Genomic DNA, 288,358 nt, shown 5'->3' with positions numbered 1-288,358 from the left:
CATGTAGCATGTGCCATACAGCCCCCCTGTAGACAGTGCTATACAGCCCCGCCTATAGACAGCATCACACCCCACTTGTAGATAGCGCCCCCACCTCCCCCTTGTAGTTAGTGCATATATCCCCCTGTAGATATCGCCATAAAGCCCCCCCCTGTATATAGCGCTATACAGCTCCCATTGTATATAGTGCCACACAGCCCCCTCCCTTGTATATAGTGGCACACAGCCCCCCTTAGTAGATAGTGCCGCATAGCCCCCCTTAGTAGATTGTGCCACACACAGACCTCTGTAGATTGCGCCACACACAGCCCCCTGTAGATAGAGCCACAGCCCTCCCCCTTGTAAATAGTGCCATACAGCTCCCCTAGTAGATAGTGAAACACAGCCCCCCCTTAGTAGTGCCACGCAGCCCCTTGCATATAGTGCCACACAGCTCCCCCATGTGTATAGTGCCACACAGCTCCCCCTCGTGTATAGTGCAACACAGCTCCCCCTAGCATATAGTGCCACACAGCCCCCCTTGTATATAGTGCCACAAGGCAATGGCGCATCCGAAAAAGTTGTATCAGCCAGGGAGGTGTCAATCAAACATGCAAAGGTGGGTTTAGAGGCAGGACTATGTGACTCTTCAGAAAAGCGGCACCTCCCCATGACCCTTTAATGAGTAATTAGCATATAGTGTGCGCTGTTTAAAAAGTGGATTTTAAAGATTTTTCTGCATCTGAAAAAAACATACATTTGGAAATATTGTCAGGCCATGTATTACCGCATGGTGGCGGCTCAAGGGGTTAAAACTACCAGGTTACTATAAAATATACAATGAGTTGAGAACAATTCCATCTGCCCTGCAGTTTTGTTATTATAAATATATCCTATATAATTACAGTTCCAGAACAAAGCTCATATATATATATATATATATATATATATATATATATATACATATACAGTACCACAACCAAGCTCAGTACATAAATACAGCACTAGAACCAAGCTCTGACATATATACAGCATCAGAACAAAGCTCAGTAAATATATACAGCACCAGAACCAAGTTCAGTACATAAATACAGCACTAGAACCAAGCTCATACATATATACAGCACCAGAACAAACCTCAGTACATAAATACAGCCCTAGAACCAAGCTCAGTACATATATACAATACCAGAAGAAAGATAAGTACATAAATACAGCCCCAGAACCAAGCTCAGTACATAAATACAGCACCAGAACAAACCTCAGCACATATATACAGCATATATATACAGAACAAAGCTCAGCACATATATACAGCCCCCAGAACTAAGCTCAGTACATATATACAGCACCACAACCAAGCTCAGTACATAAATACAGCACCACAACCAAGCTCAGTACATATATACATCCCCAGAACCAAACTCAGTACATAAATACAGCACTAGAACCAAGCTCTGACATATATACAGCACCAGAACAAAGCTCAGTACATATATACAGCACCAGAACAAAGCTCAGTACATAAATACAGCACTAGAACAAATCTCTGACATATATACAGCACCAGAACAAAGCTCATTACATAAATACTGCACTAGAATTTGGTAAGGTAATACAGTGCATAGTACTCTTTACAAGTGGGTGGGATGGGAAAGGGGGTGGATGGGATTTTATTGTCTCATGTGTTACTTGTTTGTATCCTATGGAAACATGTGTTAATAAAAACTATTTGATTTAAAAAAAAATACCGCACTAGAACCAAGCTCATACATATATACAGCACCAGAACCAACCTCAGTACATAAATACAGCACTAGAACCAAGCTCAGTACATATATACAATACCAGAAGAAAGATCAGTACATAAATACAGCACCAGAACCAAGCTTAGTACATATGTACATCCCCAAAACCAAGCTCAGTTGTAAAGGATCTGCCAGGCACAGCTTCGGGGTTAACTCCCTTAATTAATCAGTCAGCACCTGAATCTACATCCCTGAGACTGACTCCAGCTTCCACCACTCAGGCTGGCAGGCTTAGGAGTGGGAGAGCCTATCGCAGCCTGGCCAGACTCAGCTAGCTCCCGCCCTCTGTCTATTTATACCTGCATTTCCTGTTCCTCCTTGCTTGTTATTCTTTTTCGTGTGGTTTCCTGGCCCAGCCAGCTCCTTCTATTTTGTTCCTGCTCCATACAGACCCTGGCTTACTGACTACTCTTCTGCTCTTCGTTTGGTACCTCGCACACTCCTGGCTTGACTCGGCTCGTTCACCACTCTGGTTGCTCACGGTGTTGCCGTGTGCAACTGCCCCTTTCCCTTGCTTGTATTCCCTTGTATGTTTGTCGTGTTTGTCGTGCACTTACTGAGTGCAGGGACCGCCGCCCAGTTGTACCCCGTCGCCGAGGGCGGGTGGTAGGTCTGCTACCGGCAGTGCCTTCGTGGATTCAGGGTCCTCTACTAATATTATGTCTGTGGAATTTGCTATGTCTCTTGCTATGCCTCTGATTGATTTGCCTAAACTTGTCCCGGTAGTGGGTATCGACTCCACTCCTCTTGCTAATGGTTATTTTACACAGCATACCCCTGTTTTTGAACTCCTTGTTGGCTCCATGCATTTGGAGCAATGCTCTGTACTGTTGATGCAGGGATTATCGCACGATTTGGTTCTAGGCCTTCCCTGGTTGCAGTTGCATAATCCCACGTTTGACTGGAATACTGGGGAGCTAACCAAATGGGGTAATGAATGTTGTACGTCATGTTTTTCTGTTAATTCTATTTCTCCCCCTGAGGAGGCGAATACGCTACCCGAGTTTGTTCAGGACTTCGCTGATGTTTTCTCTAGGGAGGCCTCCGAAGTGTTACCTCCTCATAGAGAATACGATTGCGCTATCGAATTGGTACCAGGAGCTAAGCTTCCTAAGGGTAGAATATTTAATCTTTCTTGTCCCGAACGTGAAGCCATGAGAGAGTATATCCAGGAATCCCTGGCCAAGGGTTACATTCGTCCCTCTTCTTCTCCGGTAGGTGCTGGCTTCTTCTTCGTGGGGAAGAAGGATGGTGGTCTTAGGCCATGCATTGACTACCGTAGCCTGAATAAGGTCACGGTAAGGAACCAGTATCCCCTTCCTTTGATTCCTGATCTCTTTAATCAGGTTCAGGGGGCCCAATGGTTCTCTAAATTGGATCTACGGGGGGCGTATAACCTTATTCGCATCAAAGAGGGGGATGAGTGGAAGACTGCGTTTAACACGCCCGAAGGCCATTTCGAATACCTCGTCATGCCCATTGGGTTGTGTAATGCCCCTGCGGTCTTCCAGAATTTCATAAATGAGATTTTGAGAAATTACCTGGGGATATTTCTTGTAGTGTACCTTGATGACATACTGGTGTTTTCCAAGGACTGGTCCTCCCACATTGAGCATGTCAGGAAGGTGCTCCAGGTCCTTCGGGAAAACAAACTGTTTGCCAAAACCGAAAAATGTGTGTTTGGGGTACAGGAGATACCATTTTTGGGTCAAATCCTCACTCCTCATGAATTCCGCATGGACCCCGCCAAGGTTCAGGCTGTGGCGGAATGGGTCCAACCTGCCTCCCTGAAGGCGTTACAGTGTTTTTTGGGGTTCGCTAATTATTACAGGAGATTTATTGCTAACTTCTCGGTCATCGCTAAGCCTCTTACGGACCTCACTCGCAAAGGTGCTGATCTCCTCCACTGGCCTCCTGAGGCTGTCCAGGCTTTTGAGGTCCTTAAGAAGTGCTTTATCTCGGCCCCGGTGCTGGTTCAGCCCAACCAAATGGAGCCATTTATCGTGGAAGTTGACGCATCTGAGGTGGGAGTGGGGGCTGTCTTGTCCCAGGGTACCAGGTCCCTCACCCATCTCCGCCCCTGTGCCTACTTCTCCAGGAAGTTTTCGCCAACTGAGAGTAACTATGATATTGGCAACCGCGAACTCTTAGCCATTAAATGGGCATTTGAAGAGTGGCGCCACTTCCTGGAGGGGGCTAGACACCAGGTAACGGTCCTTACCGACCACAAGAATCTGGTTTTCCTAGAATCTGCCCGGAGGCTAAACCCGAGACAAGCTCGATGGGCGTTATTTTTTACCAGATTCAATTTTTTGATTACCTATAGGGCTGGGTCTAAAAATATTAAGGCTGATGCACTGTCGCGTAGCTTCATGGCCAGCCCTCCTTCGGAGGAAGATCCTGCTTGTATTTTGCCTCCAGGTATAATCATTTCCTCGATCGATTCTGATTTAGTCTCTGAAATTGCTGCTGCTCAAGGTTCAGCTCCCGGGAACCTTCCTGAGAACAAGCTGTTTGTTCCCCTGCAATTCCGGCTAAGGGTACTTAGGGAAAATCATGACTCCGCACTATCTGGTCATCCAGGCATCCTGGGTACCAAACACCTCATTACCAGAAATTATTGGTGGCCTGGGTTGCCTAAAGACGTTAAGGCCTACGTCGCCGCTTGTGAGGTTTGTGCTAGGTCCAAGACTCCCAGGTCCCGACCAGCGGGCTTACTGCGTTCGTTGCCCATTCCCCAGAGACCTTGGACACATATCTCCATGGATTTTATCACCGATTTGCCTCCATCCCAAGGCAAGTCGGTGGTGTGGGTGGTGGTAGACCGCTTCAGTAAGATGTGCCACTTTGTGCCCCTCAAGAAACTACCCAACGCCAAGACGTTGGCTACCTTGTTTGTCAAACACATCCTGCGTCTCCATGGGGTCCCTGTCAATATTGTTTCGGACAGAGGGGTACAATTTGTTTCATTGTTTTGGAGAGCCTTCTGTATGAAGTTGGGGATTGATCTGTCCTTCTCCTCTGCCTTCCATCCTGAAACCAATGGTCAAACGGAGAGGACTAATCAATCTCTAGAACAATACTTAAGGTGTTTTGTCTCTGACTGTCAATATGATTGGGTCTCATTCATTCCCCTCGCCGAATTTTCCCTTAATAACCGGGTCAGTAACTCGTCAGGGGTCTCTCCCTTTTTCTGTAATTTTGGGTTTAATCCACGGTTCTCCTCCGTTTCACCTGGTAGTTCCAACAATCCCGAGGTAGAGGTCGTTCATCGGGAACTGTGCACAGTCTGGGCCCAGGTTCAGAAGAACCTAGAGGCGTCCCAGAGCGTACAAAAAACTCAGGCTGATAGAAAACGTTCTGCTAACCCCCTGTTTATGGTCGGGGATCTGGTGTGGTTGTCGTCTAGGAACTTGCGTCTCAAGGTTCCGTCCAAGAAGTTTGCTCCCCGGTTTATTGGGCCGTATAAGGTCATTGAGGTCCTCAATCCTGTCTCCTTCCGGCTGGAGTTACCCCCGTCTTTTCATATACACGACGTGTTTCATGCCTCCCTCCTTAAACGCTGCTCCCCGTCCTTGGCTCCCTCGAGGAGACCTCCTGTTCCAGTCCTCACCCCTGAGGGGGTGGAATTCGAGGTGGCCAGGATTGTGGACAGCAAGATGGTCCAAGGCTCCCTCCAGTACCTGGTCCATTGGAGAGGTTACGGGCCCGAGGAGAGGACTTGGGTACCCGCCCGGGATGTTCACGCTGGGGTATTGGTCAGGAGGTTCCACCTGTGTTTCCCCAGTAAGCCAGGTCCACTTAGAAAGGGTCCGGTGGCCCCTCATAATAGGGGGGGTACTGTAAAGGATCTGCCAGGCACAGCTTCGGGGTTAACTCCCTTAATTAATCAGTCAGCACCTGAATCTACATCCCTGAGACTGACTCCAGCTTCCACCACTCAGGCTGGCAGGCTTAGGAGTGGGAGAGCCTATCGCAGCCTGGCCAGACTCAGCTAGCTCTCGCCCTCTGTCTATTTATACCTGCATTTCCTGTTCCTCCTTGCTTGTTATTCTTTTTCGTGTGGTTTCCTGGCCCAGCCAGCTCCTTCTATTTTGTTCCTGCTCCATACAGACCCTGGCTTACTGACTACTCTTCTGCTCTTCGTTTGGTACCTCGCACACTCCTGGCTTGACTCGGCTCGTTCACCACTCTGGTTGCTCACGGTGTTGCCGTGTGCAACTGCCCCTTTCCCTTGCTTGTATTCCCTTGTATGTTTGTCGTGTTTGTCGTGCACTTACTGAGTGCAGGGACCGCCGCCCAGTTGTACCCCGTCGCCTAGGACGGGTCGTTGCAAGTAGGCAGGGACAGAGTGGCGGGTAGATTAGGGCTCACTTGTCCGTTTCCCTACCCCCCGGTCATTACATCAGTACATAAATACAGCACCAGAACAAAGCTCAGTACATATATACATCCCCAGAACAAAGCTCATTACATATATACAGCCCCAGAACCAATCTCATACATATATACAGCCCCAGAACCAAGCTCAGTACATATATACAACACCAGAATAAATACAGCTCAATTTAGTGCAACCCCTGCCGTATATGTTTGTACATCGTAAACTACAGCTCCCAGCATGGCGCAAACAATAGTAAGGATATGCTGGGAGATGCTGTTTCTCAAAAAACAAAAATCATACCACCCATCATCTCGCTGCAGATCATACAGTGACTATCGTGCTGACTAGAGGCAGAATAAACATTTACATTAAGTGACTCACCGGTGAAGTCTCAGATTCTAATTCTTATCTTTTCCCTCCGGTCCAGACCTCTATGATGAAATTCTCCTGGCCACGACCCATTTCTGCAGTTTTCCACTCATATGTCTTCAGCTTCTCACTTTTAAAACATTTCTGCACCTATAAACGAAGTTAAAATTCTCAACACCTCTAAATATAATAAAGCGCCATATACTGCACCTCTGCCAAATGCTGTGTCCCTGATTATAATAGTACCATACACTGTGTCCCACACACACACTCACACACACACACACACACACACACACACACACACCGTGCCCCATGTAGATAGTGCCCCATTAGTCCCCTGTAGATAGTGACCCCCATAGAGCCTCTGTAGATAGTGCCCTACATAGAAGCCCCTGTAGATAGTGTCCCACATACAGCCCTCTGTGGATAGTGCCCACATATGGACTCCAGAGCTGCAAGGCAATAGTGCTAACCACTGAGACACCGTGCTGCCCTACATATAGCTTCCCCTATAGATATTGCTCCACGTATTCCCTCACATATAGCTCCCATATAGCTCACATATATTCCCTCACATATAGCTCTCCTGTATATAGTGTCCCACATATAGCCCACCCCTATAGATAGTGCCCTACAAGTAGCTCCCCTATAGATAGTGCTCTACATATAGCCCACCCCTGTATATAGTGTCCCACATATAGCTCCCCCTGTATATAGTGCCCCATGTCCCCACATATAGACCCACCCTGTAGGTAGTGCCCCACATCCCCACATATAGACCCCCCTCTTTATAGTGCCCCACATCCCCACATATAGACCCCCGCTGTATATAGACCGCCCTTGTAGATAGTGCCCCACATCCCCACATATAGACTCCTCCTGTGTATAGTGGCCCACATATAGACCCCCCATATATATATAGTGGCCCACATCCCCACTTATAGACACCACCTGTATATAGTGGCCCACATCCCCACATATAGACCCCCTTGTATGTAGTGGCCCACAGCCCCACATATAGACCCCCCTGCATATAGTGGCCCACATCCCCACATATAGACCCCCCTGTAGATAGAGTCCCCACTGTAGATAACGCCACTCAGTTTCTAGTAGAAAAAAATTTAATTACAGACTCACCCTGATCCCGTTCCCTCGCTGACCAGTGGCAATGCAGATCTGCTCTCTCCGTTCAAAGGCGCTGATTGGCAGGGCAGAATTACTTGCCCCTTCAATCAGTGCCTTTCAAGCATGGAAGCGGCGCAATGACGTCATCACGCTGCTAGCGTCATTGAAAGGCGCTGAATGGCGGGGCAAGTCATTTTGCCCTGCCAATCAGCATCATTGTAAGGCAGGGAATGGTCAGGCACAGAACGTGCCTGGGTATTCAGCGCTAATGCATGTATTTGTACCTGCGTGCTATAGATGCATGTACAATTACTGCAAGAGGGGGTGACTGTCGCTAGCACCGGGGCCCCCTCCGGTGCTAGCGACGACCCCGGGCATGAGAGGGCCTGTGTCGCCCAGCCCATACATGATAGAGGCTTGGGTCCCGTAGTAGAGGCGCTACCGCTGTAGCAACCATAATGGCTGCTAGCGCCACCACCGGGCATATGAGGGGGCGTGTCGGCTGGCAGCACGGGCCAACTCAAGCCACGGGCCCCGAAGCAACTGCTATGGCTGCTACCGTGGTAGTTAAGCCACTGCCCAAGGGCACCCGGCAATCACGTAGCAGGGACGCAGATAGACTTACAAAGAGAGCCTCCACTTTCTGTCAAACTCCTTAAGAGCCACGCTCGCTATTGGGATTAAATAGTAGGGGTCGGGGTAATTTTGGATTTGGTCATTAGGGTGGAATGTCGACCACATAACCACCAATGAGAATTTTTTTTTTTTTTATAGAAGAATATCAGGTAACAGGTAGATTTTTACAGAGGTAATTGAGCATTTAAATAGTACATATAGCCAGCAATGGAATATTTGCTCGCCATATACCTTGATGGCGAGTATGTCTTTCATTTACTTATGTACAGTATTTCACTTGAAGCATAAAACTTTGTGACGTTTTCTTCTTTTGCCCCAGTTTATAGTACTAACACATTGTAGTTTATGCATTTGAAACATTGAAATGTAATGGTAACTATTCCAATATAAAACTTGTATAGAAGTTTAAGGGTGAATTCACACATGGCAGATATTTTTGCATAAATTAGTTCCATTTATATGAATGGTGTTGATTCTGCAGCAAGTTCAATTCAGCGGTTATTTTCGAGGTACAGCATGCACCCAACAATTTTTCCATCTAATGAGATAACCACATGGCGATACTATGTTTCAGACTTGGAAAGAGGGCTATTTCAGCTTGCCAATGAAAAACTGCCCTACAGAAAATGACAGGGTATCAATATTTGTTGCCAATGATGTTCAGATTTGATAAATATGGGCAGTGCATAAAACTTTAAAAAGCTATGCAAACCTTTGAAGTGATCTTTTTTTTTTTTTTTTTTTTTTAATAAAAATGCCTATCTGTGTGTTTAGTGCAACTTTCAAATTAGTTTTTATTAAAAAAAATATTTTTACTTTTTGGGATACAGCTGCTCTGTATCCTGTATACAGAGCAGCTGTATCTAGGGCTGAATCCTGTACCTGTCAGGTCTGCGGTACTGACAGGTTCGGTGGCAGCGGGTCCTGTGTGTCTCTGACACGCAAGATCGAGCGGTTACCCATCACATCTAATTTCATAACCTAGATGTGATATATTACAGGTAGCTCCCACGTGTCAAAACGCATTTGAAAGTTGCACCAAACACACTGACTGACACTTTATTGAAAAAAAAAACAAATCACTTTAGAAGGTGTACATAGCCTTTAAATTCCTAAAAGGCTGCAGATCCATTTAACCATATTTCTTGTAATAAGAATATCTTTCTTTTTATTCCTCATGACAAGTTTTTACAAGGCTACCGCAGAAACAAATATGCCATTCAATTAATGGCCAAGGTTAATAAGGAAATAACTGCAGACTGACATTGTTTGGAAATTATCCCCGTTATTGTGTCATGCTTTCCAAGACATTGAAGATACACATGTCACAGTCTTAAGGTTTTGACCACAAAAGCACAGACAGATTAGTCAGTAATCAGTTACTCAGAAATTACTTACAAATAGTTCTCCTATCTAGTTAACTTATGGCATATAGCCAGGATATGATTGCTGGGGTTTGACCCCCATTAACACTAATATGTGCGTTTTACTATCTTGGTGGGGGTCCCAGTGGTGGGATAAGGTAGAAAGACCTCTTTAATCATTTAACTGTTAAGGCCAGTTTAACATGAATAGACTAGGTCTTTCTTCTTCTTCTTCTTCTTCTTCTTCTTCTTCTTCTTCTTCTTCTTCTTCTTCTTCTTCTTATTATTATTATTATTATTACCTCCATAATACAGGCGCAGAAATGTGCCATTATTACGCTTGTGTCAACTGGCTTTGCTCTCTAAGCCAGTGGTCCCGAACCAGTGGCTCGGGAGCCACATGTGGCTCGCAACCCCCTGCTGTGTGACTCGACATAGGAACCCTTGCTACAATATGACATCCACATTAACAATATTACATTCATATTCTATCACGAGAAAAGTGCCAACCTGGGTGTTGGAATACCAGTGTTTCATTTCAAACTGAAATATTTAGCAGCAAATTATAACGTCCTGACTTTATGTTTCTCTAAGTTTATTATGTTAACATTTTTTACTTAAATGTGGCTCCCGGCCATCACTCAAAGTCTTGAAGGTGGCTCAAAAGGTATAAAAGGCTGGGAACCACTGCCCTAAACTAAGCAAGTGTGTGTGCGTGTGTGTGTGTGGTCTGCAGTGTATAACACGAACGTGATTCTATAGTCTGCATTGGTAACAGACTGCAAGTCATCAGCCAAGGTGATCAGAAAACATGGAATTTTATCCTTATGCTTTATGCGTTACCAATGTAAAATAGGAACACAAAAAACAAAGCGCAAAGTCAGTTTGGTGCTAAGGGACCCAAGAGAGCAACCCAGATCCGACACACCACAATGCCTCTGGCAAGTCACGCCCCACAGTCTAAATATGTAGACTATATGCGTATTCAATATTTTCTCCCTTCAGGGACATAGTTTCCAATCAAAATATCCATTCAAGTTATTTTTTTCTAAGGACCAATTCCCCATTCCCTCCCCATCTGGTGGGGGGCACAGAATGAATTATTCTAAAGCGTAACTGAGATAAACTGTATGTACAATCCACAAAGTAAACACTCTATGCAATGTTATTTACTTTTTTGCATATGTGGAAGTATCAATATTTGATCTTCATTTAACCCCTTAACAACCCAGCGATTTTTCATTTTTTACGGTATAATTTTTCACTCCCTGCTGACCAAGAGCCATAATGTTTTTATTTTTCCATCAATAGAGTTATGTGGGGGCTTATTTTTTGCAGGAGGAGCTGTAGTTTCTATTGGAACCATTTAAAGTATCATATAATGTACTGGGAAACGGAAATGTCTTTGTTTTTTGCCAAACATTTAACCTGATTTATCAAAACTGTATAACAGAAACCTGGCCGTCTTGCCTATAGCCATGTTGCCATCACAGTGCAGCTTTCATTTTTCCAGAGCAGTTTAAGAAATAGAAGCTTAACTTTGATCGGTTGCATAGTTCTGATCAATGAGACCCAGAAGTCCTGATGTTTGCCTAGATGTTGATATGTTAGGCTATATTCAGACAAACGTGTGCGAAATTGGCCATGAAAAGTGTCCGTTTTCATGGATCCCTCATAGACTATTGAGGGATCCGTAAAAACGTTCAAAAATAGGACATGTCCTATTTTTCGGGGGCCCTTCACGCCATTAAAACAATGGCCACGTGAACAGCCCAATAGAAATACATGCAGTCATGTGACGGCCATTAAAAAAATGGTAATCACACGAACCATTTACATGTTCATCTGAAAAAGCCCTTAGAGTGTGGGGAGAACCCCAATCCTTAAAGTGGACTTTTTATTCTACAGTGATGTGCCCAAAAAAAGTAATAGTTCATTCCTTCACGTCCATCGCAGCAGCACCAGTGGGGATTTTATCCTCCTGGAAAATAGGACAGACAGTATCAATTAACTAATGATGTAATTAGGTCACCTATATAGGATATCTGCTAGTTAGCCGCATTGTGTTTTTTTTCTTCTATCTTCCTTGGAAGGTCAGGCAGTTGCAGGATATGATCCAGGATATGTTGGGAAGTATCTCTTTTTATCTTTATAACCTTCTACTGGGTTTTCTTTTCATCTCACGTACACCTGGGTCCAGGTGTATGAGGGGTGGCTTTTCAGACTCCATAGATAGCTGTTCTGAATATTCTCATCCTTCTGACAGCCCCTCCCCTGCGCCCCTGCGCCCCCCCCCTCCCGTCCCCTACTTCCTGCAGCATCCACCTCCCTGCACAACTGTGTAAGGAATCCATTGATTTCAATGGTGACGGATCCAGTGTCCATGGTTTCCGTTGTATCGGTTGTGCACCGGACCCGTCATTTTGCCGGAAGCAATAGCGTAGTCGACTACGCTATTGCTTCTCTATTACTTCCGGCAAAACAACGGGTCTGGTGCATAACAGAGACCAATGGAAACCACGGGTACGGGCTCCGTCACCATTGAAATCAATGGTGATGGAAATGGAAACCTCTGGTTTCCGTCGGTGTCAGTATGTGTCTGCTCATGGTCCCGTTATGACGGAAACCTCAGACGGAACATCAGAACGGGACCTCAATGCAGATGTGAACAAAGCCTAATGTGGTTTTTCGTCCTTGCCAAATATATATATGATACCTGTGCAAAGCCAGGCATATTCCCTAAACTGATGATCACCTATTTTAAAAACACAGGCAGAAAAAATGGGACATAGATAAAATCAAAACCACAAAAAAGGCCATACTTACTAGGTAGGTGGGTGGGTGAAAACCCATTCCCAGCAGGACGTAGACAGGTCAAAAAATGCTGCAGAAGAAGTGTGCATTAAATAGTGATAGCCCCTCCCACTAGTCTTGAGGGGAGTGGAGAACTGTGAATGTATGGTAAAAAAGAAATATGTATGTATGAAAGTGTCAGAACTGTGATAATGTAATAAAAATAAATAATAAATAAATGTGATGAATAGGGGTCAGTGCTGTGAATAGTACATGGGGTGTCAGTACTATGTGTAATACGTGGAGGGATAATGTGCTGGTCGTCAGGCATAGCATATCTTGCCGAATAACAGCCTATTTGTAACCCCGCTACTGTTAGCTAAAGCGGGCTGCTCTGCATGCCAAACCAAACGCCAGCACATCATGCCCTCCCAGCATATAAGACCTGGCTGCGTCCTGAAAAAAAGTAGTATACATAGTAAAAAATATCCATGAAACATGGGGTATTAGTTGTTATTTTGGCCAAAATACGCAAAGCTCGCAACCCAACGTCAAGGGTCCCCAGTGCCTTGTGAGTCCCTAACTAGAACTTTTCGTTCCTAATTTAAAAACACAAGCAGAAAAAATGGGACATAGATATCTATAGGCTGTTATTCGGCAAGATATGCTATGCCTGACGACCAGCACATTATCCCTCCACGTATTACACATAGTACTGACACCCCATGTACTATTCACAGCACTGACCCCTATTCATCACATTTATTTATTATTTATTTTTATTACATTATCACAGTTCTGACACTTTCATACATACATATTTCTTTTTTACCATACATTCACACCCTAGCACTACACTAACACTGACACTCATTTATCGCACACCTTTGAGCACTTAGTTCGCCACTCCCCTCAAGACTAGTGAGAGTGGCTATCACTATTTAATGCACACTCCTTCTGCAGAATTTTTTGACCTGTCTGCGTTCTGCTGGGAACGGGTTTTTACCCACCCACCTACCTAGTAAGTATGGCCTTTTTTGTGGTTTTGATGAATACCTATGTAGATACAGACCAAACGATAACGTTTCAAATTAACGTCCACATATAACAAAGAAAAATATAGAATGAATACCTATAACTGTACATGTGGACCTATCACACATCTAAAAAAGGAAAGAATAGAACAACAAGTACACATTTGTACCTTGTAATGATCACAATGCTTTATTGAAATACACATAAAAACATATTGGCCATCAGGACCTAAAATAGGACAAACAATTAAAATGCATAGATGTGGAGAACACCTAAGGCTATGACAAATGAAGTGTTCTCTGAATGGAACAAGATCAGAAATCCGTGAAAGGTAACTCAGGAAGGCATGATATAGATAAAGGAATCAAAAGAACACAAGTGTGATGCATGCAACCATGCCTACATAAGAGCACAAATAATGAACCAAAAACGAGTATAGAGAGGAAAAAGCACAACACACGCTGGTATGTGTGTGAGTGTAAGCATATAAGGTGTCCAGGGAGTAACTGCAAATCAAACCCGGTCCCTGGATCTATACCAACCAGTATATGTCATAGTAAGCCTATAGGTGAATGCCACACCGCGAGCCCCGACACGCGTTTCGCGGTAGCTTTATCAAGGGGTCAGAATTGGGATACCCGCGTTGTAAAAAGCGGGTCCTCAAACATTGAGATTCCATTTCAAAGTTAGAGTCAGAGTCGCATACACGTCTTGCCCTTAAAAATTTCCCCGTTGGAATAGCACGTATTGTGTGGGCAGGGTGAAAAGATGACGCATGTAAGAGAGAGTTGGCAGCTGTCAGCTTCCGAAAAATAGTAGTGCTGAGCTTACCTGTGTCTTGTACTATTATTTTGATATTCAAAAAATCCATGGTTGTTTGGCTAATCACACTTGTTAGTTTGATGTTCTGTGTGTTGGTATTCAAGATGGATAAGAACCGATCTAGTTCTATACGAGTGCCCTGCCAGATGAAAAGGATGTCATCAATGAAGCGCATCCACCCCACAACACAACCAGACACGATGTCCATAGCATCCCGTACAGTTTCCTGTTCCCAGAAGCCTAGAAATAAGTTAGCATATGAGGGTGCACAAGTCGCACCCATTGCTGTCCCACGGAGTTGTAAATAGTGTTTGTCCCTGAACACAAAATAATTGTTCTCAATGACAAAACGCATCAGAAGGATCAAAAATTGAACCAATTCATGATCATGATTGCACGGGCACATCGACTGCTTCTAAACGGGCCATTGCATTTCATACATATTTTTCTTGCCCTGTAGTCTATAACTGATACACGCTCTCTGATCACATGTTTCCCTGCTTGTTCCAGCATTAAAAATGGCCACCACAGCATGACACGTCATACGTTTGCGACTACACTGCCCTCTCGTGGCGCCTTTGCGCTTACGTCTATGCGCATGCGCACTCGCGTCTCGAGAGCGCACACATGGGGCATTTATCGGCGGTGTCTGCCGTTCACCTAGTACCATTCAGGTAATTATATCCCGTTCTTTCTAGCAATGCATACACCTGATACATCATTTAAATCCTAATTGTATCCATCTGCAGCAGTAGGCCACCATTGGCCTTCTCTGAATCAAACTCCTCCCACCGTTCAGTACAAATGGAGCATCAGTCACCTCTCCTGTCAGTACCCCTTGATAAAGCTACCGCGAAACGCGGGTCGGGCTCGCGGTGTGGCGTTCACCTATAGGCTTACTATGACATATACTGGTTGGTATAGATCCAGGGACCGGGTTTGATCTGCGGTTACTCCCTGGACACCTTATATGCTTACACTCACACACATACCAGCTTGTGTTGTGCTTTTTCCTCTCTATACTCGTTTTTGGTTCATTATTTGTGCTCTTATGTAGGCATGGTTGCATGCATCACACTTGTGGTCTTTTGATTCCTTTATCTATAGCATGCCTTCCTGAGTTACCTTTCACGGATTTCTGATCTTGTTCCATTCAGAGTACACTTCATTTGTCATAGCCTTAGTGTTCTCCACATCTATGCATTTTAATTGTTTGTCCTATTTTAGGTCCTGATGGCCAATATGTTTTTATGTGTATTTCAATAAAGCATTGTGATCATTACAAGGTACAAATGTGTACTTGTTGTTCTATTCTTTCCTTTTTTGGAAATTGTGATAGGTCCACATGTACAGTTATAGGTATATATTCCCTAAACTGATCTACATAGAAACCTCATCTGGTTTGAGAAACTTTTGGGTACAACAACATAAGCCTAGATGGTTGCCCTTTAGGATTAGCAAACATATAGCTACTCTCATCTCCCCAGCAATTTCTTACTTTGTTAGGGAATGGGAATGAGATCTTATTAACACCTACTCTTCTATTCTTATAGAGTTCCCTCCAGATGGTACCTAACTACAACCAAACTTAAACATATTTGCCGCACCTCAAGTGACACTTGCTGGAGTTGTGGTGGAGCTTCAGGCAATTTGGTGTGAATGTTAAAGGATTCAAACATTTTGGCAAAAAAAAGTGCTATAACTATGACTGTATATTCTGTGTACATATTAAAGGGGTTATCCGGGTGTTTCAAATCGATGGCCTATCCTTAGGATAGGCCATCAATATGAGATTGGTTTGGGTCCAACTTTCGGCACCCCCGCCGTTCAGCTGTTTAAAGGGGCCACGGCGCTCATATGAGCGCCACAGCCTTTTCATTGTTTACATGGTTCTTCTCCTGGTTCGTACTTGCACGCGCCATTACATTTGATGCTCCAGAATTTTTATTTTTTGGGGAATACAAGTACAGTATTTTTGGACTATAGGATGCACTGGACTATAAGACGCACCCATAATTTGTAGCATAAAAGAGAAGAAAGAGGCTTTTGTCTTTAACTGTAAATTTCATGGGTAATATTTAGACAATAGGGTATAGATAGAGTACCACAGTGCCCCAATACAATGCCAGCCACAGTGCCCCAGTACAATGTGAGCCACAGAGATACAAGTTATTGGCAGCTATAGTGCTCTCATCCTCCCCTGAACTCACCAGACATCAGAGGTGTGGAGAGGCAGTGGTTAATTGTGATGAATTTGCTCTTCTTGCGGCTCTGTACATAGGAGGGTGCGTGGCTAGAAGGTCCTTGCAGACCAGGACCTGCACAGATTTACTGTGCTGTGTGTACAAATGTTTGAGTTATTTGCTCACTGTACAGTCAGACAGAATTCTCTGTGTAAGATGTGACTGTTAAGTGAGCCGATAACCCAGAGATTTTTTATACACAGCACAGGACAATCTGCTGCCATAACAGTGCACTGCAAAAACCTTTGAATCACGGAGCTCAGTCTCCTGCTTTTTCATACACTGGCAGCTGCCTGCATTCAGACTATTAGATTACAGCATAGCTTTTAGGACCAAAAGTGAGTCTAATAGTCTGAAAAATATGGTAATTACTTGGTGATACCTGGGCCTCACCATTGGTGCCACAATTTTAATAAATTACCTCAATGTTATTTAAAAGTTGTCTCCTGAACCCAGTAGAACATTAAAATAAGCACTAAAGCAGTCAAGTGAATGGGACAGTGGTGCAATACCTTGCACGGCCACTGCATATCTAATGGTGCATGGAAGTACAAACCAGGAGAAGAACCATGTAAATAATGAAGTGGCTGCGACACTTGTATGAGCGCCGCGGCTCTTTTAAGCAGCGAGAGCAAAGAGTCGGACCCCCACGATCTTATATTGATGGCCTATTCTAAGGCTAGGACATCAATTTTAAAACATGTACGTGACAGCCGCCAAGGGGAATTAGGGAGCAGGCTCATGGGCTGAGCGCGCTCCATACTGAGCAGGCGTCGGCTGTATGTTACAGTAGACACCTCGCTGAATGGGCGAAATAGGAGATAACTTTGATCCCGCTTATTTACCCACTTAGATGCTGCAGTAAATAGCGTTTGTGGCAACTCATTGGTCCTTCCCCCGCAATTGTGGTCATAGCAGCCTGGGGGCTGCTATTAAGCTCAGAGGCAGGGCTTAGTATAAGGCGGTAAAAAACACGATACACTGCCATACACAAGTATTGCAGTGGATCATGCAAGAAATCCAACGATCACTGGTTCAAGTACCCTAGGGGGACTAATGAAAGAAAGTAAAGCACAGTTAAATAAAGTTGTTTTTTTAATGTACAAAAAAAATTATTAAAAGTTCAAAATAAAAGCCTTTTCCCATATTTCCCCTAAAGTAATGTAAAAAAAAAATGAACATAAGTGGTATCGCCACGTCCATAAAAGTCCAAATTATTCTAATATAACATTATTTAACACACACAGAGAACGCTGTAAAAAAATACAAATTGAAAATGTCAGAATTGATGTTTTTTGGTCAAAAAGTGGAATGTAACCCAATGTGGTACCAATAAAAACTACAGCTTGTCCTGCAAAAAACAAGCCCCAACACCGCTCAATCAATGTAAAAATGAAAAAGTTATGGCTCTCAGAATATGGCGCCACAAAACTATTTTTTTTTTTAACAAAACACGAAACCCAAAAAACTATCTTGGAATCTCTGTTTTTTGCCTATTTTACTCCACAAATTATTTTTTTTCAGTTTCCCAGTGCATCATATAGCAAATTAAATGGTACCATTAAAAAGTACAACTCGTCCCGCAAAAAAAAAGCCCTCATACGACTTTAATGATAGAAAAATAAATAAGTTAGGGCTTTTGGAAGGGGGGGGGGGGGACAACGAAAATGAAAAAACATAAATTGACTTGGTCTCCAAGGGGTTAAATATTAAGAATCGTTGTACATGGTACATACTCAAAAGACGCTAAAGTCAGCAGTGGCATACCACAAGGATTTGTGTTAGGCCCAATTATTTTTTATCTATTTATTAATGACCTTGTGGATGGGATTAAAAGTAAAGTGTCCGCTTTTACTGATGATACAAAACTTTGTAGCATACATACATAAAACTCAGCTTGATTAAAAAATATTACTGATATGATGGCAGCATGCACAAAAACATGGCAAATTACTTTAAAAGTTGACAATTGTAAAGTAATGCACCTAGGCCGCAGTAATCTTATTCCTGTAAATACATTAACCCCCTCCCGACATTTGTCGTATGGATACGTCATGGTAAGCTAGAGCTTCCCGCATTTTGCCGTATCCATACGACAAATGGTGGACACCGGCTCAGAGTGTAGGCCGCATGTTATAGCTGACACCCTGGGGTAATGGCGAGAACCGAAGTTTGCTCAGATCCCCGCCATGAACCCCTTAAATGCAGCGATCAAAAGCGATCGCTGCATTTAAGGTGTTTGCAGCTCATAGGTGTCGGTGGCTGTAAAGGCAACCGGATGCCTAACACTGGCCTCCCGGTATGCCTAGTGCGGAAGACTTTCAGGCCCCAAACTAAAAGGCTTCCGTAGCCGCCGGCAAGATAACACCGGCTCAGTGGCTGAGCCGGCGTCATCAGTGGTGGATGTCAGCTGTATGTTACAGCTGACATCCACCTGTAACGGCAGGAACCAGAGTTAGCTCCGATTCCTGGCATTAACCCCTTAGATGCAGCGATTGAAAGCGATCGCTGCATCTTTGTGGTTGGTAGCAATTCGGCAGCCCTGCCATGCTATAGCAGGGCTGCCGACTGCTGCTATGGCTTTGCAGAAGTGGATTTACAGCACAGCACAGCGAGATCTCACTGTGAATGACAGCTTACAGCGTAATCTCACGAGCCCGCTATGCTGTAAATCACAGAGACGCTACAGAAGTGGTCAGGATTCTGAATACACATCACGTCCTGGCTGGAGGTAATGTATATTCATTATCAGGACACTGCAGTAACGTTATAGTGTGTGTATGAGGCTTCAGATAGCGATAGCGATAAAGTGTATGACGCTGATTGGTCACTGATTGGTCAGCGTCATACACTTCTCGCCACAACGCCCACTTGGTCATATAGTAAAACACGCCCAGTTGTCCATTGAGAAACTCATTAGCATAAAGCTAATATAGGTCATAACTCCGTCAAAAATTATTGTTTTTCTAAACAAAAAACACTGCTGTAATCTACCTTACAGCGCCGATCACATCATGTACAATATAGGCCACATATAATGTAGTGACAGAGCCTCCTTAAGCAACTTTTAAATTCATTTGTATACATTTTTTTTTTGCTTTTTAAGATACTGCTCTCATTTGAAACCGGCAGTTCAGCTGAACTGACAGCTCGGCTGACAACGGGTACTGCGTGTTTTTGACACATAGGTTCCAGCTAATATCGATCACATATAAGTTCATGATCCAGCTAATAGCAATCACATTGAAGTTCATAACTTCGCAGCACCCGCTCTCAGGCGAGTCATCAATTCAGATGAATTTGGCTGAGAGAGAACGATACAGGTTCTATGTATACAGGATACCTAAAAGATGTATCGTAAAAAGTATAAGAAAAATTGAACAAAAGGGATTTTAAAAATTGCTTAAAAACCACATAAAACATTGATTTAGTTAACTGGTTCCCGACTGCCAGCTGTATATAAATGTCCGGCGGTCATTAAAACCCGCACCATAGTGTATTTACGGCGCGGCTTTTAACTGGATGCCAGAGCAATTGGGCAGCTGAATGTCGGGTCCCTGGCTGAGGAGAAGATAGAAGCAGCTTTAGTTGCTTCTATCTTCTCTAATCTCTTCTACAACGCGCTCAATGAGCGCTGTGTATAGAATGGAGGCAGCGGCAGATCATGTGACTGGTCACATGATCGCTGGGATGCCGTTAGTGGCAACTAGACCCAGCACAGCCCTATTAGTGACAATAGTCACTATAAGAGGGTTGATTTCCCCTGTAAATAGGGCTGCTCAGCAGCCCCAGTTACAGTGGAAAAACAAGGTGTAAAAGAAGAAAAAATAAAGTTTCCCAAATGATTTTTCTGACCTTTGAATAATAAAAAGATAAAAGTAAAATAAAGTACAAAAAAATAAATTAATAAATAGACATAAAATACCCACCCCAAAAAAATGTTGGCGTCCCCCCGCCAATCATTGTCGAAACGCTAGCCCTGACCAAATTACCCTAAAACAAGCATGTAATATATCAAAATTTACGGTAGTTAAAGACGATCACAAATAAAAGGTCTATTTTAGGGTAAAACTATATTATTACCAGAAAAAACTTTCAAGCCTAGAAATTCTAAAATAGAAAAAAATATGTGTAGAAAAATAATAAAAAAAAGAAACCTGCATTGCCAACGAAAAAAAACATCGCAAAAATCACATCGCTAGCCCATCAAATAAAAAGGTTATAGCCGTTTAACTAACACGTGCTAAAAATAGCTAAACGGCGTCTGGTCCTGAAAGCTCAAAATAGCCCGATCCTGAACCAGTTAAATAAATTATTTTCAAAGGTGCACATATCCTTTCAATTTCAGAGGTCTGGTCAAATTGAATCACTCTGTTTCTTAAATACATATGCTCAGCTTTTGTAAAAACTGCCCTATATCTAGTATAACTGAATAGGGTAATGCTATCAGAATATGTTGCATTTCATGACAAAAAGACACCAAAAGTTATACTATAATTCTAAACTACTATTATGTTCAGAGCATGCCAATCTGTGGTGTAGCTGTGAACTAAGAAACATGTAGCTTTTGACCATATTCACTTTGGTTTACAGGCTGAGTATAATTGGTGACTTTGGTTTGGTAGAGATTCAACATTCATATATCAATAAAAACAGTTCCTGTCCTCAAAAACAGTCATCTTAAAAAAGAAATATTAAACATCCTGAAAAGACTAGTTCAGTGTATAATAAAGTTGGGTAAATTGGGTAAGTTGGGTAAATAACATACTTCCACCAGAGTCACATGTCACATGTTCTGAACCCGTTACAGTTTATTACCAATTATGTCATTTCATTAGAGCATGGTGGCATAGATTTTCCCCTTGCCCTGCTCTACTTGGAGAGTATGGCCAGAATTTCTAATCTCAAGTTCATATAGATTCCTGACAATCATCTTTGCACCTTTTTAGGAGTGTATCCTTCAGAAATAGGAAATTGCCATACCTGACCTAGAGCCAAGATGAATATGTAGCATTCATGCTGTGCTAACTAGAAATAGTTACATTCCTTTATCAAATTTACTGTATTCTCATTTGCCTTTTCAAAATCTGCAAATTGTTATTCCAGGATGTTCTAAATATCTGTAATGGTTATATACATGTTACTGTACTTAAATACTTCAGACGGGATGTCCCACCTGGGCACCCTAAATTCGGCCTCTTTGCATTGTGAATGTTGTACCTTTTTTAAATGTTGCTCTTTAATGCCAAAAAGATAATATTACATAACTGGAAACGCCCCAACCCACTTAGAATGCATGGGATCCTAAAACTGTGCTAACGATGTATAAATTGACATACATGATGCCTCGGTGATCAGTTTCTCAAATGTGGGGGGGCATGTGTTGATTATTGTGGTACTGCACCGATTGACTAACGCTAAAGGACCCTGTAAAAGCTGTACTGTAATGTGAACAGGATCTCTTAATTCGCATACTGTTATTCTTTTGCTTCCTCTTGGACCACAAGGTTTGGAAAGAAAAAATATTTATTACCTCTCTTAGACTATGTACACACGTGTCGTGGATTTTTTCAAAAATCTGTGGCAGAAAACCCAGGTGAAGCTCAAATTTCTTCTGTGGACGTGCCAGTAGATCCTTACGTGAAATAGCCACTTACTGATTACATGGTCGGGAGTTACGGAAACAGCTTAACTCGTTGAGCTACGCTGCTTCCGTAACTCCTATAGAACTGAATAGTAGTTACGAAAACTGTAACTGCCATACACCACTATGGAGTAAAAAGAGGACCACCGGCGCTGCTATGATAACGATGAACAATGTGGAGGCTTAGAGAGGCATCAAGGAAAAATATTTATTTGTCAGAGGCTACGCGTTTCAACACCGAACCGGTGTCTTCATCAGGCCAATCCTGAGATTGGCCTGATGAAGACACCGGTTCGGTGTTGAAACGCGTAGCCTCTGACAAATAAATATTTTTCCTTGATGCCTGTCTAAGCCTCCACATTGTTCATCGTTATCATAGCAGCGCCGGTGGTCCTCTTTTTACTCCATTAAGTCTCAAATTTGACAACAAACTTTGTTTGCTTTGTGTATGGTCCTGGCAGCAGCTTCATTGCTTTTGTGACACCTACCAGTGTCTACAACCCAAGGTGAGCATACTTTTATTATCAAGTTTGCTCTCCTTTTCTACCTCGCTTTTATTTGCACTATGTGGCGCCGTGTCTCTTTTTTATTCTATATTAATACACCACTATGGGAGTTATGGAAACATCGTAGCTCAGCGAGCTACGCTGTTTCCGTAACTCCCGACCATGTAATCAGGAAGTGGCAGCATGCGCAGAAAAAGCTAGAACAGGGTTTAGAGGACCACGTTCTAGTTATAGGTGTGGGTCCCATAGTTGGGACCCGCACCTATATGACATTTATGACATATGCTGTGGAGATGTCATAAATGTCCTACATGAGAAAACCCCTATAATTCAATGAAGCTAATGCTTGTCTTTTCCGTGCAGAATCGGCACAAATAATGAACATGTGGAGGATTTTAACATGATGCAAAGGTGAGTAACAGCATTATAGATACAGAAATCCATTCACTTGTAAGTGAACCTTCACATAGGATCACTGCTAAAACTGAAATGATGTAATATATTTTAACTAATGTCATCATTCCATTTCTTAGATTAAATTCCTGAATCTTCCCCGCCAGTTAAAGAGGATCGGTCACCTTTCCCAACATGTCTGTTTTAGTGAATAATTCTATTCCCTATGAAATAACAATTCTGGAGCATATTTTCTTAGAACTCTACGTTGTGACGTTCTTTGTTATTCCTCCTAGAAAGGTATGAATAAATTGACAACTGAGTATTACCATTTTGAGGTATGTCTCTACACAGACTGACGCTGTCCAATCAATGCTCACAGCCATTGACAAGGGAAATGGTAAAACCCAGTTGTCAATTTAAGCATACATTTCTAGGAGGAATAACAGGAACGGCAAGACGGAGAGTTCTAGAAAAGATGCTTTAACAAAAAATCATGGCAGCCTATAGTTTAGAGGTAAATCCGGACAACTACTGCTGCTGGCGGGGGGGATTCTGTCAATATCAATATGTTAGGAATAAGAAACTGCTATTTATGCACTTCTCGAAGGTGTTGGAGCTTTTTACAGTACAGGCTTTTTTGACAGCTGTCTGTTGTGTTCATTCATTTACAGTAATTGGCCGCTCTTTGTCACTGTCCAAATGAGAAAATTTATAAAAAAAAGATCTGTTATAAAAGGAAAAACCTTGTATGCTATTAGAAAAGCTGTCTGAGACACGAAAGCAGCAAACTTAGCTGATGTCCAGACAATTCCAATCGAATTAGCATGAGAACATTTCTGCACTTTACCACATTAGAATTTATCATACTTCCTAAAAAAAAAATCATTAACAGTCTGAAGAGCTGTATGTAATAAAAAATAATTTTTCCTGCACATTAAAAGTTTTTCTTATTGAAAATATACATTAAATTCTCCACTACTGAAGGTTGCTTTCTTCTGTTTGCAGCTGCCAGACCTTTTCTGTTTACATATATCATGTAATAACTGTAATGTAAGAAAAACAATAAAAAATTATGTAATATAATGCATTCATTACTGAGATTATATATTTCAGTCTGTGTTGCTTGTATGCACTTACATTGCCTAATGTTTGCTGTGATCAGTCCATTACAAGAAATGTATCCTGGTGGTGGCTTCAATGGCTCATGTAGCCTGCTATATTTCTAATGACAAGGGATAATATATTGACTGCGTCGGCATGAAATGTATTCACTTTCAATTTGAAAGACAACTGTTTCTAAATTGTGCTTGGGCTTTCATACGTATGCACAGAGACTATAGAAAGTATATACCCTCCTAGTCTTTTTCATGTTGTATTCATGTTTAACTTCGTATCATACAATTATTTTTTTATTTTTTTTTGGGTGGGGAATTGGTTGGTAAGGTGATAGCATTAATGGGGTGGGCCCATTTAAGCATTTTGCACTTAGGGCCAGGAACTTCAAGCTGCACCTTTGAATTGGTTGGTATAAGGGTATGTTCACACGCTTAGACAAAAACGTCTGAAAATACAGAGCTGTTTTCAAGGGAAAACAGCTCCTGATTTTCAGACGTTTTTTAAGCCACTTGTGTTTTTCACGGCCGTTTTTGCAGCTGTTTTCAATAGAGTCAATGAAAAACGGCTCCAAAAACGTCCCAAGAAATGACCTGCACTTCTTTTTCACGGCCGTTTTTTTTATGCGGCCGTTTTTCAAAACGCCACGTAAAGAAACGCCCAACGGAACGCCGTTTTTTCAATTGCAATCAATGGGCAGATGTTTGGAGGCATTCTGCTTCCAATTTTTCAGCCGTTTACGGCCCGAAAAACGGACGAAAATAGCCTGTGTGAACATACCCTAAATGTAAAACTATAGAGTATTATTGTGCTTTGTAATTGTGAGTGGATAATTGGTTTATAAGTGATGTAAGACTTGAAGGCTATGTAAACATTTGAAAAGCATTTTTTTTTTTAAATAAAAATGGCCGTCAGTGTGTTTGGTGCAACTTTATAATTCTTTGTTATTAAAAATTCTTCTTACTTTTTGAGATACAGCTGTTCTGTGTTCTCTATACAGAGCAGCTGAATCGATCGCTAAATCCTGCTCCCGTCAGGTCCGCGGGACTGACGGGTTTAGTCAAAGACACGCAGGATCAACCTGTTATCCCTCAAATCTAAGTCCATAACTTTGATGTACTAGATTACAGGTGGATCCTGGGTATCAGAGACACGCAGGACCCCCCTGACACTGAGCCAGTTAGGTCCGCGGGACTGATGGATTCAGATCATAGTGAACAATACAGCTTTTCTGTCTAGAAAATACAGAGTAGCTGTATCTCAAAAAAAGTAAAACAAATTGTAATAAAAACTATTTATAAAGTTACACTAATCACACTGATTGACCTTAATAAAAAAAATTCAATAAAATGCCATTCAAAGGTATACATAGCCTTTAACAGTAGCGTTTTTCTGTCACTGTAATTTGTTTCTCATGCAGAAACTTTTTACTGAGGAATAGGAGAACACAGGGGGTGAAATTTATCAGCTACTCCCGGTTGGCACCGCAAGTAGCGATACCAGGCGGTGCATGCACATAACATGCAGCCTTCCGGCCAACCAAAATCAAAGGCAAAATATTTAAAAGAGGTTCTCACTGGACTTTGTCATAGTTATAGTTTTTCTAACCCTGATTTGGCTTGTGTTGATATCTGCTGTTCTGTGAGATTGAATTTGACCTAACCAGTTGTGACCTAGCTTCCCTGACTACCTTTTTGATTTTCAACTGTATCACATACTCGTTCTGTCTGACCTCTATTATCTAGCATTTGGCTTCATCAACTACACTGTCTGCTCCACAGTACCAAATCCCGGTTCTGCCAGACCACCATCACTGACCTCGGCTGTCTGATTATGTCTACTTACTTCTGAATGCCCAGCCCATCATGCTACCCTCACTGATATGTTTTAACATCTACTTTCAGTTGTTGTTGTTGCCCTTTACAACCATATCTCAATTTGTAGCTGTGAATAAAGGGGGGTCTTATAGGTCAATTGTGCCATCTGGATTTGTATTTTCCCTGAAACTAAACCACTATAGTCCACCGGAAGAGGTATTAACTTAAAAAAAAATATTACATTTAGTCTGTTAACAAAGGACAGGAGAAAAAAAGGTCAAGGCATTCAGGGACATTTATTACCTTATAACCTTACTTGAGTGTTAGGCTTTGTTCACACAGATGTTTGAAAGCTCTGTCTAAATTTCTGTCAAGCTTTCCGGTATTTTAAATGGCAAGAATCGCCCATACTGTAGCCATATCCAGAGGCGTAACTAGGAAAGACTGGGCCCCATAGCAAACTCTTGACCGGGCCCCCCCCCCCGGGTGCCACAAGCAGCCCCCCTTATAAATAGTGCCCCCTGTAGAATTTGCCATACAGCCCCCCTGTAGACAGTGCTATATAGCCCCGCCTATAGACAGTGTCACACCTCATTTGTAGATTGCGCCCCCCACCTCCCCCTTGTAGATAGTGCCATACAGCCCCCTGTAGATATCGCCATAAAGCCCCCACTGTATATAGCGCTATACAGCTCCCACTGTATATAGTGCCACACAGTCCCCCTCCCTTGTATATAGTGCCACACAGCCCCCCTTAGTAGATAGTGCCCCACACAGACCCCTATAGATTGCGCCACACTCAGCCCCCTGTAGATAGAGCCACTCCCCTTTGTAAATAGTGCAATACAGTTCCCCCATGTGTAAAGTGCCACACAGCTCCCCTTTGTGAATAGTGCCACACAGCCCCCTTGTGTATAGTGCCACAAGGCAATGGCGCATCCGAGAAAGTTGTAACAGTCAGAGAGATGTCAATCAAACATGGAAAGGTGGGTTTGGAGGCAGGACTATGTGACTCTTTAGGATAGCGGACCCTTTAATGAGTAATTAGCATATAGTGTGCGCCGTTTTAAAAGTGGATTTTAAAGATTTTGCGGCATCTGAAAAAAACAAACAAGGGAATGTTTGGAAATATTGTCAGGTCATGTATTACCGCATGGTGGCGATTCAAGGGGTTAAAACTACAAGTCAGGTTCCCATGAAATATACAATGAATTGAGAACCATTCCCTCTGCCCTGCAATTTTGTTATTATAAATATATATCCTATATAATTACAGATCCAGATCCAAGCTCTGACATATATACAGTACCACAACCAAGCTCTGAAATATATACAGCCTCAGTACCAAGCTCAGTACATATATACAGCACTAGAACCAAGCTCAGTACATAAATACAGCACTAGAACAAGCCCATGCATATATACAGCACCAGAACCAAGCTCAGTACATATATACATCCCCAGAACCAAGCTCATTACATATATACAGCACCAAAACTAATCTCATACGTATATACAGCACCAGAACAAAGCTCAGTACTTAAAAACAGCATCAGAACCAAGATCAGTACATATATACAATGCCAGAACCAAGCTCATACATATATACAACACCAGAACAAATACAGCTCAATTTAGTGCAACACCTGCCGTAAAGGTTTGTACGGCGTAAAACTACATCTTCCAGCATAGCCCGAACAATAGTAAGGATATGCTGGGAGATTGCTGTTTCACAAAAAAAATCATACCACCATCATCTCAGATCATACAGTGACTACAGTGCTGATTAGAGACAGAATAAACATTTACATTAAGTGGCTCACCGGTGATGTCTTAGATTCTAGTTCTTTTCTTCTCCCTCTGGTCCAGACATCTATGATGGATTTCTCCCTGCCATGACCCATTTCTGCAGTTTTCCGCTCAGATGTCTTCAGCTTCTCACTATTAAAACATTTCTGCACCTATAAACAAAGTTAAAATTCTCAACACCTCCAAATATAATAAAGCACCATATACTGCACCTCTAACTATAATAGCGCCATACACTGTGTCCCTGATTATAATAGTACCATACAATGTGTGCCACACACACACACACACCGTGCCCCCTGTAGATAGTGCCACCATAGCCCCCTGTAGATAGTGATCCCCATAGAGCCTCTGTAGATGGTGCCCTACATAGAAACCCCTGTAGATAGTGTCCCGCATACAGCCCTCTGTAGATAGTGCCCACATATGGACTCCAGAGCTGCAAGGCTATAATGCAGACCACTGAGCCACCAAGCTGCCCTACATATAGATCCCCCTGTAGATAGTGTTCCACATATAGCCCACCCCTGTAGACAGTGCCCTACATGTAGCCCCCCTTATGCTAGTGCCCCACAGGTAACCCACTCCTGTATATAGTGTCCCACATATAGCCCACCCCTATAGAAAGTGCCCTAAACATAGCTCCCCTATAGATAGAGCTCTACATATAGCCCAACTCTATTTATAGTGTCTCACATATAGCTCCCCCTTTATATAGTGCCCCACATATAGACCCCCCTGTATATAGTGTCCCACATGCCCACATATAGACACCCCTTCTAGATAGTGGCCCACATCCCCACATATAGACCCCCCTGTATATGGTGGCCCGCATCCCCACATATAGACACCCCTTGTAGATAGTGGCCCACATCCCCACATATAGATCCCCCTGTATATAGTGTCCCACATATAGACCCCCCGTGTATATAGTGGCCGGCCCACATCCCCCATATAGACCCCCCTCTATATAGTGACCCACATCCCCACATATAGACCACCCTGTATATAGTGACCCACATCCCCACATATAGACCCCCTGTATATAGTGCCCCACATCTGCACATATAGACCCCCCTCTAGATAGTGCCCCACATCCCCACATATAGACCCACTGTATACAGTGGCCCACATCCCCACATATAGACGACCCCCCTGTAGATAATGCCACTCACAGTTTTATTAGAAAAAAAATAAAAACTTTACATACTCACATGATCCCGTTCCCGCGCCGGCTGATGGCAATGCAGATCTGCCCTTTTCTGCTGGAGCTGAACGAGGCGTCGTTCAAAGGCGCTGATTGGCAGGGCCGAATGACTTGCTCCGTCAATCATCACCTTTCAAGCACGGAAGCGGCGCGATGACGTGATTGCGCCACTAGCGTCGTTGAAAGGTGCTGATTGGCGGGGCAAGTCATTTTGCTCCGCCAATCAGCGTCATTGTAAGGAACATGCCCGGCCATTCAGCGCTAATGCATGTATTTGTACCAGCGTGCTACTGCTACTGCCTGTTACTGCATGAGAGGGCCTGTGTAGCCCGGCCCATACATGTTAGAGGCTCGGCAGCGCGGGCCCCGTAGTAGCGGCGCTACTGCTGTAGCAGCCATAACGGCTGCTAGCAACGCCACCGGGCATATGGGGGGTGTGTCGGCTGGCGGCACCGACCCCCTCAAGTCGCAGGCCCCATAGCAGGCGCTACGGCTTCTACCGCGGTAGTTACGCCACTGGCATTATCCTATTCTGGCCGTCAAAAAAACCTGACTACTGGCGGAATGCCAACGGATAGAGTCAATGGGGTCCGCCAGTGTACATATGGATTTATCAGAAAAGGATCTGTCATAGTGGTAGTGGTTTCATAATAAATAGAAATCACGATGCTAGTGTGAACAGAGCCTTGACAAATGAAAATTTAGATGGCTATGATAGAAAGAGTATATCCTTGAAATAATTGATGTGAATATTATGGGCATGTTCAGAGAGTATAAACTCAGATGTATCTCTGAAATTAGCCTAAATATTCAAATTGATGTTTATTTTCACCTGAATGTATGCATTCACTTGCACAGTTACTGCAAACCACTTAGAAGAAAAGAAGAAATGATCCAGCGCTGAGTCGTACTTTGGATTTAAAAAGGACTGCACGAGGACTGCACGAGCTGTGCTCTTACTCATGGCACATTCTTTTTGCCATGAGTAAGAGCACAGCTCGTGCTTGAAACACGTAGGCCAGGGCAAACCGCCTACTATCCGCACACGTCTTGGGACTGCGTCTCCCTTCAATTTTATTTCAATACCCCAATAAAGGTGGGAATACAGCTTCCTTTTTAAATCCAAAGTACGACTCAGCGCTGGATCATTTCTTCTTTTCTTCTATTTGCACACCGCAAGCCGTAGCGGGGATCCGAGCGGAGAGTCTGGAGACGCATCAAACTGGTGAGCTGGAGGTTTCCTCCCTTCTTTACTGCAAACCACTTAGTTTGCATAAGACAGACTTTTAAAATATGCCATAGATATAGTTTAACATTTTATGGATTATTGGGAATACTGGTAGTTCGAAATTACTAGAATGGAAACTCAAATTGTCATCATGAAAGTAATCTAACACTCAAAGAAATCTGTTCGACAAATAATTGCAGCCATAGCACCTATTTTTATGTACTGACCGTGAATTTATGGATGGATAGCAACCCTGCTACAATGGAATTTTGAAAACATTTTATTCTTCCGCTAAATTAGTAAGAACTTTTTTTTTTATTAAGACTATGTACATTATAATTTGGCCATTAAATGTCTCTATGACTTTAAGAAGCAATGTTTTAGTTGTCAAACCATGAGTACCAGCTTCTAAACCACATATCCAAAACTGACCATAACATGTTTTACATGGTAGTGTGCTCAAAAATAACATTCTTTACTAATTTATAGCTTTGAGTATGTCATTGAAAATTTAACAATAGAGGGGGTTAGCCTACAAGCATAGGGTTCACAGAGTTTAAGGACAGAGAAACTTCATGACACTAAAACTTACTATGGTCACCCAGTCCATGTCTGAAATTTCTGTATTTCATATATGCCTGGTAGTTTGACACGTTCAGATTTTGCTTTTTGATGCGATGTGCTGTGATCTTAATTCATAAATTATGTGGTAGTTTTCCTGTCATTGGCAGTGGTGGTTGTGTTTTTTCGCCTATATTTATTATTCCCTATTGAAGTACATTGGGTAGGGAATGCTGTAGTTCGTTGGAAGAATAAAGTTAGAAGGCTGCATTAAAACTCAGAAGCCCATACCATTCTGTCTGGTGTCGTACCGAATTCCCTACATCCCTGACGCCCCCTTCACAACACCATTTTAATACTTTTCACCATTCTACTGATGTCTTTTAATTTGGCAGAAACACTAAAATTGTACCAGAAGATTCTGGCAGTAAACGGAAACGGAATTCGGTACTTTACTGCCAGAATACTCATGGAGCAGCACCGAAGCCTGAAAAGGTGAGTAACCGGATCAACAGCGATAGTGAAACAGTCTACTCCTTCACCCCCTGAGGCCCCATGCACATGACCCATTCATTTCTATGGCCGACAGACATCTTCCTGTATATTTACTGGAAGGTGTCCGTGTCGTAGAAACTTGCAGAAAAAAATAGGACATGTCCTATTTTTTTATTTTATGGTCCGTGCTCCCATACTTTATAATGGGAGCACAACCCATAAATACGGACGTCTGTCCGCAGCCGGTCATGCCCATAATTACGTGCAAGGTCGTGTGCATAGAGCCTTACACTAAGAACCTTTCTATTAACTCCTTTACTATCATAGAACACTATTAATCAAATGTATTTAGGTGGCATGATGATCCTTTGGATAGCCTCCAAAATCCCCAGGTAAAATTTCTGGGTGCAGTCTTTAGTGCAGAAGGAGGAATGGGGGGGGGGGTTAGCTAGATGGACAGACGTGTGATATTATTTACTCATTGCATGGCAGTGTTATTTATGCACTGTGTGATAGTATGATTTATGTACTGTATGGCCATTTTATTTCTGCCCTATATGGCAGTATGATGTATGTATTGTATGGTGATATGTATGTACTATATGGAGGTATTATTCCTGCACTATATGTTGCCATTATCTATATTTTTTTATTGCACAGCATGATGGTATTCGGGCACTTATAGCAGAATTATTTGAGCATTAAAGGCCATAAGAGTTGGAGGACAGAAGGACGATGCTGTCTCCTGTCTGTAACACTTCTAAGAAATGCTGGCTATTGCTCATCCAAATTATGTCACTTATATCATGACATCTATTTGTTTTTTCAGAGATAAAACATGGCACTCAAATTAAAACCAGACCAAAATACAGGGGTCTGTGCACAACTCTACTTTAATATACTCTTAGAGCTTTGTAAGACGTTAGTAGCTACTTAACCCTCTTCTATATTTTCTATGCAATTGATATTTTTATTGTTTAGGTAACAAATTTTCATTGACAAAATGTCCTTATTTTAATTTTATTTGAGGCATAATCACTTTTCAGATTTTTCTTCCTGTATGACGTCTGTACGAGCCATGATAAGCACTGTAGTGGTTGTTAAATCAGATATTATCAAAACACAGCATTATATGGGTGTGTGACAAATGAATCAACACTGCTAAGCAAATGTGTAGGACATTGGGATGAGAAACAGGAAAGGTGGGGTTTCTGGAAAGTCTGAACGTAGGTAAAAAAAAAAAAGTACGTTTCTAACTTCAGAAGCATGCAGAATAAGACAGTTATGATGGCAACTTCAACACTATGATTTCCTGTAGTGGGTTGTATGAAAGCCTAAAAATATTATATTAATAGATTATGGTGTGATGATGTCTGAAGTGCAGAAATGTCTGACTAATATTCATCAAACATATCAAGAAAAGAGGAGGAGGTATATCTCATATATTTCTCATATATTTCTTCCCAACAACTTAAAAGGGTTTGCCCAGCAGGGACATTTATGGCATATTCACAGGATATGCCATAAATGTCAGATAGATGGGGGTCCCACCTCTGGGACCCGCATCTATCTCTAGAACAGGCCTCCTAAACCCAGTTCTATGTTTCTGTGTTCCCGCTGCCTTTTGTAATTTCCGACCATGTAAGTAGAAAACAGCTCGCGTGCTAAGCTGCTTCCGTAACTGCCATTCACTTCTATGTGAGTTACGGAAACAGCGTTGCTCCGCGAGCTACGCTGTTTTCTGATTACATAGTCGGTAATTACAAGTGGCAGCGGGAACCGTGAAAGTAAGAACGGGATTTAGGGGGCCCCGTTCTAGAGATACAGTAAGTGCGGGTCCCAGAGATGGGACCCGCATCTATCTGACATTTATGGCATATACTGTGGATATGTCATACATGTCCCTGATAGGCAAACCCCTTAAAAGAGCTCTTTACCAGTAAAAGTATAAGTCCTTGTGTCAGTCTTTCATGGGGACAATTAATAAGCCTTGGCTGCAATTACAGCACATACAGCGGGTTCTCACCCAGTTTATCCAAATTTCCAAATGACATAACTGCCTACTTATACAACATTACAACTATATCACTAAATAACTAGGCAAATTTGCCACTTCAGCTTTAGAACTGTAGTCAAGGATGTATGTACCATAGAGGCAGCCCATGCGACGTCTATGCAGGCCCTTGCAGAGACTGGACCCTGTCCAGGTTGATTGTATCTTTTTTTGCTACTGAAGGGATAGTACCTGTGTAACTGCATAGTTCGCAAATAATAGGGTGGTAAATTGGCCAAAGGTTCAAGGAAAGTTTGCGGAGGGGAAAAAAAATAACAGGTCCTGAGTTGTTTAGTTTCTGTATCCATTCGACCCAGATCACCATGAAGACTTCTCCCGGTGACCACTTGTTTCTGGAGAGTTAACTGCCCCCTTTAGTGCACAACATGATATCAGTGACCCACACAAAAATAGGTGATCATTAGTGTCCGCCCTAGTAGCAATGCCCCCGTGTGTGCCTCCACACAGTAATAGTGCACCCTATTTGCCCACACAGAAATGGTGCACCCCATACAGTAATGGTGCCTTATTAGTTCCCCTTACAGTAATAGTGTTCCCACACACAGTAAAAGTGCCCCCCAAGTATTGGTACCAACTTAGTGCCCTCCACACAGTAACTGTGCTCCCACTCAGTAATGATGTGCCTTTAGAGCCCCCACTCAGTATTGGTGTCCCTTATTGCCCCCACTCAGTATTGGTGCCCCTTTAACACCTTCGCGCACCCAGACGTGCTATTACGTCCGGGTGCAGGGGGTGATGTTCGGAGCGCGCTCACGCGCTGAGTGCACACCATATGCTGCGGGTGTCGGCTGTATTTTACAGCGGACACCCAGGACTAACAGCCAGGAGCAGCGATTGCACTGTTTCTGGCTGTTTAACCCCTCAAATGCTGCGGTCAATTGTGACCGCAGCATCTGAGGGTTGAAAAGAGGGGGGCTGCCCCCTCCGACAGGCCATCGAGACGAGATCGGGGGGTGACAATGGTTGTAATAGCATCCCAGGGGTCTAATGAAGGCCCCCAGAACTGCCTTCAGGACTTAACAAATGCCTGTACAAATGATGATATACTGCAATACGTTAGTATTGCAATATATTGTACCAGCAATGAACTATTACAATATAGCATTATTTCATTCGTACGGTGAACGCCGTAAAAAATAAAATAAAAATAAATCGCTGTTTTTTGGTCAACTTAGCTCTAAAAAAAAATGTCATAAAAACTGATCAAGAAGTTCTATGTACCAAAAAATGGTACCGATAAAAACTACAGCTTGTCCCGCAAAAAATAAGCCCTCACACCACTCAATCGGTATTAAAAAAATAAAATAAGTTATGGGTCTCTTTTTTTAACAAAAAGTTTTTTAGCAATAAAAGTAGTAAAATATAAAAAAAACTATATAAATTTGGTATCACTGTAATTGTATTGAGCCAGAGAATAAAGATAAGTTGTCATTTTTACCGAACGGCGAAAGACCTAAAAACGAAACCCGGAAAACTTTTGAGGAATCTCATTTTTTTCCAACTCCAGCCCGCAAATAAAAAATTTTCAGTTTCCCAGTACATTATATGGAACTATAAATGGTACCAAAAGAAACTACAACTCCTCCCGCAAAAAATAAACCCTCACACCACTCTATTGACGGAAAAATAAAAAAGTTATGGCTCTTGGAATGCGTGGAATGAAGGACTAAAATGAAAAATCAAAAAAGTGCCAAAGGGGTTAAAGACCCACTGAATAATGCTGGCTCATAGTGCCCCCACTCGGTAATGCTGACCCCATAGTGCCCCCCACTCAGTAAGCTTGCACCACACGTAGTAAGCATGTCCCCACTCAGTAATGGTGCCCCCTTAATTTCAGGAATAGCCAAATAAAAAAATTCAACTAAGTCTCTTTAGGACTGCAGCCTATGAGACACTGGGACAGGCTCCCTGAGCAGGTTGTGCAGGAGTCCTGTACTGGCAACTCATAGGCTGCAGGCCTGACGTGGAATGAAGCCTATTGGAATGAATGGCGTGGTAGGTATATGACAGCTCTGCCATAGTACTCAACTGGTTTACGTAGACGCACAACTCCAGCGTCACACTTTAAAAGAGAGTCATTTTTAGAGAAATGGGATGAGGAGTGCTTAAGACACTCAAGAAATCTGATGGATCTATTAACCCCTTAATGACCGCCAATACGCCTTTTCACGGCGGTCATTAGTGGGCTTTATTCTGATGCAATAGCCTTTTCACGGCGCTGCATCAGAATAAATAAACAGAGCAGGGAGCCATTAACTCTCCCTGCTCTCAGCTGCCAGATGTAGCTCAGGGCTGGGGGCATCCCATATTAGTATCGATCTCACCCGTTTAACCCCTCAGATGCGGTGCTCAATAGCGAGTGCCGCATATGAGTGGTTTTGGAGAGAGGGAAGGAGCTCCCTCTCATCCCACCGACACCCGGTGATAAGATCACAGAGTGTCTGTGTCTCAGATGGCAGCCGGGGGCTTAATAAAGGCCACCAGGTCTGCCTGTAGTGAATGCCTGCTAGGCTATGCCAGAGGCATGTCCTAGCAGATGCCTGTCCGTTTTAAACGGCCAGGCAGTTATACACTGCAATACAGAAGTATTGCAGTGTAATATGCGATCATCCGATCACTTTGATAATAAAGTCCCCTAGTGGGACTAGTAAAAAAAAAAAAAAAAGTTTAATAAAGTTAATTTAAAAAAAATATGATAAAAATGAAAAATCTACTTTTTCCCCTTACAAAATGCTTTACTATTAAAAAACCCCAAAATAAAGCAAAAAAGTTACACATATTTGGTATCGCCGCCTCTGTAAAGAACCTGACTATAAAGCTATTACATTATTTAACCCACACAGTGAACGCCGTAAAAAATTAAATAAAAAAACAATGCAAAAATTGCTGTTTTCTGTGAACCCTGATTTTAAAAAAATGTGATAAAAAGTGATCAAAAAGTCGCATCTACTTCAAAATGGTACCAATAAAAACTACAAGTCGTCCCGCAAAAAAAAAGTCCTCAAACAACTGCATCGGTGAAAAAATAAAAAAGTTATGGCTCTTCAAATATGGAGACACATATTTTTTAAAAAGTGTTAGTGTTTTTACTGTGTAAATAGTAAAACATACAAAATCTATATAAATTTGGTATCATTTCAATTGTAACAACCCGTTGAATAAATTTGTGTTATTTATACCACACGGTAAACTGCGTAGATTTAGGACGCAAAAAAGTGTGGCGAAATGTCAGATTTTTTTTCTACCCCCCCCCCCCCAAAAAAAAAGTTAATAAAAGTTAATCAATAAATAATATGTACCCCAAAATGGTGCTATTAAAAAATACAACTTGTCCCGCAAAAAACAAGACCTTATACAGCTATGTCGACGCAAAAATAAAAAAGTTATAGCTCTTGGAACGTGACGATGGAAAAACTTAAAAAATAACTTGGTCATTAGGGCCCAGAATACATGCAGGGGGAAGGGGTTAATAGAAGAGGAGAAAATAATGTTGGGTTCACTTACTACAGAAATTGAAGAGAGTGTCAAAAAACTAGATGCTTTCCGTAACGACCCAGATTTTGAAAAATTAAATGATAGTCTTAAAAAAGAGGTGGAGTTGGAATTTCGAGAAATATCTACACGTAAAAGGAAAAAAATTCCAAAGGGATACCTTTGATTTTGAACAAAAACAAATCTTTTCCTTCTCAATGAATAAGGAGAGACAAAATAGACGTAGACCACGGATAAGGAGAAATACATTCATGTCAACAGATGGGGAAACGACTAGTGACCCATCTAGCGATAATGAGATGGGAAAACACACTAGAATAGAGGAGACACAATCAAAGGTATATTTTTTAGGGGAATGAAACAGAGGAAAATACGGAGAGGAAAGAACAGTAGAGAAAAAAGGAGGACCCAATACAAGACAGCGCAGGGGGAAGATAGAAAATAATATAAACAATATAATTAATTTGACAGAATTCCCCTTATCTATAGATCATATCTCTCTATTAAATCGTGGCTTGGGTTTTTCACTCGTTACCCCTGGAAATGAATTTGAGATTTGTAAAGATCTCCACCTCTTTTTGAGAAAAATCATTTTGAGACTCTGGCATGGGGAAAAGAATGAAGGGGATAATAGAAACAAGGATATAGACTTTCTATCACAGAGGGAAACAATTGGATTGAATACAGTACCTAACTTAGAATTGTCAGATTTAAACACCTTGGTTGATTTAAATGAGCTATGGAGGGAAGGTAACCCACTTGGGGATATAGATGGATCTAAAGAAGACATAATTGATATAATTCCGGAATACACAGGATTGCGTAAAAAAAAAGCAGTACTATGCAAGGCGTTTACTCCAATAGATGCACACATGCATTTTTGGAGGCAATGCTTAGGGATATTGGTCTTATTGACTGGCCCTCCTTCCTGTGTGAGGAAAGGGAACGAAAGGCTCTGAAGAAATTGCGTAATATCAAAAGTGTTGTGATAAAACCCAGTGATAAGGGTGGAAATGTTGTCCTCCTCAGGGAGGAGGACTATGTCGGTGAGATAAAAAGACAACTAGATACTGATGCATATACGCCCCTAATGGACAATCCACTTATGAACATAACTGGCATACTAAATAGGAAGCTAGCGTTTGCCCTAGATGAGGGCTTAATTAACAAACATGAGTTTCAATATTTGGAGGTAAGAGAGCCACGAATGCCTACTATCTATGTGTTTCCCAAGGTGCATAAAAATAGAAATACCCCACCGGGCAGACCAATTATTTCGGGTTGTGATGGCCCGACAGACCACCTTGGAAAATACATAGATGAGAAATTGAAACCCTTTGTTCGCACACTCCCCTCTTTTGTCTTGGACACAGGAGATCTCCTGAATATAATTGAAAATTTAACAATTGAGGGTGATTTTCTGCTCGTCGGATTAGACGTAGACTCACTGTATACCTCAATCCCACATGACATTGGCTTAAGAGCTGCTGCGCACTTTCTGGAGAGGAGAGGAGGAGATTGGGCCCATCAAAATTAATGAATCATAGAAATGTTAGAGTTTGTCTTAAAGCAAAACTGTTTCGATTTTGATGGCAAGTATTATCGCCAGACACATGGAACAGCTATGGGGTCCTCTTGCGCACCATCATATGCTTGCCTACACTTGGGATGGTGGGAGGAATTCATTGTATACCCTCATCCCCTCTTCAGAAAGTGTGCATCCACTTAGCTTAGATATATGGACGATATCTTGTTATGTTGGAAAGGATCGCTTGAATCATTAGAAGACTTCATCAAAGAACTAAATACCAACAATTTCAATATTCTTCTGACATTTACTTACAGTGAAAATACTATCAGCTTTCTTGACCTTAATATCTATAGGGAAGAGAATGGATTAAAAACTACTACGTATTGCAAACCAAAATCGGGTAATACCCTATTTGCAGCAAGTAGCCATCATCTTCCCTCTCAGATTAGGGGGATCCCAATAAGCGAATTCCTTCGAATTCGACGTAACTGTTCTAAATTTGAAGATTTTAAAAATGAAGCGCAAGATTTATCATCTCGTTTTGAAAATAGGGGGTACTCTAAAAAAAATAATAAATAAGGGATACAATAGGGCATTAAGATACAACAGACAGGAAATCCATAAAAGAGGTAAAAAGAACAACAGTGATAATAGAGTTAGATTTATTTCAAGGTATGGGTCTCATTGGTACATACTACGCAATCTAATGATAAAGAATTGGCCACATCTAACTTTGGACAAGAGAATAAGCCTAATAGTTGGGGATACACCAAGTATGGTCCCCAAAAAGGCTCCTACCTTGAGGGACATATTAGTCAGCTCTGAGTTCAAGAAAAGGACTCTAGAAAATGAATCATGGCTACAGAAACGTCCGAAAGGAATGTATATATGTGGTTCATGTAGATGTTGCAAATATGTGCTGAAGTCGGATACCTTCTCTGATAGTGAACATAAAAGGGAATTTAAAGTTTATAATTTCATTAATTGTCGTTCAACCATGGTTGAAACATTGGGAAAACTAAACGAGAACTGCATATACGTATAAATGAACACATTTTGGATATTACCAAGGGAGAAATGAAAAATCCACTAGCAGCACATTTTAAAACACATCATGAACAATCACCCACCGGTTTGAAATTTATGGGAATTTACCAACTTTTTGGGGATAGAAGAGGAGGTGACCGTAACCGTATACTTTTACAAAAGGAAACCATGTGGATTTACACATTGGGCACTTTGAACCCTATGGGACTTAATAACGAAATAGAATTTAATATGTTCCTCTGACTTCCTATTGGGAGGGAGCACATGGATCCCCACTGGGATGGCCGCTTACCAGCATCTCAAGTGGTCTCCATCTGCTCACTCCCACCCAATCAAACAATTAAAATTGGACTATAGGATTAAAATTGCCCTATTTTTCTCATCTCATTTAATCCCCCTAAACTTCACCTCTAGTATAGATAATATGGACTCTATCTGAATATCCCATTTCCTAACTAAAAATAGGATGGAAAATAATAAAATAAAATAGTCAACTCCGCCTCTGAATAATGAATAGGTAACTCATTATGGAAACAGGGGGCTTTATATCCCCTTATGTCTTGTTATTGAAAATCTCATTGTAGGGGGAATTTATTTGCATGATGCCTCCCATGGTTGGTGGGGACCCGGGTCCCACTGCCTTTTTAGGCATAGGTCCAATTTACCTGCCTCCCCTGGAACGCCTCATGAATTCCACCCAGATACATTTTTGTTTTAAAAACTCAAATTATGCAGCAAGTTAATCAATAAATACTGACGGAGGAATTATTTTAATTTCTCTTGCTTGAATTATCCTCAAATTTTGCCTTATGGAGACACACCACTGATTACCTATCATTTATACAGGGATTAAATATAATACCTTGTGAATATAGACTAATAATTAAAAAATGCATGTATTGTTTTTTCTCATATATTTTACTATGTTGGAATGGAAATAATAATCAATATACTTTGGAAGAAACATATACAAATGTCTGTAACAGCTTGGAATGTTTGGTATTGAATATTGCACCCTAATTATAGAACCAATAAATTAATGGATATATCAACATCAAGCTGGACACTATAAATACAACGTACTTGGCTGTATTTGCCAAACGGCTCTGAGGAAATCCCGATCAGGGATGAAACGCGTCAGCTGATCGAATCACGCTCGGCAGGTAGTGACGTCAAACCTTGCCTTGCAAATCCCTGGCTGTGCTGGAGACACCACATGGAAAATAAGATCGTACGATTTGGAACTTACCTTCCTGACGGCGCGTGCTTTCGCTCTTTGGATCCTGTGCCTCCTCGTGTGTACCGTGGAGCGACCTTGTACATCTGAGAAGTTAGAGTTTCTTGGAATGGCAGTAAATTTAAGGCATAAAGGAACATATTACCATATAAGCTGGAACTTACCTTGTGAGAATTCTCTGAGCCTCTTGCTGAATCTGCTGTTCCTCCACGTGGCCTCCCGGGGGTCTCCGGATGATTAGAGGTAAAAAAATCTATATACGCAATAGAAGTTGGAATTGCCGTGTAAAACAACTGGTAAACGGCCTTTTGAAATAATATTAGGGATCGGGAGGGTTCTACATCGACCTTATTGGTCTATGAACAGACTATCAGTTACCCCTGATCCCTATAGAAACAGGATCCAATATCTGAAAGGGAAGAGCGAAATAAACACGCCGCAAATGCATTTTCTTTATACATCGTGGCTATGTTCTTACGACAGGAACTATTATGTAAAGGAATATCTTCCTCACAATTTCATTATTAACTCCTTTGAATAGGAACTTTTGCCAGCTTGAGGATAAGAATATACATATGAGTGAAAACCGCAAGTGTGAATACAACCCAGCGGTTTCTCTTGTTTGTGCTACTGACCTTATTGTTAGGGGTGTATATATATATACACCTATAAATGTTATCTATCTTGCAGATGATTGAATCAGTGTATAGGAGGTAATTTCCATTTGAACGTAATTCTGTTTCCTGGCCAGGAGATTTTTTAAAATTTTTGTGTCAATTTCCCCTTTTTCCCTTTTTCATATATTTATATTTCCAAAATTATTTGGAGTTCAATAAAGTATTTTGTATAATTTACTAACAACCCAAGAGTGCTTTGTTATGTTTCTGAAACATTTTTTCTTTTTTGTTTTGTTTTATATACTTCTTTCAGAAATGGCACCGTGCGATATAGATATTGAATTTTTTGGGTATCTCTATTAGGTATGGTCTCAAAAACCATAATTAGTTTTATATAGTACTCAACTGCCCAGTTCTAGCGATGCCCCCATACATATATTGCCAATAGTCTCTTATTTGTAAAAAGTGGTATTTGTTTTTTTACTTTATGCATCGGTGGTGAGTGGGGTTCTTTACTGCAATCCCTTGTCATCTGTCGTTTTGGATATCTTAAAGATACTAAACATGTATTGGAGAATTTGGAAGATTTTGTGTGGAAGAAAAATTATAGTTGGATTGTTTCTGATATAGAATCACTTTATACCTCCATTCCCCATTTTCTAGTGCGTATAGCAATTTATTTCCATATTCAAAAGTATTCTAATTACTATTTAGATTTATGCAACTTCAAATTTTCATACTTGGTCATAGATTATTTTTTGTCTAATAATTTATTTATGTTTAATGATCAATTTTACCTGCAGCAAATGGGAGCGGCGACGGGGGGCGGAATTCTCTCCTTCACCCACTAACCTTTACGTTGCATGGTGGGAGGAAATGTATACAGTTTCAGATGTAAACCCCTTTTGTAACGACATGGACGCTACATGGACGATATCATTATTGTTTGGTCGTCTGATGTGGCGGCCATACCAGACTTTGTCCATTACATTAATAACAATCCCTGTGGTTTATTTTCCACCTACACTTGGGATAAATCGAAGGATTATTTTTTGGATTTAAATATTGTAGCTCATATTGAACAGGACTCTATTCAAAACAGGCATTTATCGCGCAGCTCATCGAATTAAACGTATTCCACTAGGGGAGCTGGTTCGAGCAAGATGCAATTGTTCTACAATAGAACAATATAAAATAGAGGAACATAATATAAAACACAGATTGCGTTCAAGGGGGTATCAGAATTGGATTTTGAATCGGGCCACTATTATGACTAATAAAAAGAATAGAACAGATCTTCTCAAAAATAAAAATAGAAATAGATACAGAACTAAAACTAATAATAATTCTTGTCCCATCCTGATAAACACATATAGTGCAGAGTCCAACTAAATAAAAAATATAGTGGATAAATATGTTCCCATGCTTATGTAGGATGGCAGCCTACGATACATTCTGCATAAAGGGTATAGATTTTCCACAAGAAAAGCACCCACCTTAGGTTCCCATCTATCTCCAAGTCTTTTACAAACTAAAAAACGACACAGTACCTGGCTTAATACGCAAGGCTTCTATAAATGTGGCGGTAGATGTTTATGCTGCAAATATGCCCATCAAATAACAGAAATTAATAGTAAAGTTGATGGAATTGTCAATAAAATAAAAGGGTTTATTAATTGCAGCACACGTAATGTAATTTATCAGATAGACTGCACAATCTGTAATGTTAGCTATATCGGATGCACTAGCCGCCAAATAAAAGCCAGAATTAAGGAACATATAACGGTTCTGTAAATCCTCAAACCAAAAATCCATCCAATGTGGCCAAACATTTTTCTAGTGTTCATGGGGGAGATATTTCCGGTTTTCGCTTCTATGGCATTGAAAGGGTTATTTTACCTGCCAGGGGTGGAGACCGGAGGAGATCTCTTCTAAACCGTGAAGGGTTTTGGATACTTATGATGAACACTAGTTTTCCTATGGGCCTAAATTTCAGAAGTGACTTAATTTTAAACTATTGAGTGTTAGGCCTCATTCACACGGCAGGGTTTCCCGGCCGGGTGCCGGCCGTTCATAAATCGGCCGACACCCGGCTGCATTAGGAATAATAGACCCCTAATGGGGCTATTCGCACGACCGATTTTTTGACGGCCGGAAAAACCGGCCGTCAAAAAATAGGACATGCTCTATCTTCGCCCGGGTACCCGGCCGCCCGGCTCCCATAGAAGTCTATGGGGCTGGGTAATACACGGCCATCACCGGGATGTGTCCCGAGTGATGGCCGGGTTTTCCGGAGCCTGCGCTCTATCTCCTCCTCCTCACAGCGCAGAGTGCATGTGATGAGGAGGAGTTGATGCCATTCTGACGAATGGCATCGCTGTACACGGTGTGGCAGGGCCGGGGTGTACAGCAGGTGGAAGGGAGCGCTGCGCTGGCTCCCTTCCCCTGCTTGAAAAGGCCCTGCTTGAATACACCTTCGATGGCGCCGCTAGCAGCTGCTGCTGCTGCGGCTGCTACTACTGCAGCGACGCCACTATAGCAGAGCAGGGAGGTATCTCCCCGCTCTGCTATGTGCTAGCCGCACTTTAGCTCCTTGAAGGAGCGTAATCCCCGTGTTTTCGGGGATTCCGCTCCTAGAAGGAGCGTAATCCCCGTGTTTTCGGGGATTCTGCTCCTGGACAGAGCGCTTGATGTCTCTGTCCATATCTGGGCAGTGACATCAGGGGGAACTCCTGAAGCGGAATCCCCGAACACATGGGGATTCCCCTTCAGGAGTTGCCGCTGATGTCACTGTCCGGATCTGCCCGGCCCGGCACGGATGCAAAACTGAATGCAAACCGGCCGGGCAAAATGGCCGATTTTACCGGCCGACACTCGGGCTCGGGAACGACCCGGTCGTGTGAATCCCGCCTTATTATTTTATTTTTGTAATTGTATTATATTATTGATTGTTTTTCGTATAAATATTGTGTATGAGATAATATAATTGGTAACTGAATATCCTGCAAGATATATATTTGTCTATAATTGTTATCTGACTCACCTGAGACCCCCTCCTTTTTTTATTGTATTTTTTTCGTCTTTTGGGAGGGTTGTGTAGGATATTTGAATTGAGCATGTTTTCACTTCCTTGTGTGTTATGACTAAGGACTCGTTGGAGTCAGAAATGAGTCAATTGTATTAATTCTTTGTGGGTGCCCTGTGTTTTTTGTATTGATGTTTTTACTTTGTTACAAATAAAAAGGACTTTTTAGCAGACGAATGCTGGTTCCACCTACTGAAATAAACGCCTCGATGGTGTCGTGGTCAATTGCTTGCACAACACTGCATTTGAAATCGCTGCAAAAGTGCAGCATTTTGCTGTAATCGTGGCAATATACTGTGATTTGGCCACACTGTGTGAAAAGACCCTTAGATCTAAAGCTACGTCTAAAAATAGTTGACCTTTGATGATATTGGTCTTTTTTAACCTGTGCAACTATCTGAGCTTCACAGTAACTTTGATAGAAATACAGACACATTTAAAGGGGTTTTCCCATTAGAACAGACCCCTTTAGTAAAATCTCAATAAAATTTGTTGAAAAGAACGGACCCCTCTAGCCAGATCAGAGAGATGCTGAAAGTAGTGGCTCCCCCTCTGTACAACACAGTAACTACATGTATTACATGCATGCCAATTCATTTGAATGGGGGCCACTTAATAATACATTTGCATTGTGCACGACTCATAGAATAAAACAAAATGCTTGGGATGCCGGTACTTATACTATATTTATTCCCAGCGGGAATGCCCCAAAACAAAACTATAGCTTAAAAAGTGTGACTCAATACTGGCGTTACCGCAAGGTTATAAAAATACAAATATACTTAACATGTGCTTTTTATTTCCTTATGGGAGGAAAACAGTTCCATTTTGTAAAGATATGTAATTTTCAGTGCAATTTTATGAATTGTTTTTTATTATTATTCACAATTCTGTTTGCATCATTTTATGTTGATGTTATTTTCTTATTTCTTCTATGGTATGTTTCATTAGCTTAGCAGCAGCATTTCAGTACATAATAAAAGGCTTAATATACTTTAGTTTATGCAATATACAGATAGTTTTATATTATGCTAGTATATTATTATATTGTAGCACAGTTGTAAATGGGATAACTATAAGGGCATGACAACACGTAGCGGAATTGCTCTGGAATTTCGCAGCGGAAATCCGCAGCGTACACGTTTCTCCATTGCCTTCCACATCTTTTCAGTTGTGTTCGTTTACACGTTGCGGACAATTCCGCTGCGGAGCATAGGCTGCGGCGTGGAATTTGGTGTCCACAGCATACACTGGTTGTTGCGGACGTGTAGCGGACTTGTTGTCGACTCATTGCGGAATTTCTCCATTGACTTCAATGGAGATTCAAAATTCCGCAATGAAGTCCACAGATGTTATGTAGATGTTATGTGTGCTGCGGAGCGTATTGGTTTTACTAACATGACATTTCTTCATTCTGGCTGTACCTATGTATTTCTAGGTCTACAGCCAGACTGAGGAAGTCAATGTGGCTCCCGTAATTACGGGTGACTACATGTGTGCACCCATAATTACGGGAGCGTTGCTAAGCGACGTCAGTAAATAGTCACTGTCCAGGGTGCTGAAAGAGTTAAGCGATCGCCAGTAACTGTTTCAGCACCCTGGACAGTGACTACCGATCACAAGATACCTCAACCTGTAAAAAATAATAGAAGTTCCTACTTACCGAGAACTCCCTGCTTCTTCCTCCAGTACGGCCTCCCAGGATGATGTTTCAGTCCAAGTGACGGCTGCAGCCAATCACAGGCCAATCACAGGCTGCAGCGGTCACATGGACTGCCGCGTCATCCAGGGAGGTCGGGCTGGATGTCAAGAGAGGGACGCGTCACCAAGACAACGGCCGGTAAGTATGAATTTCTGTTACTTTTACTAGGGAAAGGGCTGTCCCTTCTCTCTATCCTGCACTGATAGAGAGAAGGGAAGCCCTCTTCCCCTCAATACGCAACGGCTAGTCAGCATCAATTTAATGCCCATTTTAGGCAAAGCCGCAACAGATTCTGTGCGGCATTGATGCGGACAGTGGCGGAAGAACTCCGCCACGTCTGGGCATGCCCTAAGTGTAGCTGGCATAACAAGTGAGGAGAGGGGCAACTGAGCCATCAGCCTTGCAAGAGAAAATCAACAAAAACGCAGCATAAATTGACATGCTGCGGAATTAAATTCCACACCGCAGGTCAATTTATTAACATTTATGCTGCGTTTTTTTCCTGCAGAGTGGGCATGAGATTTTCTAAATATCCATAGGATAGGTGATAAGTGTTTGATCGCTGGAGGTCCCACCTCTGGAGGGAACGGAGGTCCTGAGTCCCGCTCTGAACAGAGTGGCAGATCACGCATGCCCCCTGCGGCTCCGTTTATTCTCTATCAGACTGCTGGAGATAGCTGAGTACATCGCTCAGCTATCCACGGCAGTCCCATAAAGAATGAATGGAGCGGCAGGGTGCATGCGTGACCTGCCGCTCTGTTCATAAGGGGATTCGGCACCCCCATTCTCTTGATCGGTGGGGTCCCACAGCGATCACTTATCACCTATCCTGTGGATAGCTGATAAGTTGTGGTGGGACAACCCCTTTAACTAGTCGTCACATGCGCAGTTTTTAATGCAGTTTGAGGTGCAGGTTTTGTTTTTTTAAGCCAAACGCAAAAGTGGATTCATAAGGAATGGGAAGTATACAGGAAGGATTTATACATTTCTTCCTTTTGTATACACTCCTGACTTTAGCTCAAAAACCTGCCCCAGTCCTCTGCACATATCCCTAGGCCAATGACTATATTTGTATTCCTGCAGGGGGAGCTCTTACACACTGTCCCCAGGTCCCTGTGTTGTGGCATTGTAACTGGAGATTATGGAAGGCGGGGAGTATATTTCCTTGCTGTACACACATGTGGCCGCACGGTGTCCTCCCTGAGCACATCAGCCCGCGTCCTCCCCGTTTCATCACTGTCACGCTGGGATGATGGGGGGAGGAGAAGAGCCCGGTCACACACAGTAATCTCCTGATAGTGCGTACACACAGCCCGGTACCGCTACCGCACAGCACACAGCTATCGTGTGCACAATCCCCAGCCGCTGCGTTCTTCTCCCTCTTCTTCATTGTGTGGTGATGGAAGATCTGTCAGCAGATATTTGTGGCGTGCCTCCTCCTCCTGGCTGCAGATCACTGCTGTGTGGGAGGGCAGGGATGGTCCTGATCCTTTGCATTTCTTGCTAGACATCCACATGCGGACCGTTATCCTTCCTGTGCAGGTTGCCTGCTGCTTGGGGGTTGCTGTGCTTCGTGCTCCTGGGCTTCCTGCTCCATCATCGGATGTGTATGTGCTCTCCACTATACCAGAGATATGGTGAAATTCCCAGCACTCACTCCCTACTGGCCCCTCATCCGCTTCTTGGTTCCCCTGGGGATCACCAATATAGCCATCGACTTCGGGGAGCAGGTAGGCTTCAATGGGGTGCAATCATCATCATTATCATCATATTATTTATAATATTCTTATTTATTTACATTATATCCATACATACACACTATATATATATGTATATATCCTGTATTCTGCTCGGCTGGTTAGTGTTAGTGATGGAGGTCAGTGCCAGGGATGAAGGTCTTGGGTGATGCTGTGCCTTGTCTGTGAGATGAGATCATCGCCAGTATACAGCTCTGGTGATCGCCAGTTATATGCCTCACTAGCCACTGCAATAATGTGCCCTTGCCATGGAGATCAGTTGATCATTTAGCTAACACCGTACGGTAAGTTGTGCCGTACAAGTTTACCTGACCGGCATCACCTACTTACCGGCATCACCTACTTATTGTTCATCTATGGCTGGCAAAATAAGTGATGATCAATAACAAATGTCTGGAAGAATCGAAAATGCCCAATTTATTTTTCTGCAGTTTTCTATCATGTGTTGTCGGATATTCAACTGGACATTGGCAGAAATAGTCAGAATAGTCCATTTAAAAACAAAGATAGTTTTATTTTTTAGGGACTGTTTCCATAATATACTTCTCTAATAAGAATCACTCCGTTTATAAATCAAAGTAAGCCACTAATAGAGCAGGAGGGCATCTAATTCCATAAAGATTTCCTACTCCCTGTTTTATCACAGTCTGCCTTCTGCAAGCTGACATAAAAGGCAGCCTGTATTCTGCTTTCAGACTCACAGGACAACAGAAGAGAATTTGATTTCCCTGCTGACACCCTGTTTGTTTATTGGATTGCTTGTGCACCTAAAGGCACCAGTTGTGATAATAGAAGCATGTCAGGGAAGCGCCGTCTATGCAGTTGCCATATATATATATATATATATATATATATATATATACTCATATATAACATCACTAAATCTCTATGGGCAGCTTTAGAAGACGGTTGTGCTGCTATCAGACTTGTTTATAATGAGTAACAAACCTTCACCTCCTCAGTTGTGTGGCCTTGTTTCCGCCTTATCGTATAGTCCCCAATGTTCCCGGCCGGTGGCAGAGAGTGAGCAGTATAATCTCGCTTGCACAGTCATAAAAAATGTACTCTGTGCCCTGACTGATTATGCAATGGATCATTATGTAAACCAGCGGCTTCTGCTCCCATTAGAATGTATTTAACCTGTGCAAGAAGCAGAATGGTCGTCATCTAGCCTGCCATCCACTGTGCTGCCCATACACTTCGTACGTGATAATACCCTCCCTTGTCACACACTATATACTATTCATTTATGACCTTCATCAGTCAGCTGTAACTATGTCAAACGTGGCGGGATAGCGGCACTAATGTACAGTTCATATCACCAGTTGCCCGGCATGTTCACCCTAATGTAAGTCTGTGTATTACTTTAGGATTTACCAGTCACAGCTGCTTATACACGTGGTAAATTCCTCATTGGCACTAGTTATGTCCTTATGTACTAATTGTGTATATATATAGTCATTACCTTCTGCCATTCAGTACTGTAAGAAAGTTGGGAGACAACCCATATGGGCGCTGTAATGCATTATCAGGGACGAGGGAACTCAGGCGCCTAGAAATATGATGCTGACACAAGTGTTTGTTTTGTGGCTACTGAAGGAAAAAATAAACTTTCTTGTGAAGAGGTCCGTCTGGCTGCGCAAATATTCAGTTATTTGTTCATCTGTGTAACTAGGAGATGAATGAACTGAGAAACTTGACGCAGGAGGACTCCAAGAAGTTATGTTTGCACGTGATTTTCTTTCGCCAGTGTAACCGCCCCCACTACATAAGTCTTAGACAAAAAAAATTCCCTCCCCCAAATCTGCGCTGTGTGAACACGGCCTTAGCGGGGCCTTCATAAGATATGTATTACATGTGTATTTGCCACGCAGATTTTCCTACTGCAAATCCGCAGCGTAAGGCCTCATGCACACGACCGTATAAACTCCCGTTATTACGGGTCGTAATTACGACCCGTAATAACGGGCTCATAGACTTCTATTGGCGACGGGTGCCTTCCCGTTTTCTCACGGGAAGGTGCCCGTGCCGTTGAAAAAGATAGAACATGTCCTATTTCAGGCCGTAATAACGGCACGGACAGCCCATAGAAGTCTATGGGGCTCCCGTAATGACGGGTGACTACATGTGTGCACCCGTCATTACGGCAGCGTTGCTAGGCGATGTCAGTAAATAGTCCAAGGTGCTGAAAGAGTTAACTGATCGGCAGAAACTCTTTCAGCACCCTGGACAGTGACTACCGATCAGTATAAACCTGTAAAAAAAAAAAAAAGACATTCATACTTACCGAGAACTTCCTGCTTCCTCCAGTCCGGTCTCCCGGCCGTTGCCTTGGGTGACGCGTCCCTCTCGACATCCGGCCCGACATCCCTGGATGACGTTTCTGCCCATGTGATCGCTGCAGCCAATCACAGGCCAATCACATGCTGCAGCGGTCACATGGACTGCCGCGTCATCCAGGGATGTCGGGCTGGATGTGAAGAGAGGGACGCGTCACCAAGGCAACGGCCGGGTAAGTATGAATTTCTTTAACTTTTATTACAGAAAGGGCTGTCCCTTCTCTGTATCCTGCACTGATAGAGAGAAGGGGCTGCCGATTAGTGCAGTGCTATTTTGCAGCCAAAAACGTTCCCGTAAATACGGGTGGAATACGGGTGACACCGGACCCATATTTACGGGCACGGGTCCGTAAATACTGGTGCAAAACGGGTCGAATACGTGTGACACCGGACCCGTATTTACGGGTGGGAAAAAATATGGTCGTGTGCATGAGGCCTAAGACAGTACCAGCAAAGTAATGAGATTTCAAGTAATCTCAGCTAGACGTTGCAGAATTTTTCTGCGCTTAAATTGAACCATGGTCAAGTTATCTTGTGTTTCCACCTCAGAATTCTATCTGAGAAGTAAATAAGAAAAAACACACCGAAATCCACAGCAGAACACTGCACGTATTTCCGTATCAAAATGTAAAGAACGCATCGAAAACGCTTAAAAAACGCACTATTAAGTGCGGAAATACCTGCGTTTATTTGCGGGTTTGATTCCGATTTTCCGCATCAAATTCTGCGACGTGTGCATGTAGCCTTTGTGTGCAGTCACACTCGGCAGATTTTGTTGCAGCAATTTCTGAGACTGAAAATCTGTTCTATTCATCTGAATGGCATTTGCAGAAATCCATTCATTTGCTGCAGAAACAATCCTATTCAGATGAATGGAATATCATTTTTGAGTCACATCAATTTCTGCTACAAATCTGCTGCGTGTGAATCTACCCTCAGGGTACGAACACACACAGCCTGTTCAGGGCGGATACTCTGCATCAAGCTGCGCAGCTCATCTGCCCTGAACACCGCAGGGAATGCCGTCCGAAAAAATGCAACAAAATTGTGCTGCGTTTTTTCCAGCGGAATCTCCGCTGCGCAAAGCAGCGCTGAAAAAATGAAAAAACAAAACATTTCATACGTACCCTTTTCCCCCTTTTCTCTGCGCGCAGTCCGGCCTCCTGGGATGACGTTGCAAATCATGAGACGTCATCCCAGGAGGCCGGACTGGAGAAGAAGCAGGGTACTCTGGGTAAGTATAACTTTATTTTTTATTACTTGCGATTTTTGCAGCAGAATCGCTGTGATTTGTTGCGGGTTTAAGCACCCCATTAAATTCAATGAGGAAAACGTGCAACAGGAGAGCTGCGATTCCGCAGCATTAATTGACATGCTGTGATTGAGGAAACCGCACCGCAGGTCAATTTATGTGCATTTTTTTCGGCTGCTTTTTTTCTTCTGTGTGGGGACGAGATTTGTTGAAATCTCACCTACACTGCTACTACTGTAAAATGGGGCGGATTTTCTGCAATGAATCCGTTGTGGAAAATCCACAGTGTTTATGCTGTGTGTGTTCCTACCCTTGACTTCAATGGGCACCAATATGGGACATGCAGTGAGTTTCACGCAACGGACTCTTGCTGTGTGTAAACTCACGTGTGAATAGCCCCATTGAAATGAATGAGGCCGTGTGCTGTGCGTTGTTTCACAGGGACGAGAATCACGCTGGTGTGAATGGGCCCTAACACTGCTGACACCTGGAACCAGAAGGCCAGATATGATTTTTGGCTTCCTGTGTTTCGGACGCAGCAAGGACTCTCATGTATCCTAGTTATATTTTGCTAAGAAACTGAATGTTTTAAACCCCAAATCGATTTCCACAGTTCCTTGTATCTTACAATAGAAAACAATGGCATTGTTTTTTTCTGAGTGGGAAATCGGCATTCAAGGAATAGTTCATGTCATTCCTATTATGAGTAAAATTGGAGGATGGCGCCATAATATTGACATTGTGACAACTTAACACACAAGAACTTTGTTCCAGAAGGAACATCTCACAAATATGAAGGAACAAAAAGTTAAATTGAAAAATTTGATTAGCAGTGGAAAAAAATGATATTGTTTATGCTCCCAATAGAAGCTGGGTACGACGTGCTCATAGGACTAAGATAGAATCTCTGTTGTATTTGGTTTTGATACATTTCGGTTAAGAAAAAAGCATGGTTTCAGTTACCTCAACTAAAGAGGAGACCCCCATCTATCGGGAAGAGTGACGGTAAACTGACTTGGATGCGGTCTCAGCTTGCGGAACAGGAGATGGAATTAAGAAACGGTCGCACACATATACACAGCTCTCTCCATTGAAGTCTATGGGAACAGCCGAGCAAACGTGATGTGCTAAGGCTGTATTCATATGTGCCGTTTTTGCCGGCAGCAATTATTAGAATCCAACTATCGAAAGTTTTCAGTAAAGAATTCCTATTTAAGAAAAATTCAGTAAGCAGCCCAATTTAATAATTAAAAAAAAGTTTATCTTTGTATGGAGAAACCTGGGCTTGCTTCATTTTTCAAAAAGTTGACTTGAAGGTGAAGAGTTTTTTAATCTGATGGTTTCATTCACACAGCAGTTACCCTATCACACTGACCACATACAACTGTCAACACTATCATAGGACTGTCACCAGTTATACACAGTCAGCGGAATCACATTATACACAGAAGAGTCTCTGCTCGCTGACAACACAAAGAACACGCTGACAACACACGCAACAGTCACTGACAACACGTGCAGAATCCTTCAAAGATAATGGAACAGCAAAGCTGGACCTGCCCTGTGGTTCCTGGAATACAAACTATTCACGTTTGACCTCGACCAGAAAAAGTCACTCCAGCCAATAATATTCAGGCTTAGCATTGAGCTGAAATGTCGCATTGATAATGGTGGGAAAATAACACGTTATTCATTGGATGTCGATTCTGCCTTTTTTCTTTACAATGAATCCACCCATTTTTTTTTTTTAATCTTAATAAGTTTTGTTGATTTTTTCGTCATGTAACTTTATATTGTTCATAGTGGGGAGAGCTTTGTTTTTCTGATACAGAGCTCCAAATCTGCATACGGGGGAATTTATCAACTGACTTATGCCACTTAATGGCGTAAAAAAGTTACACAATTTTGCGCTCTCCAGATTTGCACTACAATTTGTGGCTCTTTTTTGTCTACGTCCATTTAAAACGTTGTAAGAACAGTGGGTGCTGTTATCCGCCAGTCTTAGTAAATTCCCCCATAGTGCTAAATGATAAAATTCTGTCTGCCATCAGCCACCACTAGGGGGAACGTAGGAGCTTACTGCATACTGTTTTATTATTGAGTTCAATGTATAAGGGTATGTGCACACAACCTCTTTTCAGATGTAATGGAGGCGAATTACGCCTGAAAAGACGGCTCCAATACATCGGCAAACATCCGCCCATTGCTTGCAATGGGTCTTACGTTGTTCTGTGCAGACGAGCTGTCATTTTACGCGTCGCTGTCAAAATACGGCGCTAAAATGACGGCTCGTCAAAAGAAGTGCAGGACACTTCTTGGGACGTTTTTGGAGCCGTTTTCTCATAGACTCTATTGAAAACAGCTCCAAAAACGTCCGTAAAAAATGCTGCGAAAACGCCGCGAAATACACGAGTTGCTCAAAAAACATCTGATAATCAGGGGCTGTTTTCCCTTGAAAACAGCTTCGTATTTCGAGAAGTTTTTGACTCTGCGTGTGAACATACCCTAACAGTATGCTGTAACCTCAGAAGTTTCCCCTTGTGGTGGCTGATGGCAGACAGAATTTGAATCATTTACAGTAACTCTGTGTCTATATATTGAATTTGTTGCTCTAGATCAGAAAATACAGATATTAAGAAATTAATCAGCACAAAATGTTGGATCTAAAACAGCATGGTATGAAAAGGTGGACATTCACTTTAAGGGTATGTTCACACGACCTATTTTGGCCGTTTTTCGGGCCGTAAACGCCCGAAAAACTGCTGAAAAATCGGAAGCAGAACGCCTCCAAACATCTGCTCATTGATTTCAATGGGAAAACGCTGTTCTGTTCCGACGGAGTGTTTTTCGTGGCGTTTTTTACGCGTAAAAAAACGGCCGGGGAAAAGAAGTGCAGGACACTTCTTGGGACGTTTTTGTAGCCGTTTTCCATAGACTCTATTGAAAAAAGCTCCAAAAACGGCCGTAAAAAATGCAGTGAAAAACGCAGCGAAATTCGCGAGTGGCACAAAAAACTTCTGAAAATCAGGAGCTGTTTTCTCTTGAAAACAGCTCCGTATTTTGAGACGTTTTTGACTCTGCATGTGAACATACGCTCAGAGTCCATGCACAAGGCCAAGCCACAGGCCATATGCAGTTACACCCATAGGCACTCTGTTCTACAATATGATACCTCACTGAAACGCTTTATTATCCCCTAGAAGCAATACCTCTGTTATATGGCATATGTTGAAACAAACCTGTTCGCATCGATATATAATTAGAGGACACAGCGGTACATTATTTCCTAATAGTAGCATATAGGTGGCGTCTTACAGATGTCTACAACAGAGACCTTCCTCCTTGCCTTTATACACCCAGCTCTACGTTTACACTCACACCGACACACATAGTCCTGCAGTACTCTTCATGTCACGACATGTACACGTGCACGTCCGTCAATGACGCAGTCCTCTCCAACGTCTATTGGGTCGGGCAGCTATACACGTCGTGACGCGGACAGCGACGTCGCCTGGAACACGACGCACAGCGTCTTTGACTTTACACAATGGGCACGCGTACTGGAAGAGAACGAAGCTCCGACTCTCATTTGAGCTCTTTTTCTCACCCACATAAACAGCTGGCATCTTTTCATACCCCCACTTACATCTGAGCGTCTGGTAGACACCACATCACGCTATCTACTTCCACACTACCTATTCCTATCTGGTAAATACCTCGCCAGCTTTTCACTTTTCATTGTATTTGCGCTGGTATTTAATGGTATTTTATGGTATGGTCTAGATGGGTGGTCTCCAACCCATCCTACAACCAGTATATGCCATGATGTTTTTAGAACATATCTTTTTTATAGCCTATGTATTGTACCCTAACTTATCCGTCTATAACTAGTATGTTAGTATGTTAACTTTATGCCTTTTAATATATTCCTATGCAAACCTTATTGCTCATTTTTACATATTGTACCCTAACCCATCGACAACTATTCAAGACTAACATGTTTTCATGTAAACCATTACACCTCAACCACATTATGGGATTCCCCCTGTATATGCGTATGTCTAAGATTAGTGTATACTCCACTTACATCCTACACCTTAGCCCTCGCTTGTATCCTCCCGCTATAGACTCCAAATGTCATGTATCCTCAGATGAGACACTAATACAGGTGTGAATATGGATGTCTATACGTTTTGTAGACTGTTATGATTATGCTTTGATTCATAATTTGATATCATTTCCACTGCAACGGTGACAAAGGCCTGGGATAGGCCGAAACATTGAAAATAGTCGTTTATACGCATGTTGTAAATTATTTTCTATATGAAAACAATATATGAATAAATACTCAACTTAAATAGGAAAAAAACTCTCTTCTTTGTGTGTGCCGGGGTTACTTCGAGACTATATTTGGGGAATCCATCCCAACGCTGATAGCACCACACCTCACTCCAGGAATGTATCCCATTATTTTTCTACAACAGAGACCTGTGCATGAATCCTAAGTGTATGTTCACACTCCAACTCAAAAACGTCTCAAAATACGGAGCTGTTTTCAAGGGAAAACAGCTCCTGATTTTCAGACGTTTTTTAAGCCACTCGCGTCTTTCGCTGCGTTTTTTACGGACGTTTTTGGAGCTTTTTTCAATAGTCAATGAAAAACGGCTCCAAAAACGTCCCAAGAAGTGACCTGCACTTCTTTTTCGTTGCTGTTTTTTTAGGCATAAAAAACGCAGCGAAAAACACTCCGTCGGAACAGAACGCCGTTTTCCCATTGAAATCAATGGGCAGATGTTTGGAGGCGTTCTGCTTCCGATTTTTCGGCCGTTTACAGCTTGAAAAACGGCAGAAAATGGGCCGTGTGAACATACCCTAACAATCACAGAATAGTCATCCCTATCTTCCTGCCAGTATTAAGGGAGCATTTTCTGGGCACACATATATTTGTATGGACGGTAATTATAATTTCTCCTCTAGTCTATACTAGTCTATACTAGGTAGTATACTGTGTAAAGTTTAGTAAGCATGTAAACCTTTTATAAATATAAAATAAATTAGGTATAATGGCGATATATATACATGTCCCTGGACGAAGACCCCTTTTTAAGTCAATATGTTACTCTCTTTCAATGTTTGTCATCTTGTGATCTATTCCTCTTTCTATGTATTCAGATCAGCCATACAACATGTACCTGCTTTCCAAATCTAATTATAATTAGAGATAATTACTTTGATTTTAATTATGATGATCCTCTCTAGGAGAAGCGTGCACGTCTGTTGAAATGCGATTACCGGATATGTTGTATGTGTATTTTTAAATACAAAGTTTACAACATAGTATCTGATATTTATTTTATTTTTTACTATTCTTTGTTAGGGTATGTTCACACGGCAGCGTCCGTAACGGCTGAAATTACGGAGGTGTTTTCAGGAGAAAACAGCTCCAGCATTTCAGCCGTAATGGCATGTGCAGGCGCTTTTCGCTGCGTCCATTACGGACGTAATTGGAGCTGCTTTTCCATGGAGTCAATGGAAAACGGCTCCATTTACGTCTGAAGAAGTGACAGGCACTTCTTTGACGCGGGCGTCTTTTTTACGCACCGCCTTTTGACAGCGGCGTGTAAAAAAAATGACCGTCGGCACAGAACATCGTAAGACCCATTCTAATGAATGGGCAGATGTTTGCCGACGCTTTTGAGCCGCATTTTCGGACGTAATTCGGGGCTAAAACGCCCGAATTACGTCCGTAAATAGTGTGTGTGAACCCAGCCTAAGGCTACATTCAGACGAGCGTGTCCGATTTGCGTGCGTAATAAACGCACCTTTTTTCCTACATTTCATGTCTGCGTTGCATATTGGCATCAGTGTGCTTTGCGTGTGGCATCCATTTTTCACGTGCAAGCACTTCTTTTTTTTTCTTTTTTTAAATTTCTCTGCATTTCTTTAGTAACCGATGTGTGAAACACGGACAACACACAGATTTCGTCCATGTGCTGTCCGTGGATTTCTGCACCCATAAACTTCCATTGGCGACTAGGTGCGTAAAAACGCAGCAATATAGAACATGCAGTGAGTTTCAAACAATGGACACACACTGCGTGAAAACTCACGTATGTCTGAATAGCCCCATTGAAATGAATGGGTCCGTGTGCTGTGAGTTATTTCAATGCACCGCACACGGACAAGGAACAGCTCGTCTGAATGAGCCCTTAAAGTATAAAATATTTATCTTTTTGTCAGCCGTCGTTGGATACAAATAGTGATAATAGTGGCTGTAAGGCTTCATTCACGTCTGCGTCAGGGCTACATTCCGATGTTCCGTCGGAGCTTTCCATCGGAACAGAGCCCTGACTGACACAAACGGAAACCATAGGATTCCATTTCCATCACCATTGATTTCAATGGTGACAGATCCGGAGCCAATGGTTTCCGATTGACTCCATTGTGCAAGGGTTCCGTCGTTTTGATGGAAGCAATAGCGTAGTCGACTTTATTGTTTACTTCCAAAAGTTTCCAGACTATGTCCTATACATGTAATGTTCACACAGTTGCACAACTTGCTACAAGACGGAGCTTTGATAACTGTACTGTAACAAGCTGTGTACCGGGACTGGGGCAGATTTTTAGCCTCTGAAAGTAAACAATAAGGCCTCATGCACACAAACGTATTTTTTCCGTCCCGTAAATACTGGTGTAAATACGGGTCCTTGGTCACAGCAAACATAGAATGGTGACAGCACCCTGCGACACTAATGCCACCTAAACCACTAAATATAAATAAATATGCACTAAAGCTAAATCTACTTACAAATAGGGAGGTTCTTAGTGCACATTTTGATCAAAAAGTGTTAGCCCACCTGCCACGACAAGGCGACCTCTGTAAGGTGGGAACCTACGCTGCACATACACCCAGAACTGGGACTAAGCCTACATATATACCTGGGGATGGTAGGATCCAGCATTGAACTGATTAAAATCACCCAGGGCAGAGTGGGAGGAGTGCAAGAACAACAAGTGGAGGCAGTCACTAACCCCACATATATGGATCACATAAACACAACAAAAAGTTGAACAGCACATTCCAACTAAATGATACAAAATGTATGCAGGTGCAAGAACACCCATGACTGCAGATATACAGCAAACATAGAATGGTGACAGCACCCTGCGACACTAATGCCACCTAAACCACTAAATATAAATAAATATGCACTAAAGCTAAATCTACTTACAAATAGGGAGGTTCTTAGTGCACATTTTGATCAAAAAGTGTTAGCCCACCTGCCACGACAAGGCGACCTCTGTAAGGTGGGAACCTACGCTGCACATACACCCAGAACTGGGACTAAGCCTACATATATACCTGGGGATGGTAGGATCCAGCATTGAACTGATTAAAATCACCCAGGGCAGAATGGGAGGAGTGCAAGAACAACAAGTGGAGGCAGTCACTAACCCCACATATATGGATCACATAAACACAACAAAAAGTTGAACAGCACATTCCAACTAAATGATACAAAATGTATGCAGGTGCAAGAACACCCATGACTGCAGATATACAGCAAACATAGAATGGTGACAGCACCCTGCGACACTAATGCCACCTAAACCACTAAATATAAATAAATATGCACTAAAGCTAAATCTACTTACAAATAGGGAGGTTCTTAGTGCACATTTTGATCAAAAAGTGTTAGCCCACCTGCCACGACAAGGCGACCTCTGTAAGGTGGGAACCTACGCTGCACATACACCCAGAACTGGGACTAAGCCTACATATATACCTGGGGATGGTAGGATCCAGCATTGAACTGATTAAAATCACCCAGGGCAGAATGGGAGGAGTGCAAGAACAACAAGTGGAGGCAGTCACTAACCCCACATATATGGATCACATAAACACAACAAAAAGTTGAACAGCACATTCCAACTAAATGATACAAAATGTATGCAGGTGCAAGAACACCCATGACTGCAGATATACAGCAAACATAGAATGGTGACAGCACCCTGCGACACTAATGCCACCTAAACCACTAAATATAAATAAATATGCACTAAAGCTAAATCTACTTACAAATAGGGAGGTTCTTAGTGCACATTTTGATCAAAAAGTGTTAGCCCACCTGCCACGACAAGGCGACCTCTGTAAGGTGGGAACCTACGCTGCACATACACCCAGAACTGGGACTAAGCCTACATATATACCTGGGGATGGTAGGATCCAGCATTGAACTGATTAAAATCACCCAGGGCAGAATGGGAGGAGTGCAAGAACAACAAGTGGAGGCAGTCACTAACCCCACATATATGGATCACATAAACACAACAAAAAGTTGAACAGCACATTCCAACTAAATGATACAAAATGTATGCAGGTGCAAGAACACCCATGACTGCAGATATACAGCAAACATAGAATGGTGACAGCACCCTGCGACACTAATGCCACCTAAACCACTAAATATAAATAAATATGCACTAAAGCTAAATCTACTTACAAATAGGGAGGTTCTTAAATACGGGTCCTTGGTCACACGTATTCGACCCGTATTGCACCAGTATTTACAGACCCGTGCCCGTAAATACGGGTTCGGTGTCACCAGTATTCCACCCGTATTTACGGGCAAGTTTTCGCTGCAAAATTGCACTGTACTAATCGGCAGCCCCTTCTCTCTATCAGTGCAGGATAGAGAGAAGGGACAGCCCTTTCCGAGGTTAAATTAAAAGAAATTCATACTTACCCGGCCGTTGCCTTGGTGACGCGTCCCTCTCTTGACATCCAGCCCGACCTCCCTGAAACGTCATCCCAGGAGGCCGGACTGGAGGAAGAAGCAGGGAGTTCTGGGTAAGTATGAACGTCTTTTTTTTTTTACATGTTGATCTATATTGTGATCGGTAGTCACTTTCCAGGTAGCTGAAACAGTTACTGCCGATCGTTTAACTCTTTCAGCACCCTGGACAGTGACTATTTACTGACGTGGCCTAGCAACGCTCCCGTAATTACGGGTGCACACACTCCCGTAATTACGGCCTGAAATAGGACATGTTCTATATTTTTCAACGGCACGGGAACTATCCCGTAAGCATACGGGGAGGTACCCGTGGCCAATAGAACTCCATGGAGCCGTAAAAACGTGCCGTAATTACGGCCCGTAATTACGGGCGTTTTTACATTCGTGTGCAAGGGGCCTTAAGGTTCTCATTCAATTACTTCAAGTAGAGATCTTGAATAATTTGAATAGATAAAACAGAGAATTGTCTAACTTTTTATTATACATTGACTAAGCTGTATTTGCGGGTTCCAAAATTCCCTATTAAAGGGGTTTTCCCATGATGGACATTTATGACATATCCACAGGAAATGTCATAAATGTCAGATAGATGCGGGTCCCACTTCTGGGACCTGAACCTATCTCTAGAACGGCACCCCCAAACCCTGTTCTACCTTTTTCTGCTATCGCTGCCCCTCGGCCACTTCCTGGTTGTATGGTCTGGAGTTAGGAAAACAGCATAGATCGCTGAGCTACGCTGTTTCCGTAAGCTCCATAGTAGTGAATGGCAGTTACGGAAGCAGCGTAGCATGCGAGCTACACTGTTTCCGTAACTACCATTCAGTTCTATGGGACTTACGGAAACAGAGTAACTCAGCAATCATGGTCAGAATTCACCTGCTTCTGCTGCAGCACAGCGGGAGAATGGGGTTTAGGGGGCCCCATTCTAGAGATTGGTGCAGGTCCCAGAGGTGGGACTCGCATCTATCTGTCATTTATGACATAGCCTGTGGATATGTCATAAATGGCCCTCATGGGAAAACCCCTTTAAGGCTATGTTCCCCTTACCATTATAATATCATATGGCATTTTAATAACAGTAAATAGTGTCACTAAATATCTTTTGGTGCATCCGAAGTTTATATTATTATGCTCTATGGAGGAGGGAAGGCATAACAATATGCATCAGTTGTGTCAGACTGTATTTGTACAATATTGTGAACACCGCTGAATAGCTTCTAGGAAAGGAAATTATTATGTGTTATTTGTTTACATCTATGTTGTTTCCTTAATATGTCCGTTAGATCTTTGCCAGTAATAAATGCAGTATGTGCAAGGGCAAACATACCATATGTGCAACCTGTGCAGATATACTGTATGAGGGATTCTCTATGATTTGAGAGAAAGGGGCCCGTAAACTGTTCTTGCACAGGGGTTTCCGTGCTTCTTATGTCTGCCTCTGAGTATGAGGTAGCCCCTCTGGTCTCAGATACTTTTCCACTCTAGTCAAAATAGGTCTACATCTTCTCATTTCACTGCTGGGGGCATCATGGACAAGTAGGTTTGCCTGAAGGGACATGGGGCATGGCTGTGTCTTGGAACAGGATGATACTATTTGCTACGATGGTTGATAAGATAATTATCTGACCCTGGCCCCTTCATCTTGGCATATACCTACCCAAGGCATGTACAAAAATGGAAGAAAGTAGCATGCTGGTATCTCCATTCTTGGAGCAACTTGACCGAACCTTTGGAAGTGCTAATGACAAAAGTTCAATTGTGGTCATTATTAAAGAGACTATTGTGTAAAAGTAGTAAAGTATTCGTACTGACCCGCAGAATAAAGTCAGCTTGTCATTTATACAGCGCGGTAAACGCTTTATTAAAAATAAATAAAAAAACACTTCCATAATTTCTGTTTTATGATCACCTTGACTCCCCAAAAATGGAATAAAAAGTAATAAAAAACTCGCCCTCATATGGCTGCATAAATAAAAAAAAACTTATGGCTCTTGTAAGGTGAGGATAAAAAAAACATTCTGATGTGCAGGCCAGAGGAGAACGTTTCTTCTGTTTCAACAGCTGGTTATCAAAGCCCTAGTATTTGGAATCCAGGAAGGGGAGGCCCAAACACATGGAAGCAATGGAGCCCTTATTATACCAGGGCAACACTTTCCCAGCGAAGTTCCCCAAACTGCAAAAGTGCAGAATCTATTCCGAAAAGAGGATTAAAATTTATCAGTGGAACATCTGCAAGAAAACCTGGCCTGTGCATAAATGATTATTATATCACCTTGTTATTCCCTAATATACTCCACACAGCATAATATATGGGTGTGTTTCTCCAGTGGAACAAGATGGGCACAACATATTGGGCACTGAAATAGCATATCCGTGGAAAAATTTTGATTTTTACTTTGCACTATCCGATGGGCATTCATTTCTGGAATACGCCTGTGGGGTAAAATGCTCTCTATACCCATTGATAAATGCCTTGAGGGGTGTAGTTTACAAAATGGGGTTTCTCTTTGGGGGTTTATTTTACTATTTCACCTCACAGCCCCTTCAATTGTTGGTAATGCTCAGTAGATCACCAAATAAGGCCTCAAATGTGCATAGTGCCCTTTCATTCCCGAACCCTGTCCAGGCAAAAGATTAGGAGTAGGGTGTTCTTAGGGTGTTTCTAAGAACAGAAAACAAGATTAGAGCCAGGGGGTTCTTAGGGTGTTTCTAAGAACAGAAGACAAGTTTTATATGTCACCCCAGTGCTGGATTGTCAGCTACACTGCTCATTACTTCTGTTTAATGTCCTCGGCAGCTTCTATATATATGTGATAGATAGGAGAGCAGGATTCTACACTTCTATGTGTGCTGTGTATGGCAAACACAAAAGCAGTTAGGCTGCTGTCCAATAGCTCAGAGACAACTGAGAATTAGAGAGAGAGCCTGCAGAGAGGTAAACTGCTAAAAAATGCATGGTACAAGTTATATAATGGCCAGAAATAGTGTTATTCCTCATTTACACATACTAGTCCTCCTCAATGAATTAGAAGATCATTAAAAATTAAATTTATTTCAGTAATTCAATTCAAAAAGTGGAACGCATATATTATATAGATTCATTACACACAGAGTGATCTATTTCCAGCAGTTTTTTATTTTAATGTTGATGATTATGGCTAACAGTTAATGAAAACCCAAAATGTAGTCTCCCAGAAAATTTAAATATTGGAGTAAAATTTCATGATTGTAGACTCATGGTGTCACACTCTAGTCAGCTAATCAACAAAACACCTGCAAAGGTTTCATAAGCCTTAAAAACTGGTCTGTTACTCAGTGGTCCAAAGTCCTGTTTTCAGATGAAAGTAAATTTTGCATTTCATTTGGAAATCAAGGTCCCAGAGTCTGCAGGAAGAGTGGAGAGGCGTCAATCCAAGTTGCTTGCGGTCCAGTGTGAAGTTTCCACAGTCAGTGATGGTTTGGGGAGCCATGTCATCTGCTGGTGTTGTTCCACTGTGTTATATCAAGTCCAGAATCAATGCAGCCGTCTACCAAGAAATTTTAGAGCACTTCATGCTTCCCTCTGCTGACAAGCTTTAGGGTATGTTCACACGGCCTATTTTCAGACGTTTTTCGGGCCGTAAACGCCCAAAAAACGTCTGAAAAATCGTAAGCAGAACGCCTCCACACATCTGCCCATTGATTTCAATAGGAAAACGGCGTTCTGTTCCGACGGAGCGTTTTTTGCGGCGTTTTTTTACGCGTAAAAAAAACGGTCGCGAAAAAGAAGTGCAGGACACTTCTTGGGACGTTTTTGGAGCCGTTTTCCATAGACTCTATTGAAAAAAAGCTCCAAAAACGGCCGTAAAAAACTCACCGAAAAATCGCGAGTGGCGCAAAAAAACTGAAAATCAGGAGCTGTTTTCTCTTGAAAACAGCTCCGTATTTTGAGACGTTTTTGACTCTGCGTGTGAACATACCCTTATGGAGATGTTGATTTAATTTTCCAGCAGGACTTGGCACCTGCCCACACTGCCAAAAGTACCAATACCTGGTTTAATAACCACAGTATCACTGTGCTTAATTGGCCAGCAAACTCGCCTAACCTAAACCCCAGGGCCGCCATCAGGGGGGTATTAGGGGTACTGGTGTGAGGGGCCCGGCCAAACCTAATTGAAAGGGGGGCCCGGCAACTGCCGCGACTTGCCATTGGTAGAAAAAAACGGGCCCCTGCAATGGGGCCCGTTTTTTTTCACCACAGAATGTCGTGAGCTGCAAGCCCCCCTCTCGTCATGGGGGCCGTCGAACCGCGCGCGCGCGCGACCGATCGCGCGCACAAGGAAACTCCCGCGCGTGCGCACTCGCGAGCGTCCGCGAGCACGCACCCATGAAAGCCTGCACTCGAGACCGCCCGCGCGCGCACCCGCGAAAGCCCGGAAGCGCGCACCCACGGAAGCGCGCACCCGCGATCGCCAGCGCACGCACCCGCGAACGAAGCGCGGACACACACATGGACACAACTTACCTGGAGCCTGGCTGGAGGTGAAGGACTGGACGTCTGGACCGAAGACATCGCCTGAAGAGGACTGGAGTGGGAGCAGCTCTTCAGACACAGTGAGTAAAGTGTTGAAAGTGCTGTTTCCTTACAGAATTTTGACGCAGATTTTGACCTGCCCACACTATCTTGCCGCGTTTTTTTGCTGTGTTTTTTGCCTGCGGCGATTGAGGACAGCAGACAAAAAACGCAGCGAAAAATGCATTTTCTGCCTCCCATTGATTTCGATGGGAGGTCAGAGGCGGAACCGCGGCAAGAAAGGACGTGCTGCTTTTTCTTTTTTCCGCGACTGGCTCCCATTGATTTCAGATTAAATCAATGGGAGGCGGTTTTGGAAGTTTTTTGGTGCTGATTCTGACGCAGTGTCCGAGTCAATATCAAGGCCCAAAAACTCTGTGAACTGGGCCTTATTGTTAGGGCTTATTCAGACGAACGTGTAATACATCCGTGCAACGCTCGTGATTTTCACGCGCCTCGCACAGACCTATATTACTCTATGGGGCCGTTCAGACTGTCAGTGATTTTCACGCAGCGTGTGTCCGTGTGTCCGCTGCGTAAAACTCACGACATGTCCAATATTTGTGCATTGTTCGCGCATCACGCACCCATTGAAGTCAATGGGTGCGTGAAAGTCACGCCCAGCACATGGAAGCACTCCCGCAGCCGTATAAACTATGAATGAAAACAGAAAAGCACCACGTGCTACAAACATCCAAACAGAGTGTCATAATGATGGCGGCTGCGCGAAAATCACGCAGCCGCGCATCATACGCTGCTGCCACACGGAGCTGTTATGGACCTTTTGCATGAGCAAAACACCACGTAAATCCATGTAAATCCGGCCTTAGGATAGGAACACACTAGGCATGAACACTGCGGATTTTATGCAACACATTTTATCGTGGAAAATCCGCAGCGTATTACAGTCGCAGCAGAGTGCATGAGATGTGAACAAATCTCATCCACACGCTGCAAAAAAAATTGACCTGCAGTGTGGCTTTTGGCTTTTTAAGCCGCAGCGTGTCAATGTATTCTGTGGAATCGCCGCTCCTCTGTTGCGGAAATGCTGCGGTTCTGCCGCAAAAATCACAAAAGAGAAAAAAAAAAGGCACTTTTTTAAATTGATAAAAAAGTTTAGACTTCCCCCGGCCGTAGTCCTGGTGACGCGATCCTCTATTATTAGCGCAGCCCGGCCTCCTGTCATGACGTTTCATCCCATGTGACTGCTGCAGCGGTCACATGGTCTACAGCGTCATCCCAGGAGGCGGGGCTACGTTCAGAAGAGAGAGATGCGTCACCTAAACTACGGCCGGGGCAAGTCTAAACTTTTTTTTCCCTGCAGGATTCCCGCAGCGGACACGCCTCAACAAACCTTCGCCACTATTTGGTGCAGTTTTGCTGTCGGAATTCCCTGCGGCTACCGGGGCGGATAAGCTGTGTATTTCTACTCAGCATATCCGCCTAGTGTGTCCCTTATGATGTCGCTCCTGGAGCTGCTGCCGGTCTCTAAATAGGCAATTGGTCCAGTAGAATTTGGAATTATTTTTTTTTGTGAACCAGCTTAAAAAAATACAAAACTTTTGTGTTAGGGCCTGTTCACATCACCGTTCGCTTCCGTTCCGGGGTTCCGTCTGAGGTTTCCGTCGGGTGATCCCCGCAAGTGAAAGTGACAGCACAGCTTCCGTTTCAGTCACCATTGATCTCAATGGTGACGGAAACATCGCTAATGGTTTCCGTTCGTCACCATTCCGGCTGGTTTTCGGACGGAATCAATAGCGCAGTCGACTGCGCTAATGGTGACGGAAATGGAAGCTGTGCTTTCACTTTCCGTTGCGGGGTTCACCCGACGGAAACCTCAGACGGAACCCCGGAACGGAAGGGAACGGTGATGTGAACAGGCCCTAACACAAAAGTTTTGTATTTTTTTAAGCTGGTTTACAAAAAAAAATAATTCCAAATTCTACTGGACCAACTGCCTATTTAGAGACCTCCAGGAGCGACATCATAAGGAACACACTAGGCGGATATGCTGAGTAAAACTACACAGCTTATCCGCCCCGCTAGCTGCAGGGAATTCTGACAGCAAAATCGCACCAAATAGTGGCGCAGGTTTGTTGAGGCATGTCCGCTGCAGGAATCCTGCAGGAAAAAAAAAGTTTAGACTTGCCCCGGCCATAGTCCTGGTGACGCATCTCTCTCTTCTGAACGTAGCCCCGCCTCCTGGGATGACGCTGTAGACCATGTGACCGCTGCAGCGGTCACATGGGATGAAACGTCATGACAGGAGGCCGGGCTGCGCTAAGACTAGAGGATCGCATCACCAGGATTACGGCCGGGGTAAGTCTAAACTTTTTTATGAATTTAAAAAAGTGCCTTTTTATTTTTTCTCATATGACACTCTGTTTGTATGTTTGTAGCACGTGGTGCTTTTCTGTTTTCATTCATAGTTTATACTGCTGCGGAAGTGCTGGGCGTGACTTTCACGCACCCATTGACTTCAATGGGTGCGTGATGCTCGAGCAATGCACAAATATAGGACATGTCGTGAGTTTTACGCAGCGGACACACGCTGCGTGAAAATCACTGACAGTCCGCACGGCCCCATAGAGTAACATAGGTCCGTGCGAGGCGTGTGAAAATCACGTGCGTTGCACGGATGTATAAGCCCTAACAATAAGGCCCAGTTCACAGAGTTTTTGGGCCTTGATGTTGACTCGGACACTGCGTCAGAATCAGCACCAAAAAACTTCCAAAACCGCCTTCCATTGATTTAATCTGAAATCAATGGGAGCCAGTCCTTTCTTGCCGCGGTTCTGCCTCTGACCTGCCATCGAAATCAATGGGAGGCAGAAAATGCATTTTTCCCTGCGTTTTTTGTCTGCTGTCCTCAATCGCAGCGGGCAAAAAACGCGGCAAGATAGTGTGGGCAGGTCAAAATCTGCCTCAAAATTCGATGCGCGGTTCCAGGCGGTCGCGGGTGCGCATGCGCGGGAGTTTGCGGGTGCGCACGGGCGGCGGTGTTTGACGGCCCCCATGACGACCCCCATGCTACCCAGGGCCGGCATCAGGGGGGGTATTAGGGGTACTGATGTGAGAGGCCCGGCCAAACCTAATTGAAAGGGGGGCCCGCAGCTCACGACATTCTTTTGGTGAAAAAAACGGGCCCTATTGCAGGGGCCTGTTTTTTTTCTACCAAAGGCAAGTCGCGGCAGTTTGCCGGGCCCCCCTTTCAATTAGGTTTGGCCGGGCCTCTCACATCAGTACCCCTAATACCCCCCCTGATGGTGGCCCTGGGTACCATGATATAGTGCTGGTTGGAGTACCGTTAACAGGCGGTGCCACGGTAGGGGGGCCCAGAAAATTTAGCTGTAGGGGGCCCTGAAATTCCTGATGGCAGCCCTGCTAAACCCCATTGAGAATCTATGGGGTATTGTCAAGAGGAAGATCGGACACCAGACCCAACAATGCAGACGACCTGAAGGCCGCTATCAAAGCAACCTGGGCTTCCATAACACCTCAGCAGTGCCACAGGCTGATCGCCGCCATGCCACGCCGCATTGATGCAGTAATTCATGCAAAAGGAGCCCCGACTAAGTATTGAGGGCAGTATATACTTTTCAGTGGGCCAACATTTCGGTATTAAAAATCAGTTTGAAATTGGGCTTATTTAATATTCTAATTTTCTGAGAGACTAAATCTTAGGTTTTCATTAACTGATAGCCATAATCATCAGTTTCACTTTTTTAAATGAATTACTGAAATAAATAAATGTTTTGATGATATTCTAGTTAATTGAAAAGGACTAGTATATGACAGCTCATTCTGATAGAACTTCTCATAGTGATCATCCCCTTTAAACTACATCTTATTGGAAAAAATATAGTTTTAATTTTCATGGCCCAAATCCAGTAAAATCTATGATACACCTGTGTGGTCAAAATACTCACTGTACCCCTAGAAGAATTCCTTAGGAGTGTAGTTTCCAAAATGGGGCCTTTTGAGGGGTATTTCTTATGTTTTGGCACCTCAATGCTTCTGTAAATTTGAAATGGTACCTGGAAAACATCCAGCTAGCAAGGAGGCACCAAAATCCACAAGGTGCTCCTTCATTTTTGAGGCCTGTGTTTGAGACCAGTAGCACACTAAGGCCACATATGGGATATTTCTACAAACTTCAGAATCAGGGTAATAAAAATTGAGCTGTTTCTTTGTTAACACTGGATTAAAATTGAACAAAATTTATATTTCACCTCCTTTAATTTCTATAAAATGCCTAAAAGGTTAAGAAACTTACTAAATACTGTTTTGAATACTTTGAGGGGTTCCGTATTTAAACTGCAAAGTGTGTGTGTGGGGGGCCCTCCTCAAAGCCACTTCAGAACTGAACTGTTCCCTAAAGAATACGTTTTGGAAATTTTTGTGAAAATGTGAACAACTCTTGCTAAACTTCTTATAAAGTCTTTTATTATCTGAAAAGAACTTTAAAAAAATGATACATAAAGTAGACACGTTAATCTCAGAATCGCTTAGATAAGGCAAAGCATTTAAAAGTTGTTTCCACTTAAAGTGACACGTCAGGTTCGAAAAAATGGGTCTCTGCCAGAAAGGTCAACTGGCTGTGGTGTAAGTGGTTATAGCCACTATTTTCATACATACATGTAATAGAGAAAGAGATCTAGTGATGCCACATTTAAAAAAATCTCAGGTATTCATGGCTTCTTTTAAATATTTTTGAAACGGCCAGTCGTCTATCTGTTCAGCGTCATCTGTCCTATCACAATGCACTGCTCTCCGGTAGAGTTCCGAATTCAGCTTTAGACATGAAAGTAGAAGAAAACATTGTGTGGCACAAAATTAGTAAAATTATTTTAATTTTTTTTTTATTTCATATTGGTTTTAACTGCTCAATTTGCTATTCAAAAGTGGAATTTTAATTTAAATCATGGCCTATGCCACTTCGAAATGTATCCCCAGTGTTTTCTCCAGAGCTCACTTGGAATTGTTTTTAGTTAAAGATCTATTTACGTAGTCTGTCATATGTAAATTGAAACCTTGCTTTCTATAATCTGGGGCCTCTTGTCCAGGGAACGTTTGGTGAATTCTCACTCAGGCATGCTATAGATGAAACACCCACACTCACTATAACAAGTTCTCTGGTCTCATGGGAGTCATCAGGCTTCTCGGCATTTATAGATAACGATTATTTGTATATAGCGAATAGATGTATCATTTAGCCATTTCTGTCCGTTAGCATGTTTGACAGTTTTTTTTAGAAAGAACATTGTCCTGCTATTAGGTATTTGCTCTTGCAATAGCATTGGAATGTACAGTAGCTCTATTTTTACCTGCCAGACCAGTTAAATGGGCTGCTGACGTCTGCGTCAGACGCTCTATTACGCACTTCTGTCACAGGTCTCATTGTCTTTGCTGGACAAAATAGCGCAGCATCCTGACCCTGAGCTCGCAGTATTCTTGTAGTTCTGCTCCTATGGCGGAGCAAAATAAGGGAACCCAGAACGCAGCCCTTTCTCTGAACACGTGGAAATCCTTGTAGTCAATAGCTTAAACAAGTTTTGTAAAAATAAAAAAATAAAAAATATACCAGAGTTTATACATTTTGCTTTACAATAAAATGGCAAATAATGGCAAATAATTGAAGTAAGTTAAGCATCATGCGACTAGAAATGATAATTTGTTTCCATCGCTCATATAGCACCAACATATTCTGCAGCATTGTACAGAGATTGCCTGTCCCCAGTGGGGCTCACAATCTAAATTCTCTATTTCAAAGCATAAGGTGCATTTAACATATCAGTACATTTTCTGGGTGTTGGAGGAAAACGGAGTACACAGAGGAAACTCACGCAAATACCGGGAGAACATACAAACATCATACAGATGTTTTTAGTCAGATTCAAACTCAGTACCCCATACATGCAATGCAACAGAGCTAACCACTGAGCCAACGTGCTGCCCATGAAATTCACAAATTTCCTTCCATAGTGCACATCTGGCCACAAACTCACAAAATTAGTCCATGTAAATTTGGCTCCTGCTGCTTCACCCCCTCTAATCTACATTTGGGGCTCCACATTTGCTATTAAAAAAGACCTCCAGTGGAAACACAACTTTCCATGTCTGCACCCCCACCTGACTGTATACCACACTCTGCACTTATGTATACTATACTTACTTTTTGAACTGCTGCCTTGTCTGTGCTTTAAAAAAGCCTCCATCTTGATTCTTAGATTTCCCCAGCTTTCTCTTCCTCTCTGATTTGCTATCAATCCCATGATGCTTCAGCACATCATCACATGACCAGCTAAAGACCATACTATTTCTGCATGCTGGGGGACACTGATTATAATTCTCTCTATATTCTCCTAAAAATGCTGAGAAACCATAAGTATACAGACAGGGAGGCTGCACTATATTCTTCTACATTAGACCTGTGTGACAGCTGATGATAGAAGTTTCTGTCCCTTCCGTTGCAAAATTAGTGTGGTACAGGAACTTCTGAAGCTTATGATGGGTGACACATAGATCTCCAAAGATTCCGAGCCCGATTCACACTGCTGCTAAGCAACCATCCCAGTCTGATATATAGAGATAGAAGCAGCAAGAGAAATAACAGGTGAAGACTTGCACATGGAATACCATAATGGTAGACATGGGAGTGTTTCGTTTTGGCCGGAGTGTCCCTTTAAAGCGGATTTGAAATAAAATGAAGCAAGTACCAGGGTCCTGGGGAAAACTTGTATGCTCACCTTTGTTTCTTTAATTAAGGAGTAACTTGTGACATCCTCCATTGGATATTGCATCTGTACAGAAACAACATGAAATGTATTCAGGTAATACTGGCAAACTAAACTTCTGTACAAAATTATCAAAATTTACTGGTGCAACTAAAATAAGGATTGCATCCAAAAAAGAGGGGAGAAACTAACTCCTTTATGCCTATTTCACACACAGCGTTTGGCAGCTTTTTTCATGCCATTTTTTACTGGATTTATTTAGGGGAGGGGCTTATAGTTTTCTTTAGTTTAAACCTACCCATAGAAATGTCAGACTGGCATCCGATCAAAAAAGTTCAGGATCTAAAGAATTATATACATTCACAATCAGCTACAAGTTGAATCTTCGCAAAATTTTAGCGTGTAAATCCAACATAAGAACCTTGTCCTTGGGAGTGTTATTCGTTGGAGAAGTAGAAAAACTGCATGCAAAGGTTGTTCTTAAAGGGGTTGTCCACTTTCTGAAAACTGATGACCTATCCACCGTATAGGTCATCAGTATTTGATCGATGCGGGTCTGACACCCGGACCCCGCACCGATCCGGCGCTCCGCTGCCTCTGGGCGCAGGACAATGTTGTCGGAAGCAGATGGCTCCTGTCAAAGAATAGAGGCCATCCGTCGGTATTGTAGCTCTGCTCCTATTCAAGTGAATAGGCGCAAAGCCGCAGTTCTGCCGAACGGCCGCTATCACTGGTTGTAGCCATCTACCTCCGGGTCCAACTACTGCATCCCGTTCCAAACATCAGGTGCACGGAGGCACCCGGAGTTTCGGATCGGTGCGGGGTCCGGATGTCGGACACGCACCGATCATATACTGATGACCTATCCGGTGGATAGGTCATCAGTTTTCCCAAAGTGGACAACCCCTTTTATGACTATAGGAAATATTGCAGGCAACACAGTGATGTAGATTGTTAGACGTCATTAGCATTAGGCCTCATGCACAAAGCAAAGCCTGTACGATGTATTGTTGATGTATTACGCTCCCATTAGCACTCTATGTGAGGCTGTATGGTGCCTCTGTGAGCAATGCTTCTAGGGGAAAATATTTCCATAATAAATTGAAACATGTGTAGGGCCTTAAAGTTACTAAGATCCTGATCTGTTAAAATGCCTGTCCATTGTGTGAAGTTACAGCCGTAAGTAAATTTACAGCAACAGTCTTAAAGAGGCTCTGTCACCACATTATAAGTGATGCTTATACCAAATCACAGAGACGCTACAGAAGTGGTCAGGATTCTGAATACACATCACTTCCTGGCTGGAGGTAATGTATATTCATTGTCATGACACATGAGTAGCGTTATAGTGTGTTTATGTGGCAGCACATAGCGATATAGCTATATCGCTAGTGCTGTGTAAATGAATGGAGAGAAGTGTATGACGCTGATTGGTCACTGATTGGTCAGCGTCATACACTTCTCTCCACAACGCCCACTTGGTCATATAGTAAAACACGCCCAGTTGTCCATTGAGAAACTCATTAGCATAAAGCTAATATAGGTCATAACTCCGTCAAAAATGATTGTTTTTCTAAATAAAAAATACTGCTGTAATTACATTACAGCGCCGATCACATCATGTACAATATAGGCCACTTATAATCTGGTGACAGAGCCTCTTTAAGGTCATAGTCTGGGAGGGGGGATAACTGATTCATAATGACAGGAAATCATTGACCTATCAAATGACCTTTTCCTTATTCGGAGTGATGTCTCGAACGATCCCTCACTATAACTTGTTCCTCACATGTAGTAAATAAGGTTGGTGACTTACAAATGTTACCTTTGTCTGAAGCTGATATCCCGAATATTGCTTCATTTGATTAATTTCACTACAGTCAGGACACCTTTAAGAAGGCCCTTTAGCTTACATTCAAATCTGAAATCATTTTTAAAGATGCTCTGTCACCACATTATAAGTGCCCTATCTCCTACATAATCTGATCGGTGCTGTAATGTAGATAACAACCATGTTTTTTTAATTTGAAAAACGATCAGTTATGAGCAATTTTAGATTTATTCTAATAACTTTCTTAATGCCCAACTGGGCATTTTTTAATTTTTGACCAAGTGGGCGTTGTGAAGAGAAGTGTATGACGCTGACCACTCAGTGACCAATCAGCGTCATACACTTCTCTCCATTCATGTCCATTTGTACTCAGCACAGCGTGTGCTGTCACATACACCCACATTAACTTTACTGAAGTGTCTTCAGTAAATAGACATCACCTCCAGCCAGGACGGGATGTCTATTCACACTCCCGACACACCGGTAAAGTTTGTGTGGGACTTAATAGCTGCACATCGTGATCTCGCTGTGCTGTCATTCATAGCGTGATCTCGCGAGATCACGCTGTGCAGCTATTAAGTCCCGGTTTTTTAAAGCCATCATATTTTTCGTTTTCCATCAACATAACTGTATGAGGGCTTGTTTTTTGCGGGATGAGTTGTAGTTTTTAACGTCACCGCTTATTGTACCATATAATGTACTGAAAGCGAAAAACTTGTGGGGTGGAAGAGAAAAAAAACTGCAATTCCTCCATTGTATTTTGGTATTGATTTTGACGGCATTCATGTTAACTTTATTATGCGGGTCAATACAAGTTTGGCGATAGCAAATTTAAGTATTTCCTTTTATGATTTACTACTTTTCCAAAAAGAAAAAAATGTCAACATGTTTTGAGAACCCTAACACTTTTGGGCAATATATATATATATATATAGAGAAAACAGAGAAAGCAGTAACGGCACCAGGACTTCAAGGCAGATGAAAAAGCAGGGTGGATTTATTCACCTCAACACAGCAACGTTTCGGTTCAACAGGAACCTTTCTCTGGCTTGAGAAAGGTTCCTGTTGAACCGAAACGTTGCTGTGTTGATGGCTTGAGAAAGGTTCCTGTTGAACCGAAACGTTGCTGTGTTGAGGTGAATAAATCCACCCTGCTTTTTCATCTGCCTTGAAGTCCTGGTGCCGTTACTGCTTTCTCTGTTTTCTCTATTTCAAATTGGGGAAGTGATTCATCCCCTGGTGACGAGCACATGGCCTGATCTTGGAAATATTGGAGTGCTGTGTTCATCTATCTTTGGACTATATATATATATATATATATATATATAGTAGAAATAAAGAGCGAGTAACGGCACCAGGACTTCAGTGTTGGGGAGATGTTGGTTTATTCACCACCAGGTGGAAAGAATGAGCGACGTTTCGGTTCACACCTGAACCTTTCTCAAGCTAATTACAACAGTGCATAGTGCCACATATAAATAGGGATGCAAAGTATATACAATCAACAGTGCAATTAATAGTATATATGTAAAAAATACATTAATATACAACATATAGTTAAACACAAGTAAATATATACCAATATGTGTGTCCAGTACATGTGTTTTAAGAAACAACATCTCATAATATATGAAAAATAATGCAAAAAACATAAGGTAATATTATAATTACCCTAATCAAAAACACCAGCTCATAATGAGGGGGAGGAGCAGAGGGAACGTTCCAAGTACAAAAAGTAATATTACGTCATAAAAAACTTACAGTGTCAGCTCTCTGTGATGCATGGAATAAACCATGGCGTCCCGCAGTCGATAATGCGCATGCGCAAGATGGCGAACTGCCGGAAATGCGTCACGTGGAACGCATACCTGAAACGCAGTGTAGCCGCGCATGCGCAGAAAGTGGATTCTGTCTCGGCGTATGTTTCACATCAATATGGAAAGAAAACTCAAAAGAGTGTATAACCAACAAAATATAGTATATTATATATATAGATAGATAGCCCATATTATATATATGGGAAATATACTCGAATATCTATAATAAGAAATAATCATTTATATAGTCTAAGGGAAATGGCCACGAATCACAGCATAAATGGGGAGAACGGCTATATCTACAAATAGGCGGCCGAATCTCACAGAGACAACAAAGTCTCAACCACCCACTCATGTCTTATTTTGAATTGAGGACCACATTATGAACATAAAATAGAAGAAAAATAATTTATTTCATATATTGATTATACTTTATTCCACATGATTACCACAGAGAGCATATAATACACATATAAAGTTTGTGATATACATCAAAGAAAATCTATATATAATCCTTGGAAAAAATTGATGAGGAAACGTAACCTCTGCTCCCATGATGTACATCCCTTCATATAAGTTGGTATCTGTGAATAGAAAATGTTTTATTTAAAGTGAAAAGATGAATATAGATAAAAATACACCTATAGTTATATAAATTTAAAAACAATGTCAAAAAGATCCCACCTACACTCAAAAGAATGGATCGTATAGATATATCGGACTCAAAATCAATCATGTCATATATACATGAGCTTTCAAATATGTGGGAAATATGTATATTCTACATTAAGTCCCTTTGGGGACATGGTATCAAGAGTAAAAATCCACTCAAGTTCTTTACGTTTGAGGGCCAGCTCTCTGTCACCTCCTCGTCTGTTTAGGGGTACTGAATCAATAATTTTAAAACGCATTTGGGATACATTATGTCTACAGTCTACAAAATGTCTGGAGACTGGAAGATCTCGTCTCTTGGTGTTGATACTAGATTTGTGGTTCCTCATTCTAAGCGTTACTTCCGTGGTGGTCTCACCCACATAATATAGGCCACATGGACAAATCAATAAGTAAATAGCAAAGGTGGTTTTACAAGTATAGAAGCCATGAATTTTAAAAGTTTTACCTGTTCGTGGATGACAAAAACTGTCACCCTTAATCATATGATTGCACATATTACATCCCAAGCACGGGAAGCATCCATATTTTTTAGGGGCTAAAACACTCTGTGACATCTTAGTTTTAGATCCAATATCTGCCTTTACTAGCTTATTTTTGATGGTTTTACCTTTGCGGTATGCTAATAATGGTGGCTCTTGGAATTCCTTGATCATTGGAAAAGCCCTAGTTAGTAGACGCCATTCCCTTCTCAGAATATTGCCAATTTCTGGGCTTGATGTAGAAAAAGTTGATACAAATGGTATACGAACATTTTTCTTATGCACCACTGTCTGTTTGTCTAAAAGTTGTTGTCTATCCATTTTTATCGTCTGTCTTTTATATAAATTGAGCATATCAGTTGGATATCCCCTACATTTAAATTTGTTGCACATCTCGTCCACTCTCTTGGACAGCTGATCTTCATTACTAACAATTCTTCGAACTCTAAGAAGTTGGCTGAAGGGCAATGATCTCACCATAGCCCTGGGGTGTCCACTATTATAGTGCAACAGACTGTTCCTATCAGTTTCCTTACAAAATATATCGGTGGTAAGAATGCCATCCTGTAAATGGATCTTAGTATCCAAAAACTCAACTGAAGAGTCAGAATGGATCATGGTGAATTTGATCCCCTGACACATATCATTTAGAAAAGAGTGAAATAATTTCAATTCATCCTCTGAACCGGTCCAGATGAGGAAGATATCGTCTATGTATCGCCACCACCGCAAAACATTTCTGAAGTGGTGGGACACATAGACAAGATCCTCCTCAATCCGCCGCATGAAAATATTGGCATATGTCGGGGCCATATTAGACCCCATAGCCGTACCCCTTTTTTGAAGGTAGAACTTATCACCAACCATGAAATAATTTTTAGTGAGTATGAACTCAAGTAATGTTTTAACAAATTCAATTTTTCTGTTTGAAAAATCCAGACGTGTCAGGTAGTGAAGAGCAGCTTCAATGCCTAGGGAGTGATCTATGGAGGTATACAGACTTCCCACATCAAGGGTAGCAAGGATAGACCGGCCAGGGACCCTGAGAGAGCCAATCCTGACAAGGAAATCAGTGGTATCCTTGATGTAGGAGTCAGCCCCCATAGCAAACTGTCTCAAAATTTTGTCAATAAAGATAGCTGCTGGAACAAATAACGAATCACTGCCCGACACAATGGGGCGGCCAGGGGGTTTACATGGATCCTTGTGAATCTTAGGAAGAAGGTAAAGCACCGGAGTGACCGGATGCCTTACCTTCAAAAATTCACAAAGGTCCTTATCAATAATTTTAGATAAAAAGGCCTCATCAACAAGTAATTTTAATTCATTCATAAAGGAAAATTTTGGATCACCCGATAATTCAGTATATACATCATGGTCATTCAATTGCATCTCCAATTCCTGCAGATAAAGGGACGTGTCCATCACAACAATGGCACCCCCCTTATCTGCAGGTTTAACAGTGACGGAAGTATTGTCCATCAATTCATTTAAAGCCATCTGTTCCAAGCGTGTAATATTTCTATGATAGTTATCCCTTTTATATTGCTTGTTTCTAAATGTTTGAATGTGCTTATCAACCAATGAGATATATGCCTCAACCTCATGCAAATTTTGGGGTGGCTGAAACTTACTCTTTATAGTGAGATCTAGACTTTTCAAATCAAACATATGTTCATTAGACAGGGGTACATTTATATCAGAAGAACCAAACACTGGTTGATCTGAAAAATGTGCTTTTAATCTCAATATTCTGAAAAAGCGTTTCAAATCAAGATCTAATTCAAACCAGTTGACAACATTAGTGGGACAAAATGATAACCCACGATTAAGAATTTTTAACTGTAACTGATTAAGAGAAAAGGATGAAATATTAACCACAAGATTTACGGATTCTTTTTCCTCGTCTGGTAGTGGCGATTCCCTCGTATTGGGGTTATCCTCCCCCTCGATTTGATGTTGATTGCCGGATCGCTTATGCCTCCTGCCGCCCCTGCGAGAGCGCTTTCTCCTGGTGTTTCGATATTGTCCCCTAAAAAAGGAACACTATATGGATCATCTGACAGCTCCGAATCGGTAATAAAGGCATCTGTCATCTTCTGACGCCTCCGAACATTTCTGTCCTTCTTCACTGGACCTCTATATTCTGTGTCATCCCCCTGCCAGCAATAAACTTTTCCTGATGTGTAATCGTCCAGATCACGTTGCCATTTCTGGCGTTTTGTTTTTTCAATATCATTCCGGAACTTTTTGAAAAATTCGGACATTTTATTTTGATATATTTCGTAATCAGATATTACCATCATCTCTTTGAGTTGATCATTCCTCTCAATTATTCGCGGCTTGATGATCTCAATTTCTTTTTGAAGATATTCAATATTAAGAAGTAACAAATCTTGGGAATATTTGTTAGAGATACCTTCAAATCTTTCCTTGAAGCTGGAATTGGTTGGAAAAAGATTAGGTCTCAAATGAGATCGCATCCCACGTGGTATACGTTGATTTTTAAAATATTCCCCCAGCGTCGAGAGGTGTAATTCCAAAGCAATTTGCCTTTTAGAATCAGCTTCCCACTTTTTACTATTACACGCTTGGAACAGATGGCTTTAAATGAATTGATGGACAATACTTCCGTCACTGTTAAACCTGCAGATAAGGGGGGTGCCATTGTTGTGATGGACACGTCCCTTTATCTGCAGGAATTGGAGATGCAATTGAATGACCATGATGTATATACTGAATTATCGGGTGATCCAAAATTTTCCTTTATGAATGAATTAAAATTACTTGTTGATGAGGCCTTTTTATCTAAAATTATTGATAAGGACCTTTGTGAATTTTTGAAGGTAAGGCATCCGGTCACTCCGGTGCTTTACCTTCTTCCTAAGATTCACAAGGATCCATGTAAACCCCCTGGCCGCCCCATTGTGTCGGGCAGTGATTCGTTATTTGTTCCAGCAGCTATCTTTATTGACAAAATTTTGAGACAGTTTGCTATGGGGGCTGACTCCTACATCAAGGATACCACTGATTTCCTTGTCAGGATTGGCTCTCTCAGGGTCCCTGGCCGGTCTATCCTTGCTACCCTTGATGTGGGAAGTCTGTATACCTCCATAGATCACTCCCTAGGCATTGAAGCTGCTCTTCACTACCTGACACGTCTGGATTTTTCAAACAGAAAAATTGAATTTGTTAAAACATTACTTGAGTTCATACTCACTAAAAATTATTTCATGGTTGGTGATAAGTTCTACCTTCAAAAAAGGGGTACGGCTATGGGGTCTAATATGGCCCCGACATATGCCAATATTTTCATGCGGCGGATTGAGGAGGATCTTGTCTATGTGTCCCACCACTTCAGAAATGTTTTGCGGTGGTGGCGATACATAGACGATATCTTCCTCATCTGGACCGGTTCAGAGGATGAATTGAAATTATTTCACTCTTTTCTAAATGATATGTGTCAGGGGATCAAATTCACCATGATCCATTCTGACTCTTCAGTTGAGTTTTTGGATACTAAGATCCATTTACAGGATGGCATTCTTACCACCGATATATTTTGTAAGGAAACTGATAGGAACAGTCTGTTGCACTATAATAGTGGACACCCCAGGGCTATGGTGAGATCATTGCCCTTCAGCCAACTTCTTAGAGTTCGAAGAATTGTTAGTAATGAAGATCAGCTGTCCAAGAGAGTGGACGAGATGTGCAACAAATTTAAATGTAGGGGATATCCAACTGATATGCTCAATTTATATAAAAGACAGACGATAAAAATGGATAGACAACAACTTTTAGACAAACAGACAGTGGTGCATAAGAAAAATGTTCGTATACCATTTGTATCAACTTTTTCTACATCAAGCCCAGAAATTGGCAATATTCTGAGAAGGGAATGGCGTCTACTAACTAGGGCTTTTCCAATGATCAAGGAATTCCAAGAGCCACCATTATTAGCATACCGCAAAGGTAAAACCATCAAAAATAAGCTAGTAAAGGCAGATATTGGATCTAAAACTAAGATGTCACAGAGTGTTTTAGCCCCTAAAAAATATGGATGCTTCCCGTGCTTGGGATGTAATATGTGCAATCATATGATTAAGGGTGACAGTTTTTGTCATCCACGAACAGGTAAAACTTTTAAAATTCATGGCTTCTATACTTGTAAAACCACCTTTGCTATTTACTTATTGATTTGTCCATGTGGCCTATATTATGTGGGTGAGACCACCACGGAAGTAACGCTTAGAATGAGGAACCACAAATCTAGTATCAACACCAAGAGACGAGATCTTCCAGTCTCCAGACATTTTGTAGACTGTAGACATAATGTATCCCAAATGCGTTTTAAAATTATTGATTCAGTACCCCTAAACAGACGAGGAGGTGACAGAGAGCTGGCCCTCAAACGTAAAGAACTTGAGTGGATTTTTACTCTTGATACCATGTCCCCAAAGGGACTTAATGTAGAATATACATATTTCCCACATATTTGAAAGCTCATGTATATATGACATGATTGATTTTGAGTCCGATATATCTATACGATCCATTCTTTTGAGTGTAGGTGGGATCTTTTTGACATTGTTTTTAAATTTATATAACTATAGGTGTATTTTTATCTATATTCATCTTTTCACTTTAAATAAAACATTTTCTATTCACAGATACCAACTTATATGAAGGGATGTACATCATGGGAGCAGAGGTTACGTTTCCTCATCAATTTTTTCCAAGGATTATATATAGATTTTCTTTGATGTATATCACAAACTTTATATGTGTATTATATGCTCTCTGTGGTAATCATGTGGAATAAAGTATAATCAATATATGAAATAAATTATTTTTCTTCTATTTTATGTTCATAATGTGGTCCTCAATTCAAAATAAGACATGAGTGGGTGGTTGAGACTTTGTTGTCTCTGTGAGATTCGGCCGCCTATTTGTAGATATAGCCGTTCTCCCCATTTATGCTGTGATTCGTGGCCATTTCCCTTAGACTATATAAATGATTATTTCTTATTATAGATATTCGAGTATATTTCCCATATATATAATATGGGCTATCTATCTATATATATAATATACTATATTTTGTTGGTTATACACTCTTTTGAGTTTTCTTTCCATATTGATGTGAAACATACGCCGAGACAGAATCCACTTTCTGCGCATGCGCGGCTACACTGCGTTTCAGGTATGCGTTCCACGTGACGCATTTCCGGCAGTTCGCCATCTTGCGCATGCGCATTATCGACTGCGGGACGCCATGGTTTATTCCATGCATCACAGAGAGCTGACACTGTAAGTTTTTTATGACGTAATATTACTTTTTGTACTTGGAACGTTCCCTCTGCTCCTCCCCCTCATTATGAGCTGGTGTTTTTGATTAGGGTAATTATAATATTACCTTATGTTTTTTGCATTATTTTTCATATATTATGAGATGTTGTTTCTTAAAACACATGTACTGGACACACATATTGGTATATATTTACTTGTGTTTAACTATATGTTGTATATTAATGTATTTTTTACATATATACTATTAATTGCACTGTTGATTGTATATACTTTGCATCCCTATTTATATGTGGCACTATGCACTGTTGTAATTAGCTTGAGAAAGGTTCAGGTGTGAACCGAAACGTCGCTCATTCTTTCCACCTGGTGGTGAATAAACCAACATCTCCCCAACACTGAAGTCCTGGTGCCGTTACTCGCTCTTTATTTCTACTATTTTATTCCAAGGAGTTGATTCATCCTTACTATGGTAACGTGCACATGGCCTGATTTCCAGTCTGCATTGAGTGCTGTGTTTTTTGCATCCATTTGAACTATATATATATATATATATATATTTATACAGGGTGGGCCATTTATATGGATACACCTAAATAAAATGGGAATGGTTGGTGATATTAACTTCCTGTTTGTGGCACATTAGTATATGGGAGGGGGAAACTTTTCAAGCTGGGTGTTGACAATGGCGGCCATTTTGAAGTCGGCCATTTTGTATCCAACATTAGTTTTTTCAATGGGAAGAGGGTCATGTGACACATCAAACTTATCGAGAATTTCACAAGCAAAACAATGGTGTGCTTGGTTTTAACGTTACTTTATTCTTTCATGAGTTATTTACAAGTTTCTGACAACTTATAAAATGTGTTCAAAGTGCTGCCCATTGTGTTGGTTTGTCAATGCAACCCTCTTCTCCCACCCTTCACACACCGATAGCAACACCACAGAAGAAATGCTAGCACAGGCTTCCAGTATCCGTAGTTTCAGTTGCTGCACATCTCGTATCTTCACAGCATAGACAATTGCCTTCAAATGACCCCAAAGATAAAAGTCTAAGGGGGTCAGATCGGGAGACCTAGGGGACCATTCAACTGGCCCACGACGGCCAATCCACTTTCCAGGAAACTGTTCATCTAGGAATGCTCGGACCTGACACCCATAATGACATAAATAACTCATGAAAGAATAAAGTAACGTTAAAACCAAGCACACCATTGTTTTTCTTGTGAAATTCTCGATAAGTTTGATGTGTCACATGACCCTCTTCCCATTGAAAAAACTAAAGTTGGATAAAAAATGTCCGACTTCAAAATGGCCACCATGGCCCCCTCCCATATACTAATGTGCTACAAACAGGAAGTTAATATCACCAACCATTCCCATTTTATTTAGGTGTATCCATATAAATGGCCCACCCTGTGTGTGTGTATATATATATATATATATATATATATATAGCAGGGCTGGGCGCTTATGATCAATATAACAATTGAACATGTAAACTCGATTACGATTATTTAGGCCACACCCCTTGTTGCATTCTACACCATTGTATTAATATTTATCCCCTGAGCCTGCTTTATACTACTGTATATAATATACCCCCTGACACTGCCCCCGCAAAGTGTATTTCCCCCATAGTGCTCCCCACACAGCATAATACCCCATAGCTGCCCCCACACATTATAATGCCACAATAACTGCCCTCCACACAGTATAATGCCCCTATAGCTGCCCTCTACACAGTATGTTGCCCCCTATAGCTGCCCTCCACCTTAAAGTGTGGTTTTATTTTATGCATTTTTAGGTGCAGTTTTTTTTATAAACTAGTCAGATGCAATTCGCAAGTCAATACTCAAGATAAATTGACATGCTGTGGATTTTAAAATACGCACCGCAGGTCAATTTCCGTACAGAAAAAAAATCTGCAATCTGTAGATAAGATTACTTGAAATCTCATTTACTTTGCCAGGACTGTATTACACTGCGGATTTGCTGCATGAAAATCTGCACGTAATACGCATCGTGTGCATTTGGCCTTAGGGTACAGTCACACGCGTCCGATATTGTTGCAGAAATTTTATGCGACTGAAAATCCATTCCATTCATTTAAATGGAACTTGCAGAAACCCAGGAACCTGCTGCAGAAACAACCAATTCCGATGTTTGGAACTTATTTTCAGTCGCAGAACTCTACTGTAAAAAATCGGCTGCGTGTGACTGCACCCTAAGATTAATATTTACACATGTAATCACTCCTCGCAACTAACCAGACAATGTATTGACTTGCATGTTGCCCGGAAGCTGGACCATGGAGATTTTTGATCTCTTCAGTTCGTGTGATTATGTAAAGATATATGCATAAATACATAAAATAGGTAGAAAAAAAAAAGTTCAAAATAAGGTGCTCTGTGAACTTGACATTGATCCAGGGTCCACCAGGTGAGTAGAGACAATGAAATCGAAGCACTCCAGCATTTGTTCAAAATGGAAAAAGTGGTTTATTCATCGTTGTCAATGCTGCAACGTTTCAGCCCTATTGCAGGGCCTTTCTCAAGCCATAGACATAAGTGGCATGTACTGTATGAACTCTGCACATCCTAAACTTTTATGTTTAGGAGGTGTTGTGTGTCTCAGGCTCTGCTTGGGTCAGACTTTTAGCCAGAAACATGACTTTTTATGCATTTTTTACACAGCATTACGCTTTGATGCAAAAATACATGAAGGGGTTAAAGTGCTGGGTCAATGGCATTTTTACAATGTACTAGGTTTCTACTTTCATAAAATATATGGGTTATGGCATGTGAACTGGCCCAGGAGTCACCTACTTTTTATTCCACTTCACCTGCAGCGTGCACACGGTCCGTAGTCGCCACTCCTGGCAGTAACGACATCCTCATTAAAACATTTTTAGGGCCTTTTTTTTATTTGTATTTTTTTTATATCCCTGCGCCAGCAACTGCTAAAGCAGGCAGTGGGACAGCACAGGGATCAATTTCTGTGGCCTGCCTCCACCTCAAATTCTCATTGCTTGCTCCTCTGCGACTTTGGTGGAGAGCCCAGGAGCTTCCAGTTGTTTGGCCCACTGACAAGAGGGACGCCAGGACTGAGCTCTCATCTGAAGAACACGGCAGGAGTCCCTAGAAAAGAACAGGAAAAGAGCCAGCTAAGGGACCCTCCATAGAAACCCCTAGTGCTCAGGTCTGGGGCTGTGTATTACCAGTATCAGGGGAGCTGTATATATTTATTATCAAGATAGGTGTATATTATCAGGGGGTATATATTATCAAGGGTTGTATAGTATATTATGAGAGGGTGTATATTATCACTGTAGCACTAATGTATCCTGAAGTACTTCTCCTGCTGTAGGTTAGCCACGCCCTTTTATATAAACCACACCCCTTGGAAATGACACTCCCTTCTTTCGTACACCTGCTGCGTGAGTATCACCCTGTAAAGGGCTCTCCCAAATAAATCTGGGACATTGTTCAAGCCAGATTTTTTTTAAATCCTGTTTATTACAATGTAACATCTGGCACCACAAAAAAAACGTATGGATAAGGCTATGTTCACATCTGCGTCAGGGCTCCATTGCGGCAGAACGCTCAGATGGAACGTTGCAACGGAGCCCTGGCGCAGATGTGAACGAAGCCTAAATCACCCTTATCTAAAAAAATATCTTAAAATCTCCAGATCAGAAGTATGGTTAGCCTTGGAAACGTGAAAAGCAAAAAAGCAAAAATTTTCCACTCTGCAAAACCATAGATGAGAAATCTTGTTAGTCTGACATAAATGGTGTGTACAGAACTGTCTATATTCTCACAGACTGGATGATGAAATGGATAAACATAGTGGGTAGATCTGGCCAGATTGTGCCAAAACAACTACGAGAGGAGAGAGGTCACTGCCATAAACACTTTTTCAGCCGGAGTGATTAAAGCTTTTATGAACTACATTTTATGGAGTTTGTGGAACATCTTGGGAATTGTTCACACAGATGTCAGTCACTGTTAATGGTTTCCGGTTCTTGAATTATGTATATGTCCATTATATTACTGTAAACTAGCAAAGTGAGTGACTAGACGTCCAAGACTATTATATATTCCTTTATTTCTCCATTCATTTATTCATCGATCGTTGTTCCTTTTTTTTATTTTATCTCATTGTGAGCTGTTTCAGGTTCCTTTCTATATACTTATCTAACCCTCCTGGTGTTTGTAATATGTGCTGTGTCACTGAACATGTTTCTACAGGTCCTAGCCTAAGGTTACATTCACATTCCAATAGAACGCAGCTTTGGTTAGTTAACAGGAACGTAGCCTGTTAGACCTAGATGTGAATTTCTTCATTTAAAGGGAATATGTCAGCAGTTTTCAACTGCAGGGGGCATTAAACATCAATTTCTCGGTAATGACCGACACAACAGGTTACGGTTACAATACCCTCAACTCCTCTATATAGTGATGTTAGCAGTTTTGAACCGTCAACACTGCTGACATTCCCTTTAATAAAAATAATCGTAATACTATAACTTGAAATAAGAGTCTAAATGTAGATTATATCAGCTATCTCTAAGAACCTCCAGAAACGTTGACATACAAATGTGCGAATGATATTAGCTGCTTTTGTTATAGGCTGTGTTTTATTTACCACAGACCTTTAGGTTCAGTTCCCCTTTAATATACCCACTTGTTAGCAGGGAGATCTACGTTATACATTATGAAATCATATGTAACTGGAAAGAATGGATTTCATATCAGTATTTTTTGTTTTTTTTGTTTACATCAGTCCTTGGCCTACTGGGGTTCACAATGTAATCTAACGCATACATTTTAGGTCCAATTTCGTAGGCGGTAGCAATGCTTTAGGAGGTATTAATATGCTTTGGACTGTGGCAGGTAACTGCTGCCAGGAGGAAACCAATGCAAAAACAGGGTGAGCATTCAAATTCTACGAGTGTATTTACACTTTGTTTGCTGTTTACGTCTGATGTATGTAAAGCTCTCTGCACATATGCTAAAAATCATCCATGGGGCCTCATTTACCCAATGGATGTCAAAAGAGTGTATTTTTGGCATACATTGCGTTGGCATACCTTTTTATTCAACTTTATGAAATAGTGTAGTTGACTACCTTATTCCATACAGAGGCATCCCACAAAAGTTTTTTACCGTAGGGTATATTTTAATTAACATTGTAACCTATGGGAAACGTATGCCCGACGTATAGCTTTGACGTACACAGGTTGTCATAAAATATCTTATGTCTGCTAAAATTCTGGTAGGGAAGCAATTTTGGATTGTAAATGTTCTGAAGGGTGGGGCTATAATGATTTTTTATACAGCTAATTTTCTTTAATCCAGCATTAGGAAGATGGTTGAATTCTTAAATATTGCGTTAGGCCCTCTTCAAATCTCATTATTGCACTACGTCTAGCGCGTACAATTCCCGGTGTACATGCTAAGGCCCCATGCACACGACCGTAAAACCGCAGACCGTAATAAGGTCCACGGTTTTACGGGCCCATTCAGTTCTATTGGCCGATTGTATCGATACAGATGGGTGTCTGTGCCGTAGAACTGTGCCGGGAATTATGGAGCAGGTCCTATTTTTCGTATTTTACGGGCTGTGCTCCCATACTTTGTATGGGAACACGGCCCGAAAATGCCGGCGGAAGGAAGCGTGTATGTCTTGCAATCTTAGGTATTGGATAGCATAGTAGACGACACTATTCCATACAATGAAATCCTGTAAAAAAAAAAAAAGTATACCACACGGTATAATTTTTTTTAACATGGGAACCTATGGGTGACGTATGCCAATGTATGACATATGTCACAGGCATACATTAAATGTATATATCATGGTATTTTTAATAGCTATCCATGGCCTATACATTAAACGTATCCAATATTAGTCTATGAGTAATGGATACATTAAATAGATGCCTAATAGTGGCATCTGTTGCCCATAGACTATAATGGTTTCCGTTTAACGGGGTTATCTGGGGTGCATGCAAAGTATGAATGAGAAGGAAACCGTGTAAACAATGAAGAGTCTGTGGCGCTTACATGAGCGCCGCGGCCCCTTAAAACAGCTGATCGTCAGGGGTGCCGGAGTCGGACCCACACAGATCTTTTCTTGATGGCCTATTCTAAAGATAACTAAAAACGGATAACTCCTTTAATGGTTAGGTCATGAACCCTCATGACCCCACTTCATGACGTATCCATTTAATGGATACCATTATAGTCTATGGTGCCACTGTTAGGCCATTCGTCACAGTCTACGTGTCAGGAGCTGTAACCGGTGTATACCTAAACATATATGTATTAGTTAGTGTACATTTAGTGTACATTTATATAGATACATTTTTGTGATGTGTTGGCTTTTACCCTGAATAAATTAGTTTTTTTGATGATTAGTTAGTAATGGAACATCAACAGTTTCCCAGTACGTTGTACATGACTGGTCTAGTATCCATTAATCATGATGGAAATGAAGAGGTTGTCACCTACTGTCACAGTTGTCACTCCTGTGGGGCCTACACAGATATCCTTTTGTGTTGCTTGTTTATCCATCATTTTAGTACATTGACTTTTTTTTTTATCTATAAGGGTATGTTTACACCCCCTATTTACGGACATAATTCAGGCGTTTTACGCCTCGAATTACGCCCGAAAAAACGGCTCCAAACCAAAAGACGGCATGTAAAAAGATGGCCGCCTCAAAGAAGTGCATGTCACTTCTTGGGACATAATTGGAGCCGTTTTTCATTGACTCCAATGAAAACCAGCTCCAATTACGTCCATAAAAGACACCACGAAAAACGCGTGCACTTGTCAAAACGTCTGAAATTTAGTAGCTGTTTTCGCCTGAAAACAGCTCCGTAATTTCAGACGTAATTGGCGTTGCCGTGTGAACATACCCTTACATTGAATGGATTAGTAATGTGGTTATAGATTTTTGTGAAATTGTTGATTCAGGCTGAAGATGAACAGGTTGGAAACCCATAGAACATCACTTTCCACTCATGTCAGTTTCTGAGACTTGTCTTGGCAAATCAAAAAACAAAGTTACGCTTAAGATCTGAAAACATATTTTTGCTTATTTATTTTCCAGCCAAACCTCTTACAAGGAAAGTCTGAGTAATTTGAAGTGTTAGTACTGTCTGATTTATTCATGTAATGTTACCTTGTTGGTCCCTAATTTACCTGTAGACGGTAGTTGAAGAAACTCGAAATATATTTTTGATAATTATCTAAAAAAATTCACAACAGTCACAGAGGAGAGTAAGTAGGGGTGCAAAGAAATAAATAGGCAAAAGGCAGTGCAGTTATTGATAAAGACTAGACATTGAGAGCCAAGTAAATTCAACTGATGTCTCCTTGAGTGAAAAAAAGTTGTTTTTACACACTACAGTGGAAGATTTTTTGGAAATATCTCAAAGTAGACTTGTGTACTATTGGTGACATTTGTGATATGAAGAATCATTCATAGGAAATTAATCTATTAATTTGTTTAGAAAAGGCACCATAATTATTAGATAGGCCTTCTATGGCACTACCTTAGTGTTCCATATTCCTTTATCTTATGGGTAGACAAAGTACTGTAGACATTTAGACCACCCCAGGGGCTAGTTCGATTTTTGTTTTATTTTAGTAGCCAGGCAAGGCGTATTACCTACCAGGCATACCTGTTTCTTATTGATGTCCTTTAGTAGAAGTAGTTCTCTACTTTCTGTATAATAGAGAACTCTACTCTGTACTGATAAGGTTTAGTGGTATTTAAATGCAATTGATTTTCCAAAAATCTGATTAGAAAGACTTAAAATAAAAAATGAAGAAAAGTGTGGATTAAGTACTGCTATTTTTTCCTGCCCTTACTCTGTGCCAGTCCAGCCTTGAAATGAACGACTAGCTAATTCAAGACTCTATGTGAAAGGCTGCAGCCTGACTCAGGAATCAGTAAACACCTACAGTGAAGGAAATAAGTATTTGATCCCTTGCTGATTTTGTAAGTTTGCCCACTGTCAAAGATGTGAACAGTCTAGAATTTTTAGGCTAGGTTAATTTTACCAGTGAGAGATAGATTATATAAAAAAAAAAAAAAGAAAATCACATTGTCAAAATTATATATATTTATTTGCATTGTGCACAGAGAAATAAGTATTTGATCCCTTTGGCAAACAAGACTTAATACTTGGTGGCAAAACCCTTGTTGGCAAGCACAGCAGTCAGACGTTTTTTTTGTAGTTGATGATGAGGTTTGCACACAGGTTAGATGGAATTTTGGCCCACTCCTCTTTGCAGATCATCTGTAAATCATTAAGATTTCGAGGCTGTCGCTTGGCAACTCGGATCTTCAGCTTCCTCCATAAGTTTTCGATGGGATTAAGGTCTGGAGACTGGCTAGGCCACTCCATGACCTTAATGTGCTTCTTTTTGAGCCACTCCTTTGTTGCCTTGGCTGTATGTTTCGGGTCATTGTCGTGCTGGAAGATCCAGCCACGAGCCATTTTTAATGTCCTGGTGGAGGGAAGGAGGTTGTCACTCAGGATTTGACGGTACATGGCTCCATCCATTCTCCCATTGATGCGGTGAAGGAGTCCTGTGCCCTTAGCAGAGAAACACCCCCAAAACATAATGTTTCCACCTCCATGCTTGACAGTGGGGACGGTGTTCTTTGGGTCATAGGCAGCATTTCTCTTCCTCCAAACACGGCGAGTTGAGTTAATGCCAAAGAGCTCAATTTTAGTCTCATCTGACCACAGCACCTTCTCCCAATCCCTCTCAGAATCATCCAGATGTTCAATTGCAAACTTCAGACGTGCCTGTACATGTGCCTTCTTGAGCAGGGGGACCTTGCGGGCACTGCAGGGTTTTAATCCATTACGGTGTAATGTGTTACCAATGGTTTTCTTGGTGACTGTGGTCCCAGCTGCCTTGAGATCATTAACAAGTTCCCCCCGTGTAGTTTTCGGCTGAGCACTCACCTTCCTCAGGATCAAGGATACCCCACGAGGTGAGATTTTTCATGGAGCCCCAGATCGATGTCGATCGACAGTCATTTTGTATGTCTTCCATTTTCTTACTATTGCACCAACAGTTGTCTCCTTCTCACCCAGCGTCTTACTTATGGTTTTGTAGCCCATTCCAGCCTTGTGCAGGTCTATGATCTTGTCCCTGACATCCTTAGAAAGCTCTTTGGTCTTGCCCATGTTGTAGAGGTTAGAGTCAGACTGATTAATTGAGTCTGTGGACAGGAGTCTTTTATACAGGTGACCATGTAAGACAGCTGTCTTTAATGCAGGCACCAAGTTGATTTGGAGCGTGTAACTGGTCTGGAGGAGGCTGAACTCTTAATGGTTGGTAGGGGATCAAATACTTATTTCTCTGTGCACAATGCAAATAAATATATATAATTTTGACTATGTGATTTTCTTTTTTTTTTTTTATATAATCTATCTCTCACTGGTAAAATTAACCTAGCCTAAAAATTCTAGACTGTTCATGTCTTTGACAGTGGGCAAACTTACAAAATCAGCAAGGGATCAAGTACTAATTTCCTTCACTGTATATATATATATATATATATATATATATATATATATATACACTACCGTTCAAAAGTTTAGGGTAACCCAGACAATTTTGTGTTTTCCATGAAAACTCACTCATGTATTTATCAAATGAGTTGCAAAATGACTATAAAATATAGTCATGGCATTGACAAGGTTAGAAATAATGATTTTTATTTCAAATAATAATTTTCTCCTTCAAACTTTGTTTTTGTCAAATCGAAGTTTGAGGTGTTTGGATCACACAGAAGAACTTTTGTGAGACGCAGAACAACTGAAAAGATGCTGGAAGAGTGCCTGACGCCATCTGTCAAGCATGGTGGAGGTAATGTGATGGTCTTGGGTTGCTTTGGTGCTGGTAAAGTGGGAGATTTGTACAAGGTAAAAGGGATTTTGAATAAGGAAGGCTATCACTCCATTTTGCAACGCCATGCCATACCCTGTCGACAGCGCTTGATTGGAGCCAATTTCATCCTACAACAGGACAATGACCCAAAGCACACCTCCAAATTATGCAAGAACTATTTAGGGAAGAAGCCGGCAGCTGGTATTCTATCTGTAATGGAGTGGCCAGCGCAGTCACCAGATCTCAACCCCATAGAGCTGTTGTGGGAGGAGCTTGACCGTATGGTACGCAAGAAGTGCCCATCAAGCCAATCCAACTTGTGGGAGGGGCTTCTGGAAGCATGGGGTGAAATTTCTCCCGATTACCTCAGCAAATTAACAGCTAGAATGCCAAAGGTCTGCAATGCTGTAATTGCTGCAAATGGAGCATTCTTTGACGAAAGCAAAGTTTGAAGGAGAAAATTATTATTTGAAATAAAAATCATTACTTCTAACCTTGTCAATGTCTTGACTATATTTTCTAGTCATTTTGCAACTCATTTGATAAATATAAGTGTGAATTTTCATGGAAAACGCAAAATTGTCTGGGTAAAAACTTTTGAACGGTAGTGTATATATATTTATTATAATATTATTTATAATAGGCTATCCTATAGAGGTTTTTTTTCCAGACCTGTAGAAAAATAAATCAGTCTGGATATGCATTGGTACTTAGCTTACATACCATCGCTGCATTGCTAGGCATACTTGTCAGTGCTGTTTTCAGTTGCACGTGATACTTCCATTTTGGCAGCACTTCGGTCTTTTTTAGACAGCTACTGTTCTGAAATAAAATCCTCTTAATTTAAAAATCAGCTTATGACTTAAATGAAATTCACAGCCTCCTTAAGTAATGTTCATTAAATTTAACATGAAAGTAAATTACCATAGCACAGTTGAAGTCATAAGTTTACATACAGCCTGGCCACATTCATTAAAACACAGTTTTTCACAATTCCTGACATTTAATACTGGTACACATTCCATCTCTTAGGTCAGTTACTACTATAGTTCAAGAATATGAAAAGTCAAAATAATACAGGAGACAATTATTTATTTTAGCTTTTATTTTTTTCAAAGAAAGTTCACATATACCAAGTGTATTAGGCTCTATAAATAGCTTTGAAAATTCCAGAAAACGACGTCATGGCCTTACAAGCTTTGGATAGGCTAATTGACATAATTTGAGTTAATTTTCAGGTGTATTTTAAGGCCTACCTTCAAGGCCTACTTGCCTCTTTGCTTAAAGGGTAACTACATTTTCAGAAAAGTTCTGACATGTCATAGTGACATGTCAGAAGTTTTGATCAGTAGGTGTCTGAGCACTGAGACCCCTACCGATCGCTAAAACGAAGCGGCAGAAGCGCTTGGGTAAGCGATGAGCCGCTTGGTTTCTGATTGGCTTTTCTCAGAAAGCTGAGGTAACGGTGTACAATAGAAAGTCTATGAGCCCATACACCAATTGCTCAGCTTTCCGAAAAAAGCAGATCAGAAACTAAGCGGCTCAGCGCTCACCCGAGCGCTTCTTCCGCTTCGTTTTAGCGATCGGTGGGGTCTCAATGCTCAGACCCCCGCCGATCAAAACTTCTGACATGTCACTATGACATGTCAGAAGTTTTCTGAGAGGTTAGTTATCCTTTAACATCACGGGAAAATCAAAATATCAAAAAATCAGCCAAGGAATCAGAAAAATAATTGTGGAGCTCCACCAGTCTGGTACATCATTGCGGGAAAATTCCAAACGCTTTAAGGTACCACATTCATCTGCTCAAATGATAATTTGCAAGTTTAAACATCATGGGACCACACAGCTATCAGACTCTCCAGGAAGGAGACACATTATATCTCTAGATAAATGTAGTTTGGTGTGAAAAATACAAATTAGTCCAAGAACCACAGCAAACGACATTGTGAATATTCGGGAGGAAACATGCACAAGAGTATCTATATCAACAGTAAACCGTGTCCTATATCGACATGCCCTGAAAGGACGCTCAGCAAGGAAAGAAGCCACTGGTTCGAAACCGCCATAAAAAAGCCAGGTTACAGTTTTTAACTGCACATGCGGACAAAGATCTTACGTTTCGGAGAACTGTCCTCTTGTCTGGTGACATGAAAAAGGATTTGTTTGACCATAATGACCATCGTTGTGCATGGAGGAAAAAGGGAGAGGCTTGGAAGCCAAATAAAACTAACCCAACTGTGTAGCACTGGGTGGCAGCATTATGTTGTGAAGGGGATTTTTGCTACAGTAGGGACTAGTGAACTTCACAATATAGATGCATTTTGAGGAAGGAAAATTATGTGGAGAAATTGAAGTAACATCTCAAAACATCAGCCAGAAAGTTAAAACTTGGGCACAAGTGGGTCTTCCAAATGGACAATTACCCCACTCATACTTCCAAAATTGTGTCAAAATGGCTTAAAGAGGCTCTGTCACCAGATTTTGCAACCCCTATCTGCTATTGCAGCAGATCGGCGCTGCAATGTAGATTACAGTAATGTTTTTATTTTTAAAAACGAGCATTTTTGGCCAAGTTATGACCATTTTTGTATTTATGCAAATGAAGCTTGCAAAAGTCCAAGTGGGCGTGTTTACAGTAAAAGTACAACTGGGCGTGTATTATGTGTGTACATCGGGGCGTTTTTACTTCTTTTACTAGCTGGGCGTTAGGAATGGGAGTGTATGATGCTGAATCAGCATCATCCACTTCTGTTCGTTAACACCCGGCTTCTGGCAGTGCACAGACACAGACTTACCTGCAAACGCCGATGCTGCTGCAGAACAACTGTAGCCTCTGGTGCCGATGTGTCCTCGCTCTTCCGACACGATGCAGGACCTGGGGCAGGAAGTGAGTGACGTCACAGCGTGATCTCTCGAGAACACGCTGTGTGTCTGCACTGCCAGAAGCTGGGCGTTCTGAAGAGAAGTGGATGATACTTCTCGTCAGAACGCCCAGCTAGTAAAAGTAGTAAACATGCCCCGATGTAACACACATAATACACGCCCAGTTGGACTTTTACTTTAAACACGCCCAGTTGGACTTTAGAAAGCCTCATTTGCATAAATACAAAAATGGCCATAACTTGGCCAAAAATGCTCGTTTTTTAAAAATAAAAACGTTACTGTAATCTACATTGCAGCGCCGATCTGCTGCAATAGCAGATATGGGTTGCAAAATCTGGTGACAGAGCCTCTTTAAGTAACAATCTTTAACTTGACTTTTAACATGTAAAATACACAATGGCCAGAAGCTTTAGGCTTCGTTCACATCTGTGTCAGGGCTCCGTTCATGGGTTCCATCGAAGCTTTCCGTCAGGGGAACCCATGTATGGAACCCTGACTGAAACAAATGGTTTCTGTTTGTCACCGTTGTGCTACCCAAAAATTTTGACCCAAGTTAGACAATTTAAAGGCAATGCTACCAAATACTGACCACTTGTATATAAACCTTTGAGCCACTAGGAATGTGATAAAAGTTGAAATATATCACTCTCTCTAGTATTATTCTGGCATTTCACAATCTTAAAAAATAGTAGTGATCCTAACCATGGCCAGCCTTAGGTACGTGCGACCAGTGCGGTCGCACAGGGCGCCGCCGCACTGTAAGGGGGGCGCCACCAGGAATACATGCCCCGTGCCATGGCCTCTACTCGGGACGCCAGCGGATCAGGTGCCACTCACTTATTGCACCGACCTCATACTGGCTGCCCCGCGCCCTGGCCACCGCTCGTCCGCTCACACTGTCCTGCGTCCTGAATAACGAGACAGGCGTGATGACATCATTCAGGACGCAAGACAGGGAGGAGACACCGCGCTTTCTGTGCGTTTCCAGGGCTGGTGGAGACACCGAGGGAACGTTTTCTCCAGGGCGGCTCCAGCTCCACACACTAATAAACACTGATTATTTTAAAAAAAACAAAACAAAAAAAAAAACTATTTCAAAGGTGGGCATAGCCTTTAAAGTGGTTGTCCGGAATACAAATTAAACATTTTGTTGAAGCAGCAGGAGGAGTTCAAATAAAAAAAAATAACTTATACTTACCTCTCTCCTCCAAGACGTTCCTGCGCTGGGGGCTCCCGTCAGATCTGTTCTCTGTTTGTATATAGCGGTGACATCATGTTGACCGTAGACCATCGCTGCAGCCTATTAATAGCCTCAGCGGTGTTCAGCTGAGACCAGTAATTAGCTGCGGTGGTGATGTATTGTCGACGTGATTTCACCGCTGCAGTCACTCTGTGCATAAACAGAACAGAGATGACAGAAGCCCCCAGCGCAGGAACGTCTGGGAGGAGAGCGGTAAGTATCAGGGATGGCTCCAGGTTTATGTGGGCCCTTGGGCAACACAAGACTTAATAGGCCCCTATGTGGGGGAACTCACGGCGGTAGTAAAATGGCAGAAAATGTCACTTTGTGCCCCCATATAGACGTTAGGTCCCCAGTTTGTACCCCCATAAGTTTAGCACCCTCCGTAGATAGTGCCACACAGCCCCCCTCTCAGGTAGTGCCACACAGTCCCCCTCCCAGGTAGTGCCACACAGCCCCCCTCCCAGGTAGTGCCACACAGCCCTCTCTCCCAGGTAGTGCCACACAGCCCCCACCTCCCTGGTAGTGCCACGCAGCCCCCTCCTCCCTTGTAGTGTCACACAGCCCCCCTCCCTGGTAGTGTCACACAGCCCCCCTCCCTGGAAGTGTCACACAGCCCCCCTCCCTGGTAGTTCCACACAGCCCCCCTCCCTGGTAGTTCCACACTGCCACCCTCCCTGTAGGTTGTGCCTTTGGGGTTCCCTCTAGGAGTGGAATCCCCAGCCAGAACATTGCCGACACTCTGGGTGGGGATTCTGCTTCAGGAGCAGCCCCTCACGTCACTGTCCATATATGGACAGTGTTTTCCGAGGCAGCCTCAGAGCCATAGTGCCGAGCAGAGCACTACTAGCACTCTGCCCCGGTTCTCCTGCTCTGCTCCTGACATCACTGTCCATATATGGACAGTGATGTGGTGACTATGGCAGCGTCAGCGGCTGAGTGGGCCCCCAAGGGTAGTGGGCCCCAGCACTCGCCTAGGTTTGCCGGGTGCTGACGCCGGCCCTGGTAAGTATGGGCTGCTTTTTTATTTGAAGCCCTGCTCTCCTGCTGCCACATAAAAAGTTTAAACCCGGACAATCCCTTTAACCTCTTAACACTAACACTAATATTGCATGTGCCACTGTGTGTTATCTGTGGTGTTACGTAGGACTGCAGGTAACACTAATACATTATCTGTAATCAGAGAGTTATCACTGTGTGTTATCTGTGATGTTACATAGGACTGCAGGTAACATCTACATTATCTGTACTCCGAGAGCTATCACTGTGTTATCTGTGGTGTTGCATAGGACTGCAGGTAACACTACTACATTATCTGTACTCAGAGAGTTATCACTGTGTTATCTGTGGTGTTACATAGGACTGCAGGTAACATCCACTACATTATCTGTACTCAGGGAGTTATCACTGTGTTATCTGTGGTGTTACATAGGACTGCAGGTAACACTACTATATTATCTGTACTCAGAGAGTTGTCACTGTGTGTTATCTGTGGTTTTACATAGGACTGCAGGTAACATCTACTACATTATCTATACTCCGAGAGTTATCACTGTTATCTGTGATAAGAGTTCGTATGTTAGAAGTGATAAGAAGGTGAGTGTGAAACAGGCAATAGTGGGTGAAGATTGTGAGGAGGCTGAAACCAGGGGATACAAAGGGAGGGAAATAAAATTAATTTTGCTATGATCTATAGCCCCCCTACCCCCCCCCCCCCCCCCCAACATCACTGAGGAAATGGAAGGTCAGCTGTAAAAAAAACAACTTTTGAACTTTTAATATTTTTTTTTGTACATCAAAAAAAACTTTATTTAACTATGTTTTACTTTTTTTCTTATTAGTCCCCCTAGGGAACTTGAACCATCTATCGTTGGATTGCTTGCACGATATACTGGAATATTAATGTATTGCAGTATATCGTGATTTTGAACTTCAGAGGAGGCCGACCTCCTCTTTTTAACGACTTAGATGCTGCTATTGCCTGCAGCATCAAAGGGGTTAAACGAGTGGGATCCCGCTCGTTGCAGTAAAGTGTCGGCTATAACATACAGCCGACACCCGATTAGTATGGAGCGTTTGCGACTTTTATGCACTATGCGTTTCTGCACTGGGCGACCCTGCTACCTTGCTTTACGTGGTTCCTAAATGCTTCCACTTTGCAGTACTACCACTCACAGGTGATCGTGGAATATCTAGAAGGAAAGAAATTTCACAAACTGGTTGCAACGGTGGGATCCTATTACAGTACCACGCTGGAATTGAGTGATCTCTTTAGAGCGACCCATTCTTTCACAAATGTTTGTAAGGCCTCATTTACGCGAGCGTAATATACGCGCGTTTGACGCGCGTGCTTTTCACGCGTGTCGTACGCACCTATATTAGTCTATGGGGCAGTGTAGACGATGCGTGAATTTTGCGCAGCGCGAGTGCGTTGCGTAAAACTCACGACATGTTCTATAATCGTGCGTTTTTCGCGCATCACGCACCCATTGAAGTCAATGGGTGCGTGAAAACCACGCATGCCGCACGGAAGCACTTCCGTGCGAACTGCGTGATTCGCGCAAGAGCTGTCAAAAGGATGAATGTAAACAGAAAAGCACCACGTGCTTTTCTGTTTACAAACATCCAAACGGAGTGTCAAATTAGAGATGAGCGCACCGAACTTCACCGGGTTCGGCCGAACTCGTTTTGACCGAACCCGGCAAAAAATGTTCGGGTACGCGACGGCAGGAGACAGTCACTGTCCACGGTGCTGAAAGAGTCCGACCTCCCGGGATGACAATTCAGTCCAAGTGACAGCTGCAGCCAATCACAGGCCAAGCACAGCCTGCAGCCAATCACAGGCTGCAGCGGTCTCATGGACTGCCGCGTCATCCTGGGAGGTGGGGCCGGATGACAAGAGAGGGACGCGTCACCAAGGCAACGGCCGGGAGACCGGACTGGAGGAAGCAGGAAGTTCATGGTAAGTATGAACGTCTTTTTTTGATTCACAGGTTGGTGTATATTGTGATCGGAACTCACTGTCGAGGGTGCTGAAAGAGTTACTACCGATCAGTTAGCTCTTTCAGCACCTTGGACAGTGACGGGCGTCGACTAGCCTCATCTCTATGATGGCGGCTGCGCGAAAATCACACAGCCGCGCATCATACACGGATGACACACGGAGCTGTCAAATGCCTTTTGCGCGCGCAAATCGCAGCGTTTTTTGCGCGCGCAAAACGCACACGCTCGTGTAAATCAGGCCTAAAGGTGACTGCATGGCTAGGTGCTGGATTTTATACACCTGTGGTATCGGGACTGAATAAAACAGCTGAGTATAATGATTCAGAGGTGGGTCCCAATACTGTTGTCCATATAATGTATAAACGACTAAAATTAAACCCCACATGGTTACACCTACTGTAAAAGGGCAATAAATGAAAAAACGGCATATAGCCTCTGAAAATTACAAAGACCTTAATAAAATCTGTAAAAACTTAATTAGGTCAGCAAAAATGCAAAATGTAGGTGGCCAAAGATAGCAAAATAAATCCCCAAAAATTATTTACCCCTTCCCAACATCTATAATATATATATATATATATATATATATATATATATATATATATATATATATATACACATATACACGGGGGAGGTCGAGTGGGGATTATGGAGCGGCCTCACGAGTTGAGCCCGCTCCATACCATGAGCGTGTCAGCTCTATAAAACAGCTTCACATTTCAGTGTGACCATCTGGATTCTTCTCATTTAACCCCATAGTTGCCGCGGGCATGAGCAACTGTCGCGTCTAAGCCATTAGAAAAGGGATAGCCAGCCCCCTGTGACTTTGCATTGCCCCCCTGGGTGCCGATGGTTGGCATGGCAGCCTGGGGGCCTAATGAAGGCCCCAGGTCTGCCATCTTTGTACATCTATTAAACGCTGCCGGTATCACGATATACTGCAATATGTTAGTATTGCGGTATATTATGCAAACGAGGCAACGATCCACCTGTTATCGATCATATCTAAGTTATGAACATAGATGCGATCGGTAACAGCTCGATACTTCGTGTCAGAGACACGCAGGACCCGCTGACACTGAACCTGTAAGTGACGCTGACCTGGCGGATACAGGTTTCAGCACTAAATACAGCTGCTGTATATACAGTATACAAAGCAGCTATATCTCCAAAAATGTAAATATTTTTAGATAAAAAATATTTAGAAAGTTGCACCAAACACACTGATAGACATTTTTATTAAAAATAAAAAACGATTTCAAAGGTGTACATAGCCTTTAAACTTGTAAAATCCCCTCAAAATACAAAGGGGCACTCTTGTTGTCTGGAGAAAAAAAAGTTTCAATCTCCAGAGGCAGAAAGCCTTCTTTACCATAAGAACTGTGGGATAGCCTACCTCAGGAGCTGGTCACTGCAGTAACAGAATGTGACTTTAAAAATAGGCTTAGATAATTTCTTAGAGCAAAAAAATATCAGCGTCTATGTCAATTTATAGAATTCTTGTTTGAATGTTGATCCAGTCTGATCGCCACTTGAGCTCAGGAGGGACATTTTTCCTTTGTAGAGCAGATTGGTTCATGTATTATGTATTTTTTTTTTTTTTAACTCTCTGGATCAATAGGGGTAAAACTAAGTTCTATATTTTACCCATGCCCCTTGCCTTTCTCCCATCCCTTGGTTGAACTTGATGGACATGTTTTTTTCTACTGTACTAACTATGTAACTATAAAATATGTACTAGGACTAAATTTCAGGAATTTTGAAAAACTGAGTTTTAATGGATGTGACTAAGGTGTATGTAAATTTATGACTTCAACTGTATATCTTGTTCTGGGAAGTTAATCCTGCCTTGATGCAGTGCACAAATGTTATTTTACATTTATCATATGTTTATAGTCATGATCATAGTAGGAAATGTTCACTATATTGTACAAATATACTAGTATTGACTCATACATCATCATTACCGATACATTCCTATTGGCTGAGGAAAGTCTAGACGACATCTGTAAAAGGGGAGACCTCCAAGAAAAGTAAGCTTTTCACTTGGATTTCCCAGATGACGTTATTGGTGGTTCAATGATGACATCAAGCAGCACAATTTGTCCCTGCAGATTACTGCCATCGATGAACCACCAGTGGCAGCGCCTACCCATTTATCTGCCCCAGGTTAGAGAAGGGACACTATTGCTGGCACTCATATAGGAGCACTGTGGCTGGCACTCATATGTGTCTTCTGGGGATCAGATGTTATGTGCATTAGTCATGATTCAATTGCTTGGGTTGGAGGTGTTTATGGGAATGTGATCTATATTTTAAAGGAGTATTCCCAGCACAATGTTATGGCATATTGCTAGGATATACCATAACATTTAGATTGGTTGAGTTGTGTCCTATGGCATCTCGCCAATCCCTGCCTAGCAGCATTCCTGATCTCTACACAAGAGCTGCAGGGGCCACTTCATTCTGTTGATAACGGGGGGTCCTGACAATCGAATGCCCACTGATCAACAAGTGATGGCATATCTGAGCGAGCAGCACGGTGCGGATTGGCATGATTAGGCGGATTGCCTCCTTGTCCATGCCCTGTACCGGCCGAAAACGCCGAGTACTGCAAGGCATGCTAGGTCATATCACTTGAGTCGCATTGTGTAACCTTTTCTCTATAAGTCAGTAGAAAGTAGCATCCCTGTTGAGCAAGTGTGGATTTGTATGGGCTATCCTTTTTACATAGAAGTGTGTTAAAGCAGTTTCCTATAACTTTTTGTCTGTAGTGAAGCAAGGTAGATTAAATTGCAGACATTGTACAGTTCATTGGAACTAAATCAGGGATGTCAAACTCATTTTCACCGAGGGACACATCAGCCTTATGGTTGCCTTCCAAGAGTCGATTGTAAGGCTGGATTCACACGAGCATATTACATCCGTAATGGACGGAACGTATTTCGGCCGCAAGTCCCGGACTGAACACACTGCAGGGAGCCGGGCTCCTAGCATCATAGTTATGTACGATGCTAGGAGTCCCTGCCTCTCCGTGGAACTACTGTCCCGTACTGAAAACATGATTACAGTACGGGACAGTTGTCCCGCAGCGAGGCAGGGACTCCTAGCGTCGTACATAACTATGATGCTAGAAGCCCGGCTCCATGCAGTGTGGTTGGTCCGGGACTTGCGGCCGAAATACGTTCCGTCCATTACGGACGTAATGTGCTCGTGTGAATCCAGCCTTATTGTAAGACTGTATAAATGCAACAGCTCGCTTAACTGTTATGGAGTAGTTACATTTATATTAATCCACAGTGCCCCAGATGGTAATAAGGATCCCTCACTGCTCGACACAATAAAAGTGCCCCCTCAGTAACCGTGCCCTCACACTGAAATAATGTCCCAGTTGAGCCCCCTGTCGATAGCACCACACATACAGCCCCCTGTAGATAGCCCAACACACACATCCCCCTGTAGATAGCCCAACACACAGCCCCCAGTAGATAGCGCCAAACACCCCCTCTTGTACAGAATGCCACACAGCCCCTCTTGTACAGAGCGCCACACACAGCCCCCCTTGTACAGAGTGCCACACACAGCCCCCCTTGTACAGAGGGCCACACAGCCCATCCTTGTAGAGAGTGCCACACAGTCCCCCTGTAGATTGTGCCACACAGCCCCCAGAAGAGAGTGCCACACAGTCCGCACCTTGTAGATAGCCACACCAGAGCACCCCAAGCCCGAAGTAGCTTACCGCTCTCCGCTCTGTCTGATGAGACTCACATTTAGCAGCTCACGTAGCGGTGGTCTGACTGAGGTCGGTGCCGGCCCAGGAATGAACCAGTCCAGTCACCTGACCTGAGTCAGTCACCTGACCTCACGTCACTGACTTGAGGTCAGGTCACTTAGGTCAGGTGACCGGAGTGGTCCAATCCCTGCACTGACCTCACTCAGACTTACTCACTTGGCCGCGCCCTGCATATTTTCAGATTTCCAAGTTCTTTTAGGCGCAGTGCAATGTTTCGGGAAAACTAAATCCAGAACTGTTCTTTTTTCTGTCGAACACTACGGACCGCAGAAATAAACACATGTATTTGCGGACTTAGAAGTCCTGCTGTTGTGGCGCTGCATGTAAAAGCTTATTCAAGTTTTTACATGCAGCGGGCCACATAAAATGAGGTGGCGGGCCAGAGTATAGCTCTGTCTTACTCAGTTGTAATTGTGTATACAGGTCTGCTGAATTCCTATGTATTAATGTACATCTTTTTGTGAAGTTTCCAATTGCTTATTATATCCACCGCCAAAATGTCAGACTACTTCTATAAAACAGAAACATTACTGGTATTTATGCTTTAGACTGATACAGGGAGTTCAGTATTTCGCAGCACACCACTGATTTGATTGCTATGGTAACAGTGATGGCAGAGAACGGCTCAGAGAATGTCATTGGATTTATAATGGAATATTGAATCAAGTAGGCTAAAGCAGTTTTTAACTTACAGAAAAGAAACATTTAATGGTGTACATAGGCCATAGAGCAAATGGGGGGGGGGGGAGTACTTTTCACATTATGTTTGGGTGCAGAGTTAAAGCGTATCTAACCTTTTAGGTGACTTTTTAGAATAAGCTGTCGCATGTGTGTACATGAGGAATAACACTGTTTCTGGCCATTCTAATTAGAGATATTGCCTCTACAGGCTCTATCTCTAATTTGTAGTTTCCTTTGAGCTAGTGGGCAGAGCTTAATGGCTATCATGTTTTCTATATACTGCACACATAGAAGAAGAGGATCCTGCTCTCCTATCTCTATTTATCACATATATAGAAGTATCAGAAACACGGAGGAGATTATACAGCAGTAATCAGCAGTGTCGCTGTTAATCTAGCACTGAGGTGAGATATAACACTTACCAGAAGCTGCAGCAGAGTCTCTCTCTCTCTCTGTATGTCTCTCTGCCTTTCTCTTACTCTGCTCCTGCTCCGCCTCCCCTGTTAATAGACTTCTGAGAGCATTTGTATCCTGAACACCCAGTGAGCCGATAGTCTGTCTTGTCTTGAGGAGAGGGAAAAAGTAGTCAATAAGTTAGTGAACAGTTAGATTGGGGAGGGGGGAAAGGGTCTGATAAAGGGAGAAAATTGTATTTTTCTCTAATAAGATATATTTCAACGTTTCTTAGATTCGCTTGCACTATTAATTTATGTAAAGTTTATTGAAAAGTTAGTGAACATTTAAGGCAATAAAAAAAAAATGCAACAATATGTCATACAGTAATCCATCATATCTGTGATGGCTCCTGTAAAAATGGTAGCCATGACGACAGTGTGATCAGAGCCTAAGTCTGAATAGGGGTATTGACAATATACTCATTATCCTTTTATACTTATACCACTTAACAGGAGTTACATTGTTATTGTTGTAAAGGAACGATTGTAATCCTTTCAGTATGCCTTTATAAAATCTCAAATTCCAACATACTTAGCAAAATCTGATGCAGTCACATCCAACGCTCTTGTGATCTATCCTGTTACATTTGCATCTTTAAGCTGCAGTTTCTGATGTCTCTGTGATTCTCTTGACAGGATCTATTGGAATGATTAAAATGACATCATCAGATCAATGACATGATTTTCATGTTATATCTTAGATCACAGCACAGGTTTTCTATGGAACAAATCAGCTTCTCTGTATATTCTTCACAGTACTGCAGCAAAGTATAAATGATGTCTACGAATATTTCAGGAGGTATTTAGAATAAACTGCAATGTCACCTCATTGAGACCCTCCCCCATTATCCTTTGTTCCCTCAATAACAGACAGATTATGGCATTTAAGTAATGGTGGTTAATCCTCAAACATCTAAATATATGTTGTGACAAATCCTAAATTACTGGATTATGTGCTGCCTCTTACGTATTCGTTTATGATAAGGTTACCACTACTAAATGACTGTCTTCTTGAAGGTATTGCACAATCTGCCTTAGAAATTATAGATAGCCAGTAAATATAGTCCATGTATTTTATCTTCAGTCCTTCTTTTATAATACCTTCATTGCTGTTTATTAACATGTGTACTGAAAAAAATCTACAAATAAACCAGAGATGAAAGTCAGCTATAAAAGTGTAAGGCTTCGTTCACATCAGCGTTGGGGTTCCGTCGGAGGTATCCGTCAGAACGGGACCCTAAACAGACACAAACTGACACAAACCCATCACCATTGATTTCAATGGTAATGGATCTGGTGCCCATGGTTTCTGTTTGTCTCTGTTGTGCACCGGACCCGTTGTTTTGCCGGAAGCAATAGCGTAGTCGACAACTACTATTGAACTAAAGAACCTTGGGTAATAGATATGTAATTACCCCAATATATATGGAATTAGCCAATACTATAAGCCTTAATTTGTAGGGAAATAGCTATTTTTCTGAGTATAGTTTGGTGATAGAAGCACAACCATATGACTTTAGGGACTCGCCTAATGAATTGTATGTAATGAGTAAAGGCCAACAGGTTTTTTTTAGCCATTCCTTGGTTGACTTTGGATGAGCGAACATATTAAAAATAGATTGTGGCAGTGATATTGTACGGTATTATTTGACCCTCTAATGTCAGTGATTAGGTTCAGACCTCAGTACCTAACCTGATGAAGGGGCCAGTATGGCCTTGAAACGCGTTGTTTTATCTGTACAATTAAAACTCAGTTTGACCACGGCTGCGCCCTCGATCATTCCGTTTTCCATTTCCCTATTTCTCCAATTCTTAAGGAGTATCATGTAGGAGGTTGAGAGACACATATAACGCTTAATGGCATCAATGCTCCAATGTGTATGGCCAGCCTTAGTATAAAAACATTTAACCATCAAAATGGCACAGATGCGCGTGGCATGATATATTTTCTGTAGTTACTCGGAATGTTAGACACACTTCTCTTCCTTACACCAGATCAAGTATTGTGGTAGACATAAATAGTGTCTAAAACACCTAATAAATTTAGTGCGTGCCATGTACCCCACTTTTTGGCGTATTCTGCCTAATACAGTTCCCCCACTGTGTAATGGTTGTACTAATATTTTACATGAAATCTTGTATCACTTGTTTTCTTGCTGTGAACCAATACATGACTTAAGGTATGTGTGTAGGTAGTTCCATACAAAAAGCTGACGTGCTTACCTATTGAACAGGTTCATAGTTTATTACACTTTTTAAAAACACCAGTTCAAACAGCCCAGGTTTAGTATGAAGCAGTTTATTGGCTTTATGCAGGTTCTTTTAATATATATATACATACATTTTTACAATGAACCTGTGTGCATAGATTTGCTGAAGGGTAAAGGTCACCTTAGTAAAGGCCAGAACTATTAAGAAAAATGAACATGTCTGCACAAACCTGTATGAACTAGTAACTGGTGATATATGGATGAGAGACTTGTGAACGGAGGGTATAAAGAAACATGAAATTCAAACATTTTTCTTTGTTAATTTTATATTTTATGTAATTATGTCTTTCACATACTGGTTTACTGTTACATTTTAAGTGGAGAAAAAAATCTTTGTATTCGACATACCTAATAATTGCGGCTAGTCAAATTTTTGTAATTTTATGTACAGTAACAAAAAAATAAACTTATAATATTCCTGAGAAACAGTAAGTAATTGCATGTATATACAGTATATATGTACTGTCTGGTGCTATCCATTTGGCACTCTCCAGCACTATGAGCAACTCTGTATTGACTCACTTATGGTGCTTCTTAGCTCCTTATGCAGATGACCCCGTATGTCTTCTTTCAGTCTCTTTGAAGATGACATCTCTTCAAAGAGATGGAAAGAGGAGATACAAGGGGTCACCTACATAAGGAACTAAGAAAGAACTAAGCAGAGACTGGTGGGAGCACTGGAGCGGCAGCGCTAGAGTGACGGGGATTTAACGGGTACTTTAATTATTCAAAGGCATTTTCCCCCTTTGGCCCTTTTTTTTTGGTGATCCCGAAAAACCCCTTTAGTGACCAGTCTATTTTAACCTGTTTTAGCCTATTTGACCAAGCAATTTTTATGTTTTTGCATCGTCTCATTCAAAGAGCTATTGTAATGTCGGGGTAGGGAGACAGACAAGTGAGCCCTAATCTACCCGCCACTCAGTCCCTGCCTACTTGCAACGACCCACCCTAGGTGACGGGGTACAACTGGGCGACGGTCCCTACACTCAATAGGTGCACGACAGACAAACAGACAAGGGTACAAAGAAGCCAGGGAAATGGGGAAGTTGCCCACGGGGACACCGTGAGCAACAAGCGAAGTGAACGAGCCGAGTCAAACCAGGAGATGAGCGAGGTACAAAAACGCAGAGCAGAAGAGTGGTCAGTAAAGCCAAGGTCAATCACAAGCAGAGGATCAATAGTTCAAGAAGCTGCAGCAGGGCCAGGAAACCAGCAGAAAAGAATCACAAGCAAAGGAGGAAAAGGAAAGGCAGGTATAAATAGACAGAGGGCGGGAGCTAGCTCCGTCTGGCCAGGCTGTGATAGGCTCTCCCACTCCTAAGCCTGCCATCCTGGGCGGTGGAAGATGGAGTCAGTCTCACAAACATAGAAGCAGGTGCAGACTGATTACCTATGGGCGTCGACACATAAGTTGTGTCTGGCAGATCCTTTACAGTACCCCCCTTTTATGAGGGGCCACCGGACTCTTTCTAGGTGGACCTGGTTTATTGTGGAAACGAAGGTGGAACCTCCTGGGCAATACCCCAGCGTGAACATCCCGGGCGGGTACCCAAGTCCTCTCCTCAGGCCCGTATCCCCTCCAATGGACCAGCTACTGGAGGGAGCCTTGGACCATCCTGCTGTCCACAATCTTGGCCACCTTGAATTCTACCCCCTCAGGGATGAGAACAGGGACCGGAGGCTTCCTCGAGGGAGCCAAGGACGGGGAGCAGCGTTTAAGGAGGGAGGCATGAAACACGTCGTGTACTCGAAAAGACGGGGGCAACTCCAGTCGGAAGGAGACAGGGTTAAGGACTTCAATGACCTTGTATGGCCCTATAAACCGGGGAGCAAACTTCTTGGTCGGGACTTTAAGGCGCAAATTTTTTGACGATAGCCACACCAGATCCCCGACCACAAACAAGAAGTTAGCAGAACGTCTTCTATCTGCCTGAGTCTTTTGTATGCTCTGGGACGCCTCTAGGTTCTTCTGAACCTGGGCCCAGACTGTGCACAGTTCCCGATGAACGACATCTACCTCGGGATTGTTGGAACTACCAGGTGAAACGGAGGAGAACCGTGGATTAAACACAAAATTACAGAAAAAGGAGGAGACCCCTGACGAGTTACTGACCCGGTTATTAAGGGAAAATTTGGCGAGGGCAATGAATGAGACCCAATAATATTGACAGTCAGAGATAAAACACCTTAAATATTGTTCTAGAGACTGATTACTCCTCTCAGTTTGGCCATTAGTTTCAGGATGGAAGGCAGAGGAGAAGGACAGATCAATCTCCAACTTTTTACAGAAGGCTCTCCAAAACAATGAAACAAATTGTACCCCTCTGTCAGAAACAATATTGACAGGGACCCCATGGAGACGCAGGATGTGTTTGACAAACAAGGTAGCTAACGTCTTAGCATTGGGTAGTTTCTTGAGGGGCACAAAGTGGCACATCTTACTGAAGCGGTCTACTACCACCCACACCACCGACTTGCCTTGAGATGGAGGCAAATCGGTGATGAAATCCATGGAGATATGGGTCCAAGGTCTCTGGGGAACGGGCAAAGAACATAGTAAGCCCGCTGGTCGGGACCTGGGAGTCTTGGACCTAGCACAAACTTCACAAGCGGCGACGTAGGCCTTAACATCTTTGAGCAACCCAGGCCACCAATAGTTTCTGGCAATGAGGTGCTTGGTACCCAGGATGCCTGGATGGCCAGATAGTTCAGAGTCATGATTTTCCCTAAGTACCCTTAGCCGGAATTGCAGGGGAACAAACAGCTTGTTCTCAGGAAGGTTCCCGGGAGCTGAACCTTGATCAGCCGCAATTTCAGAGGCTAAATCAGAATGAATAGAGGAAATGATTATACCTGGAGGTAAAACACAAGCAGGATCTTCCTCCGAAGGAGGGCTGGCTATGAAGCTACGCGACAGTGCATCAGCCTTAATATTTTTAGACCCAGCCCTATAGGTAACCAAAAAGTTGAATCTGGTAAAAAATAACGCCCATCGAGCTTGTCTCGGGTTTAGCCTCCGGGCAGATTCTAAGAAAACCAGATCTTGTGGTCGGTAAGGACCGTTACCTGGTGCCTAGCCCCCTCCAGGAAGTGGCGCCACTCTTCAAATGCCCATTTAATGGCTAAGAGTTCGCGGTTGCCAATATCATAGTTACTCTCAGTGGGCGAAAACTTCCTGGAGAAGTAGGCACAGGGGCGGAGATGGGTGAGGGACCTGGTACCCTGGGACAAGACAGCCCCCACTCCCACATCGGACGCGTCAACCTCCACGATAAATGGCTCCATTTGGTTGGGCTGAACCAGTACTGGGGCCGAGATAAAGCACTTCTTAAAGGGTATGTGTTGCCTACAAAACATGTTTTGTTTTTTTTTAGTTAAACAATTAGTGTATAAGTGATTAAACATTGTTCTAATTTTTTTTTTTTTTTCACGAGTCAGGAAATATTATAAATTGGATTCAATTGGATTCTAATTTATAATATTTCCCATTGCTGGTCACTAGATGGAGCCATTCCCAAAATTGCAGCATTGCATGTGGTAAAGCAACCACATTGCTTTATGCTGCAAAATTGGGTAAAAAGCCCTCGCTCTAGTGAGCTCTCAGCATCCCCCCCTCTTTTATCCTGGCTAGTGCCGGTAGAAACGAGGGGTTTGAACGGTCTAACCTCCTACACTGTGTGTCGCCATTTTTTGAGCTAACACACAGTGTAGAAGGTTTACATACAGTAGTAAACACACACTGAAACACAAACATACATAGAAATCCCTTACCTGTTCCAGTCGCCGCCGCTCCCTCCGGTCCATCCGCTCCGTCTGTTGCCGCTGCTCCATGTGCACAAGTCCGGAAGCCGCGACCGGAAGTAGTAATCTTACTGTCCGGCCGCGACTTCCAGTCCACAGGAAAATGGCGCCGGACGGCGCGCATTTCAAGTTGAACTGTGTGGGAGCGGCGCATGCGCCGTTCCCACACAGCAGCGTACATGTTAGTGGATGGAACGGGCCCCGTTCGCAGTCCCTATGGGACTGGAGCTGCCGTATTCCATGTCTGTATGTGTCGTTAATCGACACATACAGAAATGGAAAAAAAAATGTCAGCCCCCATAGGGAAGAAAAAGTGTAAAAATAAGAAAAAGTAACACACACACACACAAATTAATCCAAACGTTTTTAATAAAGCACTAATATCTTTAACATATTAAAAAAAAAATTGTGGTAACACTGTTCCTTTAAGGACCTCAAAAGCCTGGACAGCCTCAGGAGGCCAGTGGAGGAGATCAGCACCTTTGCGAGTGAGATCCGTAAGAGGCTTAGCGATGACCGAGAAGTTAGCAATAAATCTCCTGTAATAATTAGCGAACCCCAAGAAGCACTGTAACGCCTTCAGGGAGGCAGGTTGGACCCATTCCGCCACAGCCTGGACCGTGGCGGGGTCCATGCGGAATTCATGAGGAGTGAGGATTTGACCCAAAAACGGTATCTCCTGCACCCCAAACACAAATTTTTCGGTCTTAGCAAACAGTTTGTTTTCCCGAAGGGCCTGGAGCACCTTCCTGACATGCTCAATGTGGGAGGACCAGTCCTTGGAAAACACAAGTATGTCATCAAGGTACACTACAAGAAATACCCCCAGGTAGTCTCTTAAAACCTCATTTATGAAATTCTGGAAGACCGCGGGAGCATTACACAACCCAAAGGGCATGACGAGGTATTCGAAATGACCTTCGGGCGTGTTAAACGCAGTCTTCCACTCATCCCCCTCTTTGATGCAGATAAGGTTATAAGCCCCCCGTAGATCAAACTTAGAGAACCATTGGGCCCCCTGAACCTGATTAAAGAGATCAGGAATCAAAGATAGGGGATACTGGTTCCTTACAGTGACCTTATTCAAGTTTCGGTAGTCAATGCATGGCCTAAGACCACCATCCTTCTTCCCTACAAAGAAGAAGCCGGCACCTACCGGAGAAGTAGAGGGGCGAATGTAACCCTTGGCCAGGCATTCCTGGATATACTCTCTCATGGCTTCACGTTCGGGACAAGAGAGATTAAATATCCTAGCCTTAGGGAGCTTAGCTCCTGGTACCAAATCGATTGCGCAATCGTATTCTCTATGAGGTGGTAACACTTCGGAGGCCTCTTCAGAGAAAACATCAGCGAAGTCCTGAACAAACTCAGGTAGAGTGTTCACCTCCTCAGGGAGAGAAATAGAATTAACAGAAAAACATGACGTCATGCATTCATTACCCCATTTGGTAAGATCCCCAAGTCAAATGTGGGATTATGCAACTGCAACCAGGGAAGGCCTAAAACCAAATCGGACGATAATCCCTGCATCACCAGTACAGAGCACTGCTCCAAATGCATGGAGCCAACAAGGAGTTCAAAAACAGGGGTATGCTGTGTAAAATAACCATTAGCAAGACAAGTGGAGTCGATACCCACTACCGGGACAGGTTTAGGCAAATCAATCAATGGCATAGCTAGAGACATAGCAAATTCCACAGACATAATATTAGCAGAAGACCCTGAATCCACGAAGGCACTGCCGATAGCAGACCTACCACCAAAAGAGACCTGAAAGGGAAGCAAGATTTTATTACGTTTCATATTTACAGGAAATACCTGTGCGCCCAAGTGACCTCCCCGATGGTCACTTAGGCGCAGAAGTTCTTCCAGCTGCTTATTCTTACGCCTAGGACAGTTGTTCACTTGATGCTTGTCACCCCCACAGTAGAAGCAGAGACCATTCTTCCAGCGGAACTCTCTACGTTGTTGGGGGGACACGGAGGCCCCGAGTTGCATAGGTACCTCCGAGTCTTCCGTGGAAGAACGAAGCAACGGAACCTCGGGAGGCATCATGGGGGAGTCAGAGGAGAAAATACAAACACTTTCAAGTCGTCGTTCAAGTCGTACCGCTAAAGCCATAACCTGATCTAGGAAGTCAGAAGAGGGATAGCTAACTAGCAGGTCTTTCAGGGCGTTTGACAGACCCAATCTAAACTGGCACCTTAAGGCAGGGTCATTCCACCGAGAAGCTACGCACCACTTCCTAAAGTCAGAACAATACTCCTCAACAGGTCTCTTACCCTGACGTAAGGTCACCAGCTGACTCTCGGCAAAGGCAGTCTTGTCAGTCTCGTCATAAATGAGCCCGAGAGCAGAAAAGAAAAGATCAACGGAGGAAAGTTCAGGGGCGTCAGGAGCCAAGGAGAAGGCCCATTCTTGGGGGCCGTCCTGGAGCCGGGACATAATTATACCCACCCGCTGGCTCTCAGAACCAGAGGAGTGGGGCTTTAAGCGAAAATAGAGCCTACAACTCTCCCGAAAGGAGAAAAAAGTCTTCCGGTCCCCTGAGAACCGGTCAGGCAACTTGAGGTGGGGTTCAAGAGGTGAGTTGAGGGGCACTACCAGGCTGGTTGTCACTCTGAGCCAGGGCCTGGACCTGTAGGGAGAGACCCTGCATTTGCTGAGCCAGGGTCTCAAGGGGGTCCATAGTAGTGTCAGGGACCAGGGTAGACTAGGTATATGGGCTTGTGATTATGTAATGTCGGGGTAGGGAGACAGACAAGTGAGCCCTAATCTACCACTCAGTCCCTGCCTACTTGCAACGACCCGCCATAGGCGACGGGGTACAACTGGGCGACGGTCCCTACACTCAATAGGTGCACGACAGACAAACAGACAAGGGTACAAAGAAGCCAGGGAAATGAGGAAGTTGCCCACGGGGACACCGTGAACAACAAGCGAAGTGAACGAGCCGAGTCAAACCAGGAGATGAGCAAGGTACAAAACGCAGAGCAGAAGAGTGGTCAGTAAAGCCAAGGTCAATCACAAGCAGAGGATCAGTAGTTCAAGAAGCTGCAGCAGGGCCAGGAAACCAGCAGAGAAGAATCACAAGCAAAGGAGGAACAGGAAAGGCAGGTATAAATAGACAGAGGGCGGGAGCTAGCTCCGTCTGGCCAGGCTGAGATAGGCTCTCCCACTCCTAAGCCTGCCATCCTGGGTGGTGGAAGATGGAGTCAGTCTCACAAACATAGAAGCAGGTGCAGACTGATTACCTATGGGCGTCGACACAGATGTTGTGTCTGGCAGATCCTTTAGGCTGGGTTCACACGAGCACATTAACGTCTGTAATGGACGGACGTTTTTCGGCCGGAAGTCCCGGACCGAACTCAGTGCAGGGAGCCGGGCTCCTAGCATCATAGTTATGTACGATGCTAGGAGTCCCTGCCTCTCTGCAGGACAACTGTCCCGTACTGTAATCATGTTTTCAGTACGGGACAGTAGTTCCACAGAGAGGCAGGGACTCCTAGCGTCGTACATAACTACGATGCTAGGAGCCCGGCTCCCTGCACTGAGTTCGGTCCGGGACTTCCGGCCGAAATACGTCCGTCCATTACGGACGTTAATGTGCTCGTGTGAACCCAGCCTAACAGCTATAACTTTTTTATTTTCTGGTTGACAAAGCTGTATAAGGACTTGTTTTTTGCGGGACAAGTTGTGTTTTTTAATAGCACCATTTTGGGGTACATATCATTTATTGATTAACTTTCATGAACTTTTTTGCGGGGGTAATTGAAAAAAACCTGAAATTTCGCCACTCTTTTTAGCGTCTTAGATTTACGCTTACTGTGTGGTATAAATAACATAATAACTTTATTCAGTGGGTCATTACTATTGCGGCAATATAAATGTATATTGATTTTGTATGTTTTACTATTTTTACACAGTAAAAACACTTTTTTTTTTTTTTTAAAAATAATTTTGTGTCACCATGTTTTAAGAGCCATATTTATTTCGTTTTTTCCTGCTGATGCAGCGGTGAGGGCTTATTTTTTGCAGGACAACTTATAGTTTTTATCGGAACAATTTTGGAGTACATGCGACTTTTTGATGACTTTTTATCAAATTTGAAGGTAGGATGAACAGAAAACAGCAATTCTGGCATTGTTTTTTATTTCATTTTTTTACGGCATTCACCGTGCGGGTTAAATAACGGAATAGCTTTATTGTTGTGGTCGTTATGGACACGGTGATATCAAATATGTATAATGTTTTAAGAAAAAAAAAAAATTGTTTTCATAAAGCATTTTTTATTGGGTTTTTCTTTTTTTTTTATTTATTTATTTGAAACTTTATTAAACGTTTTAATAATTTTATTTTTAGTCCCACTAGGGGACTTCACTATGCGATCATCTGATCGCTTTTATAATTCACTGCAATACTTCTGTATTGCAGTGTATTACTGCCTGTCTGTGTAAATGGACAGGCATCTGTTAGGTCATGCCTCTGGCATGGCCTAGCAGGCATCCACTACAAGCAGACCTGGGCCCTGAAAAGGTGGCGCTCTGGCATAAGTACCCTTGTTTTGGCTTAAAAAATGAATGCAAAATCTGCATCAAATGCATGTGAACAATGTCTTAGTAGGATGCCTGTTGGCTGCAGTCCGGTGTTTGTGAAGAGGAGATACTGCACACATGCCAGGTAAGGATGTAAGAGCTTGAAAGTTAGGGGTAACTCAAAAAGAAAAAAGGGGCAAGCTCTGGCCGTAGATTCCTGCATCTAAGCTCCTAACGTCACTGTCAATATATGGAGAGCAAAATCAAAGGATTTCCCAAGACAGCAGTCCATGGCCAGATCGATTGCGATGCTCTGGCTGGGGACTCTGTAGTTGAATTTCCTTGACATCATTGTCCATATATGGACAGTGATAGGGGCTTCCCCGGGCACAGCGCTTCAATTAACGCTGTGCCCAGTTAGTTCGGATGATGTGTCCGAGTGTATGCCTATACAGTGAGATACGTCGCTACCTTCCGTTGGAGGTATACGTAGGGACTCCTCGATTTATACCTCCGACGGAAAGAAAAAATGTGAATAGGCCCTTAGAAAACACAGTATTTTACACTGCATTTAAGGGATAGGAAGACGTTTACTTTATAAAGGTTCTCGGAGCACAGCTGAAAATAGTTCACTCACAGTCTGTCAATAGAATTTAAAAATTTACCCTAAAAATTTGTAGAATGTACATTTTCAGAATGGAAAATGTACTTTACCAACCTTTACAACAACCAACCTCCTTTACATTTTAATTTAGGGGTCTGTGCTATGAAGAATTATATAGTGTTTCAACACAGCTTCCAATGTTGACGTATTTACTTTAGGAATACTATTCCTTTTGCAAATATTTGACAAATGTAATAAGACAAAGTGAACTTGAGTAATACAGAACAGCTTTTTGAATTATTTATCTTATTTAATTTAGTATAATAAACCGGAGGCCTCATTCACACAGCAGAGCCGTGTGCAGGATGCTGTAAAGCGACACAAATAACGGCATCAGACGGAGCATGCCATGGATTTTTCTCTGTCAGATTCAAACATAGCTGTGCTGTGAATAAAGCTCGGCATGAATGAAGAGACGTGTATGACGCTGATTGGTCATCGTCATACACTTTTCTTTACAACGCCCACTTGGTGAAACTAAAAAGAACGCCCAGTTGGGCATTTAGAAAAAATTAGCATAAATCTAAAAGTGATCAGAACTTTGTCGCTAATAAACATTTTTTAAAAACAAAACAGTAGTTACCTAAGCATTTATTAGATTAGGTAGAAGATAGAGAAGTATGAAACTGGTGACAGAGCCTCTTTAAGGGTCATTCAGGATGGACTGATGCTTTACTGACACATGGGCACCCAGCTTGACAGTGTATTTTAGGATTTATACCCACACTATGCCTGGAGCAGCACTATGTAAATATCACACTATTGAAAACAGTCGAGTAATGCTTCAAGATGATGTTAATTCTTCAGTAAAACATATGACCATGTGACCAATCAGGTTGCTGCTTTAATTTTCAAAGGGCCTCTGAGAAATAAAAGATCTGATTGGTTACTATGGGCAACGACTGCACCTATTTTCCTTATCACCTATTTGGTTAAATCTCCCCCATAGTATTGTGAGTGTCATTGATGCTATTTATTGGTTGGGATTGTACAGAATAATTTTTAAATTTAAATAAAATGTACCCTTATATTAAGAATTGCAATAGCGTTTATCTTTCTTTATCTATATAAAGTGTGTATAACCTTTTTTGGTCTGAGGGACACATTGTTATATTTTACCACTCACCAAGGCCACAATACAATTTGACTGGCTATTCTTATCAGCAGACATATCGACAAAATATGCCATATATGTCTGATAGGTGGTGGTTCCACCTCTGGGACTTACACTTATTTCGAAAATGGAGATCCCCTGCTCCCCCGTTCGGCATTCCAGTAGGAAGAGTCAAGCTGGCCACGCATAAGCACGGTTCTCCACTGTTTATGGGAGTTACTTGAAAGAGCCGCGTTCATTTGCAGCCACCTCTCCACCTCATCTCTTTCTCTATGAACTAAACAGAGATGAGTCCCCAAATATGGGGGTGCCAGAGATGGCTGGGGACTGCACAGAACAGCATCCTGGGCCACATGTGGCCCCCTGGCAACTGGTTGTGCGTCCCTGCTATAGAGCAAATATGCATAGTCAACCACCAGTTTGCAGAACAATAGAACCTAATATTTAGGGACGGATCTAGAGTACAAGCAATTATTTGGAGCTTGTTAGCTCTTGTCAGTGCATGGGAAGCGCCAGATACAGCTGTGTGCAAATTACATTTATGACTATAGACATTTCACAGCTGTAAATGCGTAGTTGTCATGCAAGGACATATCCAAATGATTTACATTTCACCTTCCACAATTCTGTAAATGAACATGAAATCCCTCATCTTTTGGTTTGCAAGGTTTATACTTTTAGGTTTCGTTCACATCTGCATCAGGGTCCCATTCTGACGTTCCGTCGAAGCTTCCCTTCAGAACGGGACCCTGACTGAAACAACCGGAAACCACAGGTTTCTGTTTGCCTCACCATTGATTTCAATGGTGACGGATCCGGTGCCAATGGTTTCCGTTTGTCTCAGTTGTGCAAGGGTTCCATCGTTTTGACGGAACGAATAGCATAGTCGACTACGGTATTGATTCCGTCAAAACAACGTTTCAGTCAGGGTCCCGTTCTGATGGGAAGCTCCGACGGAACGTCAGGACGGGACCCTGACGCGGATGTGAACAAAGCCTTAAGGAGTACCTGTCGCCACTTGTTTCTCTACTGAATAAACATGCTGTAGTGTAGAGACGCTTTAATAAATGTAGAATAATACATTTCTCTATATGGGCGATTTGAGCCCTACTGCCAAATGAATTATGCTTTGAAGGAATCTGACAGAGTGCACTCCTATTCTACTTGTCATGTGCAATCTTCCTTGCAAATCATGTAATCAGCGGAGTGAAACTCATATCTGCCTGAGATTACAATTTTAATTCTTGTAGGAAACCCTACAAGTTATAAAATTTACCTGGTTCTCTAATTTTTATCACAATGGGGGGGGGGGGGGATATATCAAAACTGGTGCAAAGAAAAAGTGGATTAGTTGCCCATTGCAACCAATGAGGTTGCACCTTTCATTTTCCAAAAATGTTCAGAAGAATGAGAGGTGAAATCTGATGGTTTACCATGTGCAACCCTGTTGCGCTTGCGTGGCTTGTACAGGATAATGCTAATCGGGCCTCATTCATAAAAACTGTCTTAGGGTATGTTCACTCGTACAAAAAGAATTGGCAAAAAATTCCTTCGTTGCTTTCAAGGGAAACAGCCTCTGATTTCAAGGCATTTTTTGATGCTGAAAATTAGCGTTTTTTGAGGTGTATTTCATAGTGTCAATGGAAAATCAGCTGCAAAAATGGCACAAGAAGTAACAGAAAGGAAGCTTCTTTTTATAAGACATTTTTTGAATTCAGCAAGGCAAAAATACACCTCATGTGAACAGCACAGTGTATTTCCCATTGCAGCGGCATCGGAGCTGTGTGCGCATTTTGGAGAGTAAAATTAGGTTTTACTCTCCAAAATCAGCCTGAAAATAAGCCATGTGAACATACCCTTACAGTAAAACTGTCTTTGTTCCCCATAGCAACCAATCAAAGCTCAGCTTTTATTTTACCAGAGCAGTTTAAGAAATTAATGAGGCCCATCGCATTCTTCCCTACCAGTCGAGTGGCACTCTTTGCGGAGGGCAGTACAGTTTTGTGTGACGTGTCCAACACGCCGTATTCGATATAACAGAGAATTATGATAGTGGAGGCCTATGTACTCACAGGCTCATTCAAAGAAATACAATTTACAACTCTTTCCGTTCCAGCAAAAAAGCAGTATACATGGTTTGGCGCGGAAGTGGCATAACACAGAATATATAGCCAATGGCAAAGAAAATAGACATTAGCACACTCTGACACCTTTTAGGCAACCAAGCAATAAACCCAAATGTATCAGTGGTACTAGTGACTAATAACTTAGACCAAAAAAGAAAAGAACAGTCACGACCAAATAATTGAAAAAATACAAAAGATCCTTTATTAAAGTCAAATAGACAAATGCAAGCAGACAACATAGAACATATTAAAATAACGGAACCCTCTTAAAATCAAAGATGGAATCAGAACACTAGCGCAGCAGGACAACCAAATAGTAATCCGGAAAAATGGTCCCCCAAAAATTTTAAAGTGTCTAAGTAGTTTTCGAGCAGGCACTAAGTATAAAACAGATAGGCATATATCAGTGAATAAATGTAAATCCAATCAAGATAATAACATATGAACAGCAATATACATACACCTGCAGAGTACGGGAATAACCGGGAGATCAGAGACCGGGGGTCCGCTGCTGAACCCACACTCTTGACACCTGTTGTTGTTGTTGTAGACATCCAGATCAAGATTATAAGAAGCCCAAGGAAATCGACGTAAGAATTATCCAAGCAGGCGCATGTCAACAGAATAACATGACGAAGTGTAATAATATGACTTCACCTGATGCCATACCAAGCGCCAGTTGTGCAATAGGTTAAAGTAGGGGGATAAACAGAAGCATGTGGCATATCTGAATTGGTGACTGGATATGACCGGAGATGGCCGTTTGAACATGTTTCAATATATCATGCCCGATGAAACGTAGTTTCATCTGAGTGGGTGTATTAATTCGCAGAACATTAGATATTTTTCCACAGAAAATTCACACAAGCTGCACCAACAGACACTTCATTACCCACATATTCAGCATTTAATGCGCGGTTACGGGTACAGGGATTGTTGGTTTAATATTTTTTGATGAACATGTGAACACAGGCGTGTACATGGACATCTTCCAGCAATTCTATGCAGAGTTGACTGATCACAAGCGCGAGTATTGTTTCCTTCAACAAGACAAGGCGACTTGCCATAATTCGCACGTGTCTGTTTGTCGAGTTAATGCGGCATTCACAGAAGAACGCACGGTGATTAAAGGGTTATGGTCTCCACAATCACCAGACTAAACGTTTTGCGACTTTTATCTGTGGAGTTACGTGAAGGGTAGGGTTTATTAAACAAATCCCCAGGCAGTCACCAAACTGAAACAGCAAATTGAAACTTATGTCCAGATTATCGAACGTGTGGTGTGTCAGAAGGTGTTACTGAACATAAGACTGGCACAACTTTGCATAGCCGCTGGCGGAAACCACTTCCAGCATCCCCTGTAACGTCATTACTGTCCGTATATGGGTTCGTAATGCCTCCGAGCGGCTTCCACAACCGCTCTGTAGGTCCGTATATAAGTCCGTGTTGTTTCCATGTGTCATCCATATTTCGCGGTCCGCAAAAACAAAAAACAACGAAGGAGAAAATTGTCACTATTTTGTCCACACTGAAAACACCCATAAAAGGGTCACATGATCGGACTTCCCAGGCGTTTCCTAGCAACGTATCCGTGCTGTCTGTTAGTTTTGCAGACCCCTAGAATAGAATGGGCGGCACAAGTCCATAAAAATGGACAGGGATATAACATGTTCTATAATTTGCAGAACGGAACAATGGATCCGCATAAAACACTGATGTGTGCATAGCCCCATAGCAATGAATAGGTCAGTGTGCTTTCCGCCAAAATTGTGCAACTCGGGCCGTTTTTGACGGCATCCAAGTGGCACCCGATAGTCTTCACGGACCCATTCACTTTAGCGGGTGAATGATGAAAAATTATCCGAGTCTCTGATCGGAGGAAAGATATGACATGTTCTATCTTTCCTCGGATCACTGACCGGACTCGGCCGGCGCACACGGTCGTGTGCATGAGGCAGTACATTTAAAAATTTATAATTCACTAGTGTATCACTACTGCTCTCCTAAAGTGAATCTTAACTTTTCCAAATCATGTAATTTTTAATCTCCAACATTTAGATACATTTTTTATTATAGTTATTAGAGGCTCTGTTAACAACTTTTTCTCCTTCCGTTCGAGGTAACATTCAAAGTATTTTCGATGTATACCTTCAACCAAAGGCTGCAATACATTTCACTGTATAGCCCAAGACAGTAAAAAAAAAAAAAGAAGTATGCCAATGCATACTGGCCTAGCGTGTGCCAAAAGGACAGTCTTTTGGCAGATGACTGGTGCATGGGGCCCTATGGATACTTTTGCGATATGCGCCAGGAGCTTTCCCGACGCATACGCTGAATGTATTAAGCTGTGAACAGAATCTAATATGTACTGTCTGATTTCTAATAAGAAGTTGTGTTACTGTAGTTTTCAAAAGAAGACATTGAAAGAGTATTGCATTGATTTTATCATATGTCAAATTTTTCCATTGAATTAATGTAAAATATTCAACGTATTTCATAAACTATAATAGTCATATGAATGCTAACATATTTTAAGAGATTTTAATTTGTTTTAGTGTTAGTATTCTTCAAATAGTGTATTTTTGTATTCTCCTGGGAAGCTGGATAAGACAACAGAGTATAAGTTTGACTTCAGACGTGTCATGTTATGTATTCTCATAATGCTCGGGGGAATTTTGACTCAGCAAAATCCTGAAAGGCATTTGTCTCTGCGATTTTCTACTAGCTGTTTTTTATGTTATTTTGTTATGCATATCTTCTTTTAGAAAATACAGTACTTTCTCTAAAAAGAAAACGGCAGTATATGCTATATGGTCAAATGTACAGTGAAGGAAATAAGTATTTGATCCCTTGCTGATTTTGTAAGTTTGCCCACTGTCAAAGACATGAACAGTCTAGAATTTTTAGGCTAGGTTAATTTTACCAGTGAGAGATAGATTATATAAAAAAAAAAAAAAGAAAATCACATAGTCAAAATTATATACAGTGGAGGAAATAAGTATTTGATCCCTTGCTGATTTTGTAAGTTTGCCCACTGTCAAAGTCATGAACAGTCTAGAATTTTTAGGCTAGGTTAATTTTACCAGTGAGAGATAGATTATATTAAAAAAAAACAACAGAAAATCACATTGTCAAAATTTTATATATTTATTTGCATTGTGCACAGAGAAATAAGTATTTGATCCCTTTGGCAAACAAGACTTAATACTTGGTGGCAAAACCCTTGTTGGCAAGAACAGCAGTCAGACGTTTTTTGTAGTTGATGATGAGGTTTGCACACATGTTAGATGGAATTTTGGCCCACTCCTCTTTGCAGATCATCTGTAAATCATTAAGATTTTGAGGCTGTCGCTTGGCAACTCGGATCTTCAGCTCCCTCCATAAGTTTTCGATGGGATTAAGGTCTGGAGACTGGCTAGGCCACTCCATTACCTTAATGTGCTTCTTTTTGAGCCACTCCTTTATTGCCTTGGCTGTATGTTTCGGGTCATTGTCGTGCTGGAAGACCCAGCCACGAGCCATTTTTAATGTTCTGGTGGAGGGAAGGAGGTTGTCACTCAGGATTTGACGGTACATGGCTCCATCCATTCTCCCATTGATGTGGTGAAGTAGTCCTGTGCCCTTAGCAGAGAAACACCCCCAAAACATAATGTTTCCACCTCCATGCTTGACAGTGGGGACGGTGTTCTTTGGGTCATAGGCAGCATTTCTCTTCCTCCAAACACGGCGAGTTGAGTTAATGCCAAAGAGCTCAATTTTAGTCTCATCTGACCACAGCACCTTCTCCCAATCACTCTCAGAATCATCCAGATGTTCATTTGCAAACTTCAGACGGGCCTGTACATGTGCCTTCTTGAGCAGGGGGACCTTGCGGGCACTGCAGGATTTTAATCCATTACGGCGTAATGTGTTACCAATGGTTTTCTTGGTGACTGTGGTCCCAGCTGCCTTGAGATCATTAACAAGTTCACCCCGTGTAGTTTTCGGCTGAGCTCTCACCTTCCTCAGGATCAAGGATACCCCACGAGGTGAGATTTTGCATGGAGCCCCAGATCGATGTCGATCAACAGTCATTTTGTATGTCTTCCATTTTCTTACTATTGCACCAACAGTTGTCTCCTTCTCACCCAGCGTCTTACTTATGGTTTTGTAGCCCATTCCAGCCTTGTGCAGGTCTATGATCTTGTCCCTGACATCCTTAGAAAGCTCTTTGGTCTTGCCCATGTTGTAGAGGTTAGAGTCAGACTGATTAATTGAGTCTGTGGACAGAAGTCTTTTATAGAGGTGACCATGTAAGACAGCTGTCTTTAATGCAGGCAACAAGTTGATTTGGAGCGTGTAACTGGTCTGAAGGAGGCTGAACTCTTAATGGTTGGTAGGGGATCAAATACTTATTTCTCTGTGCACAATGCAAATAAATATATATAATTTTGACTATGTGATTTTCATTTTTTTTTTTAATATAATCTATCTCTCACTGGTAAAATTAACCTAGCCTAAAAATTCTAGACTGTTCATGTCTTTGACAGTGGGCAAACTTACAAAATCAGCAAGGGATCAAATAATGATTTCCTTCGCTGTATGTGGACACCCTTCATAATTATTGAGGTTCAGGTGTTTCAGCCACACCCCTTGTAAACAGATAAAATCAAGCCCACATCCATGCAATCCCAATAGAAAAACATTGGTAGTAGTATGGGTCATACTGAAGAGCTCAGTGTGGGAAATTTATCAACCTTTCTATGCCAGTTTTTGGGCATAAAAAATTTGCCAAAAGTCTCATTGCTATGCAAATTGCCACTTTTGGCCTTTTTCAGACACCCTTTTCACTTTTGTGAAAAGGAGGCGTGGCTTCGCAAAATGCGAAACAGTGGCTTAACTCATTTATTATCATTTATGCCAGGAAACTGGCGTTAATTACAGTTGAATTCTACACCGGCTCCTAGCTGGAAAGGGAATTCTTCTTCTGTTCCATGGCGGCGGGTGTATCTTCGGCGGCGCATCGGAGCTGTGTGCGTGTGCGGGCTCTCACTCACTCTTCAGCACTCGGCAGACAACGACCAGACTGTGTGATCTCCCGTGAGAGAAAATAGTCTTGTTCAGCTTGTCTGCCGAGAGCTAAAGAGTGAGAGCATGCGCGCGCATGCTCGCACAGCTCCGAGCTGCACGCACGCACGCACTCTCCTCTCATCTCTCCAGCTCTTGCTGTGACGCTATCTGTATCTGATTGGACAATGTCACAGCAATGTTACATGCCCCCTTGCCAATTACACGCCCCATTGAAAGTTCAGGGGGTTATTTTGATATCGGGTGCCAAATATAACGGCACCGATATCTAAATAACGGAGGACGGTAGGAAAAAAATGTAAAGTGCATAAGGGTTTGTACAACCCTGCCTATTACATGCTGCACTCAGCTGCGCATGTATGGGCAGGTGAAAGGTTTTCTTTAATAGATTTGTTTCAACTTTCTTTCCAATAAGACTGGCGTTTCATACAAATTCTCCCAGTGACTTTAAACGAGACACTGTCATAAGATGCCATTTATGCCACTAGTCAGTTTGTAAAAATGAACTGGCCAACTGTAAATGCTAGGTATACCCTAGAGAGGAACAAGACTATGTATGAAAGGCACTTGTATTCTAATTTCAACGCAAAACATATATAGAAAGTTTATTTAGACCATAATCACAAAACACATGTAAGCTACAAAGCATTAAAAACATTTCAAAAGCACATCATCGCCCACATGAGGTAATCCAAGATAAGAAAAAAAACTCCTGTATGAACGTTACTGGTGAAAATAAGCTTTCTACCCGAGATGAATAGAGTCTAAATAAGATATTGAATATAGCATAAGCATGTGAGGGAAGTTATGCTTTTTAAATGGTTTTAATGCTTTGTGGATTACAGGATTTGTACTTATGGTATAAATAAGCTGTTTATTGAGTTTTTTGCGTTGAAATGAGAGTGCAAGTGCCTTTCATACACAAAGTCTTGTCCCCCTGTTGGGTACGCAATGCTTATGTTGTCTAAATTGTGTGGCACTTAACTCCCAGGCACTCAGATATTAGTGGTGCCCGCCATTGTCTCTATTTATAGTCAAATGTAAGTGCTATTTTTGTGAAGAGGTAGTGTCTAGGAGTAACAACAGCTCAGTCACGAAACTCACAGACCAGGGCCGCCGAGTGCTAAAGCATGTGCCGCATAAAAAAAGTCTCATCTATTATGCACCATTGATTTGAATCTGTTTGAAATTGAGTTAAATATGGATTTTTAATGATGGGAATATCTGAGCTAATCTGATGACTCTAGGGGCTGTTTTTTGAAAATTGGTGGAGATCTGAGCTCCTGATCCCATAGATATTGTCTCTGACATGGCTCTATGATTAACCCCTTAATAACCATCTATATGTGTTTTCACGGCGGCCATTAAGGGTACTTATGCCAGAGCGCCGCCTTTTCACGGCAGCGCTTTGGCATAAGATAGCGCTTCAGGGAGGCGCTTAAACTCCTTGTACTCAGCTACGGAGGTAGCTGATCCCTCGGAGCACAGACCGAGGATCGTTTTGTCCGGTCCCCGGTCACGTGATCTCCCTCAAAATACAGGAGGTTAATTCTCTCTCTTCCCTCACAGAATATATTCTGTGGGAGAAGAGAAAAATAGTAAAAATAAGGGCCAACACTCCCTATCAGCCCCCCCCCCCCGACCACCCCCCATCTCCCTCCCATCCCTGATAATCAAAATGGCGCATGCATGCGCCGTTTGCTTATAGCCAATGCTGCCTGTGGCAGCATATACCAAATAGTAACAACCAGGGACCAATCTCAGTGGACCCTGCTGACATGGTCACTGTGATATACTTATCACAGTGATCTGTGTCAGTATATTTACCAAATACAGCCAGGACATGGGAGGTGTCTTCTTCTCCCCTCACTGTAGCTGATCTGTAAGAGGAGAGAGAGACGCTACAACCAAATCCTGAGCAGCATAACGTGAAGTGAAGATAAAATTACACAAACTTTTCAAGTCGGTGCCCCCTGATGACCCCATTTGTGCCCACTGATCACCCCGTTTGTGCCCCCTCATTCCCTGTGTGAGCACAAGTGATCAGTACGTTTTCTGGCAGTGTCAGGTTATTTATTACCTGTTGTTAGCCAGTTTTACGTAATTTTTTTGTGTGCTGGTTTTAGGAATTTATTTATTTACCTAGTGATAGGTAGGGTATCCTTTTTTTTTTTCTTTGATTGAAAAAAACTACAAAAAAACCTGCAACTGTCAGCAACCCCAGGAAAAAAAGTGGATGTTCCCTTTGAAATTCTTCCACATGTTTGTCAGTGACCAAGTCCTGGAGTTAATTGTCCAACAGACAAATATCTATGCTAGACAATTCATTGCACAGAAACCCACCTCCGTCTACTCATCATGGACCCCCACTAGTGTCCCTGAGCTTAATTTTTCTTTAGGCCTAGCTCTAAATATGGGGTTGGTCAAAAAAACAACTATTCGCTCCTACTGGGCATCAAGAGCTGTCCACGCTACCCCTGTATTTGCAGCAGTTATGTCCCGACACCGATATGAATCCATAATGCGCTTCATGCATTTTACAGATAACTCCCAAGTCCCCCAAAGAAATGACCCAGGCTACAATCGCCTTAATAAATGGAGACCTTTAATTTCCCTCCTACAAGAATCTTTTCTTAAATCCTACACCCCAGATCAAAATTGATCGGTGGCTGAATCCCTGTTGAGCTACAAAGGCAGTCTTTCATTCTGGCAGTTCATCCCCTCCAAACGTGCCAATTATCGTGTTAAACTATAAAAGGGGGCGAGAGCACAACAGGGTACACCTGCGGTTTCTTAATCTATGAAGGCAAAGAGCGCCAAATTAATCCCCCAAGCTGCCCAGGCACAATTGTCACATCCGGCAAAATTGTGTGGGACCTAATGGTGCCAATCCTGCACCAAGGGTACCATGTTTACACTGATAATTTTTATCGCAGTGTCCCCCTTTTTAAATCCCTCCATGCTGCAAACACAGGGGCCTGCGGGACAGTCTGTAAAAACAGGGTTGAATTCCCAAAGCAATTGGTGTCCAGACGTGTGGAAAGGGGGACGTAATTTGCAATGGCAAGCGAGCAGTTACTTGCAGTAAAGTGGAAGGACAAGAAGCACGTCTATATGTTGTCCACTCTGCATCCAGACACCATGGTGGCAGTTAGAGAGGGGAGCCACCGTGGAAAAACCTAAGTCTGTCTGTGTGACAGACTACAATAAATTGGTGTAGATCAGGGACCAGGTGCTTCAACCTTATTTGGTGAAGCGTAAGACCAGGGCATGGTGCAAAAAGTTAGCAATCTACCTAATTCAGATTGCTACCTATAATGGGTTTTGCTTTATAAAAAAAAAACTAGGAACACTCACCTCCTTCCAGTAAAGGAGGAGGTTAATGAGCGTCTCCTATTGGACTCCAATGCCCCTGCACAACCCTACGAGTCTGAGGAGTGCTGCCTATTTTGTGTACTTTTGTCAATTTGCTAACCATAGTCAAGTCCCTGGGACCTGCACCCACCCGCTATTGCCAGTGCTGCTAGACCGTGGACTGTTATAAAAATATATATATACTTTAACTGTTTTTTACTAGTTCCCCTAGGGGACTTGAACTAGCGATCGTTAGATCACTTGCACAATATACTGCATTACTTATGTGGTTCAGTATATTGTGTTTTTTTACCAGCTCTTATGTATTGCCTGTAATGGTGGGGGTTAGGGAAACGGACAAGTGAGCCCTAATCTACCCGCCACTCTGTCCCTGCCTACTTGCAACGACCCGCCCTAGGCGACGGGGTACAACTGGGCGGCGGTCCCTGCGCTCAGTAAGTGCATGACAAACACGACAAACAAACAAGGGAATACAAGCAAGGGAAATAGGCAGTTGCTCACGGAAACACCGTGAGCAATAGAGTAGTGAACGAGCCGAGTCAAGCCAGGTGAGTGCGAGGTACAAAGCGAAAAGCAGAAGAGTAGTCGGTAAGCCGGGGTCTGTATGAAGCAGGATCAAAAATAGCAGGAGCTGTAGCTGGGCCAGGAAACCACAAGGAAAGATTCACAAGCACAGATGGACAGGAAGGGCAGGCTTAAATAGACCGAGGGCGGGAGCTAGCTGAGTCTGGCCAGGTTGCGATAGGCTCTCCCACTCCTAAGCCTGCCAGCCTGAGTGGAGGAAGCTGGTGTCTGTCTCAGGGATGTAGACTCAGGTGCTGACTGATTAGTTCTGGGAGTTAACCCCGAAGCAGTGCCTGGCAGATCCTTTACATTGCCGTATATTGTTTTTTTTTTTTTACTACCAGCTCTCTAGTTTATTGTTTTTGTGAATTGATGGATTATATCTTAATGCACTGTGCATTTGGAAGTGTCCCTTGGTATATATGAAATGTAATCTTATCTGCTACAGATAAAAATCTTTGACAAGAATTAAAATGCAGCCCACCCCCCATGCTTAGATTTATCATTGTCAGCAGGCAACTCTTTTCTACAGAGCCCTGCTGCCTTACACCATTAATATTTTTAGAATTTTCCTAAGTCGGTGTTATATATATATATATATATATATATATATATATATATATATAGATATATATATATATTTAGCAATCATAATGTAAAGGAATCACATAGCTTTTCGAATGTAGATCTTTGATAGTGACTAACTTAGATTTGTGAAAAGACCACAGCAGGCCCAGTGGCGTGTGCAGGAAGCACACAAAGTCCCTGCGGCTCTGAAGTACATAGCCATAGGCACATTGTGTATCACTGTATGGTGCTCCGTATGGTACCTTATTACCAGATATTTCTCCCCTTCCTTCATAATACGGCATCTGAAGGAACATGCCACAATTTCTTTTCAGATGGATAAGGCATACAGATTATGACAGAAAAAAAGCAGTGTATTCCTCCATATGAAATGGAAGGCATACGGAGGTTGCATGGAGACGTAATATACATGTGTGCGTGAGGTCTTCGGCTGTTTCAGGCATTGTTTGAGGTTCTCCAATAGTGTGCTGCAGTAGTCAGATGTCCCGTGTTAGTGAATATATGAATTTCTATTCGTGTGCTGTTTTATTATCCACAACATAGTTGCTACAATTCTAGTAGCTGTTTTTTTTGCTGATTTTTTTTACCTGTAGTTACCCGTGGGTGTGGAATTTCAGCCATTTTTCCTCAATTGACTTTAATAGGAAAAAAACAATGTTAAAAATCAGCAAGTAAAAAAACTCGGAGATATCATATGCAGTACCTCAAATGCTGTTTAAATAGACAGAGTAATATGAATATTTTTTAGAATATTTATTTAAAATATGAGAATTTCTTAATCAATTGCGTATTTCTGGTGCAGTAACTTTTTTGTGTGTGAGCCAGCCTTTATAAAGGACATGCTTTGGGGGGTTGATAGTCGAATATTACAAGGGAAGCATTATGAAACATTACATAAGTGATGTTTATCGTATATGTATATACATGTCTCAGTCCAGTTTAACTGTCTACAATTGACTTGTGACTTTTTTATGGGAAAACAGACTGACCTTTTTTTAGATACCATATCAGAATAAGACTAATAATTAGGTTAAAATAGTAATTACTATCATTAAATTAACTGTACAAACAGAACCCTGTTAGCTGTAATCTATTTTTTCTTATTTAACACTTTCTCAGACAAATTAACTCAGGAATGTTTCCGAAAATTTGACATAGTATAAAAATGTTACTCAGCATATTCCAGGGAATCACATTGTCCCAGTACATTATTATAGAAGCGTATATGCACCGTTGGATATCCGTCATGTTGGTGAGGCCATGACCACAACACCTTATAGAACCATCAGTAGACTTCAGTCAAAGATCTTTTTGGGGGTATCGGATGACCCATTACAGTACCATTGATTTCCAAGGTAACATGATCAACTTCATTTGAGGATCCAAAAATCGAGCTCATACGGCACTATCCACCTCTCGAGGTACTACCAATAGCATCTTCTGACAGGTTTAAATTTCATAAGATGTTCAAAGATGCGCCTAGTAATGCTCCAGAAGCTGCTGATTTCTATTTGGGTCTTCAGGCTTCTTAATGGTGCGTTCATCATTGCAGGGATATTATCAATATGTCTGGTTGCTGGTCCTCTTCCTGGAGATATCTTCCGTGTGGTCATTTGTGTTTTGAATAGCAGATTATACTTGAACTGATCAAGGATCCACTTATCTTTTTTGTCTTATGAATCACTAAAGTTATTGCAACGCCACAAACACAAGGAATCCAACCCTGTTGGACTTCCTACGACTTTGATGATGTGGTCGCGATACAGGCTAAGCGACACATCAATTTTTATACATAACCTCACCTATACAGCTTTCTGTAGTCTTTCTGTATATACCCCTTACAGCATTGGTCTGTGGAAAATTTTTGGAACTAATGAGTTTAGTAACTCTTCCTTCAAGGTTGACAACCATGGCTCAGATATCTAGGGACAATCTCTCAGGTATATTTGGCCTCTAGGTCACTTGACCTTCATTCCTTTACATTTCCCTTTTCTTTCCTTTCTTTCTTTTCCTTCCCTTTTATATTCCCTCCCCCTATTTTATTTATTGACCTGTAGCAATATATGGTATATATTTGCCTGTTACAATTCGATTTACAGGGACTACCCCCGGCTGCTACTTGTACTGTTTATCGAATGTTTTCTTTTTTTTTTTTTTTTTTAAAACCTTCAATAAAAATGATTGAAACACTAATGAGTTTAGTAACATTAACACCAGTTTCAGACAGGAGAATCCCTCTAATGTTCATGTAACAGCCGACAGTGGACACATTACATTTTGTGTGAGATGAGTGTCCCAGGGAATGAATGTGTAGACCTGAAATTCATTGTTTTGTAACCAGTATATCTCCAGAGTGAAATGAATCCATGCTAAGGAGACGTCTGCTCACAAGCTGGCACTTATCCTTGGTTGGCACTATCCCAGAGCAGGAGCTCAGTATGTGTACGTTCTTTATGCTTTGAACTGAAGAACAGAGCTAGTTCGTAGAGAATACAAGAGGCTGTTCAAGAGCAAAATGTCATCTTGAAAACTTTTACTCTAATATTTTAATAACAGAGTAGAAAGTTGATCCTGATGTTATTTCTGAAGCCTATAAAGATAGTGGCACACAATACATTCTCTGTATAGAGAACATTTACTTCTTTATACTACCTGCTACATAAAGATGGTACTTTTCAGCCGGTATGAAAGATTCTGAAAAGCTTGCTGGGTAATACTGAAGCCTTCCAGACCAACCCTTCCATTGTATTTGCTTTACATAATGTACTTTTTCCATTTACTGTACTTTCACAGTTTTTCCCACTTAAATAACAAAGTTACTATAAAAGTTTTTGAGTCTTCTGTCAAGTAGTTAGATTTTATTCAGCTGTTACTAAGTTATAATTCTTTCCAAAAGTAGCTAAGTGACAACTACTAAACCAATAGGGCATTATTATAGCTTCCACACTATATATACAGTGATGCATCCCCTGCCCCCCATGTATATTGCCAGAGGGTTGACCTCTTGGCCCTCCACAGATCCATACAATGGCCTGCGGCATATTTTCTACACTGTTACTGCTACTTGCAATATGCCAAAACTTTGCCATCGTGGGAAAGCCCCTTTAATTCTATGGATATGACTATTTGATGGGAAATACAAGAGATTTACAAATCTGTAATTGTAAAACAAACAGTGCACTGACCCCTATAAATATATATTTAGTTGCTGCCAACAGCCGGAATTTTAGATTTTAACCGCATAAGGACCGAGCCTATTTTGGCCTTTAGGACCGCAGGATTTGTTTTAAAGAGAACCTTTAACCGCCCCATGCATATGCAGCTGAGAGCAGCATGCAATGGGCTAGACTGCACAAATCCTGGGGCACTTTAAAAAAAAATTCTACCCTCCCCTGCTATTTAGATATCGGTGCCATTATATTTGGCGCCCGATATTTAAATAACCCCCTGAACTGTCAATGGGGCGTGTAATGGCAAGGGGGCGTGTTACTATGGCTGTGACAATGTCCAATCAGATATGGACAGTGTTACAGCAAGAGCGAGGATAGAGGAGCGAGTGTGTGTGCGCGCACGCTCTCACTCTTCAGCTTTCAAGATCAATATTTTGCCAAACTGGCAAGGGGGCGCGCTCTCCTCTTCAGCGCTTGCACTGTACGTAGCAGAGACACGCCCCCTTGCCTGTTCGGCAGACAAAGTACAAGAGTGATCTCTCGTAAGAGCTGAAGAGAGGAGAGCGCACATGAGAGCTCTCCTCTCCAGAGCTCTTACACTGTCCATAGCAGTGACACGACGCCTTGCCAGTTCGGCATAAGACTGATGTTTTCGATCTGAAGAGTGACACACTCTATCCTCGCTCTTGCTGTAACACTGTCCGTATCTGATTGGACAGTGTCACAGCCATAGTAACACGCCCCATTGGCAGTTCAGGGGGTTATTTAAATATCGGGCACCAAATATAACGGCACCGATATCTAAATAACGGAGGAGGGTAGAAATAAAATGTAAAGTGCCCCTGGGTTTGTGCAGCCCTGCCCATTACATGCTGCACATGTATGGGCAGGTGAAAGGTTCTCTTTAATTTTTATGTATTCCAAGAGCCATAACTTTTTTGTTTTTTCGTTGACGTAGCTATAGGAGGGCTTGTTTTTTGCGGAAGTTGTATTTTTCAATGGCACTATTTTGGAAAGAAATAACAATTCCGCTATTGTTTTTGCATTATAAATTATGCGCTGCTCACCATGCGGGATAATTACCTTACCTTTATTTTAGAAGTCAGTATGATTATGGCGATACCAAATACAGTATGTAGCGTTTTTTTTTTTTGTTTTACTACTTTTGCACAAGAAAAATACATTTCATGAAAAAAAAAAAGTTTGTTTATGTTTCTGCATTTCATGATCCAGCGATGTATCCATATGAGGGCTTGTTTTTTGTGGGACGAGTCATATTTTTTATTAGAACTATTATGGAGTACATATAAATTATTGATTAACTTTAACTGTTAAAAGTTTTAGGGAAAATATAGAAACAAAGGCAATTCATCCATTGGTGGGTTTTTTTTACGCCGTTCCCCGTGCGGTTCAAATAATATGATAACTTTATTGTTTATTGTATGGGTTGTTTCAATACCATAAATGTGATTTATTTTTTTCTTTTGAAAAAAAAAGAAATCTTTTTATGAAAAAATGGTTTTATTTATAAACTTTATTAAAATGTAATAAATTCATTTTTTAGGCCCACTAGGGGACTCCACATTGCGAATCTCTGATTGCTGATATAATGCTTTGGTATACTTTTAATAAACTGACAGGCAATCTATTAGGCCATGCCTTCAGCACAGCCTAGTAAGCTTTCATCTATGGCAGGCCTGGGGGCCCTTGCTAGGCATCCAGCTACCATAGCAACCCATCCTTTTGGTGACCGCGTCATCTAAGGGGTTAAAAAGTTAGGATCGGAGGGAGGTAACTGTCTGGTATTGCAGCTCAGCTCCATTTGAAGTGAATGAGACTGAACTACAATAATTCTCACAACATGTGAACAGGTGTGGCACTGTTTTTAGAAGAAAGCAGCCATGTTTTTCTAATTCTGAACAACCCCTTTAACTCTGTGGCTGCGTTAAAGAAAGCAGGGTACTTGGACCTCTATAAAGATATATATTTTTTTAAATAAATCAACCAAGACTTTTACACGTTTTTAGATTTTAAAAAAATTACCTTTGTTCAAGGGTGGACAATAACTTCAACTGCAGTTATGTGGCCCATGTATTTAAGAAAACGGTTTTCTTTGTAGGCAAAGCAACAGTGAATAAAGAGCAACATGGAGTTGTGCAGATCAGGGATGACAAGAAGGCACATCCCTAACCCTAACTGTCTTTTCATCATCTGTGTATATACCTGCCAAGCCTTTATTATCGAGTCTCGATAATTTTTCTCCGGTACCTTGAGGCAGACTGTCCATAATGTTCCCGTGACAATGACTCATTAATCAGATTAATTAACCACAATGTATTTAAAAATAGATATTAAAAAGACAACCAAGATCACGATAAATAGCAATGATATATGACATAGTTAAATAGGATATGTCACAATACAAGCTGCATACATTATTCAATTGATCTCTTAGACCTGATGAGGCTTATGTACTTACTTTGAAAATCTGTGTAAGCATGGTTGTATAATCCTTTCTCAAAGTTTTCCTGCCCGATATTAAAATGAGCATTTTATGAGACCAAGCATATGCATGAGACCAAGTATATGCATGATCTAATCTCAGTCTCCTACCTCCTAGAGCTGACAAGCTCCTTTCAGTGTCCATCCTCCCCTGCACCATTCTAAAAATCTCACACATTCTCATTACAAGCTGCATTCTCCCTAGCTCTACAGTGAGAGCGCCTGCTTCCAGCAGCAGTCTTATTGTGGAATTACAGTTTATAACTCTATCTGCTGCTTTCTTTTACTGCACAGCCAGGGAGATTTCAGCTTGTACTGAGCATGTGTGAGATTTTATCATGGTGCAGCGGAGGAGGGACACTAATAGGAGTTTGTCAGCTCTAGGTGGTAGGAGATTGAAATTACATCATGCATATACTCTGTCTCATATAAACTTGGTCTCATAAAATACTTATTTTAATATCAGGCAGGAAAACTTTGAGAAAGTATTATACAGTCATTCTTACATGGATTTTCAAAGTAAGTACACCAGCTTTATCAGGTTTAAAATACATATTTAATAATATATGCAGTTTGTATTGTAAAATTTGGTGACAGATCTGCTTTAAAGGCAGTATTCACATTCTATGGTTCTACTGTATTTTTGCCATTGCAATGATGATTGCAGTACTGCATTGCCGTATTTCATACAAACAGTTCTAGGAACTTTTGCCTGGAATTATTTGTGCTCCAAATGGCAACCACCATTGTAGTAAGATTCCGAAAAACATATGCATTAACATGCTTTTTTCCCTGTGATTTTTGTGGTACAGTAATAGATATTGCTATTGTGATGTTAGATATTGGAATGTGATAATTGATAGCGGTGCACTAGCTGACACACTATTTAGCAGAACTTCTTCTGATAAAGTGCCCACAACTTGAAAGAAAAAACGAGGGGATTAGAAAGAAACATATTGTTCCCTTTGTCTTCACAATAGCCTTACTTAATCTGCAGGTGGACTCTCTTGGGAATTCCAAACCATATCTATTTCAATGTGCCCCAGAAACACTATAAATTACCTGGTGGAGAACTCTACTACAAATAGAACTTTCTTTTAAGTGCTATAGGAGGTTGATTCAATTGTGATCTTGGTGTTTTGGAAGTATATTTAATTACAGAGATTTTTCCACTTGCCATTCAGTGTTGAAAACAATTGTCAAATATCGACCTTCAGAAGTTGACAAGCGATCCAGTGTTGACCGCAAAAACACAATATTGTCATTGTAATGTTCCTGTCGGCATTATTGACATTAATGTTTGATCAGCACCTGAATGGGACAAACTGCAGAACCAGGCACAGCAATCCGTGCAGAAGAAGTGCTGTGCAGGAGCGCCGTGGTCCCACTTGTTGTGCTGTTACGTGGGGGTCCTGGAGGTCAGACCCCTATCTATCAAATATATATGGCCTATGCTATTCTAAGTTTTTTTCGACATGGGAGTCTATGCCCTGTAAGGAAGGACATATCTGTATATCAAGGCAGTGGATGGTCTGGCTTAACATTTCAACCCAGTATTTTCTCTGCACCAATTTTCACTATTACTAATAAATTGTTAATTAATTAATATTACTATTAGGACATTGTGTAGAGACTTTACAGACCTCCTGTATACATGTATAATATGCTAGTACAATGAGGCATAACTAGTCCGCTTTTTAAACTAATTAACTTTTTTTATCTTACCTTCCTGTCATACATTCCTCAATATTGTGAATTTTTCCAGGGTAGAATGTGCACTGAATAAGGGCTTGTCCACATGTAATTGCGGCGTATTTTCCATCCGCAATTGCGGACGGAAAATACGCAGCAGGATACAGTAGCAGCAAAGTGGGTGAGATTTAACAAATGTCATCCACACGCTGCATAAAATGTCTGACCAGAAATTGACCTGCGGTGCGTATTTTTCGTACCGCAGGATGTCAATTCCTGTTTCGGAAAGTGGACTGAATTGCTGCGTTTTTTAAGAGGAGATGTCACCATCTCCCAGCATTGGAAAAAAACGCAGCAAAATCCGCACCATTTTCTGCAGTAAAAAACGCAGGAGATGGCGCGTTTTTTCCGCAATGAAATGTCTGCTAGTTTTAAAGGAAATACTGCAGAAAAATTTCTGCAGCAATTCCATTACGTGTGGACAAGCCCTAAGACATACTGGGGGAACTATATTAAAAGTCTTAAACGAATGTACGTCAGCGTAAAATACACCAACTATATTAAGAGGTGCATACCTCTTAATGTATTTTATGCATCTTTGGCTGCTCGTGCGACAGAAATGCAAATCTACACCTGCTATGAACAGGCGTAGAATTGTGCGATAACTTACACCAGTTTCTTGCATAAGTTATGATAAATCTGGTGTTCCGGTGAAGTCCACGCCTGTTTTAAGCTACAGCACTTTTTACGGTTAGTAATTACAGACTAAATCTACGTTCGTGGGCACGGGGCCTTAATGTCTTCTACTTTAGATTGCTAAAACTTTGTGTTTTGCACACATTAATAGACTGTTATGTTGGTTTTTTAATATACAAGACTTGTCATGCTTCACTTGTCCTCAGCCTCAATTGGTAGTTCAGTTGCCATTGAATGGGCACAATTTTACCCACCAGTTCTGCTTTGGTAGGGTATCTTTATAATTGTGCCACCTGTCCTATTTTCCAATGCTCACTTTCCCAAGCATATTGTAATTATAGTTTAGAATAATTTTATGTTGCAGACAATGATATTGCTTGCAGGATTCATACTGTGGCTCGGCCATAAGAGAAGACAAACCCTGTACTATAGTTCTGGGCTGCAGCTGTGACATACCGGTAGTTCTGCATTGCCCTTGTCAGGTTTCAGGAATTTGGTTTTAGGACACGTGTGAACTCTGTGTCCTTGGGCTTTAGCTATGACCCTGCGGGTCAGAAATGCGATGAAGTTACAATATGATACCGGGACAAAATTATGCATTGAAGAATTTTTCTATTTTATTCGTCCATCAAGATATCTAAATGATTCACAAATCCAAACTACACTGGGCATTGAGGAAATATGTTAACCACCTGCAATGTAGCAAATGGGAGATCTGCTTCCAATGGTCTGTAAAATAGTCTGGTTCAATTAAAGAGGCCGCATGGTTTGTCCCTCTTTCATATGTACGGTGTCTCCCATGTTCTCTTTCTCTTACTCCATTCAATTTAGATGCAATCTGTGAGTTCCTCCTCTTATTCACCCAGTTTAACAAATATACATATAAAGGTGAGATTGGGTGTATAAAATATGTGACTAGTGCCATTACTGAATTTTTGTCCTGTCCATTTGATCTGTTAGGGCATATAGACATCATAAAGGGGACTCTCCTATTCGGATTCTCCTCCACTATCCAGATCTGAGAATTAGAGCAGATCCCACTGTGGTAGACTGCGCTTGACGATGGTCCCCCATTAATTTGACGTCAAAGGGAAATGGGTGCCCGGACAAAAATTCCCCTGACAATATCAGCAGACTGTTTTTTTTCTTTTTACCTCATTAGTGACCGCCAGTACGCCTTTTTACAGCAGTCATTAAGCGGGCCTTATTCCACAGCGCCTTTTGACTGTGAAATGAGCCTGGCAAGGGTGTTCTGGCTTGGTAGAGCGGGTGTTCTGGTATCTAATAATGCCTGAGCCCATTCTCTAGCGTCCATTTAACCCCTGATATACAGCGGTCTATAGCAACCGCAGCATCTATGTGGCTTCAGAGGGGGGGGGCCCCTTCTGTCACCCCATTACCCTCCTGTGACACGATCGCAGGGTGCTGTTGGGTTTTTATGTCAGCCAGGGGGCCTAACAAAGTCTCCCAGTTCTGCCAACAGTGTATGCCTATTAGAATGCCTGTCAGTTTTACACTGACATTCATAACACACTGCAAAACAAAAGTATTGCAGTGCATTATAAAAATGATCAAACGATCACATAGTGAAGTCTTATAGCTGGACTAAAAAGAATTGTAAAAAAAAAAGATCAATAAAGTCTATAGAAAAAAAAATCCACAGTAAGAAAAATGTAAAAAATTGTTTACCCTTACAAAATGCTTTATTATGACATAATGATAAATTAAAAATTACACGTAACTAATATATTGCCGTTTTCGTAACATCCCGAACTATAAAATGATCAAGTTATTTATCCTGTAACATTATCATGTTATTATCACCGTAATCAAATTGACTCAGAGAATGAAGTTCTCATTTTAGTTATACACGGTAAACAGCGTAAGTTTTAACCCGCAAAGAATAAAATTTGGCAAAATTACTGTTATTTTCATTCCCCACAAAAATTTTTATAAAGTTAGTCAATAAATTATGTAACCCAAAATGGTGCCATTAAAAATGCAACTTGTCCCGCAAAAAAACAAATCCTAATACGGCTATTTCGACATTTTGTCTCTCAGAGTATAGCAACACAAAAATTTTTTTTTAGCCCTTAACCCCTACTTGCTCTAGGACATACTATTAGGTCATGCTGAGCGCATCGGTCGGGCTCAGTGACCTAAGTGTATGGCCTAGGAATAACCACCATCGCCTCCCTCCCGTTACACTTATGAGCTGTGACAACTGCTGTCACGTGTAGCAGTTGCCGCAGCTCCTTCCCCTGGGACCAATTGCGGTGGTCCCTACAGATTAATCCCTTAGAAGCCACGTTCAATAGCGATCGCAGCTTCTAAGGGGTTAAAACACCATTGATGTCCCGCAATGTGATAGTGGGTGCCGATGCTTGCTATGGCAACCGGAGGGCTTACAATGGCCTCTGGCTAAGCCATCTATGGAAGTTTATGGGGTCCTGACAAAGGCAGGACCCACTATGCTTGCTGTCAGTGAGTAGCTGACACATCTAATACACTGCACTACGCATGTAGTGCAGTGTATTAGAATAGCAATCAGGGCTTCATGCCTTCAAGTCCCCTAGTGGGACAAAAAAAAATGTTTTTTAAAAAGTTGTGTAAAAATAAAAAAGTTTTAAAGCAATAAAAGTAAGAATCGCCCTTATCAGTCCTTTATTATTGAAAAAAAATAAAATAATTATGCATAATTGGTATCGCTGCGTCCGTAACGGCCTGACCAACAAAAGTATTTTGTTCATTATCCTGCGAGGTGAACGTCGTAAAATAAAGTAATAATAAACCATACTAAAATCAAATTTTTTTTGGTCACTTCCCAAATAATGGAATAAAAAGAGATCAAAAAGTCGCATGTACCCAAAAATGATACTGATCAAAATGCAAAAAACAAGTCTTCACACGGCTTTCTTCATGGGAAAATAAAAAAGTTATGGCTCTTAGAATATGGCAACACAAGAAGTAAATTATTTTTTTTTAAAGTTTTTTATTGTGCAAACGCCATAAGACATAAAAAAACGATAAAAATATGTCATCGCCGTAATCGTATCGCCCCGCAAAATAAAGTGATTATGTCATTTATAGCGCACGGTGAACGCTGTAAAAAAAAAGGAGTAAAAAACAATAGTAGAATTGCTGTTTTTTAGTCACCGCACCTCATAAAAATAGAGTAAAAACTGATAAAAAAGTTGCATGCACCCCATGAAAACTACAATAAATTCCTTAAGGGGTCTAGTTTCTAAAATGAGGTAACTTTTATGGGGGTTTCCCCTGTACTGGTACCTCAGAAGCTCAGCAACTGCGACATGGCGCCCAGAAACCAATCCAGCAATAGCTAGATGCCAAATAGCGCTCCTGCCTTTCGGAGCCCTGTCGTTTGTCCAACCAGCAGTTTATGACCACTTATGGGATATTGCCGTAATCGGGAGGAATTGCTTTTCAAATGTTGGGGTGCCCTTTCTCCTTTATTCTTTGTAAAAATTAAAAATGTGCATGTTTATCACAAAAATATGGCTAATTCCACAAAATGCAGCAAAAAAACCTGTGAGGTCAAAATTCCCACTATACCCCTCGATAAATTCCTTGAGGGGTGTAGTTTGCCAAATGGCGTCAGTTTTGGGGGGTTTAACTGTTTTGGCTCCACAAGACCTCTTCAAACCTGACATAGTGCCTAAAATATATTCTAAAAAAAGGAGGCCCCAAAATCCTCTAGGTGCTCCTTTGCTTCTGAGGTCGGTGCTTCAGTCCATTACCGCACTAGGGCCACATGTGGGATATTTCCTAAAATAAATAAATAAATAAATATTGAGTTGCATTTCTCTGGTAAAATCTTTTGTTTTACAGAAAAGAATGGAATAAAAAGGATTTTCTGCCCAAATAATGAAATTAGTAAATTTCACCTCTACTTTGCTTTAAATTCCTGTGAAACTCCTAAAGGGTTAGGAAACTTTCTAAATTCTGTTTTGAATACTTTGAGGGATCTAGTTTTTAAATATGTTTTATGGGGGTTTCTAATATATAAGCACCTCAAAACCACTTCAGAACTGAACTGGTACAAAAAAAAAAGTGACTTTTGACATTTTCTTCAAAATATGAGAAATTGATGTTTATGTTCTGAGACTTATAACGTCCTAGAAAAATAAAAGAATGTTCAAAAAATGATGCCAACATATAGTAGACATATGGGAAATGTGACCGAGTAACTATTTTGTGTGGTATTACTTACTATCTGTCTTACAAGCAAATACATTTAAATTCAGAAGAATGCTAATTTTTCCCAATTTTCTTTAAATGTTGCTATTTTTCACAAATAAACACTGAATATATTGACCAAATTTTACCACTATCATAAAGTCCAATGTTTCAGAATCGCTTGGATAGGTATAAGCATTCCAGAATTATTACCACATAAAATGACGCATGTCAGATTTAAAAATGGGCTTTGAGCCTTAAAGGGGTATTCCGGTTACAACAAGTTACCCCTTATCCGTAGGGCATGGGGTCATTTGCTGATCGGTGGGTGTCCGACAGTTCAGACCCACCGTTTACGAGAATGCGGACACCGAACCCCTCAAATAAACCGAGCAGCAGGTCGCTTATGCGCACTGCCGCTCCATTCATTCTCTATGTGAGCACCGGAGATAGGCTTGTACAGCCACCGATGAGCAAGTTACCCCTTACCCTACGGATCGGGGGTGACTTGTTGTCATCTAAATACCCCTTTAAGGCCCAATCTAAGCTGCATCCTTAAGGGGTTAAGGACCAGGCCTTTTTTGGCCTTAATGACCAAGCATTCTTTTTAATTTTTTCCACTCCGCCTTCCAAGAGTCATAACTTTTTTATTTTTATGTCAACATAGCCAAATGAGGGCTTGAACGAGTTGTATTTTTCAACTGCACAATTTTTGTTGTATATATTATATTGCATATCTTTTTTTTTTTTTTTTAAAACAGCTATTCCAGCATTGTTTTTCGCGTTTCAAATTTACGCCGTTCACTATTTGGTGTAAATAACATGTTAGCTTTATTCTATGGGTCAGTACAATTACAGGGATACCGCATATGTATAGGTTTTTTTTTATGTTTTACTACTTTTGCACATTTAAAACACTTTTAAACAAAAATAATTTGTTTTTGCATCGCCACTTTCAAAGAGCCATAACTTTTTATTTTTTATGTCCATATCGCCACATGTGGGCTTGTTTTGTGCGGGGCAAGATGTCGTTTTCATTGATATCATTTTGGGGTACATGGGACTTATTGATTAACTTTTATTTTATTTTTTTGTTGGGGGGAATGGTAAAAAAAGAGCATTTTTGCGGTAGTTCTGTGTTTTTTTTGTACCGCGTTCACCCAGCAGTTGATTTTTTTAGTTAACTTTATTATTTAGTTGGTTACGATCGCGGCGATACCATATATGTGTGTATTTTGTAGTTTTTCTTGCACTTCTAGTAAATAAAACCACTTTTTATGGTTTTATTTTGATTTTTACTGTAATCTTTTTTTTTTATTTTTTTAATAAAAAAAAATGAAAAAAAAACAGTCAAATAAAGTTTATTTGTCCCACTAGGGGACTTCACCATGCGATCTTCTGATCGCTTATATAATGCTTTGGTATACTCAGTATGCCAGTATACCAAAGCATTATTGCCTGTCAGTGTAAAACTGACAAGCAATCTATTAGGCCATGCCTCTGTCTCTGCCTAATAGGCATACAACCAGGGCAGACTTGGGTACCTCTGATAGGCCACCGGCTGCCATGGCAACCCATCGGCGATTGCATTCGAGGGGCACCAATCACTGACAGAGGGAGCTCCCTCCCTCTGTCAAACAACATAAATGTCGCGGTCCCTATTTAAAGAGAAACTTTCACCTCCCCATACATGTGCAGCATGTAATGGGGAGGGCTGCACAAACCCTGGGGCACTTTACCTTTTTTTTTCTACCTCCCTTCGTTATTTAGATATCGGTGCAGTTATATTTGGCGCCCGATATTTAAATAACCCCCTGAACTGTCAAAGGGGCGTGTACTGGCAAGGGGGCATGTTACTATGGCTGTGACACTGTCCAATCAGCTATAGACAGTGCCACAGCAAGAGCGAGGAGAGAGAGTCTGCGCGCGTGCACGCTCTCTCACTCTTCAGTTTTGAAGATCAGTCTTTTCACCCGAACTGGCAAGGCGGCGTGTCACTGCTACAGACAGTGTAAGAGCTGTGGAGAGAAGAGCGCGCATGCGCGCTCTCATCTCTTCAGCTCTTGTGAGAGATCAGTCTTGTACTTTGCCTGCCGAACTGGCAAGTGGGCGTGTCACTGCTACGGACAGTGTAAGAGCTGGGGAGCGCTTACACTGTCCATAGCAGAGACACTTGCCAGTTCAGCAGACAATACAAGACTGATCTCTCGCAAGAGCTGAAGAGATGAGAGTGCGCTCTCCTTTCCACAGCTCTTACACTGTTTGTAGCAGTGACACGCCGCCTTGCCAGTTCGGCAGAAGACTACTCTTGAAAGCGTGATAGTGAGAGCGTGCGCGCGCATGCACACTTTCTCTCCTCGCTGTTGCTGTAACTCTGTCTATATCTGATTCGGCAGTGTCACAGCCATAGTAACATGCCCCCTTGCCAGTACACGCCCCATTGACAGTTCAGGGGGTTATTTAAATATCGGGCACCAAATATAGCGGCACTGATATCTAAATAAAAGAGGGAGATAGAAAAAAAAAATTAAAGTGCCCCAGGGTTTGTTCAGCCCTCCCCATTACATGCTGCACTCAGCTGCACATGTATAGGGAGGTGAAAGGTTCTCTTTAAGGTGTTAAACGGCTGGGATTGGAGGTTTCTCCAATCCTAGCCATTGCAGCAGGAGCCCGGCTGTCATTCACAGCCGGGGTCCCGCGTTGATCTTGCAGGCTCAGTTTCTATGCCTGCACGATCACAAACACGTACATCTATGGCGGAATGTGCTAATGCCTGCATTCTATGGCGTGCTTGTATGTGATTCTGCGCCAATGGGTTAATGACCAGGCCTGAAAATGCCTTAATGGCCAGATACATTTTTCCATTTTTGCCTCTCTGCCTTTTAGCAGCCATAACTTTTTCATTGATGTGACTGTATGAGACCTTGTAATATACGGGAGAAGTTGTTTTTTTTTTCTGTGCAGTTTGGGAGGGGGGGGGGTAGAAAAAATGTACTGTGTAAGATATAGAATTTATTTTTACGGCGTGAATATAGGAAAAAGCGATTCTCTGCTTTCTTTTTGGTTTATTTTTTTTATTTTTTTATCCCGTTCACGATTGAGGATAACTTTATTTGCAACTTTATTTTTTACTTAGAATGTTTTCGCATACTCCTGTATACTAATACATTACACTGTGTCACTATGACACAGGCTGCTGTAATTGCACAACATAGTGTGCCCTAACAGCAGGCATACTGAACAGATAGTTCTGGGGTCCTTTCTAGTACCCCAGGGCTGACTGCAGAGGGATCCCCCAGTCTTCGATCGCGCCACCATTTCCGGTGGTGCGATCGAAAAGGGGTGCCCCCTTTGATCATGCAGTGGTCACGGACCGCGGCGATCAAAGAAGCTGGGGTTGGAATTTTTTTTTTCCGACCCCAGCTGTATTTAGCAGGCTGCTCTAAGTTCAGGAGCCATTAATTAGAGCTCACAAGAGCTCATCAGCCTCTTCTACAGCAACGCCAAAAGACATCGCTCTAGACAAGATACCTACACCGCCTGCCATCAAAAGATGGTGGGCAGTCATTAAGGAGATAAAAAAAGGGTTTTATTGTGGAAAAGTAATAAGACATAAAAAAAGGATATAAATTTGGTATCGCCGTAATACTACTGACCCGCAGAATAAAGTTAACATATCATGTACACAACAAAGTGAACAGCGCAAAAACCACACTAAAAGAAGCAATTGCTGTTTTTTTTCACCACCTCCTAAAATAATATAAAAGTTATACAATACATTATACGTACCCAATAATGGTAACATTAAAAAAATACAACTCTTCCCACAAAAAAGCAAGCCTTGATACAGCTATGGCAACAGAAAATGAAAAATAAGTTATGGCTCTTGGACTGCGACGATAAAAACACAAAACAATTGCTTCGTCATTAAGGCCCAAAATAGGCTGGTCACTAAGGGAATAAAGCTAGCCATATAAGGTAGGAAAAACACAGAGAATAAGGAGTCATGTACTATTAGAATATGATTTGCCAAGGGCATAGAAAAATAAATTTTATTAGACAATACAGATTACATATAGATTAAAAGGTAGACTACAAATCGGACAACTGTATACCTCCAATAGCGTAGGAGGACAATAGGAAACCACTAGTATATAACACAAAGAAAGGAAGAAAAAACTTCCAGCAGAGGAGGTTGTGTGAACTGTTCTAAGTCAGAAGTCAGATAGCAATGTATGACGCAAAGCAAGAAAGCAAAGTAAGGTATCTGAGTAGATCGTACCACAGGTACAATCAATCTCATAATGGTGTTAATATGAAACAGAGTAAGAGATGAGTGGTGTCAGTTACATAAGCCATATTTGCATGTATACAGGGCGTCAATCATTAGGTACAAAATATCTAAGCCTCAGTGAAGCACACAGATCTTCCCAGAATGTAGGTATAGGTATAAAAAACGAGTGAGTTCTATAGGGCACAACAAGTAGCGTTACTAACCCATGTGGTTCCTATGATCCAGTAACTTTCCAGGTATGAAGAGACCCCAACGCGCTTTTCGCGTGGATGGCTTTTTCAAGGGGTATACCCCTTAAAATAGTTGTCTAATAAAGGCTCATTTACATATTTAGAAAATGCTCATAACTTTGCAAGTAATAAAAGTTTTTCTAAAACAAATAACACTATAGTTATCAGCAGCAAAGCGCCTATAGGATTAGTTAGGAAATAGGGAATTGATAAACTGGTGACAGAGTCCCTTTAAATTAAACGTTCACATTTATAGGCATTGGGCACCTTTGTCAAGGAAAAAAATATATATTTTTACATATATTAGTGGTTACCTGGAGTTAAATAATGTTGTACTAAGGAATTGATAAACTGGTGAGAGAGTCCCTTTAAAAGGCTTCTCTGGGATCCATACATTACTTTTATTTGGTTCTGCATTAAAGTGCTGAAAGTTTGTAATTGTCTTTTGTTTGCAGTTTGATATCTACATTATAATATTTGTATTATATCCATTGGTGTTTAACCAGGACTTGTGCTTAGAGCAAAGAAAGTTTGCATCATTGAAGGAATGGCCCTGGCAATATTTCATTATATGACATAAGGGATCATTGTGACCCAATTCATGAGTTAGGGCAACTATCCAAGTATAGTGCATGTCGACACCCAATGTTTCACCTTTCTTTATACACCCTGTGGTATCACCACAATAGAAAGCACTCTTAACAACTATCATTTTTCTTTCTGGGCCAAAATAGATTATTATTTACAAGGTTTAATTTTGCACAATGCATCAGTTAATTCTATACTTTTTTTTTTTTTAATGGTTGTCTATGGCAGACATATTCAACTGTATAGAGTAATAGTTTAACTTTACATTTTATTACACATCTAAGACAAAGTTTAAAAAAATAGTATCTCAAGGTGATAAAGACTCTAGTGAGGCTGCGTTCATATCTGCGTCAGGGCTCCGTTCCGATGTTCCGTCTGAGCTTTCCGTCGGAACAGAGCCCTGACTGACACAAACGGAAACCATAGGTTTCCATTTCCATCACCATTGATTTCAATGGTTTCGGTTTGTCTCCATCGTGCAAGGGTTCAGTCGTTTTGACTGAATGAATACTGTAATCGACTACGGTATTGATTCCGTCAAAACGACGGAGCCCTTGCACAACTGAGACAAACGGAAACCATTGAAATCTATGGTTTGTGTTTGTTCCGTTTTTCTGACGGAAAGTGCCAAAGGAACGTCAGAATAGAGCCCTAACGGATATGTGAACGAAACCTTAATGGTATAGCAGGATACACTATAAATGCTTAAAGTCTTCTTACGTAACCACCGTGTATCCCAACTCACGTTTTGCGATGTTTTGCTTCCTCGGGGGGTGCAAGGAAGAAGGCAAAACATTGCGAAATGCGCTTTAGGGTACACGGTGGTTACGTAGGAAGACTTTTTGCTGAGATGGCTAAGACTGGCCTTTGATTACATATTAAATAAAACGTATATGCATTATATATCTCCCTTGTTTCATCTACATATAGTTACTAAGATGGGAGCACTTTTTTGGAGAGCCTAACAAAAGTTGTTTTATGTACTTTGTACACAGTCATCCATGTATTAAATGCTTTTTTTCTATGAGTGGACATGTTCCATCATATAGAGTGTTAACTTGTACTAATAAGCATTTATAGTCTATCCTCCTATACCATATACTAGAGTTTATCACCTTGAGATACAATTTATTTTAAACTTTGTTTGTCTTGGATGTGTAATAAAATTTGTTATATTTTTATATATTTTGGCTATATGCTCCTTTTTTTCTGATGTGATTCGAATATGTCTGGAGTGGTCTATTGATTTATGATGGGAGGGTATTTTTCGGAATATTCCCTAGCCCTAGATATAAATGTTATTGGAGTTTGCATATTGATAATGGTGTAAATTGTGCCTAAGCTCTGCTACATAAATAAAAGACCAGTCACCTCCATGAGGGGGGTACAAACCAATTTGCTTATAAAGGCTTATTCACATCGAAGAATTGCTAATAAATAATCAAATAACTCCAAAATTAGTAACATTGCATTGTACTTAAATATTTTTATATTTCACTTATTTTTAAGTTTTGACAGTATAAGGCCTAGTTCACACGGAGGAATTTGCAGGCAGAGGCATTTTCTGCATCCAATTGATATCAATGGGAGGTCAGAGGCGGAACCACCACAGGGAAAAAAACGCCTACACCTCCCATTGAAATCAATGGGAGGCGGTTTCGCACGTTTTTTAGCGCGGATTCCGACACGGTTTCCACGTCTAAATCAGTGGCAAAAAACTCTGCGCGATTGGGCTTTAACAGTTGTACTAATGTGACCAACAAGGTCAATGAGATATAACAATAAAACAAAAACATATACAAAACAAGCGTTATTGTCTTATTTCAACTCATGAATACTTGTTCTGTAATATAATATTAATGTAATCGGATCCAAGCACAAATGAACATTGTCTAGAGAACACTATATCTAAATAAATCAAAACAGAGAAGAATAAAATACAAAAAAAAGTTAGGTTCCCTCCTTAAAATGGAAAGGTGGGATCCTTTACAAAATTTCCCAAAGGGAACAGTGAGAATGTAGACATGTAAAGAAATAGAAGCTATAGGAGGGAGGGAAGAGAGAGAAAAAAAGGAGGACGGGAGTTGGGAACTGCCTGCTCCCTCTTACCCGCTCCTCCACCTCCCATCTCACTTCACTTATATGGTCAATAGTCTATTTGGAATATTAAACAAGGATGTAGAATGCTAAGCTGGAAGAGCAATAGATCACAATGATAAACAGGATCAATATACTATACCTACAGATGATTATCGGCAGAGGATATCTACACTACGAGTACATCCACTACAGGCATCCATCCCCAGCCATACTCATTTTTGCTAGGAATAATTGTATTTATTATACGAGACTAATGTATTCAGTAATAAAAAAAAAAAAGTGCCGCCAGAAGTACAGCACCCGTTCTAGCATTCGACAGGTGCTCAACAGTCGAAGAACAAAATCAATCATTTTATTCTTTTGTGCAGTCATTTTGTCTAGACTTTCCATTCAATCATTACACTATAATTTATTGCTTTCTATGTCAGTGAGTCGTCTGCCTTAAATATTATGATGTAGGTGGCGGAGGAAATTTACTGCATGACGTGTTACAAAGAGTTATTACATTATGTAGAGCCAGATAGTTTATTACCAAATTGATGGTAATGCATTTCAATGGGAAACCCGTTCCTATTTGGCTGATAATTAAAGTTCATGTGGCATGACTGTGCTGCCTACTCGACCAATGCAGTGAGTAGTTCAAGGTTATGGGGGTTTCCTAACTCCTACTGATTTACCTTCTTATGGACATCGGCCAGGTATCTGTATTTAAAATGCATCTCATGGTAGATGCACTTTAATAATACACATTATATGGGAAGCATATATAGGTGCAAAATTATCCAAAAATTTACATATATGGTATTTTGGAGCAACATATGGCACACATTTTCTGGTTTAGGATGTGGTCAATAGTATTGCAAATATACACCTCTTGTATGAACAAAATGCAATATTTTCCATTCCAAAATACCAGCGGCCAGCTAAGGACAGGTCAGACCGGGCCTACAGTCTCTTGCTAGGCATAATGGGCTTTACTGTTTCTTGTAGGAAGCTTACTCGGCCATGAAAGAGGGAACAGAATTCCAAGTTCATAATCCTCATTTTTAATGTATCACAAAGTAGAGAAGAACAGCACTCATATCGCAATGCAAAAGGTGTGAAAATGTGTCTCGGTCATGTGACGTTTCAGCTTGAGAAAGGCTGTTGTTAAGCCAAACGTCTCACGACAGGAATGCATTTCCAAAAAGTGTGTTGTCTTTCATTTCTACTTTGGTTGTTCGTTTGGGGCCAGTCAGATGGGACTCGCACCACACAAATAATATTTTGGGACTTTGGATGCTGTTTGTCCCTTTACATCACTTTTAATGTCTTGTCATAAATGGTTTAACTAGATGTTATAAGAAAGATATAAATGCAGCAAATAGAGCGTCTTTCCAGTGCTCATACACATATATTTCTACATGCATTACTATATATAGATTGTTTCTAATGTTTGCTTTGCTATTTCCACAGGCCTTAAATCGGGGTATAGCTGCCGTTAAAGAAGATGCCATTGAGATGCTTGCCAGCTATGGTCTGGCATATTCCCTAATGAAGTTCTTCACTGGTCCCATGAGTGACTTCAAGAATGTAGGCCTTGTGTTTGTCAACAGTAGGAGGGATCGAACGAAGGCTGTACTATGTATGGTGGTAGCTGGCATTGTGGCGGCTGTCTTTCACACTCTTATAGGTATGTGCTCTATATTTCTTTTGCTTATTATAAATATAGAAAAAACTGCATTTAGTCATCCCTGCCAACAGCTAAGAAAACACAAAATGTCGCGTTATTCCTGTCTCAAAATGGTATTCCTATGAAATGTTTGATGACCTTTCAATAGGATAGGTCATAGAACATTAACTCGGGATTGTCTGACTGCACAACTTCCAAGAGCAGGCAGGTTTTAGTTCCGTTCGCATTGGTAGAACTGGTCATGCATGCACAGTCTGCCCCATTGATGGCATGCCTGAAGTCAATGATTGCCTGACATCATTTATGGAGGAGGAAGGGGATGGCATAAATATAACATATATTTTTAACCTCTCTTTCATGTTGTCAAGTTTGGTCTAGAGCAGGGGTACTCATTTATTTTAAGTGTAGGTGTTAAGGATCTGCCAGGCACAGCTTCTGTATCTACGCCCATAGGTAATCAGTCTGCACCTGCTTCTATGTCTGTGAGACTGACTCCATCTTCCACCACTCAGGATGGCAGGTTTAGGAGTGGGAGAGCCTATCACAGCCTGGCCAGACGGAGCTAGCTCCCGCCCTCTGTCTATTTATACCTGCCTTTCCTGGTCCTCCTTGCTTGTGATTCTTCTCTGTTGGTTTCCTGGCCCTGCTGCAGCTTCTTGAACTACTTGTCCCTGCTTCGTATTGACCCTGGCTTACTACTACTCTTCTGCTCTGCGTTTGGTACCTCGTACACTCCTGGTTTGACTCGGCTTGTTCACTACTCTCCTGTTCTGCGTTTGGCACCTCGTACTCTCCTGGTTTGACTCGGCTCGTTTACTACTCTTGTTGCTCACGGTGTTGCCTTGGGCAACTGCCCCGTTTCCCTTTGTTCTGTGTTTCCTTGTCTGGTTGTCTGTCGTGCACTTACTGAGTGTAGGGACCGTCGCCCAGTTGTACCCCGTCGCCTAGGGCGGGTCGTTGCAAGTAGGCAGGGACTGTGTGGCGGGTAGATTAGGGCTCACTTGTCTGTTTCCCTATCCCTGTCAATACATAATCACAAGCCTATATACCTACTCTACCCTGGTCCCTCACACCACTATGGACCCCCTTGAGACCCTGGTTCAGCAAATGCAGGGTCTCTCCCTACAGGTCCAAGCCCTGGCTCAGAGTGTCAACCAGCCAGATGCTACCATGGTAGTGCCCCTCACCTCACCTCTTGAACCCCACCTCAAGTTGCCTGACCGGTTCTCAGGGGACCGGAAGTCTTTTCTCTCCTTTCGGGAGAGTTGTAGGCTCTATTTTCGTTTAAAGCCCCACTCCTCATATTCTGAGAGCCAGCGGGTGGGTATAATTATGTTCCGGCTCCAGGAAGGGCCCCAAGAATGGGCCTTCTCCTTGGCTCCTGACGCCCCTGAACTTTCCTCCGTTGATCTTTTCTTTTCTGCTCTCGGACTCATTTATGACGAGACTGACAGGACTGCCTTTGCCGAGAGTCAGCTGGTGACCTTACGTCAGGGTAAGAGACCTGTTGACGAGTATTGCTCTGACTTTAGGAAGTGGTGCGTAGCTTCTCGGTGGAATGACCCTGCCTTAAGGTGCCAGTTTAGGTTGGGTCTGTCGAACGCCCTGAAAGACCTGCTAGTTAGCTATCCCTCTTCTGACTCCCTAGACCAGGTTATGGCTTTAGCGGTACGACTTGACCGACGCCTCAGGGAACGACAACGTGAACGTTTATGTGTTTTCTCCTCTGACTCCCCCATGATGCCTCCCGAGGTTCCGTTGCTTCGTTCTTCCACGGAAGACTCGGAGGTACCTATGCAACTCGGGGCCTCCGTGTCCCCCCAACAACGTAGAGAGTTCCGCAGGAAGAATGGTCTCTGCTTCTATTGTGGGGATGACAAGCATCAAGTGAACACCTGTCCTAGGCATAAGAATAAGCAGCCGGAAAACTTCCGCGCCTAAGTGATCATCGGGGAGGTCACTTGGGCGCACAGGTTTTTCCCGTAAATATGAAACGTAATAAAATCTTGCTTCCCTTTGAGGTCTCTTTTGGTGGTAGGTCTGCTACCGGCAGTGCCTTCGTGGATTCAGGGTCGTCTGCTAATATCATGTCTGTGGAATTTGCTATGTCTCTAGCTATGCCTTTGATTGATTTGCCTAAACCTGTCCCGGTAGTGGGTATCGACTCCACTCCTCTTGCTAATGGTTATTTTACACAGCATACCCCTGTTTTTGAACTCCTTGTTGGCTCCATGCATTTGGAGCAGTTATCTGTACTGTTGATGCAGGGATTATCGTCCGATTTGGTTTTAGGCCTTCCCTGGTTGCAGTTGCATAATCCCACGTTTGACTGGAATACTGGGGATCTTACCAAATGGGGTAATGAATGCTTGACGTCATGTTTTTCTGTTAATTCTATTTCTCCCCTGAGGAGGTGAACACGCTACCTGAGTTTTTTCAGGACTTCGCTGATGTTTTCTCTAAGGAGGCCTCCGAAGTGTTACCTCCTCATAGAGAATACGATTGCGCTATCGATTTGGTACCAGGAGCTAAGCTCCCTAAGGGTAGGATATTTAATCTCTCTTGTCCCGAACGTGAAGCCATGAGAGAGTATATCCAGGAATGCCTGGCCAAGGGTTACATTCGCCCCTCTACTTCTCCGGTAGGTGCTGGCTTCTTCTTCGTAGGGAAGAAGGATGGTGGTCTTAGGCCATGCATTGACTACCGTAACTTGAATAAGGTCACTGTAAGGAACCAGTATCCCCTTCCTTTGATTCCTGATCTCTTTAATCAGGTTCAGGGGGCCCAATGGTTCTCTAAGTTTGATCTACGGGGGGCGTATAACCTTATCCGCATCAAAGAGGGGGATGAGTGGAAGACTGCGTTTAACACGCCCGAAGGTCATTTCGAATACCTCGTCATGCCCTTTGGGTTGTGTAATGCTCCCGCGGTATTTCTTGTAGTGTACCTTGATGACATACTTGTGTTTTCCAAGGACTGGTCCTCCCACATTGAGCATGTCGGGAAGGTGCTCCAGGTCCTTCGGGAAAACAAACTGTTTGCGAAGACCGAAAAATGTGTGTTTGGGGTGCAGGAGATACCATTTTTGGGTCAAATCCTCACTCCTCATGAATTCCGCATGGTCCCCGCCAAGGTCCAGGCTGTGGCGGAATGGGTCCAACCTGCCTCCCTGAAGGCGTTACAGTGCTTCTTGGGGTTCGCTAATTATTACAGGAGATTTATTGCTAACTTCTCGGTCATCGCTAAGCCTCTTACGGATCTCACTCGCAAGGGTGCTGATCTCCTCCGCTGGCCTCCTGAGGCTGTCCAGGCTTTTGAGGTCCTTAAGAAGTGCTTTTTCTCGGCCCCGGTGTTGGTTCAGCCCAACCAAATGGAGCGATTTATCGTGGAGGTTGACGCGTCCGAGGTGGGAGTGGGGGCTGTCTTGTCCCAGGGTACCAGGTCCCTCACCCATCTCCGTCCCTGTGCCTACTTCTCCAGGAAGTTTTCGCCCACTGAGAGTAACTATGATATTGGCAACCGCGAACTCTTAGCCATTAAATGGGCATTTGAAGAGTGGCGCCACTTCCTGGAGGGGGCTAGGCACCAGGTAATGGTCCTTACCGACCACAAGAATCTGGTTTTCCTAGAATCTGCCCGGAGGCTAAACCCGAGACAAGCTCGATGTTAGGGATCTACCAGGTACTACGTCTAGGTATACTCCTGGGATTAATCAATCCACACCTGAGGCCAGACCTGTTAGACTGACACCGTCTCCCACCAACCAGGGTGGCAGGCTCAGGAGTGGGAGAGCCTATCGCGGCCTGGTCAGTCGGAGTTAGCTCCGCCCCCTGTCCTTTATTTCCTGCCGTGTTCTCTTCCTCAGTGCTTGTAATTCTTCTGGATTCCTGGCCCCACTGCTGCTTGCTCCAGCCTGCTTCTGCCGTGCTTCTACCTTGCTGCAGTTCCGCTTAACCTGCTTCGCTTTGCCCCTGGCTTGCTTCCTTCTCCATGCTCACATTGGTATACTCCACTTCATCCTGGTCCTGACTATTCATTCACCGCTCAGTTTCCTTGCGGCGTTCCGTGGGCTACTGCCCCTTCCCTTGCGTGTTCCCTGTTTGTTCTCCCGTGCACTTAGACAGCGTAGGGACCGCCGCCCAGTTGTACCCCGTCGCCTAGGGCGGGTCGTTGCAAGTAGGCAGGGACAGGGCGGTGGGTAGATTAGGGCTCACTTTCCCTTCACCCCCTTCCTGCCATTACATAATTACAAGCCCATACCTAGTCTACCATTCTCCTACGCTGACGCTATCATGGACCCCCTTGAGACCCTGACCCAGCAGATGCAGGGCCTCTCCCTACAGGTCCAGGCCCTGGCCCAGAGGGTCAACCAGGGTGACGCTGCCTTAGTAGTACCCCTCACCTCACCTCTAGAACCCGACCTCAAGTTACCTGACCGGTTCTCAGGGGACCGTAAGACGTTTCTCTCCTTCCGGGAGAGTTGCAGACTGTATTTCCGCCTAAAACCCCACTCCTCAGGTTCCGAGAACCAGCGGGTGGGTATCATCATATCCCGACTCCAGGAAGGGCCCCAAGAGTGGGCCTTCTCCTTGGCTCCTGACGCCCCTGAACTTTCCTCTGTTGATCGTTTTTTCTCTGCCCTCGGACTCATTTACGACGAGACTGACAGGACTGCTTTAGCCGAGAGTCAGCTGGTGACTTTACGTCAGGGTAGGAGACCGGTTGAGGAATACTGTTCTGATTTTAGAAAGTGGTGCATAGCTTCTCGGTGGAACGATCCGGCCCTAAGGTGCCAGTTTAGGTTAGGATTATCTGACGCCCTGAAGGATCTGCTGGTTAGCTACCCCTCTTCTGACTCCCTTGACCAGGTTATGGCCCTAGCAGTACGACTTGACCGACGTCTCAGGGAACGTCAGCTTGAACGTTTCAATGTGCTCCCCTCTGACTTTTCTGCGATCCCCCCCGAGGTCCCGTCCCCTCGTCCCTACACGGAAGACTCGGAGGTACCTATGCAACTCGGGGCCTCCATGTCCCCTCGACAACGTAGGGAGTTTCACAGAATGAATGGTCTCTGCTTCTACTGTGGGGACGACAAGCATCTACTGAACACCTGTCCCAGGCGCAAGAATAAAAAGCCGTAAAACTTCCGCGCCTAAGTGATCATCGGGGAGGTCACTTGGGCGAACAGGTATTTCCCGTTAATGTGAAACGCAATAAAATTTTGCTTCCCTTTCAGGTCTCGTTTGCTGGCCGGTCTGCCACGGGCAGTGCTTTCGTGGATTCTGGCTCATCTGCTAATATCATGTCTGTGGAATTTGCTATGTCTCTAAAGATGCCTTTTATTGATTTACCTTATCCTATCCCTGTAGTAGGTATCGACTCAACCCCCCTTGCTAATGGTTATTTTACTCAGCATACTCCAGTTTTTGAACTCCTGGTTGGCTCCATGCATTTGGAGCAGTGCTCTGTACTGGTGATGCAGGGATTATCGTCTGATCTGGTATTAGGTCTTCCCTGGTTGCAGTTGCATAATCCCACGTTTGATTGGAATACTGGGAGCTTACCAAATGGGGTAATGAATGTCTTATGTCATGTCTTTCTGTTAACTCTATTTCTCCCCGGGAGGAGGTAAACACGCTTCCTGAGTTTGTTCAGGACTTCGCCGATGTGTTTTCTAAGGAGGCCTCCGAGGTGTTGCCCCCCCATAGAGATTACGATTGCGCCTTAAGGTCCCGTCCAGGAAGTTTGCTCCCCGATTTATTGGACCTTATAAGATCATTGAAGTCCTCAACCCTGTATCCTTCCGTCTGGAGCTGCCCCCATCCTTTCGCATACATGACGTCTTCCATGCCTCCCTCCTCAAACGCTGCTCCCCGTCCTGGTCCCCCTCGAGGAAACCTCCTGTTCCCGTTCTCACCCCTGAGGGGGTGGAATTCGAGGTGGCCAAGATTATGGACAGTAGGATGGTCCAGGGCTCCCTCCAGTACCTGGTCCATTGGAGAGGATACGGGCCGGAGGAGAGGACTTGGGTACCTGCCCGTGATGTTCACGCTGGGGTATTGATCAGGAGGTTCCACCTTCTCTTCCCTACTAAACCGGGTCCTCTTAGTAAGGGTCCGGTGGCCCCTCATAAAAGGGGGAGTACTGTTAGGGATCTGCCAGGTACTACGTCTAGGTATACTCCTGGGATTAATCAATCCACACCTGAGGCCAGACCTGTTAGACTGACACCGTCTCCCACCAACCAGGGTGGCAGGCTCAGGAGTGGGAGAGCCTATTGCGGCCTGGTCAGTCGGAGTTAGCTCCGCCCCCTGTCCTTTATTTCCTGCCGTGTTCTCTTCCTCAGTGCTTGTAATTCTTCTGGATTCCTGGCCCCACTGCTGCTTGCTCCAGCCTGCTTCTGCCGTGCTTCTACCTTGCTGCAGTTCCGCTTAACCTGCTTCGCTTTGCCCCTGGCTTGCTTCCTTCTCCATGCTCACGTTGGTATACTCCACTTCATCCTGGTCCTGACTATTCATTCACCGCTCCGTTTCCTCGCGGCGTTCCGTGGGCTACTGCCCCTTCCCTTGCGTGTTCCCTGTTTGTTCTCCCGTGCACTTAGACAGCGTAGGGACCGCCGCCCAGTTGTACCCTGTCGCCTAGGGCGGGTCGTTGCAAGTAGGCAGGGACAGGGCGGTGGGTAGATTAGGGCTCACTTTCCCTTCACCCCCTTCCTGCCATTACACTCGATGGGCGTTATTTTTTACCAGATTCAACTTTTTGGTTACCTATAGGGCTGGGTCTAAAAATATTAAGGCTGATGCACTGTCGCGTAGCTTCATGGCCAGCCCTCCTTCGGAGGAAGATCCTGCTTGTATTTTGCCTCCAGGTATAATCATTTCCTCTATTGATTCTGATTTAGTTTCTGAAATTGCTGCTGATCAAGGTTCAGCTCCCGGGAACCTTCCTGAGAACAAGCTGTTTATTCCCCTGCAATTCCGGCTAAGGGTACTTAGGGAAAATCATGACTCCGCACTATCTGGTCATCCAGGCATCCTGGGTACCAAGCACCTCATTGGCAGAAACTATTAGTGGCCTGGGTTGCTTAAAGACGTTAAGGCCTACATCGCCGCTTGTGAGGTTTGTGCTAGGTCCAAGACTCCCAGGTCCCGACCAGCGGGCTTACTTTGTTCTTTGCCCATTCACCAGAGACCTTGGACCCATATCTCCATGGATTTTATCACCGATTTGCCTCCATCTCAAGGCAAATCGGTGGTGTGGGTTGTAGTAAACCGCTTCAGTAAGATGTGCCACTTTGTGCCCCTCAAGAAACTACCCAATGCTAAGACGTTAGCTACATTGTTTGTCAAACACATCCTGCGTCTCCATGGGGTTCCTGTCAATATTGTTTCTGACAGAGGGGTACAATTTGTTTCATTGTTTTGGAGAGCCTTCTGTAAAAAGTTGGAGATTGATCTGTCCTTCTCCTTGGCTTTCCATCCTGAAAATAATGGCCAAACGGAGAAGACTAATCAGTCTCTAGAACAATATTTAAGGTGTTTTATCTCTGACTGTCAATATGATTGGGTCTCATTCATTCCCCTCGCCGAATTTTCCCTTAATAACCGGGTCAGTAACTCGTCAGGGGTCTCCCCCTTTTTCTGTAATTTTGGGTTTAATCCACGGTTTTCCTTCGTTTCACCTGGTAGTTCCAACAATCCTGAGGTAGAGGTCGTTCATCGGGAACTGTGCACAGTCTGGGCCCAGGTTCAGAAGAACCTAGAGGCGTCCCAGAGCATACAAAAAACTCAGGCAGATAGAAGACATTCTGCTAACCCCTTGTTTATGGTCGGGGATCTGGTGTGGCTATCGTCAAAGAACTTGCGCCTTAAAGTCCCGTCCAAGAAGTTTGCTCCCCGGTTTATATGGCCGTACAAGGTCATTGAAGTCCTCAATCCTGTCTCCTTCCGACTGGAGTTGCCCCCATCTTTTCGAGTACATGACGTGTTTCATGCCTCCCTCCTTAAACGCTGCTCCCCGTCCTTGGCTCCCTCGAGGAAACCTCCTGTACCCGTTCTCACCCCAGAGGGGATAGAATTCGAGGTGGCCAAGATTGCGGACAGCAAGATGGTCCAAGGCTCCCTCCAGTACCTGGAGAGGATACGGGCCTGAGGAGAGGACTTGGGTACCTGCCCGGGATGTTCACGCTGGGGTATTGGTCAGGAGGTTCCACCTTCGTTTCCCCAATAAACCAGGTCCATCTAGAAAGGGTCTTGTGGCCCCTCATAAAAGGAGGGGTACTGTTAAGGATCTGCCAGGCACAGCTTCTGTTTCTACGCCCATAGGTAATCAGTCTGCAACTGCTTCTATGTCTGTGAGACTGACTCCATCTTCCACCACTCAGGATGGCAGGCTTAGGAGTGGGAGAGCCTATCACAGCCTGGCCAGACGGAGCTAGCTCCCGCCCTCTGTCTATTTATACCTGCCTTTCCTGTTCCTCCTTGCTTGTGATTCTTCTCTGTTGGTTTCCTGGCCCTGCTGCAGCTTCTTGAACTACTTGTCCCTGCTTCGTATTGACCCTGGCTTACTACTACTCTTCTGCTCTGCATTTGGTACCTTGTAAACTCCTGGTTTGACTCGGCTTGTTCACTACTCTCCTGCTCTGCGTTTGGCACCTCGTACTCTCCTGGTTTGACTCGGCTCGTTTACTACTCTTGTTGCTCACGGTGTTGCCGTGGGCAACTGCCCCGTTTCCCTTTGTTCTGTGTTTCCTTGTCTTGTTGTCTGTCGTGCACTTACTGAGTGTAGGGACCGTCGCCCAGTTGTACCCCGTCGCCTAGGGCGGGTCGTTGCAAGTAGGCAGGGACTGAGTGGTGGGTAGATTAGGGCTCACTTGTCTGTTTCCCTATCCCTGTCATTACAGTAGGTCTATTTACCTGGGTCTGCCATCAGGGGAGGTCCGAACTGAACACCAATAGTAAGACTATTTTTATAAGGGTCGGATTTGCCATAGGCAATTCCGACCCATGGATCTGCGGCAGAAATATGAGGCTTGTCTGCCACATTGCCCCTTATAGAGAGTTCAACTCAGTTCCCCCTGTAGATAGTGCCACACATAGTGCCCCTTGTAGATAGTTGCCACACAGTACCCCATGTAGATAATTCCACACAATGCCCCTTTAAAATAGGGCCAGACAATGTCCCTTGCGGATAGTGCCCTAGAGTTCCACCTGTAGATATTGCCACTCCCTCCCCTATAGATAGTGTCACCCCCCTTTAGATAGTGCCACACCCCCTCTGTAAATAGTGCCACTACCCCCTGTAGAAAGTGACACACACCTCCTTGTAGATAGTGAGACACACTATCTTTGTATATAGTGTCACACAACCCTCTGTAGATGGTGCCACATACCCGCACTGTAGATAGTGCCACACACCCTCCCTGTAGATAGTGTCACACATGCTCCCTGTAGATAGTGACACACACCCTCCCTGTATAGAGCCACACACACCCCTGTAGATAGTGCCACACACTCATGTAGCTAGTGCCACACAGGCCCCATCGTAGACAGTGCCACACAGCCCCCCTTGTAGCTAGTGCCACACATCCCCTGTAGATAGTGCCACACACCTCCTCCCCTTGTAGATAGTGCTACACACCCCTTCCCTTGTATATAGTGCCACACACCCCGTCCCCTTGTAGATAGTGCCACACACTTCCTCCCCTTGTAGATAGTGTTACCCCCCCCCCCCCCAAGAATGTGCCACACACACACCCTCTGTAGATAGTACCCCCCAAACAAATAAAAAAACTTGTACTCACCTAGCCCTGTTTCCGCTACGAACGGAGCTGCACAGCAGGCTTCCTCAGCCACGTTAATCCTGCCTATGAGATGCCAAGATGGGACCCTTGCGTAGCCTGGCGTGATTCAGTGACATGATCACGCCGGCCTGCGTAGGGATTCTGTTCCAGCGTCTTAAAAACTGCAGGCCTAAGGTGGCCGGTAGCTTAGTGAATGGCGGAGTAAGGATCCTCCCGGTGACGTTACTGGTCTGTACAACTAGTGTCCGGGCTCGGACCGCAGTCCGCCAGTTGAGGACCCACAGTGGCTGTGGCTAATTTTTAGGAGGATCAAATATTATCCTATTTACATATTAATATGCTATTAATTGTAAAATAAGCATTCAGTACTTTAATAAATTCTGATATTAACATTTTAATGGACAATACCATTCCTCCTAAAATACTAAATCTTTTCTGTTAGAAGATGGTGTGATCAAATTCCAGCCTGTCAACTAGCTACTGTATATCCTGTTTTATTGCAGTCTGTTTCTTCTCTCCATGGACATATACTGCACATGTTCTTTCTATTCGTTCACAGCATATAGTGATATGGGATATTATATCATTAACAAGCTTCACCATGTGGATGACTCTGTGGGGAATAAAACACGGAAGGCCTTCCTGTACCTGGCAGCATTTCCCTTTATGGACGCTATGGTGAGCACTGTTGTACAATATGAAGTATTATAGTTATAGATTTTTTTTTTTTGTTTTATTGTCTTGTTCTTAACTTGGAATTAGCAGTGCACTCTGTAGAACATTTTAGTTTTATATAATTAAAACAATTATTATTAAAGTGCATTAGAATAAAGCAGGGTTCACGCAATTCTTTTAAAATTTTAATTGTATGTGCATTTTATCACAGATGCAGATGCTGGCACTGAATAAATAGGACAAAATGATTTCTTCTCAAACACAGTGGGCCTCATTGATCAAAACTAACTGAAAAAACTTCACTTGTGCTTCACAGCAACCAATCACAGTGCAGCTTTCATTTCTACAGAGCAGTTAAGGAAATGTAAGTCAAGCTCTGATTGGTTTCTACCGGCATCAAAGACAGTTTATCTTTTAGATGGTTTTAATAAATGAGGCCCAGTAGAACCATTACAAAGCAAAATTGCCCACTGTTACTAATACTGGCGTATGTTACGCCAGTCTAAGAAAAGGAAGTAATTGGAGTGATTTGCTCTAAATTTATTAAAAGGTGCACGCCTATTAATAAATTTGGCACAGTTTGAACTGTCACCTGTTTTTCTTAATAAATGTGGCCTTATTTAGGTCTCCTTGAAGACCATTAACTTTTTCCATCATTTTCCACGTTGTGGCAAGCGATGAGCGTTGGGGGCTCCATTAGGACCCTCCGTCATAGATCCGGCCAACATTACCAGAGATTACTAGAGACAATAGCGCATGCTCCAACAGAAAGCCGACAGGACCAATTAAAGTCAACGAGTTTGAGTTGTTTTCGACGCATTTGAGTTGTTTTTGACAGAATCAATAGCGCTGTCGACTGCTTCCATCAAAACGACAGAACCCGGTCACAACGGTGACAAACGGAAACCATTAGCAAAGTTTCCCTCACCATTGACATCAATGGTGATGCAAACGGAAGCTAAGGTTTCCGTTTGCCTTTAGGTTGAGGGGTTCCCCGGACGGAAAGCTCCGATGGAACCCCTCAACGGAAAGCAACGCTAATGTGAAGACAGCCTTAGACATTCTCCGTGATACAAACACATTTTGCATAGGCAATTAGAGAATTAATTTGTAGACATAATTAATTGAACAAACTACCTTAAAACATAATATTAAAAAAAATTGGAGAAAATGTCTGCTTTTCCCTAAATAAAAAATAATTAATTCAACTTCATAAAGCTATATGTATCCCATAAAATAAACAAAAAATATTGGGGGTTGACTAAGAAATAACCACAACACCCACGGTCATGAAAGGGTTAGGGCATGACCACACATGGCGGAATTCCTCCGCAACTGTCCGCATCAATGCCGCACCTAATCCGGGTTGCGGATTACGGCTGCGGATCTGCACAAAATGTGCAGAAAATTGATGCGGACTGGCCGCTGCGGACTGCAGGAAAAGTGCTTCCCTTCTCCCTATCAGTGCAGGATAGAGAGAAGGGACAGCACTTTCCCTAGTGAAAGTAAAAGAAATTCATACTTACCGCCCGTTGTCTTGATGACGCGTCCCTCCTTCGGCATCCAGCCCGACCTCCCTGGATGACGCGCCAGTCCATGTGACCGCTGCAGCCTGTGCTTGGCCTGTGATTGGCTGCAGCCGTCACTTCCACTGAAACGTCATCCTGGGAGGCCGGACTGGAGACAGAAACAGGGAGTTCTCGGTAAGTATGAACTTATATGTTTTTTTACAGATACATGTATATTGAGATCGGTAGTCACTGTCCCGGGTGCAGAAACAGTTACTGCCGATCGCTTAACTCTTTCAGCACCCTGGACAGTGACTATTTACTGACGTCTCCTAGCAACGCTCCCGTCATTACGGGAGCCCCATTGACTTCCTCAGTCTGGCTGTAGACCTAGAAATACATAGGTCCAGCCAGAATGAAGAAATGTCATGTTAAAAAACCAATACGCTCCGCACCACACATAACATGTGCATGACAGCTGCGGACTTCATTGCGGAACTTAGAATCTCCATTGAAGTCAATGGAGAAATTCCGCCATGAGTCCGCAACCAGTCCGCCACTGCTCCGCAACAGACAGAGCATGCTGCGGACACCACATTCCGCTCCGCAGCCTATGCTCCGCAGCGGAATTGTACGCATCGTGTAAACGAACACTGCGAAATTAAAGTGAAAGTCAATGGAGAAACGGCTCCGCTGCGGATTAACGCTGCGGAGTGTCCGCAGCGGAATTTAAGTGAAAATCCGCCATGTGTGAACCCGCCCTTAATAGGGGTTACCTAATCATCCCCTACACCTAATCAGGACACTTGTTATCTCCATGACTCGGATACTTACCAGCATCTGCATTACATTACGTTGATTTTTGGTCTATTCAGTTCTGTTGATTCATGCAGACATAGACATATGTGGCATGTATGAACTCTGCACATCTCACATTTTCAAAAAATATATGTGTATTGGGGTATAATATAATTTTTTTTTAACTTTATAATTTAGGCTTTATTCGTGTTTGTCAAAAGGGTGAAAAATGTTTGCAGCAGCAAAAGAGTGGAAGGGGTATTCCGTATGTAACAAGTTAGGAACATATGCGCTGAGCACAGTACTTGATAGTTTCCGTCACTGCTATAGACTTTGAATGGAGTGTCAGGACGCATGCTCGACCGCGGTTCCATTCAACTCCTCCTGATAAGCAGCGCTGCTGATGGGGGGGAACGGGGAACATGGGACCCTCATTCCCTTGTTCCCTGCATGCTGCGCTATTATCTCTAGTAATCTCCGGTAATGTTGGCCGGATCTATGACGGAGGGTCCTAATTCTGGTGATTTGGGTCTGAGCAGTCGGACTCGCACCGTACTAACTGTTATCACCGATCCAGGAGATTGGTGGTAACTTGTTACAGCCAGTATACCCCTTTAGGGGTGTGGCCTAACATTTATACCATTCATAGATGAAAACATTATACATAGAATATCTATACTGTAATAAAAGAGAAGGGTGCTGATCATTTAAATACCCTGACTGCTTGGACAATTTAAGAGGATGTATAGTATATTATTATCTAAATGTATGATTGACAGAGAGGTTTTTTATTTTCTTGAAGGCCTGGACACATGCTGGCATTTTACTGAAGCACAAATACAGCTTTTTGGTTGGATGTGCCTCCATTTCTGATGTCATAGCACAGGTGAGTATGTTCTATTAAAATCATCTGATGTCATAGCACAGCAGCATGCTATATTAAGCTCATCTCTAAAGACAAAGCGCTAAAGTAAAAGCATTAAATGGATCTGTTTAATGTGGCGCTACCCCAAGCTTTTTATGTATTGGGAGGAAGTAATGAGCATCAACATTTTTGATATTTATATGTCTACTGATATTAAGACTTGTATGCCTAGGGACATATTTGAACTACTCCCTGATGTGCCACTTTGATTTTGTATCTATAAGTTATTCTTTGTGGCCCGTAATGGCTTTGCTAAATTATTGGCTATCGTCTGTAATGGTTTTAAAGACTCTGATCTTGGAAACTGGGTTATATAGCTCTAAAAATAAATTGAGTGGCTCCGTCAATGGGATGTATTGCTGAAAAATATCAGCCTGTGTGACAAACGCAAACATGACTGTTGGGGCATCTAGTAACAGTTTGTTTCTTATGCAATTTTTCTTTTTTGCTTTTCCTTTTTTTTAACCTGTCCGATCACTGGTTTCCAGGGAGATAAGTGACACTAGAGGTGTATTTATCCCCATCATTATTGAAACAAGTAAGCTTAGCCAATTGTTTAGTGTTCAACTTAGATTTGATCAGTATTAGGGTATGTTCACACGTAGTCAACAAAAACGTCTGAAAATCCAGAGCTGTTTTCAAGGGAAAACAGACCCTGCTTTTCAGACGTTTTTTTACCAACTCGCATTTTTCGCTGCGTTTTCACGCCGTTTTCGCAGCGTTTTTTACGTCCGTTTTTGGAGCTGTTTTCATTTGAGTCTATGAGAAAACAGCTCCAAAAACGTCCAAAGAAGTGTCCTGCACTTCTTTTTATGAGGCGTAATTTTACGCATCGTAATTGCCGTACGACGCGTAAAATTACGCGTCGTGTGGACAATACAGCGTTCTACCCATAGAAAGTAATGGGCAGATGTTTGACGACGTATTTGAGACGTATTTCCAGACGTAAAACGAGGCAAAATACGCCTCGTATACGTCTGAAATTTGGCCGTGTGAACATACCCTTAGGGTTATATTGTGTGTGAGAGGAACACAGGAGCCACTGTCAGCCGAACTGTCAGTCCAGCTGACTGACGGATTCAGCTTACAGGGGGCTGTATTCAGATTCCATGTATTGTGTATACAGAGAAGTTGCAGTGCTAAAACTAAATAAAATTTTGAATAAATTTAGATTTTAAAAAATTCATACAATAAATGAGGGGAAAAAAGGGCGACAAATATTTACATAGCCTTTAATAAAGGTGTGCTCTTCTGTACAAGGCCGTTTGAAAATGACACAGAACATGACATAACAAGTGGAAGACTAAAAAACAGATGTACATCTGTTTCATCTAAACCTACCATTATGAAAATATGGAATTTTCAAAATAAATGCATCAAATACCAGAATATAAAAATATAAGAGCATCTGCTAAATGCTGGTTATATACGAGGCCTAGTGGTATGGATACCAGGCAAGCCAGGAAATCAGAAAGTGAGAGGGAGGAAGGGGTATGAAGAAAAAGAGGGAGATTGGAACAACTTTTGAACAGGATCCACCAGGACCAAATTTTTACAAAGTGATCTTGATGGTTATTGTCATTTGATCTCCTCCATGTAAATTATGTCATTTACGTCCTGTAGCCATTCTTACATAGAGGTGTTCCCTATAGAGGTTCAATGTTGAGGTACCGCAGTACAGGCATTGGCCAGGTAAGACACCCACTTTCAGTTCAGAGATTACTTTCAGTATCCGTTGCCAGAATAGTTGACCATAGTGCATCTCCACCACGTATTAGGTGTAGTGCCTCTGTCCGTATCGCAGAGAAAGCATCTGTCCATTACGTTGGGGTAGTATGAGTGCACAATGATGGGGCAATGGTACCACATAGACAGCTTGGAGTTGTCCTACAGTCCATAGTAATAGAGTGAACCAAGGTCCAAGATCTATTATGGGAATTATCATCTGAGGGTTGCGCTGGGCTGTCACTCAACGTTTCATGCAGATTCGTTCCATATCTAAAATGTAAAATAGCATGAAAGGTAGACATTTAATTAAACTATACAGTGGGTAATTGGAATAAAATATTATTATATTGGGGTAAAATATTTTATCAGGGCAGGGATAACCGGCTGTGTGACGGCGTGTTTTTTTTAACGGCTGTCACACGATTGCTTTAAAATCAATGCACGTCTATGGGGCTATTCACATGGCCGTTCTGTTAACGGACCACGTGAATGGCCCGTGAAAAAATAGAACATGTCCTATTTTTGCCCGTTTTCCCGGATCCCTCAATAGACTCAAATCTATGAGGGATCCGTGAAAACGGGTTCCGCACGGGTGCAAATCAGCTGTGAAAAACGGCCGTTTTTCACAGCAAATTTAACACCCCTTCGTGTAAATATGGCCTTACTATTAGGTCAGGACTGAAGTGTGGAAGATGTGGTTAATGTTTGTTCTCCACATGAAATCCTCAGTAAGGAATCGGTTATTTCTTTTATTAACCTCTTCCCACACATTTCTTGCCTGTACTCAGGAGGCTATTACAATTTATTATTTTACGGCTACTCTGATCAAAGTACAAATGTGCATGTCTGTCAGAGGAAATAACATTGAGGACTGTAGTAAATGACAATATGAATGAATCAGATCCCTGGAGAGCGAGCACATATAAATGAATAGTAAATGCATGGGGTGTGATTTCAGTGATACTACGCTCAGCCATAAAAGGAAATTTTTATTTTATTTCTTTATTAGATTACGTTAAATAGTTACAAATCTGATTATTAATAATGTGTCGCTTACATCAGCATCTTCCTTTACAATCTAAAACCGAAAGCAATGGCACTTCATGGATCATTAATAATACATTCACAATTTAAAGCTCTTCTTCAGGCCTACCTATGTAGAAAGCTAAAATATAGCATGGAATATAGCATGCCTAGAACAAGTGCGTAAGTATACGATTCATTCCCATCCTGCTCAAGTCTGGTGTAAATTTTATATCTTCATCACCTTTTATCCTGCAGTTATTAGTGTTGTCGTTATTATTAGTGAGGTTAGTTTCGATCCCATGTCTGACTGGTGAGCTACAGAATTAATTTGGCCCCTCACGTGGACAGTACGACTCTTGTACTTACTGTAAGGCTATATCACATGGGTGCTTGAGTAAGAGCCCTGCGAGGCGTTTGTCCTCGTTATTGCATTTGTCACGTTGGAGGAATGAAGATTAACACTTTGACACCTGACTGCATGCTGTTACGACTTTGTTTTTTATGGATATGGTCTAAGTGGCATTGTGACTTTTGCACCTCCCTGTGACCCGGACATCGGGTAATATAAAGTTTGCTGCAGACCTTTTTCTTTTTTTGTATATGACCTAGGTAATTTATCTCTAGACCTTGCACTTACATGTACTAGACCTTGCACTTACATGTACTAGACCTTGCACTTACATGTACTAGACCTTGCACTTACATGTACTAGACCTTGCACTTACATGTACTAGACCTTGCACTTACATGTACTAGACCTTGCACTTACATGTACTAGACCTTGCACTTACATGTACTAGACCTTGCACTTACATGTACTAGACCTTGCACTTACATGTACTAGACCTTGCACTTACATGTACTAGACCTTGCACTTACATGCTGCAATTGTCCATACAATAAGCCAGCTCTGGGTCTGTTACATTAGTAGGGATATGTCTCAGGAAAACTGAGTGCAGTGTGCACAGAGCGAATGTTCTCTAACAGGGATCTGATATTTGTAGCCCTCTTTAGGCTAGGTGACTTATGCCCGCCAACATCATGAAACTATTCTGGTTCTATTCTGGAGTTCAGTTTTAAGACACATTGTGAATTGTGATTTCACGTCCGTGTTACGCGCATTAAAACAACGGACGTCACATGGACCTATACAATTCAATGGGGCCATTCAAACATTCAGTGTTTTTCACGTAGCGTGTGTCCGCTGTGTGAAACTTACTGCATGTCCCATACTTGTGCGTTTTTTGCGCATCACGCACCCATTATAGTCAATGGGTGCGTGAAAATCACGGACAGCACACGGACGCACATCCGTGTGCCATGCGTTATTCACGCGACAGTTGCTAAAGAAATGATGAGGGAAAAAATCACCTCCTTCAGTTTATTTTGCTGATGTAAAAAACGTGTGACATACAGATGACATACGCGCGTAAAAAACGCAGGCACGCACCGTACACGAATGTCACACGGAACTGCAAAGCAAGAAAAATGCTGAATTTTTTACACGCGCAAAATGGACACATTCCTGTGAATAAGGCCTCATACGTGCGTGCGACGCGCGTGCTTTTCACGTGTGTCGTACGCATCTATATTAGTCTATGGGGCCGTGCAGACAGTCCGTGAGTTTTGCTCAGCGTGAGTTCGCTGAAAAAAACTCACGACATGTCCTATCTTTGTGCGCTGTTCACGCATCACGCACCCATTCAGGTCAATGGGTGCGTGAAAGCCACGCATGCCGCACGGAAGCACTTCCGTGCGAACTGCGTGATTCGCGCAACAGCTGTCAAACTCTGAATGTAAACAGAAAAGCACCACGTGCTTTTCTGTTAACAAACATCCAAACGGAGTGTCATAATGATGGCGGCTCAAGAAAATCTCGCAGCCGCGCATCATACGCTGATGACACACGGAGCTGTTAAGTGCCTTTTGCGCACGCAAAATGCAGCGTTTTTTGCGTGCGCAAAAAACCGCACACGCTCGTGTAAAACCGGCCTAAGGGTATGTTCACACGTAGTGTTTTCAGCGTTTTTCGGGCCGTAAACGTCCCGAAAAACGGCTGAAAAATCGGAAGCAGAACGTCTACAAACATCTGCCCATTGATTTCAATGGGAAATACGGCGTTCTGTTCCAACGGCACGTTTTTTACGCCTCGTTTTACGAAAACGGCGCATAAAAAGACGCCCGCGAAAAAGAAGTGCAGGTCACTTCTTGGGATGTTTTTGTAGCCGTTTTTCATAGACTCTATAGAAAAACAGCTCCAGAAACGGCTGTAAAAAAACGCCGCGAAAATCGCGAGTTGCTCAAAAAACATCTGAAAATCAGGAGCTGTTTTCCCTTAAAAATAGCTCCTTATTTTCAGGCGTTTTTGACTCAGTGTGTGAACATACCCTAAGGCCTAAGGGTGTGTTAACATGCACTGTTTTTTTTAACAAAAAAGATTCAACAAAAACGGGTTCTTGTACACATAGCGCTATACAGCAGTTTTGTAATTCACTTTTTGGCTCTGCGGTTACGTGTACAGGCATCCCTAGATGTTTTGCTGGACGTTGACAATCCTCACAGACGATCCCAGTTGTGTTTTCACCAGGACAAACCTGCTCACCATTAACCCCTTCCCGACATTTGACGTAAATGTACGTCATGGAAAGCATTGACTTCCCGCAAAATGCCGTACATTTACGTCAAATGTTTGGCACCGGCTCAGAAGCTGAGTCGGTGCCATCATCGTCGGATCTCAGCTGTATCTTACAGCTGACATCCGACTGTAACGGCGGGGACCGAAATTAGCTTCGATCCCCGCCATTAACCCCTTAAGTGCAGCGCTCAAACGCGATCGCTGCACTTAAGGTGTTTGCAGCTCATCGGAGCCCCAGCAATGAAATTGCCGGGGTTCCGGTGGCTGCAATGGCAACCGGAGGCCTAATACTGGCCTCCCGGTCTGCCTAGCACTGAAGCCGGTCAAGATCCGCCCGGCGGCGGAGCCTGATCGGCTTCCGTAGCTGCCGGCAAGATGGCGCCGGGTCAGGAGCTGATCCGGCGTCATCAGCGGTGGAAGTCAGCTGTACTGTACAGCTGACATCCACCTGTAACGGCAGGAACCGGAGCTAGCTCCGATCCCTGCCATTAACCCCTTCGATGCAGCAATCGAAAGCGATTGCTGCATCGTAGCGGTTACTAGCAGATCGCCAGCCCTGAGAGGCAATCGGGACTGGCGACTGCTGTTATGGCAACAGGAGACACAATGGTCTCCTGCTCTGCCATTACGGAAGCCGATTTAGGCCCCGCCGGGAGGCGAAGCCTAATCGGCTTGCTGCCAGTGAATGCCTGACAGATCTAATACATTGCACTACATAGGTAGTGCAATGTATTAGAAAAAAAAAAATCTGACCGTTGGACCTTCAAGTCCCCTAGTGGGACTTGAAGAAAAGTGTAAAAAAAGTATAAAAAAGTGTAAAAAAAAGTGCAAAAAATAAAAGTTTGAAAACAATAAAAGTTTCAAGTAATCAAATAAAACACAATCCCCCTTTTACTCTTATCAAGTCCTTTATTATTGAAAAATAATAATAAACCATATGTATTTGGTATCGCCGCGACCGTAACGACCTGAGGTATCAAAATATTATATTATTTATTGCACGCGGTGAACAGCGTAAAAAAAAAACGTAAAAAACTTTACCAGAGTTTCTGTTTTTTGGTCACTTTGCCTTACAAATATTAGAATAAAAAGTGATCAAAAAGTCGCACGTATCCAAAAATGGTACCTATAAAAACTATAGCTCGTCCCGCAAAAAACAAGCCCTCATACACCTCCGTCGACAAAAAAATTAAAAAGTTATGGTTCTCTCAACTTGGCAACAGAAAAAATACATTCTTTTTACAAAAGTAATTTTATTGTGCAAAAAGTTGTAAAACATAAAAAAGTGCTATAAATGAGGTATCACCGGAATCGTACTGACCCACAGAATAAAGTTAACATGTAATTTATAACGAATGGTGAACGCTGTATAAAAAAAATGAAAAAAGCTGTGCCAGAATTGCGTTTTTTTGTTTACCTGGCATCCCAAAAAATAGGATAAAAGGTGATCAAAAAGTCACATGTACCCCAAAATGGTACCAATAATAACTACAGCTCGTCCCGCAACAAACCAGCCCTCATACCGCTACGTCTATGAAAAATAAAATTAGTTATGGCTCCAATAAGTCAGGAAATAAAAAAATATGCAGTTGTGCCCGAGGGGAACATTTCTTCTGTTTCAAGAGGCGATTTATCAAGGACCTAAAATTAGGAAACCAGGAAGGTGAGAGCCCAAACATATCCGCTGGAAGCGACGGTGCCCGTATTATACCAGGACAACACTTTCCCAGCAAAATTCCCCAAACTACAAAAGATGCCGAGTGTGGACCAAAAGGGGGATAAGAAATGACACCATTTATCAGTGCGACACTGGCCTGTGCGGAAAGGATTGCTTCACAGCGTAACACACATCTATGGATTATTTATTATTTTTTATACCACCTGACTATGCCCCTTATATACTCCGCCCCGCTTACATGTACCCCCACATTATAAAACACCAGCAATACTCAAACAAATATAGTACCAAGCAAAATCCGCTCTCCAAAAGCCAAATGGTGCTCCCTCGGCTCTGAACCCTACAGCGTCCCCAAACAGCAGTTTCCTTCAACATATATGGCATCGTCATACCGGGGAGAACCCTTTTAACAATTTTTGGGGTGTGTGTCTCCAGCGTCATAAGCTGGGCATGACATATTTGCCACTGAATGGCATATCTAGGGAAAAATATAAATTTTTAATTTGCACCATCCGCAGCGCATTCATTTATGGTAAAGACCTGTGGGGTGAAAATGCTCACTACACCCCTTAATAAATGCCTTGAGGGGTGCAGTTTCCATAGTGGGGGTCACTTATCAGGGGTTTCTTTTTATTATTTCACATCTGAGCCTCTGCAGTTGTGAACCAATACTTTGTAAATCGCCAAATTAGGCCTCCACTCCGCATGGTACTCTTCACTTCTGAGCCCTGTCATATGTCCAGACAAAAGATTAGGGCCACATGTAGGGTGTTTCTAAAACCGGGAAACACCGCATAATAATTAGAGAGCTGTCTTGTTATGGTGGCACAAGCCGGGCACCACATATTGGCATATCTATGGAAAAAAATCCCATTTTCACTCTGCAACATCGAGTGAACACTAATTTCTACAAAACACCTGCAGGGTTAAAATGCTTACTACACCCCTTGGTAAATGCACTCAAGGGTGTAGTTTCCAAAATGGGGTCACTTCTGGAGGGTTTCCACTGGTTTGGGCACACAGGCGCCCAGAAACCAATCCAGCAACATCTGCACTCCAAATGGCGGTCCTTCCCTTCTGAGCCCTGCCGTTTGCCCAAACAGCAGTTTATGACCACATATGGGGTATTGCCGTACTCGAGAGAAATTGCTTTACAAATGTTGGGTTCTTTTTTTCCTTTATTTGTTGAGAAAATGAAAACATTTGCGCTAAAGCTATGTCTTATTGAAGAAAAAGGACTGTTTTTATTTTCACTGCCTAATTCTAATAAATTCTATGAAACATCTGTGGGGTCAAAATGCTCACTACGCCCCTAGATGAATTCCTCAAGAGGTGTAGTTTCCTAAATGGAGTCCCTTTTTGGGCGTTTTCATTGTTTTGTCCCCTCAGGGGCTTTGCAAATGTGACATGACCTCCGCAAACCATTCCTGCTAAATGTGATCTCAAAAAGCCAAATAGTGCTCTTTCCCTTCTAAGCCCTGCCGTATGTCCAAACAGCCGTTTATTACCACATGTGGGGTATTGTTTTACTCGGGAGAAATTGCTTTACAATTTTTGTGGTGCTTTTTCTCCTTCAGTCCTTCTGGAAATGAGAAAAAATTAGCTAAACCTAGATTTTTTTTGAAAAAATGTAGATTATTATTTTCAGGGCCTACTTCCAATAATTTCTGCAAAAAAACTGTGGGGTCAAATCGCTCACTATACCCCTAGATAATTTCCTCAATGGGTGTAGTCTCCAAAATGGGGTCACTTGTGGGGGGTTTCCACTGTTTTGTCCCCTCAGGGGCTCTACAAATGTGACATGGCCTCCGCAAACCATTCCTGCTAAATGTGAACTCCAAAAGCCAAATAGCGCTCTTTTCCTTCTCAGCCACGCCGTGTCTCCAAACAACCGTTTATTACCACATGTGGGGTATTGTTTTACTCGGGAGAAATTGCTTTACAATTTTTGTGGTGCTTTTTCTCCTTCAGTCCTTCTGGAAATGAGAAAAAATTAGCTAAACCTAGATTTTTTTTGAAAAAATGTAGATTATTATTTTCAGGGCCTACTTCCAATAATTTATGCAAAAAACCTGTTGCGTCAAAACGCTCACTATACCCCTAGATAATTTCCTCAATGGGTGTAGTTTCCAAAATGGGGTCACTTGGGGTTTTCCACTGTTTTGTCACCTCAGGGGCTTTGTAAATGTGACATGGCCTCCGCAAACCATTCCTGCTAAATGTGAACTCCAAAAGCCAAATAGCGCTCTTTCCCTTCTCAGCCACGCCGTGTCTCCAAACAGCCGTTTATTACCACATGTGAGGTATTGTTTTACTCGGGAGAAATTGCTTTACAAATTTTTCGGTGCTTTTTCTCCTTTAGTACTTGTGGAAATGAGAAAAAAAAATCGCTAAACCTACATTTTCTTTGAAGAAATGTTGATTTTAATTTTCACGGCCTACTTCCAATAATTTCTGTAAAAAACCTGTGCGGTCAAAATGCTGACTACACCCCTAGATAATTTCCTTGGTGTCTAGTTTCCCAGATGGGGTCACTTTTGGGGGATTTTTACTGTTTTGTCACTGCAAGAGCCCTTCAAACCTGACATGGTGCCTAAAATATATTCTAACAAAAATAAGGCCCCAAAATCCACTAGGTGCTCCTTTGCTTCTGAGGCCGGTGCTTCATTCCAGTAGCACGCTACAGCCACATGTGGGATATTTCCTAAAACTGCAGAAACTGGGCAACAAATATTGAGTTGCATTTCTCTGGTAAAACCTTCTGTGTTATAAAAAAAATTGTATTAAAAATTAATTTCTGCAGAAAAATATGAAATTTGTAAATTTCACCTCTACTTTGCTTTAATTCCTGTGAAATGTGTAAAAGGTTAAGACATTTTCTAAATGCTGTTTTGAATACTTTGAGGGGTGAAGTTTTTAAAATGGGGTGACTTTTTGGGGGTTTCTAATATATAAGGCCCTCAAAACCACTTCACAACTGAACTGGCCCCTGTAAAAATAGCCTTTTGAAATTTTCTTGAAAATGTGAGAAATTGCTGCTAAAGTTCTAAGCCTTGTGAGGTCATAAAAAAATAAAAGGATGTTCAAAAAACAATTCCAATCTAAAGTAGACATATGGGTGATGTTAATTAGCAACAATTTTGTGTGGTATAACTGCCTGTCTTACAAGCAGATACATTTAAGTTGAGAAAAATGCAAATTTTTGCAATTTTTCGCTAATTTTTGGTGTTTTTCACAATTAAATACTGAACATATCGAGCAAATTTTGCCAGTAACATAAAGTCCAATGTGTCACGAGAAAACAATCTCAAAATCGCTTGGATAGGTGAAAGCATTCCGGAGTTATTACCACATAAAGCGACACATGTCAGGAAGGTCAAAAGTGGCTAAAGAGGGAAGGGGTTAAATGGCTATATCCATAAGCTTCACTTATCCTTCTTCGTCATTGTGTTTATGTTCATACGGCCCATTTTCAGCCATTTTTCGTGCCGCAAACGCCTCTGAAAAACAGCTGAAAATACGGGGGCTGAACACCTCCAAACATCTGCCCATCGATTTTAATGGGTAAAACGTTTCGTTCCCATGGGGCGTTTTTTTACACGCCGTTTCTAAAAACGCCCAGTAAAAAAGAAGTGCATGTCACTTCTTGAGCCGTTTTTGGAGCCGTTTTTCATTGGTTCTTTAGAAAAACAGCTCCAAAAACATCCGTAAAAAACGCATCAAAAACCGCCTGATGCCTAAAAAACGGCTGAAAATCAGAGGCTGTTTTCCCTTGAAAACAGCTCCGTATTTTACAGCCTTTTTTAGTCTAGCATGTGAACATACCCTCATAAGATACACTATATGGACAAAAGTATTGGGACACACCTCTTAATCATTGAATTTAGATGTTTCATTCAGTTCCATTGCCACAGTTATTTAAAATCCAGCACCTCACTATGCAGTCTGTCTTTACATATATTTGTGAAAGAATGGGTCATTCTAAAGAGCTCACTGAATTCCAGCGTGGTCCTGTAATAGGATGTCACCGTTGTAACATGTCAGTTCAAGTAAAGGGAAATCTTAATGTTTCAACATACCGAGACATTTTGGACAATTGTATGCTTCCAACTAGTGCTGGGAAAATATGACCTAAATCAAAATCACGATTAATTGAACATGTAACCTCGATTAATGAACAATTATTTAGGTCACGCCCCTATTTACATGCCATGCCCTTTATTTGCATGCCATTGACATTGAATTAATATCTTTCCCCTGAGCCTGCTGTACACTACTGTGTATAATATACACCCTGACGCTGCCCCCCACACAGTATAATGCTCCTATAGTCGCACCCACACAGTATTATGCCCTATAGTGCTCCGCACAAAGTATAATGCACCTATAGTGCCTTCCGACACATTATAATGGTCATAGTGTCCAACATAGTACAATGGCCCAATAGTGCCTCCGAACACAGTATAATGCCCCTATAGTGCCTCCCCACAAAGTATAATGCCCCATAGTGCCCCCACACAGTATAATTCACCTATTGGGCCTACCCCAGACAGTATAACGCGCCCATAGGTGCCTCCACAAAGTATAATGTCACCATAGCTGCCACCAACATAGTATAATGCCCCTATAGTGCCTCATATCTGCCCCCACACCCAGTATATTGCCCCCGCACAGTACAATGCCCCCATAGCTGCCCTCCACACCCAGTATAATGCCCCCATAGCTTCCCCCACACAGTATAATGTCCCCATAGCTGTCCCACACAGTATAATGTCCCTAATGTGCCTACCCCAGACGGTATAATTCGCCCATAGCTGCCTCCACAAAGTATAATGTCACCATAGCCGCCACCAACATAGTATAATGCCCCTATGGTGCCTCATATCTGCCCCCACGCCCAGTATATTGCCCCCACACAGTACAATGCCCCCATAGCTGCCCTCGACACCCAGTATAATGCCCCCATAGCTTCCCGCACACAGTATAATGTCCCCATAGCTGCCCCACACAGTATAATGCCCCTATAGTGCATCCCCACAATGTATAATGACCATAGTGCCCTCCACACAGTTAATGCCCCTTTAGTGCCTCCCCACACATAATGCCTCTAGAGTGCCTTCCCACACAGTATAATGCCCCTACAGTGCCTCCCCACACAGTATAATGCCCCTATGGTGCCTCTCCACAGCCACAATATTGCCTAATAGACCTGCCCCAATAGTGCCTAATAAAAATAATAAAATAAATACTCTCCTAGCCCCGTTCCCACAACATGTGGAGGAGATCCTTCTGCTCCTCCAGTCTGTGCTCTGTGTGGCTCGGCGCAGACAGGCGCGATGACGTCACTGCATCGTGCCTGTCTATGCCAAGCCACTCACGACCGGCGTTACATAGTGAATGGTGGAGCATGGGGCTGATGGCTCCCTGCTCCACCATTGGATTCAACTGTATCTGCGTGATGAAGACGCAGATACAGTTGAAACCGGGAGAAAAATGATGTGAAGAAAACAAAATGACATCGATTAATTACTCAGCCTTACTTCCAACTTTGTGGAAACATTTTGGGAATGGCCTTTTACTGCTCCAGCATGACTGTGTCTCAGTGCACAAAGTTAGGTCCTTAAAGGCATGGTTGGGTGAGTTTGGTGTGGAAGCACTTGACTGACCAGCACAGAGCCCTGACCTCAACTCCATTAAAAACCTTTGGGATGAACTAGAACAGAGATTGCGAGCCAAGCCCTCTTGTCCAACATCAGTGTCTGAACTTTACTGGATAAATGGGCAAACATTTTCACAGACACACTTCAAAATCTTGTAGAAAGCCTTCCCAGAAGAGTGGAATCTGTTTTAGCTGCAAAGGAGGAACAACTCCATATTAATGCCTATGGATTTAGAATGGGTTGTCTTAAAAGGTCCTGTAGGTGGAATGTGTAGGTGTCGTAATTATGGATGCACGATGCATCGAAACTTCGATACTGTTTCGATACTCTGCATCCCCAAACGGTTCTATACCGTTATTTCATGTATTTCGATACTGAGCTGTGCGGCCGCACAGCTCAGTATAGTAACACATGAATGTATATGAGAGCGGGGCTGCGGCTGTGTAATACAGTCACTGCCCCGCTCCTGAGTCCTGACATGTGCGTGCTGTCAGGATGATGCGATGCGGCCGGCGCTGCACTAATGATCTGCGGCACTGAAGACAGAACATGGCAGGCGCACTACAAAACACCCCATGTTCTGTCTTCAGTGCCTGAAACGCCGCTCATTAGTGCAGCACCGGCCGCATCACCTCATGCTGACCGCGCGCGCACTTCCTGTCAGGGGCGGGACAATGGTTGTATTACACAGCCGCAGCCCCGCTCTATAATGGCGGAGATCAGGGAAACCTCTCATCTCCGCCGCTATTCTCCTGAATGCTGCGATCAAAGCTGACTGCAGCATTCAGGGGAAAATGAGAAGGGGGGATGCCCCTGGATCGCATCACAGGAATCCCTTTGACGCGATTGAGGGACGTACCATATACAGTGAAGGAAATAAGTATTTGATCCCTTGCTGATTTTGTAAGTTTGCCCACTGTCAAAGACATGAACAGTCTAGAATTTTTAGGCTAGGTTAATTTTACCAGTGAGAGATAGATTATATAAAAAAAGAAAAAGAAAATCACATTGTCAAAATTATATATATTTATTTGCATTGTGCACAGAAAAATAAGTATTTGATCCCTTTGGCAAACAAGACTTAATACTTGGTGGCAAAACCCTTAATGGCAAGCACCGCAGTCAGACGTTTTTTGTAGTTGATGATGAGGTTTGCACACATGTTAGATGGAATTTTGTCCCACTCCTCTTTGCAGATCATCTGTAAATCATTAAGATTTCGAGGCTGTCACTTGGCAACTCGGATCTTCAGCTCCCTCCATAAGTTTTCGATGGGATTAAGGTCTGGAGACTGGCTTGGCCACTCCATGACCTTAATGTGCTTCTTTTTGAGCCACTCCTTTGTTGTCTTGGCTGTATGTTTCGGGTCATTGACGTGCTGGAAGACCCAGCCACGAGCCATTTTTAATGTCCTGGTGGAGGGAAGGAGGTTGTCACTCAGGATTTGACGGTACATGGCTCCATCCATTCTCCCATTGATGCGGTGAAGTAGTCCTGTGCCCTTAGCAGAGAAACACCCCCAAAACATAATGTTTCCACCTCCATGCTTGACAGTGGGGACGGTGTTCTTTGGGTCATAGGCAGCATTTCTCTTCCTCCAAACATGGCGAGTTGAGTTAATGCCAAAGAGCTCAATTTTAGTCTCATCTGACCACAGCACCTTCTCCCAATCACTCTTAGAATCATCCAGATGTTCATTTGCAAACTTCAGACGGGCCTGTACATGTGCCTTCTTGAGCAGGGGGACCTTGCGGGCACTGCAGGATTTTAATCCATTACGGCGTAATGTGTTACCAATGGTTTTCTTGGTGACTGTGGTCCCAGCTGCCTTGAGATCATTAACAAGTTCCCCCCGTGTAGTTTTCGGCTGAGCTCTCACCTTCCTCAGGATCAAGGATACCCCACGAGGTGAGATTTTGCATGGAGCCCCAGATCGATGTCGATTGACAGTCATTTTGTATGTCTTCCATTTTCTTACTATTGCACCAACAGTTGTCTCCTTCTCACCAAGCGTCTTACTTATGATTTTGTAGCCCATTCCAGCCTTGTGCAGGTCTATGATCTTGTCCCTGCCATCCTTAGAAAGCTCTTTGGTCTTGCCCATGTTGTAGAGGTTAGAGTCAGACTGATTAATTGAGTCTGTGGACAGGAGTCTTTTATACTGGTGACCATGTAAGACAGCTGTCTTTAATGCAGGCACCAAGTTGATTTGGCGCGTGTAACTGGTCTGGAGGAGGCTGAACTCTTAATGGTTGGTAGGGGATCAAATACTTATTTCTCTGTGCACAATGCAAATAAATATATATAATTTTGACTATGTGATTTTCTTTTCTTTTTTTTATATCATCTCTCTCTCACTGGTAAAATTAACCTAGCCTAAAAATTCTAGACTGTTCATGTCTTTGACAGTGGGCAAACTTACAAAATCAGCAAGGGATCAAATACTTATTTCCTTCACTGTATGGGCAGACAGCCCAGGGTCCATTGAATTTAACCTCCATATGCCACACATTAATAGTAATTAACCCCATCATGTACCTTACACATTAATCCATTATGACTTAGAAACATGATGGGGTTAATTACTATTAATGTGAGGCACATTCAAAATTCATCACACCTCGCGCCTCACATTAGAAAACGAAATAACTTTTTTTTTTATTATTACTGTTGGCAAAGTATCGTTTTGGTATAGAAATCGCAATACTAAACGAAGTATCGGTATCAAAGTCCAAATTTTGGTATCGTGACATCCCTAGTCCTAATACTTTTGTCCACATAGTGTATTATACAAATTTGCCAGTTTTTGACCATTTGTGCCCATTGTAAATCCCTGTGACATTTAGGCTATGTTCACACGGGGTATTTTGCCGAGTTTTTTGACGCGGAAACCGCGTCGCAAAACTCGGCAGAAACGGCCCGAGAACGCCTCCCATTGATTTCAATGGGAGGCGTCGGCGTCTTTTTCCCGCGAGCAGTAAAACTGCCTCGCGGGAAAAAGAAGCGACATGCCCTATCTTCGGGCGCTTCCGCCTCCGACCCCCCATTGACTTCAATGGGAGGCAGGAGAAAGCGTATTTCTCGCTGTTTTATGCCCGCGGCGCTCAATGGCCACGGGCGAAAAACGGTGCGATAATTGCCGCGAAAATCGGCGTGCAGGGAGAGGAATATCTGCCTCAAAGTTCCAAACGGAATTTTGAGGCAGATATTCCTCGCCCAAAATACTCCGTGTGAACATAGCCTTATAGTTGTAGATTTGAAAATCAATATTTTGATAAAAGGTCAGTCTCATAAAGTACATTTCTTAAAGAGGTTTTACAGTTGTATGTAAATAAAATGTAATAATTTTATAGTAAAAAATTCTGCAACTTTTTAATATACATTGTTCTTCAATTCCTCACCATTTTCAAGACATCTGTTTGCCGTCAATAAATGGAAACTTAAACCTGATGTTCTATTGCAGTTCTCGACTCCCGCTACCTCCTGTCCACTTCTTGATTAGATGGTCGGGAGTTACAAAAACAGAGTAGCTCGCTGAGCTACGCTGTTTCCGTAACTCTAATAGGAGTGAATGGCAGCTACGGAAACAGCGTAGCCTTCTATGAGAGTTACGGAAACAGCGAAGCTCAGCGAGTTTGGCTTTTTTCGTAACTCCCGACCATCTAGTCAGCGGGAGTTAGCGGGAGCCAAGAACTGCAATAGATTAAACTAGTGGCCGAGAGGCAGCGGGAGCCGAGAAAGGTAGAACAGGGTTTAGGGTGCCCCATTCTAGAGATTTGTGCGGGTCCCAGAGGTGGGACTCACATCTATCTGACATTTATGGCATATCCAGGGGATATGCCATAAAAGTCCCTGATGGGCAAACCCCTTTAATTTTTATGCCGATGACCATCATTACTATTGAGAATACCTAGGGTGCCAGGTATAAGGTAGGGTCCTACAGAATTATGCATTTTTCTGCAAATTTGTCTTGTGTGCCAGAATACCATATCTCCAGGATTGCGGTTTAGGAGTAGATCTCAGTAAACAAGTAATTTACTTTTAAATATGTAATGTGGCTTACAAGTAAGTATTTCCTCGCACATAGATGTTATAGTAGATGTAAAATATCCCTGGGTGTAAAATATATAGCTGTCATATAGCGGAATCTTTTTACTGTTATTTTATAGAACACTTTCTAATTTCAGGCATATAACAATTGGCAACATTTGCTGCAGTCTATTTCTCACATTTCTCATGACTAAGGACTAGTTCACACTGAGTTTTTTGGAGCTGTTTTTGACGTGGAAACCGGAGGCAGAGGCGTTTTTTCCCGTGAGCGGAAAAAAAATGTTAGCAGGGAAAAAATGTGTCATGCCATTTCTTCCCGCGTTTCCATCTCTGCCCCCCCCCCCCCCCCATTGACATCAATGGGAGGCAGAGAAAGTATTTTTCAGTCCACGGTGCTCAATGGCCACAGCCGAAAAACGCTGCAAAACGCAGCAAGAAAATGCAGGCAGGTCAAAATCTGCCTCAAAATTCCAGATTTTTTCTGCCTGCAAAAAACTCAGTGTGAACATACCCTAAAGGTGACATATCAAGAATTACAGCTTTGTCCCCTCTCCCCCTGAAAAGAACATTGAGTGTTTTTACAGATTAGGGCTACTTCTGTATATTATCTGCATAGTACGAGTCTAATGCAAAAAGCCATTAAAGGGAAACTTTGCACTCACAGAATAGAGATGGAAAATACCGGTTTATCTCTCAATGAAAATGAACTACTCCAGACTGGATTATGGGTTTATCGGAACTTCTTTTTTACTTCTCTGCTGAAATCCTAAACTACCAGTTAGTGTGTAATGAAGAGAGCTAGAGGTTCATGGATTTATTTCCTGTTGCTGAAATAGTACCAACATAATACTGCACAGATATTGTCACCCTACAGAGTCCCTGTCCCCAACACAGTTCACGATCGAAATTCCATAACTAGAGCCAATAATCTTTCTTACACCATGCTTGACAGATTATGTTGTATGCTTCAGTTCTTTGCTTTCCTTCTTCATACTGTTCTCTTCCCATCATTCTGGTACAAGTTCAACTTGGTTTCATCTGTCCAAAGAATCTTGTTCTAGATCTGGGCGGCTTTTTAGATGTTTTCTAGAAATGTCTAATCTGGTTTTTCTGTTCTTGAGTGTTACCAGTGGTTTGCATGTTGAGATTAACACTTTGTATGCACATTTATGAAGTAGTCTCTTGATTGTATACTTTGACAATGATATGCATACCTCCTCCAGAGTCTTCTTGGCTTGGCTAGATGTTGTAAAGGAGGTTTTCTTTATCATGGAAAGAATTCTACGATCATCAGTGCTAGTTGTCTTCCAGGTCTTTTAATGTTGCCGAGCTCGCCAATTCATGCCTTCTTTTTAAGAATAAAGCAAATTTATGATTTGTCTTTACCTAAAGTTCCTGCTATCCCTCTGATAGCTTGTTTTTTTTTATTAGCCTATTGATGGCCTCCTTCACTTTCATTGACACCTCTTTGGAGCGCAGAGAGTTTCATGAATCAGTCAATTGTTTTATAACTTTTTAGCTTGTAAAAATTGAGGGACTATGTAAAATAATGTCTGCCATTCCTAAAGGGTTAATACAATATTTTTGTTGAACCCCTGGAATTAAATCTGAAACTCTGCACTTTATTCACATCTTCATTACTTTGTTTCAAATCCATTGTGGTGGTGAATAGAGGCAAAGTTTTAAAATTGTGTCACTGTCCAAATACTTCTGGACCTGAATATATGGGTGTGTACGTGTGTTCGTGTGTGTGTACGTGTATGTGTGTGTGTGTGTGTGTGTGTACGTGTGTGTGTGTGTGTGTGTGTGTGTGTGTGTGTACGTGTGTGTGTGTGTGTGTGTGTGTGTGTGTGTGTGTGTGTACACGTGTGTGTGTGTGTGTGTGTGTGTGTGTGTGTGTGTGTGTGTGTGTGTGTGTGTGTATATGTATGTACAAAACAAAGTGTACAATTTGTTTTTATGTTTGCCATAGAGATCCAGTGGTGCCATGTAAAGTAAAGAACAACTTCACATATGCTCAAGTTTTATTACTGACAGCTTATTTTTAGAAATATGCAAATTTGCATGTAGTTCTATGCATCATTACACCCTCCTGTAATACATTACTATGCAAATAGATGCAAAGATAAAGACCAGCGTGACTACATCCAGTGTGTATAGTAAACATTCCTTAACACGTCTCACGTCTATAATCAGTGCTCACAAATATATAGGAAGCTGTATATATATAAAGCTGCCCATAAACGTACAATAGCTGTAATATGTTCTCTATAGGCCTCGAGAATAAAAGATCAGGCATGTTGAAATCCAACATGCCCAATCCTTCGTTCACCTTACATCTTCTGCCAGAGGACGATTAGGACAATCCTATACACATATGATAGTTTTCTGGTCTTGCTGAAAGTGGTGGGTTCAGCCGCTTTTCATCTAATGTGTATGATCACCAAGTTGGTGGGATCTACAGATATTACCTTAAAGGGGCTCTCCACAATCTTTTAACTTTCACTAAAATAACTAAGTGCTAGCTTTGTTCCCACGTTTTTTCTTTTTAAGGCAAGCTAATACCTGCGTAACTACCAGTTTACACATCATAACTTTTTACCTGATTTTTGTGTTTTGCTCTTGGCATGTGGATGTACAGGTTTTTGCTCATATTTGTCCTTGACCTAGACACAGCATTGAAGCATGTACAACATCTGTTTGGTTAGTTATCAATGAATCTGTCCAGTCCTTATTCCCCTTAACCTGTTCATTATTATTTGATACAAAAATCTATTACATATTCATGAAAACCCTCAATATATCCATTTCTGATTAGTCATTTTTATTATAAATAATAATGGGTTACTAGAGATAAATGACTCTGATTCATCTACCCATGGAAATCCTATGACTAGATGTTATAGTGATGCATCATGAATACATGCCCACGGGATTGGACAAGGTATTGTGTATAGGGTCCTCCCAATTGGGGAATTCTACATGCCCGATCCAGATGTCCAGCAGAAGCTTTTTCCCCTCAACCCATTAAATAAGCATGCATGCTCAGCTGAGCAAGCATGCATGTTTATGATGGCGTCTGGAAAAAAAATCACATGTGTATGGCCAACTTAATACACTAGGCTCCTCTTCCCCCTCTCCCATCCTCCTCCTTATGATGATTTCCCATTTTACATACCCTCAGATAGGAAGGCATGAAGCATAGTGACAAGTTCACTTTAAATTCACTGAAGCTTTCCACCCCTGTTACTGAAATCACTCTCACTTATAGAAATAGCTAATACTGATCTAAAGAGAGACAATTTACAGAATATACTGCTGTAATTAGACATGACTCACTATGATGTGACCTGGATATCTAATAATAGCTAAGTCACCATCATTACCATTATTGTGTATACTTTGGATAAAAATATACTGCTTTAACCTTGGGTTAGCAGGGTAGCAATTTAGTACAGTTAGGTCCAGAATTATTTTGACAGTGACACAAGTTTTGGCATTTTAGCTGTTTACCAAAACATATTGAATATACAGTTATATAATCAATATGGGCTTGAAGTGCAGACTCTCAGCTTTAATTTGAGGGTATTCACATCCTAATTTGAGGAAGGGTTTAGGAATTGCAGCTCTTTAATATGTAGCTGCCTCTTTTTCAAGAGGACCAAAGGTAATTGAACAATTATCTCAAAAGCTATTTACTGGGCTGCATGGGCTATTCCCTCGTTAATCCATCATCAAATAAGTAGGTAAAAGGTTTGGAGTTGATTCCAGGTGTGGCATTTGCATTTGGAAGCTGTTGCTGTGAACCCACAACATGAGGTCAATGGAGCTCTCAATACAAGTGAAACAGACCATCGTTAGGCTGAAAAAAAGTGAAGAAATCCATCAGAGAGAGAGCACAAATGTTAGGAGTGGCCTGGACGTCCACGGAAGACAACAGTAGTGGATGATGGCAGAATCCTTTCCATGGTAAAAAAAAACTCCTTCACAACATCTACCCAAGTGAAGAACACTCTCCTGGAAGTAGGTGTATCAGTATCTAAGTCTACCATAAAGAGAAGACTTCATGAGTGCAAATACAGAGGGTTCACCACAAGGTGCAAACCATTAATCAGCCTCAAAAATAGAAAGGCCAGATTAGACTTTGCCAAACAACATCTAAAGAAGCCAGCTCAGTTCTGGAACAGTATTCTTTGGACAGATGAAACTAAGATCAACCTGTACCAGAATGATGGGAGGAAGAAAGTAAGGAGAGGGCTTGGAACGGGTCATGATCCAAAGCGCACCACATCCTCTGTAAAATATGGAGGTGGCAGTGTGATGGCATCGGCATGCATGGATGCCAAAGGCACTGGGTCACTAGTGTTTATTGATGATGTGACTGAAGACAGAAGCAGCCGGATGAATTCTGAAGTGTTCAGGGATATACTTTCTGCTCAAAGTCAACCTAATGCAGCAAGGTTGATTGGACTTCGCTTTACAGTATAGGAAACATAAGGGAGAGCTTAAAGTCAAGGGCTCAGAGAGCTGTACCAACCCGTAGACTGCATGATTTGTCCCACAAACAAGTATCGCCACACTAAACACCCCCGACTCGCGTTTCGCCATCAGCTTCGCTTTACAGTACAGATGGACAATGACCCAAAACATACTGCGAAAGTAACCGAGGTATTTTTTAAGGCAAAGAAGTGGAATATTCTGCATTGGCCAAGTCACTCACGAGATCTCAACCCGATCGAGCTGCATTTCACTTGCTTAAGACAATACTTAAGGCAGAAAGATCCACAAACAAGCAACAACTGAAGACAGCTGCAGTAAAGGCCTGGCAAATCATCACGAAGGAGGAAACCCAGCGTTTGGTGATGTCCATGGATTCCAGACTTCAGGCAGTTATTGTCTGCAAAGGATTCTCTACAAAGTATTAAAAAAAACATTTTATTTATGGTAATGTTAATTTGTCCAATTACTTTTGAGCCCCTGAAATGAGGAGGCTGTGTAGAAAAATGGTTGCAATTCCTAAACGTTTCACAGGATATTTTTGTTCAACCCCTTGAATTAAACCTGAAAATCTACACTTCAATTGCATCTCCGTTGTTTCATTTCAAATCCAATGTGGTGGCACGCAGAGCCCAAATCATGAAGATTGTGTCACCGTGCAAATAATTCTGGACCTAACTGTATCAGCATTGGATGACTAAATAAATAACTAAACAAAAAAGGTTAATAGTCTGATATAGTGGTTACAAAGTTGCTAGTGACCACGACTTTCACACAGTTCGCACTTGATTTTTAGTTGCCATGAATCCCCAGCCTTAACATTGAAATGCCCATACGTTATTTTCTGTCTTAGCGTTATTTTACCGTATACTGGCAAATTAATTCTGTTGACCTGTGTATATTAGAAGGGTCTTTTCTAAATATACAGCTTGGTGACATACTTGTCATGTATTTGCAGCCAGAATTAGCATGAATTAGTCATTGGGCCTCCAGATGGAGAATCCTGCAGGAAAATATTTAACATTTCTTGTTTCAATATTGTCATATACTGTACCTTATTTCTGCCCATTATATTGATAACAATTTTACAATCGGTCCTTAAAAAAACAAAAACGTTCCATTGGTCGGATCATTCATGCTTAAAATAGTTTTCTCAGTTGTAAGTAGTACATGGTAGGATATCAGCGTTTATTTTACAAATTGTGGGGCAATGCAAAGACACAACATATTAGCAATAGTTTTCCATGTGAAAAATCATTTATATGGTTGGAAATATCCGAGATTAAATTATAATGCTTGTCATTCTATGGGAAAATCTTTACCTGTATGACCAGCCTTTCTCAACCCTCTATGTCATGAACCTCATAATGACAGATTGCTCAATGTCTGATTTATTCCAAATACCTTGGTGACGTGTCTGTCAAGTGACTCTACATGTACATCAGAAAAAAAGAAATACAGAATTTCCTGGGTTTTATTAATTCGTTGTATATTAGATTGTTTGTTTTTAATGTTAAAGGAACTCCAGCAGTAACAAAACTTTTGAGCTGTGACTACATCTTCTTAATTTACCTTTTTGTTGAAATCTGGTCTTACCTTCTTCATTCTCAGGGTTCTCTGCGTTAGCTTCTTTTCAAATATTTTGGGGACTAGAATTTGTGGTCGTGTATTATCACTGTGCATCCTTCTGCAGACACAGACCCTGGCGTTGTCACCCACATTTACCCCACACCTGTTGCTACTCAAAGGGTATCTAAACATTCAACAAACTTCTGACATGTCATAGCGACATGTCAGAAGTTTTGATCCGAGTACTGAGACCCCGACCGATCGTTAAAACAAAGCGTCAGAATTGCTTATGTGAGCACTGTTTGACTTATCTCGGAAAGCCGATATAGTGCTGTACAGGTTCAATAGAAAGTCTATGGGCCCATACACCGCTACATCAGCTTTCTGAGAAAAGCTGAACAGAAACGAAGCGGCTCAGCACTCATACGAGTGCTTCTGCTGCTTCGTTTTAGCGAATTGGACGGTGTTTTGTGCAACTTTCTTTTTCTTCTTGAGATACAGTTGCTTTGTATCCTGTATACAGAACATCTGCATTGTGCGCTAAGACCTGAATCCGTCAGGTCCGCAGGACTACGGGTTCAGTGACAGCGGGTCATGCGTGTCTCTGACATGCAGCATCCACCTGTTATCAATCACATCCAACTAATGAACTTAGATGTAATCGGTAACAGCTAGATCCTGCGTGTCAGAGTCACGCAGGACTCGCTGACACTGAACCATTCAGGGTATGTGCACACGATGAGAGGCTTTTACGGCTGAAAAGACAGACTGTTTTCAGGAGAAAACAGCTGCCTCGTTTCAGACGTAAAAGCTCCTCCTCGTATTATGCGAGGCGTCTTTGACGCCCGTAATCTTGAGCTGCTCGTCATTGACTTCAATGAAGAATGGCTCAAATTACGTTGCAAAGAAGTGTCCTGCACTTCTTTGCCGAGGCAATCAATCTACGCGTCGTCGTTTGACAGCTGTCAAACGACGACGCGTAAATGACAGGTCGTCTGTACAGTACATCGGCAAACCCATTCAAATGAATGGGCAGATGTTTGCCGACGTATTGTAGCCATATTTTCAGACGTAAAACAAGGCATAATACGCCTCGTTTACGTCTGAAAATAGGTCGTGTGAACCCAGCCTCAGTCCCGCGGTCCTGACAGATACAGGTTTCAGCCCTAGATACAGCTGCTCTTTATAAATGATACAAAGCAGCTGTATCTCAAAAAGTTAACATTTTTTAATAAAAAGTATTTTGAAAGTTGCACCAATCACACTGAGACATTTTTATTAAAAAACACAACACAATTTCAAAGGTGTACATAGCCTTTAAGACTTCCTTCACACACATTTTTTTATGGCGTTTTTAGGTAAAAAAAAAAAAAACACATCTAAAAAACTCCAGTCGTTTTTCAGAAAGGTAAGGCCATGTTCACACAAAGTTTTTTTGCAGGCGGAAAAATCTGCCTTAAAATTCCTTCAGGAATTTTGAGACAGATTTTGACCTGCCTGCTCTTTCTTTGCCGCGTTTTTCGCAGCGTTTTTCTGCTGCGGCCATTGAGCGCTACGGGCAAAAAACTTTGTGAAAACTGCTTTCTCTGCCTCCCATTGATGTCAATGGGAGGTCAGAGACGGAAATGCTCGAAGAAAGGGCATGGCGCTTCTTTTTCCTGCAGGCGTTTTTTCCGCTCACGAAAAAAAAAGCCTCCACCTCCCATTGAAACAATGGCAGGTGTTTTCGGCCGTTTTGTGGCGTGGTTTCCTACGCGGTTTCTGTGTCAAAAAAACTCTGTGTGAACAGGGCCTATATGCGGTTTTTATGAAGTATTTTGTGTCAATTTTTCCAAATAGTGTGCTTTACTACCTGAGTTTTTTTATGTGCCATTTTTCACTTTCAATCAAATTATGTGATTGAAAGATCATGACCTCTTTTCAATGCATGATTTATTCTGGAAAATCGTCACAACAAAATGCTACACACATGACACATGCGTTTTTTTGAATAGTAAAAAAAACCTATGAAAATTTATGGGAGATAAACACTTCTAACGGCTTGAAAAACCGCCAAACCAACCCTTGCTGCAATTTAAATGCAAAACATTGGACATGTTCTATTATTTGTGGGTCATTTCTACGTCCCCCCGGACACTTACCTGTAAATATACAGGAAGGTGGACCATAGAAATGAATGGATTTGTATTTTCGATCCGTAATTGCGGATAATATTATGGTCGTGTGCATGAGGCCTTACTCCTAGCTATACACAATGAAGTCCATACATTATTACTGTTTGTCATCATGGCAGGTGCATAATGTCTGGATGCTGTTTTATGTATATACATGAATAATAAATGCTGCTTTTTATTTGACTTCTTTATAGGTTGTGTTTGTTGCCATTCTGCTACACAGTCACCTGGAGTGTAGGGAGCCACTTCTCATCCCGATCCTCTCCTTGTACATAGGAGCACTTGTGCGCTGTACCACATTGTGTTTGGGATACTATAAAAACATACATGATAAGATTCCAGAGAGCAGTGGACCAGAGGTGGGAGTAAGTATGAGGTAGTATGGGTGGCCTTACACACTTCCATAATTCGTCCTGATCGTGAAGGAAGCACACAACGTGTCTTTACATGTGGCGATTTTTTTTCCAGATATTGCGATGAAGTAAAAATCGTAGTCACAGGCATCATTGTGCACGTTACTAGATGCTTTTTTATTTTTAGTCAATTTTACACTATCTAAAGTAGTTGCCTGCCAGTCTTTACACGTTGTGACAATCCTAATCCACTATCGAAATTAGTGGAAAATTGTTCATTCTTTTTTTTTCTAAGATTCACATAACTTAAAGCCATTTTAAGGGTATGTTCACACGCACTGTTTTCAGACGTAATTCGGGCGTTTTACGCCTCGAATTACGCCTGAAAAAACTGCTCCATTACGCCTACAAACATCTGCCCATTGCTTTCAATGGGTTTTACGGTGTTCTGTTCCCACGAGGTGTTATTTTACGCGTCGCTGTCAAAATATGGCGCGTAAAAAGACGCCCGCTACAAAAACATCTGAAAATCAGGAGCTGTTTTCGCCTCCGTATTTTCAGACGTATTTTGCTAAGCCGTGTGAACAGAGCCTAACAATTGGTGCATCTTTATAGAACTCTGCTTCCCTGGATCATTGCTGGATTTTATAGCAGCTACTTGTAGAGATGCTCTCATACAACTTAATTCACACCTGTTTTATGACAGCAGAAATCTGCTCTAGCACCTACACATTTGCATAGTTTTATTCTGCATTTCCTGCTTATGAACGGGTTTGAAGGCTATAACTTTGGAAATTGCCGTGTTGTGACATACCGGTTCAGGTGTACGAGAACAGTCCATGCACTGTTGTAGTCCTCAGCACCCTGTGTATTGTTCTAATAGAATGTGTTTCTCTTTTACTCTACAGGGGGATGCCACAATAAGAAAGATGCTGAGTTTTTGGTGGCCGTTAGCACTAATATTAGCTACTCAGCGGATCAGCAGGCCCATTGTTAACCTCTTTGTTTCACGTGATCTAGGTGGTAGTGCTGCAGCAACGGAGGTGGGTCAGCGTTTACTGTATTATAGACATTAGTACATGGAAATTTGTATCGATACGTGAAATAATAGGGAATTTTAACTTTCACAAAATACAATATGGAGGTAATGTAAAAAGAATTGAAATATATTTATTGTGCAGAACAACAGGTCTCATTAAAACTGGAAAAATCATCCTAAATTGTTATTTTTTTTTTGTAGATATTCAATAGAATATAAATATAGTTGGCGCATAATTTGAGACCCTTAAAGTAGTGTAGTGACAGACACGCTGATTTCAGCGGCGTGTCACTAATCTGCTAATGCGAAGCCATTTCTTTATGAGGAACTTACATGAAGAGCCTGGGCAGCGTTGGCAGAGATGGTCCGGAGTTTTCAGAAGATGCTGCTGGCTCCGCCCACTTTCTACTGAATGACAGATGCCTCCCTATTACTGCGCATACGGAGACATCTGTCAATCAGTGTAGAGAGGGTCGGGCTAGCGGGAAGTGGACAGGGCTAGCGGCCGCTCATGAATACTCCGGACTCATTGTTGCCCAGGCTCTCCTTGTAAGTTCCTTCACATTAGCAGATAAGTGACAGACCGCTGAAATCAGCATGTCACTACATTATGCTGCCCTCAGTGAGCATGAGAGGTTCTCTTTAAGTGCATATTAACCCATTAATGACGTAGCTGATTTTGACCTTAAAAATAATTAAAATTCTTCATCCCTCTGCATTCTGGTGGCCATAACTTTTTCTCATCAATATAGCTGTTTAAGGCCTAGTTTTTTACCGAACAAGTTGCTATTTATTTTTATTTAATTGAGCATTTACCAAGACACGTTTACCACGTTTACCAAGATATGTTGTATACTATATTTATTTTAAAAAATTTCTTTACCCTCTTGCAACTACTTATAGACCACTAGGGGAACTCACTGCATACAGTTTTATACAGCTCCAATTGAACGCAATGCTAGCTGTATAAATCGATATACTACAAGCCCCCACTAGTGGTGGCTGCTGGCAGAAAGAGTTATCATTTAGGGCTCCGTTCACATATTCCTATGACAAATCCGACAGGTATTTGCTACATGATCCAAAGCACAAATCCCAGGCTGATACTCGTATTTCTGCCATGGATGTGCAGTTAGATATGCTGCGGACCCGCATGACATTCACACGGGACTATTCCGCTGGTTTTTCCATGTAGATTTAGCAGGAATAAGTAGTATGCTATGAGGAGAGAGTTGATGAAAAAACGCGATATACTTGTAGGATGCAAGCCGTATCTTTTCTCCAGCTGTAGTGTGATAAATAATGAATCACTGTCCATCTTCTTCATTCATAGGCAGTGGCAATCCTCACCGCTACTTACCCTGTTGGACACATGCCATATGGATGGCTAACAGAGATCCGGGCTGTCTATCCTGCCTTTGACAGGGTAAAATTAGATCCTCCAAATAATATTGATCCAATGCATGCTTTCTGTTTTGATTTTTATCACATGAGACCCTTCCATTTGCTCGAATGCATTTATGTATTATAAATCTGTAAAGCAGATTTCACCATATACATGTTTTCATGTTTTTTTTTTTTTTTTGCTAGTCTAAAATTAAACCTGCTACAACCTCCTAAATACTAGGAGCATTTAAAAGATTAGTCCTGATTTAGGCTCTGCTCACACTTGCAGTCACGAGTTTGTCGTACAGCAGATACCACCTTTGCTTGACGTACCACATTGAGTCAAAGGGTTCCGCCGAGGTGCCCATCGTTTTGACAGGAAGAACAGAGCTGCACGCAGTACTATACTTCCCATGGAAGTGAATGAGATCTGCAACTGAGCCTCCGCATTGTATAAAGTTGATAAATACTTTGCTTTATTTTTCTTGTGCTTGTTTTGTGTTTCATGTTTTCTTGTCCATTTTTGTCCAAAGCTATCAGAAAGTAGAGCATGATTACACAGAGCTAAGCTTAAACGTGGCAAAATTGCTGATGAATTCCGCTGCGGACAGTCCGCAGTGGAAATGTACAGCAGCCGTTTTTTTAATTGGTTTCTATACATCTTTAGGTAACTTAGTTCAGATGTTGTGGAAAATAACTGTGCAGAATTTAGGCTGCGGTGCAGAATTTTCACACCGCGGCATGTACATTATGTTGCGTAGAAGAAGCGTATTTTCACTGCGGATTTCAGCCTTTGCAATGCAAAAGCTGAAATCTGCGGCAAGTCTGCTGAGATATCTGCAACATCTGAATTAAATGTCAAATATGAAAATGCTGCTACAAATTCGCAACGAATCTGCAGCAACATCTGCAGCGGAAAAATTCTGCCACACAGGGGCGTAGCTAAAGGCCCATGGGCCCCCGATGCACAAGTCCTTCGTGGCCCCCCCCCCCCCCAACTTCTCATGGACGAAAGCCCGCAGCTTTCAGCTGCAATGCTGGGTCTCCTAAGTGACCCAACGATGTAGCACTAGCAGCCAGGGGCATCACTAAGCTCTTAAAAGTCAGGGGCAATAGCCCCAATACATATGCCCCCCCAAAATATGTGTGCGTATTTGTATGTATATGTGTATGTATACATACAGCAGCTCAGTAGACAGTATCACACATGATAGGATTAGATACAGCGGCTCAGTAGACAGTATCACACATGATAGGATTAGATACAGTGGCTTAGCAGACAGTAACACACATGATAGGATTAGATACAGTGGCTCAGCAGACAGTATCACACATGATAGGATTAGATATAGGGCCCAGCTCGCTGACATTGCGGCTCCAGCACTGGACCAGAAAAGGTAAGTATAATAATTGTTTTGCTTTTTTATGTGTTACAAACTTTTTTGGTATATATATTTTTTTTTAAAGGTTTGGATGTTGGACTACCTCAGATTCGAGGACTGCTTCGATGGCGGCGTTTTTTTTATTCTCAATAAAATGGTTAACGAGGGATGTGTGGGGGTTTTTATTTCAATAAAATATTTTTCTATGTCCTTGTATTTTTTTAAAACTTTTTTACTACCGCCTTAATAATGGCCGCTGGCTGATTGACAGCGTCCATTACTGAGGCAGGGCTTAATGTTAGCCGGTGAAAAGGCTAACACTAACCACCCCATTATTACCCCAATACCCACCGCCACCACCGGAAATTTCTGGGTGCGATCCAGTACCTGATGATCTGTAGTGATGGATGGGCACTTGGGCGGCTGCAGACTGGTATTATTAGGCTGGAAAAGGCCAGAAACAGTGTCCCTTTCCACCCTGGTAATACTAGCCTGCTGTTGTTATGTTGCATCTGGCTGCTTATGAAAAATGGGGGGGAACCCATGTAGTTTTTTCTAATTATTATTTTTTTGTAAATTATGTGGGCCCCCCCACCACACTTTGCACAACTAGCCAGATACAACACAGCAGCAGCAGGCTAGCATTACCAGGGTGAGATGACCCATTGTTTTTGGGCTTTCCCAGCCTAATAATACCAGAATGCGGCCGTCCCAAGGCTCAACTATCACTGCAGATGGTTGGGTACTGGATCATACCCGGCTCTTACCGGTACCCCTGGTGATTGTGGGTACTGGGGTAATAATGGTGGTTAGGGTTAGCCTCTGCATCGGCTAGCACTAAGCCCCGCCTTAGTAATAGACGCTGTCAATCAGTCAGCGGCCAATACTAAGATGGTAGTAATAAAGTTTAAAAGAAAATACAAAGACATAAAAAAAATATTTTATTGAATTTAAAAAAAACACTCAACCCTCATTAACCATTTTATTGAAAAAAAAAAAAAAACGTAATCGAAGTAGTCCTCGAATCCCACGTAGTCCAACATCTGAACCAGTAAAAAGAAGCACAAAAAAAAACATTAGTAACACATGTGGTAGTCTTAGATACAGGGCCCATGTTTGATAGTGTCACTTGGACCCTGTATCAAAACCTACCACATGTTAGGCTTAGATACAGGACCCCAGCAGAGAGTAATCTTATACAGTATAAGATTACTGTTTGCTGGGTGGCTCTTGGAAGGTGGGGTGTGAAAAACTAAAGCACAAAAAATCGCTTAGTCATGAAAGGGTTAAAGATTAAAAGTTATGTCCTAGCCACAGAATAGGTGATAACATGCTGATCGGTGGGGTCCGACCGCTGGGTTCCCACTTGCGCCCTGCTGCTCCATTTATTCTCTATGGCACTGCTGGAGATAGCTGAGTGGTATACTCGGCTATCTCCGGCAGCCCCATAGCCAGTGAATAGAGCAGAAGGTCACAAGCGGGACCTGCCGCTGCATTCATTCGGAGGAACGGGACCCCGGTTCTCATGATCAGTGGGGGTCCCAGCAGTCAGACCCCCGTAGATCAGCATGTTACCACTTGTCCTGTGGTTAGGAGATAATTTTTAATCTTGGGACGCTTTAAGCAGCAACTTGTCTTCTTTCTAGTTCCTTACCATTAAATTGCAGACCGTGCAGGTCAGGACTACAGCAGACCCTCTCCAGTCACAAGAATGAAGAGGAGGTGGAGCAAGTGCCCCTTGATTGTCCCACCTCCCTACTCTCTGGCCAACCAGGTTAGCGCACAGGGACATCATGTACCCCTTCCTCCCAGGCTCTCATGGACAACACAGCCGCCCACATGCTGGCCAGCTATCGTCCCATAGCAGTGGGACACCCCCCGTAACCCCCTCCCCGGAAGCGGTTTCAGAGACGTGGGCAGGCTCTTCTGACTCCAAGAAAGTGCAGACGGGGCGGAGTCAGTAGAATTATTCTTTAATTTGTAGATTTGAAATGTTGCTTTAATCGAAATTATAAAGTAGATATTTTACACAAAAATTAAAAAATGGGAAACTTTTAAAAGCCTGAAAAGTATATACCTTATGAAAATAAACGAGAAACCTGAGGAAACCAACGTGGGTAAATAAAACTGTAAGGCCGTATTCACACAGAGTTTTTTGCAGGCAGAAATATCTGCCTGCAGTGTTTTTTGCTGCATATTTCCGCCGCAGACATTGAGTGACACGGGCAAAAAACGCTGCGAAAAATGCTTTTTCTGCCTCCCATTGATGTCAATGGGTGTCAGAGACCGAAACGCCAGAAGAAAGGGCATGTCGCTTCTTTTTGCCGCAGTTTCTGCGGCAAAAAAAACTCTGTGTGAACAGGGCCTAAGGCTGGCCATAGATTTCAGATATTCCTCCCGTGCATGCGTTCTCAATAGGGATAAGGAGTAAAGCTACTGCCAGACTCCTCTGCCAGCAGCTTATGTCCTTGCTTCCAAAAGGTGCGGGCATTTTGGAATCCAACAGGGTAAGTCGTCGGGGGAGAGTCGGGTTATTGCTATATACATTAAATGGTCAGCTGGTCCCGCCGAAATCGAAATGTTTGGCCGACATAAGTCTAATGTGTATGGCCACCTTAAGGGGCGCAATAAATTAAAAAGAAAGCATTTAAGCAACTAAAAGAAAGAAGGTAGAGACGAAGCAGTAAATAATTCTAAAGAAAAGTTTGTAAAAAAATAATAATAATAAGGCAGCAATGATTGTAACAGAGAGAATCGTTAAAAAAGAAAGTGTAAATAACCCCAAAATATTTTTGTACTACATAAATTATAAGAAAATTAAAACTGAAAGTGTTGTTCCTCTCCGATATAATCTCGGAGTAATGGAGGAGGAGGAGGAAAAGGCCAATCTATTAAATCCCTTCTTCTCTACTGTATTTACAAGGGAAAATCTAATTACAGAGGACATGATTAGGGATAAAGTAAATTCTCCATTAAATAACACTATTTCTGGCCATTATATGACTTGTATGCTGCATTATTTAGCAGTTTTTCCCTCTGCAGGCTCCATGTCTAATTCACAGTGTTCTCTGAGCCAGTGGTAGAGTATAACTGCTGTAATGTTTTCTATACACTGCACACATAGAGAAGAGAACATCCTGCTACCCAATCTCTTTGTAGCCTCCTCAGAAGCAGAAAAACAAAAGACATTATACAGCAGTACTAAGCAGTGAAGCTGTTAATCCAGTACTGGGGTGAGATAAAACACTTATTTCAAGATTCAGCAGCGTCTCTGAGTCACTTTGCTCCCTCCTTTTTCTCCCCTCTCCATAGAATTCTATGGGCAGCATGTAACCTGATCCATCACTGAGGAAATAATCTGTATGGTCTCTCAAGACAGATTTTATCAGTGAATTGAGAGTGAATGATCAGTGGAGGTGGGAAGGGGAGAAGTGCCTGATAAGTGGAGAAAGAGGCATTTTTCTCTAATAAGATTATATTATATTCAATTCTACTATTGATGTATGCAGTTTGTTAAAAGGTAGTGACCATTTAAGGATTCTATCATGACAGGGTTTGTTCCACAGGACTGGCACATAGCAAATCTGGTGCCAATATTCAAAAAGGAGTCAAAATATGAGCCCGGAAACTTAAAGAAGCACTCCACTGTATTTTTTTTATTACACCCTCCATTTGTACATTGGTGTTTCAGTGGGATGCTGTGTGCAAAAATATTTACTGATCCCCACATCTTGTATTTCTCGGGTCCAGCACCGCTCACGTTATCTTCACTCTGACTTGTCTGGAGACACTGTTCTTTTGAATAAACTGGAACTCAGGCACTCAATGCATTCCTATGGGGGCCAGAACGAGGCTCCATAGGAATGCATTGAGAGTTTTACTTCCGGTTTTCTGAAAAGCAGGGATTCCAGGCCAGGTCAGAATGAAGATCACGTGAGCGGTGCTGGAGCCGAAAAAGACAAGATTCGGGGATTGATAAGTATTTTTGCACACAGCACCCCACTGAAACACCAATGTACAAATGGAGGGTGCAATAAAAAACTAAAGTGGAGTGCTTCTTTAAGTATAGGCCTTTAAGTTTAACCTCAATAGTGGGTAAAATATTTAAAGGTTTTGTAAGAGATGCTCTCCTAGAGTATCCTTATGAACATAAATTTATAACGCAGCATCAGCATCTAATCTAATCAGCCTCTATGAGGAGGTAACTTTTAGAGTGGACCTGGGTAAAGGCCATTTTACATGGGCCAATTATTGGGCAAACGAGCGTTCACAGAACGTTTTTTTCCGATCATGTGTAAACAGGGCAACAATCAGCCGATGAATGAGCAAACACACGTTCACCGGCTGATTGTATTGTTTATCCAACAGAAAATATTATCGTTGTCAGCGCTCGTCCCCATACTAGCTCCTTGTGAAAAGAGCAAACAAGCGCCGGTCAACGATTGTCTCGTTGATCGGCGGTCTTTTACACGGCCTACGTCCGGCCATGTAAGTGGACCCTAAGGCTGTGGATGTGGTGTATCTAGACTTTTCATATGTTTTTGATACTGTGCCACATAAAAGGTTGGTACATAAAATAAAAATGCTTGGATTGGGGGAAAATAAGTGTAATTGGGTTAACAACTGGCTCAGTGATAGAAAATAGAGGGTGGTTATTAATGGTACATCGTCAGAGTGGGTCACAGTTACCAGTAGGGTGCCACAGAGGTCAGTATTGGGCGCTCTTCTTTTTGATATATTTATTATTGACCTTGTATACAGAGTACAATTTCAGTATTTGCAGCTGTTACTAAGTTCTCTAAAGTAATCAACATAAAAAAGGATAATATAACAGAGGGGATTAAGAAAGCCGCAGGTATGGGCAGAGAAATGGCAAATGAAGATTAACGTGGATAAATGTAAGGTTATGTACTGAGGCCGAGGAAACAAATTTTACAATTATGTATTAAATAGTAAAATACTAAGGTAAAATTGCTACTGAAAAAGACTTGGATATTGGAACAGTGTAGGATTATAGATTGGTCTTGATGGGCCCATGTCTTTTTTCAGCCTTAACAACTACTATATGTACAGTATTGCCTATCTTATTCCAATGCAATCCTATCCCTTCAGACAAGAGGATTTATGTTATAATAGTATGTAATAGTATGATAGACTCTTTTTTTCTTCTGCTTTTTCTAGAATAACCCAAGCAATAAAATGGTGACCAATGGTAATACAGTGACTAAAAACAATATCAAGAACTTCACTTTTGTCTGCATGGCTCTTTCTCTAACGGTAAGGACATTTAATTGATTTAAAGGGGTTATCTGAGATTAGAAAAATAGTCTGCTTTTTTTTTTCTAGGAAGAGCATCACAATTGTCCGTGACTTGTGTCTGGTATTGGAGCTCATCCCCATTTGTCAACATCTTCATTTTTCTTTGTTTGCAGAAAAAGATAACTAAGCAATAACTAAGTGCAAAAGACACAATTGTGAGACTATTGTCATATAACACAAACTCATCTGCTGTAGCCTATCCAGAGCTTGAAAATTCATGTTAAAGAGGCTCTGTCACCACATTATAAGTGGCCTATCTTGTACGTAATGTGATCGGCGCTGTAATGTAGATCACAGCAGTATTTTTTATTTAGCAAAACAATCATTTTTGACGGAGTTATGACCTATATTAGCTTTATGCTAATTACTTTCTTAATGGACAACTGGGCGTGTTTTACTTTTTGACTAAGTGGGCGTTGTGAAGAGAAGTGTATGATGCTGATCAGTGACCAATCAGCGTCATACACTTCTCTCCATTCATTTACACAGCACATAGTGATCTAGCTAGATCACTATGTGCAGCCACATACACACACACATATCGTTACTCAAGTGTCCTGACAATAAATAGGCATCACCTCCAGCCAGGACGTGATGTCTATTCAGAATCCTGACACTTCGCTAACATTTGTGTGAGATTTACAGCAAAGCAAGCGTAATCTCGTTTTAAATGACAGTCCTGGACAATTGAAACCAAGGACGTCCTCCACTATGAGGACTAATTCATTATTTTGTAGCGGTAACTTATATATGCTGTGTATGCTAATGTTTCATACAATATTATCTTATTCCCACTAGTTTTTATTTAGTGCCATGTTGGTGAATGCTAACAACGTTTCCTTTCTACATCACTCAGTGTTAAGTGTCTGATGTGTCGTCAGAGCTAAGATAGTCCTATTTGTTACTCTTTTTGCTCACGCACACATATGGAAATAATCCACCATTTGGCCTCCCTACATCACGCTCATGTGTTGCCTGTCAGGTAGTAAATACACTGCTGTACGTGGGCAGAGCAAGCTGCTGAATCACTGTGCAAAAACTGCTGAAAAGGACTCACAACCCCAGCTTTGTTTTGTTAGGCTGGGTTCACACGAGCACATTAACGTCCGTAATGGACGGACGTATTTCGGCCGGAAGTCCCGGACCGAACTCAGTGCAGGGAGCCGGGCTCCTAGCATCATAGTTATGTACGACGCTAGGAGTCCCTGCCTCTCCGTGGAACTACTGTCCCGTACTGAAAACATGATTACAGTACGGGACAGTTGTCCTGCAGCGAGGCAGGGACTCCTAGCATCGTACATAACTATGATGCTAGGAGCCCGGCTCCCTGCACTGAGTTCGGTCCGGGACTTCCGGCCGAAATACGTCCGTCCATTACGGACGTTAATGTGCTCGTGTGAACCCAGCCTTACTCTCATAGTGAGGTGGAAGTGGAAAGAGAGTCAGCTGAGGATGAACGTAACTAGGAAGGGAACATCTCTGCATATTTCTGCATACCTGATTGCTGTTAGACAATAGCTTTCTTTTTTTTTTTTTAATACCTGTATAAACTTTTTTTGCACAATTAATTTTACATTTTTTTAATCTTTTTTTGTTGTTCTTTGTATTACTGATGTAGCTATTGGTCTATAGCCGTGATATCTTTTCATAATGATCTATGAATATTGCAGTGTTGGGCAACTGGCAGCCTGGGGACTGCATGACCAATTCTCTATTGTTACCCTCCCCACAATTTTAGGGCGGATTTACACGAACGTGATATACGTCCGTGAAATGCGCATGATTTTCACGTGTGTCGTAGGGATCTATGTTTGTCTATGGGGCCGTGCAGACAGTCCGTGATTTTTGCGCAGCGTGAGTCCGTTTCGTAAAACTCGCGACATGTCCTATACTTGTGCGTTTTTCACGCATCAGGCACCCATTGAAGTCAATAGGTGCGTGAAAATCACGCGCACCACACGGAAGCACTTCCGTGGGACGCGCGTGATTCGCGCAACAGCAGTCAAAAGTATGTTTGCAAACAGAAAAGCACCACGTTCTTTTCTGTTTACAAACATCCAAACGGAGTGTCATAATGATGGCGGCTGCGCGAAAATCACGCAGCTGCACATCCTATGTGATGACACACGGAGCTGTTAAGTGCCTTTTGCGCACGCCAAAAGCCGCGTTTTTTGCGTGCGCAAAACGCACACGCTCGTGTAAATCCGCCCTTAGGGTATATTCACATCTGCCGTCTTCTTGTGGTTTTGTTGCATTTTTCTATGCAATTTCCACACGGCCCTGCACACGGCTGTAGTCATAGTGACGGTCCGTGATTACGGGCACGGATGGCTGCGGACAGTCACCTGCATTTACGGACCGTGCTCCCATTATAAAGTATAGGAGCACGGTCCGTTAATTTTAAAAAAATAGTAATTTTTTTAGGATAATTTCTATGGCCCGGACACCTTCCCATAAATAAACGGGAAGGTGTCCGTGGGCCATAGAAATGAATGGATCCGTATTTTGATCCGCAATTACGGATCCGTAATTGCAGATCAAAATTATGGTCGTGTGCATGGGGCATTATCTGAAATATATTGTGAAAATCATGATAAAAACTGCGACTAAACAACAACAAAAAATAGCTCTTCTGAATACACAGGCACATAGTTACAACACACAGGCGCATATATATGCAACAAATAAACAGTCAGGAACACTTATGAGGTCATTCCTGAATTAAAATCAGCTGTGTATTTTTTCAAATGCGTGGACATACTTGTCACCAGCACTCCACACATTTGAAAAAAAAAAAACAGCTGATTTTAATTCAGGAATGACCTCATAAGTGCTTCTGCTCTTGCTTGTGCTCTCAGTTGGCCACAGGGGGCGCATGGTAAGGTGAGCTCATTCCATCTGTTCACATGTTGTGGTGCTGTAGGGTGGCGTCTCCTGCTGTAGTGCTGCACTTGTGGGGGGACGTGGCCCAGAGCCAAGGAGGCTCGGCACGGTCTGATAGCATGGGTGCTTTTGGGCCTCTGGGTTGCTCCCTCTGCAGGAGCGGTGCTGCAATGGCGGTGGTCGCCATGTGGTGCTGCAACCGATAGAGTAGGGACTCACTTTAAAGAGGTCGCCATGAAGTGGCAAGTGGGCTTATACAGTTTGATCAAAATGTTAACAAAGAACCTCATGTTCATGTTTATAAATTACGTCTAGCGGCAAAGATCAACGTATATATTGTGGATTATGCGGTCCATGTCTAGTTTCTCACAATGCTGCTCTTTAATATGTAGCTGCCTCTATTTCAAGGGACCAGAGGAAATTGAACAATTATCTCAAAAGCTATTTAATGGGCTATTCCGTTGTTAATCCATCATCAATTACGCAGGTAAAAGGTCTGGAGTTGATTCCAGGTGTGGCATTTTCATTTGGAAGCTGTTGCTGTAAACCCACAACAGGAGCTCTCAATGCAAAGCTTCCTTCTAAAATACTGGGGGAAATGGGTCGTTACATTCTGATGAAAAACTTACTTCATTGGAAAGGGAAAAACATATAGAGAAGTGCAGCAAATTATAGGCTGCTCAACTAAAATGATCTCATATGCCTTTGAAGTGGCAACTAAAACCTGAAAGACGCAGAAGGAAGCGGAGAACTACTGTTCCAATGGATCGAAGAATAGCCGAAATGGCAAAGGCTTAGTCAATGATCACCTCCAGGAAGATCAAAGAAGATCTGAAGTTACCAGTTAGTACTGCTACAATCCAAAAACTATTAAGTGAAGCCTAGTTACCAGCAAGAACTCCCCGCTAAGTCCCGTTGTTGAAAAGAAGACATGTCCTGAATAGGTTAACATTTGCCAAGGAACACATTGACTGGCCCAAATAGAAATGGCGCAACATTTTGTAGACTGATAAAAGCAAAATTGTTCTTTTCTAGGTCTAGTGGCTGCAGAGAGTATGTCAGATGACCCCCGAGCACTGAATTCAAGCCACAGTAAACCGTGAAGACAGTAAAGCATGGTGCTGCAAAATTAATGATATTGGGATGTTTCTCATACCATAGTGTTGGGCCTGTTTATCGCATACAAGGGGTCATGGATCAGCTTGAATATATCAAAATACTTAAAGAGGCTCTGTCACCAGATTTTGCAACCCCTATCTGCTATTGCAGCAGATAGGCGCTGCAATGTAGATTACAGTAACGTTTTTATTTTTAAAAAACGAGCATTTTTGGCCAAGTTATGACCATTTTTGTAGTTATGCAAATGAGGCTTGCAAAAGTCCAAGTGGGTGTGTTTAAAAGTACAAGTCCAAGTGGGTGTGTATTATGTGCGTACATCGGGGCGTTTTTAATACTTGTACTAGCTGGGCGCTGTGAAGAGAAGTAACATCCTCTTCTCTTCAGAACGCCCAGCTTGTGACAGTGCAGACCTGTGACGTCACTCACAGGTCCTGCATCGTGACGGCCACATCGGCACCAGAGGCTACAGCTGATTCTGCAGCAGCATCAGCGTTTGCAGGTAAGATCGACTTACCTGCAAACGCTGATGCTGCTGCAGAATCAGCTGTAGCCTCTGGTGCCGATGTGGCCGTCACGATGCAGGACCTGTGAGTGACGTCACAGGTCTGCACTGTCACAAGCTGGGCGTTCTGAAGAGAAGAGGATGTTACTTCTCTTCACAGCGCCCAGCTAGTACAAGTATTAAAAACGCCCCGATGTACGCACATAATACACACCCACTTGGACTTGTACTTTTAAACACACCCACTTGGACTTTTGCAAGCCTCATTTGCATAACTACAAAAATGGTCATAACTTGGCCAAAAATGCTCGTTTTTTTAAAATAAAAACGTTACTGTAATCTACATTGCAGCGCCTATCTGCTGCAATAGCAGATAGGGGTTGCAAAATCTGGTGACAGAGCCTCTTTAAGGAGATCATGTTGCCCTATACGAAGAAGAAATGCCCTTGAAATGGGTGTTTCAACACGAGAATGTCCCAAAACACACCAGTAAGCGAACGACATCTTTATTACAGACAGACAGGATTGAGGTAATGGAGTGGCCAGCCCAATCCCCTGACCTCCATCCCATAGAGAACTTGTGGGCTGACATCAAAAATACGGTTTATGAGGCAAAACCCAAAAATGCAGAACTGGAATGTCGTCCATTCTTCCTGGACTGGAATATCCGTTCAGAGGTGCCAGAAATTGGTCGACTCCATGCAACACAGATGCCAAGCAGTTCTCAGAAACAATGGTTATACCGCTAACCATTAGTTCAGTAAAGTGAGATATGAAACAGTTTTTTCAGTTTGTACATTCAATTTTTGAGTTTTTAAAGAAAGGGGCTGGCACTTCTTTTTTTATTGAACAGCCAAATATTCCTTCTTTACTTTCTGTAAAGGATTAACACAAACTGGATACATTTTGTTATTGTTTTGATCTGGAATTGAATTTCCAGTGTATTTGCATTTATGCAAATAAAAGTTATTATAATGATTTGCACTCTATTGGCTTATTTAAACTCACTGCTATTTTTTCAACACTACTGTATATATATATATATATATATATATATATATATATATATATATTTGTTTACACACATCCAGGCACATATATACAACACAGACGCATATATACGCACACATAGTCAAATATACACAATCAAACAACAGACATCTTCTACAGTAGCCTTTTACCTCCTCCACTGCTGTACAGGTCACATGTTTCTTGCAAGTTAAGGCTGTGCGCGGAGCCTCTCTCCTTCCAGGGTTTCAGTTACTCCTGTTCCCTATAATATAGGCACAGCAGGATATTTTTCCTACCCTGGCAAAAAGGAAGGATGAACTAATGTCAGGGTCAGCCAGGTGGCCCCCCATTTATGCCTGAATAGTGCGGTTGCACAGGTCTCACACCCCTAAGGACGGCAATTCATGCAGGACACGGGTACCCTGAGGCCCCCGGCTCTCCCCACTTCTGTCCGTTCACTGTACAGTATACACAGTACACAGCTCTGTGTGTGCAATTTATTGGCATTCGTACATACATACATTTCTCTGTGTCAGATAAATGCATCAGCAGAGTTTTTGGGTGTGTACTGTCTGTGTAGAAAGATATTCCTAAAATTGTAATGAACAAGATCTGCATACGTTTTTAATTGGTGGGAGTCTGACTGCAGGGATCCCACAAGGATCCTGTGCACCATATAGGTGGCCGTTCATTCATTAGAGTGATTGAGATATACCGAAAAGACTGTAATAGAGATTGACCACATGTGTGGCAAACTTTCCAATTCATGTAGGGGAAATGGCACCTGTAATGTTGGACCCCAGATGAAGTTAAGGGCTGCATATAAGGCCTAATAATGTGGTAGGTTGACTACTACTCATCTACAGTATGAATGTATCCTATCTGAAATAGAGAATGGCATGGCGTGACTAGTGCCAAGCTGCTTCTCTACTGTCAGCACAGTGCCAGTCCAGCATTGTGCTGAACAGCTGAGTCACATGAGACTGTCTGGTTACTAGGGACATACTGGCTAACAAGCTAAATAATAATAGCTGAACGATCAGCTGTCTTATGTATGGGCAGCTTTACTGCCATACTAAGAAACTGTATTCATACTGCGCTTGATAAAATTTTCTTTTTGCCCGTCGTTGACTTAAATTCGTGTTTAATTACTGATTTTTTTATTATTATTATTATTATTATTATTATTATTATAAAATTGTGGGTGCGACTGTAAGGGGTCAATCGATCTACACTCAATCAATCTTGCACTCAGCTTCCACTTAGGTTGCATATTGAGCATGAATCACACCCCAACACAGTCCACATACCCCAGATACACAACAAGCTGCCACCACTTATCGAATATGGGGGTGATAACCCCAGATACACAACAAGCTGCCACCACTTATCGAATATGGGGGCGATAAGTCCCAACACACATTCACACTACTCTCCAGCATCGAAAGATTCTTTAGGGCATACAAGAACCAAACTTATTAAGGTTTTAAGCCTTAATAGAAAAAAATAAAGTGCTTGCACAAAGTATAAAAAAAGGCAAAATAAGATGATATACAAAAACAGTTACAAAATAAAAGGGAGAAGTAACAGAAGACCTAACACAAATAATCTGTAGTCTACTGCTTCCTTGACGGTAGGGAAACAATGGATACACTCTCAGATAGAACTGTCCCCAACCGTTTGAACACTTTTCATTGTCTACATCATATTTTTACCTTCAGTCTCTGTGGGTTTCCAAAGCCACCCACCAGTTTATTAGGCAAATGCGTTGTTTATGACTAGACAGTGAGGTGATAAGCGGGAGGACAAGGATTATTAAGTGGTTCATTGTTCCTCAATTCACCTCAGTATGGTTCCTTAAAGGGAATGTGTCGCTAGAATTTTTATTTTTTTTCAGTTAAACAATTAGTATATAAGTGATTACACATTGTTTTATTTTTTTTTATATTTTTCACAAGTCAGGAAATATTATAAATTCAATTCTAATTTATAACATTTCCATGTGCTGGCCACTAGAGGGAGCAGTTCCCAAAGTAAGTTGCAGCATGGCACACTGTGGTAAAGTAACCTCATTGATTTATGCTGCAAATTTGGGGTGGACACACTCTCCTCTAGTGTCCTCACACAACCCCCCCTCTCTTCTTTTGGCTAGTGCCAGGAGAAGGAGGGGTTTGAATGTCTTCAAACCTCCTACACTGTGTGCCGCCATTTTCTGAGCGAATGCACAGTGGCAGGAGGATTGGATACAGGGCTCAGCAGACAGTATCACACATGAACATACACGGACATAATACGCACATCATACACAAACATAAATTACCTGCTCCTGCCGCCGCCTCCGCTGGTCTATCAAAGCTCTTGCCGCCTACGCTCCTCTTCCTTGCGCCTTCGCTTTGTTGAACATGTGGCCGGAAGTGGTCATCTTACTGTCCGGCAGCGGCTTCCGGTGCACATGAAAATGGCGACGGATTTCGCTCTACGAACGAGCTTTGTTTTGGTCTATGTGGGAGCGGCGCATGCGACGTTCCCACACAGACGGCGCACGCTTCTGAGAATGGAACGGCTCCCGTTCGCATTCTCTATGGGGTTGTATGTGCCGTATAGCATCACTGTATGTGTCACTAATCGACACATACAGAGATGAAAAAAAAATGGCAGCCACCATAGAGAAGTAAAAGTATGAATACAGTAAAAAGTTAAAAATGAGAACACAAATAAATAAAATTTTTGTTAATATTATATTAAAAGCAATATAATAATAATAATAATTAAAAAAAAATCATGACACCTTCCCTTTAAAGGGGTTATCTTGGGACTAAAAATTGCATTGCATTAATATTTTTATGTAAAAGGAAGTCACTTACTAATGTACTTTAATTTAAAATTCGGTACTAAATCCTGCAGTTCAAACCGGTGAACTGTTCCCGGAAGTCCTGTAGCTTTTCTAATATTGATGACGCACCGATACGGCTCCACGTGACTGAGGGCTTGTTTTATGTGCTTTTCTTGTCGGCGTGTTATCAATGGCTTAACCGCAAGGGGCTGTCACATTTCCTATTGCTGCAGTCTCCGGGCAGACCATCAGCTAGCACTTTGCTCGGGACTCCAGCACTGCTCCCAAAATGTGGTCAGTGACTTCAGGGGTTTCCTATTGCTGGAGTTCCCGAGCAGAGCATCAGCTGTTGCTCTGCCCGGGAATTCCAGCACTGCTGTCACTGTCCGTATATGGAAAGTGACGTCGGCAGCAGTACTGGAGTCCCCGAGCAGAGCATTAGCTGAGTCTCTGCCTGGGGACGACTCCAGCACTTCTGCCAACCTCATTGTCACTGTCCATGTATGGACAGTGACATCGGCAGCAGTACTGGAGTCCCGGGGCAGAGCATTAGCTGATGCTTTGCTCGGGAACTCCAGCGATAGGAATACCCCCTGAAGTCACTGGCCATATATGAACAGTGACGTCGGGAGCAGTACTGGAGTCCCCAGGCAGAGAATCAGCTGATGCTCTGCTCGGGGACTCCAGTACTGCTGCCGACGTCACTCTCCATATATGGACAACGACAGTGACGTTGGCAAAAGTGCTGAAGTCCCCAGGCAGAGCATCAGCTGATGCTCTGTTCGGAAACTCCAGTGATAGGAAACCCCTGAAGTCACTGACCAAATGTCGGTAGCAGTGCTGAAGTTCCAAGCAAAGTGCTAGCTGATGGTCTGCTCGGGGACTCCAGCAATAGGCAGTGTGACAGCCCCTTGCGGTCATGCAATTGATAACACGCCGACATGAACTGCACAGGAAGCAAGCCCTCAGTCACGTGGGGCCGTGTTGGCGCTTCATCAATATTAGAAAAGCTACAGGACTTCCGGCAACATTTCACCGGTTTGAACGCCACTATTTAGTACCGAACTTTAAATTAAAGTACCTTAGTAAGTGACTTCATTTTACATAAAAATATTAATGCAATGTAATTTTTGATTCCCAGATAACCCCTTTAATGCCCTTTTACACATGCCAATTATCGGGCAAATGAGCGTTCACAGAACGCTCATTCCCGATCATTGCCTTATGTAACCAGGGCAATGATCGGCCGATGAACGAGCAAACACTCATTCATTGGCTGATTGTATCGTTTATGCTGGAATATAATTGTTGTCAGCAGCACATCTCCCTGTGCAAATAGGAAGACGTGCTGCTTACATGATAGAAATGTATGTAGACGAGTGATCATAGTAACGATCACTAGTCCCCATACATAGATCCTTGTGAAAGGATCAAACGATCGCCGATTAACGAGCTGTCTATTTGATGGGCGATCGTTTACACGGGCCATGTCGGGCCGTGTAAGAAGACCCTTAGTTTGGATTGGCAGATGTCCATTTTCCATCTTTTGAAACTTCTACAAGCTAGGCCTAATGTGTCAAAGACACACTATGTCGCTCCAACTGATAACCCCCCAGTTTTTGGTTCTACATGCAGGAAGCATTGCCACAAACAAAATGCAGTAAAAACTCTTGGCCACTTCAAAAGACTTATTCTCCTTACAGAATTAACCATGTTGTTGTTGCCAGTTACATCCATCCATAGACCACTTAATTACAAATATAATTTGTAATAATAACAATAATTCTATATCTCATTAGCCAAGGAGAGGAGTTACTGCAAAGAATGGCTTTTGCTTAGACATTCTCGTGTGACCTTGTATTTCATGGCCAGCCATTCATATGAAAGTAGAGTATAGAAAAAACCAAAACGCACTCCAGAGGTATTTGACTATTCCAACATAGATAATCTGTACAACACAATATTTGCAAGCGATAAGCGTTTCTTTCCAAGGCCTTTCTCAAAATCGCTGCATTTAGTTCCCATGGGGTAATCGAGTAGAAGGCGTCTGCCAGACGCTCAGAGTACTTCTATTCATATGAAAGTATACAGTTTAATTCTATAGTGTCCTTGAAGTGAGAATAGCATGCACCTGAGAGCAGGTATACCAGTTTTGTAAATCGGACCTCATTTATGACACCTATAGAACTAATAGCTGGAACCTGATGGATTGCTATGGAGCTCCACTTTAGTCAGCGCTAGTTTGCGCTAGTTTTCATAGTTGAAAGCTCATGATGGATTTCCTTAACAAACTAATTAATTACAGAAGAAATGATTTCCTTGGTTCCTGAATGGATTTTAGTAAATCAAGCAAGTGCTGCCTTAGAATGGAGAATGATTTGATAAGAGTGCAGAAGCTTTCATGATTATATTAAAACTCATTTTACAATTTCATTGTATAAAATGATATACTGTAGATCCCAGTCGGAAGGTTGGCACGGTGGCAAGCACTCAGAAATGATAGTCTGACTTGTGGACATGGAGTGAATGTTAATAAGGCCATTGTTGACTGGAGTTTTTATATGTGAAACAGAATATGCTTCAGAATAGACTGATTCTCCTCTGAAGCTTAGTGCCACTATGGATTGGAGAGTTCATTGCCAGGACCTTACTGTGCACGCCTTCCTTTCAGTGCCCTGCTTAGAAATTTGCTCACACAGGGATTCATGGCTTGTTTTTAGCTTTATTCTGCCATCTGAATAAGTTGGTTCCAAAGGATCAATGAACTCAAAATACTAACTTAGAATTCAGTATTTGATTAAATAGTGGTTGAATGCAACAAATTATTTTAACCTTCTTTTTAAATAAGCCTAAAGTGTATTGTTTACTATATCTTTTACAGTATTTTTGGTTTAAAGATGGACTTTAATCCTCCTGGTTCCCTCCATCTTCACCAAACAAGTGTTTTCAAAAACATCCACAAGAACGGACTCACTTTTTAAAGGTGTTGTATAAGATTAGAAAAACATGACTGCTTTCTTCCAGAAACAGCACCCTATTGTCCATGGGCTGTGTCTGGTATTGCAGCTCAGTCCCATTCAAGTGAACGGAGCAGATCTGCCATACCAGACGCAGGCCATAAATAAACTATCTTTTTGTAATCTTATACAACCCCTTTACTGCTTTGCTGCAAGTTTCTACTGTTTCCAGCACAGAATAGGTTGGGCAAAAGCGAGGACACTAAATAGTTACAAATGTATTATGTCGAAACCGTTTGGATTGAAACTTGTCCTATAACACTATTGCCAAGTCTCAAAAGTTATACGATTTAAATTATTTACTAATGTTATATCTGCCCTCAGCTATGTTTTGTGATGTTCTGGACTCCGAATGTATCAGAGAAGATACTTGTTGACATAATTGGAGTCGATTTTGCATTTGCGGAGCTTTGTGTGATTCCTTTGAGGCTATTTTCTTTCTTTCCTGTACCAGGTAAGTGAAATGATATGATATCTTCACATTCATAGAAATGACTATAACCATTTTATGAAACAAACGGTCTTATTTCTGTCTTAATAATCCTAGAGCTATTAACAGTTTATCATACCATCCTCTGAGGGTGTGAATGAATGAGCTGCAGCAGTTATCTATTACTAGCTGCCATTACTATTCTTTATAGGACCGGTAAGTTTTAGTCAATACTTGTATTACCCATTACCAAGCACCTTTTCTTAAAACTCTGACTAGTGCTGTTCCTCTGTTATTGCTTTATTTATGAATAAATTGACAACTGGGTGTTATTAGTCAGGGGGGGGGGGTGTCCCCACAGAGTTTGGCACTGTCCAATCGGTACTGACCGTTCCAGACTGAGTAGGGACACGCCCCTTTGACAAGAAGAATGGAAGCACCCGTTTCTAATTTATTCATAATTTTCCAGGAGGAATAACAGAAACCACACAACGCAGAGCTCTAATAAAATATGCTCCAGAATTTTTATTTTTTTAGGGAATGCAATTATTTACTAAAGCAGACATGTCAGGGGAGTTGACAGGTCCTTTTTAATTTATTGTTGTGGTTTTAATTCATTACTTGAAAATAGTTGAGGTTGCGTAGGTGCGGGTTGATAAAAGAGAATTCCACCTTCAGTTATTTTACATGATATGGGACATCAGTGGGAGTCTGCGAGCTGAGACACCCCCACCACTCCAGAAAGTGTCAGAATAAAGGAGCTGTTGTGCTTGATAAAGCACTTGTTTATTTTTGACACTGCTTGGAGATTTCACCTGATCAAGTGACACAATACCTTTGTTTTGGTTTTGGGGACGTTAGCTCAGCTCACTGACCCTCACTGATGATATTTTATGACATGTCTCTATGGCATCACAGAAAATATTTTAAAAGGATTTGAGAAACATAGCCTTTTTTTTCTCAAAATAGTACCACACCTGTACACAGGTTATATCTAGTATTGCAGCTCCAAAACCAATAAAGTGACTGTTAAAGAGGTTTTTTCAACAATACATTTTCTCCATTGGTCCTGTGTATGACCTGGCCTAGGTGATTTCTAATCCATGATGATGTACCAATCTTCGATGCAAAACATTGTCACTGAGTATACATTGTTACTGGAGCCTAGTCCATACACAGGTCTAATGGGGACTTTTTTTTTTCTACTTTACTTACAGCTTATGCCAATTTGAGGGAATTGTAACCAGGGCTGTATTTACAGTTGGTGCTACCCTAGGCACCGTTTAAAAACTCCCCATCAGACGAGATGAGTAGTAGGCTGAGTAGTGGCTATCTAGGCCACCGTCAAAGAGGGGAAGGCACAATTTATGGATAAAATGCTGGTAATGCTGCATATATTATAGACACAGAGGGAACACAAAGTACATACATAATGTATATTGAATTTACATGCAGGTTCGGCAGGTCAAGTATAGATGTTACTATAAACTCTTTTCTGTTCAACGGAAGCTCAAAGTGGATCTGTCCCCACACTATTCTCTCATGTAAAGGGCACGTATAGGGACAGGTCCACTCGTCCACTCTACTATTAGCCCAACCGGCGCAAAAAATATTGTGACATTTGGCTAATAGCTGCTAACAAAATACAATGGACTTATAGTTACAAACCTGCTGTATTTGGTCCCTCCACTTCCCATACCAATGACTGACAGCTGCCATGTATACATGCAGATATATGGCTGCCTTCAGTCACTGGTGGGCTCAGATTTTTAGTGAGAAATCTAAACCAAACAATCTGTGACAAATTCACATGACTGAACGTACCCTTAAACTGCTACATGCTTGTTTAAAGCTTATTTTACCCTGCAGATATATGCTGACAAAGCACCAGATATAGCATGTCGATCACTGCTAGTTTAGCTCCTTTTACATGGAGCAATCATTGTTCTGTATACATTGTACTTATGCAGTTTGTATCATTGTCAGCAGCACATCCCTTTTTATACGGGGAGATGTGATGCCCACAACGGAGATTAATCCTGGGCCATTTGACATGGGGCAAATGCTTGGGAATGAGCGTTCTGCTCCCCATATCATTTGAAGTTTAAAAGTGCTTTAAATCTCTTAGAAACTGCGCCGTTCCCTGCTTTTACTCCTATCTCCTATATACTAATTTTCGGATTATACATATACAAATTACAGACATGTACAGTACTGTGCAAAAGTTTTAGGCAGTTGTAGGAAAATGCCGCAATGTAAGAATGCTTCAAACATAGAAGTGTTAATAGTTTTTTTTAATCAATTAACAAAATACAAAGTGAATTAACAAAATACAAAGTGAATGAACAAAATCTAAATCTAAATCCAATCAATATTTGGTGTGAACACCCTTTGCCTTTAAAACAGCATACGTTTTTCCAGATACACATGCACAAAGTCATGGATTTTGTAGGATTATAGTCAGGTGTATGATTAACCAATTATACCAAACAGGTGATAGTTATCATCATTTTCATATGTAGGTTGAAACATTAACTGTAACAGAAACAGCTGTGTTAGGAGGCTTAAAACTGGGTGAGGAACAGCCAAACTCTGCTACAAAAGGTGAGGTTGTGGAAGACAAGGATTTTAGGAAACCGACATCCACAGTAAATCTGTGGTTAGTTCTATAAGATGTTTGCAACAACCTCCCTGCAGAGTTCCTTCAAAAACTTTGTGCAAGTGTACCTAGAAGAATTGCTGCTGTTTTGAAGGCAAATGGTGGTCACACCAAATATTGATTTGATTTAGATTTCTCTTTTGTTCATTCACTTTGTATTTTTTTTAATTGATAAAAGTATTAACACAACTATTATTACTTTGCAGAATTTTTCCACAGCTGCCTAAAACTTTTGCACAGTACTGTAGTGTATACACACACACACACACACACACACACACACGCACACATATACACACTGCACACATACATATATGCACATTGTGCACATGCGTATACACATAGGAAAATAAATATCTATGCACTACACACATACATATACACACACACACACACTGCACACATGCATAGCACACACTACAGACATGCATATTCACTGCCCACATACATAATACACACACTGCACACAAATAAAACACCCCCTTGCCTTTAGATATTATAGTGTTATTTATCTCCTTCCAGTAGACAAGTCCCAAGTTGTCAGCAGCAGCTTCTCTCTCCTCTCACTGGTAGCTGAGTAAACAGGGGGAGAGGACACATTCAGTAATCCATCAGTCTGCAGGCAGTGTTCTGAAGACTGTCTTTACTTTTACAAGAATCGACATGGGAAGGGTGGTGTGCTAAGGGGGAGTAGTGACAGGGGAATTACTAGACTGCCTGCAGAGTACAGGAAGGGGATGGAAAAATACTTTGGCAGGGTGGACATGGGGTAGAAGAAAAAACCTAGGGACAGCAGTGAACAGTCTGGTGGGTTAAGGAGATCTATTGGCAACAGCTAGATAGGTCATCAGCACACCGTCAAAGATGCAGAGCGGGTCCGCTGGGCAGATGGTTTATATGTCGGCAGCTGCTCATTGGCTCAAAGAGCTAGTGTTGTATACCGCAGCAGTTCAGAGTTCCGCTCTGCACTTAGTTCCGATATTTTCCTATGTGACAAATACGAATCTCAGATCATTACTCCGCCCTAGGATGTTGCCCCCTACTTCATGCTGCCGTAGGCGCTTGCCGTCGGATACCTTATTGTAAATAGGGCCCTGCCTGTAACATATGATGTTTTTCAATATATCATTGCAAAGAATTCACAATAAAAGAAAATTATATATACAGTGAAGGAAATAAGTATTTGATCCCTTGCTGATTTTGTAAGTTTGCCCACTGTTAAAGACACGAACAGTCTAGAATTTTTAGGCTAGGTTAATTTTACCAGTGAGAGCTAGATTATATAAAAAAAAAAAATGAAAATCACATTGTCAAAATTATATATATTTATTTGCATTGTGCACAGAGAAATAAGTATTTGATCCTTTTGGCAAACAAGACTTAATACTTGGTGGCAAAACCCTTGTTGGCAAGCACAGCAGTCAGACATTTTTTGTAGTTGATGATGAGGTTTGCACACATGTTAGATGGAATTTTGGCCCACTCCTCTTTGCAGATCATCTGTAAATCATTAAGATTTCGAGGCTGTCGCTTGGCAACTCAGATCTTCAGCTCCCTCCATAAGTTTTCGATGGGATTAAGGTCTGGAGACTGGCTAGGCCACTCCATGACCTTAATATGCTTCTTTTTGAGCCACTCCTTTGTTGCCTTGGCTGTATGTTTCGGGTCATTTTCGTGCTGGAAGACCCAGCCACGAGCCATTTTTAATGTCCTGGTGGAGGGAAGGAGGTTGTCACTCAGGATTTGACAGTACATGGCTCCATCCATTCTCCCATTGATGCGGTGAAGTAGTCCTGTGCCCTTAGCAGAGAAACACCCCCAAAACATAATGTTTCCACCTCCATGCTTGACAGTGGGGACGGTGTTCTTTGGGTCATAGGCAGCATTTCTCTTCCTCCAAACACGGCGAGTTGAGTTAATGCCAAAGAGCTCAATTTTAGTCTCATCTGACCACAGCACCTTCTCCCAATCACTCTCAGAATCATCCATATGTTCATTTGCAAACTTCAGACGGGCCTGTACATGTGCCTTCTTGAGCAGGTGGACCTTGCGGGCACTGCAGGATTTTAATCCATTACGGCGTAATGTGTTACCAATGGTTTTCTTGGTGACTGTGGTCCCAGCTGCCTTGAGATCAATAACAAGTTCCCCCCGTGTAGTTTTCGGCTGAGCTCTCACCTTCCTCAGGATCAAGGATACCCCACGAGGTGAGATTTTGCATGGAGCCCCAGATCGATGTCGATTGACAGTCATTTTGTATGTCTTCCATTTTCTTACTATTGCACCAACAGTTGTCTCCTTCCCACCCAGTGTCTTACTTATGGTTTTGTAGCCCATTCCAGTCTTGTGCAGGTCTATGATCTTGTCCCTGACATCCTTAGAAAGCTCTTTGGTCTTGCCCATGTTGTAGAGGTTAGAGTCAGACTGATTAATTGAGTCTGTGGACAGGAGTCTTTTATACAGGTGACCATTTAAGACAGCTGTCTTTAATGCAGGCACCAAGTTGATTTGGAGCGTGTAACTGGTCTGGAGGAGGCTGAACTCTTAATGGTTGGTAGGGGATCAAATACTTATTTCTCTGTGCACAATGCAAATAAATATATATCATTTTGACTATGTGATTTTCTTTTTTTTTATATATATAATCTATCTCTCACTGGTAAAATTAACCTAGCCTAAAAATTCTAGACTGTTCATGACTTTGACAGTGGGCAAACTTACAAAATCAGCAAGGGATCAAATACTTATTTCCTTCACTGTATGTATGTATATATATATATATATATATATATATATATATAGTGTGTGTGTGTGTGTGTGTGTGTGTGTGTGTGTGTGTGTGTGTGTGTGTGTGTGTGTGTGTGTGTGTGTGTGTGTATGTATATATATATATATATATATATATATATATATATATATATATATAAAATTATGTTTCATTCTAAAGTCAATTGTAAAATAGTGGTAACAGTTTGCCTTCAATAGTTTTTAGTAATGATTGTTATTTTTTACATTTTTTTTAGAAGTTACTTACATATAAATACCTTGCAGTAAACTACATTGTATCATCCTGTACTCTTATTTCCTCTATTCAGTTACTGTGCGGGCCCACTTAACTGGATGGCTGATGACACTCAAGAAGACATTTGTGCTGGCACCCAGCTCTGTTTTAAGAATAATCGTCCTCATCTCTAGTCTTATTATCTTGCCTTATCTAGGGTAAGTTTCTTCTTCACATAACAGCATGGAAATCCATGACCTTGAGTACTGGATTACAATACTGCCAGAGTATGTGTGCAATTAATATGTTGCTGTATTTTACAGAATTGCTTTTTGGATGTGTACAGTCTGTACCGTATGTTATATATAAATGCAATAACCTTTCACCAGTTGCACAACATAAAGTTAATATTTAAGTAGGAAAGAATAATGACTGGTTAATTATCATTGACTTATAGATCACTTAAAACTGCCAATGTATGCAGTTATTGCTGAACTGTAGTGAAATACATTGTAGAGTTAGCATTCTTATGAGGCGCAGAACCCAACTCTGTGCTGATGAGGTTCAAAAGGCCAGTACAGTCTTACGTTAGTTAACTGCTGAGCTGCATATTAAGACTTCTTGTTTTACTCCCCATATTGGGAGAAGGACAGGTATATATGGCATGACTTGACAAATGTTAGACATAAGCCTTCAATATTTTGGGTTCTGAAGACAAAACTGCCAATATTCATACATTTAGTGCCCATAATGCTAATTCGCAAATGTTCTCCCTTGTGCCAGCTTCAGAACAAACTTATCTGTCCATGCTTTAAAGAGGCTCTGTCACCACATTATAAGTGCCCTATCTCCTACATAAGGAGATCGGCGCTATAATGTAGGTGACAGCAGTGCTTTTTATTTAAAAAAAACGATCTATTTTCAGCACTTTATTAGGGATTTTAGATTTATGCTAATGAGTTGCTTAATGCCCAAGTGGGCGTGTTTTTACTTTAGACCAAGTGGGCGTTGTACAGAGGAGTGTATGACGCTGACCAATCAGCGTCATGCACTCCTCTCCATTCATTTAGGCAGCGCATAGGGATCCTGCTAGATTGCTATTTGCTGTCTTATACTAACACATTAATGTTACTGAAGTGTTTAGACAGTGAATAGACATTCCACGGGATGTCTATTCACAATCTCTGCACTTCGTTACTCTGTCTGTTGTAGTTACAGCAGAGGAAGCGTAATCTCGCGAGATTACGCTGTAGATGACAGGTTACAACGAGATTACGCTTCCTCTGCTGTAACTACCACAGACAGAGTAGCGAAGTGCAGAGATTGTGGATAGACATCTCGTGGAATGTCTATTCACTGTCTAAACACTTCAGTAACATTAATGTGTTAGTATAAGACAGCAAATAGCAATCTAAAAGGATCCCTATGCGCTGCCTAAATGAATGGACAGGAGTGCATGACGCTGATTGGTCAGCGTCATACACTCCTCTGTACAACGCCCACTTGGTCTAAAGTAAAAACACGCCCACTTGGGCATTAAGAAACTCATTAGCATAAAGCTAAAATCGCTAATAAAGTGGTGAAAACAGATTGTTTTTTAAAATAAAAAGCATTACTGTCACCTACATTACAGCGCCCATCTCCTTATATAGGAGACAGGGCACTTATAATGTGGTGACAGAGCCTCTTTAAGCACTGCTCCTTCCTTCACTGTCAGCAGGCAGAAAGTTGAATGGAGACACTTTATCAGCAGGTGTTGGATGTTCTTCCTCTTACTGTGTGGATCTCTATCTATTATAGATTGCTTTGCATGCATGGGTGGCATATCTGTAAAAATACTGCCAACCTGCACTCACCGCAGGGGCCAACACTGATGGCAAAGGGCCCCTGTACAAGTAGCATGTCTGGGCCCTCTCCCTTTTAAGCTACACAATTCATATTATATACATATAAGATTTACAGTACTGCACAGATATGACATTTGCTGCTATCTTCAAGGGTGAGTGGCATGCAATATTTATATTTTTACATTACATTATATACATGCCACACACATTATATACATACCGCACACACATCACTCACACATTACATACATGACGCACACATTCTACTCACACAATATGTATATGCTGCACGCACGTCACTCACATATTCTACACCTGCTGTACACATCACTCACATTATATGTAGATCTGTCTACCCTTACCTTTGCTTGAATTTGGTTAAGGACTCCAATTTCTTATGGAACAAATTCAATACAATATTGTGTCATGATAGTAAAACCCTTGACATGCTGTATTTCACATCACAACCACTGGGTGGCCACACAGACACATATAGCATCTAATGACATGACATCTCATGACATGTTGATATAAGAGGAAAGGTAAGGAAGGACACATCTGTACATGCCGCACACACACTTCACTCACTTATTATACACATGCCACATACACACCACCCACACATTACAGACATGCCACACACACACACACACCACTCACACGTTATTTATATTCTGCACACACGTCACTTACACATTATATACATGCCTCACATACCACTCACACATTTATAGACATGCCACACACACAACTCACACATTACATACATGTCACACACAAGTTATATAAATGCCACATGCACCACTCCCACTAAATACATGCGGCACACATGTCACTCACACATTATATACATGCCATACTCACGTTACGCACACATAATATACATGCCACACACACACACCACTCACACATTATATACATGCCACACAAGTCGCGTACACATCACTCACACATTATATACATGCCACACTCACGTCACGCACACATTATATACATGCCACACTCGTGTCACTCACACATTATACACATGCCACACTCACGTCGCTCACACATTATATACATGCCACACTCATGACACTCACACAGTATATACATGCCACTCTCACGTCACTCACACATTATATACATGCCACACTTACGTCACCCACATTATATACATGTTGCACATGTCACTCACACATTACATACATGTCGTACACGTCACTCACACTTTAGATACTTGCCACACACGTCAATCAAGGTGCATATTTCACTCATACACCTTACACAATTTACTCACACCACCAACATCACCCAAACACTTCAATTCTTTTGCAAGTAAAAGTCTGTTTACACAAATAGATAATAATCTAAGTGAAGACCGATATTTCGAAGACTGAAATGCTTTCTATTAACCGCGATTATGTAAATAATCCTTCGAAAATCATCGCTTGATTGTTAAATCGAACGTTGTTCATTGTATTCACACATAAAGATGGTTTAGAAAAGGTTGTCTAAAGGTATTGCAAAATGTAAATTACATTCTTTGTTAACACTCTTTTCCATCACAACCCCCTCTCTTTTGTCTTTGTGCAATAGTTTATGTATTCATTTGTAGACAAATTGTGCTTTGTAGTGTATTAAAACACTGTGTGCTCGTAGCCATGAGTATATTTGATAAAAGAGCTTGCTATTCAAATTTTTGAATCGCTTGTGGATAATGAGGGCATGCATTCAAGAAAAAGAAAATGGTGGACAAAGCCATGGCTGCAGATCAGGGAATCTTTTTCTCATATAGGCCTGATATCAGAGATAAAGGACAATATTCCTGATGATTTTTTGGAAATATCTCTGTATGTCCCACACATTGTATGAAGATTCCTTGGCAGCGGTTATACCGTATTTGTAAAATCAGGAAACCGTAATGAGAAAGTCAATTATTGCAGAACAACGTCTGGCTGTTACATTGAGATTCTTGGTAATAGGCCATTCCCTCCACTGGCAATAATTTGCATAACATCAGGCTCATGGTACTGTTAGGCGACGTTTACCGGCCCATTGAAGAATTTTGGTTTGTTCACCCATATGTTCACATGCGACATCTCAGCCCACTATCTTGGGCCTTTTTCAAGCAGTGTATGTAAATATATATAGATATATATATAGAATTTATTTCCTGCTGCTTATAGATCGCCAACATTTTGCGCATCGCTGTACAGGGACTGTAACCATTCATATCAGTCACTATCCCTAATGAGGCTTACAATTTATAGGAAACCAATTAAATTATCAGTATGTTTTTGGATTGTGAGAGATCATTTTTAATTATTTATCTTTTAGTCTAAATATCTCCTGGAGTACATAGTAAAAAAAAAAAATCAGTTGGCTAGCAATAGAAAAAATTGAAATGCTTTCCATAGACAGAATATGCCTGATGAGTTATCTCTTTCCAGGAACAGAAAGTCCACCGTCCAGCAGCACCAGTCAAAATATGGATGGGTGCACGCCCCAGGAGCTCAATCACAGCTCCAAATCTCCTGTAGTCGTCCAATAAAAGGCAGCACTCCAATTGATAGTGAAAAAAATGGCTTTTTATTAGCCCTTGTGCGACGTTTCGGCTCTTTACATGGAGCCTTTCTCAAGCATACTGTCCGTGTAAAAACAAGTGCAATATATGGAGACCAAACAATTGATCTCATTAGGCAGTGATTAACATAAAATATAAAAAGAAGCTAAAGTACAATCATAATATTCATGATAAAGTACATAAGTATAAAAACACGTGACAGAAGGTACATAATAATCCTCACAGCAATTGAGACCATCATGTACATAACAATAAAAGTGCTAATTAGTATACATAACAATAAGAACTCACTGGTGTAAATAATACATAACAAATTAAAAACATTAGCCATGTGTTTACCTTGGGTCCATGTGCCGGAACGCATTTCCAGCGCCTAAACGAATGAATGGCGCTTACTTGTGACATATATCAATAAGGCTGGGGCGCGATTCCGCACATGCGCATAACAGCTTTGATGCCAACGGTGGCATCAAATACTAATGTATTGCAGTATATCGTGATTCTGACAGGCACCTATTAAGCCCTGCCGGAGGCGGAGGGCGCGATGAGCTGTCAGAGGGGCTCTTTCTGACGATTTAAATGCTGCGTTCGGTATTGACTGCAGCATTTAACGAGTTAAACTAGCGGGATCGAGCGCGATGCCGCTAGTTACTCTGAAGTGTCGGCTGTAACATACAGCCGACACCGGCATCGCATGGAACGAGCTCACTGCGTGAGCCCACTCCATACTTCCCCAACCCGACTTTGGCGTATGGATACGTCAAATGTCGGGAAGGGGTTTAAAGAAAAACAATAATATAGAAAAAACGCTAGGCAAATGCCCTGTGTGTGTACTGTCAAAACCTAAATAGCCCATCAATCAAAAAATCGACATAAGAATGCAAAAAGTGAGATTATCAAAAAGTTATCTGTTGCCAATAATTACAGAATATATGTTTTATCAAAATATATAGGCGCATCTGATATTGTATACCATAAAAAGCATATTAATGTAAATACTTTTACACATCAGGGATATAGATCCAAGGCAAAACACGGTAAGTACTTGATATATTCTTTATCAAAGATCTGAAAGAAATAAAGAATATTGTAGTTTATAAATATAAATGTTTTTTACACTGATTCATATACACAGATGGTGTATGACCACCGCATCCCCCTGTGGGCAAGCAAGTCTCTAGACTACACCATACGTAACAAAGTCAACATTAAGACCATTGGGCCTCAATGTTTGTAATCTCACTATCCACCGTAGTTCTTTGTATTTAAGTAATTTGATACGGTTCCCTCCCCTGCGTGGAAAAGGAACAGAAAATATTTTCCAGGAACAGAAATATTTCTGTTGCCAACTGATATTTGAGAAAAGTGACCTTCTAGAAGATTTTTAGTAATGGGATAGTCAACAAGAGGATTAATCTCAAAGTGTGTGTCTACTCTGCATTCACTAAAAATAGACAACAAACAATGAGCATTGTTCATGACACACTAAAGGCTATTTGATATGGAATACATTGAACACACAAAACTGAACACTATTATTTAGACTGGGAAGTTTTTGGAGTGCATTAAATAGCGCTAAGGCTCTTTTCACACTACGGTTTGGCCCTACGTTAAGCGTCAGAAACTCCCAATGTACAAGCTAAGGGCAGATTCAGACGAACGTTGCGTTTTTGCGCGCGCAAACAACGCGGCGTTTTGCGCGCGCAAAAACCACTTGACAGCTGCGTGTGTCATCCGTGTATGATGCGCGGCTGCGTGATTTTCGCGCAGCCGCCATCATAGAGATGAGGCTAGTCGACGCCCGTCACTGTCCAAGGTGCTGAAAGAGCTAACTGATCGGCAGTAACTCTTTGAGCACCCTCGACAGTGAATGCCGAACACAATATCGAGAAACCTGTTAAAAAAAAAGAAAAAGTTCGTACTTACCGAGAACTTCCCTCCCGGCCGTTGCCTTGGTGACGTGTCCTTGGTGACGCGCCTCTCTTAACATTGGGCCCCACCTCCCTGGATGACGCGGCAGTCCATGTGACCGCTACAGCCTGTGCATGGCCTGTGATTGGCTGGAGCTGTCACTTGGACTGAATTGTCATCCCGGGAGGTCAGACTGAGGGAAGAAGCCGGGAGTTATCGGTAAGTCAGAACTTCGGTTTTTTTTTTACAGGTTCATGTATATTGGGATCGGAAGTCACTGTCCATGGTGCTGAAACAGTTTAACTCTTTCAGCACCCTGGACAGTGACTATCTCCTGACGTCGCGTACCGGAAATTTTTTTGCCGGGTTCGGCCAAAACGAGTTCGGCCGAACCCGGTGAAGTTCGGTTCGGTTGTCCGGGTTCGCTCATCTCAAAGACACTCCGTTTGGATGTTTGAAAACAGAAAAGCACGTGGTGCTTTTCTGTTTGCATTCATCCTTTTGACAGCTGGTGCGCTGTTTCAGTCGGTTCGCACGGAAGTGCTTCCGTGCGACCTGTGTGGTTTTCACGCACCCATTGACTTCAATGGGTGCGTGATGCGCGAAATACGCGGAGATATTGAGCATGTTGCGCAAAAAGCACAGACTATCTGTACTGCCCCATAGGCTTGTATTGGTCTGTGCGTGGCGCGTGAAAACCACGCGGCCCGCACGGACCCAATACACGTTCGTGTGAATCCCCCCTAAATGTGTCTGTAGGGTCTCATTTGCCCCGACGAAGCCCAAAAAAGTGTCCTTTTTGGCCTCCGTCAGGCTGGTATACGTCACCATATTATTTATTTTTGGAGGATTGAATAGCATAGTAGACTACGCTTTTCCATCACGAGGGATCCCGCATGTACTGTATACATTTTTTAACATTGTAGTCTATGGCCCCATGCACACGAACGTGCTTTTGCGGCCGCAATTCCCCCGAAAATCCACGGGAGAATTGTGGCCCCATTCATTTCTATGAGGCCATGTACACGACCGTAGTTTGTGCGGTCTTTGCACGGCCCGGGAGCCCGCACCGCAGAAAGAACGGGCATGTCTTATTACGGCCGTGTTCTGCGGTCCGGGCTCATTGAAAACAATGGCGGCGGCCATGTGCATGGCCCGTGTTTTCCGGGGGCTTGCGACTGACAATCTGTGCCGGCCGACCCGAAAATCACGGCCGTGCACATGGCTACGGTCGTGTGCATGAGGCCTATGGGTGACATATCCCACTGTATGACAAACATCACATGCATACGTTTAACATATACCTCATGAGCTTTTCAATAGCCTTTTGTGACGTATCAGTCATCATTTAACGTATAAGTGAGGAGCATTTCCTGGCATATACGTTAAACGTAGGCCAATAATGGGATGTGCACAGAGCCTAAAGGCCCATTTACACTGGCTAATAATCGGCCAAACAAGCTTTTTTATGAACGCCTGTTCCCATTTATTGGCCCGTGTTAACATGGCAAAGATCAGCCGACAAACAAGCAAACGCTCATTTGTCGACTGATCACATGTTTATGCAGGCTATAAAATCATCGTTGTCGGCAGCACTGTGTAAACATGGGATGTGCTGCCGACAGTGATGCAAATTTATGGGGATCGAACAATCGAATTAACTATTGTTTGTCTCTATACAGTATAGTTTAAGCCATGTTAAAGAGCCTGCTAAAGAGTTCTGATGGAATTGTTATATCGTCAGTCTGCAGTTTTTATGGGCAGAAATCTGCCAATGTAAACCAGCCTTAAAGAGGCTCTGTCACCAGATTATAAGTGCCCTATCTCCTACATAATCTGATTGGCGCTGTAATGTAAATAACAGCAGTGGTTTTTATTTTGAAAAACAATCATTTTTGAGCAAGTTATGAACTAGTTTAGATTTATGCTAATGAGTTTCTCAATGGACAACTGGGCGTGTTTTTACTTTTTACCAACTGGGTGTTGTACAGAGGAGTGTATGAGGCTGACCAATCAATGACCAATCAGTGTCCTACACTTCTCATTGTTCCAGCCCAGCATGATCCACAACACAGTGTGATTGTGCAGTGAAAGAAGCTGGGCTGGAACAATGAGAAGTGCAGGACACTGATTGGTCATTGATTGGTCAGCATCATACACTCCTCTGTACAACACCCAGTTGGTAAAAAGTAAAAACACGCCCAGTTGTCCAATGAGAAACTCATTAGCATAAATCTAAACTAGCTCATAACTTGCTCAAAAATGATCGTTTTTCAAAATAAAAACCACTGTTGTTATTTACATTACAGCGCCGATCAGATTATGTAGGAGATAGGGTACTTATAATCTGGTGACAGAGCCTCTTTAAGTTAGAAAGGTTTTACTATTTCATTGATGAGTGATTTATCTAATTAGTAGGTAGCGAAAAAGGAACACAGAGGTGTACACATTGCTGAGATTTCTAAGACAAAAAGAGGATTTCAAGGCGATCCTCTAACCAAGGAATAATTCTCTTTGTTTTCTTGGGTCATTCTAGAACATGTTGGTGTGTTCTACTTCATGCTGTTCTACATCCATTTCTTTACAGAGTTAGGGCCCGTTCACATCGGCGTTCGGTTTCCGTTGATGGGTGTCGTCAGACCTTTCCGTCAGAGGAACCCATCAACGGAAAGGCAAATGAAAACCATAGCTTCCGTCTGCATTACCATTGCTTTCAATGATAATGCTTCCATTGCTAATGGTTTCCGTCTGTCTCCGTTCCGCAGTCCCGTCCCCCCCCACACTTTTAAAAAAGTGATGGCGTATCCTAGCGATATGCCATTACTTTCTGTGATGGGAATAACACTTTAACATCACTTGTCACAATGCAGATATTTTAATGGAAAAAATGCTTATTGCTGGGAACAAGTGCTATTATTGTAGCAGTGCCTTGTAATGAATTCTTGGGATGGATCCGTGCTCCTTTGTATTGATTCAGTCTACAACATGGCTGTCTGCAGTACATGACAGATCCATCCTGCCAGGCCCGATGCACATGTTCAGTATATTTAGCCTTTTATATGTTATCATTCATATTTATTTTGCTGCTTGTTGTGTGCAGGGTTCATGGAGCCACATTAGGAGTGGGATCCCTTCTTGCTGGCTTTGTTGGAGAATCCACCATGGTGGCTATTGCATCTTGCTATGTATATCGAAAACAGGTAATTTCTGTTTGCCTCTATTCATGATAAGAAAGCAGGAAAGCAAATATGTCTTCTTAATGTTAATGAATAAATCATTAAGAAAGTTGTAGCTGTCAATGGGGTGTTATTGGAGTCTATTTTTACTCACACAGTAGAATTATAAGCTTTGTATCTCAAGCTTCACTGACTTGATACCTTTTTCTTTGTGCTACAAACTGCAAGTAATTGTTTAACTACTGTTTAGGAGATAATGTTACCTATAACCTTGATACAGTAGCTTCAGTGTAGCTGACACAACCGTATCAAATTTGACTTCTGTTCTAGGGCCTTGTAGAAACTAAAATTATTATACAGACCTGTATGTACTGTCCTTCCTTAACTTATCTCTAAACCCAACATATACAACAATGTATGGCGCAAGAAGTTAAATAAACATGTAAAATAAAAAGTATACCTCCAATGGATGCCATCCTTCGGCCATCTGTCACCCATAGACTCCCATGCTAAAAAAAAAACATTTCCATTTAACGTATCCATTTTTATTTTTTTCTGGATGGCGCCAGTTTGTATTATATTGGTAACATGACAAATTGTATAACTTAATGAAATTCAAGAAAAGTTAAGGGTGGACACATCGGTATATAGTAATGTAATATACAGAGTATTATCACATGAGAGCTACTTGTGCAGGCTATGCACTGATCCATAGATCTAAGTGGAGCTTATATCTAAACAATAAATTATCGGATCTATCTAGATTAATCTATCTAGTTTCCCTATGCTCTGACAAGTATATTACAGTTCACTATAGTGCTTTATCCAGTATTTGCTGTATATTAGTCACGAACCAACAACCGTGTCTTCTTAAAGTTATATTAAAAAAAAGGCCTTAAGAGAAGTATAACTCACTTATGTACTTGTAGCAGATCTCTTCACTGGCGGATAAAAGGAACCCCCCTCTCTGACGTCTATGTCCCCAAATATGGCAAATGTGCAGGGGTTATAGTCGTGAGACAACCCTTTTAAATATTGTAAATTATACATATTATTACAATCCTGCATACATCATTTACCACTATAAACAACCCACATGTCTAATTATAGATATCATGGTTGTGTCCCGTTTACTCCTCGATATTACCATTTTTTTTCCAGCTTTAATAGTCTTGTAAAAGTCATTCCTAACTGTTTCCATCTGTCATCGTAGAAAAAGAAGAAGAATGAGACAGAGACGGCGGCCGAAGGGGAAGACTCAGCAATGACTGACATGCCTCAGAGTGAGGAGTTAACAGACATTGTGGAGATGAAAGAAGATGAAGAATGAAGAGGATATTGGCTTGAGAACTAAGACTGCCAACTCCATTTCTCTGGTCTTCAAACAGTTTTCATTTTCTTTGTATGGAAACTTGGTTTCAGAAGGATCCCGTTTTTAGCATACTGGGTATGCTTCCTATAGACAGGGCCTGACAGAGGCTCGCCGCTTTACATATACCATGCATTTATCTTCCCAAACAATGGACAGCATCCTACTAGACTTTGGACATTGACTACATTGAGCTTCATTGGATGATTCCTATTTGTCAACCAAAGCATTACCGTCTGTCTACTGGTAACAAAGCTGCCGTCCCATTTACCATGTTCGTTTAACCGACTGGTGTTTACTTATATTGGCATAATGAAATTCAGTTCTGTTATTATTTTTGTTACATTTCATGAACCAAATTTCTGCTCAAAAGGGATTTATTTTTAGAAACCTGCTGCAAAAGCACACAGAACACAGAACATAGCGACCATTCACAGCACAAAACCGAAGAGTGCTTTTATACCACACAAAACAATAACTTATGCGTCCACAATATGTTTGTATTGCGATGTAATGGTTACATTTAGCTTTTAAGAATGTTTCACAGAAGTTCTGTTTTCTTGAACCAACTCCCCTATTATCAACATTCACAGATTAAATCTATATAAAATAGTCACTTTGTAATTATTTTTCTATAATGGATACTTTTTTGTAGTTATTTTATTTGTTTTTTCTACATTCCTATCTACATCTGACATGAAAATTCTGCTGGTTGCTACCTGTACTTAAGGCCCCATTACATGGGCCAATGATCAGGCAAACGAGAGTCCATATGAACGCTTGTTCCCGATCATTGCCCTGCGTAAACAGGGCAACGATCAGTCAATGAATGAGCAAATGCTCGTTCATCGGCTGACCTGCTCTTTTATGCAGTATAAAAAAATCATCATTGTCGGCAGCGTATCCCCTGTGTAAACAGGGAGATGTGCTGCTGACATGATGAAAATGTATGGGGACAAGCTATCGGAATAACGAACGCACGTCTCTATACATAAGCAATCAATTCCCCATGTGAGAGGAGCAAACGAGCGCCAATCAATGAGCTGTCTCGTTGAACGGCGCTCGTTTACATGGCCCATGTCAGGCTGTGTAATAGGACCCTTAAAATAGGTGTCAGCGGAACAATCGTTTGGCCAACAGTTATTTTCCCTGACTCCCTCATAAACATGATTGTTGGGCTTTGCCTGACATGTTAGGCTTCATTCACATCTGCGTCAGGGCGCCGTTCAGTCTGAGATTTCCGTCGGAACGAAGCCCTGACTGACACAAACTGAAAGCAAAGGTTTCCGTTTCCATCACCATTGATTTCAATGGTAACGGATCTGGTGCCAATGGTTTCAGTTTGTCTCCATGGTGCAAGGGTTCCATCGTTTTGACGGGATGAATACGGTCGACTACGGCAATCATCCCGTCAAAACTACGGAACCCTTGCACAACGGAGACAAACTGAAACCATTGGCACCGGATAAATGGTGATGGAAACGGAAACCTTTGGTTTCAGTTTGTGTCAATCAGGGCTCCGTTCCGACGGAACGGAGCCCTGACGCAGAAGGGAACATAGCCTTATTTCCTTGGAGTGACTGAGATAAGAGGTTATAATGAGATTATATTTAGGATCGAACAGACCAAAACCAACCTGCCCATTCAGTGTTGTCCCTAATGCCAGGCTGTCCTAATAATCATCAGATTGTCAAATGATCCAGCCAACAAAAATGTCATGCCTGTGCCCAGCTGATTTCAGCTGTATTATTCCACGTGCTAAGAATTTTTTTCTTTTGTTTTCAAAATTGCAATTAGATGGTAATAGGAACCACAGAAAAATATATACAGATAGATGGAGTTAATAGATATAAAATCTGTCTATAGCTGTAAACACATGTACACAACATGGTGTTGTAATTGACTCCTAACTGTGTATTGTCTTCTGAGCTCCCACAATGCACTACACTATGATAACACGAAAGCAGCAGAACTCTTAACTATTTCATTTTAGACAACATTAGATAAGAAAACATACTATGATAGAACATCACTTCCTTGGCGGACAGAATCTAAGTGCGGCCCATTTTAACCAATCAGATTCCAGATGTTATTTTGGCTGACTGTTGGTTGCTGTGGAAAACTCGCTTTCCGTCTGTACTATTGTTTGTGAGTAGAAAACAGTGTTTTTAGATGTTTGTGTACTGGATACACTGTCATTTTAGGCTTTCTGTAATGAAATGTATGCATCTAAAGCACAAAAGAAGGAATTTTTCCTCAGAATATGGTACTTGCTCCATTTGCCACAGGCCCATGAAAACACTTGCTATTGCAATAAGGCATTCTATATATTTTATGAGCAGCATTTTTATACTCCACTTGTTTGCATACTATCCAGTCACTTTTTTTTCATACGTTCTAATACACTATTTATTTTGTGACATAACTTATTGTTTGTGCTGGTCGATGAAACTTTTGCTGCATGTTTATTTGTTACTCTTGTCTGAATACAGACATTGGACTTTAAGTTATGTGGTGAAAATATATTTGTAATTAGAAAAGGTTGTACATATCTCTCAAAGCAATACAATACGTAGTTTTCTTTTTATTACTTTCCTCTTCACAACTCTCTGATATGGCAGAAGTGTGTGGTATAAAAACACATAAGGCAACATGTCTCAAAACTGACTCAGAGCAATGGTGGCCTCTTTGGCCATAGCAACCAATCAGAGGCTGTGTTTCATTTTAGAAAATTAAAGCAGAACTCTGATTGGTTTCTTTGAGCAACAGGGCAAGTTTTTCTCTGGGTCAGTTGTGACACTAGGCCCGAAATTCATAAAACTCATAAATGTATCTTGGCTCTACTAATTATATGTTGATGTTAGATGTGATCTTTATAAAATTGTTTTTTTTTCCAATGGAGCCTCATCTTCCCTCTGGCTGTATAGAATGGAATATCTTTCTGGACACAGAAGACAAAATGGAATATTTTTTTTAATAATATTTTTTCCTCTCGGTACTTGACTAGAAATATAATCAGCAGTATTTTTGAATATTTGTGAATATATTTAAAATGTTTGTGGGGTTATGGCTGGAAAAATCAACTTTTAAAACGATAAAAAAATGAAGAAAGAAGTGTATTTGAATGAGTTGTGCAACACATCTACCAAATGGCGGGTGAGAATATGACTGAAAGAGTGAGATTCATTTTGTGTAGAAATTAAAGGGAATTCAATAAAACATTTAAACTGAGAATTATGCGTAGTGATTTATTACATGATCATGTAGTGAGTTATATGTTGTTGTGCAAAACAATTTACTTTAAAAAAAACCTTAAAGGTATTAAATATAATTAAGCTTCTGAGTCGATGTTCACAATTTCATTATGGATTCAGCTATGACAGATCCAAACATCACCCGACTGACCCCATTGACTTCCATATTTTTGATGGCAAGAATACCAAAAGTGATGGCACTGCTTGCAGAAACCCAAAACGACCATAGGAACACAGCCTTAACCCCTTAATGACCGGGCCATTTTGCACGTTAATGACCAAGGATTATTTTTTGCTTTTTCATGGTTGCATTCCAAGAGTCGTAACTGTTTTTGTATTCCGTCTATATAGCCGTATAAGGGCTTGTTTTTTGCGGGACGAGTTGTATTTTGTAATTGCACCGCTTTTGGATGCATATAATATATCGATTAACTTTTATTAACTTTATTTTAGGAGAGTATTGAAAATAAGCAGCTATTCCAGCATTGATTTTCACGTTACAAATTTACGCCGTTTACTATGCAGCGTAAATAACATGTTCACTTTATTCTATGGGTCGGCACGATTACGGGGATACCAAATATGTAAAGGTTTTATATGTTTTCCAACGTTTGCACAATAAAAAGCCTTTTAGAAAAAAATTACTTGTTTTTCCATCGCCGCGTTCCAAGAGCCGTAACGTTTTTATTTTTCCGTTGATGTGGCCATACGTGGGCTTTATTTTTGCGGGCCAATGTGTAGTTTTCATTAGTACTATTTTGGGGTACATAGGACTTATAGATTAATTTTTATTTAATTTTTTATGGGGGGAATGGGAGAAAAGAGAGAATTTTGCCGTTGTTTTTTGCGTTTTTTTTGGACGCCTTTCATCCGGCGGTTTAATTAATGTGTTCATTTTATTGTTCAAGTCGTTATGATCGCGGGGATACCATATATGTGTATGTGTGATTTGTTTTGACACTTTTACTAAATAAAACCACTTTTTGGGCAAAAAAAGTAGTTTTATTTGATTTTCACTGTAATTATTATTTTATTTTTTTCACCAACTTTATTTAACTGATTGACATTTTTTTTTTTAGTCCCACCAGGGGACTTCACTATGCGATGTGCTGATCGCATATATAATGCTTTGGTATACTTCGCATACCAAAGCATTATTGACTGTCAGTGTAAAACTGACAGGCAACCTGTTAGGTCATGCCTCAGACATCGCCTAACAGGCAGATGCTGAAGGCAGACCTGGGGGTCTTTGTTAGACCCCCCACTGCCATGGAAACCCGACGGCGACCCGCGATTTCTTTGCGGGGGCGCCGATGGGGGGACAGAGGGAGCTCCCTCCCTCTGTCAAACACATTAGATGCCGCTGTCACTATTGACAGCGGCATTTAATGGGTTAAACTGCCGGAATCGGAGCGCGCTTCGATTCCGGCAGTTGCAGCAGGAGCCAGGCTGAGTATAACAGCCGTGCTCCTGCCGCTGATCGCGTGGGTACAGTCTCAGTACCCGTGCGATCACAGGACGGATATATCCGTCCTCCTGCGCGAACTAGCAGCTGCTGAGGACGGATATATCCGTCCTTCGGCGTTAAGAGGTTAAAGTAAAATGGAGTTTATTATTGTAATTATTGTAGACTCCATAATAAGAAATTGTTTAGCCACATTGTAACTCATATTCACCAAGATTGGTGTTGTGTGGCACTTGCGTTTCAATCTGTTAGGGTTAGGAAGACGACGGCTTGACCCAGACTTTATCAGAAAACCGTCAAAAAATTTCACAAATGGTTTGCTTTCACCCACTTTTTTGTCACTTTCATAAGTCACAAAAAATGTAGCAAAATATGGCGTGTGGTCTGAACACTATATTTTTTTGTGTATTTATGTCAGTGAACTGGTGTAAATATATTGATAGATCTACCTGATTCAACTCCAAATACCCTGCTTCCTTCATACAGTACTAGATAAAACTGGCTACCACCACTAGAGGGAGCTTAGTGCATATAGATTTATACAGCTACTATTGAACTCATTGGTGGCTGAAAAATCTATGGATCGAGCTCCCCCTAGAGGCGAGTGGAGGAAAATATATCATGTCAGGAGAAGCAGTTCAATTTCAGGCCCCCCTCTAACCACGGGCCACATAATAGTCGCTCTATGGTAGGTATGACACTGTGCAGTATTTCTTTGTGAATTGTAAGGGGAAATTCTTTTCATAAAGAAGGTCTGCAGCTTCTGAAGTGTGTATGATGTTGTTTTGCGGCAGCTGGGACATAGAACTGTATAATACATACTGCAGCTGCTAAAAAAATATATATATATATTTTTTTTTTTTTAAATAGAGTGTTAGCACTACGTCAGTCATCCAGTGGATGGTACACAAAAATTAACCCTTCCAAAAGTGGTCTGGGCAAAATAATTAACTTCTTCCCAAAAGAGATCTGTAACAGACCGCTTCTGCGCGAACAGATAAATAGAATCACTTATCTTTGTATAATCGTCAGGTTTTGAAATCCGAAAGTGATGTTTCTGCAAATATTTTTTGGAGACATGATGATGTAAAATTAGAACTAGATTATGACATAAATCTAGTTATCAAAGGATGTGTAAATCTTTGAACTCAATTTCATGTCAGCGACATGCAGGGTCCATCTGTTATCGATTACATCTAAGTTAATGAACTTTAACCCCTTGGTGACGCAGACGATTTTCGAGTTTTCGTTTTGTGCGGGACGAGTTGTCATTTTTCACTGCATTATTTAATGTGCCATATAATGTACTGGGAAACCCAAAAGAATCTTTGTTGGGTGAAATGGGCAAAAAACTGCGATTCCACCTTTGTTTTTTGGGTTTCGTATTTACGATGTACGTAGTGCGGTAAAAACGACATGTTAGCTTTATTCTAAGGGTATGTTCACACGTAGTCAACAAAAACGTCTGAAAATCCAGAGCTGTTTTCAAGGGAAAACAGACCCTGCTTTTCAGACGTTTTTTTACCAACTCGCATTTTTCGCTGCGTTTTCACGCCGTTTTCGCGGCATTTTTTACGTCCGTTTTTGGAGCTGTTTTCATTGGAGTCTATGAGAAAACAGCTCCAAAGAAGTGTCCTGCACTTCTTTTGACGAGGCTGTATTTTTACGCGTCGTTGTTTGACAGCTGTCAAACGACGACGCGTAATTAACAGGTCGTCTGCACAGTACGTCGGCAAACCCATTCAAATGAATGGGCAGATGTTTGCCGACGTATTGGAGCCGTATTTTCAGACGTAAAATGAGGCATAATGCGCCTCGTTTACGTCTGAAAATAGGTCGTGTGAACATACCCTAAGGGTCGATACGATTACGGAAAAACCAAATTTATAGTTTTTTTTTACCACGATTATAAAGAAAAAACTATTTGTTAAAAAAAGAAAGTGTTTTGTGTGGCCACGTTCTGAGGGCCATAACGTATTTTTTTTCTGTTGATTTAACGGTGTGATGGCTTATTTTTTGCGGGATGAGCTATAGTTTTAATTGGTACCATGTTGGGGTACATGCAACATTTTGATCGCTTTTTATTCAATTTTGTTTGGGGAGCTAAGCTGACCAAAAAACTGCAATTTGGCTGTTTTTTTATTTATTTATTTTTTGACAGTGTTCACTAAGCGGACTAAATAATGTTATATTGTAATAGCTCAGACTTTTACGAATGCGGCGATACCAATTTTGTTATTCTTTTTTTGTTTACATTACCTTAGAGAACAAAATGGGCAAATTTTTTTTTTTAACTTTTAATATAGTTTTTGTACATTCGTTTTTTATTTAACTGTATTCAACTCCTAGGGGACTTGAATTAGCAATTGTTGGACAGTCTCCTATGAAGCCCTGCTGGAGTACAAAGATGGCAGATCTGGAGGCCTTCATTATGCCCCTAGGCTGCTATAACAACCATCGGCACCCCGCGATTGAATTGCCGGGGACCGATTGGCAGTCGACAAGGGATTAAGGATGTGACTCGTATTCATGAGCTGCCAGCTCCCCCACCCTTCTGCCGTTGTATAAGAGATTTCTCCCTATACTGTGCATGTGGAGAAAGCTGCCAATCAGCGGCAGGTGGGCAAGGGAAGCCGGAAGCTCATGAATATCAAGGATTCTAGAGCGCGCGCACATTATTGAGAGGACTCCAGCGCTCGGCTCGCACTGCAGCTGATTAGTAGTGATTTTATGCAACTACTGCAAAATAGTGACATTGCTATAATCAGGTTGTCTGTCACTACATTATGCTGCCCTCAGATATTGCAGCAAAAACCTGGTGACAGCTATTTTTCAGATTTTCATTATCCTTTTTTCCTCCCCACCTTGCAAAAGCCATAACTTTTTTATTTTTCCGTCTATATAGCCCTATGCGGGCTTGTTTTTTGCAGGACAAATTGTAGGTTTTCATGGTACCATTTATTGTAGCATATAATGTACTAGGAAACTGGAATAAAATTCTTTGTGGGGTGGAAAATGAAAAGAACAGAGATTCCTCCATTGTTTTTCGCACCATATTGATATAGTTTTTTTTATATTTTGTTACTTTTACGTGTAAGAAATTAATTTTATTTTGCGTCGCCAAATTCTGAGACCTTTTTTATTTTTCCGTCAATTGAGCGGGATGAGGGAAAAAATGTTGTGGGACGAGCTGTCGTTTTTATTGGTACCATTTTGGGGTACATGCGAGTTTTTGATCACTTTATATTTAATTTTTTTGTGGGAGATGAGCAGACCAAAAAACAGTGTTTCTGGTGTTTTACTTTTTTTTTTTACGGCATTCCCCTTGCATGTTAACTGGTTGAAGACGCAGGACGAGAATGCTCGTCCTGAGCGGCGGGTCGTTGCCGCATTAGGACGAGCATTCTCGTCCTGCAGTTAAACTGTCACCGCTTGTAAACAAACGGTGACAGGACAGTGACTTCAGCTGTCACAGACAGCTGAGCGTCACAGCTATTGGCGGTGGGACCAATCACGGCTCTCCCCCCCGTGGATCGCTGTGATTGGTCAGTCACAGCAGAAAAGTGAATTGCCGCCCTTCCTCTGTGACGGATCTCCTCATTTCTGTCACAGTTGTGACAGTTCTGAGGAGATCGGACCAGAGTGAATTTAGTGTGTCTCCTCACAAGTTAAATACAGCACATAAACCCGTTTTTTTAACCCCATAGAGCTCCCCAATCCACCTCCCCTCTCCTTTTGTCAAGTTACTTAGTTTGTTAAAAAAAAGAAAAAAAATATCTAAAAAATAATCGAAAAAAAATCGAAAAAAATTATAGGTAGTGTAGGATATATATAGGTGATTATTTTTTATACATATATATATATATATATATATATACACGTGTATATTATATACATACATATATACGTTATATAGTATATATATATATATATATATATATATATAGGTTATAAATATATGCTATATATATCGTACGCAGACATCCGAAAAAAGTGTTAACCCTTCCTGCGCTGACGTTTTAGGCGAGATTTTTTGTTTTAGCATAAAATAAAAAGTTTACATTTTAAATAATCTAAAAAATTTTAGTAGTAGTTTAGGTAGGTTACATATATACACACGTATACACCAGGTTTCTGACGACATTTCAGACGTAGTTTTTTTATTTGTCATAAAATGTTAAAAAAAAAAATTAAAAGTATAAAGTTATTGCTAAACAGAATTACACTGTGGAGGAGGCCTACGCCATGCTGTGTTCAGACACAGACACGGAAACCGCCAGTGAGGATGAGGAACACTTCCTTATTTTGTCATCCTCTAGCGATAGTGAGCAACCCCCACAAAGGCGGAGTAGGCAGAGTGACAGTCACTCAAGTGACTCCAATTGGGTGCCCCCAAATATTTTTTCACCCCAAATTCCTGAATTCACTTCTGCCCCAGGAATAAAAATTGATACCACTGGGTACACGGAATTCAATTTTTTTCACATTTTCTTCACGGAGGAATTGGTGAACCTAATGGTCACCCAAACAAATATTACGTCATATTACGCTAGAGGCCAGAAGTGGCATCCAACATGTGCTGCAGAAATTAAAAAGTTCTGGGGGCTCCTTCTTAATATGGGGCTTATTAAGAAACCCACCATACGGTCCTACTGGTCGACCGACTTTCTGTATGCTACCCCAATGTACAGGGCTGTAATGGTGAGAACTCGGTTTGAGGCAATATTACGATTCCTCCATTACACTGACAACAGCCAGTGCCCTCCGCCTGGTGACCCCAACCAGGACAGATTATTTAAAATTAGGCCGCTTATTTCACTTGAGTGAAACATTTTCAGAGGCATACACCCCTAATAAAAATATTGCCATAGATGAGTCACTCGTGCTCTTCAAAGGAAGGCTACGATTTAGGTAATACTTGCCAAGTAAAAGGGCAAAATACGGGATCAAAATTTATAAGCTCTGTGAGAGTGAAAGTGGGTACACTCACAGATTTAGAATTTACGAGGGAAAAGACTCCCAAATCTGCCCAACAGAGTGTCCCCCTGTCCTCAATACAAGCGGCAAAATTGTGTGGGACCTTTTGTACTTCCTGCTAGATAAAGGTTATAACCTTTATATAGACAATTTCTATACTAGCGTCCCACTGTTCCACTGCCTATTTGATAAAAATACAGTCGCCTGTGGCACAATAAGGAGGAATCAAAAAGGCCTCCCAAAAAATTTGGTCGACCAGAAACTGAGATAGCAGGTCATTGTCTAATGGGACTGTGATGGTGACCAAATTTAGGGATAAAAAATATGTTTTTATCATCACGTCCATTCATGGGGACAGCAGCACCCTTGTTCCAGTAAGAGGGCGTAATGCCACCGCCCTCAAGCCTGTGTGTATACAGGAATATAGCAGATCAAATGCTACAGCCATACAGCGCAATGAGGAAGTCCCGCGTATGGTACAAGAAGACTGCAGTGCACCTCATACAAACAGCGCTGTACAATTCCTTTATTATTTATCGGAAGTCAGGGAATCAAGCACAGTATCTTGAATACCAGGAAAAAGTTATAAAACAACTACTTTTCAAAGACCGAGCAGAAGAGGCTGCAAGTACATCCCATAGCAGCGAGGCCAGCAGAATTGTATCAGGGCAGCACTTCCCAAGTGAAGTGCCCCCCACTGAGAAAAAGAGAAGACCATACAAAAAATGTCGCGTCTGTTATAAAAACGGAATGCGAAAAGACACGGGCTATCAGTGTGACACTTGTCCTGGTAAGCCAGGATTGTGTATCAAGGACTGTTTTCGCGCCTACCATTCTTCCCTAAATTATTTTATGACTTACTCTCTACTTTTTATTTTTTTTACCCATTTTTGGCCTTTCATCCCTATTTCCGGTACATTATTGCCCATTTATGAATTGGAATTTAACCTAAAAAAACACCTAAATACTTCATTATACCCCTAGATGAATACTGAAAAACTAAATACTTCATTATACCCCTAGATGAATACTGAAAAACTAAATACTTCATTATACCCCTAGATGAATACTGAAGGACAGTGTTTTCTGCTCAGTCACTTCAGAAAGTCTGCAAATAAATTGTGCCTGGAATTCATCTAACTAGGCCCAAAAAGCCACAAGGCGCTCCTTTAGTTTTATGCTCTCCCGTAATTCTAGCTAAAAAAAACGACATGGTCAACATAATCACTATACCCCTAAATGACTACTTTCAGGGTGTAGTTTCCAAAATGGTGTAACTTTTTTGGAGTTTCCACTGTACTGGCACCTCAGTGGCTCTGTAAACGTGACATGACACCGAAAACCATTCCAGCAAAATCTGTTCTCAAAAAGCCAAACAGAAGTTTATTACCACATATGAGGTATTCCCGTAATCAGGAGAAGTTTCTTTAGAAATTTTGTGTTTCTTTTTTTCCTTTATTCCTAGTAAAAATTCAAAATGTCTAAGTTTTTTCAGAAAAAAAGTCGATTTTCATATTCATGGCCGAATTCCACTAAATTCTGCAAATAACCTGTGGGGTCAAAATGCTTACTATACCCCTAGGAAAATTCCTTGAGGGGTGTACTTTCTAAAATGGGGTCGCTTTTGTGGGGTTTCCACTGTTTTGGTACCTCCAGGACGTTGCAAACGCGACATGGCACCGAAAATCATTCCAGCAAAATCTGTGCTCCAAAATCCAAATGGCGCTGTTTCCCTTCTAAGCCCTGCCGTGGGTCCAAACAGCGGTTTATTACCACATATGCGGCATTCCCGTAATCGGTAGAAGTTGCTTTACAAATTTTGCGGTTCTTTTACTCCTTTATTCCTAGTAAAAATTAAAAATGTCTACGTTTTTTGAGAAAAAAGGTGGACTTTCAATTTTACAGACTATTCCCAATAATTTTAGCAAAAAACCTGTGGGGTTAAAATGCTAGCTATACCCCTCAATAAATTCCCTGAGGGGTGTAGTTTCCAAAATGGGGTCACTTTTGGGGGCTCTCCACTGTTTGGGCACCACAAGACCTCTTCAAACCTGACATGGTGTCTAAAATATAATCTAAAAAAAGGAGGCCCCAAAATCCTCTAGGTGCGCCTTTGCTTCTGAGGTCCGTGTTTCAGTCCAAGAGGACACTAGGGCCACATGTGGGATATTTCTAAAAACTGTAGAATCAGGGTAATACATTTTGAGTTGCAATTCTTGGCTAAAACCTCCTACAAATTAATTTTGGCAAAAAAAAATGAAATTAGTAAATTTCACGTCTATTTTGCTTTAATTCCTGTGAAACGTCTAAAGGGTTCAGAAACTTTTTGAATGCTGTTTTGAATACTTTGAGGGGTGCAGTTTTTAAAATGGGGTGATTTATGGGGTCTATCTAGTACATAAGGCCTTCAAAGCCACTTCAGAACTGAACTGGTCCCTGTAAAAATGGCCTTTTGAAATTTTCTTGAAAATGTGAGAAATTGCTGCTAAAGTTCTAAGCCTTGTAACGTCCTAGAAAAATAAAAGGACGTTCAAAAAATGAAGCAAACATAAAGTAGACATATGGGGGATGTTAACTAGTAACTATTTTGTGTGGTATTACTATGTCTTACAAGCATATACATTTAAATTAAGAAAAATGCTAATTTTCAAAAATTTTCTCTAAATTTTGGTGTTTTTCACAAATAAATACTGAATTTATCGACCAATTTTTTTCACTAACATCAAGTACAATATGTCACGAGAAAACACTCTCAGAATCGCTTGGATAGGTAAAAGCGTTCCGGAGTTATTACCACATAAACGAACACATGTCAGATTTGAAAAAATCGGCTGTGTCCTGAAGGCCAAAACAGGCTGTGTCTTTAAAGGGATCCTGTCATCAACATCTTACCTGTTAAACTCACCTGACCCCTCAACGGCCGCAGCTGTCCAGAGTTCATTCCTGTTCTCTTCTTTCCTGAAGTCCTCCTCTGTCAGTAAATATAGTCGTTTAAACTTTTCCCGCCTTTTATGGTAATTATTTTTCCCTCTGGGATGCAGCTTATTAACCACGCCCACTGCCACCACCTGTCCGGCCCTGACTGGCTAAGGAGCTATCAATCAAAAAGAAGGAGGTGGAGTCCACTCTGAGATGCTGGAGGAATGAAAATCTGACTCTTTTCAGATGAAGATTTGACTCTTTTCTGCTCATTTGCATACGGCGTGGGACCACTGAAAAACGGAATACTAAAGCTACAGAGCTTACTTAGAACATATTTATAGCTTAGATGACAATGATTTTTCACCCACTTTCACCAGGTATTGCTGGCTTTATAGCTAAAATGCTGGTGACAGGATCCCTTTAAGGGGTTAAATAATGTTATATTGTAATATTTCAGACTTTTACAGATGCGGCGATACCAATTATGTTTATTTATTTTTTTACAATACTTTAGGGGGAAGATGGGAAAAGGTGTTTTTTTACTTTTAATATTTTTTGTGTACATAAAAAACTTTATTTAACTTATGTTTACTTATTTATTTTAGTCCCCCAAGGGGACTTAAACGAGCAATCATTGGTTCGCTAGCACTATATACTGCAATACTAATATATTGCAGTATATATCGTGTTTCCGACAGGCTTCTATTAAGCCCTGCTGGAGGGCAGACCTGGGGGCATTTATTAAGCCCCCAGGCTGCCTTGCCAACCATTGGCACCCCAGGATAGCGTCGCAGGGGGGGACGATGGGCTGTTAGAGGGCGTCGCCCCCTCTTTTTAACACTTTTGCGGCATCTAAGGGGTTAAACTAGCAGGATCGTTCTCAGGCTTGATTCCGCTCATTAGAGTGAAGTGAAGTAGGTATACGTCATCTGTGGTGAAGGGGATAAAGAGAACCTGTCACTAGGTCACATAAGATAACCTAGTCCCCTTTAAGCCTTTGATGTCTGCAATGATTGCTAATAATGTATGAGGGGGTTTTAACCCATTCATGTTGCCACATAATTTTGAGGGCAGACATCTTGCCTGAGCTGCTTTTAATAGCATTAAAATATGTATGCTTTACAGGAGCCACATGGACCATAGAACATAATAGTCTGTGAAGCTGACCCATCAACTTCTATGGTAGAGTTTTCTAGGCATGCTCTGTGACCTGTGTAGAGGTCATTGTGCAGGAAGGGATAGGCGGGGAGCTGTGTCTATCACCTATTGTCAATGGTGAATACTGTGTTATCTATAGAGGTGTTACCTTTCCATGTAATCCTGCCCGTGATGATAAAAAAAATGATGCTGAGAAGTGATCTCTACAGAACAGGAAGTGTCAGTCTATTGTGAGGCTCAATGGCCAGAGTGAAAACTGCAAGATTTTTGGATTGTTAAAGGAACAGTATCACCAACATTTTTTTTTTAATATGTTAAAGATGTTAGTGCTTTATTAAAAACGTTTGGATTAATTTGTGTGTTTGTGTGTTACTTTTTTTTATTTTTACACTTTTTCTTCCCTATGGGGGCTGCCATTTTTTTTTCCATTTCTGTATGTGTCGATTTACGACACATACAGACATGGAATACGGCAGCTCCAGTCCCATAGGGACTGCGAACGGGGCCCGTTCCATCCACTATCGTGTACGCCGCTGTGTGGGAACGGCGCATGCGCCGCTCCCACACAGTTCAATTTGAAATGCGCGCTGTCCGGCGCCATTTTACTGTGGACCGGAAGTCGCGGCCGGACAGTAAGATTACTACTTCCGGTCGCGGCTTCCGGACTTGTGCACATGAAGCAGCGGCAGCAGACGGAGCGGATGGACCGGAGGGAGCGGCGGCGACTGGAGCAGGTAAGTTATTTCTATGTATGTTCGTGTTTCAGTGTGTGTTTACTACTGTACGTAAACCTACTACACTGTGTGTTAGCTCAAAAAATGGCGACACACAGTGTAGGAGGTTACACCGTTCAAACCCCTCGTTTCTCCCGGCACTAGCCAGGATAAAGGAGGGGGGATTCTGAGAGCTCACTAGAGCGAGGTATTTTTACCCAATTTTGCAGCATAAAGCAATGTGGTTGCTTTACCACATGCAATGCTGCAATTTTGGGAATGGCTCCATCTAGTGACCAGTGCTGGGAAATATTATAAATTGAATCCAATTTATAATATTTCCTGACTCGTGAAAAAAAAAAAATAAATTAGAACAATGTTTAATCACTTACACACTAACTGTTTAACTAAAAAAAAAAAACATGTTTTGCTGGCAACACATTCCCTTTAAGGACAAAGACATAGTAAACGGAAAAAAAAAAATCACAAAAATTCTTAAAACATATGTTTTAACATAAAAAAACGTGATTTAAACAATAGGTCATTTTCTGATGACACATTCCCTTTAAAGTGTAGCTAAATGACCCCCACCAATCTCTAGAACGAAGCAGCTGAAGCGCTCGTGTGAGCACTCAGTGTGTGTGTTCAGCTTTTTCCTTAAAGCCGATGTATCGGTGTACGGGCTCATAGACTTTCTATTGAGTCCGTACACCAATACATTTATTTCCGGAAAAAGACGAACACACATGAAGCAGCTGAGCGCTCACAAGAACGCTTCAGCTGCTTCGTTCTAGCGATTGGTGGGGGTCTCAGTGCTCGGACCCCCACCAATACAAACTTCTGACATGTCACTATGACATGTCAGAAATTTGTCTAACGTTTAGCTACACTTTAAGAATAGTTCGCTGCAACACATGACTGAGATAAGATATTACAATGTGTTGTGACAGACTGGTTTAGTCTTAAAAGAAAACTACATGTAACTTTGTTTTCTTACACCAGGGAGCGCAGTGCGCAAACTATAGTAGTCTACCCCCCTTTGTCCCCAGGACATACATGTTTGTATTGGAGGTGTGAACATCTGTAGGAGTTTATAACTGTGGTAGATGGTTTTATGGCCTTGTGTCTTTTCACTGATTATCTTAATTAGTTACATTTATTCCTAGGTCCTTGTGAATCAGTATTGCTGGGACCTGATGATGGTAGAGCATCTTTCCAAAGCTTGTCATGAAAAAAGCACATTACAGTATATACAGGTCTTTCTTGTAAAGGAGAAGGAATAGCTGGAAAGTGTTTGTTTTCTTGCATAAGTGTTCTTTCTTTTGTGTGTAGGCTCCTGGAACATTTGAGTGAGGGGGAACTGGCGGAGATGATGCGGGCGCTGTGGGAACTTGAAGGGAGAGGTGAGGTGCGGGGGCTGTTAGTGTCTTCTGTGTCATTCTGTTAAGTGCTGACTAAATGAGTGCCGTATATGAGGCTGGACATGACTCGGAGTCAGGTGAGCATGTCTTTGAACGGTCAGTGACGCCTCACATAGATAATAAAAATATAAGATAGCCAGCACTCTAAATTTTAATCTCAAAAGGTTTATTCACCCATATGTGCAAAGGACGCAACGTTTCAGCTGCTCAATGCAGCCATTGCCAAGCAAAATTACACAAGTGTTCACACATTTTTATACTGCCTGCAGTGGGCGGAGTTACAATTTATTAATAGCAGATCGTATACACAAATCTTTATAAAATTACGTTGTGCAAACTATTCAATTATATTACACAATGTCAGTGAATTATACTATTTGTCTAATAATGTTAAGTATGATAGATGTTGTACCCAACAATGGGGGGGCATACGTTTTTTTTACAGCGCTGGAATTGGGAGGGCACAGGGAAAAATGTGGTGTTAAAAAAAAAGGTTATGACTGGTCCTTTTTAATAAAGTCCTCTGTTTTGCTAAGAGTCACATTTATGGCATGGAAAGAAATGTGGAATATTTTAAGCTCCCCTTCCTCTCTTTCTCTCCAAACGCATACCAATATGTCAACACCCCAAATTTTCCCAGGTCCTGAAGGGTAAAATGGCTGATTTATGTAGAGAAAAAGGTGTTATGGAGGCAAAAGACCTGATGAATATGGAGGAGAGCCTCTGGTTATCTCCCCAGGAGATCTGGGAGAAATTTTCCATTGGGAATTACAGGTATACACCTTTTGTAGATCAAGAGACATACGACTTAATCAAGAAGCTCTCAGACACACATGGACAATGTGATATGCCCAGAATCACGTTGAGTCAGGTTATCTTTGTTAGATAACGTGAATTGCGTCCGTGCAGGCCGCGTGGTTTTCACGCGGCTCGCATGGACCAATAGAAGTCTATGGGGCAGTACAGACAGTCCGTGCTTTATGCGCAGCGTTTGTCCGCTGCGTAAAAAGCGCGACATGTTCAATATCTCGGCGTATTTCGCGCATCATGCACCCATTGAAGTCAATGGGTGCGTGAAAACCACGCATGCCGCACGGAAGCACTTCCGTGCGAACTGCCTGTTTTGCGCAACAACTGTCAAAAGGATGAATGTAAACAGAAAAGCACCACGTGCTTTTCTGTTTACAAACATCCAAATGGCGTGTCATAATGATGGCGACTGCGCGAAAAGCACGCAGCCGCGCATCATATGATGCTGCCTCACGGAGCAGGTAAGCGGCTTTTGCGCAGGCAAAACGCTGCGTGTTTTGCGTGCGCAAAAACGCCACGTTCGTCTGAATCAGCCCTTATACAATGATCTTTGAAACTAATTACTGAGTTGTTATGAAATAGTTCTTTAACCCCTTCCCGCACCTTGACGTTAATGCACGTCAATGTGAGCAGTCACTTTGCGCACCTTGACGTGCAGTAACGTCAGCGCTTTGCCAGTTAACCGCCGCGCGGCGCTACACCGCAGCGGCGGTTAACTGTGCAGGGTGTCTGCCCTGCTTCCCCCGTTGCCGATCAGCGGACCATCGCTGCTGATTTCGGCAGTTAACCCCTTAATTGCGGCGTTCGATTTTGAACGCCACAATTAAGGTGTTTAGCGCCGATCAGCAGCCCCCATGTGAAATCACGGGGGCTGGCGATGGTACCCATGGCAACCGGACGCCAGATAATAGCTTCCGGGCTGCCATGTACAGAAGCCTATGAGGACCACCCGGAGGGTGGTCGTCGTAGGCTTCTTGTCAGTGTGAGGGTATGTGCACACACACTAATTACGTCCGTAATTTACGGACGTATTTCGGCCGCAAGTTCCGGACCGAACTCAGTGCAGGGAGCCGGGCTCCTAGCATCATAGTTATGTACGACGCTAGGAGTCCCTGCCTCGCTGCCGGACAACTGTCCCGTACTGTAATCATGTTTTCAGTACGTGACAGTTGTCCTGCAGCGAGGCAGGGACTCCTAGTATCGTACATAAGTATGATGCTAGGAGCCCGGCTCCCTGCACTGTGTTCGGTCCGGTACTTGCGGCCGAAATACGTCCGTAAATTACGGACGTAATTAGTGTGTGTGCACATACCCTGACTGTTACGTCACAATGACAGTTACAATACATTACACTACGTGTGTAGTGTAATGTATTCCAGCAGCGATCAGAGCTGCAAGTCTAAGTGTCCCCTAGTGGGACAAGTGAAAAAAGTAAAAAAACGAATAAAAATGTTTTCAAAAAAAGTGTAAAAATAAAAGTTATAAGTGATATAAACAAGAACTGCTTTTTATCCTATAAGTCTTTTATTATAGGAAAAAAAAATGAACACGGAAAAAAAAAGTACACATATTTGGTATCACCGCGTTCGTAACGACCCCAACTATAAAACTATAATATTATTTTTCCCGCACGGTGAACACCGCAAAAAAAATAAATGAAAAACAATGCCAGAATCACTATTTTTTGGTCACCACCCCTCCCAAAATATACAATAAAAAGTGATCAAAAAGTTGCATGTACGTCAAAATAGTACCGATACAAACTACAACCCGTCCCGCAAAAAACAAGCCCTTACACAGCTTTTTTGACTGAAAAATAAAAAACGTATGACTCTCAGAATATGGTGACACAAAAAATAAATAATTTTCTAAATAAGTTATTTTATTGCGCAAACGCTGCAAAACATAAAAAAACGTTATACATATGGTATCGCCATAATCGTACCGACCCGCAGAATAAAATATAATGGTCATTTATAGCCCAGGGTGAACGCTGTAAAAAATAAATAAAAATCATTGTCAGAATTTATGGTTTTTGGTCACCTGGCTTGCCGAAAAATGGAACAAAAAGTGATCAAAAAAATGGCATGTACCCCAAAATGGTACCAATGAAATTTATAGATTGTCCCGCAAAGAATAAGCCCTCAAACGGCTCCGGTGGTGAAAAAATAAAAAAAGTTCTGGCTCCCAGAATATGGCGATGCAAAATGTGCAGTGTTTCAAAAGCGGATAAGATCAGGCGCCATTTATAAGTTCCACAAAGGCAACATATCTGCGAATTATTATTTATTTACCGCATTATTATACCCTCTTATTATGCCCTGATGTACTCCACACAGATTACATATGCCCCCACATTATAAACTGAAATACCAGCAAAACGCCAGAGCTACTACCAAGCAAAATATGCGCTCCAAAAGCCAAATGGCGTCCCTCCCTTCTGAGCCCTACAGCGTGCCCAAACAGCCATTTACGTCCACCGATATGGCATCGCCATACACGGGAGAACCTGGTTAAAATTTTATGAGGTATTTGTGGCACAAACTGGGCACAACATATAGTCCACTAAAATGACACATCAGTGGAAAATTTTAATTTCCACTCTGCACCATTCGCTACACATTAAGCCCTTTGCGCACCTTGACTTAATAGCATGTTGTGGTGTGGGGGGTGATATATGGAGTGTCTCACGTGCTGAGCGCGCGCCATACGCTGCGGGTGTCAGCTGTGTATTACAGCTGATACCCGGGACTAACGGACAGAAACAGCGAACACGCTGTTACAGGTGCCTGTAAAAATGACAATATACTGCAATATATTAGTATTGCAGTGTATTCTACCAGTGATCTAACGATTGCTGATTCAAGTCTCCTAGGGGGACTAATAAAAGATGTAAAAACAAAAGTAAATCGTTATTATTAGTGGAAAAAAATTAAATAAATATTTAAAGTCCAAAAAGAAACCCTTTTCACATCTTTTCTCTAAAGTAATGTAAAAAAAATAAAAAAAAATACACAAAATTGGTATCGCAAACTGTCACAGTTTTTTGGTCACCTTCACTCTACCAAAAAATGTAATAAAAAGTGCTCAAAAAGTCTTATGTACCAAAAAATGGTACCAATAAAAACTACAGCTCGTCCCGCAAAAAATAAGCCCTAACACCACTCTATTGACGGAAAGATAAAAAAGTTGTGGCTCTCGGAAAGCAGGGAGGAAAAACGAAAAAGAAAAACATGGTTCAGTTCGGAAAGGGTTAATTACTTTCTAATGAAAAAAACATTTATGACCACATGTGGGGTATAGCCGTACTCGGGAGAAATTGCTTTACAAATGTTGGGGTGCATTTTCTCCTTAATCCTTTGTGAAATTGAAAAAATTCAACATTTTAGTGGAAATAATGTTGATATTAATTTTCACGGCCTAATTCTAATAAATCCTGCAAAAGACGTGTGGGGCCTAAATGCTCACTATATCCCTAGATAGATTCCTTAAGTGGTGTAGTTTCTCAAATGGGGTTACTTTTGGGGGGTTTCCACTGTTTCGGTCTCTCAGTGGCTTTTCAAATTCGACATGACACGCAAAAACTATTCCAGCTAAATTTGAGCTCCAAAAGCCAAATAGCGCTCGTTCCCTTCTAAGCCCCGGTGTGGGTCCAAACAGCAGTTTATTACCACATATGGGGTATTTACGGAATCAGGAGAACTTGTTTTACAAATGCTGGGGTGCTTTTTCTCCTTTATTCCTTGTAAAAATTAAAAATGTCTAAGTTCTTACAGAAAAAAAGTAGATTTTTACCTTTACAGACTAATTCCAATGAATTCAGCAAAACAACTGTGGGGTCAAAATGCTAACTTTACCCCTAGAAAAATTCCTTGAGGGGTGTAGTTTCCAAAATGGGGTCACTATTGGGGGGTTTCCACGGTTTTCATCCCTCCAGTGCATTGCAAACGCGACACGGCACTGAAAACTATTCCAGCAAAATCAGAAATCCAAAATCCAAATGGTGCTCCTTCTCTTCTGAGGCCTGCTGTGGGTCCAAACAGCAGTTTATTACCACATATGGGGTATTGCTATAATCGGAAGACATTGCTTTACATATGTTGGGGTGCTTTTTCTACTTTATTCCTTGCAAAAATTAAGAATTTCTACGTTTTTTCACAAAAAAAAGCAGATTTTCATCTTCACATACTAATTCAAATAAATTTAGCAAAAAAACTGTGGGTTCAAAATCCTAACTATACCCATAGATAAATTCCTTGAGGGGTATAGTTTCCAAAATGGGGTCACTTTTGGGGGGTTTCCACTGTTTTGGCACCAGAAGACCTCTTCAAACCTGACATGGTGCCTAAAATATATTCTAAAAAAAGGAGGCCCCAAAATCCACTAGGTGCTCCTTTGCTTCTGAGGACTGTGTTTCAGTCCATTACCGCACTAAGGCCACATGTGGGATATTTCTAAAAACTGCAGAATCTGGGCAATAAATATTGAGTTGCATTTCTTGGGTAAAACCTTCTGTGGTACAGAAAAAATGTAGTACAAATGCATTTTCGAAAAAAAATAAAAATGAAATTTGTAAATTTCACCTCTACTTTGCTTTAATTCCTGTGAAACACCTAAAGGGTTAAAACACTTTCTGAATGCTGTTTTGAATACTTTGAGAATTGCAGTTTTCAAAATGGGGCGATTTATGGGGACTTTCTAGTATATAAGACCCTCAAAGCCACTTCAGAACTGAACTGGTCCCTGAAAAAATAGGCTTTTGAAATTTTCTTGAAAATATGAGAAATTGCTGCTAAAGTTCTAAGCCTTGTAATGTCCTAGAAAAATAAAAGAATGTTCAAAAAATGATGCAAACATAAAGTAGACCTATGGGAAATATAAACTAGTAAGTATTTTGTGTAGTATTACGATCTGTTTTACAAGTAGGTACATTTAAATTTAGAAAAATGCTAATTTTTGCTAATTTTCTCTAAATCTTGGTGTTTTTTACAAATTGAATTTATCGACAAAATTTTTTCCCTAACATAAAGTACAATATGTCACGAGAAAAGAATCTCAGAATCACTTGGATAGGCAAAAGCATTCCGGAGTTATTACCACATAAAGTGACACGTCAGATTTGAAAAATCGGCTTCGTCCTGAAAGCCAAAACAGGCTCAGTCCTGAAGGGGTTAAACAGTAAGGGTAATGGACGAGAGATCAAAATATTACAAATGTTATGCGTCAGGGTACTGCCCAGGTACATAACAATATAATTAACCCTTTCAAGACCGAGCTCTTTTTGGCCTTCAGAACCAGCCCCATTTTTTCAAATCTGACATGTGTCACTTTATGTGGTAATAACTCTGGAATGCTTTTGCCAATCCAAGCGATTTTGAGACTGTTTTCTTGTGACTTATTGTACTTTATATTAGTGGAAAAATTTGGTCAATAAATTCATTGCTTATTTATAAGAAACACCAAAATGTAGAAAACATTTGCAAAAATTATGATTTTTCTAAATTTAAATGTATCTGCTTGTAAAACAGATACTAATACCACACAAAATAGTTACTATTTCACATATTCCATATGTCTACTTTATATTTGCATCGTTTTTTGAACATTATTTTATTTTTCTAGGACGTTACAAGGCTTAGTACTTTACCAGCAATTTCTCACATTTTCAAGAAAATTTCAAAAGGCGATTTTTACAGGGACCAGTTCAGTTCTAAAGCGGCTTTGAGGGCCTTATGTACTAGATAGAACCCATAAATCACCCCATATTAAAAACTGCACCCCTCAAAGTATTCAAAACAGCATTCAGAAAGTTTCTTAACCCTTTAGGCGTTTCACAGGAATTAAAGCAATGTAGAGGAGAAATTGACATTTTTATTTATTTTTTTGCTGCAATTCATTTGTAATACATTTTTTTCTGTAATACAGAAGGTTTTACCAGAGAAACGCAACACAATATTTATTGCCCAGATTCTGCAGTTTTTAGAAATATCCCACATGTGGCCCTAGTGTGATAATGGACTGAAATACCGGCCTCAGAAGCAAAGGAGCAACTAGTGGATTTTGTGGCCTCCTTTTTTTAGAATATATTTTAGGCACCATGTCGGGATTGAAGAGGTCTTGTAGTGCCAAAACAGTGGAAATCCCCCAAAACTGACACGGTTTTGGAAACTGCACCCCTCAAGAAATTTATCTAGGGGTATAGTTAGCATCTTGACCCCACAGGTCTTCTGCTATATTTATTGGAGTTTGCCTGTGAAAATCTACTTTTTTTCTGAAAAAATATAAAAAATAATAATATTTGCAAGGAATAAAGAATAAAAAGCACCCCAAAACTTGTAAAGCTACTTCTCCCGATTACAGCAATACCCCATATGTGGTACTAAACTGCTGTTTGGACACACGGCAGAGCTCAGAAGGGAAGGAGCGCCATTTGGATTTTGAAGCGCAGATTGTGCTGAATTGGTTTTCAGTTCCATGTCGCGTTTCCAACGCCCTGGAGGGAGCAAAACGGTGGAAACCCGCCAAAACTGACCCCATTTTGTAGACTACACCCCTCAAGGAATTTTTCTAAGGGTATAGTTAGCATTTTGACCCCACAGTTTTTTTGCTGAATTTAGTGGGATTAGGCCGTGAAAATGAAAATCTTATTTGTAAAGCAATTTGTCCTGATTACAGCAATACGCCATATGTGGTAATAAACTGCTGTTTGGACCCACGGCAAGACTCAGAAGGGAAGGAACAATATTTAGCTTTTGGAGCTCAAATTTAGCTGGAATGGTTTTCGGGTGTCATGTCGCATCTGCAAAGCCCCTGAGGTACCAAAACAGTGGAAACCTCCCAAAAGTCCCTTTAGGGGACTGGAACGAGCGATCATTAGGTCGCTGGTACAATACACTGCAGTACTAATGTATTGCAGTATAATATAATTTTTACAGGCTCCTGTAACAGCGCGATCGCTGTTCCTGTCCATTAGTCCCGGCTGTCAGCTGTAATACACAGCGGACACCTGCAGAATATAGAGCGGGCGCAGCGCATGAGCCCGCTCCATATATAACCCCCCGCACCACAACATGCTATTAAGACGTGGTGCGCGAAGGCGTTAATGCGCAGCGGATGGTGCAAAGTGAAAATTTAAATTTTACACTGATATGCCATTTTAATGCACAATATGTTGTGCCCAGTTTGTGCCACTGAAGACAAATACCTCATACAATGTTGAGCGGGTTCTCCCGGATATAAAATATCATATATGTGGAAGTAAGCTGGTGTTTGGGCACGCTGTGGGGCTCAGAAGGGAGAGAGCGCCATTTGGCTTTTGGAGCGCAGAGTTTGCTTGGTAACTGTTCTGTTTGGGGTTTTGCTGGTATTTCAATTTACGATGTGGGGTATGTGTAAATTGGGCAGAGTACATCAGGACATAATAAGAGGGTATAATAATTATATAAATAAATAATAATCCGCAGATATGTGGCCAATGTTGCACTGATAAATGGCGCCCGATCTTATCCGCTTTTGGACACTGCACAATTTCTGTCGCTATATTCTGAGAGCCAGAACTTTTTTCATTTTTTCTTCACCGGAGCCGTGCGAGGGCTTATTTGTTACGTTACAATCTGTAGTTTTCATTGGTACCATTTTAGGGTACATGTGATTTTTTTATCACTTTTTATTAGATTTTTTTGGGCAAGCAAAGTGACAAAAAAACAAATTCTGACTTTTTTTTTTTTTTTTACAGTTTTCACCGTGCGCCATTAAATGACATTTTACTTTATTCTGCGGGTCGATACGATTACGGCGATACCAGATTTATATCGTTTTTTTTATGTTTTGTGGCATTTGCGCAATAAAATCACTTTTCGATAAAATTATAAATTTTTTGTGTCCCCATATTCTGAGAGCCATAACTTTTTATTTTTCAGTCAAAAAAGCTGTGTAAGGGCTTGGTTTTTTGCGGGACGGGTTGTAGTTTTTATTGGTTCTATTTTAGGGTACATGCGACTTTTTAATCACTTGTTATTCTATATTTTTGGATGGTCGATGACCAAAAAAATAGTGATTCTGACATTGTTTTTTAATTATTTTTTTTGCGCTGTTCACCGTGCGGGAAAAATAATATTATAGTTTTATAGTTTGGGTCGTTGTGAACGCGGTGATACCAAATATGTGTACTTTTTTCAACATTTTCATTTTTTTCCTATAATAAAAGACTTATTATAGGGAAAAAAGCATTTTTTGTTTTGTAACTTTTATAACTTGTTGTTACACTTTTATAAAACATTTTTATTACTTTATTTTTTACTTTTTACTTGAAGCCTGGCAGCACTGATCGCTGCTATAATACATTACATAGGTAGTGTAACGTTTTATAAACAGTCAGTGTGACGCTGAGAGACACACTGTCAGGAATCTTATGAGGACCTGCCTCCGGCTGTTTCTCATAGGCTGCTGTGCATGGCAGACCTGGGGCTGTTGTATGGCCCCCGGTTTTGCCTTATAACCGATTGCAGCACCTGCAATCGGTCCCCGGGAAAGTTTGTTGTAGCAACAAACTTTCCAGTTCGTTGCTACAACAAACTTTCCCTGCAATCACATGACCGGGACCTGAACCAATTAGGTCCCGGTCATGTCTCCGGGACCAGAGGCAGGGGTTAACAGCGCGATCCGGGTGTCAGCACTACTCGGAGACACCCGGATCGCGCTTTTAACACCCACCGTGAATTCACGTCAGCGCTGCACAGAGCCTAGCAAGTGCTGACGTGAATTTACTGTGGGCGGTCGGGAAGCGGTTAATGAGCTTTGGAGGGAGACCTACTTTAAACTTATGCACTATATGGTTTTAACATCTTACTCTCCCTAAATTTCCCAGACCAGATCACAGCCCGCCCAGAGAGCCAGATACAAATTTATGTCAAAGGGTTTGGCGTTGCCCTCAATTAGGCCAATACTGGAGGAGAGTCATAAATTAGGGTATGTTCACATGGCCTATTTACGGACGTAATTCGGGCGTTTTAACCCCCGAATTACATCCGAAATTACGGCTTGAAAGCGTTGACAAACATCTGCCCATTGAAAGCAATGGGCTGACGTTTGTCTGTTCACACGAGGCGTATATTTACGCGTCGCTGTCAAAAGACGGCGCGTAAATAGACGCCCGCGCCAAAGAAGTGTCATGTCACTTCTTCAGACGTAAATGGAGCCGTTTTCCATGGACTCCATGGAAAACCAGTTCCAGTTACGTCCGTAATGGACGCGGCGTTCAAGCGCCTGCACATGCCGTTACGGCTGAAATGACGGGGCTGTTTTCTGCAGAAAACGGCCCCGTAATTTCAGCCGTTACGGACGCTGCCGTGTGATCATACCCTAACATTGATTCACACTGGCATTTCAAACCTGCACTCACCCCTCAGGCCATACTTTTTGTAGACCCCAATAAGGAAACCTACAGTATATGAACAATTGAAAATCCTACAATTTATTCATGTTATTTTATTAGTGACCCTATATTGTCTTTTTTGCACAGTGGCTCCTCCAAGAGACACCTGTAATAGTCATGATTGTGACCCAATTGCAAACCCTATTAAAAATAAAAATGATTAATAAAGAGAGGCAAAAAACAAAATGTTCGGCCAAGTTCTTTATAAAATGGAAGATATTTTTAGGGGCTCATTATTCCAGTCAGGAAATCAAATACATAGTGAAACCATTTAGGTATACGGAGTGGTATGGACAGGTAGACCTGAGAGGCACTTTCGGTGTATTGAAGCTCCAGGCATATTGCTGGGATGAAACAAATGTAATCACAGGCAGATAGCTTTTTTTGGTCCTGATTCAGAATTTTAATCTTCACTGAAAATACCTTAAATGTGACATATATACTATTGTAACTAACTCCCGGCCCCAGGGTCTCTATGTACCACTTATTTGGTGGTGGCGCTGGGAGGTGGAGTTCTGTTTTGAGATCTCTGTGTATGATATGGAATTGTTTTACATTTCTGTGTAGGCAATAGCGGATGCCCATAGCTCCGTTTAGGGCCGCCATGGGCCTGAGACTCCCAGGGCCCTCTGGCTACCCAAAGAATAAAACTAAATTGCAGTTTTGTTGCGTTTTTAGCGGCAATAAACGGGACAAAACTACTTTGTGTATGGGACAGAAAGCATCCTGTGACAAGGGCCTGAAGACCTTAGGAAATGACTCAATAGTATTGAACTTGAATACAATTAACATTTCTGGAAAGGCACCATTCGGCACTGTTTTGTGATGCAGACCGCGTGATGATGTTATTGCGTCGGCTGTGGCGTTCTGCTGGATGAGGTGTGGTCAGAAAAGACTAAGTCTGCATCGCTGGAGAAGAGGACAGCGTGGGAATGAGGACAGGTGACTGTGGCGCTATCTACAGGGGGTGTGTGGTGCTATCTACACGGGGCAGTGTGGTGCTATCTAAAGGGGGCAGTGTGGCGCTATCTACAGGGGGTACTGTGGCGCTATCTATAGGGGGTGGCATCGCTGGAGAAGAGGGCGGCGTGGGAATGAGGACAGGTGACTAGCGCTATTTACAGGGCGCAGTGTGGCGCTATCTACAGGGCAGGGTGTGAGTGTCACTATCTACAGGGGGTCTGTGTGGCACTATCTACAGGGGGCTGTATGGGGACATTATCTACAGGGGGCTCTGAGGGGGCACAATCCACAGGGGGCTTTGTGACACTATCTACAGCGGGATGTGTGGCATTATTTGCAAGGGGTGTGTGGCACTATCTACAGGGGCTCTATGGGGACACTTTCTATAGTGGGCATTGTGAATGCCACTATTTACTCTGGGCACTGCGAGTGGCGCGATCTACAGGGGGGCATTGTGAGTGGCACTTTTGACAAGGGGCACTGTGTGTGGTGCTTTACTTTACAGTGTTTGACACAATTGTATTCAGGGGCATAGTGTATGGTCAGGGCCAGATTAAGGCTGCCAGCAGTATGGAGCAGTTATTTATGATGTGGGCCCCCCACTCAAAAAACACAGGGTTCTCCACGACAAGGGTTCTCCACGACAATGCTTCTCCACGACAATGCTTCTAGGAATTTTACGCTTAGTACAAACTATTATAAACTGTGCCCCACAAAATAGAAGCTAGATTGCTTGAGATATTAGAAAAAAAGTTCAACATTAAAAGCAGTCACGCAGCAAACACTGATGACACACGGAACTGCAACGCGCAAAAAACGCAGCGTTTTTTGCGCGCGCAAAATGCACACGTTTGTGTGAATAAGGCCTAAGACTCACACCTATATACATTTTCCTCCTCTCACAAGAGTATTGGTCACATACATTGTAAGCCCTCGCGGGCAGGGCCCTCTATCCTTCTGTTTGAGTCCATCACTCAGCAATCTCATGCTTATTTGTTTAAAACCCTCTGTATTTCACATGTACAGCACTGGTTAGGTTAATGGAATTACATAAATAATAATTATTTTCAGAAAACACTGAGATTTAACTGCATTGTGTCCTCATCCCAAGACAAACCCCCATGATACAATGTAAGGGTGTGTTCCCATCAGAGTCACCCTTCCGTTCATGGGTTCCGTCAGACCTTTCCGTCAGAGGAAACCATGAACTGAAAGGCAAACTGAAACCATAGCTTCCGTTTGCATCACCATTGATTGCCTTTCCGTTTATAGGTTCCTCCGACAGAAGGTCTAGCGGAACCCATGAACAGAAGGGTGACGCTGATGTGAACAGGCCCTAAACTAGAGCAGTTTATTATATATTGCTGTTATCTATGTAGCACCAACATATTCCGCAGGGCTGTACAGAGGTTGTCCTCACTAACAGTCCCCAATGGGGCTCACAATCTATATTCCCTAGCTGTATCTTTTTGTCGTGTGAAAGGAAACTCAGTCAAACACGGGAAGAGCATACAAACCCCATGCAGCGCTGCAAGGCTACAGTGCTTACCACCGAGCCACCCTGCTACCTAATAGCCCAAACCTATTTGGAGGAGTGAGGATTTTGGTTTAAGCGGTTAAAAAAAATCTTACATCTCTATATAACCTAAACCCAATGTATATACCTAAAAAAAACGTCACTAGTTATATAAATGACATAAACATATCATATGGGTTACACATTCATACAGCAAAGCACAATGATCATGCTAATATTGTGTTTGTAGCACCTTAGACTTTTTGCAGGAACTTCGAGTGAACCAAAACACATTTTGCATAATCTATTTTATGGCACTGATTTTGCATTTTGTTTTACATGAGGGAACAGAATACTCTTAAAATACTTACAGCCAATGTTAAAGGGGTTGTCCGCATTAGGAGTTCCCTTTTGCTGATGATAAGCTGATCACGGGGTGTTCCTCTGCTGAAACCCAGCCGAGATCAGTTGTACTCTCTGGGGGAGTCTGGTTTTAAATGTTCAATTCTTTTACAGTACTAAAATGGTCATTGAAATGAATGACTGTCCATGTAATGCATGGACTTGCTGGGTCCTTCAGACCGAAACACAATCATTGTAGCAGCTCTCTTACCTGGCTCATACATACGTGCCCTGAATGGAGGACACCACTCCAATAACTAAAATGAAGTATTTCTACCTACAGCAATATCTCATTATCATGTCCGTCAGTGGCCGTGTAGGAGCAGTTTTACATTGTCTCATCGGTGTGTGTTGTTTTATTTGTTTTTTAGTTACCTTTATTAACATGACAACATCTCCTAAAGACAGGCAGCCGTTTTATAGAAGTAAATACAGGCAGAGTGAGGTAGCTATTCATCATTATGCCACCCTTAGTCCTAGATAGGTCTCTATGTTGTCCCAACACATGTATGTAATGTAACCCTACTGCTAACTGAAAGCTAGAATCAAATGTGTAGTCATATTCAGTTAGTCCATGGATGCATTACACAGGACTAATCTGTGGACTATACCATTCTACTGTGAAGAGACGGGGGCTATCACACTGTTATAAGAAAGATGTGAGCAGAAATTTGAATACATTTATATTAGAAAACGATATGATTTCCTATTCTATAAACAAATTTAAAAATTTTAAAAAGCGGACGACCCCTTAAGGAAACCGCTAACATAAAAATTTGAGTCATACAAAATGGCTAGGTCAAGAGAGGTGACATACGATTTAAAAAAAAAAACCAAATGTAGCAGCTGTGGTTATTATGAACCCCAATACACATACCAAAAATCATCTTTATTAAAATATCTGGAAATGTTTGTATTTGGCACTCAAGATGGTCATGCATATAAGTTTCCTTAACCACTTCCTGACCAGAGTCTTTACCCCCCCTTCCTGGCCAGGCCCATTTTCAGGTTTTAGCCATGTGCCAATTTAATTGTTCTTCTATTACTCTTCCAACCTACATGTATTCGGTCTTGTTTTTGTCAGAACATGTTGGGCTTCCATATTGTGTAAAAAACAATAATAGATATATTTTACTTTTTAGAAAATGTAAAAGGGAAATGCATTTAAAAAAAATGTGAATGTGAATTTAGACAATGTTTTTTTGACATCTAGTGCATGCCACTGGGTAAACACACCCGAATACATATTCGACAACTTCTGCCGACTTCAGCAATACTAAATGTGTGCGTATTTCTTACACGCTGGGCGCAAGGCGGAGCTTACATTGAATGGTGCGCAAAATGACTTTTGGAGAGCAAATTTTCTAAAGCTGCTTTGCTGACACCATACAGATGTTGTAACGTGCCAAAACACTGTTAACACCCCCAAAATTACTCTTTTTAGGAAATTACACCCCAAGCTATTCGATTAGTGACATATAAAAGATTTTTGCCCCCTATTTTTTTCCAGACAATTCATTGACTTTGATGGAAAAAATTAAAACTGGCATTTTTTTCCAAATATGTGAATTCAGGTGATCTTTTCTGACATCTGGTGCATGCCACCGGGTTAACACACCTGAATACATATTTGCCAACTTCTGCTGACTCCAACGATACCAAATATGTGTGCATTTCATACACGCTGGGTGCAAGGCGGAGCTTACAGTGAATGGTGCGTAAACTGGCTTTTGGAGAGCAAATTTTGCAAAGCTGGTTCCAAAGCGATCTTTGTGTATGCGACCAGTGTCGCGGCCAAAGTTGCCGTGTAGACCTAGCCTAAGGCCCCCTGCACAGTCATTCACATTTGCAGACCGTAAAATCAGGAGCATGGCCTGTAAAATAAAAAAATAGGACGTCCTTTTTTTTTTGCGGGTCATTTCTACGGCCCGGACACCTTCCTGTAAATATATACGGGAAGGCGTGCATGAGCAATAGAAATGAATAGGTCCGTACATAAAAATCACGGTCGTGTTCATGGGGCCTAAAACTGTACATCTATATATGATCTACATCCATATCTATCTAACTATATGAAAGATAGGTAGAGATAATAATAATCTTTACTTGTATAACTATTTTTTTTCTCTTGCAATTATATATATATAAAAATATATTATAATCATCTATCGATCTCATATATAGTGATATATAATATAGTTCTAGGCTGGGGCTACACGACGACTTTGTCTACGACACAGGTCCCATGGCCAAAAATCACTTTGTATGGATAAAATTACCGCGACAACATTCACTTTCATTACTTGCCATGTACGCTACGGAACATAGTGATCTTTGGCTGCGCGACTGTGTCGTGTCCAAAGTCGCCGTGTAGACCCAGCCTAAAACTATACTATATATATATATATATATATGTCTATTTCTCTTTTTCTGCTTATATATCAATATATATGATACACAGATGATAGATAGATAGACATGTAAACATATAAAAAAAAACAGAAGATCCAGAAGCACCGGTAAATTTTGGGTGCAGGCCCTAAGGAACAGACCAGGGTCCCAACTATACAGCAGTCAAAAAACAGGCAGCACTCCGTTGTATGTGGAAAAAAATGAGGGTGCTTTACTGCCCCATGGTCAACGTTTCAGCTCTGTCCTCTAGAGCCTTTCTCAAGCAACTAACATGTGAACATTCAAAGTTTATAACAGGGTGCCAATCAGAAATACTAAATATGAGCAATCAAGCATAATAGATGCCAAGACAATATACAGAAGTATACAAATAGTAAAATATAAAATGGTACGTGAAATACAAACACATTGTGTCATAGTATGTTGGATAATACATAAAATATGTCCTAAAAAAAAGCCTCAAGTGTAAATTATCCAATTAAATAAAAGTGTCAACACATGTGATGAGTGAAAATATATAAAAATTAAAAACGAAATCACCTGCTGGGACTTCATTATCACACAACGGCCATAAAGGCGTCCAAGTAGCGCTATTGCGCATGCGTGGAAGTTTCGACAGGTTCAGGGTATCTAGGATATCCGGCGTACATGTGCGCATGCGCCGTACAAAGAAGATGCAGTTGCGCCCATCTTGTTCCAACTACAACTGCATCTTCTTTGTACGGCGAATGCGCATATGTACGCCGGATATCCTGGATACCCTGAACCTGTCAAAATTTCCATGCATGCGCAATAGCGCTACTTGGACGCCGTTATGTGATAATGAAGTCCCAGCAGGTGATTGTCTTTTAATTTTTATACAGTTGCACTCATTACATGTGTTGAAACTTTTACTTAATTGGATAATTTACACTTGAGGCTTTTTTTAGGACATATTTTATGTATTATCCAACATACTATGACACAATGTGCTTGTATTTCACGTACCGTTTTATATTGTACAATTTGTATACTTATGTATATGGTCTTGGCATCTATTATGCTTGATTGCTCATATTTTGGTTTGCTGTCGAAAATAGGGCATGCACCATTTTTTTGACGGCCCGGTTTAAAAAAATCGGCCGTGTGAATAGTACCATTTGGGGTCTATTGTTCCTACTGCGACCGACGTTCAAAAAAACTGCCATTGCATGGCCGGGAATCCCTGTCGTGTGAATAGGGCCTAAGTCGGCATGGATTTTAAATGCGGAATCAGAACCGAATATCTGCAACGCCGGCACATACCCTTAGAGTTACAATAATTACATCTCTTGTAACATCTATAACGTCTTTCACAACTAATAAAAAAAGCAGATGTTCTGTGGATTCTATGATATAAAATATAAAAAGAAACAAATGTTACTCAAATAATGCAAACTTTATTCATTGGCGATTTCATTTCAATTTCATTGTAAGGCAGGCATCAGACGCCTGGACATTGGGTGGCAGACTTCCTAGCTGCTTCAGCCTGACTTAACTGGGCCTCATTTATAAAACTTGTGCAGACTGTTGACCATAGTAAGAAGATTCCAGCTCTCAATTTCCAGGGCACGTTAGCATATCAAATTGCTGCTTTCATTTTCTATGGAAAAATCACTTATTTTCTGGGCCATAATTTTAATACATCGCCCATTATGTCCTCTTATAGTCCACTGTAGGTTGATTTGCATGCAAAAACATTTTTTAACATAACACCATATTCAGGTCAGTGTTATTAAAGGGAACCGGTCACTAACATTTCACCCCTCGCTGGCCGCTGCAGTCAAAAGTTCATTGCCGTTATCCCCTCTCCTAAACTCCTCCCCCCGACCGTAAATAACGGTCTGCAAACATTTTGCGCCTTTTATGGTAATAATCCGGTAGTTTCGTTCTTTGCCTCTTCCCATGCCCAGCCTATCGCTGAAAAATGGCCTGCTCCGGAATGCCGAAATTTTGTCTGAGATTGTACGCATGTGCCCGTCATGCATGGTCCGACGCCCTTCCCTGCTTGGTCCGGGCCTCAAATTTAGTTACTGCGCATGTACCCCTATGGTGTCCCAATGTGCGCATGCACCAGAACGTCGATGCGCAAGCGTGGGATTTCATGTGTCCCGCGGGGAGGTGGCGAGGAGCGGTCAGTTAACTTGGAAAGGCTTGAGGAATGAAGATATGACTTTTATGCTCATTAGAATACGACACAGGAACACTAAAAAATGGAATACTAAAGATACAGAGCCGACTAAGAAGATAATTATAGGTTACATAAAAAGTATTTTTCACCCACTTCCACCAGATATTGCTGGTTTAATAGGTGAAATGCTGGTGACAGGTTCCCTTTAAGGCAGACCCATTATTTTTTTTTTAGGATTAGCCTTCTATCTAGTGCAGTTTCTGTCTTTAGGCAGAACTTCATTGACCATATGAAAACTTTGTTATAAAATGAAATACGATGTCCGTCTGTTACTATGTTGTTCAAAGTATTTCACTTTTGTTACACATTGCTGCAGTCCTTGTTCTGACATACAACACATTGCTGCTGAGGGTATGGACTCACATAGCGGCCACTCTCCGGCTGAATACGGAGTCTACATGCCTTTTTACTGCAAATCGGCAAGATTTTCAAAGAATTATTAACGCCGTGCAGACATTAATAATGATTTGAAATCCGCAGTGATTTGTGGTAAAACCGCACGGTGGCTGCATTTAGGCCGCTACATATGCACGCACACTTTTGAGACTTATGATTTGTCTAATCTAACGCACCTATTTTTACTCTTAACCAGGTCATACCATGCTTATAATGAACTCTGTACAGCCAAGTTCGTGTGCCGCAGGCAAGCCACTTTCTGGAAAGCAACATTAATTTTACTTTTGATAGCCCTTTAATAATTAAAGGAAAACAATCTTTATTGTTAAAAAAAAACAAAAAAAAACACAAAAAAAGCCCAAACATGCACTGTTTCCACTATACTGAAAGAACATTCACAATGTTTTCTCTAGCTGCAGACCTATTCACGAATTATGAAAAGTACCCAGAATGCAAAGCATTTGCCCATAACCTTGTAACAACCTCCACTAATGAAATTTTGCTGTTCTACATTTCAATTCAAAGAAAACATCCCGAGCACCTCAGGTTCAAAATGTCCAGCTTCATCATGTGGCTAAGAACGCAGAAATAAGTCTGCAATATTCTCAGATATGGGATAGCATATGTGCTCTATATCTAAAGTACAAATCTAAATCCCAGTCTATTCACTGCCTTAAGCATAGGGGTTAATGTTCATAAACTTGTCTCTTCACATACTCCTACTGGAACATTGTAATGTCGATCGTCTTCAGTTATAAGGGTTACCACGGGCCAGTCAGCCTGGTCATCGGGATAGTGGGTAATAAATTCATCCGTTCCATATTTATATAATCTATATACTTTGATGGTGTGATGCAACGCATATCCAAGGAGAAACATTTCAACCTAAAAATGAAAAACAAAAAATTATTGAGATATTTTATAGGGTCTTTGGGAATACTGCAACAGGCACTTGACAAGGCACGACTTCACATGAATTGCTCCCTCCTATGGGTCCAACTGATTATTGCTTTGTATACAGGACACAATTGAATTGAAGCCATAAAGTGCCAACCAAGGGGTTCTATGAATTGTTTGAAGCACTTCCCAGCGATGGGCAAAGATTGGCATGTAAAATCCCACAAGGTGACTACTAGGTGTATGAACATACCTGCTCCAGTCCTCCGGAGTGCCCCACGTGATTTAAGTGATTCTTCATAAACTCCCGAGGATTATTAGATGTGTTTCTAGCAAATAGTAGCCATGAGAACACTGGTACTTCCTTGCCATCTTCGTTGGCATTAAATAAGTCAATAGCAGTTTTCAGCATCAAGAACTTCACTGCCTCATACAAGCAGTACTCCTCTTCATTCTGAAAGATCTCATCACAAGCAGCTCGTTTCTCGTCTGGGATCTTTAGTTCACTCAATTCGGACCACTGGATAAAAAGAGATGCACAAATAAATAAACACATCAATATGTATTATAGTCTTTATGGTAAGACTCATATTGGATAGCTACGATGAGAGAAAGTTTGTAAGGCCAGAAAAAAATACAAAGCATTATTTCTGGCGACCGTGCGTACTTTAGAAATGAAGTAACACCATGTTTATGTGCATTTGCATTCCCGATGCTTTCACCTATCCAAACGATTCTGAGACGGTTTTCTCGTGATACATTGGACTTTATGTTAGTGATACAATTTGGTAGATATATTCAGTGTTTAGTTGTGAAAAACACTAAAATCTAGAGAAAATTTGGAAAATTAGCATTTTTCTAACTTTAAATACATCTGACAGATATCTCACAAAATAGAAACTAGTTAAAGGGGTTTTCACATCAGGGACATTTAGGACATATCCACGGGATATGCCATAAAAGTGAGAGATGTGGGTCCCATCTCTATCTCTAGAATGGGGACCCTTAAAACCCGTTCTAGCCTTCTGTGTTCCCGCTGACGCTTGTGATTTCCGACCATATTAGAAGAAAACAGCATAGCTCGCTGAACTACGCGGTTTCCGTAACTCCCATAGTAGTAAATGGCAGTTATGGAAGTAGCGTAACTGCTATTCACTTCTATGGGACTTATGGAAACAGTAACAGTAACAATTCTGACAATGGGAATGGTAACACCCATTTGACTACACATACTTTTTGTGGAATATAAGGATTTCCTATAACAGACATGTCAAGAGAGGTGACAGATTCTCTCTAAATCCAGTGACTCACAGGTGACATCTTTTCTGATGGGAGTCGTTCTCTTTCCTTATAGACACAAACAACTTTGGCGACTTCTCCTGACCACTGCAGAATTTCCTTCAGAGACCTCTTTGTCTCTCGCTTCTGCAGCTATTTTCAGCCTCTATAGCAACAGAAAAATTCAGACACCAACTCCCAAAAATTGTTCCACATCCCAGACCAGACCCCTAAGCAAATTCAGACCCAAGGTCCATAGATTAATTCAGACCTCAGACCAGACCCTAGAATACATACACATCCCAGACCTTCTAAACTCTTATAGTCCCCAGACCAGACCCCCTAAACAAATACAGACCCCTGAATTGACGCCTTAAACGACCTCGGGCAACAACCTAAACTAATACATACCCCAAACCCCTTAAAATACAGACCCCAGGCCAGACCCCCTAAATACAGTCCCTAGACCAGACCTCAAACTTACATAGCAGCTCACACTTTTTTCTATGGAGTCTTGCTGGTCTACTCTCTTGTTTATGTCTGCAGGTCCTTTTTGCAGGACCAGGGACAAACGCATGTTCTTTAAAGGGGTTTTCCAAATGCATGCTTTTCGAACTAGGTTATGTTCGCCATGCTCCCATCTCATTTTTACGATACGGGTAGTGCTATACACTTATCCACCAGCCTAGCCCTTTATATTACAAGCTGTAATAAAAGAACTAGGCTAGTGGATATGTGCTGACCACTACTGGCAGCGTAAAAACCAGTGTAGATAGTGCCACACACAGCACCCCTGTAGATAGTGCCACACTCATCTGTCCACGTTCCCACACCGTGCTATCCTCCAGTGATTCAGTCCTGATCTCTTTAACCAGGCCTGCTCCAGCGGAGTGATGCGATGACGTCATTGAACCGCCTGCATCACAAAAAAGTGCAGAATGGCTGAGAAGGGAACCAATGATTCCCTTGCCTCGACAGTGCTGTCAATTAATACAATTAAGTCCCATAGTATGTAAAGGCCTTCTGGTCCTGGTCACAGGGGGGTTTCCGGGCAACTGGAAACACCCCTCTATGTGCACCCATACACAAAACCCTTTTGTTACGTTTTGTGACAATGTGCTTTTATTCTTTGGATGGCCTCGGTCCCCTGCCCTAAACAGCCTTATGGGGAATCACCACTGGTCTGGGTCTAGAATGTGTCAAAAATTGCACCACATTTTTGTCAAATTTGGCATTTTGGATGTGGTTGAACTGCGCAAAAAATCTGGCACAAAATAAGCCAAATCAAAAGGTGGTATAAGAAAGAGAACAGCGTCTAACAGGTCAACGAAGATGTGCCCAAATCAGCACACAGCATTCCACAGTGTAATAAATTTGGTGCATCTTCGGATTGACTGGTCTGATTGCCACTGTCTAAATATTAGACAGCATTAGTAAATGTGGGCCAACATGGTACTGACAAGAAACTAGAATTTGGCATTTTAATTACTAATTTACTTATGTATGACAATTTTGGAATTTCTCGGATTAGTTAACACACAAGACCACAATTACAGCGTTCAGAATTCATCTTCTAATTTGCACTGAAAAACATAAAAATAGACATGAGGCCTAATGTTTCTTTTTAGGTATTGGGTCTGTATTTACCTTCAAAACAATGTGACCCTTTATCTCCCAATTACTTATAGTGTATTCCTGGACCTTTGAAAGGAGAAGTAAAAACCTGTCTATGAGTGGATTGATACGGGACAGAAATGATGCAGATTGCAGTGCCAGCCACGTGGATGAAATTTGAACAAATCTCATCCACATGCTGCTGAACATTTTGCACATGCTCATTCTGTTCTAGATATTCACTGCTCACACTTTTCCACAAAGAAGTGGTGAAATCCGCAGCATTCAAGGTAGCTTTACAGACGTCATGCTCATAATTTATACATCTGAAAAAAGAAACACTCAACAAGACTCATAGCAGCCGGCTATTGACAAATCCATTACGGTGACGTTTCAAAGCAGATTAGTGAAGCCAAAATGCAAGATAAATCCAGACGTTCTCTTTGCTAAAATATCTTTACTGTCTAATATGGGAATAGTATTAACATATATTTAAAAAATAAAAATGAAAATTAAAATTGTGCTACAACTGTATATTGCAAAAAAAATAAAAAAAATAAGTCACTATTAATCAATGGACATCAGTGTTACTGGATCAGCTATTTAAAGGTGAATACAGTTTTAAGACATTTCTTTATAAATCAGAACTAGGAATACCCAAAACCACCGAATGTCGGGTTATAGTACACAGTCTTAGGGAGTTTGAAGTACCCAGGTAGTAATTTACAGTAGCCTGTAGTTTGTCGACGCACCGCTAATACAGGCTGCAGCAATCTGCTGCTGGGCTTTACATCAGTATAAACCATCGTTTATGTCCGTAATTGAGGATAAAATTGCAGACCCATTCATTTCTATAGGCCACGGACACCTTTCTGTATATGTACGGGTGTGTCCGGGCCATAAAAATGATCTGCAAAATATACAACATGTCCAATTCTTGTCCGCAATTACGGGACGGACTCGCCCATAGAAGTCTATGGGCGCTACAGCAATTGCGGACACCTACGGAAGTGCATCCGTATTTGCGGATCCATATTTGCGGACAGTAAAAACCCTTATGGACGTGTGGATTAGGCCTACGTCTGCAGAGAACTGAGGGAACACCGGCATTTTCTATATTGGGAGCGGTTAAAGGAGGGCAAAGAGGTTCTGGGTATTCTTACGTACCCCCAACTTATACCTCAAACATGTGCATAGGGTATAATGGGCCTATAGCGTGTCCTTCTAGCGGACTACATCAATATACCTTTTTGTTTTACTTAATTTTCAAACCGAAGGGGATCGCACACAAAAAAATAATAAAGTATAGCGGGCAGTATATATATTTTTTCTGGTATGATAGTGAATAGGTGATGTATACAACTGCAGGATACAGCGACTGTCGTCAAATGTACTGTGAAGAGAACCGAATCTGTATGTGGTAACTAAAGCATTTATATGGAAAATAAACATATTACAAATGTAGCTGCGATTTGGTAAACCGTTATTACCAGTGTAGCCGGAGTGAATAATTGAAGGATTTTTTGCGCATTCGCGGACACAGCCCTGAATATACAATGCATTCACCTTTTTCTTAAACAGCTCCAAGGACTCCTTTATCTGCACCCATGTTTTTTTGCTTCCATGCGAATGCCAGAATCTCCACAGTTTGATCCACTCGTATTTTTTAACAAGCTTTTCGGGCAACTATGAATAAAATACAGGTTTCAGAAATGTACTGTAATTATTCCTCTGAATCCAACCAAACAACTTATTTTACAACTTCACAAAACACAAAGTTCCGGTCAGGAAAGTAAGGAATAAGCATCTTAGCGCCTGTTCACATCACAGTTTCCCTTTCATTGAGGGGTTCCGTCGGGTTAACCCCTCAACAGAAGGGCAAACGCAATCTTGAGCTTCCGTTTCCCTCACCATTGATATAAATAGAGACAGAAACATTACTAAAGGTTTCCGTTTGTCACTGTTGAGTAAGGGTTCCGTCGGTATTCTCTTAGGCTGGGGCCAGACTTTGGTTTTGTAGTGAGCGATAAATCACTGTCCATAGGAATGCATCAGGCTGGAGCTATTTATCTCACTACCAAAAATCGCTCCGGCGTGGTACTGTAATAGGTCACCATTGCAACAAGTCAGTTCGTGAAATGTCTTCCGTCCTAAATATTACCGTGAGTGATATTACAATTTCAGCCTAGTAAAAAAGCAGGCGAAAATAAAGAACCAGAAAGCGCCAAAACGTTCTCACATACATTGTACTACAATTTGGTTCCCTGGGTCTCCGGCGCGGTGCTGATCACAGATCGAGCCTATTAGTACAAGAACTACCACATTGGTTTAGCAGAACAACCTTACAATTATATTCCCGGGTGGATACTGCATGTTTCTTGGCAGTCAAACAGTAACATAGATACGTATGTAGATACAGTACAAACAGTGTGCATACTGCCATCTGGTGTCCTCTATGTGTATGACAATTTGGTTGCTGCAGTTATTTTTTAAAAGTCCTAAGTACAGTCTTTCTGACTTTAACGGCAGTAAGAAGGATACGGACATTGATGTGGATGCTGAAAAACAATCTATGACAGTTTAACCACCAGCGCACAGAGGAAATGTCGATCTACGGAAAATTCCACGGATGTGCTGATGGGGAACTTTAAAAATAGTTTAGCAATTCTATAAAAATCATCATTAAAAAGGGAACTTGCCATGACTTTTCAGCTTCCTAAACTGCCACCATGCTGTAATACCTAACATGCAAAGGTTTACAAAGATGCCCATTTATATACTGGATGTGCTATGTTATTACAAGACAGGCAGGGCATGTTTAGGGACTGGACTGCCAGACTCTTTAGCATTGTGGCTCCGCCTAGATGACTCTTCACAGGTAATTTGCATACAATATGCCTGTCGTGCCTCATGCAAACATATTGTGTTTTAATAAAATGGTACAAAACCTCAACTATTAAAAGGTCTACAGTACTTTTCAGTCCTTTCTCCACCAACAAAACATGTAATGTTTGACCAGTATGCATACAGTATGGAACATATGGTTAAACTGGCTGGCACTTCTAAGCTTGTAGTACTGTAAACAGCCAATAACAGAAGTGCAGTGCCTGGTGAGAAGGGCATCTCTTAAAGGGGTATTCCAACAAATTTTGTTGAACTGCATGTCAATCAAACAAGTCACGTTGATGGGTCTGGCCCAGTAACTAAAATGCCATTAATGTTAAAAAAAAATAAAAATAATCGACCCAGACATCCTCGTTTTGTGAGTGCTGCGGTTTTCTATTTTGAGATATATATATATATATAAAAAACATTTATTGGTAACTTCCTTAGAAAAAAAAAAAAATCTTAGGGATTTACATGTTTACATGCTAGTGTTACTGTGTTGATAGCATAGTCTTTCAAGATTTCAATATATGAATGTAGAAATCACATCTCTCGAACAGCACTAAACAAATAAATCGTAGACAATGAAAACAGAAAAAATGTGGGCTGAATGCTTGGAATTACTGGGCTGAATGGACAAAAGAAAGGGTCGATGTTCTAGTACATTCTATTTTCCCAGATGAATTCCAAATTCAAAAGGGCACAAAAAACTATTTGAAATCAAGTTTATTAAAAAGCTACACTTGTAAATAATAAAAAAAAATCATCAAAAACATTGCCAATTTTTTTCCATATTATAATCCACCCCTTCCACGATAATAGTGTTGCCATCTTTTGAAAAAGCAAAACATTGAAAAACAGAGCGCAAATGTGAATATAGCCTTATTCCCATCTCACATCGCAGACATAATTGACATATCCACAGGATATGCTATATATGAACGGGGATCACGGAGCGTTGCTCGACTGTTTTGAAAGTCCGATAGAACATTTCGGAGAGAGCTGCATGCATGTGTGTCCACATTACGGATAGAGCCACATGCGTGATGTGAGATGTGGGCTGGGACTCACAACTATCAGACATTTATGGCATATTCTGTGGATATGCCATAAGCATCTGATACGAGAATAGCTTACTTATCTTATTCTGAATTCTTGTTAAAAACATGTTCTACGTACCTGCAGCTGCCACTAGTGGGAGCTTTGGAGCTTACTGCATACTTAATTTTTATACGCAGGCACTGGAACGTTATATTTTGAATCAATGCCTAGGTAGGGGATTTGTAGTTATATATATATATATATTAAAAAAAAATAAAAAAGGGAAGCTCTGACCACTGTCAAGGTATATTAAAAAATAAAATCAGCACAGAGTTTTGAATCAATTTAGATGAAAAAAACTAAATGGTATTCAAAAATGGACATTCACTGGGGCTGGCCATGTTCAGACAACTATTGTCAAATGTCCTTCTTGGGCATGTTAAGCGGATAGTGAGATCCTTCATTAGGAGTCATCTCTCAGGCACAAAGGGGTTGTACCCACTAAGCACGGGATAGGTGATAAATGTATGATCATTGGTGGCACGAATGCAATGAGGAGGATTTTGAATGAAGCGGCGTTCACGCGTGTGTGCTATCGCTCCTTGTGATGTTTAAAGGGCTTATCCGGGAAGTGACATTTTTTTTAGGGGCTGCAATTGAAATAAACCAAAAAAGTTATACTTACCTTTCCTTGCCCCTAGCGATCCAGTGCTGTACCTCCGTCGGCAGTCCAGGTGGCTGTTTACATGCAAGTATCATGTAAAAGCTGCAGCCAATCAGAGAGCTCAGTGGAGCGAATAGTAATTCTGGCATAACGCCAGAAATACAACATATGGCCACTGAGCCGTCTGACTGGCTGCAGCGATCACATGCTACGTGCATGTAAACATCCACCAGGACTGCCACCGGAGCCTGAGGGATTGATCGCCAGCGGCAAGGATAGGTAAGTATTGCTTTTTTGGTTTATTGGCTACATTTGCAGCCTCTACTAAAAATGTTTCACTTCCCAGATAACCCCTTTAAGTATTTTAAGGATATTTGCTTTGACAGAGCTATGCAAGTGATGTAATCTTCCTTTTTTTTATTTATTTCCTAAACAGAACATACAAAATCTTCGAAAATCTGTATAATTATATGGCTATCTTCTGACTTCATCACCTGTCCAGCCTACACGTTCCCAAATCTGAACAGAGTACGCGGGTGACTTACGAAAGCATTATCCATTTATTCTTCACCAACAATACAATACATACTTGAGTAAGATCCTCATCCATCCACTGTGGAAGCTTTGTCATCTGACTAAGGCACTGGAATAAGGTAGCTCTTAAGGCACAATAATTATCTCCCCTTACACGTCTTATGGAACCGAAAAAGTGAGACACTTCTTCATAACCCTGCAAGAGCAAGTCACAAATATACAGTATTTAAGTGTAGTGCATAAAAAACAAAAACCACAATGTAAAGACGGTATAAGGCTGAAGAAAACATATGCCTAACTCTTCTTGACATTAAAAGGTATAATAAGCAAAGAAACTTTATTGGAAAATATACTTTGAGTAAGAATTGCCTACAGAACTGCACAAAACAAAAACAGTAATTGGACATAAAAAGTCCATGCCAAATCATCTTCGTTTCAATGGAGTCTGGGATCCCTGCTTCCCGCAATTACTAATGGGCCGTGGCAATGCATACATCAGAACTTTTCGGGCATAGTAAAAGATTTCCAGTGACACTCAACCAATAACGTCTTCTGATGTGTCACTGTTACAGTGTGTACTACAGCTGGCGCTGTTAAATATGGACAACAGCTGATGTTATTATACAGTCAACGCACTATAGAGGACATTATAAACGCCACACAGTTGATGATATTTTACACCATTCAACCACAACATTAAACCCACTGGCAGGTGAAGTGAATAACATTGATTACCTAGTTACAATGGCGCCTGTCAGGGGTGGGATATATTAGGCAGCAAGTGACTTGTCAGTTCTTTACGTTGATGTGTTGGAAGCCGGAAAAATGGTCAAGTGTATGGATCTGAGCAACTTTGATAAGGGCCAAATTGTGATGACTAGACGACTGGGTCACAGAATCTCAAAATGGCAGGTTTTGTGGGGTGTTGCTGGTATGTAGTAGTTAGTACCTACCAAAAGTGTTCCAAGGAAGGACAAAGGGTGAGAAGGTCATAAGCACCCAAGGCTTATTGATGCGCATGGGAAGCGAAGGTGTAAAGGATCTGCCAGACCCAGCTTCTGTATCGAAGCCCGTGGTTAATCAGTCTGCATCTGCTCCTAGGTCTGATAGAGTGACTCGATCTGCTACCACTCAGGCTGGTAGGCTGAGGAGTGGGAGAACCTATCACAGCCTGGCCAGACGGAGCTAGCTCCTGCCCACTGTCTATTTATATCTTAATTTCCTGCTCTTCCTTTGCCTGTGATTCTGTCTGGTTTCCTGGCTCTGCTGCTCCTGCTAGTACTATTGACCTCTGCTTCAAATTGACCCTGGCTTTACTGACTGCTCTCCTGCTCTGCGTTTGGTACCTCGTACACTCCTGGTTTGACTCGGCTCGTTCACTACTCTTGTTGCTCACAGTGTTGCCGTGGGCAACTGTCCCATTTCCCTTAGCTTCTGTGTACCCTTGTCTGTTTGTCTGTCGTTCACTTATTGAGCGTAGGGACCGTCGCCCAGGTGTACGCCGTCGCCTAGGACGGGCTGTGCAAGTAGGCAGGGACTGAGATTAGGGCTTCCCTGTCTGTCTCCCTACCCCGTCATTATAGAAGTCTAGCCCGTTTGCTCCAATTCCCCAGAAGAGCAACTGTATTACAAATTGCTGAAAAAGTTATTGCTCGTTGTGATATATAAGGCGTCAGCTGCGTAAGCGCAAACCAGTCAGAGATCCCATGCTGACTGGTCCACTGCTGAAAGCGCCTATAATGGGCATCAGAACTGGACCATGGGCAACGGAAGAAGGTTTTCTTTTACATCAAGTGGATGGCCGGGTGCACGTGCGTCTCTTACCTGGGGAAGAGATGGCACCAGGACGCATTATGGGAGGGAAGCCAGCGGAGGAAGTGTGACGCTCTGGGCAATGTTCTGCTGGGAAAAATTGGGTCATGGCATTCATGTGGATGTTACTTTGACATGTACCGCCCATCTAAACATTGTTGCAGAACAAGTTCACCCCTTCATGGTAACAGTATTCCCCGATGGCAGTGGCCTCTTTCAGCAAGATAATGACCTTGCCACACTGCAAAAATTGTTCAGAAATGGTTTGGGGACATGACGAAGTGTTCAAGGTGTTGAATTGGTCTTTAAATTCCCAGATCTCAATCAAATTGACCACCAGTGGGATGTGCTGGAAAAACAAGTTCGATCCATGGAGGCGCCACCTCACAACTTACAAGAGTAAGTAATCCGATCACATTTCTTGCCATGAATAAGAGCACTGCTTGTGCTCGAAACGCGTAGGCTCGGGCATTTGCCCGCACTACCAACCATCCTGAGACTGCGTCTCAATTTTTATATATCTTTTTCACAACAATAAAAGTGGGATCTACGTATCCTTTTTACCCCGACACGGCGCGATTTCTTTTATGCTATTTCACAGTGGGCCGTCGCGGGGATCCGTGCGAAGTGTCTGGTCAAGACGCAGGATTTGGTGAGCTGGAGGCTTCCTCCTATTTTTTCTAAGTAATCCGATGCCAACATCTTGGTGGCAGTTACCACAGGACACGTTCAGAGGTCATATACAGTCCATACCTTGTCAGGTCAGAGCTGTTCTGTTGACACGAGGGGGACCTACACAATATTAGGCAGGTGCTTTTAACGTTATGGCTGAACGGTTTAAATGGATTATATAGTGTGTGTGTGTGGCCTAATGACTCAGGCGTGTGGCTTTTATATAATAAATTTTCTACATCAACTTGAAAACAGATATTTAATATACCTGAAGACCATTAAAAATTATGTGAAGCGTGTACTTTGCTAAGCAAAAGTTGAATAAAAAAGCCTCATAACCTTTAGTTTGCTATATTTTAAGTTGAGAAAAACACCCTTGCTTCCCTGTTTTTAACCTAACTGTCCAAATGGACTGTTGTGTGTAAAGGGGACACATTGGACTGTGAGATGCACTCCAGGGTCCCTCATTTTGATGCTCATTTAGTGATTCAGTTGCTTGTAGTTTTCTTTCCTGTTCTACGAACGGACTTCCTGGAACTGAACACTGATATTTTGGATAGCTTGCAGCAATCTGACCAAGCAGAGCTGTAGTGTAAAGCATGGGAAGTGAGAGCAGAAATCTTAATGAGAAGACAGGAGTTGGATCTAAGGCTACCTTAAACTCCACATAGAAAATGCAGCTAAGCTACAATGACTGATCATAGTTGTGGCTTAAAAAAGCAGAAGCAAAAAGCAATCAGATAACAGATAAGCAGGTGTTACCCCTCAAAATGACACCACAGCGGACCACAACAGGACATCTGCTTGGTGAGACAACTCCTGTCCATATGCTTTATAAGGGCATATGGACGTCATATGGTCCGCTCAGGATCCCCCTCAATGTGCCAGAACAGAAAGCAGCTCTGTAAAAAGGTCCCCGATTCATTTAAATGCCTGGAAAGTAAAGCTATATATTCCCTGCTGGTCCCACTCTGGCTTCTTTTTAAAAAGGGGTAGTCTCGTGAGGACAACCCGTTTGCATATGATCTTTTTGGGAATATAAACATCATAGAGGGGGTCCACCACTCAGGATTACAGCTAGACATGTTAACAAAGAGCGGCTCCCGCTCTGGCAAACCTAGACTGTTCATGTATTACATGGCCTGTATATGAACTGGCTGGCATGTGATACTACAGTTTCCTTGCAGAAGCCAAATGCATCTTCCCACAGCAATAAACAGCTGACTCCTGGGGAAGCTGCAGCCAGACGCTCAATGACCAGCTGACAATCCCTTTAACACTAAGTTTCCATCTCTAAAACGGCACATTAGAAAAGTAGTACAATAAGTTATATACAAGAAGCTAAATAAAAATGTGTTCTTTTTCTTGCAATAACATTTATTTGCCCTCTAAGCGCAATTATGGAAAAATTAGACAAAGATGTGAGTTTTTTTTATTTATTTGATGTTTTAACCCCTTCCCCCTTTGGCCACTTTTGACCTTCCGGACAGAGCCTCATTTTTCAAATCTGACGTGTTAATTTATGTGGTAATAACGTCGAAATGCTTTTACCTGTCCAAGTAATTCAGAGATTGTTTTCTCGTGACACATTGGACTTTATGTTACTAGCAAAATTAGCTCAATACATTCAGTATTTAATTGTGAAAAACACCAAAATTTAGCGAAAAATTGCAAAAATGTGCATTTTTCTAAATTGAAATCTATCTGCTTGTAAGACAGGCAGTTATAACACACAAAATTGTTGCTAATTAACAACCCCCATATGTCTACTTTAGATTGGCATCGCTTTTTGAACACCCTTTTATTTTTCTAGGACGTTACAAGGCTTTGAACTTTAGCAGCAATTTCTGAAATTTTCAAGAAAATGTCAAAAAGCTATTTTTGCAGGGGCCATTTCAGTTGTGAAGTGGCTTTGAGGGCCTTATATATTAGAAACCCCGAATAAGTCACCCTATTTTAAAAACTTCATCCCTCAAAGTATTCAAAACAGCATTTAGAAAGTTTCTTAACCCTTTAGACGTTTCACAGGAATTAAAGCAATGTATTATGTAAAATGTACAAATTTCATTTTTTTTTTTGTTGAAGACATTAATTTTGAATCCATTTTTTTGTAACACAGAAAGTATTACCAGAGAAACACAACTCAATATTTATTGCCCAGGTTCTGCATTTTGTACAAATATCCCACACGTGGCCCTAATGTGCTAATAGACTGAAGCACCGGCCTCAGAAGCAAAGGAGCACCTAGTGGAATTTGGGCCTCCTTTTTATTAGACTATATTTTAGGCACCATGTCGGGTTTGAAGGGCTCTTGCGGTGCCAAAGCAGTGAAAATCCCCCAAAAGTGACCCCATTTGGGAAACTACACAACTCAATGAATTTATCTAGGGGTATAGTGAGCATTTTGACCCCACAGGTTTATTGCAGAAATTATTTCAAAGAAAATGTAGGTTTAGCTAATTTTTTCTCATTTCCACAAGAACTAAAGGAGAAAAAGCAACGCAACATTTGCAAAGCAATTTCTCCCGAGTAAAACAATACCCCACATGTGGTAATAAACGGCTGTTTGGGACCACAGCAGGGCTTAGAAGGGAAAGAGCGCCATTTGGCTTTTTGAGCTCAAATTTAGCAGGAATGGTTTGCGGAGGCCATGTCACATTTACAAAGCCCCTAAGGGACCAAAACAATGAAAACGCCCAAAATGTGACTCCATTTAGGAAACTACACCTCTTGAGGAATTCATCTAGGGGTGTAGTGAGCATTTTGACCCCACACGTGTTTCATAGAATTTATTAGAATTGGGCAGTGAAAATAAAAACAATACCTTTTCTTCAATAAGACTTAGCTTTAGCTCAAAATTTTTCATTTTCTCAACAAATAAGAGGAAAAAAGAACCCCAACATTTGTAAAGCAATTACTCCCGAGTATGGAAATACCCCATTTGTGGTCATAAACTTCTTTTTGGGCACACAGTAGGGCTCAGAAAGGAAGGAGCAGTATTTGGCTTTTGGAGTGCAGATTTTGCTGGATTGGTTTCTGGGCGCTATGTCGCATTTGCAAAGCCCAGGAGGGACCAAAACAGTGGATCCCCCCCAGAAGTGACCCCATTTTGGAAACTACACCCCTCAAAATATTCACCTATTTGTGTAGTGAGCATGTTAACCCCGCAGGTGTTTTGCAGAAATTAGTGTGCACTCGATGTTGTAGAGTGAAAATGGGATTTTTTTGCATAGATATGCCAATATGTGGTGCCCAGCTTGTGCCACCATAACAAGACAGCTCTCTAATTTTTATGCTGTGTTTCCCGGTTTTAGAATCACCCTACATGTGGCCCTAATCTTTTGCCTGGACATTTGACAGGGCTCAGGAGTGAAAGAGTACCATGTAAAATTGAGGCCTAATTTGGCAACTTACACAGTATTGGTTCATAATTGCAGAGCTCTGATGTGAAATAATAAAAGAAACCCGAGGAGTGACCCCATTTTTGGAAACTGCACCCCTCAAGTCATTTATTAAGGGATGTAGTGAGAATTTTCACCCCACAGGATGGTGCAAAATAAAAATGTCAATTTTTCCCTAGATATGCCATTTATGGCAAATATGTCGTGCCCAGCTTGTGCCACTGGAGACACACACCCCAAAAATTGTTAAAAGGTTTCCTCCGGGTATGACGATGCTATAAATGTGGAAGTAAACTGCCGTTTTGGCACGCTGTAGGGTTCAGAGCGGAGGGAGCGCCATTTGGCTTTTGGAGCGCGGATTTTGCTTGGTAGTAGTTTTGTTTGAGTATTGCTGGTGTTTCCGTTTATAATGTGGGGGTACATGTAAGCTGGGCAGAGTACATTAGGGGCATAGTCAGGTGGTATAATAAAGGGGTAAAAAAAAACTTTCAATAATCCATAGATGTGTGTTACGCTGTGGAGCAATCATTTCTGCACAGGCCGGTGTCGCGCTGATAAATGTCCTTCCTTATCCCCCTTTTGGTCCACACTCCGCACCTTTGCAGTTTGGGTAATTTTGCTGGGAATGTGTTGTCCTGGTTTAACATGGGCACCCTCGCTTCCAGCAGATGCGTTTCCCTAATTTTAGGGCCGTGATAATTTGCCTCTTGAAACAGAAGAAATGTTCCCCTCGGGCCTGCACAACTCCATATTTTTATTTCCTGACTTATTGGAGCCTTAACAAATTTTATTTTTTCATAGAGGTAGTGGTATGAGGGTTTTTTTTTTGCGAAACGAGCTATAGTTTTCATAGGTACCATTTTTGGATACATGCGACTTTTTGATCACTTTTTATTCCAATATTTGTGGGGCAAAGTAACCCAAAAATTCTGGTATCGGTTTTTACGTTTTTTTGTACGCTGTTCACCGCGTGGAATAAATAACATAATATTTTTAAAGTTCATGCCGTTACGGTCGCGGCGATAACAAATATGTATGGTTTCTTTTTTTGAATAATAAAGGACTTGATAAGGGAAAAGGGTGATTGTATTCTATTACTTGAAACTTTTATTATGTTTTAAAACATTTTTTTTTACACTTTTTTCAAGTCCCACTAGGGGACTTGAAGGTCCAACTGTCTGATTTTTTTTATTTCTAATACGTTGCACTAGCTATGTAGTGCAATGTATTAGATCTGTCAGTCAGTCATTCACTGACAGCAAGCCGATTAGGCTTCGCCTCCCGGCGGGGCCTAATCGGGTTCCGTAATGGCAGAGCAGGAGGCCATTGTTAGGCCTCCTGTTGCCAAAGCAGTAGTCGGCAGCCCTGCTATCACATGGCAGGGCTGCCGATCTGCTAGCAACCTCTAAGATGCAGCGATCGCTGCATCTAAGGGGTTAATGGCAGGAATCGGAGTTGGCTTCGGTTTCTGCCGTTACAGGTGAATGTCAGCTGTACCATACAGCTGACATCCACCAGTGATGACGCCGGCTCAGCTCCTGAGCTGGAGCCATCGGCTGCGGAAGCCTTTCAGGCTCCGTCTCCGGGCGGGGCCTGGAAGGCTTCCGTGCTAGGCAGACCGGGAGGCCAGTATTAGGCCTCCAGTTGCTATTTCAGCCACCGGAACGCCAGCAATTTCATTGCTGGGGTGCCGATGAGATGCAAACAACTTAAATGCAGCGATCGCTTTTGACCGCTGCATTTAAGGGGCTATTGGCGGGGACCTAAGCTAATTTAGGTCCCCGCCATTACAGCCAGATGTCAGCTGAAATCCGGCGATGATGGCACCAACTCCGCTTCTGAGCCGGTGCCATGCATTTGTCGTATGGATACGGCAAAATGCAGGAAGCACTAGCTTTCCATGACGTATCCATACGACAAATGACGGGAAGGGGTTAATATATGGGCATATTTTAACAAAATTATTTTACTATGTGCCCTAATGATACTTTACTTATTAATAATTTTGTCTTCATGTGGGGACAGACATTTTTATTAGCATCTGTGTTTGTTTCTGCATGAGACATGCACAGGTGCTATACGGCACACACAGGGCATAGGAAAGTACTGATGGTAGCAACCCTGCATAAGGGCTCGCTTCTAGGAGAAAGACTGGCAACATATTCTTGAAAAGCGGAAGCCACTGCCGAAACAGCTATGACGACTGCACAGTGGTAGGCGATTTGAAGACACCCCCGTGGCTTGTGGGGACAGAGTCCCTCCTACATTTACAGCAAACGTGAGTCATGTTGCTTTGCCCCATTCATCGAGCTGTAATTATAGGAAGTGCCCCCTCTGGTGGTCAACATAGGGAAACATTACAAATTATTTAATTTTTAATATTTCCTACCTTGTAGAAGAAAAAATAAAAAATACACCATACAAATGTAAAATATAATAAAACATAAATAACCTAATAAAAATAAATAAATTGCAACACATTCCCTTTAAGTCACTTAATATGTAATAATGTGAACAAAATCCACTCATGTACCAAATTGTAACCGGTTCATACCTCCTTCATTTTCTTTGCTACTGTTGTTTTACCTCTCCATTCCCTTTGACAATATTCTATTATGTCAACTTCTGGTCCCACTCCTAATTTAAGATCATCTAAGAAATAAGAAGTACAATTTGTAATGGTTACTGTGTAAAATGCAGCAGAATATATATATAGCAACTAAAGATGGATCTGTTTTAATGCTGCACTGTTCTCGCTATTGAGAACCCCAGCATCCATAGTACATATTTGTTATACTCCTTTTTATGACGTCACATGAATTGACACTTCGGTAACTTAATGACAGCAAGCTGGATCTCGCGAGATCACGCTGTAAATGACAGCACAGCGTGATCACGATGTGCTGTGCTGTAAAACGTTACCGAAGTGTCGGGATTGTGAATAGACATCGCGTCCTGGCTGGAAGTGATGTCTATTCACTCTCAAGACACTTCAGTAAAGTTATTGTGTGAGTAAGTGACAGCACATCGTGAACAATGCAAGATCACTATCTGCTGAGTACATGAATGGAGAGAAGTAAAGGACGCTGATTGGTCAGAGTCATACACTTCTCTTTACAACGCCCACTTGGTTAAAAGCTAAAAACTCCCAGTTGGGCATTAAGAAACACATTAGCATAAATCTAAAATAGGTCATAACTTGGTCAAAATTGATAGTTTTTCTAAATAAAAAAACTGCTGTAATCTACATTACAGCGCCCATCATATTATGTAAAAGATAGGACACTTATAATGTGGTGACAGAGCCTCTTTAAGTGAACCTCATTGGGATACTGGACCAAGTGCTCAGTAGTTTGTAATAATACAATTTCAGCATAAGAAGGAGCACAAGAAAGCAGAAAAAATTTCTGACCCAAACAAAAGAAGAAAAAGTAACTGGTTCATCATCACTACTTCTATGCAGAACTCTATGAAGGGGAAGTTTTGCTTCCCCGCAAATATTTTTAGGGTGTTTTTTATTGTAATGCTGGTTCACATTCTGTGTAAGCAGACAGGACTGCAACCTACGACTTCCTCATCAACTGTGTAAGGAGGACCGAGCTCTCATCACAAGAGGATCTTCAATACACACAAGCACAAAACGGAGTAAATAGAATTCAAAGGAGAGTATAGGAAAAAATGACAGAAAGCGGTCTACCTGTTAAGGCTTTTTCATGGGTTGCAACCCCTTTCTGGATTTTCTCTTTTTCAATTTCATCTTCGTCTCGATAAATGTCTTCATCACTAATCAGAATATGGATAGAAAATTCACACATAGATCAAATTAAGGCATATTACCAAGCAATGATCATATGAATTAGCAAATAAGTCATGTAGTGGTCTAGGTTAGTAGTGTGGGCTGCATTTAAATGTACAATAAGGCTAGAACCGTTCCCAGACGTACTTATCATACCAAATTTCAATATACACTATTGTTGATGATCCACAAAACAAAATAAGATACTAAAAAGGGATATTGTGGTTTCAGCAAATAAAGCTTATTGATTGTATAACGAGAAGTTCCTTTTCTTCATCAATTACTTCCAGGAGCTAAAAATCATTGCCAGTCATTTGATGGGCACAAATAGGCATAGATGGGCACAAAGAGGCATAGCTTGTTACAGTACAATTTTGTGAGCTCTGTCACATGAAACCACCCCCCATGGAAGCAAACAATGAGGGTTTTTGAATAAGATTTATTTGCTCAAACGGTAAAGGCTTTTACACTGGGCGATTATCGGGCAGACAAGCGTTCATAGAACGCTCAACGCCAATAATTGCCCTGTGTGAGCAGGGCAGCGATCAGCAGATAAATGAGCAAACGATCATCTTCTGATCGTATCATTTTAAAGAATTTAAAGATTATCGTCGTCGGCAGCACATGTCCCTGTGTTAACCCGCTGCCGACATGATAATAATGTATGGGGATGAGCGATCGGAGAAACGACCGCTCGTCCCCATCCATAGCTCCGTGTGACAGGAGCAAGCGAGCGCCAATCAACGATATCTCGATCGGTGCATCGGCCGAATATTGCCAGGTGTAAAAGGCTCTTAAGGCTTTGAATGGACTCGGTCACCAGTTTATTAATTCCCTATCTCCTAACTAATGTAATAGGCGCTTTGCTGCTGATAACTACAGTGTGATTGGTTTTAAAAAAAACAAAAAACGTTTATTATTTGCAAAGTTATGAGCATTTTTCTAAATATGCTAATGTGGCTCTAATAGCCAAATAGGAGGGGACTCTTTCTTTTCACTCTGGGCGGTGTAATGTTTTCTGTATGACGCTGTCCAATCAGCATACAGCTTCTCTCCCTTCCCTGCCCAGCCACACAGTGTGATCGTATAGTACTGTGTTTTCAACTGGCGATATCTCCGGTTGTGTCACATCTAGAACTGCGATCCTGGTGTCATATGAAAGATCAGAAACTCCTCTTTTATATATGTCCACAGCCAGAGATATGGCTGTTTGAAGTGATCCCCCTTCCCTCTAGAATGTCTCTCACACTGTGTGAAGCAGCTTGATGCTAATAGGACAGCGTCAGAGGTTGTTAGGTAGCTCCACCTCAGGAGAATCGCTGCTGTTACCTCCCAGGCTCATTTACATATTTAGAAAAATGCTCATAACTTTGCAAATAATAATTTATTTTTATTTTTTTAACAAATCAGCAGCAAAGCGCAAGTTAGATTAGTTATGAGATAGGGAATTGATAAACTAGTAACAGAGTCCCTTTAAGTTACATTTATTTTTTTATACTGAAAATACTATTGTGGGATTAAGGCTTTGTTCAGACTGGCATAATGGGTTCCATTTTGTAACAGATAATAACAAATAATGGTGGGGGGCATATATAAAAAGATTTACACCAGTTTTCTGGTGTAAAAAAAGTCACATTATACCACATGCCTTATTTGGCGCAGGCTTAAAATGTACTTTTCCCGACACTTTCCGAAAGTGGAAAGAAAAAACGGCGGGGTTTAGCTAAAGGAGATCAGCGCCTGACAGAACGACAGATTTAACATAAATGATGCTAAAAACTGGCGTAAATCATCGCACAAACCTACACCTGCACGCGTAGATTTGCATTTGTTGCACGTACAGCCAAAACTGCGCCAAATATAAAACGAGGTGTGCACTGTTCCCACTATTGTTATACGTCAGGCCCCATTGACCCGATGTATACCAAAAGAGTATCCTATTGGCATGTCAGGAAGCACTTTGATTTTTTTTTTACTGTATGGAATAGCGTACGAGACTGCACTATTCTATACAGAGGAAACCAATATAAAAACGTATACAGAGTGGTCTAAGTTTTTTCCCAATTGGACCCCAAGGATGACATTTGCCACTTTTATGCCAAATGTCAAAGCCTTCCATTGAAGGCATACCTCAGGAAATACTCCTGACGTATACCTCTGATAAAAAGCTCTGACGTGATGTGAATCGAGCCTCAGCCGGGCGATACCGAACAGCTTCAAATTAATATTAACGTGGCCTTATTATTAGTTGGCCTAGGGCAGTAAAGGGGTCAGTATAGCAGGGGGTTTAGGACAGTGAAGGGGTTAATGTCAGAATCCCTGGAGGTCTAGGGCAGTGAAGGGGTTAATTTTAGGGTTCCCTGGTGGAGGACACAGAAAGGGTTAAATTTTTATCTTTGGGGTATAATGCTTCACTCCCCTGTCCAGGCTCCAGTGTTGTTCAGGCTGTAGCAGGAAGCTGATCACTGACACTGATTGTTCTGCTTCCTGTTCTCTCCCTGAAATGATCATAGAGATGAGTGCAGGAAGGGGAAAGAGCTACTAGGTCCTCTCTGTGATCGGGCAGAGCGTTTCAGGAGTGTTCTTTCTGACCATTAAGGGTGGACCTGCGGGAGTCTGCGTGTGGCAAACTGGGGGCCGCTGTCAAGCTTGAAGTGAACAGTGGTTATCAGGATCATTTCCTTGGGAGGCCCATGTTGTTGTACTATGAACACTGTACACACCAGATGTACTCACGCTGACCTCTGTATTACAGCCAGGAAAACAGAGACCATGGCTTGAAGTTGGGAAATCAGCAGCCTATTTGCAATACTGCAGGATAAACAAAACCGTTCTCTGAACAAAGTACTAACAATAGAACTCCAATTCAATACTCACGTGTCCTGAGACCATTCTTTTTGCCCCGTACACATCTGACCCTTAGATTCTGATCTTTGACTAGTTTGAGAACTACAAATCCCATGAGTGACATCTTCACTTGATATCTCTGCAGTGCCAAGTTTTTCTTCCTGTGACAGATCACTTGGTGGTTTTTCATGTTGGATTTTGACACAGTGTCCCATTTCTGTGGAGTCCTCACAAATATGTAAAGGTTCTGGGACATCTTCTGGTTGCTTTTGCTCACTTACTGAAGGACTACCACTTACGGTTTCACACCTAGGAACAAATATAAATAAATATGTATGCGAATATTGGAAGAGGTGATGTGTCCACTCGAATGAAACGTTTGCATCGCTCCTATACCCTTGCAATACATAATAGAAGGACAGAGTTGCTTGATCTATGATCTGCAAATGGCTTCTATGTATATGTTTGGCAAACTACCATAACAGAGGACTGCAGGCACAAGTATATATCTGTGAAATGCCCACCTAACCCCAACCCAATAGTCTAGCAGCGCAAATAAGAAATCAGTACTTCTTAGGCTATGTTCACACGGAGTATTTTGGGGGAGGAATATCTGCCTCAAAATTCCGTTTGGAACTTTGAGGCAGATATTCCTCTCCCTGCACGCCGATTTTCGCGGCAATTATCGCGCCGTTTTTCGCCCGCGGCCATTGAGCGCCGCGGGCATAAAACAGCGAGATATACGCTTTCTCCTGCCTCCCATTGAAGTCAATGGGAGGTCGGAGGCGGAAGCGCCCGAAGATAGGGCATGTCGCTTCTTTTTCCCGCGAGGCAGTTTTACTGCTCGCGGGAAAAAGACGCCGACGCCTCCCATTGAAATCAATGGGAGGCGTTCTTGGGCCGTTTCTGCCGAGTTTTGCGACGCGGTTTCCGCGTCAAAAAACTCGGCAAAATACCCCGTGTGAACATAGCCTTATATACAGCACCATAGTCTAAAGCAAACATATAACTGGAAAAACCCATTAAATTACCCATTTCCTTAAAATATTGACCACATATCGCTCCAATATTTTTCTTCTGAAAAGGCTTCCTGCCTCCCATACCTTCTATGATATATAGTCTATACAAAAGTACCACAATCTCACTGCACTCCACTGATGTCTGGAGAAACTAGTAGCCATCATTCCAATGGTTATTCTACTCAAGCACATAAAGTGAAGCCCTAGTTTGGAGCCACTTTGAAGGTTGTCTTTCTGTTCACAGGGTTTCCTATTCTAGACATTTATGGCCCATATACATACAAACTATATGGATAAAAGTATTGGGACACCTGCACGTTAAACCTACAGGAGCTTATATGATATCCCATTCTGAGTCCATAGGCATTAACATGAAGTTGGTCCTTCCTTTGCATCTCAAACAGCTTCCACTCTTCTGGGAAGACTTTCTACTAGATTTTGGGGTTTGATCTGTGAAAATTTTTGTCTATTCCTTCAGAAGAGCATTTGTGAGGTCAGACACTGATGTTAGATGAGAGGACTTGGATTGCAATCCATCTAGTTCATCCCATAGGTGTTCAATAGGGCTGAGGTCAGGGCTCTGCGCAGGCCAGACAAGTTCTTCCACATCAAACTCACCCAACCATGCCTTTATGGACCTTGCTATGTACACTGGGGCACAGCCACGCTGGAACACGAATTAAGATTTCCCTTCACTAGAACTAAAGTGCCTGGGCCAACCTCTGAAGAACAATCACATTGCATTATCCCTCCTCCACCAAACTTTACAGTTGGCACAGTGCAGTCAGGCAGGTAACGGTCTCCTGGCATTTCGTAAAACCCGGACTCATCCATCAGACTGCCAGATAAAGAAGGGGGATTTGTCACTCCACAGAACACATTTCCACTGCTCCAGAGTCCAGTGCTTTATACCACTCCATCCGACACTTGGCATGGTGCTTGGTGATGTAAGACTTGCATGCAGTTTTTGTGCTTATGTTAATGCCAGCGGAGGTTTGGAACTCTGCAGCAGAGCGTTGGCGACTTTTATGCACTATGCGCCTCAGCAGTCGGTGATCCTGCTCTGTTCCACAAGAATATTACTCACAGATGATCGTGGAATATGTAGGAAGGAAGAGATTTCATTAACTGACTTGTTGCAACGGTGACATCCTATTACAGTACCACGCTGGAATTCAATGATCTCTTTAGAACGACCCACCATTTCACAAATATTCGTAAAGGCGACTGCATGGCTGGGTGCTGGAATTTATACACCTGTGACAATGGGACTGAATGATACACCTGAGTTTAATGATTAAAGTGTCCCTCCAATTATACTCTTCTGCCCAAACTAACATCGGGAATATTAAACACAGGTCCAATTCTAGCGTGCAGGAGCGTCTCCCCACGCCCAATGTTAGTTCAGGCAGGAAAGTATAACTGGAGAGACACTTTAAGAGTGGTGTCCCAACTCTTTTGTCCATATAGTGTATTTGTGTAGGAGTATATATTAATAGGATAAAACGCTCCGATGTTTCCCATCTCCTATATTCTAGCAATATTTCCTAATTGACTATGGTAGGAAAAGGTGATGTAATAAAATATAAAAGAAATACAGAGAGACATTGAAGATGTATCTTGATATACCCATCAGTCATCTCATGCTGGGGATCCCGGAACAACTTGGACCTCTTACTGCATTCAGACAGCATTCCAACATCATGTGCATTGCTCCACTCTCCTGACGATCTTTTTGTATTCTGATCCACACAGACACAATTCATAGGTTCCAGCGCCATTATTCCTTGAATCTGGTTAAAGTAAATGTCTCCAGTATCCAGAAAATCAAGAGTCTTTTCTCTAAAATGTTATGAAGAAACAGATTTGGCTTTAAACCATATATAAAAAAGTACTCCACCTGTCGGCATGACTGCCGTGCGTCACTGTCCATCTGATGCAGCCCAAAACCATCATTTTGGATCATTCGCGAACGAACAGGCCACCAGGCGCCACACACCCTTGGTAGTTTAGTAGACATGGGCGGGCAGTGCAGCTCAGCCCCATTCAAGTGAGTGTTCTCCAGTACCAAAAAATAGCCCATGGATGACTTTGACCTCAACCACAACCTCTGATCTAGTGACATTATAAATTCCATCTACGCTGAGGAGCAATAGTTTCAAAGGAGACATTTAGAAGGGCCAATTCTGAAGGGTAATATCCTAGAAATTAGCCCAAATATATCTTGCCAGGAGTTTGCTATCCTGTCCTGCCATATATTTCTGCAAGGCAGAAAATTGGGGGAACTTTCTCAAAACTTGTGCAATATAAAATTGGAGGATAACTGTATAGATTGTGTAACGGAACAACTGCGGAGAACGTGGGCATTCATGGCATATTCACATAACTGTCCAGGATGAAAACAGGTCTTTAATAGTAACATTACTTACATCGTGTGCATGAGAATTGACACATATGGCATGTTCCATATAGAAAGATAAAAATACACATATACATAGAGGTGTAGAACTCACCCATTTTCTATCTCATCGCTATTTTCAGGAAGTAAAGGATTTCTTCTGGTATAATAGGACACCTCGGCAACACAATTCAGAAACTCAGGTTCGAGCTGCTGTGAACTTTCGGGAGGGCCCTCTACTTCCTCTTTTACGGGTACATCTGGCTCTTGTTTGCTGCGATGGAAATATGTGTACAATTGTCCCATTACACGGTTCTGTACAGTTCAATGGAAACATCAATGAAAGTAAGACGGTTGAGGAGTTTCCCTTGGGGACAGGAGCGCGTTGGCCCTCGCAGGCATCGTTCTAGGACTACATTGGGCAGACAGAAAACTGTCAGTGGAAGGAGTGCACAATTGTCCCAGCAATGACATAAGCGGGGAGGGGACAATCTCACCTCGTCATATAGGATCAATCAAAATACTGCAGAAAGTTATTCTCATTGTAGATTTTTATTAATGAAGGTTGTGGCATAATCGCAGCACGGACAGTGAGGTGGCTTATAAAATATCAGTACAAACATAGGAGCAGAAATATTTGACAAAACAGGACGGGTATTATAATTAGGGCCTGTTCACATCTGCGTTTGGTCTTTCTATTGCTTGCAACAACAAAAACATCGGAAGCGGCGATTCCATTTCATGACGGACACCCATTGACTTTCATGGCTTTTCGTCATGGTGACCGTCGTTTTACTGCTGCGCTATAGTTTTCCGGCATCTCGGACCGGATCTGTGACGAAGCCTCCAACACAGATGTGAACAGGCCCTTATCATTTCTTTGCATCACTACAAGTTTACCAATGAAGGGATTATTACACAAGATGCACGGCAGCGTCTTGCACCAACTTGACGGGAGGCACAGATATGGCCCACACATGTTGTTCAGCCAGGACAGAGGTAGGCATCAACATTTTTTTATTTTTTTTGGCCAAATCTGTTGTTTTTGGCAAAACATATACAAGACCAAAATTGAAAACCCTACATGGACCTGGTTGAAGTTGAGCAGAGCCAATCACAGTTCAACCCGAATAGTGCCAATGAAAGTGCCCTTTATAAGGATGTGTTCCAAATTGACCCTTCCACTCCGACCGGTTTAAAAAAAAAAAAAGTTTGTATGAACGGCTGCTCTTAGTTACTTCCCGTCCCGGGAACAGGAGGAAGACAATGAAGCGGTTAGTACAGGAGCACTCTAGCCCGCCATCATCCTGGGCATGTACCGCACCATCTCTAGCGCCCTCTGCTGAGGACTGGACTGTATGTCACACACAGAGATAAACATATAAATATAATATATATATAATTTTGTCACTCGGCTTTCGCAAGCATATAACTAAGAAAAAAACATTAAGGGGACATTCAGAAGAGCGTGTATCACATCCGTGTGATGGACGTTAAAACAACAGCCGCCATGCGGACTCATGTATCTCTATGGGGCCGTTCACACGACTGTGGTTTGAATGGAGCGTGTGAAGGGTCCGTGGAAAAATAGGACGTCTGATTTTTTTGCGCTTCACGCATCCCTCCATAGACTCCAGTCTATGGGGCATGCGTGTTAAGAAGTCCCGCATGGGTGCAAATCGGACGTGAAAAACGGTAGATGTCCGAGGTTGGCCACGTTCGTGTGAATGTAGCCTTAGAAGAACTTTAGGTACAATGTGGCATTGTTAGGTAGCTGCACCAGTGTCCGCCATGCCCACGCTACACTCGGATTCCCGACTGGCATACCACAGAGGAGTATATTAGGGTAAGTACATGTGCCACAACGTGTGTACAGATCACCATGACAATTACAGAAATGGCATTTTTAGTGAACACTACAAAATCCTAGGAAATAATGACATTGGATGCTGAGGTGACAAAGTGCGAGGTCACACAACTCTCACATGAGATTTTATTAGACTACTCGAAGATTAACAAGCGACTTGTCACTCATCACGTGACCTCTATCGCACAAGGACCGTCACCCTGTAGCCCCAGCAGTCCATCCAAACTACAAGTGAATGAGGACACCTGCACATCACTGTCCAGCTGTCACCTGAAAAGAAGGTGGGCACAGCAGCACATGCCACCACTGCACCCCGCACCACCCATTATATGAATGTATACCCTACATACTATGAAGCCGCAATACGTCATCACGCGCTCATACCTGACAAGAATGTCGCCACCATACGACTCAGCGCTGTACTTACAGTGATAATTACCGGAAATGGTATACCTCTGCACTACACTTTCCTGCTCCATCCACTCCGCCCAGCCTGTCACTGAGAGCCAATAAACACGCAATGTGTTGACGTCCAATCAGCGAGCCGCGTTTGACTATCCAATCAGGGAAGGTCTCGCCTATGTTTTTTTTGTATCCACGACGCCATTTTTTAGAGACGATTGATGATTGGCTGTGGGTGACGTACAGCCCACGGAGGGGGGGGGGGGATTACTTTAGATACTGACTCATTTCAGTTGCTTGTGCATTGTATCACAGGCACATACCGTCTTCATGACAAGTATTTTATTCATTGTATTGTGAGACCACAAATTATTTTGGAGACGTGCGCCGGACTGTTGGAGCTCCCGTACTGCCGGATTAAAGGGATTTCACAGTGCGGAGATATATATATATAATGAACACTAGATTGCGCCTCAAATAATATAAATGTAATATTAGTTATTCCATGTAACAAGCAATTTGTTAGGAAATCTGGAACACATTTATTTTTGGTTAGAGAATATCTGTCATGGAGGTACAAGCTGCAATATTCATGTGTTGTGCACCTCATGCTGCCATTAAAAAGATCTATGCCTATTGTAAAACTGCCATCAAAATTGCCATTACAAGGCTCCCTTATACAGAGTTGTACGGCCTGCGTGCGCTACCATACGGGCACTGTGTGTGCTCAAATATTCTCCCCTAGAGGTTCGCGCGTTCCTGAACCTGTGCCACCAGCAGCGGGTGTCAGCTTCAATGGCCACGATCACAGCTATGTCCGATCCCAGTCGTTAAATCCCTTAGATGCCACGGTCAATAGCAACCGCGGCATCTAAGTGGTTAGACAGTGGGAGGAGGCTCACTCTGTCACCCCATCACCCCCCATGATGCAATCAAAAGGTGCCAGTGGGTTGCCATGGCAGACGAGGGTCTACCAATGGCCCCCAGGTTGGCCATTTTAGTACACAGCGCCTAATAGGAAGCCTGTCAGTGTAAGACTGACTGACATACAACATTGCAAAACATAAATATGGCAGTTTATTGTATGAGAGCGATGAACTGATCGCATAGGCTAGTCCCCTAGCTAGATTGTTTTTTTTTAAAAAAGGTTATCGGTAAATAAAATTTTAAAAAATAGAAAAAAATACACAAGCTTTTTTCCCAGATAAAAATTATTTATTTTGACAAAAAATTATATGTATATTTGGTATTGCTGCATCTGTAATTATCACGTTATTTAACCTGCACAGTAAACTCAAATTAATGCTGTATTTTTTTTATCCCGCCAACCAAAAATGCGGACTCAAAAGTGATCAAAAAGTCATATGTGCCTAAAAATGGTACCAATGAAAAACTCAACTCATCCCGCAAAAAACAAGCACTCACACAGCCTCATTGATGGAAAAATAAAAAAAAAGCTATGGCTCTCAGAATATGGCAACACAAAAACTGTTTTAAAAAAAAGTATTTTTATTGTACAAAAATGTTGCTATAGCCGTAATCGTACTGACCCGCAAAATACAGTTAACATGTCATTTATACCAGTGGTCCCCAACCACCGGGCCGCGGACCAATACCGGGCCGTGGATCATTTAGTATTGGGCCACTTCAATTTCCCCCCCTGACCACGTCTATAAAAATGTACTATAGTAACCGGGGCCTATGTAATAAAATATACGGGCCCCGGTTACTATTGTAATAACAATATACTTACCCT

General features: G+C 41.9%; 2 protein-coding genes across 7 annotated transcripts; one reads left to right on the top strand and one right to left on the bottom strand.

Moving 5' to 3' along the window:
• The first annotated feature begins 47,337 nt into the window (after positions 1–47,337).
• ANKH (ANKH inorganic pyrophosphate transport regulator) lies at positions 47,338–228,657 on the top strand. Its single transcript, XM_075826760.1, has 12 exons — positions 47,338–47,852; positions 148,679–148,895; positions 159,257–159,375; positions 162,481–162,564; positions 187,815–187,985; positions 188,882–189,016; positions 190,346–190,438; positions 196,962–197,057; positions 208,789–208,918; positions 214,649–214,772; positions 223,979–224,078; positions 225,268–228,657. The coding sequence occupies exons 1-12, from the start codon at positions 47,757–47,759 to the stop codon at positions 225,382–225,384; spliced, it is 1,482 nt and encodes a 493-aa protein (XP_075682875.1). The 5' UTR covers positions 47,338–47,756; the 3' UTR covers positions 225,385–228,657.
• A 29,610-nt stretch (positions 228,658–258,267) lies between these two features.
• On the bottom strand, positions 258,268–286,711 carry OTULIN (OTU deubiquitinase with linear linkage specificity). 6 transcript variants are annotated; one of them, XM_075826757.1, is made up of 10 exons: positions 286,628–286,711; positions 284,449–284,607; positions 283,565–283,777; positions 280,947–281,225; positions 277,971–278,056; positions 276,828–276,925; positions 268,444–268,584; positions 264,830–264,949; positions 260,625–260,891; positions 258,268–260,359 (listed from the first exon to the last, which is right to left on the bottom strand). In XM_075826757.1, exons 3-10 carry the CDS (start codon positions 283,714–283,716, stop codon positions 260,168–260,170), a joined length of 1,335 nt encoding a protein of 444 aa, XP_075682872.1. In that variant the 5' UTR covers positions 283,717–283,777; positions 284,449–284,607; positions 286,628–286,711; the 3' UTR covers positions 258,268–260,167. The 6 variants fall into 6 exon arrangements, with proteins under 6 accessions (XP_075682872.1, XP_075682868.1, XP_075682870.1 ...); XM_075826753.1 differs by having other exon boundaries at positions 286,585–286,705; XM_075826755.1 differs by having other exon boundaries at positions 284,449–284,745; positions 286,628–286,701.
• Positions 286,712–288,358: the final 1,647 nt, after the last annotated feature.

Source organism: Rhinoderma darwinii, chromosome 5, assembly GCF_050947455.1.
Source record: "Rhinoderma darwinii isolate aRhiDar2 chromosome 5, aRhiDar2.hap1, whole genome shotgun sequence".
NCBI lineage: Eukaryota > Metazoa > Chordata > Amphibia > Anura > Rhinodermatidae > Rhinoderma > Rhinoderma darwinii.
Note: the sequence above shows the minus strand (reverse complement) of the source record. Positions and strands in the feature narration are given on the sequence as shown.

Bases quoted from the DNA above. Each gene is read 5' to 3' on its own strand.
- ANKH (XM_075826760.1), top strand. From the start codon at position 47,757: ATGGTGAAATTCCCAGCACTCACTCCCTACTGGCCCCTCATCCGCTTC. The intron at 47,853-148,678 runs GTAGGCTTCAAT...CTATTTCCACAG, and splicing joins CCATCGACTTCGGGGAGCAG to GCCTTAAATCGGGGTATAGC. The intron at 159,376-162,480 runs GTGAGCACTGTT...ATTTTCTTGAAG, and splicing joins TTCCCTTTATGGACGCTATG to GCCTGGACACATGCTGGCAT.
- OTULIN (XM_075826753.1), bottom strand. From the start codon at position 286,679: ATGGAGCAGGAAAGTGTAGTGCAGAGGTATACCATTTCCGGTAATTAT. The intron at 276,926-277,970 runs GTAGACCGCTTT...CTTATTTCTTAG, and splicing joins CCATGAAAAAGCCTTAACAG to ATGATCTTAAATTAGGAGTG. The intron at 260,892-264,829 runs GTGAATGCATTG...CTTTTTATCCAG, and splicing joins TGGAGCTGTTTAAGAAAAAG to TGGTCCGAATTGAGTGAACT.